Below are 288,358 nucleotides of genomic sequence, written 5' to 3'. Positions count from 1 at the left end.
CCTTTTTCTCCATCTCAGTCTTATCACATTGTTGGAGATGTGGTTTTATGTCTTAAAGGTAGGGTATTGACCTATTTTATTATAATCAGAAGCTCAACCTTCTGCACAGCGGATTTACTCCGCTAGGTGCAAATACTGCATTAAACTCAGCATCTGCAGTTCAGTAGGCAGTGCAGATGTTGAGCTATTTAATTGCCTTTTCCCTATAACTTGATGGAAGTAAATGAAGGTTTCCTGGCAAGTTCAAGGTCTAGAGGGCGTTTTTTTCCATGCATTTACAATCTTAATGTTCAGATTTGAGCAACATCCCTCTTTGGTACAGAGATCTAAATGATGCAGATGAGTCCCTCAAAGAGGGAATCACTGCTCTAGAATTTACATCAAATATCACTGTTAATTGAAAAGATCATGCTTTTGCTTAGAGATACATACTGCTTTAATGGAGGCCATACATTTAGCAAGGCAAATAAGGGACTAAGGTGGATGTCAGGAACCAGTTTGTACAGATTCCAGGAGTAAAAACTGTCAGGAATGGTAGAAAAGCAAGGAAGAGCTTTCTCTCCATTTGCAGGGGAGCTTAAGTGAGAAGAGACTCTGAGACCAGTCAGAGAAAGAGTGGAGAAAGAGAAGCTGGGCAGGAGGTTAGGTGAGCAAAGTTTGACTACTGGTCCAGATGGACAAATGGCTTTAGAGTTAAAAAAGTTTTCTCTGTCAGGAGAGAACTCCACACACTAGTGGAAGACAAGGGCTTTGCAAGAACATCCACAAAAAACTGAAACAGTGCCAATTTCTTATAATGCTACTGTGGCATCCACCTTCCATTATGGAACACGCGACTCTCTTGTCCACAAAACCTCCCTTGAAAACTTTTGACCTTCGTGCATCTTCCCTGGAAGAAAAAGTGCAAACAGAGTAGTTCCTGCCAAAATATTATCCTCTGGTGTTTGCTGTCTTAACCATACAGCATCAGAAAAGCAAAATCAGCAGCTGCAGGTGTTAAAAGATATATTTTAGGAACAGAATTTTATATTCAGGAGAGGTAACGCCCTTCACTTCCAAAAGGCACCTCATTATTAGGCAGGGACTCTAACACAGTACTGCAAACACTTACCTTGGCTCCAGTCTCATTCCTCTCCTGTGTACTTTGTAGATTGCCCTGTTCCTTCACTAATCTCAGACTGAGCACTTCACCACCAACAAAAGCTAGAGAGGGGCTCTGCAGCACCAAGAGGAACTAATATATGTCCTTACTTCCAGAAGCAGCATAAGGCCTATAACCAACTTAATTTGCACATAAATTCAGCAAGATTGCCAGCTACATTCTTATTTCTGTAAATTTAAGATGTGCCTTCTAACATAAGGACTGGAGGACCAAGATGGTATTTTGATTCCAAAGTCCTCTAGAAATGTGGGCCTCCAGACTCATAGAAGTAGCCAGAGAATTAGATTTCAGGGACATGCTGAGATTGAGCTCACCAAAGTCCATGAAAATATTCCTTTTTGTTTTTTTAACCACTGTATTTTGGACAAATTTTCAATCAAGTTTGTTGATTTGGCACTAGGGATGCCTGACATGATTCATATATACAGGCAGATGTAGAACCTATGTTGTTGTACAAGTTTCTGGGATAAAGAGGAAGTTATTCTCAGCTGAAAGCTGCAGTCTTACTATCAGCTAAAACTGCAGAGCCAAGGCTCCCCATCCTGCCTGTGATTTGCTTCTGGCTTTTTCTTGATTTATATCAACATTTGTGAAGCATTATTAATGTCACAAGAGGCAGACCTGTCAACTAGAATAACACTGCTGGAAAATTTGCTCCCACCTACTTTCCCTTTCAGGTTCATCAGATCTGGCATTTGTGTCTGGAGTTACCCAGCCATAGATAAGAAACATGAGAAAAACACATTGTCATTAATTACAGAGGCAAACAAGAACAGCTAAGCACAAAGAGGTTTGGTTAAAACCAACAATCCTTTACAGAAGCCCACTGTATTCATCTGCTAACTCCAGCCACAGCTGAAAGCACATTGCAGTGCTTTTGGATTACATTGGAAAGGCAAGATAAGTAGCAGAGTATGGTTTATACCCTAATATTATTCCCCCTGCAAAATCAATACTCCCGTATATGGTTTTAGGCATTTTCTAGGGGAGATGCAAGGAGTCCCGCAGGAGAAGCTTGGCACATGCAGTAACACTTGCAAGGTCAAGACCCTGTTCTTTTAACATATTCCACCACGGTTAATGTGCTATTGTACAAGATCCAGGACAAGGCCTATGAATCACTGGAATCCTTCTCAAACCCCAGCCACACAGAAAAGCACATTTTAGACATAAACTGGTTATGGTGATATGTATCTTCTAGAATAAAAAAATACAAATATTCTTTTTTGTGAGGAGGTTTTGTGAAAGACTAAAACCCATACATGTTCCTCCAAGTAACCCATAAGTACTACATTTGTAAAAGAAGAAAAAAACAAAACCAAACAAATACAAGCCCTGGAAGATCTGAATTTACATTATTAATTAGTGAAAAAATATCTGGGATATTTTTTGAGACAAAGCTACTTGCTAGAATGTTGATTTTGTGGCCACCTTGAGCTGGGATAAGCATGTTTACCTGGGGGTGAGTTATCATGGCATTGATGGTACTTTCTATTCTTAGTAGTTCCTTCCATGCAACTAAATTGAAGCAGGAAAACTATGATCTAGAAGTAATCCAGATTGCACAATATCAAAACCTATGCTCTACCTCTTCATGTTTATATCTATAGCAACAAGGTACAGTTTCTAGATTTTTTTTTAATTATTAGTATTATTATTTTGATGGAGAGTCCTTGGATACAGGATTCTCAAAGAGAAAAAAAATATTAGACAGGGAAAGCAAATGAGTCATAAGGGCATGATTTCATTTGGAACAGGTCATGCAAGATTAGTACCCTGGGCTGCCCAAAGCTAGAATTTAACTATCATAACTGTGAGCATCAGGTTTGAAAAGGATGAATGTGTGAGAAAACACAGGAGGGGGTTTCTTTCATTTTCCCTGCTTTTGGGAAGAGGGACGTGTGAGAAGAATACAAATCCACTGATTCATACCTATCTATTAGTCATACCTCTGTTGTGCTGGTTGCTTATTCTGTAGACATTCTCTGTTGTATAAATAAGGTGCACTGCCGCAGGGCTTAATATAGTATGTCTTTATACCTTTGTTTTTCTAGTTTTGTCCCTAACCCCTGATCATTCTGCACTTTCTTTCACATACTTTGTAATTCAGCTAAAGAATTTTGTAACACAAAAGTTTGTGCCATTTAGTAGTACTTTGCAACTAAGAATTATTGGATTTTTAACCACTGTATGCCCATCCATTACCTACAGAAAAATATCTATTTCTTTATCCTGTTTTAGAGCAAAAATATTTTCAATGAGGGAGAGGAGAGGAGAGGAGAGGAGAGGAGAGGAGAGGAGAGGAGAGGAGAGGAGAGGAGAGGAGAGGAGAGGAGAGGAGAGGAGAGGAGAGGAGAGGAGAGGAGAGGAGAGGAGAGGAGAGGAGAGGAGAGGAGAGGAGAGGAGAGGAGAGGAGAGGAGAGGAGAGGAGAGGAGAGGAGAGGAGAGGAGAGGAGAGGAGAGGAGAGGAGAGGAGAGGAGAGGAGAGGAGAGGAGAGGAGAGGAGAGAACAAGAAAAATTTTAACAATTTTTTCCCCTTTGAGCAACCAGTTTAAGGAAAAGTATTGGCTTGGCTGCAGTTTTTGATGTAAAAACACCATTTTGAATTAGGCTAAAAGATATGCCATGTGAGCTTCAAAGAAAATATTGGAGAAAAGCATACAGGAAAAAATTAAAAACTTCCTTGCAGGGATTTCTAATCTCTGTACATATATTATTTAAAGCTTTGCAAAAGACTTAGTCTGCAGTGCTGAATAATTATTTTGCATATACTAGTTCAAATATTCCCTCTTCTGTTTGCTTGTGTTTTCTATTTTGATTTGCTAGCAATTCTTTTTGAGTAAAAAGGAAAATTATATATGCTTCTTTAACCTAAAATGGAGAAGTTACCATAACACTGGTACTTTTACCTATCTATTCATACTGCATGAATGCAGAAGAAATCTGACAATTTATATAGCCAAAATCACAGTTAAAAACTCGTTAGTGATATGTGATTTGACAAGGAATAGGTTTAACAGTGATATGTGATTGCACATGCATTGACTTTCACATTTCAAGTCAAGGGTACAATAACCTCACCTGATGTGGTTTTGAACTTATCAGTTGTGACTGGTGGAGAAGTGCAACATTGGTGACTTTACCTCCAACCAAAACTGAGCTTTCCAAACTCCAGAACACAGCATTCGTTTAATCTTGACAAAAAAAAAAAAATAGGGAAACTAGTTAAAATTATCATTTGCTTCTGGAAATCATAGACCTTTCTATCCTAGTAAAAACATGGCGGACAGGCATTGCTTTGTTTTTCAAATTCTAATGAAACATCAAAATAGCTCTTGCACAAATACTATCAACCAATATTTCTCCAAAGCAAAACACACAAAATTCAGAAGCTGTTATTCACAGAAAATTTTCCCTAGCTTCACTTGGATATTTGTCCCAATACGAGTCATCAGTCATTATTTAGGGTTTACCTCAGTAAACATTCATCTGACGACCAGGCAGGCCAGTTTCCTGTGTCAGGTTTACAGATCATAATAGCACGCTGATAATAGTATCATCATGTTCTTAGTTCTACCTAGTTAAAAGGAAAAATGAATATGGGTCTAATCTGAAAGTTAGTTCCCTGGTTTGGAAACACATGTAAATCCTCCTCTCTCCTATGAATACTGCCCAGTTACAGCCTGCTGGAGCTGGGAGCAAGACTAACCTTCTAAACATCTGTGGCATCAACACAGACTCTCTCAGTTACTAATATGAAGTAGATCTGGAACCTACAAGGCTTCCAGTATCATCCCCTAGAGACGGAGACATCACAAATTTGGCCAGACCATGACAGCACCAGCAGCTTGTGACTCACTGGGTGCTTTGGCAGAGTGGAAGCCAAAATCTTGCATTTTGAGAAAGCATCCTCCCTCTTCACCTGGTCACTTTTTCATTTGACCCTTCATCAGGCACCAAGCTTCTCTTTATGAAACAAAAGACATATCTGTTGTATTTATGTGGCTTCTTTGGTGTGTTTAGTGATTGCTGCAGAAATTGTCTATGCATTAATTCATCATGCCTCAGTCTGGTTATGTCCATTGCATGCAGTTCCCATTCTAGAGGCAGGAGTGTAAATGGCATTTTCTGTTTAGTTTTTCTGGATTTATTTATATATATTTTTTCCAAACAAATTCATCTCCCTCATGGCAAGAGCACCTGATCTTTGGGTCTATCTCACAGAGCATTCTTTGATATATTGTCTTGGCTGGAGGCATTCAACTCTCTGCCTGTTTTGCATCTCCATTTTAAAAATAAAAGGTTTTCCCATTATTTTAATTCTCTTAACATTAATTCTAGTCTGTGTCAAACATGAATCATTGACAGATTAAAGTAAATGTGTCACAGCGAGATTACCGTGCGCATTAAACGGTGCTCAGCGTGCGCCGCTTCCCTTGGCTGTGGCCTCAGATGAAACTGCAGGATTACAGAGATAGGCCCAGCTTGATACAAGATACAGAGCACCTTTTATTTATCCAGCACAAACTAATGGGGAAAAATAGGAAGTCACATTTCACATTTTCTATGACTCATTTAAATTCTATGTCTTTACTGAAGCAGCAAGCATCATTTAAGATTGGAGGGTACAGGGTAGAAAGGCCCAAGGAAGGTTCCTGTAATGTAGAAATGGAACTGAAATGCATCAAAGCATTGCGGCCTGCGGTATCAGCCAAGAAATATTTCAGCCTAATGAAAGTGAGTAGCGATATCTGAAATTCACCTGAAAGAACATAAGAATAAAATTATGATAGCATTAATTACTATTTTTCCAGTCATTAAATCAGGCAGTTGTGTGTCTGAGTCCTTCAGTAGAAAAGTTATGAAAAAAAAATTTGGACCCCAAGAAAAGAACAATGATGAAATACTCTACCATAATTTTTGTTCAAAAAATACCAAAGCTTCCTATTTAAACTTTAAAAAAATATGCATTCTTGCTTGTGCAGGTTTTGATTGGGTTTTTTTGTTTTGGAGAGGGTTTTTTATTTCTTCTAGGTAAGATTATTGAAATCAGCAGAAAGAGACCCAATAATAATGAGTTCAGAATTAATTCAACCTGCTGGCATTTCAAAGTAATCAAACCAACCAAAACTCTGATACTGGTACTCTAACACACCAGAACAGCCTCATCTCCTTCTATGTCCATTTAAACATCTATACCCAGACTGTTTCCTTCTGACAAAATCACCTGCATTCAAAAGAATTATTAATACAGCTAGATTAGGAACTTTGCAGACCAGCAGTACTCTTCATTATCAGTGGATCTATTTCATGCTTCCAGCAACATGTCAGGTGCTTTTGACACTAACTGTAAACTACTAGTCCAGGGATAATAGCCATTGACACTGAAGCTGTGAGTCAGGATGAAAGGGCTTTGGGTGTCACACATTAGCAGCTGCAATTCACTCTGTGGTAGCTTCTTTCCACAGAGAAAATATTATTGGATATATTTAACCTTCCCCTGTTCCGAATGCAAAGGAAAGAAATCAGAAAGATATTACAATTCAGTTTGGTTCTAATCCACATACAATGAGGAGAAAAAAATCCATTATAATTACAAGTTAGTTATCTTTGCATTGAATTTGCAGGGCATAAAATGATAAAATACAATTCCTATCATCATCACACCACGATAAGAAATGTTCCACTAGACAAAGACATTAAACCTGTGACTCTGAACTCTGTCACTTATATGATAAGGTTGCCCTGCAGTTTCCTATGTTAGAAAAATACCTGCCTTTGAAAGTAAGCCTAGCAGAACACAAATACACTAAAATGGGATGAAAGTTTGCATGTGGCAAAACATTCAATGGAAAGGAGACACTGAGTAACTGCATCCTGTGATTTGGCAGGTCGGTGGGAGGATTTTAAAAATAGCCCCAGCCCACCTATAGAAAACAAGAGAAAAGAATGATTTTAAGAATTCATGCAATACCTTCCCATTTTGGATCAAATTCTCCCTCAGTATACTAACTCCTTGGATTTTCCACCACCTACATTGCCTACCAGACAGGCTTCAGGCACTTTGGGCCATTATGAGATGCTGTTCCCCACTGCAGAGAAGTAGCTAATGAAAAATGACCAGTAAATTTCCAGTCCTTGTGCTTCACCTCTGTACTTCAAAGGTTTTCTTAACTGACTCCAGTACAGAAAAAGATGGGGCTCAGAAGGAATGGCACAAGAAACTGTGACTGCTCATTAACTGCTTGTGTCTTTATGGAGGATTTCCCATGCTGCCAAAAGAGAAACCCACACAGACTAATCTGATTTTATCAGCTGACTAAACACATAATTTTGAAAATTTACTTTGTTTTCAAAACCTATCTTCCCGTGTTTTATTTGTACTAAGGAATGGAGAATGCTTCTAAATTCATTAGAAAATATATGAAAAGGGCAATTATTTTTTACAGTTTCCTAATGTGCACTGGATGATTGTAGATTGTAGTACTGATAAAATTTAAAACCAAGGGGATTTAAAAAACTACTAAGAACATCATCAGATAAAACACAATCATTGGCTAGAAAGAAAGGCCTTTTCCCTCATGCCCTCAGAGACTATTCTGATTTTGGGAGGTGTCTCTTTCCATTTTCTCACATTTATATTTCCTTACTTCTCTAAACACATATACACTTTCAAGGATGTTAAGTCTCAGTATGAGACTTTTCAAAATACAGAGGTTTTGTAGCAAGTATCAGGCAGGGAGCAAAGGTCCTATATCTTCTGATAAAACTTGGTGTCAGACTTCTCAGTAACATCACAAATGATCAAGTTCCATTTTCTTACTTGTTTGTCATTTGAGTGATAGACTAATCCAAGCAACAAAAGTTGTTAGCACCATATGGTTCCCTGGATAATACAGCAAACTCACTTGAAAGTTTATCTTCACCAACAGGTTTAGACACAAATTCTTAAATATGCACAGGCTGTGCTCATCCTACTATTGTGTTCATTTCTTCATTTATTATTCCACTAGGATCCTGTAAAACAACTTTTTGCAAGATTACTTCTCTAAACCAAAAAGTCTGAACCCATTAAAGCAAAGTCTTTAGGACCTGGGTTTCAGAATTTGTGAGGATGAGTTCTGTTGAAAAAAGAATGTGGTGAGTTACACTTATAGAAGTGGGAAACAAATTCATCAGGTCACATTTATATGTAACCAAAATAGATATATTTTGGTTTCCAAATGCCAAATACTGATAGTATTCACTACTGTGCTTTATCGCCCATTCCAACCCATATGAGTACAGAATTCAGTACTCCAAGTCACATAAAATGCAAACAAAGTACAGGGAAAAGGAAAATGAGAGCATTACCATATTCAATAGTGTTTCTTCCACACTGTTTGATTAAATACAAATTTTCCTTGATAATTTTGATTTCATTTATATAGTATACTCTGAACTACTCCCTTGTTCCAGCACTGATATATTTAAAAACTAATAGCGAGTGAAACCAACGTACCACATAAATCAAACAGATATTTGCTAACTAGAGATATTTGCTAACTTGATTTGTCTTAAAACATTTCTCTTCCCTAACTCTGGGAAAAGGCTGGACCTTCATGACACAGTTACCCTGAGAGAGAACATGCTCCCATAAGGCAGCAAAGAAAGGAAGGATGTTCTTTGGATATTATTAATTGATCAAATCAGTAACATGGTGACCCGGATAGGGCTCTGTATAAATGTGTCACCCGCATTAAGTCTGTCACCTAGCTGGACAAGGGCTGTATTGCCCATACTCAATACTGCCACAGCCAAAGAAACTCAATAATGCCAGGAAATTCCATATTAATCCAGTCTTATTTCAGACTACTGAAGGAAAAGTAATTCACACAAAGGAATATTTTTCTAGCCAAATCACTGCTGTTTGAAAACATGGCAGACACAGAAGGTCAAAGAAGGGTGACAAAATGTGCGTATTGCACAATTCCCTTCTTGCTTAGTGTTAGAGACGATCAAATATTGAATACTACCTTTAACTAGACATGAAATATTGCAGGCAACAACAAATACAAAAGCATTATCATATACTCCAATAACATTTATCAAAATTTTTACTATTCAAGTAGGTAATTTAAAGTTTGAATGTGTCCAAACACTGCCTTCACCTGAGGTGCACAGAGCAGCTCTGGCTCTGTGCTAACTCATAAACACAAGGCTTTATTTCTGGATGATTCCTTCATCTACCACAAGAAATTATAACTGACCTGGGTTTCCCTGGGGTTCTGGGACACAAGTAGGGGACTGCTCAGCAAAGAGTAACCAGACCCCCTGGCTGAGGGAGAGCACTGCAAGCGTCACTGGCAGAAGCCTGACACCAACAAAAATTATTCCTTTTGCAGTAAAAAGTTTTGAAAGAAAGTAGAGGATAACAAATTCATGGGAATTAATAATTTAAAACCTAGGATGCTGCGAATTCTCTTCTTCAGCTGCTGAATGTTATAGCTTTCTGTATACTCAGAGCAATTCTTTTTAAATTCAGATTACATATTTCCACTAGGGTCCAGATTCTGAAGTGCTTATTCAGAAATTGGTTTAGGTAAAAGTCCTACTGAAGCTGCTGGGGATTTGATTTCAATTGAAACTGCATAAATACTGAGTGCTGACTTCTGGATTTCACCCTCTAGAGTAATAGACTGTGTAAACTAGAAAGAATGATTGGAAGGTCTAGTAAGGAACCAGCGGGTTCTTTTAAGTAATTAATATTTTTCTTATGAAAACACTAATCATTGTGATGCCTGTGACAATTATTTTCAGGGAAAATTAAAAGAGAATACCGATTTAATTTCTAAATACTTTGAAATTGAAATCTTAATTCATAAGACTGTCTTGCTGTTGTACCAATGAGTGCCCATTATACAGTCTCATCCTTTTACATTTGTGGATAAGCTAATTTAGTAGTCCCACACCTCTGTAATTAATATATAAGCACTGACTGACTATATTACTAAAACTTTCAGCTTCAGATAAATATGCAAACAATTTCACTAATGAAAAAACAATGCACAAACCACATTTTGTTTCCCTGAAAAAATAACCTCAAAAAATAACCCATGGCTGAGACAGATTCTGAACCCAAAAATCACTGATCCCCACAATAACACACAGAGATCAAAACCGAAATCCCTTAGGTAGATTACAGACTGACTTATAGTACTAGTAGGAACACATAGATTTTGACTTTTGAATGCCATTTACCCCTTTGTGGTAAAGTAGAGGAAATTAAAAAAGCAGGGGAAATAAAAATTAACTTCCCCTGAGTGTGCACTCAGCGAAAGAGAAACCTTCAGACAAGCACAAACAGCTGTGGACTGGGACATGGTCCCTCAGTCATCCTCTCCCCTGGTCCCTGGAACAGATTTAGTTTCTTTCCCAGCTCTGCCAGAGATTCCTGTGACTGTCTGGGCAAATCACACAGGTCTCACTCCTGCCTGCTGGCAGAACAGAACTTCTCAATGCTTCTCCAGATGTTTCCTTATCCATAAAGCACTAGGTATCACAGACCAGGGTCTTGAGGCTTCACCTACCTGATCTTTGTAAAATGTCTTCAAGTTTTCATTTATCCCTTCAAGGGGCATTACAGAAATACATATTATGGAGCTACAGGCTAGCATGAATTAATATTCCTAATAAGGTCTTTCCAAAAATACTAATATGATCTCCTGGTACCCTGACATATTCCATGCTAACTGTACAAGTGTTAGAAAAATGGCCAAATTGCATGGAAGTGATTCACATAGATAGCAGATGCTGTCTTCAGTACAAGTTATTGGTATGAGCTATTTATCCAGGCTATAACATGTCAATCTGGCTATGTATTAGTACACAGTAAGTTACATTATTTACATTAAAAGTAAAGTATAATACAAAGCATTATATTTACATAAAGCAGAGCATCTCTGGCAAACTGTTAGGCAGTAAGTGGGAGGATGATTATTCCAGATATATAGAGGGTATGAAACTTAGGGACATATGGTGGCTTCCCCATGATTCAATAAAACACAGCAAAGCCAACACTTCATAGAACAAGACCTTGACTATGAAAAATTCTCCTTAATGATCAAAATTATCATCAATAAGTTTTTCTCCATTCATTTTTTAAATAAATTATCATCATGCTTCTCTTTCTCGAAATTGTTAAATGTCTCTGCTGACAGAGAAAACTGAAGTTAAAAGAGAAGCTTCATCCCATTGATTTCCACAGAAGAATGCTGACATTCTTTTCAAACTAACTTGAATTTAGTATTTGTTGATCAACTAGAGAAATAGTGTTGAAATTTATGAATTGTTTTTATATCAAACCAGTTCAAAGCTTTAAATTTATTCCTGCAGTAATATGCTTTATCTCCAAACTAGCTACAGAAAATAATTAGAAAAATTCAGATGCTCCTCTGATTACAGCTTTAAGATTCCAAAAACTTTCCAACAACGAGTTGTAACTTCAATTGAAATGATTTGCTGGGAGCTATGTGATATCAAAGAGAATTCCTTTCCTTTGCTTTCCTTCAAACTTCTTAAAATCCTTCTATAGAATGCTTTGTCCCCAGAGCAGGAAAGGGGAACAGCATGATTGAAAATTCAGTAGTTTTACCTGGAACCTCAGTTCACCCATGGTCCATCTCACCACGCCCTCTATGGCAATCCATATATGCATATACATATATATATATATACATATATATATATACACACACACACGTCTATATATGCAATCTATGTATCTCCATTCTGCTCTGCACACATCAACAGGAGGATTGCTTTATGTAAATCTTTGAATTAAATTAGTCTTTTTTTCTTCACACCCAAATGTTATAACATTTTCCATTTTTTTATTAATATACGTCATGACTTACCAACATGCTAGCACATACAATATTTTAAAGATTATGTCACAAGTATAACAAATGTAAAAAAATGTTGCTTGCTTAGTGGAAAGGATGAGCTTGAAGCAATCTCCCTGCTGTAAGTACAATAACTGTTATCTTTTTCTGTATCTTTCATTGATCTGTGGATATGAGTAAAAGAAAGCTATCTTAAAAAGACAATGTGACCAAATATATGTTTGCTTTTCCTATTTTGTCAATAACTCAGGAATGTAATTTCAATAATTTCCATTTACAAGAAATGCCTGCTTTCCAGCAGGAACATGGTTTTACAGTTTACCTTGCTCAGCTCTGATAGCTACATCCTTCTCAGACCTGTCTATTCATTGACAGATATGCTTACCAAAACAATATTGAGCTTACCCATGTGAGCATATTTGAGACCAAAACCACTATAATTAGCTTTTATTTAAGAATACTTTGTTAGGGAACAGAACTAAGAACAATTTTTCTCAGGTCTTCATATATTATTTATGTGGTAAAACAATAATCAAAATCCTTACCATCCAACACGACACTTCAAAACTTACTCAAAAATATTATATGAAAGTAATTACTTAGTAAAAAATTCTCCCCAGTGTTGAGATCACCTCAGCACAGAGAGCAGAGAACCTTCACAAATATTCTCACAATTGCATCAGCTGTGACCTCATACTTGTGGTCTGTGAGGAGCTGGGTATAGAGCACCAGAACATTTTCCTGCTTAATCAGCCCCTCTCTGCTCCTCCCCAGCTCACTGTGCTCTAGGCTACCACAGAACTTGGTATTATTTTTGTGACAGAAGAGAAAAATATATATTGTTATCAAAATCAATTAACTAAGAAATATTAACAGATTTGATTATTGAGCTAAGTATTTTGAAGTAGTATTATTTTACGATATGTCAAAATATTGCTCACATAATGTAGAACAAAAGCGGCAATCAACCACAACAAGCACTTGTTTGGATGTCCTTGTTTAGTTTTCAACACTGCTCTAGTTCACCTTATCTTGAAAGCATTGCAAATATTTGAAGGAAACTTGATATGCAAAAATACAGCACAAAGATTTGATTCTAAAGTAAATAGTAATTGCCTAAAATCATAAAGTATTGAAGCATTTCAACTCCAACTCTTCTTGAAGCTATTAAAGTATTTTGATTCATTTTTACAATAACTCCATGAGGCCTTTCTCTTTTCATTCAGCAGCAAAAGACTCACCACAGGTTGTCTAGATTTGAACTAAAGCTTTCCAAAATATGGAACCTGCCTCAAAACCAGAACAGGAGCCCATTTAATGAGAGATGTCTTTCAGGTTACTTAGCACTAGCCTCTCTCTACACATCATTCAATTATTCACGTCAGCACCTTTCCTCATTTTAACTGCATGAAAACTTAAGGACCTGGCAGTGACAGGAACCCAGCTTGGCCTCAGTTCCAATTAGACCTGTCTGGACTTTTTAACTTTACAGCCAACAATCAAAAAGTTCCTAAACTCAGCATAGCGAGACGTTCTTAAATTATACCTCCAAATGGAAAAAGCCAAAGTGGCTGGACCGGACTGAAGAGAGAAAGGCAAAGAGATCAGGACCCAGCAGCACAGCAGCAGAAGGGCTTTGCCTGCTGGAGTTCCAGGTCTCCGGGCTGGTGCCGGGCACTCCCCCTCGCTCCAGCAGACTGCCCAGACCTCATGCACACTCTCAGAAGCTGCAGTTCCCAGCTCCTTGCTGACATCTCCCTGGGGATAACTGCGTGGAGCACTTCTGCCCAAGGCCATCCCTCAACCACCCATGTCCCCTGAAACTAAGGCAACAGCCAGGAGAAAAAGAGCATAACTCAATGATGCTCACTTGCCTGTTCTGGCATCCCGAAGGGCGGCAGCAGTGCAAGGACTGCTCCCCTCCCCTTCCACATCATGCCAGTAGCCCAGGCTTTCACATTTCTGGCTGTTGGATCTGGAGTGGTCCAGGCTTGCACAAGAAGGTGGCAGACACCCCAGTGCCAGCTTTCACTGATGCCACACACGGGCCGTGTACCCAGGGCTGGGAGGAGCAGGATGGGTGGGGAGCATGAGCCAGGCACCAGCAGAGCCCAGCCTGTGGCTGTCAGGAGACGTGCACAGACCTCAGCTCCCCCAAGAAGATGCACTCGGAGAGCTTACAAAAACCACTTTAACACAGCCATGGGCACCAGGTACTTTCATGGGGAACCTCCAAGTCCCTCTCACTGAGCAGCTGCTGCTGAAAACCCAAGGAAGTCCAGGAGGTGAGCCAGGCCACTTGAGCTGGAGCCACAGTGACACCCAGGGTTCCCCTGGCATCAAGTTCTCTAAGTGAGGGAAGCACTCAGCAGCCCTGTTCTAAAGCTGACCCTCCTGAACTGTGTGTGAGAGGCAATCCCAAAACTTATGCAGAATCAAAGCCATAGTAAAATTTTCACATCTTTCTCGTTTCCTCTTACTTAATTCAGTTTACACCATCCACATATGCTTTTCAACAGCATAAAGCAGATAAAAGAGTAATCTTTTTATCCTTCAAATAAAGCTAGTTTTTGCCATTTCATTGCAATAATTAATTAAAAATTACATTTTATATCATGTGTCTATAGTTTAACAATGATGAAGATTTCAAACAAGACCAAAATAGACAGGTGGATGAGGGATTTTTTTCTGTAGTGTATATTTTCAGGCATTAATAGTATCATTTGCATGCTAAAGAAATGAAATTTTGATTTTGAAGAGGCCACTAAGGATTAATTTAATGATTTGGACAGAGTTTAGGCTGCTTTGCAGTAGGAGTGAAGGTTAAAAGGTACATCTTGATAAATATTTAAAATCTTCAAACTTTTTGGTGTAGAGCCAACTGATTTGAAGTCCACTGCTCTGTTACCTACATGGAAAAATTTTAACTTGCTTGAAATTTATACTTCTGATCTATAAATCCTGAGGCGTTGTACATGACTGACTTTTTACACAGTGATTTATAACAACATTTTAAATCTTCACTTGGTGCTTTTTCAATACTCTTATCTAATTCCCCAAGACTTCTTGTTCCCACGGAGAAGAGACACAAGACTTCTCTTTCCAGTAGGGTCTTTTCCCTTTCAGTTCAGGATACAGCCCCAGCAATAACTAAATGGAGCTGTTGAACAGCTCATTCCAGCACCTCACAGAAGAAGGGGGAAAAAACAAAACAAAACAAAAAAACCCCACATCTTATTGGTAAGCAAACATTTTTTTTTTTGAGTGCTGTATACATTGATTAGTTGACATCTGGTATTCCCCTCACATACTGTCAAAACACAGAGCCAGTCCATATGCATGAAGGGTTTGGCAGCAAAGCACATTTTGTAGAGCTTCAGCTTTCTTTTTCTATCAGATGAATTCTCCTTTCACTATAAATGATACATTACAAGAAATCTGTTCAAAATACAACTAACTGAGTCATCTTTGTAAATGTCTCTGTAGGACATCATTAGTTTATAAGGTGTGTAAAAGTTGTACACACAAGCAATAAGTAGAAGCAAAAATATGCATTGATCATGAGATCATCATCAAAACGAATAGTAGGAATACCTGATGTTTCATGAAAAATACTGGAAGGACAACAGCCCACCCCCCACCCCCCAAAAAAGCTGCCTCCTATAGCTGATTTGCACCACAGACAGACATTACCTGGTAATGCCTGATATTGATGCTCATGTACTCCAAGTGTATAGATCCACTGTCTGCTCCATAATTCTTAGCTGTTTTCAGGTGGTACTTTCCTTGACCCTTAATATCTCAGACACAGATTTGTACTTGGGAGTTTCCACGAGTTCAGTTCAGTGGGTGAACACTGCAGGGCACCTTGCTGAGTAGGACACAGATGAGCTGTTTGTAGGGGAAAGTGCCTCTTCCAGCAATCACATCAGAACACAAACAGATTCTGTCCATAAGGAAATACTACCCTATGGGATTTAAAACTTGTGAAGATAGCCCCAACAAGAGGTTCAAATCTAGAAAATTTTTTCACAGTTCAAAGGTAAGACTTTGCTGTTTTTCAGATGCTTTAGAAAATCCATCTGGGTGCATACCTACCTCTTCTAAAAGTAGTTCTCTGGTCTTTCCACCCCCAAAGTAGCAAAAAATATACTGTCATATGAAACCAAAGCATGAGTACATGAGATTGTATATATTATGCTGATGAATATTCTATATTAAGTATTATAAGTTTAATACATAATAGTAGCAACATAATTATATGGTGATCTTAAACATTAATCAATATCAGCAGAGCATCTGAAATTTGCTATTGAATCCTAGGACACAGTGAGTCCATGTAAATTCCCAAATGCTGATTTTCATAAATTTCTGCTGTCAGCAGCAAAAACAGAGGTGATGGATCATCCCTCTATGGCTGGAACACACTGGGAGCCATGTCTTTGGCACATGCATAACTGGAACAATCATGATGCTTTTGAACCATCTTCAAAATCTGTCAAATTGAGATCATTGATTCACAATATTTTTATTCTTACTATAACTTCAGCTTTACTTCTGGTAATATATTTTGAGACTACTTTTGCAAAGAACAAGATTTTGATTGCAGAGTTTATCATAGCAAGGAAATTCAGGACATAATTAGAGTCATTAATTATCAGTAATTAATTTTAAATAGCTTCCTGTTCTTTATTAAAGGGTTACTGTTGTTATACTATATGTTTCCTTCTTCTAATGCAATTGATTTTGACTCTGTCGTGTCATTAAAATGCATATTTCTAGAATTTTTACCCAAAAAGGAAGACTCTTTCTTTAAAAAGAAAAAATGCAACCAACCATTCTGATTGCCAGAATTTGAATCAGCTACAATATGCTGTATGTTATAACTTGATGAAGTCCATGAGCCAGGAACTGCAACAAATAGAAACACAAGCTGAGTCATGAGAGAGGGCTGAAGTAAGTGGTTTAAGAATCCTTTACTTAAAAAAAAAAAATCAGCCTACTTCTAATTTCCTGACTAAAGCCATTATGGTTTGTAGATGGATGGCAGAGCTGGCTTGTAAAGCCAGGGTGATTTGTAGATAGATGGCAGATCTGGCTTGATATTAAATACATCAGGGAGGAAATTAGGTTGGAAAAATCAATGGCTGGTTATGAATACTAAAATCAAAATACAACTTTTGGGGAATAGAGACAGGAGGCAAGCTTCCAAAACTGCCCTATTAAGAACTTCTGGACCTAGAGTTGTCTTTAAGCAGCCAGAGAAATATGCCTGCTTCTGGCTTTGGCAGAGCCAGCAGCAATGTCCACTGATTATTTAAATTAATTCCAAATGTGCAGCTCCTTTAAAATATAAATTCACTTTAAAGAATAAACAGATATACACAAACCATATCTGACTGTCTTTGTACTTATAAGAATGGAAAGTAGGAATAGTTTTGTTAAACCCAGGTATTACTTAGAGGATAAGGTAAAACTTACTATCTGATCAGTAACATCAGAAAAAAAGAAAGGAAAAATGGGGCACCAAAAGACCCATCAAACTACCTAATGTGCAAAAGCCAAGCATTACTGCATTGTGCTGAGACTGCCAGAAACACACTGGCTCTGTTGTGTACTGTAAATGCATGTTCCTCTAATCTGAGTTTGGTTATCAGTACCTAGATTTGTAAAGCACTGTTTGTGGTCAGCAGCTGGTACAGATGCACTCACCTGACTCCAAAAGTCCCACAGAGTAAACCAGAATATGAGCTATGCCATTCCATGAGGGAAACTGTGACCAGCCCCAGGAAGGTAAGCTTTATTCCAAATTGTCCTTGCCTGCTTTAGGAAATGAAGTAAAACCATCCTAACTGCTGGTAACGCTTACCTGAGACACAAGGATATCATTAAGTCTCCAGCAGCAAATTAGATTCTTGATTAGTGGGGGGAAACCCTCCCCTTTCTCTCTCCTCTCCAAGTGTTTCTCACAGAAAATGAAATCTCTCTTTCTCGCTCTCTCTCTGAACATGCATTCCCTCCTCCAAATTTTAAAACCCACCTGTCCTACATCTATGGAGGGACCCTTAAGTTTAATGAACTTCTGCTCCCTCCCAGTATTTAAAGAACATAAAAGAAATCAAGAAACCAACACTCAGCCCTGTGTTACTCAACTTCTCTAAGTGCCAAGCTCATTGCAGAAATTGAACTCGCCATCACAAGGATTCAAAATCACCAAGCACTCAGCTACACGACAACTTGTAACAATAATGTTAGAAACTGAGAAGGAAAAGTGGAATCTGTCATATCTGAAATATTGTGTCTATATTCAGCATTAGCATTTCATTTTAGCTGCAAAACAGTATTTTGCAAATGTGTTTTTAAATGACTGTATACTGTGGTTATTTCTGTTAAAATATGCTCAAAACTCTGTATCATTTATGATGAATGCATTACTGCCTCCATGAGAATACAGATTCATGCATGTTATGAATGACTAAAAATAATAAACAATATTTACCAAGTCCAACTAAATGTTGATTTGAAAAGCATGGGGTAATAAAATGTCATAAAGACCAAGACCTGATGCTTTTATGAAATAATCATTTCACAAAAATGTGGATTTGCTGTTCTGTAAAACATAGATGCATGCCTCTATGCCAGATAACAGCTGCCCATTTATAATTGCTTGTTTGTACAACAAGATTTTGTCAAGCCTTTGAATTAATTTGACAGACTTATTGTCTAACAATATATCCTTCAACTGAAATTGATTAGCAAATCTATCAGATTCATACAGTCACCTCAAAAGATGAGTTTTCCCTCATCTTTCATCATAATGTTCAACAAAAACAAACAAACAGAAGAAATCCAAAATAATTACTCAGCCAAAATTACACCAGATATGTTAAAACATAAGTAACTTATAGAAACCCCAAATCTTAAGAAAAGCCCAAATATATACATAGATAACTCCCAGATAATTCAGATTCACAAGGATTAATTATTTGAATTGGATGTGGCAAATTCTGCTCTAACTTATGTATGAAAGGAAGCATAGAAAAGTAAAGCATATAAATTCAAAGTTTCTAATTCCAATATTCCTCAGGCAAATTAAAGCAGTCATTACAGGGAAACTGACCCTTAGGTTAAATGTGAATGGAAAAAACTCTATGAGATTCCGTTTCCATCACTAAAAGCCCCAGCACCAAGTCAGTAAAATCAGTTTACCAGGTAAAACTTAGCACGTAGGACACTGGGACTCTAAGAAGCCATGAAACAGGAGAGTGTGGGCCTTGCAAAAGCTCTTCACTTTCATTTTCTGTTCTTTCTTCAGAGAATCATAAAATTGATAAAGTTATATTTTAAACCCCTGCCTGGAAGATACTTCAAGCAGTCATTTACTGTTCTGCTGGGCCCCACCACCAGTCCTGAGAGGTTTCTGTTCTGCAAGTCTCCATTGCTGCCATTCCACAACTGACAAAGGCAATCATTGCCCACATCAAGACTCTCGTTTTCACACCAACAGTATTCATCCTCCTTCCCACCATCAGTTTTTCTTGCAGAAATCTATAATTATTTCCTGTCCTATTCATTGTGGAGATGGAGAACAGCTCATTCCCTTCTGATTTGCGGCAGCATTTTATATCCTTGAAGAGATGTTCCTCTTCAGTCTTTCCCAATTCTTTCAATTTCTCTTTGTAAAGCTTCTATTTCTATACCAAATTATTCTCTTTCCTTTTCTGCAGAATCTCCCTTTCTTGTCTGTATCAGTCTTGAATTGCAGTGTGCAAACAACCACATTGCAGCTGAGGCTTGCTCAGGAACTCACAAAAGTTACTTCTGGCAGGGTGCATTGCTGTGGGTATCAGTCTCACAGCCTTGTCAGCATCACGTTTCCCTAGAGTGCTTATGAAATTTCTTCCAGCCATGGCAAAACCAGCAAATTTTCCCCTTTAGACAAACTAAAGGCACGTTCAGGTCATGATCCACTAGAAGCCCACTACTGCTTCCTGCAGAACTTGATACCCAGCTGTTCTTGCTTTGCCTCCCACAGAGCATAATCATCAGACTTCATCCATCACCTTCAGAGTATTTCTCCAGTTTTTCAGCATAATTTTTGGATTCCATTTCCATCCTTCAACACATCCAAATTTTCTCCCAGATGTGTTCCAGATTTTAAAAGCTGTCACATTATTCAGTCCTCTAGCTTATTAATTACAGAAATGAGTAAACACAGAAAATAACCAGACCAAGAAATGTAACTGTACAGCACTATTCAACACTGCACTCCATTTTGAATCTGGACCACCAAGCAACTCTCTGGGTATGGATTTCCAAGTAACTTCAGCTACATTGTGCTCTCCCAGAGTATACCAAAACTATTTTCCTTATAAGATCTGCTAAATCATTGCAACTGTTTTTGTTGTTTTGTTTTTTTTTTTCTTATTGGAACTGCCTTTCAGAAAAAGTACTTCAGAAGTTTTCTGCAACAGTTGAAAATTATCTTTTTGAAATACCTTGGTTCCTTTAGTGCACATTTTGGAGTTTTTTGTTTTCCTGGGAGGATAAGGCTGTTTCTGCTCTGGAAGGTAAGAACCTTTCCAGAAATCACAGATGCTATAATTTTTTAGCTGTCCTCATTCAAACTACCTCTGACTTTAATACTAATCAGCCAGAATTTACCTAGCACATACAATCAAATCTAAAACAGTATCTGCCCCCAAAAATCTCTGTTCTCCACTATTAAGTAAAAGAAGAAAGAATCTGATTTAAAGAATGTGATTTGTACCCTACTGTACTCCTTTCCCAGCTCAGCCACTTCAGCCCCTCTCTCATCACCACCATGTGCCCTGCTCACCAACAGCTTCACCCAGGTCTTCAGTCTGGCAGCTCACAGTGAACATCCACCAACAGTGCTCACCAGGGCTCTTCTTTCAGCTCTTCCCCAGGAATCAGAGGTCTTCTGTCCTCCTTGATCTCTGCCTTGGAAGGACCATAGGCAGATTTCATACACAGAGCCATGCCTCTTCCCTTGAAGGACTCTTTTTTTCCTTTTTTTTTTATTATTTTGTCTTTGCTGAATAAGTTCTTTAAGTCTTGGTATAGCTGTCACATAAATTACTTCACTAAACCAAAATTTCTCTACTTAGTATAGGCCTAACAAACACATCAAAGGTGATCTAAAAACTTTCCTACTATCATTCTCTGTCCCTTTGAGCTTGTCATAAATATATATATATATATTAAAAATATATATATAAATATATATATATATATATATAATTTCTGGGTTTTGATTCTGGCCAAGCGGCAACACCACTCACTTGCAGATTCTTGTCATCCCTTCACAGACCTTAATTTAAAACTCTGCACTGGTGTGAGGAAGCTCATGAACGTTGGTGTAGTTTCCAAGATGAACCAAGGGATGGTGCTCCAGCAGAACACCACATAAAAAGAAAGATTTAAAATGAAGTATTATCACTTTACCTGGTTACTCACTATTTGTTATTTCTTTCTGCCTTATCAAACCTGACATATGCATGAAAGAAAGGCTCTATAACCCACAGAAATGAGACAAAGTTAGAAGTAACTCAGTGGTCAGAATCCCCAAGCACCACATGCATTATCAGATTCCATTCAAAGTTACACCAGGATGATGTTATTTACATCACTTCTGCATTTAGTTATTCACTGTAGGAATTCATTAAATCCTTTCCTGGTTAAAAGCAGAGGAAGAATAAGAAATTTCACGTTTGGGGGAAAAGTTTGCAAAGTGTGTATATACATAGTTGTTTATCAACTAAAAATATGAGGTTTTCATATATAAGGCATATAAAAAAGTTTATTGACACCATGTAGTTAGGACAAAAATATTGATTCAGTGCACCACAAGCAAGTTTAACCTCCTACTACATTACACTTCCACAATGCCTGTGAAGACATATGTGATAAGCTCTGCGCATGAAATATTTTCCCATTACTTTTATCAAGTTTTCTTAAGGAAAGATCATAACGGAATAATTATGTTATTGGTTAAAACACTTTCACCTAGTTCAGAGACTCCACAGATGGAGCCAAGATGGATGTCAGACTTTTAATAGGAACTCATGGACAGAAAACCCCATCTCAAAAGGTTGCAAGCAGAAAGTTGTCTTCTTTTCATAAATTGTTAAGTTCAAGACAGGAGTACCACCCCCACACATATTTCCAGCTCTCAAAAGCCTCAAATAAACCTGCCTCAGCCTTCAAATCTCACAACAGAAAGACTTTAAAGTAAAATTCTTGTCTTTCATTTACTTGAATCAAACAAAATTTTGAAGAGTAGCAGGTTAATTCAGCTTTTGCAACACAAATTGTTTATTATGTTTCTAAGTCCATTAATGCTGTTGGAGAGAATCCACAGTATATGCAAAAATATACCAAAACCAACAACATTCACCTTTTCTTCATACAAGAAACTGGCTTGGGGCTGCTAGAGACAGTATTCATGCCTGAGGCTAGAGAGTGAAGACAGAGCTCCACCATGAAGATCTGTACAGGCCCTCCCTGCCCCAGCTGGCAGAAATACCTCCTGGGGCCCCAAAATCCAGCAGAGCACCCATCCTCACATCAGTGGCTCTGCACTGCCCAAAATCAACTTGAGAAGTTTTTAAATTCTGTTTCTTATGGACTTATACTTGCTTGCCAACCAGGAGGGGAAAATCACCATCATCCTTTTCATGTTGCTTTCTTTGGGCTTGTTCTGGTTGGGTTTTTTTTTAGGTAATTGTATTAAAATATAGAAAATGGGTTATTTTAACATAACAAGCAACCCTATTATAGCAACTGCCCCACAGCTAAAGAGCAAAGAGTTCACATTAGTTTTCTTCTTCTTGTCCCGCTTTGATTAAAAGCTACAATCACTAAATCTGATTATTAAAATCAGAGTAAACCAACAAACCTAAGCCAATTATGCCAACCTAATTTTCACCAGCTGAGAATATAGCTTCAGTAACTTTTACTGCTTTAAATAATCAGAGAAGTAACTTATTTATATACACATATTTATCACCCACTTTGTCTGCACTTCATGACCTCAAGCTGTTTTATGAAATCCAGTTTTTTTAGATCATTCTGATACCATCACTAAAGATGAAAAGTATGACCACTATTGCCCTGTCTCTTAAAAGCCTGTTTAGACAGGTAGACTTCCCGAGCAGAAAGATAATTTATCTGGTAAAACTATTGATTCCTTTTCATCTTGCTCCACCCTGTGAAAGAAAACATGTGACTCATATGTACAACAGTGGTATTATTTTGGCACCATCACAGCAGTCCTTGAGCTATTTTAACCACACCCCTCATGGGGCAGAGTTGTTTCCCAGCAGGACATTATAAAACAAAACAAGATTATGCTACTGAAATCAACTTCTGTAAAACAGAAAACATTTTGTGTGTCAGTGATCCAAAGAACATGGCAGTTTATGAACACTGCAGCCTGCTGTGGCTTGTTCTATCACTGCTTCAAAATCACAATTACTGCCCATCAAAATAGCAATCTGCAGGAGCCTCGACTCTCTGCAATGTCTCATGTCAAGTACTTTATGCAGCATTTCACAGAGCTTTGGGTCTGATACCTTCCAAGACAGCTGTTTGTGTCAGTAGTGCTGCCTCTTAATTACTCATCCTTTCCCTTCTCTGGCTAAATCATAGGGGCTAGTGACTTTACCTGACCCTTTCACAGGGCCAGAGAAAGTTCCTGAAACTGAGTCGGGATGCTCTTTACAGGAAACCTTGGTATTTCACAAGGAGAAGTGGATTTCTCCAGTTCAGAGGCACACAGCAGCATCTAGAAGAAAACTGGGCTGACATTCTTTTGAAGTTTCACAGAAAACCTACTTCTTTGACTTCCTACTACAACAGTGCAGCAGGGTGACTTACCTTGCTGTCACCAGCCTGCTCCACTATTTCACCACTTCTATCCTACAAGCACAACGTGTCCCCAGTGCTTCCGAGGGCAGTGCTGGTGTCCCCAACACAGCCACTCATCCTTTGGTACCTGGTGCACTCTGGCACAAGCCCCAAGACTCACAGCAAAGGGAGGAGGTGAGGTGAGGGCTCTGCTCAAAGACAAGGAGAACTGAAGAGGCCGCATGCAGAGTGTCACACGGTGTCCAAAAAAAGATACACCTGAAAGCTCTGCACGCCCCTAAACAGAGGAACCAGGGACAAGAAGTTGAAGCAATGCTTAAACAAAAGGTTTAAGAGCTTTGTGCTGGTTCTTTAGGTATGAGGTATCTGTTCCTTGTGGCCAAGGTAAACCACAGATGGGGCAAATTATATCTTTTATCTCTGAATTTGTTACTTTCTCTTTCCCTCACTTAATTTCCCTCTGTCTGCTTTGGCATATCTGCCTTTAAATCCTATGGATTTCAAGCTAATATTGCCCAGTCTCTCAGTTTTGCAATATTCAGTATTTCATAACTACGAGCAAACTTTTGTATGCTAGAATTTGTGGTTTTTTGTGAGTAGGTCAACTTTTGATTCACAGGTAAAAGGAAAAAGCCTCATAAGTACAGAGAAAAGCTGAAAAGACATGCCCTAGAAAGATCAAAAACTCAATTAGAAAGAACAGGAAGTTTCTTAAGGTTCCTACAAGTTACAGGCTCGATTTTGATGTATTTAGTAGTTTTTTAATGTTTTTCAGTGGCTATATTGCCCTGCATAGTCTTCTGCCTCATTTCTGATTCACACAGCCTCATTTTAAAAAAGCAGATTAAAAGTAGGAAAAACACTAAGGTTTCTTTCCTGTCCTGCCCTCTTCTCTATTTTTCAGTTTTGATTGCTTTAAATGCAAGCTCATGTGATTCTTTTACACATCCTTCCTAGTAATATGACAATACCATGTTGTAATGTAAATCACTAATAATTGGCATTTTAATCAGAAACAAACAAGGGAATCATAGTCCCATTTTTTCCAGAATGACAAAACTAAAAAAAAAAAAAAAAAAAAAAAAAAAAAAAGGAGGGACCTTGCAATAATAATAATAATAATTTTGCTGTTTCTGCAATGAGAGCAAATACTTGCAGGCATGTTTATTCCACTGGAGAGCAGAGGATATGTCCTGCCTTGGACTGAAGGAGCTGCTGGACTGACCCTGCCAGCTTTCATTTTATGACCTTTACAGAACAGAGGCTCATAAGTGTTGCAGTAACTAAGTTTCATCTTCTGAAACTACGGAACCTTTTTTTCACATTCCCCTAGATACAAGGAAAACCAATGCTATTGCTTTTTAAAACCACTGGAATCCTCTTTTTATACAAGAAATGTTAATTCTTCTTAAAATTATGCTTTATATGCAGATGAGTTTTCACAGCAGAGCTCATTAATGAGGATGCTTTTTTTTCTTTTAAAGCAGTCACTGTCAATTGCAAAGTTTCTGAAATTACAGTTGACAACAATTTTGCACTTTTATTGCTAAGATTTTATATGACATACAGCTGAAAGGAGTTTAGGCAGTCATAAAGCACAGGTTCAGGTTTCATAATCTCTTTGTAATTACTAATTGTAATTGTGACTATTAAAGTCACAATTGTTGTACTCAAAACAAATCTATTCACAGATACTTGCATGATCCTGCAAATTCTCTCCTTTGGTTCATTTTGGTCCACCTTTAGGGGAATAGCTCCTGCTTCCAGAGCAGACATGCTCAGTTTTGCAGAAATGCCATCACCTCTGTAATGATCCCAAGGACCAGCCCTGGAATTCCATCCCACATCCTGGCAAGTCACAGCATTAATGGGTTCCACACAATAATTGCTGAGTCTCCAGGCTAAAAGCTACTTATTGCTTTTCTTTCAGCTCATTCCCTTCTTACGCCTGAATCCACGTTTGTGCAGAACAGCCCCATTTATGTCTGGAGCTCATTCCCCTTTGTTTTACTGCCTGCCTCCACAGCACCTGGGTCATCCTTGGTGCCATGCAAACAAGAGATAATAATGCATCACCCTCATTTGCTTTGGTAAAACACATCCCCTCATCCCAGATGCAATGATGTGTCCCAGAACAGTTGAAATCCTGTGGTTTTGGTTAGATAAACTCTATCAAAGGCAGCCAATTACTTCAAGATCTATTTGTGCGAAGAATGTTTTTAATCACAGCTTTTAGAAGCCTAAATGATGGTGTGAAATAATAGACAGAGACAAAGCAATATTGATTGCCCAGGCTGATGTAAAAAAAAAAAAAAAAATCCATTTGAAAATCTGAAAATCTGAAGGTCATTTTATATAGTTATATACTATACTATGTCACTTTACTTTTTCAAAATATTTAGATGTGAACACTTTGACATTTATTACAAAAATAATGAAAGACCTGAAAAAATCTTAAGAAATCATCCCATTTATGCCCCAGAACTGGATAGAAAGTCAAGTATAACTATGCTGTCCATGAAAGATATTTGCCTAACCTATAATTAAAATTCTGCTGTTAAGGGCATTACACAGACTCCACAGGTAGCCTTTTTTGGTTCTTAAATATCCATATAATTAATATTTACTTGATCTAAATCAGCTTTTCTTAAAATTGAGGCAATTACTGCCTTTTTCTGTAGCGTTTTGATTCTTAGAAACCACAAGAACTTCTTCCTCCAGCCTCTCTTTTCTGGGCTAAACATAATAATTATTTCTCATCAAGCATTTTAAAAGTCTTGCATGTACTGTGTGAAGCATTTTACATAAATGTATATTTAGGATAAACTCTGAAGTTATAACAGGGCAAAAATGTGTTTTGAACTTGCTGAAGCAAAAGAATTTTTTAATATTCTAATTTTTTCATTACCTAGGTATGTTGTTGCAAAATTCTGCAAATAGTCGGCATTTCTGAGTCAATACTTTCCAATGAAAAACAAAGCACCAGAAGAAAAAATCCAAAGCCATTTTCTCTTTTCTCTATTGGCAGCATTTAAAAGGCCTGAGCATATCCTCAGATATAGATTATTTACTAAAATTAGGTATTATTTTTGCAAACATTAAGAGTTTGACCTTGCATCAGGCAATAATTGATTCAGACTAGTATGTTGCTAAAATTTTTTGTAATAACAGTCCTAGATCTTGGTTGCACTAGTGCTAAATCACATAGCTCTTTTTAAAGGAAATTACCTTTGCTTCCCAACCAGCCCCTTACCAAAGACACTGTTGGTTACAAAAGGTTTGTAGGCTTTCCCTCAGATTCAATTTAGCCATTTCTTTCACCAAAATAAAAACTTGCCTCTGAGCAGCTTTCTTTCAGAAATGTGAATTCTCACTGATAGAATTCTACCAAGAAAAAAGCCATTACTACAAACTACAATCTGGTCTACTATGCCATAAACCATAATTTTATATGTGACTCTCTTTCTCTGTGGAGCCAAAGAGGAAAAAAAGAAGAACTGGATAATTTTAGGTGAATTGGCTCAATGGACAAAAAATCTGGAACACTGATTAAAAATTGTTTGTGAGTGCTGGGACTGCAGCAGGGAGGTGAGCAGCAGCCACTGTGTTAAGTCAAGAGCAAACATCAAATCTGTCCAGTTTCCTTTCAAGACAGACTGTGTGAACAAGAAAGAAGGAATAAGTGTCATGTTGTTTGGTTTTAGTAAAGCTTTTTGACAGTTTTGCATGACATTCTCATAGGGAAGCTTCAGAAATATGATGCAAGTGAAATTACTATGAGACAGATGTAAAATTAAGTAGATAACTGACACAGAACCAAGAGGGACCGCAGGTAACACTGACAAGCAGGATTAGAATTTGAAATCATCTTGACAGAGGAAAAAAGGCGACAGAATTCCAAGGTGAGGAATCCAAGTTGCTGTGCATGGCCAGGGGGGCTGGTGTGTGAGAACCCAAGTGCCTGCCCAGGCACCTGCACTGCAGGGCAGAGGTTGGGAGCTGCTGCGAGCTCCCAGAATTTGCCAACAGTGCAAACTGCTCCTTCAGGAGGCACCACCATAAACAAACCTTTCTAACACAGCCTGGGATTCCTCCCACCTAACCCAACATGATTAAGAGGTGGCTGTCTACACTATTCACGCAAGTTCGTGTCATTTTAAAGACTCTACAGAGATCCTATGAAAAAAAATTAGGAACCCTCTCTTTACCTGCAGCAGTCCAGTGGGACAATCCTCTGTTTGTCTTGCCTAACTCTGAAGAGAATCCTTCAGTCACTTGGAAATGCGTGAGAGAGAGAAACCCTTTCAATAGTTATTCATGCACGCTAATTTTTATGATCATTATCAAGTCCAGAGGAATTAAAAATTTATCACAAAGCTAAGAAAATAAAATTACCATATGTTGTTTGTCTAAATTGGTCATAAAATCTGACCAAGTGAAATAGACCCCAGATATGAAGTAATTAGGGGAAAAAAAAAAAATCCTGCATTAAAAGAGAGCAAGATATAAAGGAAAGCTTATGTTTCATGTCAGGTTAGGAGACAAAGGCTAAAATTCAAGCTTTTCTTGCAAAGTTTATGTAGCTCTTTTGACCTATTATGCAAAGTGAACCAATTTAAGTGAAAAAGCACTGAAAAATTGAGTATGGGTCAGACTTTAGTATCTCTTTTTGTTCCTCTTGTTCACTGCATTTTAGTCATCTCCCTTTTAAATCTGATCTTCTCAAGTGGGTCAGATAAAGTATATATGTTGCACTCGAGTTCCTGTGGGCTGATTCAATGTGACTCTAAATCAACAAGTCTGAGTCACTGCCTATGCAATCCTTTTCAAAATCCCTTTACAGGGCCAGGAAAGTGGTACAGAAAGCTAGAAATTGGATCTCTAAACTCTGTGGGTAGTGTCTCTATCCTCACCTTCTTCTGGGGCAGAAGGGGGCATCCCTTTGTCAGTGGAGACAGGAGGGAATGTGTGTGGGTCTGACGATGTTTGCCTGAAGCACAGAAACCTGATGGGCTATGCAAGAGAAGAGTCTGACTCAGCTTTCCTATTTGTTCTTTTTTAGGTACCTGATTTATTATAGCATGACTTGAACTTGGCTGTCCACTAAGGCAGAGAGCAGGAACAGCTTTGAGCTGGGATTCAAATACATGTGATATCTAAAGAAAAAAGTTAAAATGACATCTGAAGAGTGAGGTTCAGCAGGACAATCTTTCATTTCATACCCACTGAGCAGGACTGGCCAGAATATCCCTAATTGCCAATAAACACTCAAATATCCTTGCAGCAGGCACTGTGGGCTGTTGGAGTAAGACACCTGAACTTTGTGAGATTCAGGTATCTTCACACACTTGAGTTTTTGAACAGATTTCCAAGGATCATTTGGCTCCTTGCTGAATACTCCCAACACAGGAAAAGAAACAATTAAAATATCCCTGTCTTTCTTTTATTTTAATGATACCCAGTTTTTCCCTGCAGTAGGAATGAATGACTCATGTTGTAAAGCATGACTCTACCCTCTTTGCTCATGCTAAGCAATGTCTTTTTCCTTTAACACAATTGAACACACAGTATCAGTACTCGTTATCATTGGTAAAGCAGCAGGATTAAGCTCTTGGTCAAGACACTTTCAAAAGACACCAGATTAAAAATCAGTCCCAGCACAGACTGAAGTTTAGTAACATCCAATTCACAGATGCTCTGATTCCTGGAAGTCACATAAATTGTCAGGTCATACAGTTTGGCTAAATAATTATTTAGGAGTGACTGTCTAAAACACAAATGATGCTCAGCAGTTCCACAGTCATTTTCAGCTGCTGAAAAGGCTGCCTGTTAATGACAATTGTCTTACTCAACTGCATTTGAATGAAGACCTCAGGTAGTAAGACGAAATAAAATTTAAAAATTATGCTGCATTATTTTCCTCAGAAAACTCTGGAGTTTTAATGTTTGCTGATGCTATATGTCTAATCGAATAGAATTTGGTCATAGAAATGATGAAAAATTTTGTAAGCTGTGTTGACATTTTGTAGTTGGTGGGAAGGATACTTCAATAAAATCGGATTCAAGCACTGGAAATCAATAAAGAATGTGAGCAGAATGAGAATTCTTCATTGCAGAGAAATACCTCTGTTTTCTATTGAAAGTGGAAGAGGGATCATTATTCTGAGCATGATACTGTTATACTGCAACTTCATCCACCATGGGCTCCTCAAGGTGGCCTCTGACTTGCTTTGAATTTGTGCAGGTAAAAGATTTCCCTGCAAGGACCAAATGAATGTCAACAGAAGACCTCACAAGTACAGACTGGAAACATTTTGTAGGTAAGAATGAAATGGTGAGAGAAAGTAGTATCAGCATTAAAAAAAACTTCCATTACTTAATACAAAAACACAGAATACATTTCTCAAAGCAAGAAAAGGTTTTTATGCTGTGGCACTCTTGCTGTTTCAATAGGGCAGCAGGACACAGTCACAATACCCAGGGAAAAGTATCTCCTCAAGCCTTCTGTACCCTAATAAAGTTTTGTGATATCCTTGGATATCACAGAGGAAGTGTGACAATTTCACAGCTCCTAACAATTCCTACTGACGAACCTGCTTGCAGCACCCAGAGCAAAACTTCTTTCCTTGCTGGAGCAAGGCAAGGGACAGAGAGGGCAACAGTTATTATTGGAATAAAATTAAAAGAGGAAAAAAAAAGAAAGGTATATTTTAGTAGAACAATAATTGAAGTAGAAGAAATAGAAATACATCTCCTAATGGGCGATGTAAGAAGGAACAGCTTTCCTTGGTATTCTAGGTTTGTGATATGACATAAGTTTCCAAAAGGATCTTTGTCCTTTAGCACTCCTTTCAAATTTGGACTATATTCGAGGTGTCATAGTTTGTGTCCATGAGCATTTCAACTGCATTAACAGAACAAAGTTTCATCTATTTGGAATAAATAAAATTCTCAACCATACATTAGATACTGGGTTTGGAAGTATGGATAAACTAAAATATGGACCCAAGGATTGGCAAAATCTTCCTTTATTTCAACCATGCAAGAGCTTGTGTGTGAACCATGATACTTCACACTTTTACCCAAACAAAAGGCTTCCCAGTGATATTCAATTGCCATTTAGCGCACTGAATGACAAAGACCAAACAGTGCTATCATGCACTGAAAGGATGAAAAAGCAAGAATTCATCCAACAGCAAAAGAGATATGCTGTAAACTGTTTTTTTTTCCTCCATAAAGCTTTTGAAAAGCCTTTTCACTTCTAAATGGCTTCCACCAGTGAAATGCAACCTTTGACCTTTATGTGCTTGCTGCCTGTGCTTCACGGCACAAAGTATCATCAAAAACATCAACACCAAGCCCAAAGCACACATCTGTTTCTGTGAGCAAGCCTAAGCCACCAACAGTTTGGGCTTGTCCAAAACTGTCTCACCTTCTCATCAGACCACTAATGATTATTCCCTAATTCCACTGAACCCGTAGGAGTTTATTAACTCACTAGAAGTTAATAATGGAAGCCCCCAAAACTGCCTGTTATATGGATTCCTATTTTTCCTGTGAAGCTTAAGTGTCAGTCATACTCAGCCAGCTGTAGAACATCTGTGCATGTGATCACTTCTGACAGAGCCATGCCAGTGACTGTGGTGATCATGGTCTCGAGAATATGAGCTTCTCAATCCCAGGATCACACACCCAACAGCAGTTAAATGGTGTTTGTTGTAAATACAGTAGTACATAATATTCTTCCTATGACTAACAAAGGGTTTAAAATGTAAGAAGGGTTATTCAGTTTTCATTGCAGTGGAATCCAGCCAGTAGCAAAATAACTGCATTAAACTTTCCTTGCTGAAACTTCACTCTCTTTAAAACAGTCTCACATAAGGTCTGAAAACAATCCATTGAAGCATGAGCCATGACCCAGCACCACACACTCTCCCTCCACCTCTATTATATTTCCATCTTACATCAGTGAGAAGACTGAGTTTGATACCAGCCATTTATAAAATACACAGAACTTGGTAATACTTGACTGAGTCAGGTTCTTCTGACAGTAATTTTTGTACAGCTTCACACAGACCTCACTAACTAAAGCAGTTCTGGATTTTTAGAGGTTCAGCTGAGAGCTATATTCAACCAAAGTCTCAGCAGGACTCTTAGCAGAACTGCACCCTTTTTGCTAGATATAGAATCAAGAACAAATGTGTTAGAACATAACCCTCTAGATGGAAAATCTTCCCTTCAAAACTAACCAAATATTATAGTATTTGTCCTATACTCACTATAAATCACAGATACTTCAGGTCTCTTGAAAAAGATTGGATAGATTCAAATCTGCTAACAGTTCATCAGATACCATTCTTACCATATTGTTGTTCTCAAAGGACCTGTCAAATGATTCTTAGAGAATATTTTCTGAAGCCAAATTTACCTCAGGGATTATAGTTTTCTGTCAACACATTATATAATTTGTTTTCAGAACTGTTCTATTCAAGGGCAGAACCAGAGCATATGCTGTAGCATACCTCCCCCATGTACTGCTCTACTGCTCCTTCCAGTTGGTGGCTTTCACAGAAATTAATTTAGCAAGTATATAGTAAAAATCTGGACAAAATAAGATTTTACTGGATTATGGCCAAATATCTAGATATAGCACTGCTTTATCCCTATTCAGCAGCTAACACATACTTGACAATCAATCTGAAACCGTCTCTTGTCTAGAATTTATGAAGGCCAAACCAAAAGTTCTTGGATGTGAAATATCTGACATCTGCTTGATTCTTGCCCCAAAAATATTTCTTAGTATTACAGTTACTACAATCCATCTGGTAGTTTATCTAAAAGGAAAAGGAAAAAAAAAAAAACCCCTTTATAATTGCAATGTCTTTTCCTTACATTCTAGCAAATTACTGTGCAAATACTGCATTGAAAACAGACATCTTGAAATTCAAATACCTACACCTGAAACTATGTCTTTTTTCAGTTTGTTCCTTTTTTTAAACCCTGTCCTTACAAGGGAAATATCTCTAAAGATCAGATCCATCTCAAATGCTAATTTAGTCACATCTTCTTTAATAGGTCAGCTACTCATCCAATAGCTCCAACCCAAGAAATTAAAATCTGAAATGCTATCATATTATGGTTTCCTCTTACCACTGCCTCTCTGGGTTCTATTCTTTCTCTGTTTACTCTTTCACAGTCTCAATTCTTTGTCTCCAAAGGTCTGTGGTGGTTCCACAAGGCTTTTTTTGTATTCAGCCCTTACTCCTGCTAGTTTGGTCACAGGTGTTAGTTTAGTTATTCTCTTGATACTGACAGTCCAAAGCCAGGATATAAGGGGTCAGCAGTACAAAAGACAACCTCAAATCTTAATAACTAAATTCTCAACCAAGTTCTAGCTTTCAGAAGAAGCTTCCATGGGAAATTCAAACTGAGAAGGTACAACAAGAACAAACGATGCTGATTTGCATAAGGACTGGGAAAACAACACCAAAATCTATGAAAAGTTCCCATATTGTAACAAGTTATGGCAAAGTACAACTTAACACATGATAGATTTCTGTTCTCTTTAATTTCTCTTTTGCTATGTCATCACTGCATATCCCTATATAGTCAAAATACAGAAAATTATTTCAGCAAAGTTAATAGGGTTCTTGTGAGACTGACTACCACCCAGCAAAGAGCCACCCCCTTCCTCGACTCACTGCATTCTCCATGCAGCTTTAGACAGAGTTTGGTCCTCTCAGCTTCTGGTTACTCTGACACCCTTTTCTTCAGGCTTGCATCCAGCCCACAGAGTCCGAATTCTCCTGCGAAAATAATTCCACATCTGACACTGTACCCATTGGTTTTGCACAGTAACATCTCTCTCTATTCAGACATGCATTTGAAAGCAACATATTTGGCAAGGCTATATAATTACTTTAGTGTTTTAGCTCTATTAAGTGCTACATGTGATATCTTTATTTAATGCATGTAACACAGCAAGTGCTAACTTCCAGTCCTGAGCACACCTTTTAGTTCAACAGACACCTTGGTGTACACCACGGTATGTCCTGATTAACTTATTCCCAGCTACCTCCTTTCATTCCTCTCTCAGCGTTTCCATGAGAAATATACAGATAAAATATAAAGGTACAACCCTTTTATCCCTGTACCTTAGCCCTATCAGAGTACTACTTTTCTTCCTAAATAGTCAGTTACCAGTTTGCAATGGCAATGCATCATTTGAAAAATATGCCAAAATTTTCAGACTACTATGGGGGCGTTTGCTGTCACATCATTTCTTCAGTCTAAACTCTGTTTCTTCTTTTTTGAGAAGATTCTTCCATACCAAGCATGCCTCTAGGTGTCCCAGGTCAGAGTCAGAGCCCTGGGTCCCTTCCCATGGGAACAGACTGACATGGGCCCCTGCTGCACACAGGGAGCCAGGAGCCTCCACTAATCTCAAAAACCTTGCACATTGCATTGCATCACTCTTATGCACTTCTTTCCATGTTATATCTTTGAGCAAAATTAAAATAATTATGATCAGATGCCTTGCATAGTTAAGCTATGAAGCACAGAAACCACTTACAGCATGTCCAGTAATAATTTGGGTCTCAGAAATGTTCCTTATTGAAGTGGTTACCTGCCTATGGCACTCCTTAGAAGCTGCTCCTTTTGCAAGCTTATTATTAAAATTATATCAGCGATTTCTTACCCTAACCTATGCAACAAGTTTATTATCTCACAAGTTTCTACAGCGGGCTTCAGAGCCAACGTTTCTCTCAGAAAAGGCACTAACAGAAACAGTGTCTTGGTTAGGGGGGAAAAAAAAAAAACCACTAAAATATTTTAATGTTTCTTTATAACTGGGATCACTTTTTATCTTATTTATTCTGGCTCTGCACTGAGGAAGCCTTGAGAAAGTAACTGTAAACTTTACTCCCACGAAGAAACTTGGGTATCTTTTGGCGACTCTTTTGGTTTGGAGAAGTGGGGGCAGAAGTTAAGGATTACTTTGTTTTGGAGAAGTTTGTGTTTGGTTTTTACTTTTTAGGCTAATAATCTTTAACAGTGCATTTCATACTTGAACGTTTCATTTGATAACAGTAATAGGAAAACTTGACCAGTCACAACTGAGTGCATGTACCTTGAACTACCTTGATGGAGTTTGAACCTGTCACAAATGCTGCCTTCTAAGATGGCAGAGAGCATGAAGTCTGCTTTCCATTCTAACCTGAAATTTGCTTTGTGCATGCCTTAGTCCCATTATAACAACTTGTTTATAAACCACTGAGCATTTGTGATTACTGGGATTTCATTTGAGTTTTTCTGTGAAGCAGACCTTCCTTTGAGATAACAGGATGCTCAAAAAGAAGTTAATTCTCTGCAGCTCAATAGGTGCAGCAGAGAGCTCTTCTCTCTCTCTTCTGCTTTACCTTTGCATTTTGAACCACACAGTGTGAAGCAGATTTAATTACCAGCTTACATGTCGTCTTCTTGGATTCCTTTTACAGGAGGAGAAAGGTTGGAAGACAGCTGCCCTTGCAAACCCACAAGGGAAAAGAAAGGCAGTCTTTTGATTCATTTTTTAGAAACTAAATTGTAGTTATCTTAAAATTTTTATTTACTTTTTCCCCCTTCAAAACATATTAAATATATTTGCCATAATATGAAAAAAACACCTTCAATCATGTCATACATGCCACATTTATTTGGTTAGTAAAATATATATATATATAAATTAGCTGTGCTTTAAATTTTAGGAAGGAAAACCAGAAAGAAGCATTGGAGAACTTTGAAAATATTAACTTATATTCACAGAGATCATTACCACACTTTTCTTCAGATCCTTAACCTACTAAAGGTTCCATTGATTTAGCACACACATAGTTTGATTCCACCAGTTATGCACCCACATTACAATTTCTTACTAATTCTTTACTTCACAATTTTGTGTGTCTGCCATGGTTAGATATTGCTAATGAAACCCAAACCTACACATGTATAAGGCACTATTTCTGGCTCTTACATTCCCTTAGGGGTAATTCTGATGAGAGTGAATTAAAAAACAATGATTGGTATTAGTACAACATTTTTTGCATGAAAGGTAGACCACAAGAAGACATACAGACTCTTTAAAGCCAAATTCTAAAATGAAAACCTTTTACACTGATCTGTTGTTCACTAATACTGGTTAGAGTTCCAGTCATACTGCCAAGTTTCCCTCAGTAACACATTTTTTGTATTATGCTCCTCTTTCTAGGATAATTTTTAAGACTTGATGTGGGGGTTTTCTTCATTCTTTCTTTTCTCTGGATTTACATGCAACAGAAAAATCCTTCACAGACCCATCTTTTTTTAGTTTTTCATATTCTGACTTAGAGAGGCTGTACCTGAGTCTTATTTTGTAGTTTGAGGTGAAAAGAAGTTAATTCATTTCTTGCATTTTAAATTTAATCATTAAACTTACACTAAAACTGTTCCATCATCTAAGACTTTTTTAAAAATAGCTCTTTATTTTTGCCTATTTGCTCACATCTCTTACTCTGCTTATCTTTGCATATTCAAATCTGCAGAGTCATGTATTAGTTATTGCCATACCCATCAATCTCAGAATTTAGAGGACCCCTGGGAGTGTTATTTATTCCACACTTTTTTTTTTTCCAGGTCTGACTGAGAATTCTTATCAATAGTGCTAGGAAATTCAAGGCAATTCCATAGAAGTGGTATAAACATGGTATGCCAAAAATGAGGTTGGCTTTATAAACATTCTGAGGCTGACTTGTACACATTTCACAGTTTGAAGAATTTATAATTTTCAATTTCCTTCTGCCAAGATGAATTTTCGATGGTGGGGTTATGCCTTTGAACCAAAAAAGCAGTGGACTGTTTACTTTCAGAAAAGTACAAAACATCCAGGAGAGTCAGTGTGAAAGAGGTGTGAGGAACTGGAGGCCGGGCACTGGAACAAACTCCTCTGGGAAGTGGCCACGTTGCCAAACCTTGTAGTGCCCAGCAAGCATTCAGAAAATGCTCTCAGATGTTTAACACATCACCCTGTGTGGACTCCATGAGCCTCATGGGTCCTTTATCACTGAGGATACGCTTTGTTTCTGTCAACAAACCACTGCTGCCTTGAGTTTTATATGCAAATAAAGTCACATAAGCAGAGTCCAATCTTGATGACTCATCAGATTACACAAACCAGACAAGGTCAGACCACACACACACAAAAAAAAATATCCACAAAAACCCTACCAAGAGAGACAGTGTTCAAAAAGCACCCTAAACAAATCATGAAACCACACCAAAGTGGAAATTACTTGTTGGGGGATTTTCATAAATTATTGAATAGCAAACCTCCAAATAGCCTAGTTAAGCACTGCTCTTGGCAGAAGTACCTCAGCGTGTTCAGAAGATGTAATCCTAAGTGGCTACCAACATATGGTGATGTTTTTGTTGGGCTGTTTGGTTTGGGGATTTTTTTAATCCTTTCTTAAGGGTTTTGCTTCCTGTTTCAAACTCAGCTCATTATTTGAAATTCAGTTTATAATGTTGTGATAGGAGCTCAATGATTAGGCTCAGCTAGGAAGTCTTTTGTCATGTATAAACAGCAACACTAGACAAAAAATAGCAACGACATAAATGTTACACATGAGACAAGTTGGATCAAATTAAGAATATGATAAAAATAGCTGTATAGCTGACAAAACGCCCTGAGATAGAGGGGAAATAGGTCATCTAGACCCCTGCATAAAAACAAGGCAAATTCAAGAGCATCCCAGGGATAAGCAGGAAAGGGAAGAGACAAACTAACTGATTTCTTAAACCCTCTCTTTTTATGTCCAATATTTTTAATTCAGAATTTTCCAAAGAAATAAATTCTGAAAATGGGTTTCCCATTGCCAGTGATTTACAGTTATTTTATTATATTTATATTTAAATAAATTATGTGGAGTGAAACCAGTCAGAATAGGATGGGACTCCTTAAGATAGAAACTTGCAATGCTGGATTTCTCCAGTGCCAAATTTGGAGACAGATGGGTTTGGTGCAGGGGAGGAAAAAAAAAAACCAAAAAAAAAAAAAAAAAACAAACCAGAATTAATATTTTGAAGGCAAATGAAAACATTCTTACATTTTAAAGTGTTAGTTTTAATAAACTTCATAAGTTCCTTGAAATTTCTTTTATGAAATTCTCTTGAGAGTTACAGACAGAAGCCAAAAAATGCCCTATAGAATTAAAGAAAGGGATTAGCTAAGAATTACTTGAAACAGCTCAAATTCTATTCTAGACTTGGGGAAGGAAATTGTGAATGTCTATGCATATGGTGGAGAACTATTTAATGGGGGTACTTGCTTATACATTTATTCAGATGAGGAACCTTGAAAAGGTTCCTGAAAAATCTTTTCCATGTTTGAGAAGGAAAAAAAAAAAAAAAACATTTGGCATACCTCATTCTTCTTGAATGCAATTGATCATCATCCTTCTAAGACATGGTTTTCAGTAAAGGAAAAACAATCCTTCATACTAACTACTTGCAACTTTCTGGAAGCCCCAACTCAGAAGTTCTCTGGGAGCTATGTGCTACTGCCAGAAATTCTAACAGTCTGGCAAGAAAACCTAATTAGAGCAGTATTGCAGTAGATCATAGTGCTGTAGTTTGATTTGGCCAACAACATAGTTTATGAAGGGAAGAATTCTAAATGGATCTGGAAAGGCCTAAGGAGCAACTTTTTGTTTAGATTTCAAAAGGGGAGGTGCAAAAATATATAAACCTTGTGGTAAGTACTCTGGAATAGCAATATCCTATAGCAAAAGCTTAAATATCCATAGAATATTACTTGGAAAAAATTATTAATAGCATGGTCTATATCTAATGTTCAGGAAGCTTTTGCATTCATTACTTTAGAGAGAATTTTATAAACAGATTACGTGGTCTATGCCTTGTAACAGTTTCTGCATAATGTCCTTGTTCTGCAGGGAATTTCATTAGCATGTGCCCTGATCTTGTCCTCCAAACCCTCATTGCTTTAGACAAGCATGGATTTAATTGAGAGAAAACCAAGCTGTGACTGTGGCTCAGGTGTGAAGGCTGTTTCCTTCAGCAAATTAAATCCAATGTAATGACTGAGCTTTCTTTTCCTCACTGTCCATTTATGAGAGATTTAATACTGCATATTAATTATTTTGTTGGGCTATCTTACTATGATATTGTTTTTCCCATCATTTTGTGGGAGATTGATGCACAGATCAAATTGACTGCTTAATGTACTGTGAGGATGATTAACACCTTGAGGATGGATCACAAGGTTATTACAAGTCACTAATTTTCATGTGACTTCTACTTTAAACCATGGGGGAAAAAAGGTAACTCCTGCTGACAGCATGCTGTGTTTGGCTGAGCCCCACAGGCCTTGCACCAAAGGGTTCTGCAGAAAGGCTTGACAATCTCCCCCATTCCAGTGGGGAGCTCTCAAAGTGACATCAACTCCCACAACAACATCCAACAACTCATCCCTATTTATCAGCAGTACCGAAGCAAACATTCAGGGAGTATTCAATCTGTGGCACCCAACCCCAGAATAAACTCAAGAGGTACAAAGCATTTGTCCCCCTCTGAAAAACTGAGAAAGGATGCAGCCCCCTTGGAGATATTCCCCCAGCAGAAATAATGTGAAAAGCCCAGAAAACAAGGGAACACTTCCTATATGGAAAGTGCGTCAGTGGCATGGAATCTGAGCTGAGCCTGATCTACCCAAGATGTGCTTCACTGTCACTAACTGTAAATGAAAGAGCTAAATATCTCTAATTTACCATATGATGAGCATATTCCATGCTTGCACATATGCACAGACACACACACACCAAATCCATGAATCTAAAAAGTAGAGCACCATTTCTCACTTCCTGTCACAGGGAGGGAAGCAATATAACCTCTCTGTTGGGAATGCAAGCACTAGCTGTGCCTGCATGCAAATCCTGTTTGTCACTATTGCCATCAAGTTTATAGGCACATAAATTTCCTTTCATAATGCTTTTTCATCAAAGACCAATAAGCAGCCAGCAGCAAATCACCTAAAAAGAATGAATTTATATAATTGACTTGCTGTATTACATCCAGGAAATCACTCTAAAGTTTCCTATACAGCATGCAAAGTTTCAGTTCTAAGGAATTTAGTAAATGACAAGAATTTAAGGAAGATCAGCTGTAGTAAATCTACTGAATCTTTTATCCTGAGGATGGAACCCAACACATAACTTGCACTTCAAAATCTTCAATCCATGGATCACACTGTTAAGCATGTTGGAAAAAAAGCAGATAGAACCAGCGATTGATAATTATAAATTAAATTGATTTATAATGCCATAAAGTTATACCCCACTATACAGATTTGCAGTAAAACAGTAAGAAAAAAAGGGAATTCGTTAAGTAGTCTATCATCTATCCCCATGGAGTCATCGCACCTAGAAAATTTTGCCACCCACTGGATCATAAACTTAGAGTTCAAAGGATTTGGTGTTAGCTAGAAGCTGGAGGAAGCAGCTCTTATTCTGTCCTGTGTACCCACTTAGCATCAACCATTAATAAACAGCCAGATGTGTCAGAAATGCTGCTACAACTTTCATGGCCTTTGTGAAGAAATACAGTCCTATAAAAACAGGTGGGACTAAAAGGCACTAAGACCTAGACAGAATGGGACTGGAAGCTTGGAAAAGCCCCAGGCTGAGTCGCTCCAAGCCAGGCCCTCATAAAACTGCTCTGACCTGAGCTGCTCAGACAATAACCTGCACTGGGCACAGATGTGCTGCTAAATATGGAGGCTCAGGTGTACCCAGCCAGTTTTAGTGCAATTCTTCCGTTCTTTCTTTTGTATGGCCAGTTTAAACTGAAATTTAAAAGTTTGCCTATTTCTGCTCCAGAAACCTGTAGTAAAATAGAAACCATCCAATGGAAACAGAATGAAATTGAGAATGAAGTTAATGTATCCAGAATATCAAATAAAATAATGCATCTTTTCTTCCAAGCCAGCACTAAGAAATAAATATAAACTCTGCAGTCCTAAGTGTCTGAAATGGTAACAAATCTGGTCATAACCAGAAAGATTGTTAAACTCAACTGTGTTGCTTCGCCACCCCCTCTTCAAAACATCTCCACTACTCTCACCATTTCCCATTTTCTATATGCAATTCTCTATCTGCCATTTTGCAATTCAGTCCTCCAGAAATAGGGGGGGGGAAAAAAAAAAGACTTTTTTCCCCCTAAAAAAATATAGAAGTTTTTTGGTACTTGATTTGCCCCATTTTCCTCAATTCCAAGAAAGGTCCTTGTACCCATCAAATGACATATTCCTAAGAAGCTTAGCGAGAGCTACAGACCTGACTGACCTCAGTGAATGAAATCTTCAATGAATAGAATTGTACTGAAAAAATAGTAAGACCAACCAAACCACAAAAAATCTCAACAACCCACAAAACAGAAATAAAAAACCCTACATGCTAACAAACAAAAACACCCACAGCAACTTAGACTCCACTGGCTGTGGGGCAGCAGTAGCCATATTAATCTGGCATTCCTTCATAAACTGACTAATTTGTCTGTTAATTGAAGTGTCTCAGCACATGGCTTTCTAAAGGAAAGGCCAGTTTGTTTTAGCTAAAAATATACCATTATGCTTGTGGCAAATTTGCAATGAGCTCCTTTAAAGATCACAGTACTCTTGCACATTACAGGAAAGTGCTCCTCCTCTCAGGTTAATCACCTAAACTGTGCAAAAGGCTGTTCATAGTCCTACTAACAAGAGCAGCACAGAAGTTGGCTGGAGTGACCTTAACCTTGCACCTCCATTATTCAGAATTCTCAAGTTTCATTGACATTCAGCCTTGATAATGCATTGGACTGCATTTTAAATTTTTTTGAGAATAATGTAGGGCTTTATAAATATATTTATATGTCTAAAAGCACGCAAAAATGACACACTATCTACAAAATTGTATATTCTTTTAATGCTCTACATTTTGAAATTACTAGCGTGTTCTCAAACTTCTTAGCACTTTAACAAGGTATCCTGGATGGGAATAATAGAAATTGCAAAACAAGAGATGAGATACTACTTCTTTGAGATTTCCTGAAAACCCCAAAAGACTAAAATGAAGGACAGCAGAAGAAACTAAAGACAAAGAAAGCAAGAAAGCCTGTTGAATCAATAATAGACTGTTTCAGTCAGAAGTACTCTGAAGAGACTGCTCTTGGGTCATGAGCCTGGGCAGGTTTTTGAACACCCTGCTCTTCTGAGAATTTAGCCTTTTGGCTTTCCCTGTTCTGTGTAAAAGTTATCTTGCTGCCAAGACTAGAAGATGGCATCTCAATCAATATCTGCTTTAAATATTTCTGGCAGGCACTCTGCTCTGGTTGACAATAACTTTTTTTTTTTTTTGTGCTAATTTTGGCCATAATTTTCTTGCTATTGAATGTTTCATAGGCAAAAAATATTTATGGAAGGTTAGTATTCTGGTATGAGGCTCTTCATAAAAAAAATTGCCAAAATATTTTCATAGCATCTATAAATTACTTAGTGATAATTTTTCTTATTAGTAAGAATTACCTTTCCAAATGCAACTTTTATTTACATATAAAATGTAAACAACTGTTTTACCATAAGTATAAGTATAATCCTTCTGGGAAATAAAATACCTATTTATTACTAACAGCCCAGACAGACATCCATCCTTGCTCAAGCTGCCAAAACGTGACATTTAGTCTGGTATTAAATAGTTAAAGACTTAATTTCTTCTTTAGTTAAGTGGCAGAACACCTCTGTACTTATAAAAGGCAAAGGAAGGTATTTAACAGGTCCATGTTCCACCAAGCAGCACAGGTTTACTCTTCATTTGAAAGAGGTGGGTGGCAACAAAAGTTCATGTAATTCCTCCTGGATTAATTAATGAATGGGGAAGGACAATGGTCTTTTGCTAAACCCAGGAGAGTAGCCTGCATCAACCTTTTACTGTTCTTATTATTTTAAAATGTCTATTATAAAACACACTTATTTTTACTCATCTCTTCAGATAGCTGGAAAGCTTTAGGTCATGACTGAGTAAAGCATTTAAATGAGTGAGTCCTAAGACTTTCAGCACAACTGTTTAAACCTCCTTAAAATGTAACACACTTTCCTGTACCAGAAGGCTTTCCAGCATTTGCTCTTCAGTGCTCTTCACAGATCAAGGTCCTCTTCTGCAGTATTTACAAGTAATTGTAAAGCAGTTATCAATAAAGACTCATTTAAATTAGCACATTCTATGTTAATAGCTAATGTGGAATGCATAAATACTTACATCTACATATATATTCTCAATCCATTCTCCCCTTTTTTTTGTCAATATTGTTTCTGTGTGCCACTTTCATGGCAGAGAACAGCTGAGCTACAAGAAAATGAAGGGAACAAATAATGACTGCAGGAAAAATGAGGGTAAGCAGCTGAAATGGGGCTACTGTGAGCATTTGCAGGTTTAATATAGCTAGTAGCACTTCAAAAAACATTTGTCAGTATTTGAAGCTTAGCGTGCTGCCTGTCCTGCGCTGTCCAAGGAAAGCAAGCTGCTCCAGGGACTCTGGGACCAGCCATTTATTTTAGGCCACAGTCAACCACTTCCTCCAAAACCACCCTTTCTGCAGAGTTATAGCCTTGGTTTAAAACTTCACTTACAAAAGTATCTGAGTACAAGTCACATCTATATCTTTTAGAAGGGATCAAAGCAGGATGGTTTCAAAGAATGCCACCAAAACTGAAGCCACACAAGACTTAGGTTTTGCTGGTTTACAGCACTTTATTACTGAAAACAGATTATTCACCCTGTTTTGGGACCGGTAGAAACAACCCAGATGCACAGGCAGGTGGGATTTCTCCTCCTGTATTATAACCCTAACTTTATCATCCTGTTTAACTGGTGGTCTGAATTAGTGCTTATTGACCAAGTTCATAAGCTTATATAACATCAGGGGTGCTGGTTAAAATCAAGTGTCTCTAGCAAAGAGAGAGGTTGGTAGATAGGTACTGTGCAAGTGGCTTCAGAGTAATCCTCTCATTTCCACTGGTTAGCAAAATGACTGACTACTTGACCATATTGACAACAAAAAAAAATTAAGTTGCTTAGAGCGCAGGATTAGACTAACTGCTCAGTCACTGATCCCCCTTCTTAGGTTCAGAATCACAATTATCCTGCAGGCTCTCCATCACAGAGGAGAGGCCAACATCTCCACCAGCAAAGGACAGTGCTGGTACAGAAGCAGATGGCTCCTGTTTGACCAAGAGAGATGTGATTCAGCACCTGTCCCTGGGCAGAAGAAACTCATTTGGCAGAGGGCTGCAGCAGAGCCTTGAACAGGCTTGTAAAGGCACCCTCCTGTCAGAGAGCAGCTCCTCTGCAATGCAGCTGATCTCCAAGGGTGCAAGCTGGTGCCAAATTGCCTAAGGCCAGATTCATAGCTAAGATTCAGTGTGCATTTGCTTGATTTATTTTGTTTTCCATTACATTCTTGCTGCTCTTTCTTTTCGAGACAGAAGCCTATGATTTTAATGGGATATGCCTTGTTAAATGCTGTTTAACACCCTGAATGCACCCATAGGATCTATTCTGTCTATTTCAAAGTGATACTATAAAGCTTCCAAATCCATATCTTGATTATTAAAAGCAAAAAATGTTTTCTTTACTTAATGGATTACAGGGTAAGTAGGTGGTCCAGGTTAAGAGTGAATATGCATTTATAAACATTTTCTGCAAGTGAGCTGTTTTATCCATTCAGTCATGTCTCCAGCAAGGAAGTGCTCTAAAGAAAGGTATAAGTACAGGAATCCTCATGGTGCTGGAATACTTGAGGAATGCAGGGTTGGAATTAGGTGATCTTTAAGGTGCCCTTAAGGACCAGTTTGAGGCAGACCCTTCCACAGGCTGCTGGGAACCCATCAGGATGCTCTACAGCATTGCTCATAGATGTGACAAGGATCCATATCTATATAGAGTATTGTTGCACATTAAATCACTGTGGAGGTGCAGCCTATCTATCATTATTGCAGGATACCTATAGCTCTTGCCTAGCTCTCTGGAGGATGTGTCTCCTATGCAAAAGCCCTTTGTGCTGCTGCTAATTTTGGGTATATGAGAAATACTGAGTGTTGCTGCAGATGTTCACAAAACTCATTCCTCAAATCTGCTCCCCAGGAAAGGAATCACTGCAAATACAACCTCCTCCCCCCTCCTTGCTTGCCAACAGAAAAAGCAAATCAGGACACACTTGTCTCAAGTATTTGTCAGTGTTGTCTGAAGCTCTTAAGTTGAAACTTAATTTGTTTCAAGATTTCTAATGTTGTAACAACAATGGCCATTTTATTGTTAATCACCTAAAATAAAGCTTATAAGTCAAACAAAACAACAAAACACACTCTACAATCATCACAGATGTTTTCCAAGCTAATTAAAAGGTACCTAGAATTACCCTACAAAAGTAATGATAAAGCATTTTAATAATATTTTTACATTAGATGTCAAAATCACATGTAAAAACAGTGGCAGGGAAAACTTAGCGTTGTGCATCTGAAATCAAACACTGCAACAAGCACAGAAGGCTTTGGAATTGGATCCTCTCATTTCAAGGCTGACTGTGAATTAAATCATTGGTTTGTTTCTTGCCTGCCAGAAACACTTTTGTTTCTGTTTTGAATGCATTTTGGTTTCCTTCACTTCTTGTTTCCTCTGTCCACAACGTCCAGGTGGACTTATTACCCATTCTGTGCTAGGTCAGTAAAAGCCTGAATCCACACTGTGCTCCAGGAGTTTCACTGCCTTCTGCAAAAGCCTCAGTGACATGTCAACTTTAAAACCACCAAAGGATGAGAAACTCTATGTGAAGCAACAGATGCAAACTGTTATTTTTTTCTTTATATTCATCATATTTTACTGCCTGAAAACGAAGATAAAGTTTCTCCCTATGCTTCTACTAAAACTTGGGACTTTGGAAAATACTACCTATTAATAATAGCCTATTAGAAATACCAAAATAAACCAAAACCAAACCTTTCAAATAGCCTCTTTAAAAACCCCAAACCACAATCAACCCTTTCAAACAGTGAGCTACTTAGAAAGATTAGTCCAAGTCTTAGAAATGCAGAAGATGCAAACAAGATTATAAAAGGAATTTCCTGGCAGAGATAATTTTTCAATCACTTACAAAAAGAGTAAGACATCCAAACATCAGAAGTTACTTTTTAAAATGCAAAGGTCATAATTAACATCTGTATCTCATTCTCATATATAAAACAGAGTTAATGACATTGTTCAGTGTTTGCAAAGGGTATGAGATTCTGAAAGAAAAAGCTTTTTCAGTGCCAGTCAGGGCCAGGTGTGCTGCAAAGGCACCAAAGCACCCACCATGTACTGCACATTCTTGTTTAAAGACAGAGGTAGAGCCATAACTTTATTCCACTGGCAGTCTTCCCTCTTCAACAAGGAGCTGCAGGCATGGGGAGCAATGTGATTTCTACTCTCAACAAAACTATCCATAAAACAGAAGGGACTGTATGTAACTTTTGTCAACACAAGCTCTCCATGGGATGTACAGAAGTTGAGATGAGTGTTATACAGCAATACAGGTTATGAGTGAAAGGGATCTTTGACTTTCATGGATGCTAGGTCATCACTGGTTAAGCTGTGTGGCCTAATCTTTGAACCCTGGGCACCAAGAGAAATAAATATTTATTTATGTATCAGGAAGAAGCTGCTCTGTCAATACTCCCTCTGTTTGTCCAGCTATTAAAAGGTTGACAATAGGACAAGTTTAGGATATCCCCTTAGGTTAATGAATATCCACAGACCAAAAAAAAAAGGATCATTTTAATATGTCTCTGTAGCAAGCATAATATTCTCAGGATAAATCCAGTGAGATTAACTCTGTGCCATAAGGGAGTGTGATTACCAGTGTTTCTCTTACTGCAAATGGGGACAGTGCAGCACAAGTTCTCCTGGATTACACAGTACTGGCTGTGTTCTGGCAAATTATTCAGCAATGCAAGAGAAATTGAGAAGCAATTCTCGCTACATAAGGTGTATGTGACAGTGCATACTCAAACTGTTTGTCAACAATTATAAAAATCTACAGAACAAAATTTAATTTTTTTTAGGATTACAGCTTGAAAGAACTTATTGAAAATATGCTATGATTTGCAATGGGTCAAATCACTATTTTAGCAAAACCACAAATTACTTATAAAAAGGGTTAATATGTATCTTTAGTAATAATCACAATTCACATATGGATTGAACCCTTTCAGCCAGAGGTTCACAGTGTTTTACTGTCAGTATTCACAGCACAAACCCACTGTCTGAATAAGTGGGCTTCCATTCTGGAAAACACTGAAAAAATAATTGGTTGCAAGGCTCACGCTTGTTCTCAGTTGTACCAATTGCTTTTGTGCATGACATCAGCTTAGCTGCTAGCTTCCCTGCATTTTCCTGAGCACAGGCTCGTGCTCTTAAGAACTCCTTGCAACATTCCAGAATTTTCAAGTTCTTGCAAAGCAAGTAATAAACAAAGATAAAAAAATAACAAAACAGGTAAAGGCAGACCACAGGCCCTGTGATGACCTCATGACATGTTGAAACCAACAAAGATGTGACGCGATCTCCTTTACCAATATCACCAGGAAGTAAAGCAAAAATATGGGGAAAAGTAAAAAAATGGGGAAAAGTAAAAAAATAAAACCCCAAGAATTAAAAATTCTCTCAGATGTAATCTACTCTTAATTATTTCTTAAACTTACTTTTCTGAAGTTAGACAAAGGGAAAAGTATAGAACAACCACTGTCTTAATAAAGGCTCTTCCACTGATGGGGAACAAAGTTTCTCCCAGCCTTTAATCAAGTGAAGTGTAATTTGCTGTGAAGAAGATACATGCTTCTAACAAAACAGAGAATAATGAAAACTATGCCAAAGAGATTTGTAATAGTACATTAACAAATTAATATTAATTCTTACTCCCCCAAATATATTTATACTTATGACAGAGTAATTACAAAATATGATAACCAGCTCTAAATGAATTCAACAAGGAATGTGAATCTGCATAGTAAGATTCCCTCCTAGCACTTCCAGATCAAACATATGCAGGACCAGACTCCCATAAGAGCCCAGGAGGTTAATCTTCAAGAGCTCAGCACCCTCAGTTATGGATGGACAGATTTTTAAATATGCCAAGGTCATACTTAGCACTTGAATGATTTCAAGAAGCAGCAGCCCCCCCATTGCCCTGGCAGTGCCACAGAGATCAGGACTCTGCGCACACACACACACAACACTGAGCTCTTGGGTTGAATATGATCACTTTGTTTTGGTGCCTAAACTGGGGATAATCTTTTGAAGGAAGTCTGGCTCACATTGTGGATAGTGACTTTTCTTTTAAAAATCTGCTCCACAGAGCATTCTTTGGATTTCTGACAAGAACCTACTTTCTCATCTAAGTCCAGACAGACCAAGTGGGTGACCTGCTGTGTATAGCTACATAGAAGCTGAAAGCTCATTGCTCCATCTGAGCATGTACTGGACAAGAATCCTAACTATAAGTGAATACAAGTTGTAGTTGTTGTTCTTTGTTTATTGTAAAATGCTCAAGTCTCCCTATTCTTCTAGAAGGGGTTATGTGTCACCAAAGTAACACTTGACAGCCTATTGAAATGACCTGTGTGATATTGTATTGCTGCACTACCACCATAGACTCCAATGGATATTGGGTTCTAACACATTCATTGTAGCACAGAGAACGTTGAGATGGACTCACATGTGCAAAGACTTATTAGCAGGGTCCATAGCTAGTGGCATACTCTAATAGTGCAAGTTATTTTGGTGATACAATTACAAGAATGGGACAAAGAAAAAAGACAAATTGGATCCAGATCTGTCCAGTAACCAGCTGGGGGAAGATGAGAACCCCACCCTGGGCATCCCCACCAGTGCAGCAGGCTGTCTACCAACACATCTCCCTCAGTAACTATCTTAATTTCATCAGGATCTGATCAAATTCCCAGCAGGTTGCTCCTGCTTGCACTGACAGGAGCAGGCATTAACAGGGGCAGGTGCTGCACAGCAGCTGGTTTGTCACCTTTACACATGTGTGTCATTGGGTCACCTGCTGTAAACCAAGAGCTACCACCAGCTGCCAGAAAAAAAAGAGGTGAGCAGTGAGACACAAGTCTTTCATTGGTAGTGATCACTTCCCATGAGAACTGTACCCTGTGTTACTCTGCATTTTGTAGACCCTGAAGTGCCATTCAGAGCAAATATTTGGAGACAAGGACCCTTTGCTCATGTCTTCCTTTTATCAGACACCATGGAAAAGGCAACACTGAATTGTTATCACCGTATTATGAGAATAGGGTATACACTAATGTTTGCTACAATAAATTCACCCCTTCTTAATAACTACATATAAATTTAGGGATCTGTAACAAATAGTAAAAATTGCTGATTCTCAGAGAATGTTTTACTCAGTTATTTCCTGTGAAATCACAGGAAGCTCAAAAGTCCAATGGGTGTGGACTGTGGAAAATATGCTGAGCCCCCTGGGGGCACACAGTGCACATGTTTAGAAAGGGTATTGAAAACCAGGTACTACTTGAAAACACATGGAAAAGGCACCTGTTTCTGATTGAGTGAATTCTGAGTGGAAATACTGCTTAATTTGCAGGAAAACCAGCTTGTCAGAGCACAAAACAAGGGGTCTCCACTCTCTTGGTTAGAAAGACCAAGCCCCTCTATCCAAGGGGCTTACAGGGTTTTGCTGTGTTTGTACACAACAAACACAGTACCTGGTTACAACAGTGTGTAAGTCAATAACTTGTGCTCCTCAGTAATGCTGGGAAAAAAAAGTACATTTCTCTGCCATGTCACAGAATATTTCATGATGCACTTTCTTCACCCCTCCATTCTTGTCTCCTAAGAGTGGTAAAACTCAGAGATTAAACAGTATTCCCTCCCACTTTCCTGTTAAGGATGCTTTAACTTCTCAACAGACTGCCCCTGTTTCTCCTTCCTTGTTGCTCCCTGTGTAGGTGAGGAAAAGCTTTTGCAGACATGCACTCCCCAGGTTACACATCCTTTCCCTCACAGAGGAACCAGGCACCAGCTTCCTTCAAAGGCTTCTGCTGCATTTGTCCTGCTAAACAGGACAGGCAAAACCAACCGCAGAGGCTGAGTGCTTCAGCCCACTGAACAGTTAAATCCTACAGCCATACAGACACTGGCATTAAGCCAGAGGCAGGAATTCATGAGGAAGGAGCAGTTAGTCCTCACCTTGGTAAGGAAGCACCGGTTCAGGAACAGCTCACTTCTGAAGACATCCCCTGCAATCCCCAAAGCCCTTACCTCGATCTCCTGGCCCCTTTCTACTCTCCCTTCCACATGGCCACTTCCAGCACACTCTCCTGGAAAACAGGAACAAGGCAGAGGTGGCTCCACACACCAACCTGGACTGAAAGCACTTCTGAGCAGATCAGCCTTTGTGGTGCAGCAATTTCCAAGGCAATGAGTTCTGTCTCCTCAGGGAGGAGGGGCCTCACTCTTCCTCAGCAGATCTCCTGGCTGAAGGCACAGCCCCATGTCCACCTCAACATCCCAGGGCAGTCCCACAGCAACCTCTGCCCCTCAGCCAGCTCCAGCCTTCCCTCCCATACCTGCCATGCCCATTAAAATCACTACAAACTGAAAAAAGGTAAAGCAACATTTTCATCTTCTTTTCAGCTCAAGGGAACCACATCTTCCTGCCCTCAATGAGGTGGAAGGAAAAGGAAAGGAGAGCCAGCCCCTGAGAAAGTGGGAGCAACAAGGCAAAAGACAGGGGAGACACTGGCACCAAGGGTGCACACCAGAAGCCTGCACTGGCAGCCTCAACAAACCCCAGGCTTTCTGGCACAGACCTGTGCAAGATTTGGAGAAAGATTCCCTTTGTCTCTTTGCCTTCAGTCCTATTTATTAAAATTACATGGCATATCGCTGCGCAGCTCCAGACAGGTCAGACTCTCAGCAGTGGGGACTCAGTTGGGAATGTCCAAAAACCAGGAGTTATACTGGACTATATTCCTTGTTTTAAGTTTCTCAACCTTTTCCAAAAAGCCCATCATATTTTATTTGGGAAGTAGTGGGGCAGGTGTAACAGCAGGCCTGCTACACTAACAGTGATGAAAACCCAGGCTTCTGCTGTGAGTAAATCAGCCATCATCAGCATAAAAGATTCTCTTCTTTTCCCCCCCCATCTTGTTTTAATGCCTTCAAATTACCTTAACACACCAACTGGCATGACAATGTTCTAAAATTACTATAACTGTTACTATAAAAATGCTAGAAGATATTATTCCTCGTGTCTTTTTATTTTTAGCCTGACTAAAATGGAAAGCTGCAGAAAAAGTTAGAGAAAAAGGGCAAACAAACAACCAGAGATTGACAAAAAATGTTAATACCTTAAATCAATAAATCCTATCTTCATTTCTCTAAGGCTGTTAAATACATATTTCTTCTATTTGGTGGTAAGTGCTTAGGAAATAAAATCTATGTATTTTAGCCTGAGAGAGCCCTACTTGTGATACAGAGAAAAACATTTCAATCTCTGCTCCAGCCATACAGAGCCATAACAACCACTGACTTCTGTGGTGCTTTGCTACATTTATCCCAGCACAAGTGAGTCTAGACCCTGACCCTTGAATTGTTCACAGAGAATCAAATGCAGCCCTTATTACTCTTGAGAATAGACACGTTAGTAAAGTGGGTACTTGGAATAATGCAAAGTGCCTCTTCAATAATGCTGCTTGTGAAGCTGCATTGTGTTTTGCTCATAATGGACATCTTCAGCCCTGGTTCAGCACTGGGCAAGAGTTCTTAGGGAATGCAACAAAGATCCATAGAGCAGCTATGTTACTGCAACAATTAAAATCACTTTGAAGAAGAGAAAATGTCCAGATGAAAAAGAGGAGACAGCAACAATTACACACTGACAGTGGTTTGTGAAGGGTACCTGAAACGGAAAGAGATCTCTACAGAACAGAAGAACATATGTTGACAATGCTTTTAAGAAAACCTATCAGAAATAACCCTTTGTCCTAGGACCAAAATGTTTTCCAGGACCATTACTTCTTCCAGGCTCCTCATCCCCTTCATTTTTTATTAGCTTTTTCCTAGCTGTGCTTGGTTCCATTTCTGCTGTAATAGCTGTCTTCACTGCTGTCCTCATACCAGAAATGTTAGCAGGCAATCAGTGCTCTTGGGACAGGAACTTGGATTACAAAGGCACAAGAAAGCAGATCTACAGGCCAGGCTTCTCCTGCCTTTGGGCAGTAAGCTGGTCTGAGTAGTGGGGTCTAGTCTTAATGGATCAACAGACATCTGACCACTCCTGATATCTGCCTGAAGGTAAAAGCAGAACCAGCTCAGAGTAGAAATGAGGCAAATACTTGAACACATTGTTTTAAAAGCAATCATAACTCCACAAGCAGAACCCAAGCCACCAGATCAGACTCTGTTATACTTCTGTAGCACCTTTCATAAAGTAAAGTAATTCCTGGCTTCTAATGCATCTTAGATTAGAACCTAAGCTCTAGTTTTCTCCAATAAGAATAAATAAACCTGTGCTATCTCCCTTCCATTGTGCTCTAAACTTGATAAACTTCTCAAAGGGTTGATCCTGGGGAGTTTGGTTTCATTTCCTCAGATTTCCTGAAATATTCCATGAAGCTGTTTCTTTATCTCCCCAGCTACAATTATCTGCTCTCTCCCAAATGGATTTTTAGAACTCTTTAGCAAGAATTCTGTAGTAGTTAAGACTACTCCAATATGGTAGGAACAGACTAATTAACATCCAACAGCCATTTTTGCCATTCTCATTGTACTTGAGCAGAAACTTGATACAAGTCACATATTTTGTGCATTCCTTTTTCAGAGATCATTCAGATCCCTTGTCACTTCTCATAAGGAGTGTAGTGGAGGGAGCCAGGACCCACCACCTCCTTTTTACCTCTGACAAAGGGGATCACAAAGCTCATCATTCCCAAATCCAGTCAGGTTCACAAGCAACTGCAGGCATTTCTCACCGAGCTGATGTTGCATCCATGTGCTGCTCTTCTCTATATGGTTTCCTACTATAGTTACTTGTAAACACACTAACAGACATGATCATGAAAAAAGCACATAGAAACTCCCAAGTACTTAAACTTAGATCACTAAATCACTTCCCTCTCCAGAATTACCTTTTTTTACACATTTCCTTGTTTTCCTTAACCTCTACTAGTCAGAGAGATTATGAAGAAATGCAAAAATTATCAGTTTCTCAAGCATTCTGTATTTTTGAATGTTACCTATAGGTTCAGAATAATTCTATTTTTATCTGAACTAGTCTGCCCATTTCTAATGGCTTGGTTATATTCCCCCAAAAAAATCCCTTTCTTATTTTGGCATAGAGATTACAGCACACTCTCCTCCTCATTGATAAATGTTTGAAGGTCTCAACATTACAGTTTTTTTTCCTCTTTTCCATGTTACTAATGAAAGGTGCACTTCATTTTAAATTGCTTAATTAATACACATTTCATAAAATATTTGGCAGTAGTAACTTCCCCAAAATGATGATCTTGCAATTATACATCTTAAGTTGTAATGACAGAAGACCAATTCAGTTGCTGCAAAATTAACATCAGCATCAAACGGCTGTCTCCCTGAGCCTGTTTACTCTTATCTACTGATCTAGAATTCTTATCAAGAGCATGATAAATTATTAAGATGTATGACAACAAAGACTCCTCCTTGAGTGATACTACAAAGGCATTCTTCTAATGCTAAAATTCTTATTATTATCAAAGCAATTGAAAGAGGCAGGAAGATGAAGTAGGGTCCTTTATAAGATTCATTTCAGGAAGGTGTGTACTTGAGGTCCCCCAAGAGGAGAGCCAGTCAAGGGAGAACGCTGAATCTGCAGCATTTCACCCCAACACTCTTGCCATTTTCCATTCAGATAGTGACTGAAAAATACTGAAGAAAAAAAGTTATGGTCCAATATTCTGTTGGCAAAGTACAGTCAGTGGCATTTATTTTGTCATCATAATAGCCCTTGGCAGGCTATCCTTCCCAGCAATACAACAAACATTTTAAATGCCTTTTCAGCTAAGCAGCTTGGAGAGCTGCGCAAAAAAAAAAAAAAAAAAAAAAAAAAAAAAAAAAAAAAAAAACAAGTAAGCAGTTTCAAACCAAGAATTAAAGCAACAGTAACTGCTACTTAATTCCTACTCATTTGCAGTTGTGACAGCAAAAAGAAAGTAGCCAGTCAGGATTCATTGTTTATGTAGGGTGAACAAAACTTACTACCTGTATAGCTGTCAACTAATATCATAGAACAGTTTGGCTTGGGAGGGACCTTAAAAGCCATCTGGTTCCAATACCCCTGCCGTGGGCAGGGACACCTCCCTGTAGATCAGGGTGACTAAAGCCCCATCCACTGCAGCACTGAACACTTCCACAGACACAGAGTAGAGTGCTCCACTGCCTTGCCACCCTCAAAGCAAAGAATTTCTTCCTAGAATCCTAGATAAACCTACCCCCTCTCAGTTGTAAGCCATTCTCCCTTGTCTTAACACTGCACAACCCTGTAAAAAGTCCCTCTTACAGGCTCTCCTTTATGTATTCAAAGGTCTCAAAGGTCTCTCCAGAGCCCTCTCCTCTCTAGGCTGAACAGCCCCAGCTCCCAGCATGACTTCATAGCTAAGGTGCTCCAGCCCTCACTATCTTCATGGTCTCCCCTCCGGCCTCACTTCAACAGGTCCATGTCCTTCCTGTGTTTCCAGCCCCAGACATAGCACTGCAGGTGGGCTGCCACCAGAGCAGAGGGGTCTTTGGATGCAGCCCGAGGTGCTTTGACAAATTTCACTGAAGAGATACCTTTGCTTAGCAAAATAGAGTTGGTAGAGTTTGGGATGAGAAAACAGTGACTGAACAAAAACAGTAATTTGCTAATGAAAAGACCAACAGATAACTGGCAAACTAAAGTTTCTGAGTGCTAAAGTAGTATGTACTGAACTTGCATCAGCAGCAAGTTTTCAGCCCAACAGTGTTTTCCTTACTTCCCTTTTGTAATCCAATCTTCTTCTAGCACACTCTGCATGTGAACATTTTTATACAGGTTCAAATCATAACTTTTTCAACAATATCCTCAAATTGCTGTGGACTGTAGGAAAAGTGTTCTCACAGAGAGAAATCAAGGAGAGAGGAGACACTGAAATGCTCATGTAAAACAACTAGTCGCTTGGAATGAAAGAGATCTTTTCCCCTAGCACTACACTTGGATCTTGGACCAGTCACAGCCTCACTCTCTCTTCTTCTGAGTCTCAGACTCAGACATTTGATAAGCCTTCAGACCCTGACAAAAAATATTTTCTCCAGACCAAGAGAATCTCATGTCTTTTCTTCCTACTGCTTTAATGGGGATAGGACTCAGCTATAAATGCATATGACCCCCAGAAGGAGCAAAGGAGTTTAAATTTAGAGAGAGTTCGCCTGGTAGATACTAAATAAATGTACAAGCCTAGGCCATATTGCTCCCCAGTACACATTCTCAAATGACACACTCTAAAGAAGCAGATACACTGATCACAGAAGCAGACTTTGCCCTTCACGATGTGAATTAATGCCCTGACCAGATACAGTTCTGAGAAATAACGTGTTCTTTAGGATAAAATATGCAAGACTAGAGAACTAGAGCTGAGTCACTGGACACCCTGTCTAGTCCCAACCCCACATTACATGATTGTCTCACTAGCTGACTAATTTCCAGTTTAAACTTAAATTTACCTTCCTGATTAGTATTAGGGTGACAGTCCACCTGCAACACCCACCCACAGCAAAGCAGAGGCACAGCCAACACTGGCTGCTTTGCCCTCTCTAGTGCAAGTCAGAGGAAACTGAGTCATATGGCAGCAGGTAAAAGCACATTTCCTACTTACAAGTCTTGCTGGAAGACTGCTGCAGGCCCTTACCACAGGAAGATTAGAAATCTATTTCTAAATCATTCTAAACATCTACAATTTAACCTTTTTTTCTTATTGTTAAATTAATACATATATTCCAGTGTATTGATTGATGCTTCCAGTCCTCATGCATTTGTTTGTAGTCTCCAACCTTGGCCCAGCTATCAGGGTCAATGGCTTCACTGAACTTGGTGATTTTATGCAGGAAGAAAATCTGACCCTGTTGATCAGGAACTACAAAACTTTAATACTAGAAAATAAACAGCAAACCGAACAGTTTATACTGAATGAACCAGGAAAAATGGTACAGGGAGACCAATTCCATGCACAAGGGCAAAACGGCAAAAAGCAGGTGTTAAGGCATGTCAGGGGTGTTTATAAAATTGGAGGAGGGGGAAATTTGGGTGAGGTTTAGGGAGGGGGTCCAATAGGGAAGGACAATGAAGAATATTGAAATTATTGCAGCAAAAAGTAACCAATGAACAAGGGAAGCAGAGAACTTTCTGGCAATGATCAACCTACTGGAACTGGAGGATTCTGGGGGTGATTTTTTACTCACTCCTAAAGGGTTTTCCCATGGTCTTTAGTCATGATTCTCTGCACTTTTATTGGTGCTAGCGTCAACATTTTTCATTCTCCATTATATTTCCCTCCATATATTTTCAAAAAATACCCTTGCAAATATTTCCCTGCCAACAAAAATTAAGACATTTTGTGCATTCCCTTCACCAGACACCCTTCTCATTGTGCAATAGTGGTTTAATCTAGCACTGGCAATGCAATTCTGTTTGTCTAGTATTTCTTTTCCTTCTCCCATCATCTATCACTGTTTACTTCCATCTAAATTTTGTTGGAGAATTAGAATTCATTTCATGGTCAGACAAAGGTTGAACCAGTTGAGTGGCTAAATATTTTACTTTTTTTAAAGCTACTAATTTATTTAACTGATATCAAATGCCTGCTCTCTGCTGTAGTTAACCAAACACCCTGAATGACAGTCTGGTTATCAGAGTTAAAAACTTTTCCAATTCCACTCCTGCAAATGCATTATCTTTCTCTACAAGAGAAAAAGCCACAGGAATTATTAGGCTACTTGAGAACATGTCCTACAAGCCTTGATCTTTCAAAGTCATGAGTCACTCATTCTGATTGAATTTAATGTGAGTTCAAGTTCTCGGCACATTTTGGGTTAGGGTCCCAAGCTCAGAACCAAAACACCAGTAAGAAGTTCTCAGTGAACATAGAACAGCCACAGAGAACAGGAAGATTGAAGAGTTTTCAGAAGAACAGGTAAAAGGACAGGAAAACCGGAAAAAAAATAATTTCAACATAAATCTTGTAACATCTGAAAACCTAGATGCACCCAATGTATACATTGAATAAATGAGCCATTTTTCTTACTCAATCACAGCAGCATACATTTCGAAGAGATTAGAGCAGCGATAACATTAGATTAAGTAAACAACTACCTAACATACATTAGTATTCTGCATCTTTTATTACTTAACCCTTTGGAATAGCAATTAGTTTTCAGTTTAATTGATCAAATAAAGTCAGTAGAATGACAAAACTGAGGCATTTTATTGATCATAGTTTTTAATGCAAAGTGAGGACTGCTGAGGTAGCAGAACTGTCCACAATAGGTTACAGCGCACAGCGATAAACTTCCCATCTCCTATCAAACCTTCAGCGTGCTGTTCACTGCACAGTCTTTATCTTCACATGCTGACACATGTAATCTAACATTCTCACTTTGCCACACTAGAAGCAATTGCTTGACAATTTGATTATGGTTTCCTGTCAGCTCATACACAGAATATTCTCGGAGCTTTCAAGAGCTGCAAAATATTTTGATTTTACAATGATGATAATCTCGTGGGGAAAACATCATTTAAGATATTGATTTCTGATAGGCAACCTGCTCCAGATCCGCATGCAGAAACTGCTCAGAACATCTAGAAGCAGATATGCTGCACATGAGAAGAAAGGCAGAAATGACAGTAATGTGCAAATAACAGAGGGAAAAGGTCGGTGGGTGAAAGCAGTTACTGTCTGACAGCTGCTCTCCTCGCTGTGTGAAATGAGTGGATGGTCCCAGTCTGGGCTGTGGGAGACAGGCATCCTCCCCACAAAATTCCAGACAGTCTGAGCATAGAGGCCAAGTCCTGAAAGGACACAGGGGACACTTTTATGTCTAAAAATGGTTTTGGCAAATTCTGGGTGAGGTTCATGGAAATAGGGAATGACACAAGACGTGCCTGGTGCTGCCTTCTTAGTTGCATCACTGAGACAATTGAGCACAGCACAGCAAGTTCTGTCAGTCTAGCACCTAGGGTTTGTTTTTCAGAACAACATGTTCTGTAGCTCTGTATTTGTGGGCTGCAGCCAAAGAGCTGTTGTCCAGGTCAGAGGCTGGGGCCAAAACTGAACTGCTGCCACCTCTGCCTTCCCTCCGCCCTGTTGTGGCTTGGTATTAGATTGGTCCCCTCAGCCTGTTCCACTTTGTACTACATACCAAAATCCCCAGTGGCTCAAGGTGATGTCTAACACCCCACAGCAAGGTCTCAGTCAAACCCTTGGGCTCTGGCCATATCCTAGAAACTTACTGCTCACACGGAACTCTTGCTATAGCCAGAGATGTCAAGTGGGCTCTCTGTGCCAGCAAAACCACCAAAGCAGCTGCAACATGCTTGGTAAGCTGAGCCCACACACAGTTCAGTTTGTTGCCTTCAAATGAAATTTCAAGAAACATTTTTTGTTACAAAAGAACACTTGCTTCCCCGAATGTCAAGTGATATAAAGGCCTAAATCACAAGGAACAAATTGTGTGAACACGTTAGAGACCAGTGTCTTTCACCATACAGCCTGGATTCCTACCTCAGACTGAAGAAAATGGAGGACAGACATTCAAAAAGTTCTATGTATGTGGCTGTTGAACATATGTGGACACGTTATCCTAAAACCCAAATTGCCTTGGCACAAGAAATTCAAAGTAGACCTTTTATTTGCTTAAAATATAAAGTACTATGGGTTTGGGTTTTTAGTTTGGGATTTTTCCTTGTCTACGTTGCTGTTTTCAAGACATCAAAATAGATTTTTTTTCCATTTTTCTTGTTGCCATTGTCCCTGAGGTACTACAGTTACATGAAAGAGAACAAGGAAATAACCACAGTGATGCAAGACAGAGCAGTCTTGGATATCTAGACTCAAACTGAAGAGCAAGCACATTAAAATGGCAGAGATACCTCTGAAAATCATCCCATTAGTGAAACTGCATGCCTAACAATAATTTATATGCACCCAGAACATATGTGCATCCCCAGAACACAATCAATCACTTCACCTGGAATACAGCCACTCAGCACTATAATATACATACATAAAAACTGTTAGGTATCATTAATCAAAAAGCTTTTAACTAATTACTTTAACTTTTAAACAACAAATTTATGAATTTACACTAAATTACCAAACTGCCATCATATCTTATTTCAAAGGGTATCCAGTTAATAGTTTGCACTGTGAAAAATGCTAGACAACCTTTGTGTGTCACAAGAAGCAAACATTTCACATAAGACACCCTGTGCTGTGAAAACCTTCCCAAGTGTGAAGAGCTGTGAGACATGGACCTCAGAAGATTGTGTGTGGCCCCCTTACATCTAATGGGATCACAAGAAATCTCCAGACTGAAAACACCCAAATGTAAGACACCTTCACCTGCTGTATAGGATACCACAACTCAATGAAGCCAGATACTGTTGAACACGAAAAGCATCTTAGGAAAAAGAAATTTTCTTACACAATATAAAAGATGATTTCTTCCACCACAAAGAAAAATACAGCAGGTTCTGTTCTCTGAGCCTTGCTGGATGAGACTGTTTAACCTAAGGCACTGCAGTTTGAAGAGGAATTATTTAGTTGTAACCAGTTGATTCCACTGCTGCACTATAGCCCATCTTGCCAAGAGTGTTAAAATACCATTACTATTTCATGATAGACTTTTCATTTAAAAAAAAAATATGACAGCCTGCATGAAAGGGGAGTATGAACTACTAAGGCAGAGTACTTTGACAAATAGAGTCCCATTAGATTAATTGAAGGTGTTCTATTTTCTGCAATACAATTATATATACATTTTATAACTAATGCTGACTCACACATACAAATGGAACAAAAAAATAGAAAGCAATACTGAGCAAAACATAGCTCAGCTTTTTCAATTCACATGAAACTTTTCATCTTTAAAGTGATCAAAATTTAAACTGAAGTGCTTTTTAGATGGCATCTAAAAGCTGAAGGGGCCTCTTTTCTGTTCTAGCTTTAGTTTTTTGTGACCAATGTAGCATTTCCCACCAAACTGCTCTTTTCAGAAATACAATATCTAAGGCTGCAAAGCCCAGCAGAGCAGATATGAGGCTGTGATAAAACACTTCTGGGCCCTTTCTTCCCCTGTTCTGTTTTCATTACTTTGCAGACACCCTTCCCAAGAACTGCATGGAATTCACGAATTGCATGGCATCAAAACCACATCATTGGCCCCTTGCAGTCAGATCTAATAAACATTGACAATACAGAGAGATTACCAAAAAGAACAGCCTCATCTCTCTGCCTGACTCCCTGAAGTACATAATTTGTTTTATAAATGAAGAAAATATATTTCTATAATTGCAGCAGGTGTGGAATATAGATGGCTCTTTATTTATGTTAATAATTAAATATAAATGTCAGGCCTACCACATACTTGATCACTTTAGTCACTTTAATGATACATGAAATATAAAACAAGTCTTCACTACAGGTCTTTAAAGAGAAAAGGCCAACACTAGTAAATAAAGAAGGATTATCATGGTGGGGCAAACTTGAAAGGAGATGGTATTCATCCAAAATACAATTTACTTTGACAGTAATTTTCTGTATTTCCCCTGCTATTATTGAATATGTTTCTGACTAAGAACTTTTTTCTTTGAGAACCCATTCTCTTTGGTCAAAATTCATATAGTCTTGTTAAGTCATGTGTTAATGGCTTCACCATTTACTACATAAGAAAAATTATCATGATGTCATCAGCTTGTCATTTAGAGCCATAATACAGGATTAGGAAACTGAAGAAAGTGTTCTGGGACATGAACTTAAAATCAGTGAGTTCAGCTTCATAGAGCTGAAATGTGAATGATGAATGCACAATCATTTAAGAATTCTTATTTTATGCCAACAGTTAATATGCAAAGGCATTTCCAGAGATTGTTTCTGAATTGTTACAGGTGATTATAAGTTTTAGTTCATGTACTTTGACCTTCAGACACCTCAAATCACTGCAGAAAATGGGTAGCCCTAAGAACAAGCATGAATGTAACCAGATACCACCATGACCCCTTCCCATCAAACACAGACAGTTCCTGGCATTGTAGGAACACGTGGATGATGAGCACTGTAGGAAGACCACCTCCGTGTCACTCAGGCTCTAACCTGAAACCTTTTGATATATTCAATGGAAGTCAATACAGCCTAAAACAAACTAATTTTCGCATTTTCATCTCTAGCTTACACAAAGGTCTGATGTGCCAGTTAGAGGAGAGGACGCTGAACCAGTTTGCTCCCCCTTTACAGCTCAGAGCAATGACAGACACACCCCCCTTTCCCTTGTCTGCACAAACCAGGATGTGTCGGACTGTCACCACTCCCTGGTTCCCTCACTCCCTGGAAGGCCAGTGCACTCCTACATCTCCCAGCTCCCCAGCCCTGTTAGCAGCATTCCCTGGCCCTTATCACCAGAGCTCTACATTCATTTACATACACCCTGTTTCAGACTCTAAACCCTGCTAGTGCAGTCTTCTGGAATAAGTTTGTCTTTATTATTTTTCCCATAACTGTTGTCATTTACAAACCATGTAGCTGTAGAACAGCCCTTTTGGGGAGCACTCTTTTGGCAACTGCATTAGCTCATGATGCACATCTGCAAAAATCAGGAAAAGCAGGAACACATCTATATTTTAATGCTGTTGTTCTCTGCATAGTTTGACAAATTGTTTCCTTCCATTGGCAATCATTTAAGTCACAGAAAAAAAAAAGCATCTCTCAAATCATAGCAATGCTGACTTTTTTGCTTTAGCACTGTGCCCTCATATTCTTACAAGGTAAAATTAGTATAAGTGGCAGCATGTTTCCACAAGGCACAGCAATGAAGCTGTCAAGTCAAGAAAGCTGGTTTCTCTCACTAAAAAAAGTTACAGAGAACACAAGCCACAGAAGGCTTTTGCTGAGAAACCATCTGCTTTAACTATCAGACCATTTCCTGCTCACTATCCTATGTTTCTGCAGGGTAAGGACTATGAAAACTTCTCTCTCTCTGTCAAGCAATATCCTTCCACAAGAGCCTGAGCTCTAGACAGCTTAGATATACATGCCTCCAACGTCCATGATGCACAAAACAATCTTAAAGACTGAAAAGTGTCAGAAGTGATGAGGAGAAATCCCCACCTTGGCAACAAGAGCAGGAGTGACAAGCAAAGGGGAGGGGGGACAGGGATCAAGCTTCAGCACCTGAGGTCAGAGCCTCCTCTGCTTCAGGAGTCCTGAATTTCCGCAGCTTATCCATCCTGATAGTACTCCTGCCAGGGGACTACCCATACCAAAGCAGTTATTAAGCTACTATTCATACTGAGTCAAAGTGTGTGGGGGGGGAAGAAAAAAAAAAGCAGACAAGCAAGCCATAGCAGAAATTGCTATTTAATATATTTAATAGTCATGGTTCTATCAAGGACAGCTCATCTACTCTTTCCACTCTCTCCTTGCTGCTGAGCATCTCTCTACCACTTTTGAACTCTACTGCAGTAACTGTTCTCCTATAAGGAATTTCCTCGGGCCCTCACAATGTCCTCACCTAGCCTTCTTCAGTAGCCAGCATTTCATTCATGCTTTGTTTTTTAATGATTAAAATATGGCTTGGGGTTTTTTCTTTCTTAAATCCCATACCAAGATTATGCCTTTCTATTCAGCTGGTATCTCTCCAGTAGCTGGTGTGAACTGAATTGGTGACCACTCTCCAGTTTTGCAGCAATTCATACTTGATCCAGTTGCCATCCATGCTTGTCACACCAGACTGAGGATTTCAGCCAAAGTCCAGTAAGCACCAGACCTGTGCAGTGTTATTGTGGCAATGAGGAAGAGCTGAACCAAACAAGGCTTGTTTTCTGAATGCAGCATCTGCATTTTACCATATTTCAGGCTTCAGCTTGCCTGGAAATATCAAAAGATGGTTGGAGAAGGGACATCTGATCATCTATTGACTGCCTCTGCTCTGCAGAAACCCCTGGTGTAAAGGCAGCAATCTTGCACACTTAGCACAACTAACGCTGCCTGCTGGAGCTGCTCTTGGTTATCTGCACTTAAGCACCAACGTGCTGGGGCTTCACTGCTGGAAAGGGTCCTGAAGCAAAATGACTACACAACATGCCTGTCCCACCCTGCCATGCAGTCACTTTTATTAGTGGTGATATCTGCTCTCCTACTGTCAAATCCCCCCTTCCCACACAGGGAGCGTAGAAAGGGATTTCATACTGTGTTTCCATTAAATACAAAAGCTCAGAAGTAACTCAAACTGTCAGGATTTATTCTGAATCAATTTTTTCCATAATAAATAGAAGTTCAGTTTTCTTGTGGTTAAACAAAATTAAATGCACACAGTGAAAAAAATTAAAGCTGTCAAGCCATTAGATGTCTCGCGTTAATGTGCATAAATGTTCAGAATTAAATGGGGAAAGGTGTTAGCTTTAGTAATCAATATTAGATGTTGCCAGTAAAAATTAGACTTACTTTCAGAAAACTGGTTGACCTCGTGGTCCTCCAGATCATTGCATATGAGATCCTTTTTCCATTACACAGTTAAGCGTTCACATACAACATCCTATTTCTGATGAATATAGCAGGCAGAAGGGATATTTATTGCAGTAATTTCCCTACAGGTTTGGTAAGTTTGGAGGGGGGAATAAGGAAATTAAGAAACTAGCTGCTGAAAAGTTGATGTATATCATACCTACTGTCATAAATTATTTTTACCTGAATATTCTGCTCTGTAATTCCAGTTGTGAAAGGACAAGGGTTTCTGTTTTTTAGACTAAGCATTTGAACTATTTAACATAAAATTTTCATACCAGGCAGTGCAATACCCTGTCTAGTTTCCAATAGGATTTCTGGAGAATTAGGCAAAAAATACTTGATAACTGTTCCCCAAGTGCTAACTTTTGGCTGCTGAGCACGTAGCCCAGAGCAGCAGATTATTGTGCTGGACAGCCTCTAGGGAACAAGAGGCATTATCCTCCACTACAAACCTCTGCTAATGCTGAAAGTAGAGCCCGTGTTACCCTCTTGCTTGCTGCCAGTTTCCATTTCCAGCAGAAAGCAGAAGACCTGTTTAATACAATGTTTGATTCAGCCCAGCTGCTGGTGGGTAGATGGCCATATCCTTCCTTCCTTTTTTCCATGACATGATGTGCTCTGGAACCCATGAGCCATGTGAGAGAGAGGTACCTGCTGGTAAAATGGGATTCTTTTCATGAAAGCATAAATAAAAGTGATTTTTCTTTTACCTACAAGAACATTTTAAAGAGGAGAAAATTGCATTAAACACACTCAACTATATTTAGTGAATTATTAATCTAACAAAAGCCAAGCAAAAATCATACATTCAGGAAACATTGCATTTTTTATTAATTGGCTGAAAAGTCCCCTGGTAGCTTCCTCTAAGACTGATTACTGTTTAGGAATGAAGAACTCTTAAATAAGAAATAGAAATTGTTTTATAATTAGAATAATTTGTAATTCACCAGGTATGTGAATTCACAGGTATATTAATATCACTGTTTCTACTAATACACTTCGCAAAAGCCCACCCATGCTATATTATACAAAGGACTCACTCTAGGCTTTACACCATACAAAACAGCTCCTATGGCTCAAGTAGCTCCCAAGGTGCCAAAAATTTACAGGTTGTACTTGGAAATGCAACAGCTCCTCCTAATGCAGTAGGTTTGACAGGCTATTTCGGACCATCATTCATAACTACTTATCTCAGAAATACTGAGGTAAGTGCCAAAATAATCCTATGTTTTTGGATCTGAACAAGGCAGTGGTTTTACCAGCAGTCATTCAGCCAGCACACCACATGGCATATAAACCTGTCCTATTCCTGGGTTACAAAGATGTCCATTACAGCTTCTTACACAGTTGCCACAATCCTGCTGCTAAAGCAATTAACAAAGGAAAAAATCCTCCCATTCCTTCACAAATAAAATCCATGTTTGAGACACCACTAGTCCTTGGAGTAGCTCTTCTGTTTGTTTTGTTTTTGGAGGGATTTTAGAATTTTTAAGAAGCTATAGTAGAAGTTTATTTAGTTTCTGTAGTAAGTAGATGTTTACTTATCATCATTCAAGCCCCTCTTGGACAGGGACCCCAAGCTGGCCCTGCTCTGAGCCACTGATTGGAATAGCACTGCAATGTTTGCAGCATTATGGAAGCAGTATGAAATGTAAAGACTGCCCTGCAATAGTCTTAAGAACAGCTGTCTGGTATTACTGAGCCAGTTACTAGATGTCAGGCCGAAAATCACCCAAACACACTTAGCATTACATGCTTTGGTAAACTGAGATTCACGAACTGGGAATCTACTTGTACATCAAATTACCTAGACAATAGATCACTCAACTCTCCAGTAAGATTGTGTTTGCTGATGAATTTATCTACTAGAAATGTTATTTATAATTTTTTGCTTCTTCCCTTTACTCTTGTCATTAACAAAACCTTTTTCAACTCAAAAGCACAAGCAGGACTTTTTGGCAGAGACAGCTGCTAATGGCAGCAAAAATGTTGGGTATGGTTCAAACCCAGCTCACTGCAGAAAGTCCACATAACTTGGGACAAGTAGGCAGCAGCATTCCCCCCACAGCTGTTTCCAACTTGTGTGCAGAGCTGGGTTCCAGGCTGCCTGTGCCTTTGCATGTTACTGCACAGCAATTCCAGACAACTCCTAAACAGGAGCCAGAGCTGACGGTGGGCTCTGTCACCTGGCAGCAGATGGGAGTCAGCCCTGAGCATCTCATGTCAGCACTGCTGAATTGTACCAGCCACAGCTGGGCACTGCCTTCACTACCACAAAAAGTCTTTAGATAAATTAATTATTAACAACTTTTTTTTGCCTGTATTGTATTGAATAACATAGTCTTCTCTCTGACCTGTGTCTCTATAGCATATGCAAGAGATATTTATTGATCTACAATACAAAAACTCAACACCAGCTGAAGCCCAAACTCCTCATTGCATAAGGAAGGGAGAGAAAAGGTAAGTTTGACTTTAGCTTTGAGAATTAATACAAGTTTTGAAGTGCCACTTATCAAGATATAGCTGTCGTCCAGATTTATTGTCAGCTCTTTCCTACTATAGTTCTTATATGCATTAGGGTATAAAGTTTGGACACCTTCATATTTAAGCCTAGAAACTATCAGTTCAGGGCTTTTTTTTAATTTTTATGGCCATAGCTACGTAAATTATATAATGCAAGTCTTTATTTTAAAAGCTTTTTCTCATTAGTGTCTGCTCTCAGCTCTATAAATCTCTGTGCTATCCATGTGATTGTGCCTTGCCATACAGCTCCAAGTACAGAATGGACAAATGAAGCTGTTATAAACCCATACTAAGTGACATTTTTAACCCATACATTTTGAGAGCTTTTTAATTACATATTTTCTATGATTTCTGATTAAACCAAAATTGCTTTCAATGGCACATAATAAATCACAGTACAGAATTATTCACATTCTTCTCAAATGTAGTCAAATGATTTGTTTGCCACTTTTGGGACTGAAGTCCATCTTCCATTAATAAAATAGTAAATTAAAAGAAAGTACTTATAGATACTCTGGTAACTCCAGATCTTTCCTATGACTTATTCTTCTCTATCTCCCTTAAGCTCCAAGGGAGGTTTAGTACTCCTTCTTTAGAAAAAAAGAAAGCTTAGCAGCAGGTCTATGGGTAGCACTGCCTGCCAGTGACAGTGCACTGTCTGCTGCCTTCTAGCAGAGTCCCTGCACAGTCAGGATTGCAGTTTGTGGTTAACTTGCATTCTCATTAAATTATTACAACAAAAATAATCAGAAATTATCCCATTAATGAACACAGATCCTCCACAGCCAACAACTTTAATAAGAAGCAAAGTATCCAGCAACTTATTTTCTATATCTGTCCAGGCCTTGTTTCTCTAAGAGGTGACTTTTTTGACTTTTCTCACTGTCAAGACATACAACTCTCATTTCTCCCCATTTCAAACACTTCAATGACACTGTAGTCAGCTTCTAGAAATACCTACACATGAAGAAAAATTGCTTGATTTACAAGTGTTTTATATAAAATCCAGAATGAATGACTACAATATTGAAAGAACCTTTTATATTGATCTAAAATAAGTCTTATTTAATCTCTTTATCATCAAGGAATATGCAAATACCTGCATTAAATGTAGTTACAAACATTTTTTTGCTTATGGGTCTTTATCCCTATATTTCATTGCAATAAAAAATATGGCTATTGCCACCTCTGTGTGTATATATATATACACACACAGAGCTCTGTCTCCTCTGAGGGTTTTGTAGCTGTATCTCAGTACTTTGGAATATAATGCCACTCAATGTTCTCCAATTCTGCAAGATACAATTTAGAGTTCTCTACTAGGAAAAAGGTTTTTTTACTGCCTTACAGATTACAAGACAGCAATAAAAATTTACAAAAGTTAAGAAGTTGTGCTTGCTCAGCATTAATTTACCCTTTAGAAACATTCTTCATACCAAATATTTGGGATTTTACAATCCCAAGTGACAGACTAGTCTGGCTGAAACTTCCTTTGGGAGATAGGAGGGCTGGGAAACAGTATAATTCTTTGAGTAAACAGAAGGCTTAGCTCCAATATAGGGAATATTTGTCTTATAGGAACTATTGGACAGAAAATTACTATCAATACAATGGGAGCAACCACAAGACTGAGCTATAACATGCTGACTTCCTGGAGTGGAAGAATTTTCAGTGTTTAAATTCTGCTGTTCATGTAACTGCTACAAGCAAAAAATCTGTTTTCCTTTATCGTATTTCCTACCCTTCAGAGAGCTAAAACAGATAAGCTCCCTTCTACTCCAAAGTTCATGTATCAATTTCTGAGGAAGAAAAGAAACCATTAACTCAAATTCACCTCCTCAACCAAAAGTAGACTAAATTCCCTGGTTTGTTACTCATTATCTTGAGAGAAGCTCCAGTTTATCACAGCTCTCCCCTGGTAAGTTGTCATCAGAAAATACAAAACCCTTAGCCAAAAGCAAAGAAGAAAGCAGAAGCACGTGCCTGCCTTGAAACTTCACAGGGCAGCTACATGGAAGGACATACCTCCAGAATCAGGTTTCTAAACTGATCATGCCAAACAGGTACTTTGAAACACTGGAAAAGAGCATTTTTAAATTCTTCTGCTGTCTCACCTGTTAGTTTCATGTGTTTCTAAGGGAATCACACCACAAAAGAATCTTAATTAGATACTTCTTTACTCAATAACCTGTTTACAAGATGAATGGCAGGAAACAATCAACACCTTGATGAATAAATTGTCAGTCGAGCCATAGCCCTACCTTTGGTTACCTGGAACTTCCTTAGCCAGAAGAGTACGGTTAAAGAATATTCTTGTTATTAACCCTCTCTGCCCTGCACTGTCAGGAATGGGATGATTAATCCATTTTCCATTTACCCATAGCACCACTGATAAAACTGATCCTCACAACAGTAATCTTTTGCTTTAGTCTCTAAGCCTGCCACTTAACACCCTGTCAAAAACATTTTTCAGATAATTCTTTTTCTACTGAGCCATTTTGAGCATGAAAAGTGCTAACCATACAGATCCATTTTGCAATACAAAACATTCAATTAAACTGCACCAACATTAATGGTGATTACGAGAGATCACATTGAAGGGTAACCAGAAGTGACTTATCTATGCTCAAGTCTGGTGACCCCTTCACTCCTTGCCAGGGAACATGAGGAAACGGATTAATCAAACAATAGCCATGTGTTTGCTTTTTTTTTAAAGCAAACAGATTTCCACAGACACAAAAGCACTAACAAGTTGTTACACAACTTTCTCAGCACCCATGGCTCACAAAATCTTGTGGTTTTAATCAAACTGCAGCAAACAGCTGTAGCTCTATCTGTCACCATGGAGGACACAAGCAGTGTGCAGCTCTTACTGCCAGGATGTATTCTCCAGATGCTGGAAAACCCTTTGACCAAAACATAATGTTTTGGGGTAAGAAAGACACATGTGCAAGCAGGACATGAGAGAACTACATTAATGTCTGTCTATATTTCTGTAGGAAAAGGCATTAAATGCAACACATTCTTAAGATCTCTGCCTGAAATCCCTCTATCATTTATAATAAGATTTATAACTTGAAAATTATTTTTCCTCCTCTCACGGGCTTCAGCTGGGAGGGGGTTAGAAATTGGAAAAGAATAAACATACCAATGAGAATAATCTTATTTTAATGGATTGACAAAGACAATTTTGTGGCTGATAACATGACTACACTTATTCATTTTTAATCACAATGTATTAACCTGTGGTAGAGAAGGCCAAAAATCAGCAATGCATTTAAGGAAGTCTTTAAATCAAAGCAGACAAACAGCCACACTACTGCCTACTACCATTAGATCAGTAAGATGCTTAGAATTAGGCATCAGCTTAACATATTGTTAGATTGTGTCCTTAGCATTGGCAGAGCAGAAAAACAGAAAACCCAGAGTATTTAACTCTTATCTTACAAATACATTATATCATTACAGGTTTCTGAACACTTCTGAGGGGGGGGAAAAAAAAAAAAAAAAAGTTCCTACATTCCTCTGGAGTTAGGGTTGTGGGTTTAAATTTAGGAATTTCAGTTGTAGTGAGTGACATTTCAGTAGGATGGTCAGACAGTGCTGCTTATGGGAAAGTATCCCAGCCAGAACAGCTACCATTGTGTCCCAGCAGATTATGTAGAACAAGGATTTTCACCCAGTTTTGGCATAACTATTGTTTACAGCTCAACCTGCAGCTGACTGGCTTTCCTAGATTTACTCTCTCTCTCCAATGCATTTATCTGGTTTAAAGTTATTTTTTGCTTTCTTTAATAATTCTGTTCTAGACACACCGCAAGGCACCGTTCCTGATGAAGTGGATGAATTTACCAGCACCTGGTGCATTTGAAACCCTAGAACAACCAGATGGTAAAGACACAGACTCTGCAAATGTCATTACAGCGAGGAAAGCAGCGCTGCTGCAGACAGAAACAGACCCTTGGGAAGGGAAAGCAGGAGAGGAGGTAGGTGGATTGGGTCCAGTTTTCCTATGGGCCAGCTACTTATGCTGCTGGAAGCGCAGCCCGGAGTGCCACACAGCACACACAGACTGCAAGCAGCAGCTACACAAATATCCGAGCTACTCACAATCCTACTTCTGAACTGTCAAAGGATTGCCTCAAAAGCCGTATTATACAGCAGCCCAAACAACAGGTGGTTTTGTGGAGCTTCAGGATTACCCACCTAATCTTCTTAAGGAATGAAATAGAACAGCCATAGAGGGCTCTACACAGGAAGATCACAAAGTTCATCAGCTGAGATGTGATTATAAGAGAGCTAATCAGTTTAGCCACAAACTGGATCATACTATTTGTTCTTCGGAAAGCTCCTCAGCTTCTTCAGAGATTTTCTTTTCTCCCCTTTCTCTGTCCTTGCCCCTCTTGTGTTTACTCCCTTTTGTCCAGATATACAGAAAACATCCTATGCTAAATATTTACTTTTAGCCAATGAAAAATAAGTATCTATTAAAAATATTTCCTATGTACCAGTGTAGTACAGAAAGAGTCTTAAAAATCTAGGAAAGGATTACTCCAAAATTATCACTTCCATTTGTACTTCTCACTTTTATGTGCACCTATACTCCCTGTGTTGCTGTACTTAGTTTCCAGGAGAAAAAAGCTCCAGGGTTTGCAGAGCAGGCAGTGTCATTCAACCACTGAGATACCATAAATCTGCATGCCTAGTCCTGTCAGAATTCTGTCTGCAGAAAACAAAGTACTTATGCTGCTAACAGGTAAAGCACTGCTAACACCTTCTCTCCTAGTCCAGGGTTCTCCAGAAGTTCAGCTCTCCTGTCAGGGAATAACTCTCCACACTGTCACAAGCTCATTTCAGACCTTTCAATCCAGGAAGTAGCACTCTCCCCCATGAGCATCATTTTACTATGGGCAATCTCCAGCTATAAGCAGAAGCAGCATTTGGGGGACAAATGAAAGTGAAAACCTTCTTGACAGTGTGATTCCTGATCCTTATTTTTTGCCTTTCAGCCTCAGTCCCAACTGACAGTTCTAGGGAATTTTCTCTTAAGACTACCAAAACAGAAGTAGCAATAGCTACAGGATTTATTGCCCGAGCATGCACTTGTGAGGTTTGGATTAAAACCACAAGTTCATTTCACTTACCAGTCAATAAACAATCAGCTTGCTGTAATTCCTCCAGCTCTTCAGGCTTCATAGCTACACAAAAAGCTAAAACATCTTATAGTCCAAAGAAGTACATAACCCTTTTTTTTGGTTGGTAGGGTTTGGGGTTTTTTGGAGAGAGAAAAGAAGGTAAACTCTTCGCTTTATAAGGCCTAATCTGAAAAGCTCTAAATCTGAATCAGCTGCCTTGAGAGTTCCCTGATATTACTGGGGAATGGGCTGATTGGTCACAGAACCATCACCCCCATCTGCTCACTGAGTCACTCAGGTGCCAGACTTTGGGTCTCATCTCCTGAGCTAAAAGCCTTTAACACCTGGGGTTGTTTCCATGTAGAGTACTTACATAGATTAAGGCCCCACTTTGGGAGAAATCACAATAATTCATTCTTGTCATATGTTTATTTTCTGTTCTTTTCACACATGTTCTCATTGAATCAATATAATGAAGATCTGTAAGAGAACTGTAAAACTCATGGGATATCTTGATAATTCTGTATAAATCCAAGTAAGAAAATATTACAGAGACTAATACAAAACTTAAATAGTTTTAACTTGCATAATACAATTTTAACTTCCATTCATTTTTATTTGATTTCAATCCATCTCTGAGACTAGTTTAAGTTGAAAGTTGCAGAAGGATTCTCTGTTTGCTACTTTTAAAAAGTTATTTCATAATAACTCTAAAATAGTTAAAAATTTTTAACCATTTGGACTAATTTAAGGTATTCTTCGTAACTGTTCAGCTGCTTTCCCAGGATGTGCATCTTTCCTATCAACCAATCCTGTGGTTCTAGGATCATAAAGGAGCATCATGGTGCTGGTGTGCTCTGTGTGCAATCAGAATTTGCTTGTGAAGGTTAAGAAATTACATGACAGTAACATTTGTACACACATGGGAAGACTTGTGTGGGAACCCCCTCTTCAATAAATGAAAGACATTTAGTGAAGGGCAACTTTTAAAGTATAGCCTGGTAGTCTTCACTGCACAGATCTAGCAACACCTTGACTCTGGACCAATACAGTTCAACAATTATGTCTGGCAGGTTTTTGGGGTTTCTTAATTTTTCCCATTCTGGAAGATTTACAACAGTACTACATACATTTTCTTCTATCTTATTTGAAGAAAGAAACTTGCACACATTTTGCAGCCCACCTCCCCCTCAGAAAAGCATGTAAACACAGGCATTGTGTTTAAGTGCTCTCCAAAAGACATTTTCTAGAGTCAGGACTTGAACCGAGGTCAATAGCACATGGATGAGCAAATATACATTTCCTATACATATATTTCTTTTTTAATGAGATTACGTAATTCAACATTAGATCCCATGAACAGGTCATGTACTTTGTCATTTCAGAGGAGAGGTATTAGCCTGACAAAACCTGTAGGATCAACCCCTCCTCCTAAGGTCACTCAGAAATTCAAAGGAGTTCTGGTTATGTTGATATTGCTCACATAGTTATGTAGAGTATTCTACTTGCTGGACATAATTTCTGAGATTAAATTAAAAGCATAAATAACTTTGTCAGGCATTCCTGTACTCTCTTTAGGCAGACTTTTATGATCAACTCTAACGGTATTATAATTGCATTTAAAAAATGAAAGTAAACTTGCCTAACTACGAGGCCAGGCTCATGCTACCACACAATTTTTTTCTGTGAGCTATTAAAAAAAATGATAAAAAAAAGAAATCCATGTAGTCTTTATCAAAAAACAAGAACCAGCACTTGTCTAAAAATGTTCAGTGTTACAGGAATTGTATGAAGGGAACCAAAATCTGAGTTCAAAACTACTTCTTTTTAATATACACCATATTCTAGATTGCCTGTCAAGCTGGGGAACACTGCAGATATGAATGCAGCCAGTGCATACACCAGCTTTCTAAATAAAACCTGTCAACTTCATATTCAAGGGTCTGTTTTCCATGTCTGTCTTCTCAGGCTAACCACCCTCAGCATTCTACTGTAAATTCAAAAAACAAATTTCCCAGGAGTGCTGCTGTTGATAAAGAGTGGAGAAAATGGTACAGATTGTTGATGACTTGTGCTGCCTCAGGCATGGACTTAGAAAGAGCTGTGGGCATGTGCCACTATCCCCTGCTCCCAGGGCTGGGGGTGGTGTGCTCTGCACCATTCTCCTCCACAAACCCCCTAGTCACATCACAGCTTCTTCAGCCTTCTCACCCGGGTTATTTCAGCCCCCATTGCCGGGCCTATGTTTCTGGGATAGCACCAACTATAAATTATTGATTATGGCTGAAATTATGAGCTCCTTGAAAATGATAAAAATCTTAATGAATATTTAGGATTTTTGCCAGTCAGCTACAAGGAGTCATTTTGCATTTGTGAGTTATATTTTTTATCAATTAATTAAAAAGTCTCTTCTCCCTCTTCGAGAGTTACAAAGGAAGTTCTCGAATAGGTAAAGCAGTTAGCTGATACTAAAGTAGTTGGTTCATTTGCTTCAAACCTCATTTGAGTTTCCATTGTTCCCACACTAATGCCCACATAAACTAATATGGACTCACTATTTCTCTGAGCTCCTCCACCTATCACTATTCCTCCTGTCTGATTTAGTTTCAGAAATTGCTTAGCACAAGGTTTGCCTTTCTGACTGGTGGGTGCCTAACACGTGGAGTCCCCCCTGTGCCTGGAACATCAGGATCAGCAATCATTCCGCTTGGAACTGGAAGCTCTGAGTCTGAAAGTGAACAGGTGCATGGGTCATTTCCAGCTCATCTGTGTGGCACCTATGAACCCAGTGGCAAGAAAGGACCACACAAACCGTCCTCTGCCAGTTCATGCAGTTTAATTTAGTACAGTCGGGTGACAGTCGCACAGGTAACTGCAGGGTCTGTGCAGAGGGCTTTGGATCTAAGGGAGAAATCCTGAACTGGACCCTATTCAAAGGGAACCCAGCAGAGAGCATGGTGCAGGGTGACATGTTGATGGTAATCTGCATTACTAAGCCAGTAAGTGGCTTGCAGCAGTTAGAGGGGTTTCACAGTATTTATCTTAAGACCTTGATGTAATGAATTGCAATACTGAAAGTTAATAAGCTTATGTACTTGGATCTTGATTTCTAGACCTTTCTAAGAAAAGGTGGCTCAATCTTCAATCTGATCAGTGGCAAACAGAAAGATGTGTGCTTTAGGTGCAAGAGTATAACATCAAGATAAGACTGATGGATCATTCCCTTAATGGAGACACTGTGGAAATGAGGCCTAAATTTGTACCTCAAGAAACTAAACAGTTAAATTACAGCATTAGCTTTTGAAATGAAATACTTTGTTAAAGAAATAAAACAGGATAGAATCAATTTTTATTGCTCTATCATGCCTCTAAACCGATTGCAGCTGTAATAAAATTAGGGATCCCATTTCATTTAAAGCAAGGAAAATAATTTTATTTACTTTTTTCAGTCACGCCCCCACACAAGTGCATGCACAGAGCAATCAGCCGCTGCACTTGTTAGCTTGCTGATTAAATACTTTGTCACTTAATGCTGCACTAATTAAAGAGAATTGAAGCTGCCTGTGCATCAGCTAACACGGCATTAACTTAAACTGAAATCCCTATGCTTTATTCATTCTTTCTATGGAGAGCTGGGAGGAGGAAGACCTGCTCTGCTTTTTTTCAGCCAGTAATTCCAATATATCCATCCCAAGCTGCTGAGATTTCTTTGGCCAATAACTTTTGATAGCTGTACTAAGCCAATAAAATTTCTTTGTACCTGCAGTCTTGCTGGCTTTGTTACCCACAAGTGCTGAGTATGAAAGTGCAGTGGTGAAAGCCAGAGGACTGCTCAGCCCTGCAGCTCCAGCTCCTGCCTGATACATGCTGTGGGGTCAGAGGGCAGACCCTATTAACTACCTGCTGAACATGTTTTCTTGGCCAAATTATTGCTAATTGTTAGAACTTGTTCGAAGTCCCACCCCTGGATGTCTGCTAATTTGTGAAAATCATTCCTGTTTTTAAGGGGCTGAGAGACTAATTAATAATATTCCCAAGTCTTCACATCTTAAAAGTCATGATTTCTAAGCCAACATCTGCATTCCTGAGAATGTGACTCCCCAGTTTCAAATTTTGTTACCAAAACAGAATTATAGACGAGGGAAAACATATAGATCAGGGAAAGCCTCCTTATTGCAAAGTTAACCACATTAAACATATGAGTTTGTTCTCTTCCCTGCAAATGATATGCACTGAACTGACAAATGAAGTCTAGATTGATTAGCTGTGTAGGTGTGTGTCTGTGTTTGTGGTTCATGGAGCTGATCACTTAATCTAAACTGACACTTAGACTATACATGTTTCACCATCACGTTTTTTTTGGAATATAACCAAACAGATGGTGCAGGAACATCACAATATAGTCACAAGTTCCCAGAAGGAGTTAACATTTTTTTTTAGAATGGCAGCTCATTATATATCATAACTAAGGTTGTATCACCCATTTCCCTATAAACTGTGATTTTCAAGGGTTCACGATGTAACCATGAAAATTGATTTAGGTTAGAAAAATAGCCCGAAACCAAGAACTCAGTTTTTGTTGAGAAATGTCAAGCAAGCTATCCAATCATCACAGAGTTTTCACTTTTTAAAATTCTCCCCATGCATTCTTAAAAATTGGGAGAGGAGGGAAGGGAGAGCTCATAAGAGTGAGTTTTTTAAAGAAGGTAAATAGCCTGTATTTTTATTATATTTCTGCATGTTATAAGCCAACAAAAGCTGGGAAGCTCAAACTAAAGAAAAATGCTATTTCTTAGTCAGAGCACATTTTTTAATGTCTCAATTGGAGGGACTTTAGGCTCCAGAAATGAGTCTTTTAAAATATCCATATAGACTGTGCACCCCAAAGGTTGGTTTCTCCATGACATTTGTCATTTTCAAATATTTTAGTCACTGCCCCTAGAATATTTAAGAACATCAGCAAAAAAAACAAAGGGATTTCATCAATATCAGCCTTACCCAGTGCTGTCAGGCTGTAGAAGCATTGTCTTTTTCCTGCTATAAGATGGGTTAACTCCAATTTTGTTTCACCTCCTTCTCACAGGGGAAAAAAGAAGCAGAATAATTTCTAGAGAATGAAAATATGAGCCTCTTATTTTAAATTTATGGTCACACTAGCAAAATTTGCTTTGGCGCTTTTTGGAGGTAAGGTCAGTTTTCTGCATACAGACACCTGTATGTGCCTTTTTTTATTGCACTTTGTTTTAAAAATATCAAGCGTGCCCTGCAGAGCATCCCTTCATCCCCATCTCTGTTCTTCACTCCAATCCATCATCCTTACACTGTTATCCTTAGAATTTTTAGTCCTGTATAAACTGGGTCATATCCAACTCCAGACTTACTCTCCTGACTTCCACAAGCTAAGCTGTATTTCATTTCTTTCTTGGAAGAGCTACAGGTTAGACAGCAGATGAGATGACAGAGAAAACAAAACCATGCAGCATTTCAGAGCTGCCTCCCTATCACTGCATTCTCTGTCTCCAGTTTTCATCTCCTTCATGTTCCTTGTCATTTCTCTTATGCTTGCGTGTGTTTTTTCTCTCCCCGAGTCTGTAAAATGGGGCTTCTCTGTAAAACTCCTCAGACTCCCCATGCACATTGCAGAGCAGTGCTTTGGAAGAAAGGCCCAGGGTGGGATGGCTGTGCCAACACTGTGCCAGTCCCTGGCATGCCCTGCCCAAAATATCTGAGCAGCGCTGCCGGTGCCAGCCTCGGACCGCCCGCACGGCAGCTGGGCACAGGGAGCTGGGGCAGGACAATTGTAGCAAACGCTCCTGGCTACAGAACAGAATGACCTGCAGTGGGAGGCCTGGGACACGCCACCAGCTCTGCTGGGACACAGCTCAGTGCTGCCACGCAGACTGCTGCTGACTCACCTTGCCGTGCCTGGCCACAGCATGCACCTCCAGACACCTCTGCAGGCACTATCGTGAGTAGAAGTGCGAGTACAGGCACAACCAACTGGCCCAGAAATGGCAAAACCGAAGAAAAACCATCCCACAGTCTTGTGCCCTTGGCCTCCTGCTGCCCTATGACCCCAGGTGGCCGCAGAGCCAAATTAGTGAGCAGAGGCAAGTGACCCAGGTTGTGTATTACCCATCCCACAGGAGCCCCGGGGCACAGCTCTGGTCTCCAGGGCAGATGTGCTGCACTGCCTTTTGCACATCTGAACACCAGGCTGTTCCACAGCTCTTCCTTTAGGGCAAGTTCTGGTTGGGCTGTACTAAAACAGAGTTCAAAAATGGGATTCTCAGGACATGTTTAATGCACGAAAGTTATAGGCACTCAAGTCTAGAAAATAAAAAATTTTGTATCTGTTGCCGAAAAATATTAATTAGGTATTACTTTAAATTACGGCTTCTGGCCCATTCCCATCTGAATAGCTGGCAGACATCCTGTTACAATCATGTTGCATTTGGAGGGTTAGGAGTGTTGGGTTTTCTTGATCAAGATACTTTGTTATAATTACAGTCTATTAAGACTTTTTATTAGCTTATTAAGACTTTTGCTTGTTGTCTGCATGACTTATATCAAATAGTACTTAATTGAATATAAGACAATGGCACTAGAGGCAAAAAAAAATAATCAAATACATTAGTAAAGACTTTTGAAAATGCAGGTGATCATTTAAGTGATGAAAGACATTTGTGCACAGCATCCTTGCTTATTCAGATGTTTGATTGCTACATGATCACGATTTCTTTTGTTTTGCTCACTCAACATATGTTCCATGCCTCATAAACTGCATACCTGTAAGTAGCATCCCATCTTGTGTAGATTAGTGAGATTCGTACATCCTGTGCTCTTTTTCTGAACAGATTTGCCTGGAATGCTTTCAGGCTGACATTAACAAGATACAGCAACATGCAATAGAGATGTGCTATACTGCTCAGAATCATCTGTGAGCTTAAATGTGTGCATGTCTGGATTGGGGTTTTTTCATGTAATATTGGCCCACCCATGTCTATGATGTTAGTGATGGTCAGTGTTTTTTTTACTAAAATTTTTTAACAACGTTTTCCCTTGATTTTTCCTGTACCAAAGAAAGTAAAATCTGTTGCCTTGGCATACAGAAGGAAAAACTTGATTCAGCAGTTGCTAAATTATAATGTTGCAAGTATACTGCAGTCCTTGGTGGTTCCTGGCATACATAGCTGTGAGATAGAATCAGACAATTTAGGGTTAAATATTTCCTAAACCTGATAAAAAATGGTTCACTTTATATGCTCAGCAAAATCAAGAGAAACCATTTGCACCATTGGCAGTACAATGTATTCTTATCTGTGACATTCTGGGGAAAAAATAAAATATAACATCTACATAAGATTGGCTTTAATCACAACCCTTTGGGACAAAGCCTGCCTTTCCTCACAGTACCCAAGAACACACTGAATCCAAATCATGGCTCCTGCTTTTAGGAACTGGCTCAGAGAGGAATATGACAGCAATGCCTCTTACATGATATCCTGTGGTGTCATTGCTGACCCCTATAATATGGACTGGTTACAGCTCAAACCCCCTTGAAGAGGTGGAACACCAAGATTCCTGTTTTCACTGGCCTAACATGCACGTCATTTAATATTTTAAAGACTCTTACTTTGCAATTTGTCACCACATAAAATACAGGAAATGTCACTTATTTTAAAAGGTTATATTTAGCACACAGAGAAACTGCATTCAGATGCAAGTAAGATTGTGACAAGCCATTAAATGTGTAAAATTACAAATAATGCAAAATTAGTTTCTTAGTCAGAGAAATTAAAGGTTTCAAGGTGCATGAAACTTTTGCCTCCTTCCCACGTAACACAGCAGTACAGAGCTGGTGGCAGGCTGAACAATTGGTAGTTTGCTATGCCATCAGTAAAGACAGAAAGGTTTCCTTTTATTCTCTCTTTATGGAAAATTATCTTTAATTTTTATTATAATACAGTGCAAGCATCAAGTTTAGTCTTAGCAGCATGTCTCCACTCATGTTGTGAATGTCATTGTAACAAAGGGAATCTGAAAAGTCTTACTAGTAAGAACATATCTTACTTTTACACAGATCATTTTGGCCAGAGGGGCTCTGGTCACTTGCAAACCATTGTCAGGATCTTGTTTTCAGACCCTCAAGGCAGTGCTCAGCCCTGGTGCCTGACTGTCCCTATCTGTCCAGAGCCCAGACAGAAGCAGGCTGGCAGCTCAGCACAAATGAAGAAATGGTGATGTTGAAAGTCACATCCTGACCATTAATCTGAGATCTGAAATTGCTTTTATCCCTGCAAAATCCTTACTTCTCATTGTATCCATCTCCCAGTGGCTTCCAGAAAAATATTTCAACTCCTTGGAATTTCTGCAGAAATCTTTGGTCATCTTGTTGAACTGGGGTCAAGATGGATTCAGCTTTCAGAAGCTTCTTGTATGTGCATGGTCATTAAACCTGTGGAACAAAACTGAAGAAGACAGAAAGATACACCACTGGCTCAGAGAAGGTGAGTTTTCTGAGGACAGTTTGTACTCAAAGGTCATGGATCCTTTCCCTGATTCAAGAGTGAAATACATCTGGATCAGCTGTTTCTTCAAGAGCAGAGGGAAATTTAGGTGCACTGGTGTAAAAGTAGAACTCCCTCAGAAACATTCCTTTGAGCTTCTTTCTCTTCTGTTTTGCACAACTACTGTCCACTAAAAGCAAATGTTTCTCTAGGTGTCTGGCTGCAATAAATCTAAATCCTGATAAAATGCATTATGTAACAATTTTGCTTATTTTCATAAAGTATTCTACCATGTTAAAATTCTTGCTGCTGTCACAAATAAACCAGTGTAATGATCTGCTTAGAATCTCTGAGAGGGAAAAATATAAATTAGTAAATCATTATGCAATTCTTTTTCTGGATTTTCCACACAATTGTACCTTCAACAGGCTGCAAACTCTGATTTAGTAGCAAGTGATTATTAAAGTCATTTTGATATGGAGTAGAAGAGTTTTATGTCTTCTAAAAGTAGGAAAAGAAAACTGCCCTATAGAGCAAGATGCACCCTTCAATCTAGGAAAGGAGCTGGACAACACAAAGAAGGGCCAAGAACAGAGAGGTGAAATTGCATGATGCAATCTTGCATGATATAAATATACAAGAGGACAGAAAGGACCATCAGACCAAACAGTGACAAAATGTTCCAAACTAGCCTGGACTAGAAGAGAAAGAGTTGAGAGAAAAGAGACTTTTAAGGAAACAACAACAACAACAACAAAAGTGTGTGTGTGTATGTGTATCTGCACATGCACTTGGGGAAGCACCCAACCTCCTGTGCAACCAGCATCTTCTTGGTGAAAAGAAGAGCCTTTCCACTGACAAGAACATATCTCTTCCTCCAGTGTGGCTTTTGTCATTGGTTCAGTTTTCTGGCTAGAAATAAATGGTTTGGCCTCAATAAACTGTCAGGAGAAGTAGCATCTGTTATGGAAGGCAAATTGGCAAGAATTACATTGGAGCAGGATTTGAATAATGGTTGTTTTCCTCAAAAATTAGACTATTTCCAATTTTTTTATAACTACAGATGTAATTAAATAATTCATATAAATTCACGGCACACATGGGTTTTATTACTGGGCTTGGACTTCAGTTATAGCTGAACACACATTTTGATGAGAATTAGGCCTAAATAGCAGTCTACAAAATTCTCCCCCAAACTGGTGAGGACTCTAAGTTAGGGCTTTATTTGCCTCAATTTTATATTTGTTTTTCACTCTAATAAATTCCATGGGATTGTTTCAGATTTATCCTTGTATCCTTACAAAGAAAACCCTTGTACAAACTTTAATCCCAGACAGTAGCTTACTCTCTTGTTCTAAATGTATTTGTCACATTGTCCCAGTATTCATAGTCCTACCTCTATTCCTAATTTTGACTAGAAGTATATCAGCCAAAAATGTGATAAATACACATGCATATACTATATTTCTCTGGATTGTGCCATGGAAAAGTACTTTGTGCTGTAATAAAAAGAAGTGTGTATATAGTAGGAAGCATTAAAATGTGGGATCAGTCATTGTGTTTTGAAGATGCACTTTCCATTCCATCCTGTGTCGGCTTACACCTCTCCTAATAATAACCAATACATCAGGAAAGAAAGGTTTCTTTATATTCCTGATATTAACACCTATACTGGAATAGCATACTGCAAACAGCACAGGCAGCAACATACATTATCTTTGTTATGCATTCTTATTAATAGAAGAAAATGCTAAGTATGCATTTGATCCAAACTCCTTTAAAAGAGGTGAGAGAATATGTGCTCCTCCCTGCACAGTTTTTGAATTCCTACTTTGAATTCTGCCTGCAAGAGAGATTGGAGCTGGGTAGCTGCCTCAGTTCCAGGGGAACTCCAGGATGGGTTCCACCAGCAGAGATATGGGAGCTACTCACTGCCTGGAGCCAAGGTCATGTGGAAGAACACTGCTGAGGTTTGGTTTCAACATGTGAAATTGCCTCTGGCTGATGGGGCAGTTAAGAACCACCTGCTTTGGCATTTCTGATCTAAAACTTCTTGAAAGTTGTTTGTCTTGTGGAATTGTTAAAAACATAGTTTTGTTGTAATTTGAACAAGAGGTACTACCAAATTTTAAATATTTTCCTATGAGGGATGTTTCAGTTTCAGACACGGGTAAGAACAGGGAGGGAATAGTAAGTTTTAGTGTGCCATGAATGAGCACATGAACTGCTTTTGCTTTTCTGATTTTTTGCCCCTTACTGCCATGTATACTCATCTTGATGTTTTACCTGAGCAGACCCCCTTTTTTAATGAGAATTATGTCCACAGTTTATTCCACTTCCAAACTAATGCAGATTTTACACTCGGTGTTGAAAGGCACAGGTTTCCATTTTGCATCTAATTAGTTTAGGGCAATAAAGCAGAAGAGTCAACAACGCACTACAACACTTGCCCGGCCTGGCTACAAACCCTGTCATGTTCACAGCACATCCAACCAAAAGTGTTGAAAGCATTTCCAACAGCACAAGAGCTGGCAAACCACACTGGAACCTCGCTGCAGTTCATTGATTCATAAGGCAGAGAGGAGACCGTATAAACAGCTCCTGAAAACTGTGCCACTGAGCCACCAGGAAAGGCAGCTTCTTCCAGGAACAGGACCTGTCCCAGCAGTGCTGTTTCATCAGCAGAACTTCTGGAGCCCGAGGAACAGAGAAGGGGTGGGCAGCTGGCACACTGCATCTCCCCAGCTTCCTCCCTGCTGGGCTGCAGAAAGGGGCAGGGAGAAGGAAGGTGGTGCTGGTCAAACAGGACCCTCCAAGGGCCCATTTGTAAGAGCAGCACAGCACTTAGAGCAGCAAAGCTGCCAACAGGGGAGGCCATGGGCGAGAACCTCCGTGGGCACCAGGGCCTGGGGGTCACTGCCCCTGCCCTGCTCCCCCAGGTCCTGCCCTGCCAGACAAGGTCCCTGACAAGTCTCAGAATGGTGACACCACGAACAACGGCCGCGCCAAGACATTTCAGCTCTGGCTACTCTGCCCCAGTAAAGAAGTTTGTGAGAGGAATATTCAGAGAACCAATGCCATCTTTCAGGAGCAATCCCAGTGCCCGTGTGGGGAGGCAGCCCAGCTTCTGCGGGAAACAATGCCAAGGTCCCAGGGCCAGTGACTGCAGAAGAGCCCATGGCATTGTCTCTATGTGTGGGAGTGTTAAATATAACAGTATCCAGGAGAAACTGCAATTTGGATAAATGAAATTATTCCTTAATAAGTCCTTATTTGGACTTACAGTCAAATGCAGAATTATCCTTTCTCTGCCAAATTGTTCTGTGATATTTCTGAGTTAATGTGGCCCAGACCTTTCTTTCTTTGGAAAAAAAGGTGTATTTTCTTTTCTTTGGAAAGAAAGGTGTATTTTAATTTTCCCTGTCTTGTCTATTTTCTTATTTTTTTAACTTACAGAGCAGCTAAAATTGAAATCTAGAAGTAATGATATGATACCTATTAACTCTATTTTCTATACTATTAAAGCAAATGTATAAGACTGAAGTGCTTTTATGGTATCCTTGATTATTTCTAACAGTACTTGGCAGGGGGTGACCATCAGCTCAGCTCTGGGATGAGTAAATCTATTATAAATCTGTTATATTTCAAAAGGAACAGCAGAGGTGTTATTCTCCAGCTGGAAACTTGTATTGTTCAAGGATTTTTGTCTTCATTATTGTTTCCCCTCTTGTAGATTTGCCACTATAACACTTGGCATTCAATGGATCACATTGAGCAGGTAACTGAAAGGGTACGCCTCTATCTATTTTTAAAGACAATAAGCTACTTTCTTACTATCTACATGAAATTTCTAGGTATTGTATTATTAAATACATTTTTAAAGAGTATGCCTTATTTCTTAATAAAAAAGCATATCAGGTAAAAACACTGGAATTGGAAAATACTTTGCACCAAGCTTCTTTGCAGGTTTGTGAGCTGCAAAATGCAGTTAGCTCGTTTAAGTTGTGATTTTCTTTTATGATATGTGGGCAGCCATTAAACTGAAATGAGCCTCTTCAAATTCAGTTTACACATTGGACCAAAGTCTAAAAAGAGGAAAAGAGCGTTTTGCTAGATATGCCCATACAAATGGAATAATGACAATTAATAATAATAACAGAACATCAAACTTTAATTAAACATTTGTAAAGGTTTCTGAATTTCTCCTACAAACACCTCTATGGAAGAAAAAGACAAAATATTTGATGCAGGAATACTAAATTACAAAGCACCCCATTCTCTGATGGAAAGCAAGAGAGGGTGCTTCTTACTGGTTCCTAAATAATTGATTTCTTTTGGCACTTTCTATCTAGAACACAATTAAGTTGTTCAGTCTTCATCATCAACCTGTTGAGCTTTGTATTGCCTGAATTGTGCTGCTTTATTTGGAAAGAATTAAAATTATCTGCTAGAAAGGCTGAAAATGTTTGATGCTTGGGTTTTGGAGCAAGTGGCTGTTCTTGGCCATCTGTCAAGAGTATAAAGAACACATTATTGTTGCATGTACTGTGTACAACTCATGAAAATTAAGTGTGAGACAAAGCAAGAAGTGTAGATCATATTTTTTTTGCTTTTAAAATCTGTGCTCGTGTTTACACAAATTTATCATTATCATGACATCACCCATCTGATTCTTCCCTTAGTCCTCAGATAGTTGACAGAAATTAGCTTATGGGAGATGAAACAGTCTTAGCTCCTCTACTTCATCAAATCTTGCAGATATCAAGTCCAGCAGGAGATTTTAGCCATGTCTGTTCTAAAAATTACTCAAAATTAGGTTACTTTCACTCCCAGCAGATGAAGTTATTGTGCAGCATTGGAGGTACATGGACAGTAACAGAGAGGCACTCCTCTTACAAAGAGCAGCCCAGCTGGTGATATAAAACTGGCCAGCAGTTACAGCATTTGCTGCTGTCCTGATCCTACTGCATGAGTTGTGAGGTGAGGAGCACTCTGCAATTCAATCTTAAGAAAAGAGCAGTATGCCTGAAAAATAATTGAGAAGAATTGTGGACAGCCATGACTAGGAAATTTCTAATTAACATACACCGTGAGAATGTCTCTGGCTAGAGGGGGCACTGACAGGACTCTTTCTTTCCACAGATAATTACAGGAGGTACAATGTAAAGCAACCACAATGTGGTTTTAAATGATCATGATTAGGTGAGGAACCCGAGCCCCAGCATCAGTAATAACAGACAACAACCATGTGAGCATTGCACTAATAGGCACTATGGTTGCAAGGCAGAGAGAGAACAGACACCAGCACTTACCAGTGTTCCCCAACTAAAACTGCTGATCCAGTGAAAGACATTATCCTTCTAAAACTCCTGCCCATTTAAATACTAGAGTATCAGCACTACAAAAACAGTGCTATTACCCTTTTTCATATACAAATATAAATATATTCATATTTCCATTATAAAGGCTTGTATTGATAAGCAAATTATTTAGGATATTTCTTAAGGTTTTTAGCACAGTAATGATCATCAGGTTATTGAGGAGGGGTATGACAGAAAGGAGAACTTTCTAACTCATTTACCATGAATAATGGTCAGTCCTTATGAATCCTTATGATCTTTATGACCCTGAGATGAGCCCAGTGGGTTAGAGCATGCTGCTAATAACACCAAGCTTGTGTTCATATGGGTTCATCCCCATATGGGCCATTCACTTAAGAGTGGGGCTTGATGATCCTCATGGGTCCCTTTCAACTCAGAATATTCTGAGGTCTGGGATTATGATTTATGACCAGACAAGAAACATGTGTAAATTAGAGCTACCTCTCCTCCAGGATAGATGTGACTATCAAATTCCTCCATTTAATCACAGTTAAAACTACACAAACAGCACTAAAATTCAGGTACTTGGTGTTCTAAAACAAACCAAGGAACAAACTAAGGAACAAAGGCTGTTTAAGAAGTCCTCTGTAGACCGCATTTAGAAAACACTTCTCAATTTCAGAATACCTCCATAACCCTGAGAGATGCAGACAAAATCCAAAATACCCCATTTGAAAGATCACCTTTTATGTTCCACAAAACAAAGATTGCAAGATTTAATGTGAGGACAGAGGTGGGCTCATGCAGCAATGAGAAAGTGCTGCATCTCTCAAGGAGCTGGCTTTCACAAGGCAAAACCACCTTTCCTTCTTTCCTGCTCCCTCCACCCCATCCTTTTTTTTTCATAGTGAGAGGAGCACTGAAATTGCTTGCACTCACTCTGTGCAAGTGCAACCTGCACTAAATCCCAACATTAGTGCTTGGTAAGACCTGTCTGCACCGAGAGCGGGGCCCTAAATGACAGCAAACGACTTCCCCAAGGTGTCCCAGCTCCCCACTCCATGCCAGATCCCCCTTGCCCAGCCCACGACTTTGGGAAGGACAAGGAGCACCCTGCAGCAATAGGGTGCTTCTGCCAGCCAGAGTGCAGGAGCAGGGCTGGCACAGGAGACGGTGCCGCTGCTGACTCAGTGGTCTCTGGGCCAGAGGTCACTTCTGCACAGAAGCCAGCAGTGACCATGGGGTGGGCAGCAGAATTAGGATCAGCCAGAGGAAGAATGAGAGTCATTAAAATGCCTGCAGGGAAAATAAAAATAAAAATAAAACAGCCTGGTGAGTTTGGAAACCACTGTAGTAAGTAGAAATTCATAAAATAAATCTTACTGCAAAATATATTTTTCTGAGGTTTTCTTTTTATAGCAAACTTTATCTTTTTTGAAAATTGATATTCAGTTTTACGAGATATTTACAGCTCTTATGAGCACAGTGATTCCTGCTCTCCTTACTGTTTTGATGTTAGAATTTGATGAACACCTTCGGATGTGCTGATCTTTATTATAAACTGCAGCTACACTAAACAACTTAAAGGAAAAGGATGTTGGCTCACCCGTTTGTAAGAGCCATCCATTACAATATGCTGACAATTGGGCTGCACACAAACTCTAATCTCAATAAGAAGGAGGCTGGAAATATTTGCCACTGCCAAAACAAAAGGAAAAAAGAAAAGAAAAAAACAAAAATAACCAAATCAGAGGTTCTTATTTCTATTATTTTTGATCCTAAAACAGCTGAGGTGATTCTGTTCTGAAGACACTGAACTCCATGTCCATGAAGCCAATTAGCATAGTCACTGTTTGTTCATTACTCAAACCTATGTCCTCCAATTTACTCTACCCATATGCTGGGCTAATTTTGTACGGCATAGGATGCCAGAGAAAGGTGCCAGATCCCTAATACATAAAAATTACAGATACTGCAGCGGCTCAGCTGACAGGCAGGACTGCTTCCAGGACGGAGTTCTGGACCAGTCTGTCACAAAATTCACCCTACCCATATGAATCCTTTAAATCTTTTTTTCCAGGCTAAAATTAGATTTTAGCAATGTGAGGGGGCAGAAGGGGAAGGATTTTCCATGATAACTGATTTTGGAGGTGACTGTGCAGAATTGTATGGGAGGTACTGAAAAAATGTAAAAAGATCACTCTAACAGTCTGATGGGGGGGAAGGGGTGCAAACATTGAAATAACTCTTGTAAGACATAATTTTCCACACAGATCCTCTACTCTGTGCCATAAACAAACAGTATATAACATAAGAGAGACATATGATTACATCTATACAAGGCTGCAGAGGTGGTGCTGAGGTACAATCTGACAAAAGAAGATCAGGTTTCCCAGACAGCTGAGAGGGGAAAGATCTCCCTGTTTTAAGACCCTTAGACACTGATGCATGGGGAACCTTACCAGCATCAATAAGAACATGGATAATTTCCTGGCTAATACAGAAGGCAGCAGTGAGACTTGCTGGTGTCTGGAGGGAGGAACAGGTCTTCCCTGTTTAATCTCTTGGCAGGCACTCTCTCCATGAGAAGAGGAAGTAGGCAAGAACATTCCAGCCACTCACAGAGGGGCCCGGTCTGGATGAATGCCTAGCCTCAACCCACCAGGACCCAGCCTGCTGCAAAGCAAAACAGGACTTTAGGAGGCTCTACTCTTGCCCACCCTGAGCAGATTTGAGGCTCTAGCTGCTCTCTGCCACTCTGCCTTTCCTGAGGAGCTCCCATCCTCTCCTCTCCCACAATACCAGGTGCTTTCTGCACACCCTTCTGTACAGGCATGCCAGTATAGCCAAAGTAAAAAGTCATTTCTGTCTACGACAGCAAAGAAATTCAGCAAACATTTAAACTTTCAAACTAAATGGACTATCGAGAGAAACTGCTGAAAATAAAAGCAATAGTGGTTGTGGAGGTTTTTTCCTCCCTGCTTCTGCTAAGGAAGACAAAGTAATGGTGCAGAGGCCATGTGAGCTGCTCACCATGCACTGGCAGCTCATTACAGAGCTCATCCCGCAGGGAACACCAATCAAACAGGCCATGGGAAAGCCAGAAACATGATTAGCACCCAAACAGCAACAAGGGTGAGGGTGAGGGCTCTCTGTAAGGGCAGGAATTCAGATGTGCAGCCTCCTTCATCTTCATTACCCCGTAACACAAGCACATAGGGCTATAAAAGGAAGATTCTCCTGCCGAGACCTACTGCAGATGCAAACATAACTGTCTCCAGAAATTAGCAAGGCAAATACATCAGCAGAGTCTTATTGAGGCTTGTGACCACTATTATATTTGACTGTCACAGCATTCCTGGTGGAAATCAAACACTAAGTGAAAGAGAAAAAAAAAAAACCTCTTGCACCTTGTCTGTCAGTGAGCCATGTGCAATCCAGCTTGTAAATAGCTGAGCTAATTCACAGCTGTCATATTTTTAAATGCCACCGAAGCACCAAAGGGAATGCAGAAACCCAGAGCCATGCATCGTCCCCAGTCGGCAAAAACAGCACAACCCACCCCTGCTCCTCTTCTGCCAAAGGCCACTGGGCTAATACAGCTGATAAGTGTAATTCAGAAGGCCAACTGTCAAAGCAGATGAAGTGCATGTTTTCTTCCCAGCCTTGTAATGCAAATCAGTACATCCTGTCAAAAAATGACAATTTCAGGTTTCCTTCTTGTACCTGAATGAAAAAGGCACCGATTCGCAAGACTTGCAAAGTCATATCCTCTTTATGCACAGGCCAGTGAGGGCAGCCAGTTACACTCTGAGCCTTGCCAAAGTGCACCATGGCAGACCTAAAGCACACGGGCAGAGGCTGGAATACACACAGCTGTGATGTACAGTTGTGTACAATAGAAGAAGCCCCTTTTGTGCACAGCGCTTAATTCCAGAGAAAAATGGAAACTCCCTGTTTGTTATTAATTGGGAAAGTAATAAGACTGTGCCCAGAAGCACTTTTGCATCTTGTGACCTTGTCAAAAAGCCGGTGTCATCTACGTTAGTGCACACAAAAGTTTTCCTCGTGTCTTGCCCCTGGCATAAGAATCTCATTGCTTCAGAAAATATATTTAACATTATAGGAGTTTAAGCCTCTGCTGAAACCTTTTAAAAATGTCACATACAGCTCTTCAAACCTCCAATCCCAGAGCCTTCCTGAGAATAATGGAGAAGTTAAATCAACTTTACTCTGGGATTACCTTGCCCCTTCAAGCCTTCCCTTGGCCAGAAGTAATTTATTGGAAGATTACCACCACTAAAAACAATTCTCTATCCTCCTTGGAAGTATTTCCTCCCAAAGACTAAAGAGCTTATGCTAGCTAGATTTGGAAAAGCTGGTTAATCAGATGGACATCTCCGTTAATTTCTCTAATGTTCTTTGCAAAGTGCTGGCATCGCAGGCGGGCTGCTCAGGTGTGTGGCCAAGCATCCTGTCCATTTTTCCTGCGTTTATTAGAGACACAAATTCAGCCTGAACCATAGCTGTGCACATCATCCTGCTTTTACTAACATCTCTGACGTGCGAGTGGAAGGTGAGCTATCTCATTAACAACAACTGCTTTCAGTTTGGGTATTAGTGATTTACTGTACAATGGCTGGAGCTCTCTTTGCATACCTGTATAGCACAATATAGAAAAGTGTCAGTGAATTTGTAAAGTATGGGAGCAGACAGGGTCAATGACATTTATTATCTTATAAAGATAGATTAATTGGGCCTTTCTATAACAGGATAAAAGGCGGTTCTGCCAGTAGATACATGTGAAACCCCTATCTGTTCATCTATGACACAGCGTAAGCAAAAAGAGCTTAAATACCACATTTTCTGTTCCAAGGAAGCTGTTTCAGGGAATGTGTATTTCAGTCCTTTGAAAGAGTGGACATACCTTTCAATCTGTTTAAATTATCCCTGATTCTTGCTCAATAGCAATAAAATGGGAAACCAGCATTGGCCTTAGCTCAAGGGGATTTATTGTTAGACATATCCACAGCTGTTGTCTGTGTTTAGGTACCCCATGCACCCCAGCACTGCTCTGTGCAGCCTGCTCTCCAGGCTGCCCTGCCTCTGGTAGCAGGAGAGCATCCCCTGCAGTGGGCAGAGAGGGGATACCCTGTACCCAGTAGGAACAGCATCAGGCTCCCCGCCCAAACCCCACAGCTCTCCGCAAACCATCCCACCAAGAGCCTTCAGACAGTGAGAAATAAGCTGAGAATGTAAAATGTTAATTCAAATACTTTGGTGGTAAACAGACTGGATTTTAGCTGCATTGCTTTAAAAAAAATAAACAAATATAAAGGGATCGTAAAAGTGTAACTTCAGATTTCACAGAGAAGTAGAGCTGGGTTTCATCAATGATGCCCTGACATAAGCAGCATTAGAATAGAGATTTTCCCCTTTTCTGACATCCCATCTCCTGTTTGGTGGTATGAGTTGTACAAAATCTCTCTGGCATTTCAGATGCATCTTGTACCTGCCCTCCTCTCTCTCTCCACCCTCTTAATACTCTGTCATTTACAAAAGGAAAGATTTTGATTAATGAGTTCTTCCTGCCAAAAAGATAGCCTCACAAGCAGCAGAACAAAAAATAAGTTAGATTGTATGGAGCCCATAAATACAATATTTCTGCACAAAAATCTCCAATTAGTCGTCAGGCACACTTGCTTATGAGTCATTAATGAATACTTCTATATGCTGAACATTCATATCTTTCTGTTTGTGACACCGCCTCCAAGCCTGACCCCCTGTCATCACATCAAAAGGATCAAGATTTTAAATGAGGTATTAGCAATTTCTTAAATAGCTTTTTTTAACAGCAGGAGAAAACTATTGAACCATGACTATTCAGTCACAAGCAACTATTGAAATCCCAACACCTCGTCTCCTCCATCCTTCAGCAGCTGAAGGCAGGAATGCCACGTGTTTCACCATATATAGCATTCCTGCATAAGACTGATGGAATTTTTGGTTATTTAGAACCCAGACACGCAGTGAAGTCTCCATGGTCAGCTTCCTGCACTCACATGGAGGGTTACAGGAATAAACAGCAGAAAAGCCAAGGTCTGTAAAACAGCATCGGGAGGAGCTCACCTCTAATTCACTTTGCTTTCTAAAATGCAATTTGATTCCACCAGGTACACAGATTAGAGAGAAACTTGATTAATGTCTTTTATTCTGCTATTCTTTCTACTAGCTCTAAAACTGCCTCTTAAATTGCCTACAACTTACTCAATGTTTTAAAGAGATGCCATTACCAAATTTGGGCTAATCACTTATTTTTTCAACGTACCACAGCTGATACTATTTGGTTCTTGGACCACACCACTACCAACAATGAATATCACAAGAGTTGTGAACAAGGGGTTTGAGTGACTTTGGCAAGCAGTGAAATGGTTTCCCTCTGCTCTCAGCCGTCCCCTGCACAGCCAGGATAAACCTTCCCTTTCACCCACCAGCACAGAAGTACCAGCCCTATCCATCTGATTTGTCTTCCTCCCCAGAGGCCTCTGCACCCACAACATATTTGTTCCTGGGGATGGGATTTGTTTAAAATCCCCAAATCCCTGTAGTACAAAGATGCTCCCAGGTTTGGGGTAGCAGGGCTGGCCATGGCATGATCCCCAGCTTTGTCCCAGTGCTGGACACAATTCCTACCCCCTCCCCAAAGCTTTCACACTGAAGTCCAGCACATGAGCAGCTGTGAGGCAAGGTGGCCTCTCCTGGGGACACGTTTCACTGTTCACCTTCCTCTCTGATGAATCAGAGGATTTTACCGCAACCTGATTCACCCAAAAATGAAACAGTAAGATTCAGATACATTCAGCTGCCCTTGCTGCCTAATAAATGAGTGCTGTCAAAAGAAATCCAGTTCTTGTTATTTTGAGGCTTGCATAGGGTCATTGTATGATTGTCCCTTTGGGGGGGGGGGGGTGGGGGAAGGCAATTTTTGTGCTAGATTGCTCCTTTTAGATATAAAAAGCCGTGTAAGGTAGAGGATTTTTGTACTTTTTTTAAATTGAAGTATGCGCAGAAAAGGCTCACATAACACTATTTTAGGCTGGAGGAAATACCTTACAGTAAGAAACCTGAACAGCTCAATCTGTTTATCTTATCAAGAAGAAGATTGAGTGGTGAGTTGATTACAACAGATAAGCACCTCATGGGGAGAAAATACCAGGCACTAAAGGGATCTTTAATCTAGCAGAAAAAAAGCATAACAAGAAGCAATGGCTGAAAGCAGATTAATTCAAATTAAAAATTAGGAATATATTTTTAATAATTAATTCAGCAACCTATTGAGCATGATGGCAAACAGGGAGAAACTGAGTAGTGTAACAGAAAAAGAAGGTTTGACTGGACAACCTCAAGGTCCTTCTGGCCCTGCACTCTGAATTTCAGAAGGGGGTCAGGGGGAGGAGAACAAGGAATAATTCTGGTGTAAGAAAGTGCAAGTCATATCTTGTCAAAATCAGACAACTTCACTTGCCCATCCTTCATTCCTTTCTTCCCCTGGTCAATGAAAGGAGTATTGTAAATTTTGATAATTAAGAACATTTCAATAGCTAAATCATTCATGTATTTAAATGCATGTTTATATTATAATGTGCATCTGGAAGTCACATCCATATAACATTTTAATTAACACCAGGAAGCAAAATTCTCTTAGAATACATTGTTAGGGAATATATTATGCGTGTGTGTATATATAAATATATATGTGTATTTCATAGTAACCAAAGAATAAATCTGGAGAACTAGAACTGGAACCAAACAAAAGTAGCTTCTAAAGAGTCATTAGCCATGCGAGCTCAAAGGGGCAAGCTGAAAGGCAGAGCTCACCTCTGAAGGAGTCTGAGATGCACCCCCTGAGCCCTGCACATTCCATCTCACATTGTGGGCACAACGCCCTGGCTGGGATGGGCAGAGTCTGACACTGCAGTGTCACTAAAGGGAGCCCCATCCCACACACATCAAGCTTGGAGCTCTCTTACATGTCTCACTGGCCATTTCTTCATCAGACCACTGGACATGTCCTGGAGAAAATATTTTGCTTGTGTGGAAGCAGTATTTTTCTGTATTTTCATTTCAAATTGCTGGAAAACCAGCACTGAAAAATAAAGCTTGTATAGAAATTGACTGCTTTCCTGTAGCAGTCCCTGTTGTGCAATGGGGAGCTACAAAGCTATTGATATTTACCTTGGGGTTTATTCTTTTATTTACTGTGGATTTCAGTTAAAGCTATTGCTCTGGTAACCCTCATGCCAATTACTATGATCTCAATATATACTGAACGTTTCTTTAAAATGAATGCACTACAAAAATTGCAAATAACATCATAGGAACTCCTACTTTTTAATTAGAAATTGCATTTCAAAAATAAAAATAAATAATCAAATTATGGCCAGTTTTAACAACATAATCCAATATACATCAATACTATTACATTATTGTAAATTATGTATGCAATTATGATTGTAGGATTTTGCCCAGTAAAGCATGAAAGTCTGAATATTTACTAAAGAAACGAGGTAAGGAGCCAAGTGATCATCATCACTTCACCACCATTAAAACAAGTTGTGTAGATACTAACTGCAACTTTTCCCAGTTGGACAACGTGGTGGGTAAAGAGGTTTGACTCTTTAGAACAAAATACAGCACTGTCCCAGCTTGGCACTAAGATTCCTGATCATTCTCAAGAAGAAAGATGCATAATGTACACCAAAAATATATATTGGGTCACTACTCCAGCTGACAGCCAGAAAGCTCCAGGAATCACCATAAGATATTTGACCAAAACTGGAAATTGCTCATGATGAGCACCCAATTATAAGACATATTGATTTTTTCAGAAAAAAAAAAACAAACTTAACAATAAAAAAAGAAAAAAGATGCTGTATAAGAGTTTATGCACTGTGAAGATCTCTTAAGCATCTGGGCTTTCAGTATCTATAGTAAATGCTCTTTACTAATCAACTTAAACAATGATTTGAAATTCTTATGGACAACAAGTCCTTTGAGGTCACACAGGGAGCCTGCACTGATGGGCTACCTCAGCTGAGGGAGACTCACAGGAAAAGAAGAGAAGCTTCTACACCCAAATGACACATCAAAAAAACCACCTGCCAAACAAGACTTACAGTAAACAGAAAAGCAGATATTTAGGCAATTAAGCAGGTAAGGGATGAACACATGGAGTAGGCTGAAGTAGGGCAACTCATTCCCATGGCCACTGTGATGGCAACACAAAACATAAACTGAAGACAGCTAGACCTGTCTGTGTTACCCTCTCATGTATTTCATACAAAAATGATGAGATAGTTGAGGCAAGCCCAGCAATGCAGCAGAGAAACCAGCAGGTCTCCATACAGAGTTTGGAAGGGAAGGATGCTCTATTCTACAGGCTCGGTCTCAAATTGATAAGTTAAGCAAAAAATGTAAGACAATAAAAAGTTGCATCAACAATAAATTATCTGCAGAAAAATTATGGCCAGATTTCAGATATGGAAAACATAGGTAGAAGTCTGGCATAATGAATTTGAGTATTACTCAGTTTAATTCCATCTGTAGTTCTGACTGTCATCTGATTTCCATGGAATAGAAAATATCAGAGAAGAGAGCTAAAAGAAAAAAGAAAGAAAAAAGAAAGGCAGAATTAACAGCCTTGCTGATGAAGAGCAACTGCAGGAAATTAAAGGCCTGGGATGGGGAAGGTCCGAGGAGCCTGTGCACAATTCAGAAATGGTTGACATGAAAGGTGGGGATTAATCACGGGCTCAGGAAGCAGCATGACAAAAGAGGGCGAAGCTGCCCAAGGAGGGGTTTAGGGCAGGAGGTTTTTGCCACCAAAAGCAGTTGTGCAGCATGGGCACTGCCTGGAGCTCGGGCAGGAGGGATGCAGTGGGGCACCCAAGGATGCTGCAGCACGGAGGGGACAGGATGGGGACCAGGAGAGCCTCTTGCAGCCCTGCCTGCTGAGATTTATCCCTTCTGCTGGGGCACAGCGGGGCACAGGCTGTGGAGGGAAAGCCATGCACAAGCAGACTAGTGTTCAGCTATGGGGAAATATTCTCTTAACCATCACTTAGGTGACTCCCTAACCACTGTGTAAGCACCGATTTCTTATCAGAACATTATTATGGAAGGGGTTTTCTCAATTTCCTCTCAATTTCAAATTAATCTGACAAAAAAAAGAAATACAGGGCTGAAGGCTTGATTGTCATTGCAGTAACAGTTGCTCTTTGCCCATCTTTACTTTTAATACATTACTGATGAGTAAGTTGAATCAGATTAACAATTAAGATATTTGGTCATGCAATTAATGATGAAGATATCTGACACATGTGCCAGTAGAGCAGCATGGCTCCTATGAAGCCTGACAGGACTTCTACTTTTTACTTCAGTGGCAGCAGAGCCACCCTAATGGTGAGCAATTCAGAATTTCCTGCCTTAGAGCTTTTTTAATGCCATGAATAGCATGCTGTATCCTTGGTAGCATATCTTTGAGGCTATCTGTTGGCATGGCTTAATTATCCAGTATCAGCTTTCAGTGATGAGCATATGAATTCTGACATGGCTGTTAGAAGTCTAACAGCTCTTTACCTAAAATGTGCATGCATTCTCTGGAGTCCTTAGGCATAACTTTTCTTTTCCATCACAGCAAAATGTGACCTCTTTACTGGCATTAGCAGTGATATTGTAATTCATAAACCATCCTTAATTGGGGCTAAAAAGCATTGTAATGATGAGAAATACTTCCCTGAAAAAATAGATTCTGCTTGCTGAGGTACTGCCTGACAGCTTCAACACTCAAGATTCAGAATGCTAAAGATATTCTGAGTCAAAGAAAGCTTATGGTAATAAAGTATAGCCTGGTATATAGAGGGAGAAGTCATTGTCCTAAGAGTGAAACTAGAAGACTGACTTTGACTACATTTTCTTTTAGTCTTTTCATGCATCTTATTATATGTCTCCTGCAACTGTGACACAAGAACTTCTTTAGAGCAAGCCTTCTCCCTGGCTGCAGTCCTGGACCACACAGCAAATCCCAGTATTCCCAAAGACAGTCCTCTCTTCTGCTTACAATGAGAAAAACAGGACTGGTAGGAGCAGGCTATGGTGAAAACTGCTCTTCCAGAGAAAAGCTTCCTAATTCCGTTATGATTTTCATTATGTTTCCATTTTAAAATGTCCAAACAATAAACTCACAAAAATACATAATGAAAATAGTCAGACCATTAACTAAAGTCAAATGCAATGCCACTATAATAAAACTCGCAGGTGCTCCTGTAATCAGCAAAGCAACACGATTCTGATTAAACCAGGAAGAAGGGTTTCTTTGAAATCTTTTACTCCTGCATCCAAAAATGTAGAAAATGTGGGTTTAATGTAGCAAATTATCTTTCTTTATGTCATTATTTTCCTGAACTGGATGCTGTGACAGCAGTCTGCATTTCATAAGGCATGGCTTCCAACTAGCAAAATCTATTCTCAACAGAAAATATGCTCCACTTAGTCCAAATGTTCTGAGGACATCAAACATATTCCTATAAACATGCTGTATCATAATTGAGAGGGTTGCTAGTACTTGGGATTTAGATAGCACTTTACAGCTTCAAGGTGCTGTACAAACATTTAACTTATTTATTAATTTTCTAACTAGGGACATAACCTAGATTTAGTTAGAAGAAAGCTGTGGATGAGAGGAGGTTGGGTAAACAGGTTTATCATATTTATGTAAAAGACCATACAGAGACCTCTTAGAGGTGCTTCCTCATCAAAACAAAAAGGTAAGACATCTCAAAAGCTTCTAATCACTGATGGAGAAACTAATGGGCAGCTCTATTAAGGCCAGCTCAGACCACCATGCTGAGGGTTTCAGAAGTATTTTTCACTGGTCTCCCCATGTTCTCCCAGAGAAGAAAATACAATTGCCATTGGATTCAGCAGAATACCAATGAATATTTTCAAAACCTTCTTCCTGTCACTCAGCCATGTCATTCCCTAGTCCATTAGCTAGAACACTCCAAACCAGCAGGCTCAGTGCTCCTGCTTTGGCTTCCAGGGTTTATTACCACACTCAGGTATATTTTCAAAGGCTCAGGAGTTATGACCTAGATTTACAGAAATGTAAATGTAGATTTACATGTAAATCCTAATACCTGCTTAACATTAAGTGACATCAATAGCCTCAGTGCCCATCTCCAGAAGGGTTTTTGGTAAGAACCATTTAATTCATAGCTGATTTTTGCCCAAATTACAAAATTGGTCTGAGTCAAACACGGTACAGCTAAAATTGTCTGACCTCTATGGGTTTATGTTCTGACAACAAAGAGTGAAACTCTCTCATCTGATATAGGAGTGTCTCTGCAACTTATTACTCTTTCATTGGCACATGGTAAATTGAGCTCTGGCAATAGCAATGCTACTGGGAAATAAAGATAATTAAGAAACATAAAGCATGCCACTCTTCTTGAACCCAGCTGGAATCTCGGTTTTTCTGTATCTCTCATTGTCAGATTATGAGCTGGTTTTAAGTTTGTATTCTCATAATTTTACATAATTGACCATTCGCAATCTTTTATAATCTAAAATGTCTAATAACTATGCAGAGAAAGTGAGCCCTTTTCCATAGTATTTATAAATATTTCATATGAACTGGAGTTAATACAATTTATTTATAATGCATGGGAGTCTGCAGTGGGTTTATAAAAATAATGTGTGTTAACATGCAGTCATGATTTAATAATCAGAGACTAATTTCTAAAATACATACGGAGAGTGGCTGGTTCCAGTAATTGTCAATAGGATTGAGAGGTGCAGATATTGACAGGTGACTGAGCTATGGTTAACATACCATACAGGGGAGAGCAAAGATGGCATTAACACAAGCTTCAGCCTATTCATTCCTTAATAATTTCAGTATCCACCAGGAAAAAAACAGAACAGTTTCTTCAGAAATCCCCAGGATTAATTCCATACTCCTGCTAGCAACTATCATGGTAGAGGATGACATCACATAGATTATGTAACCAGAATGCAATAAGACCATCCAAAGATTCCCACCTGCTCAGGAAGCTGCCAAGAAGCCATAAAACTACATGAGCCACTAACCATCTATTAACTAAATGATTCAAAACTGTTAGAAGGGAAGGAAAGTTCTCTATCTGTTCCACAGTGAGTGCATCTCTCATCTCTTACACTGAGGCTGCTGAAGCAATTTCCACACCACTTTGGAGATCTGCATGGCAGATGGGAGTGAAGAAACCCATCTGCAGGAGGAAACAGATGAAGTTATTGGATTGACTGGAGAACATGCACACAGCTGAAATGGACCTTCTCATTTTGATCTGTGGTGAATAAAAGGATGCAGAAATAAGCAAGCAGATGCAATTGATGGTGCTGATAAGAACACAACTGCAATGAGACATACACACACAAGTTATCATAGAGAGCCCTAAGGCAAGAAAATAGACTTTCCATGCTAATGTCATTTTTGACACACAATTCAATTCATTTCCCATACCCTTTTATCAGCCTGTATATGAAAGACATAAGAAAAATAATTGGTTGTGCTGCTAGATATTCATTTCTTCATTTGGGGGAGGGTAGAGGACCTTAACACACACAATTAACCCATGAGACCTCTACTGCAGTCATGCACATGCTTCCTGCCTGCAGTTTCAGCTGCACATTGTTTATTATTCATTATGAGACTAATCACATTTTCTATAATGCTCCAGTGACAAAATTACTGTAGATATATCTTTCTTTATTTTTTTTTCACCACTCAGCATCAATAAAGTGTGAAATGTATAAGAAAACAGATTTTCCAATGGCTTTCTTTTAAAATATATTTCAGGTTGCTCAAGTCACAAAATGGTCATCTTTTGAACTCTCAGACTGTTGGGCTGAGCAAAACAGGGCCTTAAAACAAAATTAAAAGCCAAACAAACAAAAAAAAAACCCAACAAAAACTAGTTCAGACCCTGTTTTAAATACAATTTTTTAATAAGAATTTGAATGGAGTAAGCAGCTCTTTTAGGGCAGTTGGGCCACGTTTCTCAAAAGTAAATGAGTGTTCAGGCAGCAACTTGTTACATGACATGATTTTAAACATTTCAATTTCCTACTGTAAAAAAACTTTGTGTTATCTGTTTGGTAAGATAACCTACATATTTATTTACAAGAGAATGCAATTACAAAGACAAAAGAACCCTCAAGAACAAATATGAAATTATTCCCCTAAGTAAAGTTACTTACAAGCGTTAGCACCTGCAGTTATAAGTTGTATTGTCTCAGCTCTCCTATGAGTATTTATTTAGCACACCCTTCCTGCTGATTCCCTGCCCCATTTTGCCTGCTGGGGGTGCCCATTATGGAACATTTCAGCAGAGCCACTGCAGATTCCAATCAGAGCAGCACATTTATATTTCCTGCAAAAATACTGCTTAGCTCCATGCCACTGAATATATACAAATATAACATATTATGACACTCTATAAAAAATACATTTTTTTAAAGTTTCAATATATACACTAGTTGAGTACGCACACAGTGTTTCTCATTTTGGATGTAATTTGGTATTTCAGACATCAGGTGAAGCATACGAAAAACGAGAACACATATTTTAGTTTATGTTTTTGCATAAGTCAGAAGGACATGCATGGCCAGTACTTAAAGTGACAGGTGTAGCTGACACTGCTTCTGGTCTGCATGAAGTGCTGGGGAGAATTGGAAGCCAGTGGCAGGTTCCTCAGTGGGACAGATCCTAATGTCAAAACATGCTCTCCCAGATCTCAGCCCCTGAGAACCCAGCCCCAGATCTGCAAACAAAGCTGCTGAAATCAAAGAGCCTGAGAGGGTAGGTGGGCCAAAGGACACCTGGCAGACAACTTAGAAAGAGCCAAAGCTGACCCCTGCCCCCGCTGAAAGCAGCTGTAGTTCTACCATCAACTATAATATGGATGCTAGATGCATCCCCCTGGGATTTAACTTCTGATTTTGGAAACTTTTCTTTCTCACAATCCTTCTCATGTGTCTGTGAATCATTCTGAAAAATATTAATTCTGTTAAAATATTTGCTTTCAGAGATCCTTTGTACTTTCTCTTTTATCAGCAGAACGTACCCACTGCCCAGCTTTCCTCTCTTAAGAAACCCCAGGTTCTGCTTAATCCAGTTTTGCTTTTCTGAAATTACTTGTCTATTGTTCACAGTTCTTTTTAAGCTCTATTTTAAAAGCAAAACCTCCAGGTTCACATCTTTTTCTCTCTGTACATGCCTCTTTGGAGCACAATACAGTGAGTTCCTATCCTCTCAGGTCTTGAAATCAGTCCTTGGATCCCTCAAAATGTCCAATGTCAGAGAAGGAGAGGGAATGTGTGATGTTTAATATAATGTCTTTTCAGAGCATCAAGGAAATGAGGAAAAAGAGACTAGGAAAAGGAAAGCTTACCCTCAGGAGCTTTACTTTTAAAAGCCCTAGAGAGACAGACCTCTGAGAACAAACACAAGAAGTCTACAGAGATGCACTGCTCTGCAGCCTGAGCTCACAATCCCGACACGGGGCTGGTCTCCTCCTGCTCCTATTCATGGCAATGGCCAAACTCCTGCAGCCATTGCTCTGTGGCCTCTCCCCTCCCCTGCTCCTGCAGGGAATGACATCCCTGTCCTGCGGGAGGAGGCAGGGCTGAGTCCCACAGTGCTGTCCCTCCCTCTAGAGCCACAGACACCTGGGGCCCAGGGCAGCCCCGGCACTGTCCCCAGCCTGCTGTCACACACCGCCCTGCACAGCTGGTGCATCCCTACAGTACCATTCCACCTGCAAAAAACATTTGCCCTCCTGCTCATTTTTTCTCCCGCCTCAGGTGGAAGCACTACCAATGCATGGAAAGCAGAATTCCCCAACATGTGTGAGTATCTGCAGCAGCCTGGGTAATTAGTGTACCCTACTCAGGTAAATTAGTAAACTTTTAGCACAAGAGAACACAATCATAATGATGTATATGAGAATAAATTTGTAAATATTACTGATCACACTTCAGATCAATAGATGTTTTACATACCAGAGTAAACATATAAACTTCACTGCCAACTTAAGCTTTTAATCATTTTATTCATTTGTGGATTCATTCATCTTTCTATAATCTGATGTATTGGTCTGGTTCTCCAACATAAAAACCATTATTGCAGCAAATGTCGTCATTTTAATTTGTAACCAGTGTCCCAGAATTTTCCATGAATTAATTGGACAGTCTTGCACATTAAATATAGTAATAAATGTCTTGCAGTGCAGGTGAAATTTAAATTTAAAATATAAATAAATAGTGTTGGCTATAGGATTGCGAATATCCTGATATTTATGTTTAGTAAGTACACAAGTCTGCTGGAGAAAGACAGCAACTAACATCATCTTGGCCCTGACACCCTCTCTTCAGTGCTGCAAGGCTGAAGGGATTGTGAAAAAGAAGACAAGGAAATAAAGCCAGGAGGTGTCTCAGATGCAGTTTGGAAGAGCCATGCTGGGGCTGGAGAGGCAGCACCCAAGGGCTCTCCCCCCTGGGGTCCCCCCCGATCCATAGGGCTCCCAGTTGGGCTCTCATTAACTCAGATCTCTCAGGGATGATGAGCCCTTGCCTGTCTAATCCCCTGGCCTAGGGAGCCAAGGGTAGCTTCCTCAGGCAGCACCGACTTTCCTGTGTCTGAAGCACAGCAGGTGAAATTCCAACTCTAGTACACTCCAGTTAGACTTTTTTTTTTCTTTTTTTTTTTTTTTTTTTGGGCAGAAGAGACGGCTGTATGCCAAAAGGACTTAAACATCTTTTTTAAAAAAAGCCAAAGCACTCACATCATGCAAAACATTGCAAGAACACAGTGTCACCATCTGAATTCACCTGACAAATACTTCAATTCCAGAACAATGTATCGCTTTGCTTTTACAAATAAGTAGATGAACTGTTGTTAGCGTGAACTTGTAGCACAACACAGCTTCCTCTGGAAAGCCAAAATATTATTTTTGGAGTAAAAACAAAAATGCTATTTTTTCGATATGAACATCGGCATAAAACCTTTGAAAAGAGACTAAACAGTAGAGCACCTTTTAATTTTGTTCCCTCCCAAACACCATAGTAAATAAGATAGCACTATGAAAGGGCTTGTGTAAGTTATACAGCTAAATTTTCAAACACAAAGAAAAAAATGAAACTGTTAATGCAAGTTCCTTCCAATATCCTTTTATATAAAGCATAAATATGAGTATCAGACACATAGATCATTAATTCCTGTTGAAAAATGCTGAAGGAAATTTGAGAAATAAAAGTACTAATCTCATCTGCCAATTTGTGTAGAAAACCATACCTCCGGTGTTTTGAATTACAGAAATAACTGCATTATTGTTTACATGTTTCTGATACTAATCATATTTCAATTTGCTAAAATCTGTTTTGATGTGTAGATCCTATGCTGCAACCTCATAAAGCAATTGAACTTACCATGGTCTTAGCAAGAGACTCAGCATTTCAATAAATGAAATGCCCTTCCCTAAAATCCATTACAAATAAGCTGCTAATTTGTAGCTGCAAAAATCTGGTGACAATTACAAAAGGTTCTTGAAGCTACTGCTTTGCAGTAATACAGCAACAAAACCATTTTCATAGCAAACCCAGTCAAAAACTTAATGTTTACATCATTGTAAACTTGAGAACATAATTAATGATCCATCTAGTCACCCAGAACCGTTGGATAGTGCTGCCCTTCACTGGTTTATAATGGTATACCACAAATCAAAACTAATGGCTACCTGACAAAACTGTGGCTCAGCCACATAAAAACTGAGTTTATCCTACTCCTCCCTCCAGGATTTCCACATTCCTATCAAATGAACACCCACAGCTGCCTCTTCATAATCCAAGTTTTTAATTATTAAATGCTTTTATATACTTATTTATGCCTTTCTATGAGTGGGCTAAGATAGATGTCAATACTATCCCTGCCCATTGTTCTTGTGTTTTATCCCATGTCAGAGCACTACTGTAATCCCCTCCTCAGTGTTAAATTATGCTTTTCCTCCATGAAAGAAATCCCTCAATAACAGAATAATGAAAATTTTTGCTGGAATATTTAGATTCAATATTAAAATACGGGAGAGATTAAAAATGGTACTAAATTATGTCTGTATTTGTGTAGGAACAGGTGGGATCAGGAACCAGAGTTCTCAATATGTGCATTTCGCCCTGCTGAGGGAAGAGGATATAGCTGGTTCAGCAAATGTCATAGTCACTGTGTCCAAACATTAAGTTTCTTCGGGGAACTGAATTTAGATTAGTTGTCATATACATACTGAGACCTATGTATCTTTTAAAAAGCGATTTTTCCAAAGGAAATACATTTAGGATAGTATTAACAGCTAGAAGGTATCTGATGACAGATGACAAATGACTGCTAATTACTGTATGTATTATATGCAGCAAGTCCAACCTTAGATGCATAACTGAGATGAGAGCAGTGCCCGGTTCTGTACACAAACATAAGCAGTAGTCCCTGGCTCCAAGTCCTGATAAGTCTGTCTGCTAAAAAAAAAAGCTCAGGTACAAGAAATATTTTCAAAATATAGAATCTGAAGATAGAACCTCCACTTCAAAAACAGGCTCAATATTTTTGGACAAATAATCTATTCCTATTTATAATGTATTGTGTTTTACTATTATGTTTGAAAAATGGCTGAAGCTTGCACCGGTTCTGGCCATTTCTAGAGAACATTTCATTTTAAAAAGCCTTTTTGGAAGCGCAAAAAAACCTTGCTATGCACATTTTGGATCAATTGTATTGACAGTTGTACCCTCTGATCACCCATGGGAGTAAGTAGGCTCCCCCAGAACTCAGTTTGGTTACAGCAACACGAGACTCCGTGAAGCTCTATGTGATTGGGTGCTTCCAAAAGAGTGTCCAGAATTTCTGGAAGAAGTGCCCAAACAGAAGGTGAACTTAGCAGAGAGAAATTCAGAAAACAGGGAATTTTGAAAGCTTTCCTCCAAAGCACCTAGGGCAATACCATTTAGTGAGTTTGTCACTGTGAAGATGGCTGAGTCATCCCAGCCCAGCTACTCTGCACTCACCCTTCTTAGGGCACCTTATTTTCATTTGATTAATAAGTATTGGCTCATGAATAGCAACTGGACTTTTATAATCTTTGTCTTCTACAGAATGCATAATGATAGCAAGAAAACTCTTCAGATAAATATCTTTCATCTCTTATTCCGTGGTGGAATATTAAGGTTTTGTTTTTCTAGAAGATTTGACAAATTTTTGAGGACTTTTATGTCACCCCCACTACTAACCACAACCAACGAACTGTCAACAAAGGCAAGAGTTAATGGCTGGAATAATATAAATAAAAGCAAAACAAGTATAGAAATAAAATGTCTTTACAAAACAGCCTAATAGAACATCTCATGTTTTGTCAAGCCTTTGGTGTTAGGGCATCACTACCTTTCCCAGAAAGCCAGCTCAGCCTACTCTGGAAAGATGGTTATTTCCTCTGCAATAGACAAACCACAGTTCCACATGGCTTCCCTGAAAATGAGACAAACTACATTGCACCTCGTCCCAGAAATCAGTGCTAAAATACCATCAAATTAATTTGTTAGCCAGGGTCCCTGAGTGCAGCCCCAGCTTGCAGCCAGCGGCTGCTGCCGGCTGTGTTCACCCCATGAGGAAGAGCAGGCACCCCGTGAGGAAGAGCAGGAACCCTGTGAGGAACAGCAGGAACCCCGTGAGGAACAGCAGGAACCCCGTGAGGAAGAGCAGGAACCCCGTGAGGAACAGCAGGAACCCCGTGAGGAACAGCAGGAACCCCGTGAGGAAGAGCAGGAACCCCGTGAGGAACAGCAGGAACCCCGTGAGGAAGAGCAGGCACAGCCCTGGCTGCCAGGCAATACAGCCCCAAGGCTTTGTCAGGAGGGTTCTCAGCTACTGCTGGCTCTTAGGAAGTGATGAAACCTAAAAATACTGGACTCTGGAGGGAAGACTCAATAAATGAAAGATGGGTGCACCTCTATCTGCTACCCTGCAGTACCACTCCAGTACCTTGTTCTGCACAGCATCAAGACATTCTTTGTCCAACTGCACGAGTGACTTTGACCCCAAGTAGGTAATTTCCTTCTTTTCACTGCACAAAAGGACTGATACTACCATGTCTGATCTTTCCTCCTTTGCTGGGATGTTTTACATTTCTGTCTGTATTTTGCTTAGGATACAGCTACAAAGACTTTTATATTAGCCATGTTCCTTTCAAAATAATTATCAACTATTTTTCTTTTCTTTTTTTAAAGCGTGAAGTATTTGTTAATTGCAAAGGAAAACATTTCATTTAATGACATATCTGTTCACAAAACAAAAAAAACAGTGATTGAAAATAGAATGCATGCTGCCACTTTGTGAAAGTCATTTGCAGCACAGAAAGACCACTTTGGCAGATACATTCATGCCTATACAAGATTAGATTTCACATTTACTATGTGCATGTGGCATATTATTAATTATTAACACCAAAAATAAATGTTTATGTTTGCAGAAAAACAAGCTGCTAAATTCTGAAAAAATATTGTTGAGGATTTACACATTGTGTCATGTATGTTACGTAAATGGGAACAACAGAAATTCAGTATTTATTGTTAGAACAAAACATTTTTCATTCTGCAAGTGGCAATCGGGCTGTAATTTACGTGCATCTCTGAATCAACAAGTACAATACCTAAGAACAACACTTTGTATAAAAAATAACTGACTTTGCCTTCTCTCAGAGGGCACATGTCATGGAAATTCTTTGCTTGCATTTCCTGGGGAACTGCATGGAAATTACAAACACCCTGCTCCCAGGAGACCTGAAATGGTCCATTTTCTACCCCAGACCTGAGGAAAGAGTAATGGGGTCCCACAGCCTACTAGCAGGAAACAGTCCCAGCCAAATGAAAAACACTGCTGATGAGGTACTCTTTCTCCCAGATTTCATACCTAGCCTATTTCAAGATTTCAGACCCCAATGTCCTGTTCAGAGAAGCTCTCAGCCCTGAAACATAATTGGGAAAGATCTCCTTACCCTCTAAGGAAAAAAAGTCCTTATCAAGCTGTATGGAAATGGAGGCAGGAGTAGGGTGACTCGCATGTCCCTTGATGTAGTGCTCATCAGTGTAACATCATACTCCCAGCTGGCTGCCCAGACTGCCTTCCTCAGGGGTGTGCCTTCACAGGCCTTTCCCCATGCAGAATTCCCAGGCCTGCTAAGCTGGGTCTACTGGTGCAGAGTGCTGTGATGGAAGCTGTGGTCTAGACAAGGCACCTGCAGCTGCCATTTTTTGTTCTGTCACCCAGTCTGCTCAGAGAAAACCTCTCCCAAATTACTGCAATGGGAGTTTCAGAGCAAGAGGTGACATCTTTTTCAGTAGCCTCCCTGTCTCCCTGCCTTTGAGCTACATTGAAGCTCAGAGTCAAAACACTGCATAGAGATGTCTGTGCACTCAGTGCTTCACTGAACAGAGGTCAGGATTTGTCACCTGCCTGTACAAATCATAGAATCCTTCAATGTCCTGAGCTGATTTCTAGTTCCAATGCTCCTGACATGGGCAGGGACACACCTGGTTGCTAACAACCTAAAACAGGTGGCTCAAAGCCCCATCCAATTCCTCCTTGAGCCTTCCTTCCAGGAAGGGGGTATCTACTGCTTCTTTGGGCCACCTGATCCAGTGACTCAGCACCCTCAGAATAAAAGATTTCTTCCTAATACCTATTTTAAATATATCACCTTTCATTTTAAACCCATTTCCCCCTTTCACATGACTACATACCCTTGCAAAAAAAAATGTCTCTTCAGCTCTCTTGCTGTTGGTCTCCTTTAGGTACTGGAAGGTGCTATAAGGTCTCTCCAGAGCATTCTCTTCTCCAGGTTGAACAACTCCAACTGTAATGCAGAAACCTTTTGATTTGTCATTTATCTAAATACAATTTTCCAATCATTCTGCTGTAAGCACTGGAGGCACTAAAGATGGAAGCCCAGAACAACACTCAAATTCTAGACAGCAAATTGATTTTACAGAAGGTTAAACTACTGTGGGTAAAGCAGCAATAAAGGGGACAGATGAGCTCTGCCTCTGGGAGAATTTGCTGTTTCTTGCCATTTCTACCCCTGTCTCAGCTCAGCAGAGGGAGGCAGGGGCAAATTAGCACTACTGCTCTTACCCTCTGCACGTTTTGCCTGCTGCTCCACAAAAACTCCCTCAGCAGGTGACAAAAGAGGTCAGAAATGTGTTATGCAGTGTGATGGAGGAGTAGAGCAGTACATGGAGCAGGTAGTGGTTCTGCAGAGCAGAGATGTGCAGAAGCACCGAGCTGCTCTCTGCAAAGCAGGACCCTCCCTGCCACCACTCAGCCCCAGCAGCTGCACCCACTGCCTCCTCCCCTCTGTCCTGCCAGGAGAGAGTGTCCTGGCCTCACCATGATCAGCCTCTCTGTTCTGAGGTCAGGCTCCAGCCACTGCATCTCATCACACCTGCATTTTTCACTGTGGCCCTCAACCATCACCATGCTGAAACACTGAGCTCCAGGTAGGGAAGCTCCCTGTGTCTCTGGATCCATTTCCAGGGACAGCTGCTACTTCAGGCAAAGCCAGGTACTCTGCTACTGCCCATTGCAGCAGTACTCTTCTGTGGGGAAAGGCACTAATAAAATAATTCTGCTGTATCATTAGAGGTCAACTTGGACTACAGCAAGTAATAAAAGATTCATAATGGCACATGAGGGGATGCACTAAATAGCCAAACCACAGCTTGAAAACATGCAAAGCTTGTTTAGATTTAGGACTTGGTTAAAAACTTGCAGTTCAGCTGGTGTTTCACAGAAATCTTGCAATCAGCGATATCACTTCTGTACCAGCAATTTATGCTGCTTCTAGTATAAATTATGCCTTGTAGCAAGGAGTGTCCTAATAGGCATAGGTGCTCCCATGTTCAGGCCAGTAATCAAAAATTAATCCCTTCCCTGATTCGGTTAGGGGCCAATGCCAGCTATTACTGAGAAGACATAAGAAATACTGCTGGAAGCACTTTCAAGATAACACTTCCCCAGTGTTGTGACTTTCCATCCTTTGGTATTTAACAACTGGCTAAATCTTCATTTTAGTCAATTTCTAATCCTGTAAGGCAGGCAGTGGGACCTGCAGTGTTTTTAAATATTCCTTTCAAACTTTGGTTAATTCTATCTTCTGTCTGCATATCAAACCTGCTTTAGGAATCCTGCTAAAGTCCAGTCTCAAGGTGCTGTGACAGCGAGTTGCCCAGTCCACTTACATGTGAACGATCATTAGTCACTACTAAAAGAGCTGTCAGAAATGTAATACAGATTTTGGCACACTATTTTCAGTTTGGCTATAAAAGCACTGTCCCTTGTCCTTTTAACTAGAGCTTATGACTCTAAAAAGAACAAAAACAACACAGATAAATCTCTAGCTGCTGAATTTCATCTGCTTTTCTATCCTTTCAACAGCCTTTTAGAAAGAATTTAATCAGTTCCCTTTTTTCTCCGGAGTTAAAATTTGGCTGTAAAGTTTGGCCACATTCTCAGATTAGACTTGATTTTTGGCCATCATTTTTACCAGTAAGGCACATCTAATCTCAGACTTGGTGACACTACACTCAAACCAGCTGCTCTAGCTTTGATGCAGAAGAGGCCAATACCATTAGCATGCAGAAGTTAATGATGTTTGACATATCAGATGACTCGGTCCTGCTTTTAATCTTTGTGGCCAGCCAGTCCCACCAGGCAAATAATGGTCTCAGGAGAGGGGCCAAAGACTCTGCACAGAGGGGAGAAAACTTCCAGCACATGCCTGGAGGTGAGGTTTAGGGCACGTGACCATAGCAGCACAAGGTGCAGAGCAGGTGTGTATGGCTGTGTATGGCACACCTGGCTCAGCTCTCCAGGTGCACCGCTGCCAGTGCCACTGCTGTGACATGAAAAGCTACGCTCTCCACACTTGGAAAGGAGGCAGCCTCTCCCAGCTCAGGTCTAAAGCAACACTACACACCTCCAGCACTCCCAAACCACTCCCCTCACAGCACCTGCAAACAGCCGATCCAGCCTGGCCCAGAGACAGACAAAGGCACCGCACTTGGGGCACCACGAGGCAGAGGAACCCCACAGCTGTCACAGGCAGCAGGGCTGGTCCCTCTGCATGTGCCACTGCAGCGACTTGGCTCAGCGTGTACAGTCTCCTGCACTTTGCTGTACAGCCCACCATCTGTCTAGTAATTAGGAAAACAACCCTTTTCTTCCAACTGCAGTGAAGCTCTGCCCCTCTACTTCACAAAAGGTCCTGTGGAGCATCGACGCCTGACACGCTTCCAGTTCAAGTGGGAAGAAAAAATTACTGATTTCCATCTTCCATCCTTTTGAACCACCTCAGGGACCTGGAGGCTGCAAACAAAGCAAGAATTCCTTTTGGGGATTGAAAAATCCCTGAAGCTGGTTTTTCCCACCCCTTTGATCATTCCTAGCTTTCCCACACAAAGAACTCTTCCATGCATGTGGTACCTGCATTAATACGGCCAGAGATTCCAGAGAACGAATCAAAAGGCCAAAACAACACCACTGCCCACACAGGGAAACAAAAGCTGGGAGGAACTAGGAGGCTTTTTTTTTTTTTTTTTACTTTGCTGGGTTACCTGGTTTAGGGGAAAGAAGAAAACTGTCCTTCCTAACGGCTCCTGCCAGTTATCTCTACAACCTACCAAATTCCACGGTTCAAACAGAAAACAAATTTCTTATTCTTTCAGAAATCCCCTGCCTCATTTCGTCTGGCTACCTACCGGCATTGCAAAACGCCAGATTTTGTCAACAAAATACAACGACACTCTTGCCTACATAAATACATTTAACCCCTCTTAACATGCAAAACACGCAAACAAACGATAAACGCAGCTTCTGAGCGTTCACAACGCAGCCAGTGTCCCACTGCCCAGCGCTGGCAGCTGCAGTCGGTCAAATTCAGTAACCAGGTAGTTGCCAGGAGTAAGCGCAATTCCTGCACGGGACTTGCTAGGCATTAGTTTTAGATACGGATTTGTAGCCTGGAGAAATCTAAAAGGGAGAAGTGCGTGCGCCTCTCCTTTAAGCGACAGAAGTAGAGGGCGTTCAGGAGGGAACGAGAAAGCATAGCAGAACGAGGAGACGGGGTTTTCGCGTCTTTCGGGACCCCCGAAGGGCTGGCACGGGGCGGGCGGTCACAGCAGCACCACAACAGGACAAGTCGCGCTCCCTCCCTGTGTCGGTGGCACTTCGGCGCTGTAAGCAGAGGACGAAGCGCCGCTTCCCCGGCGTGCCCGGCACTGCGGAGGGACCCTCCGGCGAGTTGGGCGGGACGCTGCCCCGTCCCTGCGGCTAAGCGAGGCTGCGGCGGGGCGCCGGGGTCAGCCCGCCGGGCTCGGGGCTCGGACGGCGGCAGCACGGACAGCATCTCCGCCCGTGCGTTACCGGGCTGAAGCCGAAATAACACGGGAAGATTAAGGCTACTCCAGCGGGCAGGGAGCGGCCGCAGCCCGGCCGGCGGCTGGGCGGCTCCCGCTCGGTCCGGGGCGGCGGGTCCCGTCCCGTTGCTCTCCCCCCCCCCCCCCCCCCCCCCGAGGGGCAGGCGGCGCCGGCGGAGCGCCCGCGGGGCGGCGGGGCGGGGAGCGCGGCTGCGGCGGGGGGGCGGGCGCGGCGGCGGCGCTAGGGCCGCGCGTTGCGCGGGCCCGGAGGTGGGGTAGCTGCCGCCGCCCCGCTCGCCGGCAGTCGCTGCGAGGTCGCTCCGAAGTGAGGAGGCGCTGCCGCCGCCGCCGCCGCCCCCCGAAGTTTGGCCGCGCCGCCGGAGCCCTCCGCGCCGCAGCCCCGGCCAGGGGCGCGCTCCGCTAGCCCCGCGCCCCATGCCGCGGACACCGGCGCCCCGCGCGGGGCCGCCCCCGCCCTGAGCGGCGGTGGCGGGCGGGGAGCCCCAGCGGGCAGGACCCGCCCGCCGCCCCGCCGAGCGCCGGAGGAGTGCGGCCGCCCGCGCCCCGCCGAACTTCGACGCCGACAAGTGCCTGGGGCCGGCCGCGGCCCCGCCGAGCCGCCCCGCGACCCACCGGAAACTTTCTCGGGGAAGAGCATCCCCTCCTCCTCACGCCCTCCCCGCGGCCCTTCATGCCGCCACCGAGGGAGCCCCAGCGCGTCCCAGCGCCGCGGCGGCTCCGCGCCGCCCCGCGGTGAGGCTCGGGCGGCCCGAGCCCGCAGGGTGAGTACAGCCCGGCCGCCGCTCCGGGGCAGCGCGGGCCGCGGGGGCCGCGCGGTGCAGGGGCCGGTGCGGCGCGGTGCCCGGGGCCGGGTGCGGTGGTCGCCCCGCCGGTCTCGGGCCAGCGGCCGCTGGCGGATCGGTGCGGGCCGCGCGCCCCCTGCCGCCCGCGCGGAGCGGAGCGCGCCGGGGCCGGGGCGGTTCCTGCGCGGTGCCTCCTCCGCCGGAGCTCGGACCGGGAGTCGGAGCTCGGGCCGGGCCGCGCCACGCCGAGCTCTGAAGGGGCGCGGGCGGTGGGAGAGCCCTGAGGGAGGGGCGCGTCCCTCGCAGCGCCGGTTCAGCCGCGGGCGCCGAGCGAGAGCCGCGGTCCCGCTGGGCAGAGGCGGCGGCGCGGGGCATCGCCCCGCCGGCGAGGAGCAGCGCACAGGGCACTGGTACCCAGCCTGGAAACAGTTCCTCCTTTGCATCGGAAATTACGGGCGGCTTTTCTAAACAATCACACGCACACAGAACCCCCAAAGAAAACCCCCTCATAGCGGTGAGCAGCGCAGATCAGCTAAACGCGATAAAGCAGATGCTTTTCTACTCTCAAAGTTGGTGCATGTGCGGTTTTGGCCTCTGATTGATATACTTTTATTGTTCTGCAATCAACTTTTCAATATTCCGGATCTGATGTGGTAGGAGCCAGCATTACTTCTACAGAAATGTTAGCGGAGACAGTGAGTGGAACAAGCGGTGGAGATGCTTTTAAAGAGGGAATAAGTCACTGTCTTGCCTAAGGACAATGCGGTTGAGCATGAGAAGCTGTGGCCTGGGAAACCCATCAAAGGGAAGAAAACCACAGCAGAACTTCCCCTGGCTTGTTTTTTGTTGTTGTTGTGGTAGTTTGTTTCGGGTTTGGTTTTTTGGGTTGTTGTTTTTTTTTCATTTTGTGTTTTTCACGTGGAAAAAATAAAAGTTGATTTCTTGTATATTTCTGGACCTTAAAAGGATGATTACCAGAGAGTTGTGAGCAGTTAGTGGCAATACTCTCATGGAGCTACGAACTTTGTCTCAACCCTCAACCTTCTGACACTGATAAGCAGCAGCAACTTTCTAGCTATTTATGTAAAATACAGCAATAGCACAGAACAAATCCAGCAACCGGTAGGCAATTCATTTTTGAGGCTAAGAACTTTCAGTTAGGAAGTCATCAGTTCACATCATAACTTGAAAGCTTTGTAGCCCTATATACCCTGGATACTATGTGTGATGAGTGTGCATCACCTCATTGAGCATGAAGAATGATTGGAAAAAAAAAAAAAAAAAAGCCTATAACTGCCCCAAATGCTAACTTAAATTCCCAGAGGAAAAACTTGCAGAACAGATTGATGCTAGGTACAGAGATACTTAAGGCAATAAGCTACAATTATAAAGACGCCAGAGGGAAAAAAAGCAGCTATGTACTAAGGCTCTAAAATTTGAATAGCTGAAATGCTTTTTACTCCATATTCTGACAGCTGATGATACCTGGCAAGTAATGGCAGTGGTAGCATGATGTGTCAGTCAGCAAAGAATAATGTGTGAAAACCAAAAGTATTTCAAGTACAGTGCCAAATCACAGTTTTTTGGTAGCTGCATTTTATTTTCTTTAGCCAATAGGTATTGACATTTTAAATTTCTCCTGAGGCAGAGAAATCTTTTTCTGCTAAATAGTTAAATAAGCTGGATAAGAATAGAACCTAAACTTTGATTGGAACAGCATTCGAGGCTAAAGACACCAAAGCAGTTGTTTGAGTATACTGCATTTCATACAAGTATTGACAGAAATAATGTGTATATGATCGTTAAATGCAGATTCCCTTCTTTGAATAGATAAATGATTTTGCCTTTATACAAGGGGTTGATTTGTATATGTACAAGGTTCTGAAGTTACCTAGGTGTAGCATGGTATAAAACACGAGTTTAGCAAATGTAAATTGCATGAGGGTTAGGTCTATTTTCTAATACACATTATTTCCTATGTTCTAAACTGGCTTTAAATAATTAACAACTGGAGTGGAGGCAAAGGAGCTTTTTACTTGGGCTTGATTGGATACATTCATCTGCTTAAGCTGTTCGGGATACAAACTTGAAACATGTTTCCTTTGGAAAAATCTGCTCTGCAGCTGCCGCTGCTGGGAGGTGACAGCCGGCACTCCTTGCCTGGCTTCGTTCTTTGAGCCAGCTCTCCTCAGGCAGTGTGGGATCTGCTGTTGGCTCTCCTTCCTGCTCCTGTGTGCTGGCGGCGTACACTCGATCCAATGCATGGTCAGTGGGGGAAGTGGTCACTATTTATTTTATCGCCTTCTTCACCTTCCTGTGGCTTGCCAGAGAGAGAGGCCCAAGAGCCCATCCCTATGGATCTTGCCGTGGTTTCCCAGCAGGGACCTCATGCAAGACATCCAGCTGCTGTGGTTTGTGAGGAGAGAGTTATTTGGGGAAGGGGGTGGATTTTCACAGTGTTGGAAAGAAGCAGAGGAGGAGTGTTTGCTAACAACCCCTAATGAGACCTGAAGTGGCTCCCGGGCACTGATTCTGCCAAGATGCATTTTATCTGTTCTGTAAAGGGGGTGTCTCCTCCATCTGCAGAATTAACACCCTGCCTGAGGTGTGACTTCCCCAGCTGGAGAGGGATGCATGTACTCAGAGCCTCTTCACAGCTGATTCCAGCCTGGGGGTCAGCTGCATGCCATTCTTCTCGGTGGCTGGGACACAGTCACCTGTGGCCAGAAGGACCGCGGACGGAGCGGCCCTCCGAGGGGAAGGCAGCGAGCAGATGTGGCCTTTGTGCCAGTGCCTCCTCGTGTTTTCCATAGTGCAGAGGCTGTGGCAAGTGGGAATGAATGTTCACGTGGGAATGAATGTTCAAGGCCCCAGCGCTGCTGCCCCACAGAAGACGTGGGAGCTGTGTGTTCTGGAGGCTTTGCACCCATCAGCTGGAGTCCTCCCGGTAGTTTGCTGTTCCCTTGCCCGCAGCCAGCAAGGACGCTGATCCTTCTTTGCCACCTCCATGGCCCCAGCTCCCACAGTGTGCTACTAGCAGGGCGGGGTGGAGGCAATCAGACTGTAGTTATTCCTGGTTTGTTTGATTTCCTTTTTCTAAGGTCAAATGCACAGGTATTACCGGGGACAAAAATCCCTCTTGCTGTGTGTGGCCCACAGCTAGAGGCTTGTCACTAAGCATCTGGTAGAGCTGGAAACTTCAGAAATGTTACTCTAAATGGGTTTTTTACAAAATAATTTGAATAGGTATGTCCTTAGCAATAGGGCACTGAAATGTAAAATGCATATCATGAGTGACTCTGCAGGAACAAAGAAAAGCGAGACAAATAATAAAACTCCCATCAGAAAAAATCCTGGCAGCACTCAGCACATGATCCTTAATGTGCTTTGGTCAATATCTTTCTCTATATCAATGGAAGCTCATTAAAAGAAGATATTGCAGACTAACTGAGCCATGCCATACTAGTTCTTGCCAAAGCTTGACATTTTTAATACATTAATAATATGTCTATAATGTAATGGAAAACTATTAATCAGAACTGGTTATATGCCAGAAATTTAAGCTATAATTGGCTGCTTCTTGTCAGGAGTGTCTGTCGTGCATGGCTACAGCTGCTTAATGCTCAGATGTCATGCACTCCTCTGCACTTTTTTTCTTGTCAGGGCACTAAATTCAATCGATGTTATAGTCTATAATTCTGTGTAACGACCATCATTATGACTGGCTTACTTTAATGAGAATTTGTTATATGGGAAGTATTTTAGCACAGTGTGTTAAGGTAGCGGCTTGCTTCACATTATTTAGTCCTACCCAGTCCTGTTTATTAGAGGATCTGAGTCTTAGCAGTTATAAAAGGTTATGGGTAACTGAAGAGATAGAAAGGAAGAAATTAAAGAAAACAAACTCTTTTTTTTGCCTGATTATACAAGTTTGCAATCTAAAGATAATTAAACTCAGTAACTTATTTCTACATAGAAAAATTATATATATATATATACTTACTGTGTATTCCAGCTATGACCAAGCCATCTCCAATAAACGGTATTTGATTTGCCATAAATTTAAAATAATTTGGGGCCTCTTCTAGCAAGGAGTTGTTTTCCATTTTCATGGTGACATAGTTTCCCATAACCCTAAGCTATGGGGTCTTGTGGATGCGTTTTTTTCCCCTTCAAAATAGTAAATATGTTGGAAAGGAAACAGAGAGGGAAGACATGTCTTTAGAATTATATGGAAAGTATTCTCAGAATTACCAAATTCCAAAATAATATGCAAACACTCCCACTGGAAAAAAAAAAAAAAAAAAAAGAATGCAAGGTTGCTACAAAACCAACAATACTACCCAGCATGCTTCTTAAAGAGATTTAAATTTAATTTGGTCTCAGATATTTCTGCTTTTGTGTCAAATTCAGATTCGAAGCTTAAATATGTTTGAACGAATTGAGAATTGTTACTGCAGGAAAATTCAGATATTCACTATGTATTCTGATAAAATACATGAGAGTTGTATGGTAACACTTGATAAAATGAATATAATGGAAAATTGCATTTACGTCCATACAGCAATTATTGTAAATTACTTTGCTATGGAAACACAATTCAACCATCTGTTGGCATTTCATGGTGTCTGTAGTTTAGCTCAGTTTAAGATGAAGCATTATTTAAATATAGGGAGGCTGTTTGGGAATAGCTTTGAAGATAAGTTTTGAAAATGCATATTCCCGATGCGACACGTTAAGGAGCTTACCAGGTCACACACCTCTTCCCGTGGCTGTGGGGTGTAGGAGGGTGCACGACACTGGGCATAATTTAAAACTGGGAAGCAAAGCAGGCTGTGGAAAGTGGTGACTTACAGTCATTTCTCAACATCTGTCTGACAGGGCTGCCTAGATTTTAGCATCCAGACAAAGGAAGTGTGGAAGTGCTGCGGCGTCTGGCTGGAATCTCCTGCCGACAGCCCAGCGCCCCGGCTCTCCGACCTCGGGTGGTACAGGCTGACACAAATGCACTGGAATGCCTAGCTCTGGTTCTCCTTGGCCCTGGTTAGGGTACTTTCTCTGTCTTTGCAGTTTTCCTCATACATCGTTTGGATTTTCTTTCCTGCGTTATTTAGGAAATGTATATTTGAAGTTGCTCTGATAACATTCTAGCATTTTCTACCTGGAATTATATGATTCAGGTGCTACAAAGTGAGGGAATTTCTGGTTGTTTTCTGAAGAGGGAAATGGGTATAGATCTGCTGTGAAATAAGTGCTGAGTACTCAGGTACAGCCACCCTCGAACCTAGAAAATAAGGGGGGCATCCTTATAGTAAGCTGCAAAATAAGCCGTTATCTTTTTCAGTAGTTTGTCATCAATGTGGTCAGTAAATCACAGCTCAAAGGGGAAAAGGAAAAAAAAAAGGAGCAAAGCTCTTGCAATCCGAATGAGAATTGTCAAGAAAATTGAATCGTACTTGCCATATCTTTTTTATTCTTAAAATAATAATAATAATAGTATAAAAGAAATATGCGAGGCTTTTGGAGCTCCACGAGGTCCTCTTGCCAAGAAACTACCAGCACCTGCTAGCCCTGATGCCCATCTCTGTGTCACTTTAATAAAAGAACCTTGCTGCTGCTGCCCTGCAGTGCTGGTCTGCCTGCTCCCCTGCCTGTCTGTCTGCACCATCTGGGCCGTGGCTGAGTTCAGTAGTTTGCTCTCCAGTTTTGCTAGGGTGAAAATACAGTTTTGGAAGCAGGAACCTCTAACTCACCGGGAACATTATAAATCTGTCTTTGTTAGAGTACAGTTAAATCCTTCATGTCAAAATACTTTTCACTGTGAATGATTTTGGTAGTTTCTTCATTCTAGCACAGAACCCACAGTAAAGGTTATCCATATTGTACCAATTTGCTTTATATTGCATCAAACCTCCAAAATGTCAACATATCGTATATTTTGTAATGCATTGATTCTTGGACAATAACTGTAATTTTTATTGTTTCTAAAAGGGTGCTGGTGCCAGAAGAAAAGGATGATTGATGGGAAACAGACACCAGCCTATAGACACTCACCCTCTTCCTTCGGATACTGATTTATCAGTGTGTCCAGGCATCCCCTGCAAGCCCTGAACACGGAGGATCACTCAGGGTTATCGACAGCGTAGCAGAAGACCTGCAACTTCACAAATTATTATCTGCTGTTGGACATATTTTACAAGAAGCCCTGACAGATAAGTTATAAGACGAAGGACGAGCGCTTCATGGCTGTGAAAAGCTGTCATCAGGGCCTGGGTGGCTTCTACCAAAGTCTTTAACATAGTGAAAAAAACATCCTATCCTAACGCTTCACATTTGAGCTGGAACCTATTTTATAAATATATACATGTGTATGTACATATAATCTCTAGATTGCCCATACGCCAGCACTGAGCATCCTTACGAAGCTGACATCAAAGGATTTAGAAATGTATTTGTCAAGATTCCTGTCGCTTCACGCCCTCTGGGTTACTGTATCCTCCGTGATGCAGCACTACCCTTCTGTGTGGGGACACTATGACGTGTGTAAGACTCAGATTTACACGGAAGAAGGAAAAGTGTGGGATTACATGGCCTGCCAGCCAGAAGCCAGAGACATGATCAAATATGTAAAAGTGACTCTGGATCCCCCAGACATAACATGTGGAGATCCTCCTGAGACTTTCTGTGCAATGGTAAGGCAAGCTTTGCATTTTGCGTAATTAGTGGGGATATATTTGTGATAGATGGCTTCAAAATAGAAGCCCTAGAGTGCACACTAAATTATCCAAGAAAACCTGCATCATATTCCAAATGAGAAAGGTTCTGCTGTACAAAACTCTGAGCAGTACATTATGCTGAACAATGAGATGTTCTGCTTATGAGGAGTTGACTTTATCTGAATTCAGTCTCTCTGCAGCAACTTTCAATGTATCAAAAGAAACCAGCATAAAACTCCTATTGTGCTAACCCATAACTGGGGTGGCCTTTGCCTGGTAAAGAAAGACTTGAATGAACCGATTCCACTAAAATCAGTTTAAGGCATCATAGCATGGCATAATTAAGCATGATTTCCAAACAGTAAGACGAATTGAACTCAAATTGCTAAAGCTTAAAAAATGGTGGTGGGAGTTGGGTTGTTTAAGTTTTCCCTGCTCCCCAAGGAGCTGCAGCAGGTGTGTATGGACAGTACTGCTAAAAACACCTCCAAGCTCTAGCAACTACTCAGAGCTTTCTTCCTAGCTGAAACCGTACGCATTCAAACAAACTAAGAGAGACCAAAGCCCCTTATTTTACATGGTCCTAAAATAGACTGGGTTTGGAAATGTTTGGCTTGGTAAGTAAATGCACAAGTATAAGAAACCATGCAGACACTGTTTATGTACATACACACATATTTATATGTATGTATATCAATCTTTTACAGCTGTGCTGCTCCCAAGTGTTTGACAGATCACACGGTGGGAAGTTTTTTCAGTTCAAGGAGATCTTTAATTGGTAGAAAACTTCTTTGTCCTTATGCCCACAGAGGATTTCTTTTCTTTGACATTGAATATTTCTGTTAAATAGTGAATGGAAGATATTGAGTTCCTTGACTAGAAATTAATGAGTTTGGGGTACAAAACATGCACACTTACATCTGTTAATACAGTGCTGGAAACAAGCACTACATTACCTACATTATTTAGGTTTGAAAAAACAATGAGTTTTGGTAAGTGAGGTTATCACAACTGAGAAAAGTCTACAAGATATTTATTTGCCTGTGTACAAATCATCATTGCTGGGTGACAGCATCCCTGCAGGAAGGAAATTTGTTTTTAAATGCCTTGTGGCATCATTTTCCACCACTGCTGTTCTGTAAAGAGTTCAGATCCAACCACACATACATTTAAGGCATTATTTGCACGCATGCAGTTGCTTCCCACATACATTATGGTAATAGCCACGTGATAAATTGTGGAGCTACATGAATAAATTACATTCACTATGAACCTTTGACTGCACCACTTGCTCTCTGCCCACTAATCCATCTCTGCTGACATGTCTTTGACACTCTAAACCTCCAAGCAGCTTCAAGCAGCCACTGTTTAAAAACAAATGGAAGTCATGTGCCCCACATAATATTGTCTTGCTGTTTTTTGTCCTTAATCTTGAAATACATTTTTCCCTCTGAATAGTAATAGCTATGATTCAGCACTCAATAATATTTAGTAACTCATCATGTAATGCAGAAAGTTGTTCTTCTAAGAAAAAAAAACAAATTAATCTGCCCAGTAAAACTTGTTTCTTCCTTTTGGTGCAGATAAACATTGCAGCAGTTCATATCTTAAGTAATTCTGTAAGTTTCTGAAGGCCTTTGTTATCAGTATGCACTTTAGTTAGAACAACAATTTTAAACAAAAAGCAACCAGGCAAACAAAAGACATTTTGATTAAATCTAAGTGTTAAAAATGGTGCCAGAACTCCCCTGGAAAACATTTGACTGCACCAGGTCATCAGTGCTGTGATGTGAGATGAAAGTTTGCTTGGCACTCACCTGAGGTTACAGCTGTAGCTCACCTGCAGCTTAAGCCTGTGAGATGCAGAAGGCCAGCAGAATCCTCACACGTGAAGCAGAGAGAGGGGAGCAACTGGGGAAAATGGAGAGAGAGCATGCAGAATGAGAGTGTGTATTTAGCTACACAGGTGTAGAGTGACTGAGTGTTACATGATAAACTCTGGGATTTGTTTTCAGGATAGATGTAGATTGTACATATACACTGTATTTAGATATATATTGGTAATGGCTTGGCTTGCTTGAAACATAAGGAAAATCACAGAAATATTTAATGTTCCTAAGGAGCTGCCCATGGCTCACAGCAGAGCATTCTCATCCCTAAAAATGCTTCTTGTCTATCTGTATTATAGCTACCTGAGGGAATTAGATGCTTCCTTCAAAATGAGGTTTTATATATTTTGTAGGGCTGAGCCTCTGGCATGTTTTGAGATGTTTTATTTTTGTGTTCGTTTTTAGTTTTAGAAAATGAGTTAAGAAGATACCACTGACATACTCGGAGAAAGTGGGCAGCGGAAAAAAGAGTCCTTTCATGTTAGGCATGTTCTTGTGCTAAAAAATCCCAAATTTGAAGTGACAAAGATGCAAAGGTTTCTTTTCAGCATGGTGAAGTGCCAAACTGGCTTAGACAAATGCTTGGTTTTCTTGTAAGTACTGGCTATGTGCCTGCAAAACTGTACCACTGTTTTGTTATTGAAATCAGGGTAACACTGACTTGGAGAAGAGCAGGGTCTTTTCAGCTATTCTAATAATAAGCAAGGGTACCAAGCAGCCAAGTCTGCTTCTGCAGGATGACAAGGAGGTTGAAGCAGCCTCCTGTTTAATTTGCATGTCAGTTCCCTGATCAGACTTACTAATTTTCTGTTCACCAAATGGACTAAGGTACTAGTTGTTGAGTTTCTGTCAGCCTTCAGTGTAATATAGATTAGACCCTTGAAACAAACCAGAGTGAGAATTTCATTCAAGTCCTGCTGGGAGATTATGGTAGAATCTTAAGGCAGTCTTCGAGAGTAGCTGATAATAATCTGCAATACCATACAAAGGAGCCGTGAATTGCAATGTGTGCAAGCATACAATACAGAGGAGATGGGTGGTTAAATTGACCCCCTACTTATTTCTGTATATTCCTCATGGTATTAAATGTTCTTATGAGTCCATGATGAATTTGTCCTTAGTGAGCTTGTTTAGCTGACAGACTGAAGAACAGGGCTTTGCATATGTAAATTTGTTGCAAAATATAACAGCCCTAGTTGGCAGCTAAAGCCAGCGTTTGGCAGCTCACCACTTGCAGGTACCTTCATGGTGTCCCCCCAGAACAGCATTTGTAGGTATTATGAGGAGCATGCAACAGAAAAACTATCCCACAGTTGCTTTTAGGCATCTATTCTGAGAATAACATTATAGTTTCTGGTGACATTCAATATTGACAGCTCATGAGATTATCCTGAAACCTCAAACCCCTGGAGTCCTATGATTATGATTATGCGAGATTCTCAGCTTTCATTTAAAACATCATCTTTATTTCCTCAGTCCTTCTGGTTGCAGGGAAAAGTTTGAAAATGAAACCAAGGAGCTCAAAAAGCAGAAGCCAAATAAATAGCCTTCCAAATTATTATTTGTTTAAAATCTCATCAGATTTAAAGTCATTCAGGATTTGTACAGCTTGGAAAAGATTTTTGCTCAAGAGGAGAGATGCATTAAAAAACAACCTTATAAACCAATAAGTGGCTAAGAGAAGTGAACACTTACAGTTTCTAGATGTGGAGTTGCATGTATCTGTAAGGAGGATGTCACGGCATCCTTCCAGAATAAACAGCGCTCCTCCTGCCTACAGGATAACCAGTGCTGTGGGGAAGGATTCACTGGTCTTTACTGGTCGCCTCTGGCTTCCCTGTCCTTTTTAAAGCAATCTCTAATGTCTCAGAGTGAGGTACAAACGCTGGCAGAAGGTGCATGACTGCTTTCTGTGGTATTCCTTCGAGGAAATTTGGACATCTTTTGTCAGTCACAGACTTGGCCTGAAGAGCTGCAGTATTTGAGCCAGTGTGACCCCTTCCTGCAGGTCTGTAATTTATGAACTTGGAGCATTTGGCATTGCTGAGTGTGTCTGGCACCATATGCTCGTGCATAGTTGGCCTGGGAGGAAAGAAGAGAAGAGAAAGAAGCTGTTCACATTTTCAGGTTTGAACTGCAGGTTTCACTGCGCAGAGACACGAAGCAAGTTTTGAAGTACCTGGTGTTGCTAGTTCTTGTGGCCTGCAGCATTTTAGTATGAAACAAATCTGCTGGAAATCCCTGTGAGTAACTAAAAGTCGGTGAAATCTACTTCCCTCTTTGTAAGAGCAATTCCACAAGACTCTGTCCAGTCATAAAGAGAAACAAATCTGACTTCTCACAACTGTCACCATCTTTTTTTGCTCTACCAGAACAGTGTGTAGGTGGCTTCTGGCTTTCCTTCTAAAATATGCGCCAGCTATATTCTGTGTCAGGCACCTGATGATGCTGCTCACAGCTCAGGGATCCTGTCGCCCCAGTCCCACCTGCCCTGCATATGGACTGGCCCATCTGCTGAAATCCAGCCTTCAGCATGGCACTTGTATTCCAACCTCACCCGTAGTTGTGCAAATTCATCGTGAATTTGACCAGGAGACTCCTAGTGGCTGCTGCTGTGTTTTGCAAACTAGACACCAGTTTACGTTACCAACCTGTGTTTGCAGCTCAAATGGCAGCACGAAAATATAATTTTCTGTTTGTGCTTAGACAGACCTAGACATCATAACATCATCCCAACAGCTAAAATTTGATGAAATTATCATCTATTATAGTTGCCCGCAGCTAATTTCCTTCTTAGGTTAAACAGAAGCTTGAAAAGGAGCCTGCGGATTGGAGTCCTGTGTGTTTGCACAATTTATAGAGCAGAAATGCTGATGACAGTAGAAATTTGAGCCCTTGAGTGCTACTCTGTATTTCATAACCAATCAAAACTAAATTAAGAAACAAAGATTATTAAAAATATTCTGCATATGTAGTTCTGGCATAATATTATGAGTTGAACATTACATTTTTTCCTCTGAGACTTTCAGCATCATTAATATAACATTCCTTTAATTACAAGTAGGCTCATATGCCTTAAAAAGAGGGAAATACTGGGTAACATAGATAGTGATACCAGTATTATATTTACTGAAATAATTAAATGAACAGATACTTTTCTGAGTAATGGATAAATCACAATGTGAAACAAAAATTATTTTTGAAAGCATTTTGGCAATCATACATATGTTCTCAAGTGAGGCATTTTAAAACAGTGTTGTGTAATAGCACTAAGAGATGCTGTTAAGAAAAAAAGCTTTTTTCTTTTATGGGCTAAATTTGAATAAAAATAAAAGTATTCTAAATTCTATCTGTATAGATAGCATGGGGTAGAATGGGAACAGGAAGTTAAAGATGAAGCTATTGCTACTGTCTTGTTTAAAGTGGATTTTCGTAGTTGTATGTTTTTAAAGTATGTACAGCTCAAAGTTATTGCCGGCTTTATTTATAGCACCTGCACTCATCTAATTTGAACTCTTTGGACACATACAATTATTACAGCTGTCACTTTGTCATTGTAGGAGAGCACCTTTCCCTTCAGGGAGCAGGGTTTTTATTTTGGTGCCTCCTCTTAAGTTACTAAATATTTCATTTCTAATACTCCGTGAACTTCAGCCCCTGCCTTTGGCCCGTCCCCAACAGGGCAGGACAGCTGAGCCCCCACGCTGGGGCTGTTCCCCAGGGACACCAGGGGCACGGACTGTCCCTGTCTGTCTGTCCGTCCCCTGGGGGTACGGACTGTCCCTGTCTGTCTGTCCGTCCCCCGGGGGTACGGACTGTCCCTGTCTGTCTGTCCCCCAGCTCCCTCTCGCTGGGCAGCACCACACCCCAGCCTACCCGTGCCTCTGGCAGCACCTGTTGCACACCCTGCAAAGACTCCTTGGTCCTTGTGGGAAAGGACTCCTTGGTTTCCTAAAAGATTTAAAAAAATGGATATACTTAATGACAGCGGGAATAAAAAAATAGTTTGGTAAAATCTCTGTTTTCTTCCAACTGGAAGCTGTCTAAAAATTAATAATTGTTCATAAATCAAAACTTTGATGATTAGTAGTAAAACAGATTTGCATTTTATTATCACGCATGAAGATGCCCTAGTAAATCATTGCAAACACTCTGTCCAGTTGCTTTTTTCTTTTCCCCCCTTCTCAGTTACACTTCGGGTACTGGAAAGTTTTCAAGCCTGAAACAAAGCAAAAGGATGCCCACAAAATACTTCCATTGTTAAAAATATTTGAGGGTAAAACAAGGTTCCTAAACAAAATCAAGGGTTTCTACATATTTTCAGTTGAAGTTTTAAAGCACATGTCACTAGTATGTGTGGAAGAGCATACTTTTAGGGAGATTTATATTTTATAAATACACTTTGTAAGAGCAGCTGTTAAGCATTTTGTAGCATTGCCTTTATTCCATTTGCTACTTGCTCTTCTCATTTGGTTTGTACTTCCCCTGAAGTTAGCTAGGAACAGTAGTCGTTTTTAGACAGTTATTTTAATAACAACTGATCTGAAAAAGCAAGGAACCTTGCCAGGGGAGATTGTAGCTCTCTGGATAAGGTTCTTAATAATACCTGAGCTGGTGCCTCCCCCTGCTGCTTCCTCCTGTCTGGCCCCCACAAAGCATCAAGGTGGGTGCGTGGGGGGAGATAGCCAAGTACTCTGTGGGACCTTGGAGTTTTGGCCTTGTTTGGGTATGGAACCAGCAACACCAATTTCATAAAGAAGTAAGCATTTTCCACTATAAAATAAATATCCATACATCTGTGGTGGATGCAAATGGCCTGCTGTCAACGCAGTCAGAAAGGAACAATCGCCTCAGCAGCACCTCTAGTGAAGTAAAGTAATACCACTTTATAAATAAAATACTTACTAGCCCTATCGTCATTTGAACTGCTGCTGGTGAGGCAGAGGTGATCTAGAGCCAGTGGCTCGCTGCAGGGAGAGTCCTGCCCAGATTTGCTGGGGTGCAGTGCAGTACAGCAGCACATCCCAGCTGGCACTCCTCGCCAGGGCAGGACAGCACATCCCCCCTGGGCTGACGACCCCATTTCCTCTCTGCTAGAAACCCTGAGCTGAGAAATGTTTCCAGGATGGTAAATCCTCCTTTCAGCAGGGTGACCTTTGCTTGCCAACCTGCCGGTGTCCCGCAGGCAGCCGGGAGGAGCAGAGCTGCAGCATCACCCCCTCAGTTTGCCTTCACACATTTGGTTGGGGCATGATGCTCTACGGTCCCAAGGGAGCTCTGCAGCATCAGCCTTTCCAGGCTGAGGACACTGTACAAGGAGCATGGTGGTATACTTCTTCCCTCTGTGGTAGACAAGTCTCAGAATGTGAATTTTGGATTTACTTGGCAGAACTGAGCAGAGATAGCTTTGTGCTGCTCGGGCTTGTCCAAATTATCTGGATAAATGTAATTTTCCGTCTTCATTTAGTACCTGTAGGTCTCTGAAACCCAGAGTTTCATGTCTTTTTCTTGCAGAGCTTGTGCTTTGTAAAAGCTAAGAATCACTGGAAACCAAATGCAAGTTCCTGAGGCACTTCCATTTATTAAAATTTCCATTTATAAGCATCTTGTTGAAACAAAGCCAAGTGAACTCAGCTGAGAGCTCTACAAACCTAGTGTACATCAGGACAACCATTCTGGTTAGTGAGCTCCCCAGAGTCCTTCGAGAAGGAAGAAATCAGTAGATTGACTCTCAAGTAATGATTTTAACATTCAGACGTTTATGTTACTTATAAAGCATCCACCCTTAATACAACCCAAAATCACCTTCATTCATTCACGAAAAAAAAAAAAATGTTAAAACTGAGACAATAATCTGCACTTCCATCCCTTTTGCCTTACGCTGGGAAGCAGAGGGGAGAAAATACAGACAGGCATTAGCAATTCCTCTCGACAAAGTATGGAAATTACCCATCTCATTACGTGAGGATGAAAACCTGTCATTTATTTTTACCCACAGAGTTTAGAAAGAGCTGAATCTGTGTGAGCTGGTCAATTTTAGTGTGAGTACCATTGCCACTTTTCTTTTATTAATACTGATACTGTTCTGCCAAAACTGCCATTTCCAATACATGAAATAACATACCTATTTAAGAGTAGCTAAGACCAGGTGAGAAATCTGTTAATCCAAATATTTCTTGACTTGTTTCAAGGCCTATAAGTACTGGATGAATATAAAAATAAAAAATAATCCCAGATACTATTAAGGCCATTGTGTGATGAGGTGCAGATCCCTGCATACACTGGAATGCTAATCTCCCTACCTAAAAACAGGGGTAGCTCTGTACCTGATTTACTTGTAGAAACAATGACTGTTGTACACATTTTAGGTATGGAAATTTGTGTTTGCACAGGTCACTTGTGGTAACATCAGCTTGGTCTACCAGTACAAATACAGCTAAGGACACAAAAATTCATGGCATTCAGCTGACTTGGCAACGTGCATAAGTGATTTCATGTAGCTTTGATGTTTGTTGTGTTGTCTTTTCTGGAAAATGGTTTTATTTCTTCTAGTTTTTAGGCAGATTGTTTATATGGAATTTAGGAATAAAAAAAAAAAGGGAGGAAAGAAAAGGGTACAAATGAATTTTAATTATATTTACTACAAGCAAGAACTTGTACTATATCATGGATATTTTATGTCAGGCTTCAGCCCAGAGAGAATTTTTATAACTAAGTAGTTGTAAAACCTCTAAAAGAAGACACCATTGTGATGAAAGGAGCATTTTCTTGCATGTATGTGCCATGTCTTTCCAACATCTTGGTGCATTTTAGACTTTTATCTGTAAAACTGTCACGAGCCACATTTTAACTCATCAATTTGATTTCTACCAGCTATACCTGCTCATAAGATGCTTTCCTCCAGTGAAAACTAGAAACAGAGCTACTTGTGGGTGACATTTATAAGTGCCTGGGGATAGGGGGATGGTAAAAAAATAAATAAAAAGGAATAGAAAACCGCTACAAAAAAAGCCCTCATTCTCTAAAAACTGCAATGTGCATAGATGCAGGGGGAAAAAAAGTACAGAACGCAATTTTCCAACCGCCAAAACAACTTTTTCTACATGTGCTATTTTCCTCCTCCGTTTTTAACAGAGGCTTGCAGACTGACATGCCTCTTGGCTTCCTTGACCATATGGATCTGCCAAGTAGTATGAATACTGTAGGGATAGCCTGCAGAAATATCCTAGCAAGGTGCCTCACTTCACAAGGGTTGATTCAGACTTCCAGACACGTTAAGTAACGTGTTTAAGGGGTTCATGCATTGGAGGTTCCCTCATTAATTTCTGGAGTAAATTTTTGCCAACTGTTTGCAGCTGAAAACCTTCTTTTCCTGAAAAATAAGTGGGATAAGCCTTTTGAAAATAAAATTTTAAGAACATAGAAGCTTTTTGTCATCTGAAGCAGTTGCTTTGATTTTTTTTTAAAAAGATACGCTTCAATAACTAAAAGGAAATTAGAATTGACTCATCATGTATATTTCATGCCTAAGAGCTAGTGTTTGACTTTATATCAACAGGACTTAAAATATGATATTCCATTGAAATTAATGTGTCCTGTGTTAGGCAACAGAAGGACTCCTACTGACAGCAATGGATGGCGACAAAACACAGCTTCTTAAGTAGTGAGCATTATCCTCTGCACTGTACCAGTTTGAAACTCAACTGGAAACCATAAAACCATCTTAAGTAAAGGTAAAGTTAATTGTATGCCTTTATATTCTAATATTTTTCTTGTCAGAAGCAATTTCACTGAAGTTCACTTATTTCCAGCATTTTCCGTTTTAAAATCTCTACTCATTTTACTAGTACTGGGTTTTGGATTAATTCAGCCGTTGTAAGCTTCACTGCAAGGCTCTTTGTCCCAGGTGACAAAATAGGTTTTGGATAATGGGACATTATCCATCTTTTCTTGGGTACAGCTTTGGGACATTCAAAAATACACTGAAAGCATCTAGCTGGAAAGTAGCAGCTAGGATACATATATAGCATACATAACAGGGTTTGCATATTGAAATATACTTTTTTAGCTTGATGCATCTCATGGATTATTTGTAAATAATTGAAAAGGACAGAAGACTGTTATTGACTAATCTTTCCATAGTTCTCCATAACTGCACCATCATTGCTTCTAGCACTCAAACATCAGCCAGGCATCATCAATCATGAACTTCAGGTTTTATAAGTTTAAAAACAGGTCTCAGAAAACACTACAACAGTTATCCTTCCTTTGTTACTCAGAAAAGGTGGGGGTTTCAGCAGAGCATTTTGTCAAATTCTAAGCCTTGACAGAAAGTTTGCCATTTTTTCCAGTGTTAAACAGTAGACTGATGTCTGAAATGCTGCATGGGATTAGTGGGAGTGTTTTGAAGCCATACAGACAATTGTTTTCCCTCTTCTACAGTCTACAAGTCCTCAGCTGGTGTAAAGTATATATACATTTAATGGGATGGTATGGCAGGCAGCTCTCACACATTTGCCACTTGGGCAGTCCATGTGGCCCTCTAGGGAGCCAGCCTCTCTCTCCCTGTCTTGAAAATGGTGGAGGAAACAAAGACTGAAGAGAAACGTGGGGAGTTGTTCCAAAGAAAAGAAGAGCCTGCCTGCCTTCCTTCCTTCTGGCTGCATCCCTGTCTTGTTACACCTTTCTGTGAAAGTGCACCTGTCTGCACCTTGAGAGGCCACCAGGGCTGGTGGGTTTGTTCTTCCATAGAACTCTGATAGAATATACTCCAAACAGGGTTTCTGTGAAATGGTACAGACCACACAGACCTCATCTGTGGACTTTAGATGGGTACAGGTAAAGTGTTTTCTAAATGTTTTCCAAGTTGATTGTGCAGGAATTGCCAATACCTGCTCACCATGCTGCTTTTCCCAAGTGCTCACTCTCTAGGACAGTAAATACACGGCAGAGGCTCAGAGAAAGTAGGCACAGCACAGCCCTTTTACAAGGCAGTGTTTGACTCTCCCCATCAATAACAATCTGGCTAAGAATTTGAAGTACATCTGGTTCTGGTGATGGTATCTTGTCAAGGGCCTCATACTACTAAGTGATGGGTTTGGAGTAATAAAATTGTGCCTAAGATCTGAAACAAAAATCAGAAAGCAGCAGGGCACCGCTGAATTTTACCTTAGTATCAGGGGCTTTTTTCAGTTCCCATCCTCAAGGTCATTACACCTCTACTAATGTAACCATCAACATCCTCCTTCTGTCAGGCTAGTTCTCATAACTTCAAAAGAAGATTTAGAGGAGCTGACCAAGAAAAAAAATTATGTTATTCATGAATTATTACAGAGATTTATGGCACCTGTGCCTGTGATTACCTGTTTAACACTTTCTTGATAGCACCACTGTACATGAGCTTCTCTCAACTCCTGTCACGTAAGCCACAGGTGATTTTTTTGTCTTTCAGCCTAGACAGCCACTAAGGCTGCAGAAAGCAGATGTAAGGGCAATGCTGAGCAAACCTTTGCTGTCACTGCCTTTATTCAGAGTTAGTAATTGTTTTGTTGATAATTATAAGCTGTATAAAGCATCAAAGGAAAAGCAGAACAACTTTACTTTTAAAATGATGAATAAATCATAAATGGGAAACACTTTGTAATTCAGAATTACCCCTCCTAACCAAGGATCAGGTGTGCAGCATTTTGCTGAAACACGTGTGAACACTGGCACTGCAGCTAGAGCAAGGGGCAGCTGCTGAAGAAGGGGGCCATGAATCTCATCTTTATAACTTCCTCAATAAACCAAACATTCAGCAATGGTGCATATTGAAGATGGTAACAGAGATCCCTCCTCTTTCTGTGCTGAACTTGAAGGATTCTTGGATAATTTGTTTCCAGTAGATAGCAGCTTTCTGCCACATAAGAAATGCGTGTGAGATTCTAACAGTATTGTCCCTGAGACTTTGTTAGAAGACATTGTCTGGCCCATAAACACCTGAGACAGAGGAACTTGTAATTGAGCCTGCAATACCGCTGTACCTGACAACACAGAAACTTACTTCAAACCTGCACATTGGAGATCTTCACATTCCAGGTGATGGGGTTCAGCTATTACTGGCTTTAATTACAGTTTTCTGACCTAGGTTTCTTAATGCTTTATGTAGAAAAACAGTACAGAGAGTAAGCACAACAAATTATAGCCACACTTTACAGGTAATTTACAGAATTTTAAGCTAATGAGAAATCAGAGTCCATTCCTACAATATCTTTGTCTCAATGTCTTATTCTGCAATCTGTGAGACTCACAGACATTGAGTAGCCATAGAAAAGAGCTATTTTCTGATTTGGTTTGGGTTTTTAGTGGAATGTTTTTAGCTTTTCCAAGTTTGATGAGTCAGGTTTCAGCTATTTTTTTAATATAATTTTCTTTGCTAATTGTATTTGCAAGGGTCACAAGAACTAAGACTGCAAAAAAAAAAAATCTAATTTTAACCTGCAGTTGATTTATGAAATGATACTGAGTTCCTTGAGTTTGAGAAAATAACATATACCACTAATAATCTCTGGGAACTGATTTAACACCGTATTCTATTGCAGAGCTAGGAAGAAGCCAAGGACTTGTAACAATCTGTCATTTGCAGTGACATTTTTATTACTCTTTCAGAAAGGCTGTGCTTTAATTGTCTCCTTGCTTCAAATCAACTGCTTAGTTTGCTTTAACAGTATTTTTTTCGCTATAGTTACCATTGCCCTTGCTATAAGAAACCTAAGCTCTCTGTATATTTCTGGCATGGTAACTGCCAACAGGAACAGGAGCAGAGAACCTACCCGTGTCCTTCTAATTTAAGAGAGTGAAAATGCTACTGATTGCAAATCACATTTTCATGGAGCTCACACCAAATTCCTTCTAGACCTGCATCCCAGGCAATTCCCCCTTGATTCACTAGGAGTGACCTGAGAGAAAAATCCATCAAAATAATATACCATTTTTTTCCAGCATTGTGGAGTTTGCAGCAAGCTGCCCAATGGAGAAATAGCTTTGCTTTCAACTATTATAAAGAAGCTGCAAGCTCTTAATTTAGTAGCAATGTCGCTAGTGCTTTAGCATCTTCTGCAGTGTGCCTCCAACTGATGAACTGAAGCACAACTATAAATAACGATGATGTCTTTGTCAGCTTGTGAGAAAAAGGGGTTGGATCTTGGTTTTGTTTTTTGGTTTGGTTCCCCCCCCCACCCCCACATTTCCTGGAAGTACATGTAGTAAGATATCTCTAATCTCTTCTTTTGCTTAATACATAGATTTATGCCTTTGATGGGTTACTGAATCAAACCACTAATTTGTTGCCTGCTGGTTCATGACAAAGGTCAGTGACCCACAGGAACACAGCCCTAACATATCATATACAATGAGCACCCCAAAATTTAGTGATTGAGTGAAGTTCTCAGAACTTTGAGGTGCACTTCCCTTTCCAAGTGAGGGGCAATTTTCCTCCACCCTAAACTGGACTGAACCTGTCCAAACTGCATTCTCAGACCTCTGGTTTCTGTGCATTCCCCTCTGCATCTCAATAGTGGGAGATCCTCTCCCAGCATCCAAAATTTATGGGATCCCAAATCCTTTCATGGTTGGGCAACTCCTTCACCACTCTGTATTTGATAACTAAGAAGTTGTCCAGGGAGCAAATGGCTTTGTTCATTTGGATGTTCCAGCTCTGTATTTTAAGCGAGTACCAGTCAGAAAAACAAAGTTGCATAAATCCCCAGACTGGGAACTCAATGCAACGATCAAGAGGAGGGACTTGATGCCAGCTGTGGCAGCATAGGTGGTCTGTATGCTAAGAGGTTTTAATGGAGCAGATGAAATCCATCCTGGATTCTGAATCACATATGCATTCTAGCAAAATATGATTGGGGGGGGAAAAGTTAATTTTCAGGGCTTGCATGCCTTCAGATTCGTTTGCTTGGAGGGTGATGTTGGATGCTAAGGGAAAGTTACAGCAAGGCTTGTGACTAATGGATAAGATGCCGTATGTTCTGTGATGCTATGAGAAAAAAATGCTGATGCAGTTAACTGATAGCAGAGATATAAAATAGCACCAGCATTAAAAAGAAAAAAAAATGCCAAAAAAGCCAAACTGGGAGATTTTGTCAAGTTTTTCAAGTTTTTGAGATCCCACCTTGGTATCCCACATTTTAGAGGATGTTTCTAATTAGTAGCCACACAAATAATTGCTGATTAAATTGTCGTACAACTCAATTAACGAGGTGAAGGAAAAATAGCAACATTTTCATTTTAATGAGATGTCTACTCTCTCCTCCTCTCTACTGTGCATCTTAATGTACCTTGCTGTCTGCACTGATTTGGGGCTCCAAGGCTTTGTCATTTCTTGGCAATTCTGTTCTCTAATTTCTTTTGACACATGGTGCTTAAATCCACACGAAATGTGAGGTGAGGCAGAGAGGATTCCTGCAGACTGCTATGCCATAAGAGGAGCGCTCATTTGCATTATTCATTAGATAAACACACTGATTTGCATCTCATTCTGGTCTCCTCCATTTCCAAGCAGGGGATGAAGACAATTCAAGGAATTGCTGAATTTTTGAATTATATTAATAGTGTTCATTTGGTATTAAGTCTCCATTGTGTGCTGCCCTGTATTTTGTCCCATGCTTACCTTTAATACCTACAGAAACTACATCCTTTTGTTCTTTTAATAGTGAACTGTGCCTATTTGCTGCAGAGTAAAATGGTGCTAATTTGTTTATCATTGCAATTTTGAGAGCATTTATCAAAGCCATAATTCAATGCTTGATCATTGTGTGTGATTATTGCAATCTTTTCCCCTGTTTTTCTGAGGTTATGGTTCAAAAGCAAAAGCTTGTAAATCCACTGCAGTGGTCTTACAGCATCTATCATTTTTTTGCTGTTCAGTATTCTTGAGCAGTAAGCTTTTAAGAACTACATGTCCTCTGTTAACTAGCATGTTAATGCAGTAAAGTTGAGAAATAGTATAGCCCTAGATAACCATCAACATTGTCTCTCTCTCTCTTCTAAGCTTTATGAACCCATTTACATTATGCTTAGCATTAATATTTGATTCAGAAATCTATACTGTAAAAAAGGAAGGAATATCACTGTTCTGTCCTCAGGGTACTGGGGGAGGAAGGTTAATTTTGCAGGATGGGGGTTAGTACTATTGAGATCGTTCATCCTGTTAATAAGCACAGGATACTCTTTGGGGAAATTGGGAATTTTAAAGGACTTAAACCAGTATCATTATTGCATCAACACTTTTTGAGAAAACCAACATGATAAACACCTTCAAGTGCTGCTGCAACCCAGCCATCATTTACCTCGAAGGACAGCAAATTGCAAAAACAAACAGTGCTTTATCATCTCAGTGGATTAGAGCATGGTGTGGACAGCACCAGGGTTGTGGGTTCAATCCCTGTATTGGCCATTCACCTAATGGATGATCCTAGTGGGTCTCTTCCAACTCTGAATATTCTGTGATTCTGTGACTTTCAAAGCCCTTCTTTACACCTGGTGCTTCACTGGGCTGTATAGTGCCCAAAACTAAGGAAAGACATTGCTGCCATTTTAAACAGCTTAGAGCATAATCGAAACGCAGATGTCAAAAGCAATTAAAAAGTGGGGCTCTGAAGGCTGACTTAGGCATGCATTAAGGCTAATGATAGTGCATTATTTTTGTTGAAATTGTGGCATGGGTCTCTGGCTGATGCAGTAGCTCTCAGGTTTGCCATGCTAGACAAATTCACTTCTTGAATCAGAAGGTGGAAAAGGCAGTGGCCATGAGGAACAGTTAGTCAGGACACTTCATCTGTAAGCAGGGTTATGGCAGAAAATACAATTTAAATGGCATATGAAAATGAAACCAGTTTATATTAGGACTCTGCCTAATACACAATTATAATTGAGTTTGCCACAAGTTAGTGACAGCTGAGTCTAAACAAATCACCTAGGTAATGTGCTGATTGCACTAGCAGCAGTTGTTGTCAGGGGTGGAAGATGCCATATGGCTCTTCTTCTCTACCCAGGTTAAAATATCATTAGGAAGAAGCTTAACTGCATTGACACAAATGAGGAATTAGCCAGTCTGGCTTTCCTCCAGCCTGCAGGGTATGTGCACATCCCAGGGCCTGACCATTCCCAGGCACAGTGAGGGGCTACCCAGATTTTTCCAGAATGTACTGAGAGGAGGAGTATCATGGTACTCGAGGACAAACAAAGGCAGCTGGTGCTCAGTTGCATTGCTCAGGCACAGCTTAGCTCTCCAAGACATGCTCAAATTATGTTTGGGCACTTGGTGAAAGCAAAAGGGAGTGCAAGTGCCACCAAATGCAAACCGGGACAAGGGAACCAAAGGGTTGAGTGGGCACGAGCCAGTCCTGCACCAGGCAAGGTCAGGCTCAGCCACAGACAGGGCTTCCTGTGCCACTGGGGACACAAGTCAAAATCACAGGCAGTGTATTTGGGACAAGTCTCCTGAAGTTTGTACAGCCTTTTGATTTTGTGAACAGACAAAACTATAGTATAAGTCTTGCAGTGCCATGACTAAGGTGCTATCCTTGACATTCCCTTTTGATTTCAGAATCTTGTCCACTTACAAGTATCAAATGCTAAAACCAGTCACTAATAATAATGCAGAAGCTACTGCTCCTGGAAGAGCCTCAGAGCCCACTTGCACCACCACTCTGAAATGAACTTCTAGCACTTCTGTTCTAAACTGTGTGATGCTTTTCTGGGTAGCACCAGAAGTACAGTTTATGCTATATTAAATTGTTATTAACTACAAAATGTCATCCAAAGTATAATGTTCTGACAGTTTGAATTATATATTTTTGTTACGCTTTTTGCTTTGAAAAATACACATTTGAAATTTTTAAGCGTGCCAAGTAGGCCAGATGCTGCCCTTCAGAAATAAAAATTGTTTTAACTGATTCTATGACGATTTGGGTTGTACAAAAGCCGTAAAATTTCTGGCAGACTTAAAATATCTTTCCCTGAACATTGGTCCCACTGTGCTGATCTTGCTGTCAGCAAGGGTTTGCAGATCCTCAGTTATGAAACACCTTGTCACCACTCACCCGGCAGCCTGCTCCTGCTTTGCTGTGAAGTTTGTTAAAGCATTTTGTCTGGATTTTGAACCATACAATGTATTTTCTAATGTTTTTTCAGGAAAATGGTTGTGGACAGTCCTGTAATAAAACTCAGGGTAGCTATTCTGAAGGGGGTTGCAGAAAAGGTGGATAATTCAATATGCAGATGTTTTAGATTATCCTAAACAATATCTACCCTTAAAAATGTCCTTGTCTAGTGCAAAGTGAGGAGAGCAGCTGTTCAAAGTTTATTTTTATCATCACTCTTCAATGGATATTAGACCTCTTTCTCTTTAGGGGCTTGCCACAGTGTCCCTGACAAATTTACTGCACAGCTCTGCCTCATTCATTACAAAGCACCTATTTTATGTGCCATGGGTTTCTCTGCACTGCCAGCAGCACCTCTGAGTCTGGAGCAAGCCTATTGAAGTCGCTGTGAAAGCACCTAGACCCTGGTTTAGTTTCTCCATACTGCCTTCACCATGTTAATTAGACCAAAAAAAACCCAACCAGGCCTTAGGGTGGAGCAGAGGATTTTTACTGGTACAGGAAAAATTCCTCCAGTGGCAGAGGACTGGCAAAATCAGCTCAATGCCATCTGCTCTTTGATCCTCCCCTTATTTCAGAAGCTTATTCAGGAGGTGGACCATGCCAACAGCTGGAGGACATGGAGCAGACCTGAGAAAAACCCTTCCAGAAAGTCAGAAAGAATGCTGGGACTTGTGCAACCAACACAAGCTAGAGTAGCCTACAGGATGGTCTAAATTATGCTTAGAGTTCTCCCAAGACTTAATCAGGATGAAATGCTCTTTAGGACTACTTTTCTCCCTTTTCATTTGTCATGAGCATAAACTGGAAACCAAAATACACAAATTTGCCCCACACTAGGTAACAATTTCTACAGTACGTTCATAAATTTTAAAAGTGAAACTGTTTCAAATAAGCTTCAAGAATGACAACTGAAATAAGAATTTCAAAACCTTTCAGGCAGAATAGAATCATAGAACCACTAAGTTTGGAAAAGACCTCCAAGTCCAGCCTATTACCAAACATCACCCTTGTCAACTAAACCACGGCCCTAAGTGCCACATCCAGTTGTTTATTGAGTACCTCCAGGAATAGTGACTCCCCCACCACCCTGGGTAGCTCCTTCCAGTGCTTAACTACCCTTTCAGAGAAGAAATTCTTCCTGATGTCCAACTTGAACTTCCCCTGGCACAACTTGAAGCCATTTCCTCTTGAACTGTTGCTGGTTGCCTGGGGGAGAGGCCAATCCCCATCTGGCTACAGCCTCCTCTCAGGCCATCTTAGAGGGCAGAATGTCTTCCCTGAGTCTCCTTTACTTCAGGCTAAACACTCCCAGCTCCCTCAGCTGCTCCTCATAGGACTTAGTTTCTAGACCTTTCACTAGGGGCTCAGAACTGGACACAGATCTTAAGTGCTTCTTGGTACTACAAGAACAAGTCATTCATAGGACTGTGAAGAAAACTTCACAGGATGCAGCCCTTCTAATATGCCTCACTAATTACAGAAAGCTGAGCCTCATTTGTTCATCCCTCACACGTGAAATTCTGAGAGCTACATCAAATTAAGTTCCAAGTATATTTTCAGTTTATGCTGAGAGATGCCACTATTTCAGCAAAAAGAGAAAAGGAATATTGCTTTCCTTCAAGCAGTTCGAACAGTGCAAGGAGCTTACATCTGCTACAAGAGGAAAACATTATGCATTTTTGTAAAGCAGCCAGTGGCTAATGGACAGGAAGTCTTTCTGAAATTTTTGCAAATCTACATCATGTTCCTGAGGACTGGAGCGTGCATTCGAATCACAGATTTAACAGAGAAGAAAAGCGGGGGCATTTGTGCAGTCAGATAGCTCACTGTTGGCTGTGTATCTGAGAAGGATCAAAACCACAAGTCTTGCCAGCTCAGAATAGCATTATTTTAAGTTTAAAATACTCCCTTTATGATGTTTCCTTTCAGTTCATAACACATAAATCAGTGCTGCTTCCTGCCCTTCACAGAAGACCTAAGCATTTGTAGGTGTTGTGCTGTGATAAATGTGGATATCTGTGAGTGCATGGAGTTGGTCCCTTCTCCAGAGAAATGACTCACTTGTAACCAGGGTGCCTGACAGAAATCCTATAGAGGCATGAACTAATCTAAATTGCAATGACCAGAAATAAATGTGTACAGTGGTAGCTGATTACGCTTCAGTTTCTTGCCATGAGCTGAAGCACAGAGCTTTAACAGTGATCCTGAGAAATTCAGTCTCTGATGGACTTTCACTACACTTAACATTTGTGCTGTGGAGCAAATGCATCATGGGGTACGCTCTAAAACCTGAAGACCTGTGACTCAAGTGACATGATTTGTACAGAAAGATATGATCTTCCTGTTCATCTGCAGTGCCGGTGACAATCCATGCACTTGCAGTAATGTGCTGTGAACAGGAGCTAGCACCTGCACCTCAGCTCACACCAGTTCCGTGCATGAGCAGGAAACTTCCCACTGCTTCTAAATGCTTTGGTGTGCAAGCTCCTATTGAATACTGTGATTAAGTATTCCCCCAGAGGAAAATTAATATAAGAAAATTATAGAAAACCATACTTTGTATTTCCTTGCCTATCTCACTGTTCACTCCAGGTACCTTCAAAAGAATTAAGTATGTGTTTTTTAGTGCTTTAGAGGCTATACAGGAGATCACAGAGCATCAAAGTTTCAGCTTTCATATAGAATTCTAAAAAGTCAGTCACAGTCACTGTTTCAAGAAACACCATTTATTTGCCATTCCAGCTAAATTTAGGAGATTACTGCTATAACTCAGGCATTCCAGTTAGTTGTTTCCCCTTTTTTTTTTAATTGATGGTGCTATTACAGCAACTTAATCTACTTGCATCTATCACTTCTCAATCATCTCCTTCAGCCAAGCAGTCCAGATTTTCTTTGTCTAAAAACCTTTCCATGCTTGTCATCCTTTCTTTGTCACAAGGTAATCAGAGTTCTCTGAACATCAAATACCGTGAGAACAACAGCAGTAACAATGTCTAAAAAGTTGTGGGAGTCTGCAAGGGGAAGTCAGGCAGAGAGTAGTATCACACTCTGCGTCAGCACTTAATGATGCATCATTTCCATAAACGTAGTGAAGATGGGGGTTTAACTGGTTGATTCCCAAGTGACCATTTTCTATGCTGTCACTGTGAAAATGTTTATACAACTGTATTATTTAGGGTAATATGAATTTATGAGCCCTTCTTGTGCTGACTGAATGCTGTCCAAGCATCTGGGTGATCCCCCTACCCCAAATGCAAGCTCTTGTTTTATGAACAAGTTGTGAAGTACAGGGAAATAAGGAACCAACACTAGCCAGCATGAAAGATGCTAGTTGTAACAGAGCACACAATTAATATTTAGTACCATATTTCCACCTGCTGAAAAAGAGGGGCCCCTTTAAGGAGATTCATCATCTCATTTAACTGATATTTTATGGAGATCTCCTCCCAAGTGTGAAAAACAACACAGAAGAAAGTACAATGGTTCCTGTGTAATAAAAAAAGTGTAAGTAAAAAACAAACAGTAGGGAGTGAAGGCTCTCACCACCAAGGAGTGATGGGAGGGCAGCACTGACTGACTGAAAGCAAAGTGGAGATGATGAGTGTGGCAGGAACAGGCAGTGAGGGGTTTCAAAAATGAGGGAGAAGGAGTAGCTGGTGCTGGAGTGCAACAAGAACATGCAATGAGCTAGAAAAATTATCTTAACAGAAGCATTTTGGATTTCTGGATGGTTATCAACAGGCCTAGATTGCATTTGTGAAGGCCAGAAAAAAAGGTTGTTGCTGCAATCAGAACACAATATGGGAAGAGCCTCAATGAGAGTTGAACTAGGGAGATGGATAGGAAAGACTGTATCACAGTGATATGATAGTGATGTCGCATGGAAGCCATAAATCATCTGGCAGAGCCAGTCCACTGTCAGCAAGGCTAATTAGCCCATGATGAGCACTGTGCTGCCAAAGCAAGCTGTCTGCTACCCAAGCTATCGAGATTTTTAGCTATCACAAGAACATCTAAACAACAGATTTATAGCTAGCTCAGTTCTCTGCTCTGTGCAACTAAATACAGTGGAAACATATTTAGCCTAAGTGTGACTTTCCAAATTAATCCACCTGACAGGCGGGAGGTACAGCAGATCCTGCTCGCTTTAAGTCATTCTGTGCAGAATGTTTCCTGCAATCACAGTTCCCCTTCTCTGCAGTCCTGCTTTTGACTCTCAGTTCTCAACTTCAGTCACGTACAGCCTTGCAGATCAATTTCCCTACAGCAGCCCATTTCCTCGAGTTTAAAACTGAGGGTCCATGTCTGCTTTGCCTTCCATATCACTGCAAACCATGTTTGTACAAATGCTCAGCAGTGGCATGCACTGGGAGGAGCAACGTACTCACAGGAACAAACTCCTTCTGGATCTGTCTTTTTGCTGTGCGCCTCCTAAGCAGCATATCGTCATTTCTCTTGCCTCAGCGTGTCAGGTTTGCCATGGCTTTATTCAGGGCAATTAAGCCCTGAATGTGGAGTTTTCAGATGCCTGCTTCCCAAAGCATACACTGGTCATTCCCAGACACACCCATCTTGGAGTCATTTGGCATTTCCAGGCTGCCCTGGTACAGGATGCACACATTCCATCATAGGCCCAAACCATTCAGTGCATTTACAGTAAAGAATTTGTACACCTGATAATATTTGAGAGCTTTTTAATGATGCTAAATGATAAACGCAGGCATTCTGGATAGGGGGAAGCATAGATTCCAAAATGCTGCTAAAAATGGTGTCAAAAAACCTTGAAAATTCATGCTGTGGTACTTTGAATCTGATTGCCATCAGTATACTGGGGTTTTTTTTCTGAATGACCAAGACAGAAAATTATCTTTAAAAGTATTTCATATACTTGGGATGACATTTTCATAGTTATTAATTCGGTACCTTCCAGATGTTAAGCCTTTTGAACCAAAAACTTAAAACAAGTGTAATGTGCTTGACAGTGCATAAAATAAGACATAGCTAAACACCTGTATGAACATGCTAAAACAGTACGTCAGTGAGTTTGTGAGAAACTAGAGCTACATTTACTATGAAGTACCTGTCAACGGAATGAGAAAGTTAATGACTGAGACACAAATAAAATTTAGAGACTAGCTTCAGAAAGGCATTCCTCAGCAGCTCAGAAGGTTTGTGTTTTTGTGGCTGGGGCCCATGGAAAGTGTTCTGGTCAGCATTAGCCAAGCCAGAGGCCATCACTGTATTCATCAGCAGTGCTGTGGAACACTGCAAATCCTGGCTGCTGCCCAAGCACTGGTCCTGCACCAACCCAAACTCCCAGGCTGTGAAGCTTGAGGTTTGATAGAAATATCAATACTACATTGCTGTGACTTCACTATTCCTGCACATTTTGGATTCTGCTTCCCCCACTATTTACCCTGCATCCTTAACTTTTCCTGATTTCAACCACTGAAATAATTTCAACCTCTAAAGCTCTTGCTTTCCTTACAAATTCACAGATTCATATAGGAAAGGAGTGAAACATTTCATCTATAGAAAGGTTACCTGTTGTGGCTAAGTAAGTGTGTTAGCAAACATTTGATTTCTATCTAGAATTTGTATTTAGGGTTTTATCTCAATTTTATCTGCTTTAGACTCATAAGCATGAGTTCCCTAGAGTGATATGAAAGAAGCAAGGTATCTTTGCTTAAACTTTGGCACAAACTCAGGATGTGCTTGACAAGTCAGTTACTCCTACCTTGTGTCCCCAAATAATGGAAGGAAACCTGCTCCTGCCTCAAAAAAATAAAAAAATAAAATAAAGGAGCAGAGATCTTTCTCATCCCCTCTTATTTTTCTGCAGAGCTAGCACTTCAGGATGCTGAGCAATTAGTGGTATGTTTATAAAAGTAATTATAAGAAGTGTTGTTTTCAGCAGAATAAATTCAAGGGTCTCACTCATCAATTTTAAATGAGAGTAGCAGAACTGCAAGGTCAAAAGTATGAGCTTATGCTGTTGCTGCTTTGAAAATTCCAAGAGGGATTTTTACTGTAACTCTGTTTCACCCCTGAGAAAAACCTCCTCCATTATCTTTTTAAATTAAAATTGACACCAAAAATCTAAGTTATATGAATTAAGAAATTATACTTTGCACTGTGGCTTGATTTGGAATAATTATAATTGTTGGGAGGTATTTTTCCAAGTATACTTTCTGCCTCTAATTAAATCCATGGAAATGCCTCATTTTTTTGGTTATTGCCAAAGTGTGTTTCAAACTCACACAGAAATGCCTAATTGTAATTTCATTAGAATTCCGTTTCTCAAGGCTATACAGGTGCAATGAAAGAAGAGGTAAAATTAATTAAAACTGTGGACATGTTTATACCCGCCAGGTGTCATAAAACGTAGTGGCTGAGATATTTTTCAAGTAATTAAGCAGACAGTTCTGCTTCTTCTGATGAGTTATTGCCCTTCCCTCTTTAATCTGTAAGAGATTCCATCACAGGGCTATTGTCAGGTGATGGGATTGCTCTTTACAGTCAGCATCCTCCTCGCACTGCCTCTGGTTGATGGAAATCACATCGTCCCTGCAGAGGAGCAGTGACACGCACGTTTCCAAAGGCAGGCTTCCTGTGCCAAGCTCTGCCCACAATTCAGCCTAAAAAGGGGATAACACAATTTTCAGTTTAACCGTATTTGGATTAAATAGCTTGAGTGTTCATTCAGGGCACAGCACACCATCTGAACATAAAGCACAATTCTCAGCGAGGGCAGCATTTAATCAAATTCAGATGTGTTGGTGGTGTTTGTGTTACCGAGTTTTTTCATTCCATTTCTATTTTGTCAGGAGTTTTTCTTCTGGCCGTGTTGAGATAATCACTAGTTTTCCTGAGGATGTGCAAATTGTCATGGTCACATCCTCAGGCAATATTGTACATAAGACTGCAATGATGGCATTTTAGGATTTGACTGTAATTTAGGACCAGAATTTTGTACATTTTCTTTCTCTGCTTTGGCAATGGATATAAATACACCTCTTGGCTCCTGCCTTTGGGCTTCCAGTACATAAACACAGCCTCCACATCCTGCCGTGTATCCAGTGCACACAGCTCTGCCTAGGGGAGGAGCAGGTGCTCAGAGCACCTGTGGGCACCTCTGGGCACAGGCACGACCCCACATCTGCAGCACTGAGCGGGGCCAGCCTGGATCAGCCAGCTTGGACAGGGAAGGTGACTCCTGGGACAAGCCAGCACTGCCATTGCCCCTCCTGCAAGAGCCCTGCTGACCTGCACTCCCCTGGCTCTGCTCAGCACTGTTAACAACCACAGCAGCTCAGCACCTCCAGTACCGTCCCAGCACGTGAAAGCTGAGTTCCATCCCACAGCCAAGGGAATGGGCTGGAGCCTTTTTATTCTATATTCCACATTCTATAGCAAGCTGTGCTTTGTCTCTCTCAGTCCTGCAGGACTGATGCAAACACAACTGAGTCCACCACACTTTCTCAGGAAAAGTGGTCATTTCTTACTTTTATTTCCTTTTTCAGTTGGTTTGTATTCTGCAATTGTTATTAAGTATTTTCTAATGGGCAATTTTTTATTTTTTTTTTTATATTGCAAGAAAAAGAGTCTGTAAAATAGATTGCCCTGTATTTGACAAAGTGCAACGTGCTAACTGCAGTCACAAATATCTGTAACAGTGGACATACTTACAGCAAAAATAATTCAAAATTACAATATTCACTGCCTACTTCCATTTAGAGTTGGTGCCCTCCCTGACTTGTTTTCCATTTAATGCTCTCTCTTTATTAACTTTTATAATTTTAATTAAATTATCTTTCATAATATTGGCATATTCTCCTGCTTTCAACATTATCCCTTACAAGGTCATCTCTGATACACGACTAATACATTTGCCTAAAATGCACAAATAAAATATGATAGTCACATTAAAGTCTATGGGACTGTGCTGAGAATAACAACTCAGACCAAGCTTTTAACAAAATTTTTTTTTAAAAAATACAGTAAAACCTTGGAGATGAAGGAGAAAGTCATACACTTTTAGCACCAAATTCAGCTTGTGTGTACTTTGTACCTGCTGTTCTCAGGCTGAATTTGACCTTTTGAGGGTTGAAGAAGGGGTTTGAAACAGTTGGTTGTTGGCTTTTTTTTCTTTTAAAGTTTTAAATAGCCATTTTATTCTATTTCAGTACTGCTGCAGTACTGCTTTTTCCACAACCAGCCTAAGTCCAGAATCTACCTTGACCTGAATGGTGATTTGTTGCATTTCTGCTTCATGTTTGTTAACCTTTCTTGCCATGCCCAGGCATTCAGTTAAACATCATAGGATTAAGCTCCATCAGTAATTAATTTTAAATATATTGCCTGTTCCACTGATTTACCTCATTTCATTAGAAAATATAACAAATAGAGCCCTTCATTTACTACTTTTTTGCAAGTCAGTCTATTCTCCCTAAAAAATGCTGTCATTTTTCCTCCTGTAGCAGTCAGTCCAGACATCTAATAATTTCTAGCACATGATCTAGAGTCTTTTCTATTTCTGCAATGTCCTATGTCAGGTGAGGAAAGCAAAAGTATATTTTAAGAGAGGGTACAACAATGATTTATGGAGTGACATCTCAGTCTTTCCAATGTTTTTTATCCTATTCTTTTTGCATCTTAATGTTATGTATTTTTTTTCCCATGGAAGTTTCTGCTTCATACACATTGTGCTGTCTTAGATTCTTTTATAGACTTGAAAGAACTTTGGTTTGCCACAGAAAATACTTTAAAAATGTTCAGTAGGCACCAAACTCCTCAACACTTAAACTGAGACACTTCAAAATCAACTTTAAGCAAAACACAATATGGAAATTCTTAAATTTATCAAGGAAGAAGCTTTTCTAAGAAAGTTTTGGCAATTCATATTTTCCATCACTTACTGGAGGAGTCATGCTTTTAATGTCATGGAAAAAATTTGCATGGCAGCCAGGTGCTTTCAGAGCACTTTTCAGACCCAGTGCAGTCTCTTACTGTTCTTTTGTGAAGTAGAGCAACCGTGGATTGATAGGGAGCCCTTTATTACTTAAACTTACTTAAACTGCCTCACTAGCAAGGTGTTAAAAACATATTGCTTGAAGGATTTTTTCTTTCACAGTACATGACAAATTTTAAATTAAAAAAAGAAAAAAAGAGCAGTTTTGCTGGTGGATACTGCAGCACCTTGGACACACTACTGCAGCTGCCCCAGGCTTGCCTTTTGTTTTCAGTGTCTCCTGACATGCTGCAGCCTTGCCTGGTGAGCCAAGGGGGCTCTGCACACAACCTCTCAAGCCTCTAGCTTTGAGAACTCGAGAACCAATATTACTGCACAGCTGAGACACAGCACTGCTGCTGAGGAGATCCAGAGCCACATCCATGGTGATAGCACCAGCCCCAGCAGTGACTCAACATCAAACAATCCATTTCTGTCCTGCCAGCACTGTCCTCTTACCATCACCACTTGATGAAAGCCCTTCCAGCAGCAGCAGACATAGTAACACACAGCTGGGCTTAGCACACACACACAACATTTTAAACAGATAACCACAGTGTAAAAAAATAAGTGTACTGGCTGCCCATAAAATACTATCCACAAAAAAAAAAAAAAAAACCAAAAAAAAAAAACCTGCAGAATTCTAGGAGAATGAAAACCATAAGTCCTATTCAAGTAATTTGAAACTCACCTTGCTCAGAACAGACAAGAAGCCATCATAACCTTCTAAACAGCAACTTCTACACACTACCCTTGACATGCTTACTTAAGCTCTTTGTTAACAGCTGCCATTACCAGCCTTAATTGGATAAATTTGTGGAGGTTTTCAAACAGAAGAATCATCCATGTCTAATTATCACCTCACTTCTGAAAGCTGGGCCCATGGTGAGGCAAAGCTTATCATGGCTCTCCAAAGTCAACCTAAAAAAAATGGAATTTAAAAAAATAAATGCAAGTTACAATACTCACACTTTAATTAATTGGGAATGGAGCAGTCCATTGGTACTGTGTTTTTATATGATGGAAACATATTTGTCTACTGCATTTTTATACTTATATTTTTAGAAATAACAGTCTAGTGTGGAGATTACATAGGATTTGAAGAATGGCTCTTTTTAGAAGGATAATACTCCTTTTAAAATGTGAAACTGGAAGCAGAATGGTTGCACCTGAAAAAGATGTAGGTGGATAAAATTCAATAAATAAATCAAGCAGGGCAAATCCACTGTCATCCTTGGATATCTGGGGTGTGTTCTGATGCTTTCACAGTAGAGGATACTTTAATTTATAATAAGGTATTAATTTTATAAAAAAGTTTTGTGATAAAAAATCCAAACCTATAAATAAATAGGTATCTTAGAATAACACACTGAAGCTTATCATTCAGTCAAGCTAACTAAATCATGCTGTTTGTACCTGTCCTCATCCCACTCTATCCCTAGCCCACATACATGTGTTTTCCTAGGTATGGGTTCACTGAATTTTTATATAGCATGTAGGCAGTTATGTATGTCATTACCAGTGTGGCAGAAACGAGTTAGCTCTGATAACTAAACTTTTCCAGTGAAGTTTGCTAAGTGAGGGAAAAAAGAAAACAGAAAATAATTGTTACCTGTCTGTGGCTAAAAGTGACCAAGCTGAGCTATGCCAGCAGGGACTGGAAAGCTGCAGTATGCTTGTCTGTACATGTCCTGTCTTCTCTTGGGACCACGCTCCACTTTTGTTGCTGATAAAAGTAAGATTGACTCCATCACTTCCAGGAATGGAGGCTGAAGCTAGACACACATTTCAATAAAGCAGATGTTAATCTAGTGAAGCATCTGGAAGAGAGGTGGTAATCTTATTTGTCACTGTTGTCATCTCTATGGGCCACTACCTCTGGAGGTCTTCTAGTTTCATAGAATTTGATGTTTCAAGCGTCTTTTAATCCTCATTCAACAAGTGCACCACATGGCAGAAGACAGATTGCCCCTTGCTGCAGTGTCCTCCTCTGTTTGCTGGGGTTATTGGCCATTTCCCCTCAGCAGAGGCCACAGACCCACTGCTTCAGCCCTGGGGTCTCCTGGTTTAGCTCCAAACTACAGCCAGCAGGGCAGTCAGCAGAACTGATGAATTCTGTGCTGACATGCACAGCCAGTCTCATCTGCCAACTGCTGTGGGTCTGTGACCTCTAGGGAGGGGCCATGAATTCATCCTTCCAGCCAGAGCCACTGGGGAGCAGATGTCAAAGCCCTTCATGAGCTGGAAGTGTCATCGTGTCTGAGCCAGCATGCTTCCTGTCTCTTGGTTTTGGATGGGTGCATTTATCTAAACAAAGCTCCTTCTCTGTTCTGGCTTTTGTTTGTTTCCTTTTCGGTTTGGCACTTGCAGAGAAGGGGATCAAATTCCTTCGGTACCAGTTCTCATCTGTATCCAGTACTGGTTACAAGCAGAGTAACCAAGGGATAGTAAACTTGTGCTTTCTCATACCAAATTCTCACCCTCACTTGTTTCCTGTTGGCCTTATGGGAACATCCCAGATATGCCACATGGAGTCATAAGGTCTTTTTTGTTTCCTTTTCCTGATTCCTTCAGGAGCTGTGTTGATTTAAATCCATCCACAGCCTTAAATTGCTGCAAGCCATAGTCCTGCCTGTTCCACCTGTGGTAGAACATAGTGTCTCACTAACTGCAGAAACAACTCCCCATCTTTCTTCTGGACATCTTGCAAACCACTGTCAGAACTGTTTTTTGCCCCAGTTTCCTGCCACGTCTCTTTCACATTCAGGTGATGACTTAATATTTATTCTTCAAGAGGACCAACGGCTATCCATGGGTCCTTGTTTTCTGGAGCACTGTAAGCTTCCTAGTGCAGCTTGGGAAGTTGTTGAAGATCCCTTGGCCATGTACCATAGGCACCTTTAGTCACAGGTCCTGTCAGGTGGGGTCTGACACAAGATGTCTCTCAGAATCATTCAAAGGAACACCTTTTTTATGACCCAGGAGTCCCAACATGTGCATAATTTCCCATTGTACTGCCAGCACTGCAGCCAGGTAGTTTTGTTCTTTAAATAAATCATAAAGTTGCATTTTCCAGGAAAACAGTAAAAAGCCTTTTCATTTACCAAGAAAACTATGACATTTCTTTTCTATCAGGTTGGTATTTTCCCATTTTTCTCCTAAAATGGACATTTCTAAGGGAGGTGGCAGAGCCTTGGGCTCACAGGAAGGCCTGGGCTCAGTCCCTCGGGGAGGCTGAGCTGTGATTACACATGACCTCCACTGTGCCATTAGTCACTTGAGACAGGCAACACAAGGAAATGTTTCCTTCTTCATTTTCTACTCATTTTCTCACTACTTCTACCTAAACCAGATTTTTGCACTGAAGGATTCATGCCTGACTTTGTGGATATACAGTATACTCTTACAGCTATTTTAGGGTTATGTTCTTAGATATTTCAGAAATTGTGCTTTAGTCTGGCAGCATCAGTGAGCAGGCTAGAAGTCTGACCTAAGAGGTTTGTGTATTCATTTGTATTAAAGCCATCAGTATTTGGGCAACTCAGGATGACTGTGATTGGAAGTTCAAAAATACAGTGATCTTTTGTGTCTAGTGCATGTTATGCGGGAGAATATTTACATCCATGATAGTGCTATCAGAGCTGGAAATGAAATGCAAAATAATTCCCTGGGATTGCCAGGTATAATGACATTTGCTCTTTTGATGAATTGCTAATGTGTTCTTGGACAGAAGAGCTGGCAGCCCAGCCAGCTTCACTATATAAATGGTAGGATGGACGGAGCAGGATTGTATTTACTACTATTTACTGCTCACAAACTATGCACATTTCAGCATGTCTCTCTGCTATGAATTATTCCTGTTCTGAAAAGGGAACATCTAAACAAACTTTAAGACTAGTCTTTAAGAAGTTACTATTTTCTTCAAGGAAATGTTAGTTTGCTTTGTTTGTTTTGAAGCGACACTATCAAATTGAAACATTATCTTTTTCAGAAGGCAGAAATTATTTCAGCTGTGATGCCTGCCTAACACTCCCAGCAATTTCCATGAGTCTTACTGTAGAGCATTCTTTTCCTCTGTGTTCATTTCTCTTGTGTTTGTTTCTGACACCCTGCACAAGAGAGGCAGCCTGACCTAACCTGCAGGAGACCAGCACTGACTTCAGTGGAATGAACTAAATCCACAGTGCTGTCTAACGGAGAGAGGATGAAGAGATGAGAAAGCAGAGGGGAAAAATCCTCTGTTATTTTCATTTTATGCTGGTAATAATTTGGGGGGTTTCATCTTTCACAGTAATTGGCTAGAGCTCACTCAGATGATGAAGCAAAGATAAATCTGAGAGTTGTTTTGCTTCTTTGTTAAATAATGTCACCATAAGGTTAAACGGGCAAATTTTTAGAGTTCTATTACCCTGAATTATTAATTTTGTTAGCATTTTAAAAGAACAGCAGTTTGGATATTTTTTTCTAGACACACTGCTGTGCATGACTCCTTTTCATAGTGAATTGTTTTCAAAGCATGAAGTGTTTCTGATTCCCAAAGGACTCTATCTGGAAGATGACAGCTATAAGACTGTGCAGAAGACTTCATATTGATATGGGCTCTAGTAGTTTTTAGCAGATGCGTCCTTTTATCTTGAGATTGGTTGATGCTCTGTGTCTGGTTTAGGTGTTTTACAACTCTTACAGTGTCAGTGCAGTTGTATGATTCGTATCTGCAGTCCAAGACAATCTGCATTAATCCTGCTCTGGTTACCTTTGCCACCAAATTCCACGGACCGTGCTTTAAAATCCTCAACTCTGATATACAGTTCCCAAAACATCTCACAAAAGGTGTAAGGCTGTCAGAGAAGAACAAGTGAAGGTTTTCATCTTCACAGCCATCAGAGTCCTTTAGTTGCCCAGCAGAAAAGCCAAGTGCAGTGCCCCAGCCAGCCTCCCATGCCAGCCATGGCGTGCACAGCCAGATTATCTTCCATTCATTTCTTTTGGATACCACAGTCATGGGAATGCATGGAACTTAGCTGATCCCTTCTTTTGCTTCCCTGCTTTCCCCATTGCTCCAGAGTCCTGCATGCACAGGATCAGGCTCATTGCTTATGTAAATCACTCAGCTCAAAATATCCCCAGTTGTGTGTCCTCGTTATAGACTGCAGCACGCACCACGGCGCTCTCCCGGCACAGAACAGTTTATAGCCAGTTTATTCCCTAACACAGCAAGTGCAAATTTTATCAGGGTGATGGATTATGTAAGAAAATACGTTTCCTCCATTGATTCATTGTTTCAAAGGACCCATTATCTCTCCTATTTTCTGTAGCATTCCCACAAAGGTCATATCACTGTTTCTGGAACTTTTTGAGGAAAAAATAAAACTGTGATTATTTTCCTTTTTTCTTTCAGAACTGAAAAAAGAATAATTTCACAGCTGTTGGCAAGAGGTTACAAGTGTACCAACAGCTCCAATGATTAGCACAGGCTGCTTCTGCAGCCTTGTTTGCTCACATGCTGTCCTGCATGTTTCTCCAGTTCTCATTGCAGGGACTGGAGAATCCAGCAAAACTCTCTGTGAGAAAAGCAGCTTGATGTCAAAGCAGTTTTGCTGATAAGATTCAGTGTGGCTCACCACACTGACACTTATAAAGCTTTAGGTGGATAGTAAATAATAGATCTCTTTGTGCTGTATGTGTTAGCTGCTGCTACCCTCATAAGGAACACAATCTTGCTGGCTTTTGGCTTTTTATAATGAAGTGTGTCTTAAAAACATCTTCTCTTGCAGAAAAACTTCATTGGTCTCCCTTTCAGGTGTTTAAACATTATGATGGCTATTCATTTAAGGGGATATCTGAGAGTTTTGATTATCAACAGGTCTGTGATACACACGGGCATTCACACATTTAGAGCAGTAAACCCCCTCAGGCATAACTTTATCTCTGAACAGAAGAGCTTTAGAAAGTGGGGATGAGGAGCAGCCCTGCTCACTGTGCTGGGGCTGGGGGCAGGTTATGGGGACAGGCTCCTGCCTGTGCAAGTGCTCCCCAAGCCACATGGAATCCACGGTGACCGTGCCACAGGAGGTTTAACCTATTTCTGAGCAGTCACTTGAACTGCACAGACAGCATTTCTCTCTTACTGTGCCTGACATGGGTGCCTTTGCTGACTGTCTCTTCGCTGATCATCAGTGTCATTCTCCATGGCAGGTTTAAACATGAAACCAAGCCCTGGTGTAAAGCAGGAACTCTCCTGAGAGGCAGATGAAGAAGCTGCCAACTGTTTGGTGCCAACTACTGTGGCATCAAGCCGCTCACTGTATCTTCCCCAGAAATGCAGGCATGCATTTAAAGTACCCAGCCACTCTCACTGGAGACTGTATCAGTCAAACATTAGATATTCATCTTTCATTCCTGCCTATTACTAATTGATCACCAAGGTCTTTAGCATGGATCATATCCCATTGCATATCATAGCTGTAACTAAGTTACAAATACAAAGAAGCCAAAGAACTAAGAGACTTTATAGATCTTAAGTTTATGCAATGTTGTCTTTTGTACAGTAATTCCTATTCTTCAGCTGGCTAGGTCCATACTGTGCTCTGATCTGCATGAGTTAAATCCAGACTAACATCAGTAGCTCTTGCAGAATTAGTACAAATGTGCTCTCATTTTCTCTATCAACATTAGTATTTTTCAAGTCCCACCACAGCAAGGGTTATCAAAGCATTTAGACAAAATCTGAGCCTCAGGAAAGATGGAGAGATATGAGAGCAGGTGATGAGATGGGGTGAGCATTGTGCTTCCTCTCCTTCCTCCTGCACCTTGCCCCTAGCCCAGGATTGGCACTGAAACCCCCCCTTCATTTCATGTCTAGGGAAAAACAACCCATTCTTCAGAGCTGGGGATTAGTACTTAGTGGGGTTTCTCACTGATCTCCATTAATTAATAAAACATTTCTAGTTGAGAAATTTGCAGAAAGAAAAAAAAATCTAGACTATTTGAATATCTCTTCCATTATGCAGAATTGCAGAGAGGACTGCATGGCCAAAGTAAGCTTGAAAGATTACTTCCAGTTTTATTACCTTCTTTCTTACCTTTCTCTTTAAAAACCTTGCAGAAAATTCACTTGAAATGCTGATCCATCTGAACTTTAAGTTGACATCTGCATGAACTTGTTACCTGTGGTTTTGGGTTAGCTTCTTGGCTGCTGAATATACTTTAACATTTTTAATCTTTTATTTTTCTTGCCTTTCTGCACTTTCCAGATTTCAACATTTTTGCAATACCATATAGAGGCACCATTTTTTTCCATTATCAATCAAGGGAATGCAGAGAAGAAAAGGAAATGAGAAGAAAAGAAAAAAAAAAAGAGAAAGAGAAACTTGAGCAAAAGAGCAAGCACTATTTTTTGAACAGGCAGCTGTTTCTGACAATTCACCGAAGGTAGTTTTCTTTTTCTCTGTAGGACTTGAATACATTCCTCTCAAGACTTTGGTATTGATCCTTTTTTTCTTCAGAGTTCCTGATCTTCCTCCTTTGCTATCCCAGCCCAGCTGGTATGCTTTCACACAGCTTGGTTAGTTCCTTGGCACTTGCATTCTACATTTCAGCAGGGATACCCTTAACCTATTTCATCTACTCCTGTATACCAGAGCAACTGAACTGGTGAGAAATACTCCATAGGTCTGGCTTGGTTTATTTGGTTTTTTAACAGCTGATGTTATCTGTTGAAATAAAAACTCAGCTTGATTTTGTCTCAGCTATGAAAATCTCACAAATAAAAATCACGGTCTGTCTAGAGCTGTCATTTCTTGCTTCTCTGTATCCCACTTTTTTTCTTTCCTCCTCCAAAACCCTGAAACAATCCAAAGTGTTTTGTGTCATTTTTTAAAAGCTGAATTTGCTAGATACAGGAATTTTTGGTGGGAATTTCTTTCAAGTGAAATTTTCATTTTCAGTTTGATGTTCAGCTCAGAGCCCAGACTTTGAAATCTCAGTCTTTCATGAGCTACAAGTTCTGCCCTCCTCAAAGCACGACTGGAAGCTGCCTGAGCCCCGTTTCCCAGTGTGTTCCCATTCCCTCCGTGGAAGGGATGCTCCTGCACATCCTGTGCCTCGCTGCCCCTGTCCCATCTGCGAGCCCATCTGGCTGCCCTGTGGCTCGGAGCAGCAGACCCCAGGGGCTGTGAGGACACAGGAGCTGCAGGCTCAGGGCAGCCTGGGTGTGAGCTGTGCCCATGGCACGCAGGGGGCACCGGGAGCTCTTGATGGTGCTCACTGGGAAAGTGGCCACAGAGAAAGCCAGAGGAAGCGGCCAAGCATTGTTAGAGAGGGAGGACAAAGGGCAGGAGGAGGCTTTCTTTCTACAGTTCACATCTTCTGTGGAATGGAAGGCAAAAAAATTGACTTTGGAGTTACTGATTCCTTCTGTGGCAAAGGAAAAGAAAGTGTAGGGCACGGTGGAAATGGCAACAGGCACTCTTTGAATGGCTGAGAAATTAGGAGAATAATTATTTTACACTATAAGGAGAAGGAAAACATAGATCTATGTTTAACCATGGCAGAGGAAGTGGAAACAAGAGCTGTCTGTGGTGACACCACAGAGAAGAGCAGAAAATAATTATTGAAGAGAAAAAATAGTGAATAAAATACATTTTACCTATTATTAGTTGTGCTGGGATGTTTCTTGAACCGTCATTATTATGTTCTTGTATTCCACTCTTCTCTGATTTTTTCCTTTCTTTTCCATTGCTCCTCATGCTCTTTCTTTATGAGTAAGCAATGTTATTATTAACAATTAATTTTCTTCTTGACATGTAACTGCTCAACAGTTACCTGTCAGACTTCTCCATCCTTTGGTCAGCCCTACCTTTTCATGGACCTGGTATAATATGCTTAATGCATGGTTAAATTTAGATGATGGATCTAATGACTCTCAAGACAAATTTTAGTGTCATTTGAGAAAAATGCCATGATGAGCATTTCTCACCAGTTCCTAGGGAGCATCCACCCAATCTCAACTAGTGTGAGCTACCACCAGAAAAAGTACAAGGAATTCCTTTTTTATTTTCCCTGCATCATTTTGAAATTACAGCCAAACTAAATAAATAAATAAACAGTAAATAAATGTAGGAGAAAAGATTGTGGGACATAGGGAATGGGGTGCAGCTGTATGAGACAGGTGAAGAGCACTGAAGGAAAAGCACAGAATACTGATGTGTATTGACCAACCACAAAAGAGTAAAAGGGCATGCAGCTGTCAGGCATGTGAGGGGAAAGTGTATGAAAGGTTGTGCTGGGGAATAATAAAGTGCTGATGCTTGGAACCAGTCTTGGTGTCAGTCGTGTGACCACTGTCAATTGGTGCCCTGTGTGAGGAACCAACAACAACAAATAAACAAATAAATCCCATCTTTACATGTCTGATAGGGAAACTCAGTAAGGATTACCAGTATTTGTCTAAGGAAGAGTTTATTTTTGGTGGCATTTCTTTAGGCATTTCCTAGGTTAATTTTGGTAGATGGATTTAAAAAAAGAAAATCAGTGTAAAAGTAAAGGCTGTTAGAGGTATGTCTGTTGGAAGATGCATTATTTTAATCCTTTGGGAAATGCTTCTCCTCTTACTTAAAAACACTTCCGCAGCGCTGTCCTGGAAACGTTACTGTGCACAACAGCCTGCTCACTGGGGACTGACACCTGCCCACCTGCTTCTAATGCCCAACGCTGATGCCAAGTGAAGAAGAAACACATTTTGTAAAACCTTGAAGTGTTACTAATTCAGATTTAAAAATGCATTGTCTCAAAAAATTGCATTACTTTCTTCAACTGGACTAAGATGGCACTAGGCCAACTTACACTGACTAAAGATCAGCCTGCAGTTTTCAAATGACATGTCCTCCTAATTAATAAAGGAGAGCTTACACTGCCTAATTTGAACCTGTGCCAAACACATCTCTCTCCACCACTTACTGCTCACAGCCCTCGGTCACTTGTCTGAGGCTTTGTGGTTAAAGCACTGGGTTTGCTGTGTGGTTTGTGCTAGGTTTGATGGCTTGGGGTTTTTTGGTTTCTGAGTGTATTTTATCCTTCCTGTTCTGCTTTGACACTGACATTGTGCTTTGCCTTAATCTGAACATGTAAGAACAGACAACCTGATCTGCATGCACCACTTGGGTCACATTCCCCTCTAGAAATTAGTATTCTTCAAAACAACCCAATAGGTTTGTATTGCATATAGCAGACTATCTGTGACAGCCAAAAAAATGAGTACAGTATGCACACCATTTCAAGCTGGTTATATTCATTGCCATTCAGGTCATAGCTTAGATTAATCATTGCATTTGAGTAGGATGTTTGTTAGGAGGTTTCCTGATTGTTGTTCCGAAGATTGATTACTTCTTACACTTATTTACCATGTGGTTTCTGTGGGGAAAACATCTTTAAGGCTTCAACATTTAACAAACATACTGAGGCCAGGCAGGGCCCCTGAGAAGTGAGGATAGCTACACCTGCCACGGCAAGAGGCCGTGACACACGTCTGCATTAATACCAGCTGAGAAAGGAGAAGATGTATAAAACAGGTGTTTACTTTAAAGTGCCTCAGTCTAGAGACAGTAGCATAGCCCTAGGTACTGATGTACCTCTCGTAATTAAAATAAGGGAAATGAAATCTAAAAACTTACAGAAAAATGCCAATTAGCAGATTTGTATGGGTGAGACAAATGGTTTACAAAAGAGCCCACCTGAATCCTGGCTGTAGCTGGCATGCAATTTGCAAAGATCCAAGTTGCATCTCGTCATTTGACAGCAAAGTGACCCAGGCTTTGGAGGCAAATGCAGAATTACTTGATCTTTCTCCTAGAAATTGGCTGGTTTGAGGCAGAAGTAGGAATATGAATCTTCCTGTGGGAAGAAAACACAATGTTCCAATTAGTATCTAAATGATTTTACAGGTATTTTTAGGAACACTGGCTTTAATGGAATTCAAAAATATGTTCAAGTCAAATTAGGAGACATCCTTAAGCCTGGCAAAGGAAAAAGGCAGGAACCAGTAGATTTTCATTTATCTCCTGTACCTCTCCTGAAATATGTTTATTAGTCAGATACACTCACAGGTCATATTTCCTCCTGTTCATCTTTTTTTTTTGTCCAAAACCACAGTCATATACAGCTGTTTGCAACAATAGAAGTATGAGGTACTAAAAAGAAGACAAAAAGTTTAAAAATTCAGCAATCTTACATGCTCTAAATAGGTTTTTAAATTGCCTTGCAATGCAGTGCTTAAGAAATAGCAACATGCTATAAGGCTGTGTTTAACTTTGCAGCAGACATGAGGTTTGTCTTTACTCATCCATATAATTCATTTGAATTTCAGGTTAATAAAACAGAAAAAAAAATAATTTTTCTTTAAACTTAAAAAATAATCACTAGAGCCTGATAAAAGATCTTAGCAAGCATTTGGTAGTATTGCCAACAGCAGCTTTGTTTCCTAATTGTTCTCCTGGTGGAGCCAGCAGCAGCCCCAGTCAGAAGGAGTTCAGAGGACCCTTTTCCTTTCAGTTGCTATAATGAGATAAACTGTCAAGTAGAGGGTACTAGATGTGGTGATGATGGATGTGACACAGTAACACAAAACAGATAGTTAACAAGTTTCTTACTTGCTGCTAAATCTCTGCATCCAGCAAACCAAATGCTGTGCTGCAATACATCTCAATGCAGTGGTCAGTGCAAACTCTCACACTGGTCCATCAGTTAATGTTAAACTGTGACATCTTTCCCTCATCTGAAAAAAAAAAAAATATTTTAGAAGCACCTTACTTGTCAAACACTGTAGGAGACTTACCTGCCAGGGTTGCTAATGCTGGAGGAATGTGGTGTCAGTGAACCAGGCTAGTAGTTCGTTGTTCAGTGGAAATGTGTAAATTTTTCTTCATTCATTTGCTGTGGCTCATACTTTTCTTCTGTCATGCATTTAGTTTCAAGAACAGCAGTAAAGTGGTAAGTAAAATTACTTACCATTGCAAGCCATAAAAATAAACTATGGTTCAGTTCTATTAGAAGCCTACTTCTGTTCACAAGCATATACTCTTTATAAGAGCATCTTTAGACTACTGGGGGGAAAGGGAGAAAAACACAGCTTACAAAGTTGCACTTCTGGCTGTTCTACATGAGAAGTTCTTGTCCTGATCTCAACCATGTTTTTTTGTCATTTAACATAATGTCTATTAAGCTAGGGGAGTGAAAGGAAATCAGGCAGTAGGGAAAAATACTTAATACTTTTTTGTAATCTAGCCCTTTGACATCCCATTTGCTTTACCCATTTTAAGACAGTAACCTTTTCTTTCCTTTTGCTTTTCTATTTGTGTGCAAAATTCCTCCATTGCCTTCAGACTGGACACTCAATTTTTTGTCTCATACCCAGCAAAAGGAAGGTGTGATTTTATATCCATGGATGTAGTTCACCAATTTGGACTGTGTTAACACAGATTTTTAAAAACAAAACCAAAACAAAACAAAACAAAACAAAAAGTAGGAATGCCTGCCCATGGGGAAATAGTGAATTAATTCTTTGTTTTGCTTTACTTGTGTGCATGGCTTTTGCTTTCCCTACTTTTTCCTCCCTTTCATCTTAAACCATGAAATGAATTTTCTGGCTTTTACCCTTTCAGTCTACTGCAGGGGGAGTGAGTGAGCAGCTCCATGTGGCTTGGTGGTCAGCTGGCTTAAACCATAACACATATTCAGGGGAACGACCTGAAATAATCGAAAGAGGAAGAAAACAGTAACAAAAAGTTTACTTAAACTTTAATTGGCCTTTACATTTTTTTTCTGATGACCTCAGTGCTTCACACTTCTCCTTTCCTGTTTCATACCATTACCACTTCTCTGGTTCAGTTTTATCTGGTGTTCCTGACAATTGTCACTAACTTGTTTCAAAATGTAGTTGTACTCTTTCCTCCCCCCTCTGCTGCCCCCACTTTCTTTTCAGACTTCCTTCTTGCCCAAGGACACACCCAAAGCCTACCTGTAGGAAAGCAGGAGGGAGGGCTGCAGTGCCCTGGGATGGATCACGGATCCATCACTCCAGTCACTGATCCCATTTACACAGCTCACACAGTCAGCTCTCAGGTACAGCTGCAGCAACTTCAGTGAAGGCTCCGACCTCTAAATAAAGAATTCACATTTAATTCTCTGGCAGAAGATTATCCACAGTAAATGCTGCCTGTGAAAAGCACGGCCTGACTGCTGCTCCTCTGTCCCTGAAACTTCCCATTTCTGCAGCAGTCACCCATCCTGGGGCACTCTGAAAAGGAAAAATCCTGATAACAATGCCAGCATCAGCTGCAATTGGTCAAACATCCAAAATATTATTTAGTTCACATATTCAAATATCAAAATATTCAGCTTCTGAAGTCTTAATGTATTTTTTAGAGAAATTCGATTTTGATTAAAGGTACTATACAGAACCTAATACATGTTTAAAGATTTAACTTCCTATTTTTTTTGTTATCTGTTGTAGCTTTAATAAAGTCAGAAGAGTTACTCCCACTTTATGTTGATTTACACAGATTTTCCATAGCATTTCATTAAAGATAAGAATATAAGCACTATAGTCCAGATTACCTGTATTTTCACAGCACTAAAGAGTAAATGTATATTTTTCTAGAGATTTTATTCAGTCACCCTTGATATCATCCAGAAAGCTAATATCCCCTCAAACTCTGGAGAAGTTTGGGAATGCAACACAGAATCTCCTTTGTATATAACTTCTTCTGTATTATGTCATGGAGGAGTGTTAAAAAACAAGAGTTTCTTCTAAAGCTGAAAAAGCAACTGTATTGCAAGAAGGGAAATGTATTGTTGTTACAAGTACTCGCTTCTGTTGAATTACTGAAAAAATTAATAAGACTTCCCCAGCCCTTCTTATTCATCTGCTCTAGTACAGATTCAAAACTCAAATAAGTCCTTCCTGCAGCCTTCTCACCATTGAGTTAGCTTATACTGCAATGGCCCTTTAAAGAATTATGTTAAAAATGCAAAGCATGAAATCACTTAAGACGCTGCAGTCTGGGGTATTGCCTTTATAGAAGAATGGTATCTTTTCTTACAAGATCACTCTCACAAATAATTATTATTGTTGGTATTTTACCAGTTCAGAAAAGTTTTGTTTCCAAAGTCTGGAGAACACATGCATCATGAGTGCCTGCCTGGCTAATGCCATGCAGGCAGCATGCTGCAGCCTGCCCTCAGAGCAGCAGTTCTATTTGCAGAACAGTCTATTTGTAACTTAATTAAACTCACTTGGTGAATTATTTTAAATGTCATCATTCATAATTGGTGTTTGGCACTTTTAAAATGCAGATATATTAAGGAATAATTAATTTTACATCAAGTTAAGTCCAGTAATAAAATTATGCCAAACAATGAAACACAGTGGGAGATCAGTCCTCATCTGAGGTGACTAGAAGGGCACATTGTTTGTTGCAATGTCACTTTTTTAACCTTTACAACTACTCATCATTAAGAGACTGATTTTATTCAGTGTCCCACATCGAATACAGTGTGTCCCTTCATTATTTTTTTCTTCCAGTGTGAGAAAATTTTGTCTCATAAGCTCTTGCTGCTGTTTCCATAATTGGAGCATCTAGGAGCAAGTCTGCTTCAATTTAAATCAGTGCAAAGATTTCCACAGTCTTCAGTGGGAGTTAAGAATGACACATGAAGGACTTGTCCATCACAAATGCCAGAGTAACAGCACCAAATACATATATGTATATATCTTCTTCTTACACTTCTGCTGCTTCCTGAAGTTCTGCCACTTGGATTTACTCAGGAATGTGAGGATGGGGCTGTTTTGCATCCCCTTCTCCAAGGCACAGCAACAAGCAAACACCTGAGCTTTGCTAAGACCAGCACATGCTTGACAGCTTGTCATTGTAATAGTGACAAAAGTGCAGCCAGCCATCAACAAAATAATAAAACTGACAATGAGAGATATTAAAGTGCTGTCAGGATGGGCAGTGCCTCCAGGCAGAGGTTGTCTTCACCCCTGTTTGGACAATGGCCCTCAGCAAGCTGGGGGCTTGCACCACTTCATGACATGCTAACATGGAAACAAATAGTAATAATTAGGACATTCAACAGAATGACAGCCAGGAGAAAGCTTTTTTTCTCTACTTAGCTTCAACCATTGTATAAATCTTGTTGGTGTAACTGAACTATAAACATTTTACACAGACTTACAGTATTCAACACATTTGTGCCCCTTGGACCACGGTGTAAGCTGGCAGCTGCCTCCTCTGGTGCAAGTAAGAAGCAGGATGACAAACACTGAGTTTAGGCTCTTTGACATCTATGATTTTTAATGGAAAATGTGGACTATCCAGTACATAATTTGAGTTTCAACACCATTACTATATAACTCACCATAACTCCCGCAGGGTGATAAGATTCATTATTGTATAAAAGCTAGTCAGACCCTCAACAAATCTGCCTTTTCAGTCTAATCTCTTGTAGTTACATCATCCCATCCCTGCTTCACTCTGCTAGCCCAGACTCAACTAATAAAGCCAGACATTTGTAGGGGTAGGTATTAAAAAAAAAATCCTAAACAAAATCCCATTTGTGATGGTGACTGGCAAACACAGAACATCTTAAATGAAGGTGTCCTGAAGGACTTAGAGCCTACAGTGTAATTTAATTAAGATATCAAAGTGATAGCATTATATCATCTATGACAGCTATCCTATTATAAAGCATTTCTTTAATTAACAAAGGCAGCACCTGAGAAGACAAGCATTGGTATGAAACACACTTGCCTTACACTCAGATAAATACAATTACTCTTCAGACTTTCTCGAGTCACACGTGTTTTCTGCCTTTTTATTTGCCTTCAGGTGGGCTGTGGCCCCCATTCCCTGCTTTCATGGACTCCCCACAGCCCCAGGAGGCTGCAGGGATCTTGTCCTAAGCCTTGCCACACCTACAAGCTCCAGGAGCAGAGCAGTGACTTTTAGCTTTTCCTCAGTCAAAAACTGCCCCCTCACTTTCCTCCACTGCCACTGGGGAGAGCAGCTGATGGCAAAGCAGAGAAGCTCAATGTATGTGGAGTTAAAAGCTGCTGAGAAATGACAGGATGATCTGGGACTGCATAAGCACTGGGATACCTCCTGGAGCTTTTATTCAATTGCTGTTCAGGTTTTATTCAGTAGGAACATCTGTTGGTTTCAGCAAATTCATGTCTAGGAATTAAATTAATTGAATCTCAGGATAGGATTTGCCTCATTGAAAGGAACTCCAGAGAATTTAAATAAACTATAAAGTCCTAATAAAATATTTTCTATGGCATAGGGTTGTTTTATAACTACTTAAATGTCCCTTCATATATTCAAGATATAGTTTTAAATTGTTTTCTTATGTGCTTGCAGATTTTAAAAAAAGTCAGAGGTTTCTATTTTTGAGCATCATATCCAGACTTTTGGCATCAGCCAGGTTTAGACACCTGCAAATACACAGGCAGTTTCTCCAGGTTTGGGGAGTTACAGGACCCTACAAGAAAATGTTACATAAATACAAATACAAATATAAATATTTGTGATTCTAAGTTTCCCATAGATCCGAAAAATAATGATTACAAAATGAAGTCTAGAAAAGCAATCTAAGAAATATAAAGGAACTGGGAAAGAAACTTGAATAGGCATAATATCAGATGGAGGAATTTATTTTATGATTAAAAGCTAGTCAGCACTGTGTTGCAGAATATATACAGATAAGTAGAGAGATACAGAGTCACAAATGTATGCAAGTAGATGAGAGGTAAACAGCAGATTTTTTTTTCTTTAATAGCTGCTATGGTACAGACAAGTATCTCTCTGGCTTCTTGAATAAATTACATTAATACATAATTTCCATAACCTTACTATGTCACTATGAGTTTTTAAAATCAAAGATACCTTAAGAGGCTTGCTTTTGTTTTTTATATATATTTTAATTATTGACCAGCTTTTTGAATTTGCATGTGCCCACAAAGTATTATTAACTGGTGCATTCAAGTGCTATAAAACAGAATTCCCTAAAATAATCTCAAATCCATTTAAAATTATTTACAGCCTCATGTTCATTTCCATTATAAGCTAAAACTTGGAGTTATTTTCCATTGATCTCACTGCAGTACTTTTGGTAAATGCCCAGTGAAAAATTAGGAGAAATGAAAATTTGAAAAATCCAAGGGCATATCTTTTGAAGTTGCTTTTTTCTATTTTGCTTTTGCATTAACATATCACAGATGGCCATGTGGAACAGGGTGATTTTGTATGCTGTCTAAAGACATTGTTATAAGCAGAGCTATGCCACTTCTTATCCATAAAACACTTTATTGGGGTCTGAAAATACTCAGATGCTATATGCAAAGGGGGTTTTTGTATGAAAAAACGTAAATGTTGCATACCTTTAAAGAAAGTGGCATATGGCTCTGATTTGTAGCATAGTACAGCCTTAAATTCTCTGTCAAAGGAGAGAATACCTCTCTGAGGTCTGAATCACCTTCTCTGAGGTCTTTTATTTTTGCACCCGTACAAGTACTGACTCATTTTATAAACAGATAATTCTCATTCTAGTAAGTGCACTTCATACAGCTCCTTTCATACTAACTGGAACCCAAAATTCCATTTAAAGATAAATGCTGAGCAGCACTAGCTTGTTTAAATTACAGAGCCCCTGTAGGAACACGTGGAGGAATATCTCTCATATTCATCCCTTTCTTGCCCAGCTGCCATCTGACATCAGAAGCACATCCAAGTGTTGGGTTGGGGCTGTCCCTGCTGTGCCCCTCCAGAGGCAGCTAAGGGGGAGCTGGGCTGCCCCAGTGCTCTCCTGTCCCTTAGCTCCCCAACCTCTGGGCTGCACAGCTGGGACACTGCAGGCTGGCACAAGGTTTTTACTTTCTTGCACCAAGAAACAGAATCTGTTGGAAAGTAGTCATACAGTCAACCATCAAGTCATTAAACAGCCTTTTTGCTCAAAATTAGTTGAGCAGCTAGACAGGCTAGGAAAAGAGAATGTAATTTTTCACATTTCAAATGGCAGCAGTTAATTGCATTACCCTGTCCAAGGTGTTTCTCTTTATCACATCTTCTGTAAGATGTGTGATGGGTAGGACTGATAGGGAACATAATATGCTATAATTTATTACTTCCCAGGGTGGTGCAGTGGAAAGAAGCATATTTAGAGCATCTCTTATCAACTGGCTCTGTAATAGATTGAAATGTATTAGGATAAAAGGAGGCCCTGTCCTTAAACTTTACCTTCAGGCATCCCAGCAGGTGATTGTAGAAAGTCTATTTTTACCACTATAGAAAAATTACATTCAGTCTCTTCTTGTGAGAAACTCCTCCACCTAATGCTTACCAAAAGTCAAATACTTTTTAGGTTATATTAATTCAACAACGTTCATGAGTTACAGTTGTCCTGTCCTAGCAGATTTAATCTCTGTAGGGGGTTAATAGCACAAAAGAAGAATTGGCAGCACAACATCCCCATAGGCAAGCAGCAGTGAAATGCTCAGCACCACTACATGGCCCTGGTCTTACTAACAAGGTTACCTGAGTTAGCCCAATTGATGTGCCATGAATTCGTGACTGTTCCTGGTTACACTGGAGGCATGAAGAGGTTCAGAGGGAAACCCCAGCTTGCAGAAGTCTTGCCACAGCTCTGTAGGAAAAGAAGTGTCTTCATATTTTAATTACATTATAAACAACCCAGGAAGCAAGTTTGCCTCAGTTCAAAGGAGCTGCTTGCATCGGGTGCTACACATCTGATGAGTTAATTCAAAGTGTTACAATACCTTATCGTAAGCCTTTCTTGCACCTGGAGGTGCTCCTGCTTTACTTTAGGTAGAATTTACTTTACCTCCCATTCAGACTCGGGAGGTACTCTGTGTCACTTGGGACAGTACCTGAGGCTATGAAATCTTGTTGGGGACTGTTTTTTATCCCTGTTGCTCTGAGGTGCCTACCTGAGACAGCAGCAGGGATCATGCAGACGTTGCACCCTTGCCCTCTGCGTGGGCCAGGAGCAGCTGCTTTCCTTCCCCTTTTAGCAGCACTGCCACACAGCCAGGTGGGCTTCTCCATATTCCAGTGTGCTGTGATGAAATAAGATTTTTAAATGATAGGTTGTTAGAAGGCAGTGCAAACACGTACCATACCTGAAGTATAAATTTGCAGATAACAGTATTAATGATTTTAGGAAGTCACTGTATATTTTTCAGAGCTGTGTGGTTATTTTTTATTATGGACATACATAATAAAGGAAATTAAGTGACATTCTCCAGCGCAGAACTGAACAAATTACCAGTTTATCATAAAGTTTGCGACCCTTCCTCAAAAGATAACACATGGGGAATTTTTTTGATTGAATTACTTATATTAGCACAGTATCCTAATGTGGATTTGATGAGCGACTTCATTCTTTTTCAAAGAAAAAGCACTATGTGCTATAATTTGAATGTGGAGAGACAACACACAATTCATTGTGAATACTAATAAGACATCCCTTCACTGTATAATGAAATTCAACATTCAAATTTGTTTCTATAAGAATTCCACATTATGTAGGTATACACTGTGACTCATTAAAAATATTTATTTTATCATCCTGACAAACACAAATGAAGGAAAAACAATGTGGCTCACCTTTTAAGAGAAATGAGGCGAAATGGGATTTCACTTACAACTGTCATTATTGTTTATGTTCTTTTTCATTCTTTTTTTAAGTGTTTCACATACATACAAAGGTCCTCTAAGCCTGGGAATCCTCTAACAAAAAACTTAGCAAATTCAACAGAAATGAGTTCAGATTCTGTAGCAATAATAAGATGGGGGGAGGAGTAGATATATATATTAAAAACAATGTTTCTGCATAACATCAGCAATTCTAATTGTGGTGTTTGACATTCAGTGTTAATCCATCAGCTCTAAAACTTATTAAAAATGGCAGTAGATGTATTAGTAGATCTCAAATTGTCAAAAATAATACTGATGTTAAGAATCACAAATAAAATTACAGTTATTGTAGAAATACAATTTTTCATGAGATCCACGAGCACAGAATCAATAACACTCTGGAACAGGATGAACAATGCCTACAGATGCAGACAGTCCCAAAAGCACAGCTGAGACATCCCTAACAAGAAAAGAATTTCTTCTGTCTCTTTAGTCCTTTTTATTTGTTGTCTGGCTTCGTGCTTTCTTTTATCTATGGCATTAGTCCTAGAATTAATATAAAGATTTCTCTTTGAAAAAAATAATTAATAAAAAATTTTCACTTTGAAAAAAAGACCTGTGAGGCAAAGGAAAAGGGTCTGGCATAGCCACCACTTGTCTGAGCACTAATTACTTCACCTCTTTGTCTGATCTTCCCCACCTGTAGCTTTGTGGGCAGCTGAACATGGCTGTAAGTCATTTGGAGATTTAGAGCTAAAAAGTACCATGCAAAACATTACATAAACATGCAATATAACAGAAATGTGCATTGAAAGGGTTTTTTTACAGCTGTAAGTCACCTGGTTTTGCTATCCATATTCATAGCTACTACACTACATCCTATTCGAAATGGTGTGTGTGATAACTTACAAAATAAAGGACTGTCAGAGCTGGGGAAGGCAGCCTGCCTTGGAAAAAGCTGTCTAATTTCAATGATAACAAAGTAAAAGTTAGTCTGGCTTTGGGAAATTAACTGTTTATTGAATGGCACTCAGCATTTCTCTCATTGGGGTGATTAGTAAAACATCAGCTCACTGTTTTGGTAATGCTCTAGTGAATATACACATACCTTAGTGTAGGTATTTGATTAGACCATCTGTTCTAAGAAGCTTACTTCTTTGGGAAGAAATAAAATGAAATTGAAGATAACTTTTTCTAACTGCCTTCTGCATTACAATTGATTAAAGTTGTTTAACTATTGCTACTACTTAGGAATCCTCTTCAGCAATCTCAAAAGTCTCCCACAGAGGAAGCAAGAATCACCCCAGGAAAACTATTAAAGCTGCCAGTGGTTTGTCACAGGCAACTATTAATGAATACCATGGAGGATTTGGTTTTCTTCTGCTCATTGTCTTGCCATAATTCATAGTCAGTATCCCACAGATTTTGCAGAATGACTGTGTAGCTGCACATCTAGGCAAGCAAATAGCATCTTTCAAGTTGGTGAAAATTACAAGTGAGAAATAAATTATAGGATCTTGTTCCTGAGGGTAAGTACTTAAACAATGACACCATCTTCACAAAGATAGGTAAGGTTTGGGGTTTGGTTTTGTTAATTTCCCTTTTAACTAGTTCCTAGTACAGGAGTTGTGCATTTCTGTGCATGAAAATTGTTCTGTATAAACTTCTTGTCAATCAGAATAGTTTGGTACAGTGCCTTTGGCTATCTCCACTAACAGGGTCTGCCAGTATTCAGAGTAAAACACAAAACCTGCAGTAGCAATGACATAACATGATACACCTTCCATCACACTCCTCTACTTCCCAGGTGTAGCATATGCTACAGTTCCACTTTCAGGAAAGAATAAAATTAGCAGGTGAAACAAATTAATATAAAACATGCTCACACATATGTGTAAATACAGAGGAAATAAAAAAATGCCAGTAGGAAAAAAACAAACTCTTCACACCTGAGTTTAGATTGTTGAGATTGCAACAGTAATACCTGCAGTGCAGACCAGGGTAAGCATTTGCAGGTCCTATGTTTGCATCTGTCAGAAAGGAAATAATCTGATTTTTTTTTTTTTGTCCTAAATCCTGCTGCTCTTTGTAGGAATAAAATTGTAATGATGTCTTGGGGGGATATATGTAGTGAAATTCATATTGTTGAGATAGAAATGGTTGTGTCTAAGTCCAATAGACACATACACCCCCTGAGTAGTCTTCTACAACAGAAATAACACTTGCACATGCAAGTAGCTATTTTTGTATATAAGTGACCTTTTAACAGATAAGCAGGAGTACAACAGCCAAGGCATAATTTAGCTTTTTGTTCACTATTTAGGGTGTATTTTCATGTTGCCCTGAAGCCAGTCAATCTATCTGCACTGCTTCACTTCACTCCCAGCTGTTGCATCCCTTCTGATAGTGCCAGTACTCATCTGGGCAAGCAGTGCATCAGAACAGAGACCTGACTCTGTGGAAAACTTTAGACTGGGGGAAAAAAGTACTTGTTTTTCAGACACATCCAACTCACCAATACAGCAGCATGATTTCTAGGCACAAACGTGGGATCTTCCCAAATTTGTGTTAGAGAGAAGCAGCCACCTCAGAGACCATCAGCTCCCCAGCTGGGGCAGGCAAGCAGAGAGAGGGCTGAGCAAGCAGCACATGGCTACACGTGAGGCTAATGCTCACTTGAGGCAGGACTGAGACCATGGCAAAGGTGCAATCCCGTAGCAAAGAGATCTACTGGAAGTTGCTGGACCGGAAAAACAGCAGAACAGCATTTCTTAAATTGTTTTCCAATTTTCTCAAAGCCCCCTCCTTCAAAGCCAGTCATTCTTCAAAGGAAGAATGATGTCTGTGCTATTTAAAAGAATAGCCTTATTTTAATTTAGGGCAAAATTACTTGTAGTGACTAGAAGCCCTCGGTCTGTTTTGGTGTGCTGAGGGGGGGAGCAGCAGGTGAATGGCTGGGAGCCCTTTGGGGCTGTCTGCATACATGTGCACCCACCCTTAGCATTGAGGCCTCAAAACCACCCCTTTGAAAGTACATGACACCGCTTTGTAACCATAATCTGGGCTTCACTGAATGTGAAAATTCCCAGTTTATTAAACACTAATTATAAAGCATATTACTTATGTTGATCAGTCAGCCAAGCCTTACACGTAAATTGAGCTATTGTATGAACTACACGTAGAAGTGCTGAAGTTGTTTTTACATAATCCTAGAGGGACATTGGCATTTCAACCTTCTGCTACCTAGTTTGAACTTGCACAGAAGCCAGTAGCAGAGGGGTTAAGTGGATGTTATTTTAAAAAAATTCTTCATATTATTTGCTTTATAGGAACGGTAATAATGCAGACTTTTGTTATTACTCTGTACTTAAAGACAGTAGAAATAGACAAAAAAGCTTTGCTTGTTTGGAATAGTTTGTTGTTTTGCACTTCACATTTTTGTTATGTGCTTATGTAAAACATTTTTCAAGTTTAAATCAAATTCAGCAGTTCTTCCCTAAGAATTTGGACAATGTAGAATAGCTGTGTGCTATAAAAAAGCTATGACAGTCTGTTTTGGTGGACAGATAGTTAATACAGTGATGTCAATGAGCTACATAGCATTTTGGAAAGCTTCTAGATTGAAAAATATCACAGCCAAGAGAAAAAATAATAAGGAGCTTTGTACATCTTTCACAGTAAATAAATAATGCATTCAGCATTATCATTAAGATACTTAAGTGGTAATTCAATAATGGAGAGTTTTTGTCCAGATCAGTTATGGAGAGAAGATTTTTAAACTGCAGTATAAATCCATCCTGTTATATCCAACATCTTGAATAAGATAGAAAACTAACCAGTAACAGCTTGGTGAAAACTTTTCACTGTAAAACCTTTTACACGATACGCACAAAAAAATCACAATTCTTTTGCTTAATGGAGAGATCCTGAGCCATATAGTTTTCAGTCAAGTCATTACAACACTGTACATTTATTTTCCATTAACTCCAGGATTTTTCTATTTCTATACTGCTCACTTCTAACCTGACATGGCATTTTGTGCATACATGACTTGTTTAGCGCTGTGATGAATGCTATACATAAAGAGCTGTCCAAGTAAGATGCATTTACTGAATTAGCCCAGGATAGGATTGCACTGAACACTGTTGCAGCTCCTCAGTTAAACACCACATCAGTGCTCAGTGCTGCTTGCTTCATTTGATTTACACAAAAATCAGGTAGAGATTTGCATCCTGGCCAGGACTTGTGGCATCAATATTTTGCACAAGCCTCCGTAGCTATTACTCCAGAGCTGTCTGCCAGGAGGACAAGGACACCCATACCACAGGAGCGGGAGCCATAGAGGCAGAAGATGGAGCTTTATTGGGAACCATTTTGAAACCCAAAAACAACCCTTTGCAGCAGCAAAATCTATTTACAACCCACCTGCCTCCAGCATTATTACAAAGCACATTTCTTCACTTTGCCTGCAGGCGATAAAAACACAGAACTAGTTACATTTACATACTCAGTTGTGTTATGTACCAGAAAAGACCCTCCTGACACTCTCACACAGCACAGGCACTGAGAGGCACCTGCCCAGCTCACAGCTACTGTGCCCTGCATGGAGGGTTGGGAACCCACCCAGACTGCAGTGCTCCACTTTCCTCACGCCAGGACTCTTCCAGAAATCTTTGCGAGTACAGAATTCCCACACACCCATGGTTTGGTATATCACGATCTGCTTTTATACTCAGCTAATATGAAGAAGCCCACTCTACATACCACCCAAGGGCAAGCTGAGGAGCTTTCCATTTCTGCTGTGGCCACCCCTCCACTCCCTGCAGGTGCCAGGGAACAGCAGGGGAAGATCAGAGAGCACCACCCCACACAGCCAGAGCACAGCTGGGGGACACTGACATCCCATCAGGAACCCCAGGTGCAACAAGTGGGCAAATCAGGGCCATCAGGGGAGGCCCCTCAGGTGGAGAGCAGAATCCAGGGCTACAACACAAGCCTAATGCAAAGAAAGGACCAGGCAGAGCACTCAGCCTGAGCTTAAATAGTGTCTGGCCTGGGGCCCAGGTGGGGTCAGAGACATTAAGACTTGTAGGGGTCTTCTATGCTGCCGAAACCTGTTTCTAAGACTTTTTGGTATGCACAGTTTTCTTTTTTTGGACCAAAACTCTGAACACAATCATTTATAACTACGAAGGAACAAAAAAACCTCAACAAAATATTTTTCTTAGTGTTTCTAGCACCCTGACTTCTCCTGTCCCCACCAGGATGATTTAATTTCTCAGATTTTGTTCCTCACATTCCCTCCATGATCACTGTGATGACTGATAACATCTGATAATGGACCAACTGGTCCATAAATAGCATCTGTTCATGATAATGGACCAACTTTTCTCTGCACTGGCTTTTCCTTGCTCAGGAATAACACTTTTCAGTTGTAGTGTTTTAGGCTTCTTCTTTCTACGTTCTCAATGGCTCCCATTCTAATCCATGGCTAGTCCAAAATAATCAGAAAGTGAGCAAGGTGAGAGCTGTATCAGAGCACAAAACCTAATGCAGAGACACTCCAAACTGTTACTGGCAGCATAAGCTATTTCCAGTTGAGGACACCCCCTGTATGTCCTGCACAGCTTCCTTGCCAGAGCTTCTGCAGGGCAGCAGGATGGCTGGAAAACGGGCTCAGACAAAAATGCACTGATGTGAGCTGAGCAGGATACTGGAGATGGATACCCTCTGCTGCCTTGTCACAGGAGTGCTCTCATGGATGGGCTGCTTTAGCCAGGACAAGTGCCACTGTTCTGAGAGAAGGGGGTATTACACCCCCTGGGATTTCAGTTTCTTAAATCCAGGTATGCATCTGGTATAAAAGAAACTCAGTTTTTCCTGGAGCATTTGCTGTATTGCTCAGCCAGAACTCAGCACAGTGGGGTCCCAGCATCAGGCATGTCATGACACTGCCAAAGCTATAAATAGGAAAGTGATTATGTTGCCAGATACCTGCTGATGCAAGAGGAAAACACCAATATTGAGTTTCTGAAATAACAAAACCACACTGGGGTCAGTGCCAGTAAGATCTGCCATAAGGTTATGCCAGAATGATCAAGTGGCCAAAGTTACATCAGCAAGGTTGCCAAGTCAGAGACAGTTTCAGCAGCAGAAAACTACCAGTAAGGAAAAGGATTTTCACTCCCCAGAAGTGGACACAAATATTTCAGAGGAAATAAAACTCCATTTGCCTCATACAGTAAATTGAAAATAATTTTCAAAAAGCAATTAAATTTACTAAAAATAGAGAATTTTCTGTTAGGAACTAGATGCCTTTGGCAAATGCACCAATGCATTTGGTGCTGCAAATATTAAAATGTTTTTCTGTGCAACATTTTCAATCCATAGTATTGAAAAGAGGCAGTAATTTGAGAACTACTCTGTATGCCAGGAATACCTTCACATGATCTACCAAAAGGCTTTGCAAAATACAGTACAATATAATCAGGGATTACCGAGTTCATCGTGCAAAAGCATTTCTCTCTAATTCTGTATCTATATGTAAATTTGGTATAGGATTCCATACCTCTTGGAGGTATCGTCATGAAGAATAATTAGCTAGATTTGTGTGACACACGGCAAAGTGCCAGATTTTTAGAGGCCTAAATACCTTTTTTTAATCCGAATTCTTACACCAAGTTTGTTGCAGGGTCAGGACCATAATCTACAATGTACTTTCAAGCTTAAAAGTGTATGAAGTTGTTAAGTATTATTGTCTATTTTTGACCAGTCACATCCTCCCTGGTTTAATCTCTTTAAGTCTCCCCAGAAGGTATTGATTTAAACATGCTTTTATTTTCTTTTTTGCTCATTTTGAAGAATGTCCATTGTTCAGCCTGCAGCTCAGAGTTCAAAGTGCTAGTCTGGGCATCCAGATGCCCTCACTTGGGAGCTCTTGAAAGAGCATCAAATCTTCCACTCAGATTTTAGCACTTCTTCTTTCTTAACTTAAATCACTCTAACTTAAAATGCTGTCACTGCAGTGATGAAAGGCTGTTGATGGTAAAATGTTCTTGTCTACAGCCATTCCTGTCATCATCACAGCAATAATTCTGCAGACATTGACCAAGATGCTCTCGAACCAGCTAATGGATGTAATGGCTTTGATAATATCAATTATCATGCACCAGATCCTGGGCCTTGCCAACCCTCCACCTCACTGACTGTTTGCCCTTAGCAGAACAACACCTCATAAGTACTATCTCAAAATTAATGGCTCCATAATCTGGCTCTGTCATGGTAAACAAGTAATTCCTGGTTAGAAACCACATGCAAAATGTAAGCATTAGGGCAATTGCTGCTGTTAGCTATTACTGTCTAATTAATCACCTACAATGTACAGCATGCTCCAAGTGAATTAATTGTAATGATCTTTTGGAAAGGAAAACAGAAATATTCTATTATTTCCAAAAGTGTGACTTGAATGTAGCAATTTACCACACAGCTGCACTCCAGACATAACTGAGGCTGTATTTATTTCTTGTCTTGTGAATCTGATCTAATTACCTTGTGGCAGTGGTATAAAAATCAGTTGCAGTGACTCACTCCTTGAAAATTTATTTTAGTTCTTCTTAAAATCTTGGGCAGCTTGACCTCAGCAGCCTTCACCAGTTTGAAAATGCAAGTTATAATCCTCTGTGGGATTTAGTCAGGTGTCCATTATAGCATGTCACCTGTGATATATCTTCCAGTATTCACACCACAGAAGAATTAAGCCCCTCTGTCTTTGTTCCTGAGTGAGGAAGTCAGTGAGGTCTTAGTGTGGACAGGGAACACACTGAAAGAAGCAACATCTTCAGTCGAGCCCTGAGCCTGTGTGGGTTCCACTGAGGAGCTGTACAGGTGAGAGACCAGAGGCTTCACCTGAGCAGCAGCACTCAAACTTCAGCTCTTCAACAGCAGCTGCAGCACTGCTGCTGCTCCCCTGCTGACATTCAGAGGTCACACTACTGCTGGACCTCTGTTTTTTGGCCTCAATCCTCACCCTAGGCTCACTGTGCTGTTCCTGGAGAGGCTTTTGGCAGCACACATTGCTGCCCAGGGGGAGCAGGGCCAGCCCCAGCCCCAGCCCAGCCAGGGACACTTACAGAGCACCTCCAACACCACGATAGAAGTTCAAGCTGGCTGGCACAAAGAGACATTGCTGTGTGCTAAAACAAACTACATCCAGCTACTGGGACCAGTCAGCCCTGCTCAGGAGCTTCTCAGGTAACTCTGCTTTATCCAGGCAGGGCCAGATGGGATTATTTGGTACAGCCACATGTCCTCACTGTGCCTCCAAATCAGGTACCTCCTCCTAATCACAACACTTAGACTATGTCACTACTTTCAGTAATATTTTTTAATTCCATGAGCAGCCAAAAACAAAATAAATAGCAGCTTAATTTGCCTGCCTGCAAGGAGCTATCTAATATCAGTCTCCCATTACTGTACAGGAAAATAGCAAGTTTCTTTTAGGTGGTCATGGTTTTGGTGCTGGGAAAGACTCAGCTACCTTTTATGCTAATTGGCAGTAAAGTGTTTAGAAGTATTTATCACTATTTAATTATTTAGAACTCTCCTAATGGCTTAAATATCATTTTGAAAAGTTATAAATATTTTCCACCTTGTCCTACTGAAGAGCTGTTTCTTGGAAGGCTTAAATGAAGATCTATTTATGGCTGCCTGCTAGGCACAGAATTACTTAGAGATGCTAATGCTCTGGTCCTTCAGATGGCCCAAACACAGACTGAGCTTAGTTTTCACAAACTGGGCAAAGTTTGTCTTTGTTGTATTCATTTTACTGAGACAAAAGTCTTAAAGAGGATTATTGTAGAGATCAAGGCATTAAAATATGTAACTAATCCCAGTTAAATTAATTGCTTTCATAATAACATGTACTGAGGGACATTTGTGTAGAGTAAGACCCTTTTAGACTGTTTTGGTAATGTAAGTATGACTTACCATGCAAATTACATTTAAGATTAATTAGAAGCAGTTGAAAGCCAAGTTGCTAGTAGAGAAAATGGGAACCTGATTCCAAGCTTCTGAAACAATAATTATGTTAAATATTTCAAAATTACATCAGCTATTGCCATGTCAGTAGACAGAGGGGAATTTATATAAACTCATATTTCTCTCCTTCTGTTAGAATTCAGGACATTTATTTTATTGGCTTATAATCATCTTAGATTTTTTTTCTCGTAATTTTCTTTTTCAACCCCTTAAACTCCACACAGGTTATTTTGGTGTTATCAAATCATTCACCTCTTAAAAGAGAATTCTTGTAATAAAGCCATAAAATTAAAGGAATAATTCAGTTTATTGGTGAGGATATGCCTGAAGCTTTTATTAGGATTCTTGTTTGCAGTGACATCCTTACCCCAGTGTTTCAGTGGCAGGTTTTTGGTACCCCTGTTACCACTGGTAAGAGTTTCAGGTGCAGGACAGGACAGCACTGAGATTCTGACCTACTTCTCACAATACTCTGCCATTAATTGGAATAGTCTCATCTTTCCCCAAAAAGCTCTGTGCACAGAGTTGTAGACTGCATTTCAGTAGCAAGCTATGGCTACCAGCTCTCAGTGTCGTACTGTATTCACATTAGCTTGTGGGGTGGTTTTGGGGGCCCTCTCCCAGTTATTCTCTGATTCTGTTGGCACCTGGGCTTCTGCTAAAAAGCAAAAGATAAAAGGCAAAAGGAATAAAATAAATCAGCTAATATAGAGAAAGAAACAGTACATCCCATACAACCTGGGCTAGCTGCTGGAAGTCATAAAACATGCTTCCTGCAGCATCCAGGGACTAAGGGATCAGAGTGGCTTTGGTTTTTAGCACAGAGTCACAGCACACTCAGCAGTTGCTTGTGGAGCAGGAAACTAAAGCCATCCCTCTGCAGTGCTTAAAGCACTGTCTGGCTGCACAGGAGCATTTATTTGTTGGGTTTTGATACCTGTGACTGCCCAGTGTAGTTGTTCTTGCCAAAGCAAAAGCAGAAGCATAAAGCATATAGGTTAGAGGTACACAGATAAGAGTGACCAGGTTTTTCTGGGCAGCCTACAGCAAGGTGTGATTTATGCAATCTGAGCATCTTCTGATAAACTGATGTTTACATATCCAAGGGTCTGGGACCTTACAGATTTCACAATATGTATATTTCCCCCAAGGAAAATAGGCCTGTGTAAGTTAGAAGTTAGCAAATTGTGTCTTTTTTATCTGATATATGAAATGGAGCTTAAATATTAAAAAATTCTGTGTTTTCTCTCTTCTGCTTGTAACTTACTTTTAATTTTCACTGTTTTATTCAAAAGGAAGGCATAGAAATAGCAACCATGAGCTTGAAATCAGAGTTATAACAGATTACAGACAATATTTTGCAGAGTATTTCCAGTTAGAGCTGCATGCTTTGAAGCTGTCAGTGTAACAAGCAGCATGCTGGTTTTCAAATAACCCTTTTTGTTGTCTTGTAGGCTTTTTTCCCCCTAATTTCCAGTCCCAGTGAATCTTTGTCAGTTTTAGTATTCAGCTGTATTAACAAGAAAGACAGAGAAAGAAAATAGTATTTTCCAGCCTAAGTAAGAGGAGGTTGCCAGTGGGAAGGTCAAAGTGAGTGCAGAAGTTATTTTTCTTGTGTTTCGTGGAGTATATCAAGGAGCAGAGCAGTGGCCAAGGTGGAAACTCGTGTTTGAGGTCTGTTTTCCACACTGGATAGCACTGAGTCATTTTATTGCCCTCAGGCTTTGAGATGGAGAGAAGTATAACTGTAATTATAAGAAAAGAAAACGTTGATCATCATGCCAAGGCTTGTTCTCTTTTCAGAGCAGGTGCAGGAGCTCTGATTAATAATAATAACAGCTACATTAATGACCTCATTGAGCTCTGCTAGGTATAGGCATGTGCATATTTTTCCCCAGCAGTGCTGACTCTCAGTGAATAGAGGCTTCTTCCACAGTCTGAGTGTCAGGCAGAGGGAAGGATACAGAGCAGCAGTTCCTCTCTGGAATAAACACAGAATGAACAAGTAGCAAAATACTAATGTACTGTTGAAAGCTGAAATTAGATATACGTGATTCAGTGCAGCCTACAGGGTCTGATATCTTGGCAAGTGCTGCAAGATATCCCCAATCTGCAGACAAAATAGCCTTTGTGAAGAAGCAGAAGATTGTAGTGTGAAAGTTAATGCATCAAAAGGCCAGAAAGAGAATAACTCACTTTCACCTTGCTTCAGAGGACAAGCAGCAGTAAAAGCTGTGCACTGTAGGCAAGCTTTTTTTGCTGCTGTTTTTAACTCAACCCTCAGTTCAGAGCTCCAGCCACCTCGGCAGTGTTCCAGCTGGAGCCACTGACATCTCCCACCTAATCAAGTGCTGGATTATCTTGTCCTGATAAATTGAATCTGGTGCCTCATGAAAAGTCCTTTCTGAAGTACTTTGGTACCCTGTAATAAGATGGCAGATACCTGAATCAAGCCCCAGAGCTGACAGAGCACTGTTTTTCTAATGGCTTTTGGTGGCAAGTGTAAATGTTTTAAGGCAAGGCAGTGTTGAGCTGGGAGCACAAGTTAAACATGATAAATTTCCCACCTGAGTAAAAAGAAACTTGAAAGTGTAAGGAATACTGGCTCACAGTGAGTACACACAGGCTGCACTGCTAAGGAAATACACTTGCCCTACAAATGAGTTCTTTCTTGGGCAGAGCTCTGAGGAACATGCTTGTTTCAAAAAGAAATTCTCTTTGGCTGCTGCATCTTTCTAAGAAGAGTTGGAGTTATTGAGCTATTAGAGACTTGCATACCGTTCTTAGTCTTCTGTGACTCAATCTCTGGTCCAAGTTGTTCAGGGTAAATAAGCTTTTTTCTTTCTTTAATATATAAGAAAAATGTTCATATTACAGAAGCAAGGGTGTTCTCTGTGTTGTGTTTGTACATTTACTTTAACAGGTAAAACAGCCAGGATGAATCTCATTAAGATAAAGTTATTACTTGCATATTAAATTTTATATTAAAATTTGTTTTTTCTTTCTCGGCTTCCCTCCTGGAGAAAAGCAGTCCTCAGTCAAGAAGCATCTTATGTGTCACACTCCCCTCTGTGGTGCCCCTTGTAACACTGGTTTGCTCTTTTCCAGGGGAATCCCTACATGTGCAATAATGAATGTGATGCGAGTACCCAGGAGCTGGCTCATCCTCCAGAGCTGATGTTCGATCTGGAAGGAAGACATCCCTCCACATTTTGGCAGTCCACAACTTGGAAGGACTATCCGAAGCCTCTTCATGTTAATATTACACTCTCTTGGAACAAAACCATTGAGCTCACAGATAACATAGTTATCACCTTTGAATCTGGCCGTCCAGACCAAATGATCCTGGAGAAATCACTCGACTATGGACGAACGTGGCAGCCCTACCAGTACTATGCCACGGACTGCTTAGACGCTTTTCACATGGATCCAAAATCAGTGAGGGATTTATCACAGCACACAGTCCTAGAAATCATTTGCACAGAGGAATACTCCACTGGGTACATGACAAATAGTAAAATAATCCACTTTGAAATCAAAGATAGATTTGCTTTCTTTGCTGGACCTCGGCTTCATAACATGGCTTCTCTTTATGGCCAGCTTGACACCACCAAGAAGTTAAGAGATTTCTTTACCATCACAGATCTGAGGATAAGACTGCTTAGGCCAGCAACTGGTGAAATATATGTAGATGAGCAACATCTGGCACGCTACTTTTATGCAATTTCAGACATAAGGGTATATGGAAGGTAAGAGAATATATAATTTTAGAAACAGGCATATGCATTTGATTTGAGAAGGTACTCAAAACTGCTTGTTTTCCCAAACAAGATGATATTTTCTGCCAATGTTCACTGGAAATCTGTCTCAGCTGAAGGCCACTGCTGTCATACCAGAAGTTTCTGACTCAGTGGCACAAGGTCTGGGTGTTCACTGGCACTCACCTTGGATCTTGAGCCCTGGGTCTCACAGGCGGGATGGCATTGGTTCATGTTGGCTCAGGAATTCACCCTAGCCATGGGACACTTTCTTCTCTTATGTAGTTGGAGTCTGATCCAGAGGCAGTTAACTGAGAACAGAAATTCAGTTTTATCATTCGACCTTTCCAGGCCTCTAATGTGAGCTGTGATTGATACAGCAGCCCTTGCACAAACCCTTCCCACTAGGTCTGGCTGTGAACAAGAAAAGCAACAGAGATTAGAGTCCATTCCTTGTATTTTAATTAGCTCTGAAATGCAGAAAAGCTGAATTAAAATGGAAAAAATCGAGCAGTGTTTTAGATAGACTGATTTGAATATAACAAAGATGATTATTCAGCTGGGTTCAAGACAAATGCTTCCCTTTAGGGCAAACAGTGGCTGGTATCGAGTGCTGTAGTCCCAAAAATAATAACTGCAGTGACATTCCTATCAGGAAATTTTATTCCCAACTCAAACTAGCAATTGACTGATGCCCTCAAGCAGGAGGGTGATCCCTTTGTATGGGTCTTGGATGCCAAGTTGTTCAGAAGAAATAAGTAGGATCACCTCTATTCACTTGACAGTCTAACATACCTTTTCTTCCTCCTCTGTTTCTGTTTCTTTGATTTAAGACTTCCTTCTTAAAAATCTTTTTTCTTTAAGAGAATCTAAGTATCAAAACAAACAGCAAAGCTAATCTGTCTTGGAAGGCTAGAGACTTTCTTTGCAGACTCAGAACTGAATGAAAAAAATAGCAACAGTGATTATATAAAACAGTGCTGGCTATATTTTTATTATTCCTGTAGTGAAAATCAAAATCATCAAAATACATTTCTTAGGACAGGTGATTTAAGAAGCAGTTACAGTCTTCCGTGTCCACACCAACTATATATCCATACATAGAGAATTATTAGTCCAACATGTGAAAATCTAAAATAAATGTTGCTGTTTTAAGAATTCTTCTTGCAATGCTCATTAGTTATATTGTAAATTATTTTTCAGAAGTCTCTTGGGAGGGCTAAGTGGATCATGAACGGCTTAAGATACTGTTTGAAATAAGTTTGGTACAATTAGCCTCAGTATAAAAAATAACACCTATTTAATGTGTATATTTTCTCCATTGGGCTCTGCACAGGTTAGCTCTACTGAGGCATCATATCAAAGCTCAGGATTTGTAGGTCCTTAGGCTTTAAGGAAAGCCTGTTCCCCTGCCTGAAAGCCCATTTGGAGCTTAGTCTGACTTCAATTACATTATCATTACTTTATCAAAGAAAGCATCTGAGGGATTAAAAAAGAGTGCATTGCATGCAAATGAGAAACAGAAACCTTCTGAGCACATCTGGGGCTCACCAATCTTGTGAAAAATTATCTATAGAAATGCAGCGTGACTGTACAGAGAACTTATCTGATGCTGATGCTTGTTGTCTAAATGCTGCAGTAATTGGACACGTGCTTTAAAAGAAGTATCTGATGTGTAATGGTACCTCACTAGATTAGATTCATGGGAATTCTTATCACTTTTCTGCTAATGAGAAGAACAGCTCTTTGGGGATTTGGTACCATTTCCTTCAATATCTAGTTAGCCTTCCTTGTTCAAGTCTTTAGTGCTTGCTTGCTGCTGAGTTGCTGCAGTACCCAGCCCCTGGTTGTTTAGTTGCACCCGTTCTAACTTGCAATAAGCCCACTGTTACCTGGTTTTAGGGGTTTTTTATCTCTTTCAGAAACTTTATGGCCTCCCCTCACCAGTCTCCCAATCAACATTCCCAGCATGTGCCCTGGCATGCCCTGAGCATGGGAACCAGTGGAGGGAAGCAAGAGTTACCAGGGTAGTTGTGCCACTGTTTCCAGTTCAGCTGAGCTTTCCACCTCTTGCTCCTTAATTTAGAATGTTAACTGGAAAATTGTTACAAAATTATTTTGTTTTGCTACCAAGATTCATGTTCTGGGCTTTGAGACCCAGCTATTTATATGAATTTGGTAAAACTAGGCTAGATTATTCCATGAAGACAGGGTACAAAGGGAGGTTACCAAGGAGCTTGACATGTAGTGGATGAGGGATGCTGGCAGACACACTTTAAAGCTAGTCCTTTTTCTGAAAACCATAACCTGCAGGTTAAGTACAGTTAAAATCACCAAAGCTCACAATAGCATATTTCTAAAGGTAGCATAAAATGTAATTTGTTTCACACTGTGTTCTGAGCATCAATGACAGTGAAAAGCATCTATCTTGAAACCACTATGCTAAATATACAGGATACTGTGGTGGTTAATACTTCACAATGAATTATAGGTAGGAGATTTGCCCACTTAATATAGGTTTGTTTCATCATTGTTTTGCATTTTGGTGTGAAATAAGCCTGATGTATGTTGCATTAGAGATGAAAACCTGTGTACTCTCAGTGAATGCCTTTCCTCCTCTATTACCACCTGTTTATTCTTCTTCAATTTACCACTTCCATTTTGTATTTATTAAGGCGATGAAAAAAAGGAAACGTGGCTGTTAGCAATTTCAGCAACCCCATTGTGCTCACATTATTCAAGAAACCTAATAATCCACATGAACTAATTCTGACTTACTGATGGTCTGCTTCACTAAATCAGGGCGATTTTTTTCTAGTGAATAATGGGCAATGCAGTGTGCCAGTACCTTAATTAAAGAGAGCCTCTCTTATTCTTGATCTTATTTTAATTTACAGGGTAATACTACAATAATATCACTAATGGAAGGTACATTAAAGGGCGTAAAGTAGCATTAACTGTATTAAATTATGGCACTTGTGTTAATTAACTGCTGAAGCAAGATGGTCCTAACAGCTAGAAAGGTCGACTAATGCATAAATAAAATCTTCTGGGATGGGAAGCTAAGAAAGAGCAGACATTTTCCCCTCGTCTGGCCTTGTTGCTGAGGATCAGAGAGTGTCCTGTGCTGCAACCCCAGGAAGGTTTTCTTTCACTGTGCTGCCTGCAGAGGTGGCCTGACCTGTCTGCAGGTCCTGCCTGCCTTCAGTTCCTTGTGAAGGACAGTCCTAGCAGTAAGCAGTGAGGTACAGCTCCCAGTTTAAAACTTATTTTTGTAGAAGTTCACTAAAATGGCAATAATAATTCCTTTGAAGTCAAGCTAAAGGTTCCTAGCAGATTTTGGATCAGACTGCTGAAGGTTTAACTATATTAATTTTAAAGTATTTTTTGCTCTGTTATATTGTCAGTGACATGTACATTTATACACTGTAGATTAACTGTAATTTGGGATGCTTGTTAAAACCATTGGATAACAGAATCATTGGCTGGGTAAAACAAAGGCTCTTACTGCTTTTGAATGATTAGGTTTTGATCTAAGAGCCACCAGTTTCTTTCTGACACCAGAATATCCAGTCTCTGCACAATGTTATTAAGCCCTTTGGAATTTATTTTTGTACTCTTCTCACCGTGAAGCTTCTGTATTTAAGCCCCAGGGTTTTCTGACCGCGTCTCAGCTGCAGTTGCAGTTCCAGCCACAATAGAATCCTCTAACTCTCAGTATGCAAATGAAAAGTAACCTGAGTTTTAACAGCTCCTCGCTCTCACATTATCTCTTCTAAATTTAAATCCATCTCAGCATCTGAATTAATTAATCTGAAGGAAAATATATTTGCTACTTAGGGGGTTGGGGGTTTTTTCTCTTCTTGGTCAGCCCACCCATCCTGCCAGCTGTGAACCTGAACTGCTGCTGGGGCTGTGGTGGATTTGGGGTGGGTGACTCCAATTGCCATGAGTGGGAGCTCACCCTGCAGCTTCAGGCAGGCAGTTCCACCAGGCAGGCTGGGCTCTACTGGGTCCCATCCTCTGGCTTATTCTGCACATGCAGTCTGTGGATGGATTAATTGGAGTAAATCTCTATGTTACCCTGTGATACACTTGACAATACTATATGATAATGTCCCTCTGTAATTTACCCAAAAGCAGAACTTTGCCCTACAGAAGTGATAATATATAGAAACGCTATAGTTTATTTATAATAGAAAATCTTTTCAATGATGTTCAGCTCAGAACCAGACCATCAATATTAAGATGTGTAGGGTTCAAGCTTTTAAGGAGACAACTGAATATTATTCTTGACTCTAGTATTTATTTGCCATACTTGAATACTCTTTGTTTTACAGGAGCACTTGCATAAGCAGCTTTTCTCCTTTGAGATTTTCACTAGTATTTGGAGGGAATTTAGCAGTTTCCCTGATGAAATTATAAACTCATTAGAGAACAGGAAAGAAAAAGAAACATACGTATTTAAGAGTATGTCAATTTATCTATAAGTCCCAAGTGCAGCTTTTGGTTTTTTTAATATATCTGATGTAATATGTCACTAAGGAAAATGGTCCTTCATTTTCTGTAAGCAAACCTAGGATCATCAGGAACTGAAATAATTAAATGGTCATGGTGTTTATTCATACATGAGCAGTCTCATGGGGTTTACTCAGTGCCGGTGTCCTGGTTGGGTTTTACTCCTGCCTGTCTTTGGATTATACTGATGGCAGTGACACAAGACACAAGTGACAGATCAGCTCAGAGCAGCCTCAGCCACAGGGTCTGGAAGGGGAGCAGAGCAGTGTAGTCTGAATGCTGTCTAGGACTCTCATTCTGCTATATGCTTTTGAATATGGTGATTTTAAATCACCAGGCATCACTTACCACCTTTGCTTATTAGCATCTGGTCACCTTTGGATTTTTTTTGCCAGACATCAAGTATTTGCATACTGATCTCCCCCTGCTGTCTTTCAAGGAACTCAGTATCATGCACAATCAGGGTTTTTAAGGAGAGGCACCAAACCCTTTTGTAGTATAATTCATTTTGCCATTGAATATTAAAGGAGTAGAGATAAAAATCCTGATGAAAGAAATGAGGATTTTTCTTTCTGTATTGCTTTGCATGCTGAAAAGCAATCCAAAGAGCCTTTCTGAATAAATTCAGTGACTCCAATAGCTTGCAGAAATTTTTTTTTCCTTTAAGCTTTTCATTTGAAAAGGGTGCAATTTAATGCAAACACTGAAATAAGCTTAAGGATCTCCTGTATCACATATACAAATGATTCCTGGCACAGGGATGTCTTTCTGGTTGAAGTTAAAGCTGGAATGGTACAACATATTATCACATTAAAAAGTTTAAAAATTTCCAACTATTTCACAGGTAATAGGAACTACCATTTTTAAAGTATGGGCTTGTTTGGGTTTTTTTTTTTTTTAAGTTTACGTTCTGATCCTTTCCATGGGTACCACTGTGGTGGTATTACCTGCCATTAGTTTTGGTCATGTCAGTACCTGATTGCATCTGCTTAGGAGCTGATTTTTCCTGGACACTTCTCGGTGTTTGAAGTGTCTCATAAAGTAGTAGCTGAACTCAAAATATCCACCTACTTTCTTTTAACATAAGTGATGTTTCTTTCTCTCTCTCTCTCTGTTAATTTTTTTTTTTTTTTGGGGGGGGGATGTAGCTGTAATAAATAACCCATCATTCAGCTGTGATCTAGGGAAATACCTGAAACTAAGAGATTTAACTCCACTGCCTTTCCTCTCATTTCCCTTTAGAACAGTGCCATAGAATGTTCTGTATCTCTCCCTATATGTTAAAAGTTAAGTATTGAAACAAGAGACCAGTCCTGATACTAGTTTCAGATGCCATCCTGAAAATCAGGAGTAATTTGAGGGGTTACCCTTATTAACCCACTGAGTTTCAAATGCATGTAGGAGGAATGAGGGAAAACAAGTGATGAAAAGGAAAGGAGGACAGAAGGAACAAAAGGAGGAAAAGGAGGGAGGGAGGGAGGGAGGGAGGACAGAAGGCTATCCCAGCTTGTTTTAAAAAAAAGAGAAAAAACCCACACCTCTCAGTCTGTTCATCCTGTCTCATGTCTCTATGGTAGAGCTGATGCAAAGCAGCCAGTTCTGTTCAGTCCAGTGATAGAGCCACACCTATTCAGAAACTGGAAAGTAAAGGTCGAGGTCTAATGGTATCATTATGTGGGGTCTGAGAGACCCCTCCTACCATTCCCCCTGGACTCCCCCTCTGGAATTTTTGTGCCTCAGCAGTGCTAGTGACTCATGCACAAAGGAATAATCTCAGTCCCTACTTGGTCACAGCAGGCTGTCATGAAAAATCCTCAGTAAAACACTGGTGAAGCGTATTTGTTAACTGGGCTGAACTACAGGGTAAGTTTTCAACACTCCTGTAATTGTGTCCCATGGATTTTCATCTTATTCATGGAAAAGGAAAGAGCTACAGAAACAAATGGCAATGCTGCAATTTTAGCAGGCAGCAATACAGTCAGGGAAAAGGAGACGAGGAGTTACACTGCAGGTCGTATTCCCAAGAGAAAGTCTGGCTGCTGATGCATTCAGGAAAGCATAATGCTGGCTGCAGCCCTTTGCAGGAGAAGGGGCTGTGTCCCAGGAGATTTGCAGGACATGGTAGAAATGAAAGGATGCTGAGTAGCAAGAGGTGTCCTAATGACATTAGGAGGGAGCAGGAACTGCTGAACTTCTTGACATAATGCCACTCCCAAATGAGACCACCTGTAATTTTTGCAGCATTTTGATTCTTTGGAGCCTTAGAGTCAGTCTGTCAACAGCACCTGGTTGCTCACACAACAGTTCATCCAAACTTTTATGCTGGAAGTGCTGCTATACTCCTCAGTAACCCAGCTAACTCTTCACTAACAATTATTTTGACATATCTGGGATGATGGCTACCATTCTGAAATAAGCTAAAAAGTGAACAAAAACCATTTCAGGATAAGGCAGATAATCCATAGCTTCATACCATAGGTTACATCTGATCAGGCCTTGGGACCTACTATGGATAGTGTGATACATGGCACATACACCTGTCCATATTCCAGTTGCGCAGGGCACGTTTCTAAAGTTATGCTCTTCCTCTGAACCCTTGGTCTATGTTCTGACTTTGATGTTCATGTAAATGTCAATAGTTTCTGTTTCTTCCTTGCAAACTCCCTTGAAGACCTTGTGATTCTTTTCATTTTCTCCTTTAAATCCATTTCTGTCATCATGGTAGCTCTGAGTGCCTTTCCTCTCTGCCAAGCAGCATTCTCATTTCCACCCTCTCCAGATGTGTGTTGTCCTTAATATGAGCCAATATCTGATACATTAAGATTTATAAAGTACTTTGAAGTACACTTAAGAAGGATTGGTAGAGAAGCACAATGGATTGCTGTAATCTGTCCTCTGTGCACCATCATTCATAAAATAGGCATGCAAGGGAGTGCTGGTGGAAATGTTAATGATGCTGTCCCAATGGTGAAGTGACATGATGGTTCACATTTAACTGCCACCAGTATTTCTGTTACACCACTGTTAATTAAACCTATTAACAACCAAGATGATGAAATTTTATTACAATAAGGATATATACATTGAGATATGCATCTTCACACTCAACTAATTAGTTACCATCGACTGTTTTTACTTTGCTCGGTGACATGTGGTATATAAATCATTACAATATGTTAAAGGCAAATGGTTGGTAATAGGGTAACCATCTGCTCACTGTTGGAAAGTTAGCAGAGGAATATAGTAAGCTGTCCTTCTAGTAACGATGCTAAACTCACATCCCTGAAATACCAAATATCTAAAAACAGCTGCCTCCACTAATGCCAACATTGCTAATACATCTCTTACCCTTTTCATTTTCAGAAGTAAACCACATATTGTAAGAGGTAATTTTGTTCTTCAGCTTGAACTTGATTTCAAGGCTAGAGTCTGTAACAGCAATGTGAACCATTGTATTGGAGAGCCTGATGTTTTCCTTATATTGTGTTGAGTGCTTCTGAACAGGCAATAAATAATCAGGCTGCACACTTTTCTCAAGACATCTTTTCAACCAAAAATATAATTAAACCCCCTTCCTCCCCTAACCCCGACTGCCAGGCCCCTTTTCAGGGATGACAATATTTTGTAAGTGATAGATAGGTGGCACATTGCTGTCTGGTAAGGTATTATCTGGAGACCATCAAGGAGTGCCTGCCTTCTAATAACCTCCCATGCCCTATGAGCATTAAAGATCACCACTGCAAAGAGGGATCAATTATTTTGCCACGGACGTGTATTATCAGGGGCTGTCACATACCTTCATAATGAGGTTTCCTGGATACCCAAGTGACAAACTAATGTGTTGGAAAATGTCCGTGGGACGACAGTGAAGGACTGCCTGCCAAAGTTGAGGCTGTGCCTTCAAGCCAGAGCAGCTCCTTCACTCCTTACCCATTCAGTCATCTGCTGGTCAGGGTCACGATCACATTGCTGACATGCTGGCTCCCCCATCAGTAATATATTGCACTATCACCTGTCAGAGAGATTAATAAGTTCCTGTATTGAATTCCCAAGATGTGGCTCTCAGCATTAAAGAAGCTGAGGAATTAATTTGGCTTCCACTATCTGAATGGAAAAGAAGTTTGTGATTTCATCAAAGTCAGACACTCGTGCTGCCAAGGCTTGCTCAGACCAAGTTGGGAGTGAGGACTGGTGTTTGTTCAGGAGGTTACATCTGGCATGGCAGTGTCTGATTTAAGACTGTGTTTCCAGGGAAGCACCTGCAGGGGAAGAGGCTGCAGGAGAGCTCATTAGCCTGACAGTTTCTCAGTCCCAGGATGAATTACAGAATAAAATGTGTGGTCTACAGGGTCTCAAAATGCTGTGACATTATGTAGGTGTGCTGTCCTGCAAAGCTTTCCAAGTTTAAAATGTTACAAGGAGACTTTTTGTGCTAACACCTTTTCCATTGTTACCTTGCAAGAAAAGAAGCACCAGCTGAAGGCTGCATGTGTTTGGTGACTCCATTTTGATTCACAGTGAACACAGCATTTATAGACAGGGATGTTGTGATGAGCAGCACTTCATAATACCTCAAAGGCATGGTGCCAGAGCTGGGAATTTGATAAGCTGAGGTCTCGAATTGGATTCCAGCAATTGTCACAAGTTTTAGGAAGCTCTCATTTGAAATTGCAAACAGAGGAAAAACAGGATTCTTTCTCTTTAATTACATCAGTTTTATTGAACTGAAGCATTGCTTCAGTTCTCAGAACACTTTATATATATTTTAATGCAAGATACAGTATTTTACCAGATACAGAATGGTTGCGGGACTATTTATTGTTTCTGACTTTTATATGTGGTAAAACAGATTTTCCTTATTTTCCCCTTTAACGCTCTTGTGCATTAAGGATCTTTAGATGTTGGGATGGTGTTTACTGAAATTGTCATAACCACAGTAATTTAACTTCTTTGATTTGGTAATGGTTCTTTAGTGCTTTGGTTTAGGCCTGTCTGTTCAGAAAAGCCAATCCAAGCACATGAGCATGCACTGGAGCCCAGGAAACTCCGGCAGCCTTTTGTGCAGGACAGAAAACATGAAATTCATTCCCTCAGCAGCTGATTTTTTTTATTTGCCTTAGATTTTTCTCATATCTATTAAACTGTGGGCTCTTCCTTCCCTTAGGCAGAACTAGAGCTGTTGATTTTGCTGTGTAAGCACGACCATGAAGTGGCTTGGAAAAGTTTTTTTGGTTTTTGGGTTTTTTTTGTTTTTTTTTTTTTTGTTTGTTTGTTTTGTTTGTTTGTTTTGTTAAGATTGTTTTTTTTAATTTTATTTTTTTCAAAAAATTGCCATTTCTGCCTGCAGTTAGAGCACAGCGTGTCCCACAACCTCCTGCTCCCTTGGGAGGAGTGCAGGGAATGCAGACAGCAGGAACAGTGGGGCCAGGGGACAGAGCTGCAGTATGACAAGGCATCTTGTCATACTTGTTTTGTCAGTGACCCACTTGGGGAAATCCTCCTTCCCTCGTCCCACACCCTGCATACCTCCAGCTGCTCATTTCTCACTGCCTTTGATTCTCTTCTCCACGATGCGATCATCACTCCTTCAGTTGTAGGGCTTATGTCTCAAAGAAGGAATGGGAACCTTCAGGAGGAACATCTCCCCTTACAATAAAAAAGTAAAGCTTTTATACTTTGTCAATGCAGCAAACTGCTTATCATTTAACACGCTTTATTAAAGATCCTGTGTTTATGGAACCATGCCTTCCTTCCTTTGAATGCCCCTGAAATAATTCTTCCAGCAGGACAGCAAAACAGCAAGGAGCCAGTTACATTTTTAATCACTTGTGTCCCATAGGAAATGCAGTCTGCCAGCAAGGGCAGCTCCTTCCCCTCTGCAACACAGAAGAAGAATTAAAAGATGGGAAGCTGTGGTTTGAGAATGGTGGGTTACAGTTAGCAATGAGCTAAAGATCAAACAATCTGAATGTCATTAACTGCCAATATTCTGCTACTGGAAATGTTTAACCTAATCCAGAAGCTAGATGGGAGGGGGGTTGGAGCAGGGGTGAATAAAGGACTTCATCCTCCTTTTCAATTTTTTTTTATTCCCGAGTGGTGAAGGGGGAGTGGAGAAAGAGTTGGATGAAATTAAAAGTAAAATGAAAAATAACATTTCACTTTCTCTATAGTGTAGATGTCTTTAAAAAAAGTGTCAAGAGTGTAGAACCCTTACACACCCAAAACAGTTTTCATCATTGTACCTTCTCATCAAGTAGGTCAGTTAGACACTGCAGGAGTAACCCTGTGTGTTGATTCTTTCCAACAGTTAATCCTTCCAGGTGGATGACAGCAATGACCTCTGTTCTGACAGGTACTAGTATCTCATGCTTTAGACTTGATGCCTTAAAATACATACCCAAAGGTTTTGTTTTTAAAGATACTGAATCACTATATTGAGAGAGCATGTCCTGAAATACCTCATCTTCCAATGGCTACTTTTGGAGACTAATGCTGCTGACTTTGTGGTCTATATGTTGGTTTGTTTATTTGTCTGCTAGTGCTTCATAAAATATAGATGCTTTAAATAGGAGAGATGTGAGACAGGGAATGACCAAGGGTTCTGTGTTTTGATTCCAAAGGATTTACTTTTAATGTTCCCTGGTTTCCTCACTGTACATTCATACCCATGGTTTGACTAACAAATGCACAAGAAGTGTGTGGCTTGCATTCAGCCTGCTTGTGAATTGTGGAGAGGGGATACATATGCTCTAAAGGCTTCATCACTTGATGCATCACTCACAGATTTTTAGAGACATTTGGTATTTAAAATTAAATTATGTAACAGTGGTTGAGTGCTGACTCTTGGAAAAAATTGGAGATTTTGGACATTTTGACTGTGTTTTATTATACTGGGGCTTTTGAAAAGTCTCTTGCACATATTAGGACCACAGAAAAAAGAGCTTACTGCCACTGAAAAAGATTTAGGAATTTAAAATTGGCTGAGTGTATGTTGTAACAGGAAAGGGACCTTTTGGACAGTTGTGCAAATATTGCTGCAATGCAAACACAGTTAATGCAACATAAAGTCCAGTCTTAGCGTCCTGTATGGAGGAGCTTCCTCCTAATTCCTAACCATAAAATGTGTACTTTAATGTGTACTTAGCACATTAAAAATGTGTTTAAAAATTAAGCTGCTATTACTACATTAGTCAAGCAAGAAAAGAGAAAGAATTGCCCTGAGGTGTAAGGGAGAGCAGGGGATGGTAAGACTGAGAGGGGGCAGCTGTTTTGTCAGGGGTGTTCTCAGAGTTCCCATTCTGCAGTGCTAGCATCTCAAGAGAAGCCTGTTACAGACTAAGACTTTTCCCTTATTTTATGGAGTTCTTTACCTTCACAGGTAGGTCAGCATCTGAAAACCCAGTGAATATTATGAGGGGGTAAAACTGAGACAAAATAGAGGAGTGTTTTGCATTGGGGAAAAAAAAAGAAGAAGAGTAATAAAAATATAGTATTCTCAAAAAAAAATAAAAACAAAAAACAAACATGCTACATTCAACTTCTGTTAGAAGAACAGATGCCAGAAGCTTGTCCCCTTAGTGATATGATTATATGGCCACTAAGTCATTTGGCTCAGTCAATCTGCTATATATCATGATAAATCTGTGTATACCAGAAAATCTACAAGTGCTGCCCTTTTTCTCTCCCGATGTTTTTTGCCCACTTTGCAAGCAGAGAACTGCTGTAACAAGATTTGGGGACACTTCTGAGTCCTGCATAATGCTCCCCTCACCTGGCTTGTGTAGGTCAGTAGGAGGAAATGCTGACCAGGCATGAGAATAGATGAGGAAGGACAATGAACTGCAGTGGTGGGAAAGGAGGTCATGACTTCTGTGGGCACCATCCTAAATCCCAGTGAGCTGTCTCCCTCCTTCTCCTCTGCAGCCCTCATTGTGTGAGAAGCTATAAACACATCAGACACAAACAATAACTCCTTCATCCCCAGAAGCAGTACTCTACAAAAATATTTTCTAATGAAGTGGCCACTATATTTTTCTTCTTGATTTTTTATTTGCATAATTCAGGGAGTTCCTGATAATTATGCCCAAATTCATGAAAGATAAAGCTCTGTGTCATGCAAGCATTTTTATGAGGATTTTCTCAGGGCACCATGCTTCTTTCTACTCATCAGGTCTACAGGACAAATACCTCTTCTCATTTTCAATGGATGGCAACTCCCTGTCAGTGTGCAAACAAAACTCAATTCATTTTGAACAGCACACTTATGCCCTGAAGAATGTTTTAGTGCAAGGAAGCTTTTGTTCACCTTCTGACAGTCTGTGCCCCAAAATGGATCCTGTCCTGTGTTGCTAGATCTATTCCTGGTAATAACCTGCTGCATGAGAAACAGATACTGCTAGACCTCCCTGTATTAAGGATTTTGGGTGGATTTGTTTGTTTGTTTGTTTTTTTTCAAATCTAAGCTCTTTCTTCACCTGCATCTCTTAGTTCTCTATTATTTTTCATAGAGCTATTTATTTTATATATGCATACATTTTACTTCCAGATTAGCTCAGTCTTTGAGAAACAGAAACAGCTTGTATATTTTCCAGTGGGGTTTAAGGCTGAGGAAAACTGCTTGACATTTCAGGGAAAACTGAAAAGTTTGTATAGGATTTAAAAAGCTATGTTATGCAAGATGGAATTGCTAAGGTTTGTTTTCAGTATAAACATGTACTGATTGTTTCTGTCAGCAGTATTTCACTTTTGCTTTCCCCTATGACAGCCTTACATTATTCATAACTTAAAATCTATTCTTTAAATTTTCAGTTATAAGAGTTTCCTGGTGGGGGTCACAGAATATGAAGGGAAGTATTGATTTGAAACATTTAAAATATAAATGAAGTTGTTTAGTTCTTCTGGTACATAGAATATTATAGTCACTGGATCAAATTTGACCCCCCAGCATGTCTGTTTTCATAGACAACAAAAACATGTCCCCAACCTCTCAGTGGATACCGCAGCTTCTGTGTGAACATTCTTTGATTTACTCAGTATTTGTCAAAAACAAACATGAATAATAAATGTTCCAGAGCACTTGAAGGCCAAAAGCTATCACTATTTTATTCTCACCTGACATTAGGTCAGAATTTTAAGACTTTCAAATGCAAGGCTTTAAAACTACCAGCCCTTTGTCACTTAAACTTCCCAAAGCAGTGTCAGCAACCCCATTTCACAATGACATACACAAAGTCTTGTCCCATGTCACATAAGTTTGTGGCCAGGACAAGAACTAAACCAAATGGTGGGGCTATTTTGGCACCGGGGGAAAACCAGCCTTGATGGTACCATGATGGGCAGGCCTGGATGCATGTCCACACGTGCCACCTCTTTGTGTCCACCCCTGTCACCTGTGCATGGCCACACCTGTCACCTGTTCATGTCCGCACCTGTCACCTGTTCATGGCCACACCTGTCACCTGTTCTTGGCCACACACGTCACCTGTTCATGTCCACACCTGTCACCTGTTCATGTCCGCACCTGTCACCTGTTCATGGCCACACCTGTCACCTGTTCATGTCCACACACGTCACCTGTTCATGTCCACACCTGTCACCTGCTCATGTCCGCACCTGTCACCTGCTCATGTCCGCACCTGTCACCTGTTCATGTCCACACCTGTCACCTGTTCATGTCCGCACCTGTCACCTGTTCATGGCCACACCTGTCACCTGTTCTTGGCCACACACGTCACCTGTTCATGTCCACACCTGTCACCTGTTCATGTCCGCACCTGTCACCTGTTCATGTCCACACCTGTCACCTGTTCATGTCCACACACGTCACCTGTTCATGGCCACACCTGTCATCTGTTCATGTCCACACACGTCACCTGTTCATGACCACACCTGTCACCTGTGCATGTCCGCACCTGTCACCTGTTCATGGCCGCACCTGTCACCTGTTCATGGCCACACCTGTCACCTGCTCATGTCCACAAATGTCCACATGTCACCCACTGGCTGCTCCAAGGCCAGTGCCAGAAGCCAGGTCCCCTGTTCCTTTCTCCTTTCCCCATCTGGGAAGATGCTCCTTTCCAGCTGCCTGTGCTCAGGACTGCCCCGCTCTGGCCACCCCCTCCGAGAAGTCCACATCAGCCATTGGGAGTCACACCCACAGACATCTAAGGACCAGCTTGTGGGTCCCTTCTAACACAGAATGTTCTTGATTCTGCATTTAAATTACTCCCTTTAGATTTTTCTTTGGTAAAAAGCAAGTAAAAATGGGACCATTTATTATCTGTCTCAAGTATTCTAATACTAAAAATTATTTTCAGTTTTCCCATCTTTGTGTAATTCCACTGACTTTAATACAACATAGTAAAACATCTGCAGATTCTAGCCAGTATATTGACTTCAAGAAAACACTAAGTAGTGTCTATAATTAAAAAGTACTGTCATATGGTATTTCTATAAAAGAAAATTAGTTTTTTCTACACAAAATCAGCAACTGAAATACACTGGATGAAAGAAGAATTGCTTTCCCAAATTAAAGATAAAAGACACATTTAGAACTTTGTTTCCTAAACTGCTCAAAATTACTCCCAACATATAGCATTGTGTTTGTGACGTTGTTATACCAACAGTGCTAGAGATGGGGTGACCCAGTATCTCTTTTTCAGTATCTTAAGTTTGCTATAGGATGCTTTTGGCATACTTCAGCAGCTCGCTTTTCGTGGGGTTTTCTTTCAGCAGGAAAAAGGATTATTCACAGAAGAAATTTCTGTCCAGGATGGCTGAAAGTGCCTTCAGAATTTAACCCACATTAGTAAATAGTTTTGACTAATTTTTCTGAAAATTCAAAAGAGGTACAATTTTTCCTTTGGAAATATTTTTCCTTCAAAAATTGTAAAAAAAAAATAATTCTAAAGTGGAATTTAAAATCTGAAAATAAAACTACACATTCCAATTGACACAAATTATTTTTTCCCCCAGTTTGTTGTTTTTTTTTTTTTCAATTCAGTCAGTGAACTGAAAAAATCAGTTACTTGCAATGGCACTACTAGCAAATAATTCTTATCATAATCATTCCAGAGGGAATTATTCTGTGACAAGGAGCTTATATTGTATGGAATTCAGAAGTTTAAAAATTGAGGCTAGCATGATCAACACTGAGAAATGTGGTTTTGTTTTTACACTTTTCTCTTTCAAGTTATGACTCCAATCGAGATAAAAAAACCAAAAGAAAGAAAAGGCAAAAAGAGGAACTGTAAAAGCTCTATGTATTTTAAAGTGGATTGGGAGTGTCTGCTTTGGTAATAAGCAGCTACCAGTTCCCAGTTATTTTAGATGGAGCTGTGAGACCTAAGCATTTTAAAAATCAACCCTAAAGAAACACAAGAAAACACCAAGACAAAACTGCTTTTGAAATCTTTCCTCAGCTTACTTGCTCTGAACAGGTCGTTAAGGACTCTCAGCTTTTCTGGTTTAATCATGAATAGCCTGGACTATAGTTTATAACAGAGCTGCCTTATAATTATCCTTAAAGTTGAAGTTTTTCAAAAAAAGATCAATTAACCTGCCCTCATAGTAAGCACCTTCTTACCCTCATGTTCTTCTTCACCCTCATGAGAGGCATGGACCAGAGGCAGCAGAAGGAGCAGCTATTGCCTGGAAAGGCTGACCTGGAAGAGAGACTAGGCAGAGCAAAAGGAATAAAATGTATTATTAATTTACTTATTTATTGGAAGGATGCACCTTGGGCAGTGCAAGAGCCCGTCCAGGGCTACAGCCAAATCAAATCCAAGATGGATTCCAGTCACGAGTCTTCCCTCTTTTATAAGTTTTGGTTCTTCTGCATGTTGGGGTCAATTATTCAACCGCAGCCCCAGGCTATGAAGTCTCAGCCCCCTGGCTCGCCCCCTTCCCTTAGCCATTGTTTCTGCTTTTTGGGTACTGGGTGTTCTTGATTCTTTAGCTAGAAAGGAATTGTTCTGTCTAACTACCCTGTGAAGAGAACTTAGTGACACCTAACATGAAGTTTCACGGTTACACACTAAGCAGCAGAGATTCTGAAAAATATAAAAGCTAAAACCCAAGGCATCATTTCGCCCCATGTGCTCCTCACCCTGGGAACCACAGCAGTGCTGCAGAGGGAGAGAGTCCATTCCAAGGCCTTAAATTCAGCAGCAGCTAGAGAAAATAGCAGCAACAACCAGCAGAACAGCAAATCATGGGTGGGGAGCAGCAGGACACAGTTTACCTGGGTAAAAGGTTGCCTTTCAAAGTGGTTACAGCACTGAACCTTGGGCATTGGCTTCTGTGCAGATGACATGAAGGTATGAGCCTGAAAAGAGAAATGCTAAGCTAGTTTTCAGAATCAAGCATTAGTCTGCACAATTCAAAAATATTTTAAATATTTATCATTTTAAAATATCCACTAAGAGGACAGACCACTAAATGATATGCCAAAAAGTTTTCATGTCTGGATTCTCAGAAGTCTGAAAAGACAAGCACCTGAATTACATTTCTATTTATGCCCTCACTTATCCCAGCAGTTTTTCTAAATATCCAAACAGTATCCAGACATCTCATGGTGAAATTAAAAATAAAAGAGTGCTTTTATCAGGTTTGTTTTTTTTTTACCTTTCCCCAACACATCTCCTATAAATAAGAGAGATAAAAGAAAGGAAATCTAATTTTTTTTCCATTTAAAGCACTTACAGCCTGGGCTTTTCAGGGATTGTTAGGTCATATGTAATCATTAACAGAACTTAAATGGAAAGAGAACTTAGCCTTTGTTTTTTGGTATGCTTTATTGCTGCTTGTGTGTATTGGTGGTTCATCTAAAGCAAAAGGTGGCCAACATACAAAGAAAAAAAAACAAGGATATGTTCAATAGACCTTTTATCTTTGGAGAAAAGTCTCATTTCTTTCTGGCTCTTTTCAAAGAGAAGTAAGTGGGTCTCCTGATGACCTGCCTGAAGCTTTTCTGCTGGCTCCTTTTCCTTGCTCCAGTTCCATATCCTTGCACGTCCTGCATGGCTCCTGTCACTGGGGGCATCCATAGGAGCTGCCATGAGCTGGGTTGAAAACCAGCACCTCTGGCAGGGTTAGACAGCCTCCATAAATGATCCTGCTTTGTGTTTGCTTTTTTCTCAATACAGCTTATCTTCTTGGAAACAAATTTTTTCCTGGTCTTTGTGTTTATTTGGAAAGGAGGTGAAAAATCTCCTCAGGACTTTTTGATTTTGTAAAATCCCCTCACCTACAGACATAAACATAACAAGAGGGCTTTAAAGCTGGTCAAAACAGATGCCTGTCAGAGAATAAGCAGGGGAGAAGGTTCCTCACTGAATCCTGATAGCAGTGTCCACAGGAAAACCTTTCCTGGGACTGACTGCAGTAGGAGCAGCACCTGGCTATTCATTGCATTTAAGCTATCAGAGGTCTCACTTTTTCAGGTGATTATCTGGTGTCCAAAAGCCAGTGTGAGGTGGGCTGTTTGCACCCCTTCCTGTGCCAGGGATCCTGTGCAGGGATCCTGCCCTCCCAGCTCTGCAGCTGCCTGGGGTGCAGAGGTTCCACTGGTGAGGACAGCAGCGAGCCCTGGACATCCCCTGCTCCTCCAGGAGCACTGCTCGGAGCAGCACAAGGTGTATTTTCTGTCCCTTGGAGGCAACCAGTTACAGCCCACACCCCAGTCTTCCATGTATACCACCCGCAGCAGTGACTGCTGGGGACACGTTCGAGCTTTTGAGTGAGTCTTTTGGAGGTCTCTTGAACAGAAATGCTTTAAAACCTTTTAAGGAGAGCAGCAGATGTACGGCTTCACAGAGCTGGTTTCCCTGGTGTTGAATTCTGTGCGCACCATGGATATCTTTATGCTGCTTTTCTTGATTATAGTCCCCCAAAGGTTATCAAAATCAGTATGAAATTAACCTGGGGTGTTTCTCATGTAGCAGAAACACTGCTCTCTTGTCAATAAATACTTTACTCCCTACTGTGACACAATAGGTGCTATGCCCCGAGTCTTTTTCTAAGCTAGTAAAGATATTTCTGCTTCAGCCCGGTCTATCCTGCATCAGTCATGGACACAAATTCCTAACAGCTCACTTGGGGTATCACTGCATGCAAGAATAAAATTTCTCCCATTGCTGATAGTTAAATGACATTTTTGAATGGGATTTGTAAACCATGTCCATTTGGATGGTAATTTAATGGCCACAGTTTCAGACCTCCCACACAACAAATTGTTCCTTTTCAGTGTTGTGCTGGGAAAAAGAATTCGGGACCAGCTAGCAGCTGATGCTGTGAAATACTACTTACAGATAAAGACAGGAAGCTTGGTGTAGTCACTAGCATCTTAGAGCAGCTTTCTTGGGAGTGCTGCTGAGCAGATGTAAGACTGGTACTTATTAATTAAATTAAATCCAGAAAAATTGATTTCTCAATAGGCTTTAAAATGGTGATGCACATTAGCATAATTCTGGGAGTTTCAAATCTAGTGTTCAGATTTGTATCAAGAGAAAAGAGAAGAAAAAGTGACTCCTTAATTTCCCTTTTTAAATTTGTAAGCAAAAGATGTTGCATGTCTTTATATCAAAATTTTTATAAAAATTAACTTTATATCAAAAGTTGTATATAAACTTGGCAGTGATATATTGCTGCACCTTTCATGCAAGGTTTTTGCACCATGTTCTTAAATCTAGCAGGTTGTGGTAGATTTAAGATTAGGCAATTTACAATTGCTGCAATACAGTGGTTAAATTCTGCCTGGTGATATTATCATGATTAAAATAGAAGGCAGTTTTCAGGAATTCTTTTCATGTGTGTTGAATTGTTGATATTGACTGACTGCCCAATGATGGATGGCAAACTAAGACTGGCTAAGAAGGACATTGAGCAACACCAAAAAATTTAAAATACCAAAAGTATTTCTTTCTTAATAGCCTGATGGCAATGAACAGTTGTCAAATCTCAGATAATGTGCTCCCTAACTTCTTTGCACTATCAGATAATGTCAGGGTGCTGCCTAGTAGACTGTATTATTCCAGCTGGTGGGGAGAGATGGATTCTTGTTCCAGTACTCCTTACCACTCTGATATGTAACACTACGGGGAGCTGAGGATATTCAGGCTTTTGTATCTCATAGTTTTACTTGATATTTAGAGCAAACCAATTAAAACAGGAGGTACATCATCACAACTTAGAACACCTGAGCTCTGGAGTACCTCTGCAACACCTGCTTCCCCCTCCGCCCTCTCATCCCATCCCTGTGTCAAGACATTGATTGCTGTGTGAAGTACAGCAACTTAGGTGAGACCAAAGGGATTCTGGTGCAAAAGAAAGACATTTTCAAGTGAGAGAGAAAGAAAAAGCAAAACTACTTATAACACTGATATACTTAGAGTTTACATCAGCTGCTTTTTCTGTTTTCTTTGTTGGCAATCTGGGAACTTACCAAAACAATCACTAGGGTTAAATGACCAGTTGGTAACACTGGAAGAAACTGTTGTTCTTGATCTCTTCACAAGAGGCTTTGCTTCCTCTCTGGGAGGAGAGGAAGGAACATGACTGCCTTTGTCCCCATTCAGCATCCTTCATGTAGGTAAGAAAAGCTTCCCATTTCTGAGGTTAAAGATTAGAGCAAAATACATGCATGGGAACAATGTGGAATACTGCCATCCTGCTTTGTAAGCAGTCCTGTCTCCTGTCCCTAAGCATGTCACACCTGGCCTCCTTATCCTCCACTGACTCCCACTTTCCATCGCACAATTATTCAAGGCCTTGGACCTGCCACTGAAAATTTTAAAAATATTATCTGTCATTACCTAAAAATACAGCCACCAAGCTTAGGATAATATGAATGAAAGCTGGAAACAAATTAGGCTTCATTTCAGGCAGTGTGAACTAACATAAATTCATTGAATTTACGGGAGCCAGATGGATTTACATCGGCTAAGAATCTGACAAAATGTGTTCACGAGTGAAAGTATTTGCAGAACACGCTGCTGGCAAACTCTAGCAGATTTTATAATCACTTTCTTTATTGACACATTTCCATAAAACCTAATACCTCTGAAGAGAAAAGCAAAAATTAATGTTTAGGAAGGGAATGGAAGTTAGATCTCTACAGCAGCTCACAGCAGCTATATGTTCAGACATTTATTTCTGCTTTAACACCTAGAAAATCAAAGTCAGAAAACATATGTGTCCATTCCACTTAGCTAAGTTTAGAAAAGTATTTAATATTAAGGGTAGGTACTTTTTTATGTGATAAACCCAAATTACTTGGACTCAGAATTAGCTGTTCTGCTCTACTAGACAGAAGCATCAGTGGATTACTTTTAGACTTTGGATCTAAGAAACTGAAGAAAGTCTGAATATTTTTTGAAGTCAGAATATCTGTTGGTCTGTGACATTTTTTTATCTAGTCACAAAATCAGAACAGTTATAACTGCTTAACTACTGAGGCGTTTGCTCCAGTTACTGCCTCATCCTTTCTGTGTTTGTGATGAGTGCTGTTAATCTAGGCTGTAACATTTTCAGTTGCCTGTTTGTCTGGAAGGCTGTCATCTGGTAAACTACTGCATTTCAGAAACATTTACAGTTTATTTGGCAAGGTATGGTAACTTGTGGCCCTGTGTCTGAAAGAGGCAGGGGAAAAGAAGAAGCTAAGCCAGAAGAACCTGCCTCATGATATTTTGCTTCAAAAGGAAGACAGTATGCATCTATCAGACAATGATCAATCTTAATCAAATACAGGTTGAGATATAAATTGATCAGTAGTGATGCTGTAGTTGTTTGTATGGCCAGCATTTACTTGACAGTATATAGAAAAGCTTACTAGCATATGAACACAATAAATCTTATAAACACATTAATATTTAAATTTAGCACTTGCCTACTCTTATTGCTGGGTTGGCTTAGTGCAAACAGTGGGCAATTCCATGCCCTGCAAGCTTTCTGTGAGCCTTGGGACTGAGGGAAAGGGAATTATGCTACCCTTTTGGACTTTGTTTTCTTTTTTAATTTCAAGCTCTCCAAACTGCTTGGAAGTAGGCCACTGAGAAAGCAAAGCAAACATGCTCTCTACTCCATGGCTTTGCTGTTCCCTACTACATACATTATACTCAGCTGAGGGAGAATAAGAAGCTATTTTCCCCAATTTTCCATACTGCCAGTGGGAATCTAATTCAATTTCCTCCCAAATTTAGCAGTGAAAACGAAACAGTAAGGAATAAAGTTGAAGAGGCTTCTGCAAATCTCTGGATTCTAAGGTACTAAGGTGCAGCAGGATTACTGAGCACAGGTTAAACTTCTTTTCTAACCACAAAGCTACTTACAGATTTAAGAAGCTTAAAAACCTGATCCAACATTAGTCCTTGCTTTGCAAATGAAAGAATAATACATCTACCTGTACAAAGTTATATTTTTTGTTATTGAATTTGTTTATCCCTTATTATTGATGTAGCCCTATTCCATAAAGGAGGTTTTTGGGTTTTTTTTGGTTTTTTTTTGCGCTGAGAGATTAATGATATATTAGATTAATTCAGGGAAAAGGACAGGGGAAAAAACTGGTGACCAAATGCATTTCCAGAAATAAACAAGTGAAAAAAAGGACTCATATTTCATTACTCTCACTACAGTGGCTACATTTAAGCACCAGACCACAAGGGTCTTATTCCTAATGTCCAGAAAAAGATGTAGTGCCCTCTTTGTATTTAGATTCCATACAGCAATGTGGACCTGAGATATTCACGTGACTAAAAAAGAAGATATTAATAGAAAACAGAAGTTACTTTTTCACTTCGTGTGAGCCCAAACATTTGTTCAGCAGACCTACTCAGAGCCAGCAATCCATGCCATTTTTTGATTGTCAACTGTCCTTAGGTGTTTTTGACCCTTTTAGGTCAGAACTTCAGATAGGTAGTCCTCGCAGTGAGCACTGGTAGCCAAGATTACAGCCAAGTAATTATGCTGTTACTTCTTTGATGAAAGTGTGTCTGCTGCATCCCCACAAACATAAATTGGCCAGCAGTCATTTTATTTCTGCACAACAGTATCCTTTATACCTGTTTTTATCCCCACAAAATCTATTAAGCTTGGAAAACTAGAATAAGGATCAGCATACTTTGGGGTTTTGACATAACATGGAAAAATCTTACAATATAATGAATAATAATATTCAGCAGACATGATGTTTCTGAGACTGTGAGCCTCAATGAAAACTTGTTCACTTCTCAGGTAAAATTAAAGGATACCAGACTTACCTAAGTAATCATACACTCAAGTGCCCTCAATGGTGCAAGAGTTTTGTAACTTACCTATACATATAGTTTCTCAAGTGCTATGATGAATTTGTCTCATAAAGAGTAAAACAAAAATTTTAAACCTGATAAATAATGATTCAGTTGCAAAGATTTCATGGTCTATTTTAAAGGCTCTTATATTTTGACTTTTGCTTTCTCAACTTTTATCTCATCCTTCTTTCTGGCTGAGGTATCATTTCAAATGTATTTGTAATGTGGAATTTTCCTCTTTGTCTACATTGCGTTAGAAAACTAAATCTCACTGGGCAAGCTGCCTCAAGGTCATTAGTAAGCTTGAGAGGCATAATGTAGATGACAGCATTAACACGTTTGATGTCATGAGAAACACGGCCAAGTCCCTTAGGACACCTGTAACAAGGTGCTGGAAGTAGTTGCTGGGGAGCTGACTAAGGCTCCTAACATTGCCAATAGTGTTTTAAAATGCCTAATTAAAAGCGTGAGGGGATGGTATTTTACGTTGTGTGGGCAGTAATGTGAAGAGCAAACACGCCAACTCCTCTGCAAGCTCAGGCTTTGCTTACCTGGAGCAGGGAACCAGCTCGTGGCCTGCAAAAGCAGAGAGTCTGTGCAGAAGGCTTCCAAGTTGGTTTCGAGTTAATTTTCTAAACTTTGGTGATGACCTAGAATGATTCAAAGATGTATCTAAGTGAGGAACATATGGCTAGTCGTTAAAAATGTATCAAAGAGCTCCTCTTGTCTTTCTTTCTCATGAATGATCTCTTGAACATCAAGGATCCCCTCACGTGCCCCCAGTCTGTTGGTTGGCACTCCCCTGCGAGAGCGTCAGCATGCTATTAGCAATTACCTTAGTGATATTTACAGCATTTTAATGTCACTTGCCTGTATGTAAATAGAGTCTGTGAGGAGCACAGCACACCCAGGGCTCCCACCACAACAGCACTGCTCCGTCAGCGCGCCAGAGCGCTCCTGTGCCTTATGGAACTGCCAAAAATATCATTTCAATTGCTTTATGACAAAATAATGAGTCTGTCAGAGATGAGTGGTCAGAAAAACAAATTTGTTCTCCCACACAATTAGGGTTTATAGCATTGGACAGCAATATCAATCTCCAGTGATTCAAAATTGAATTTGCACGTTGAGGGAAATGTGTTCTTGCGTGTGCTATAACCAGGCTGCTTAGCAGGGGGAGTCCGTGCAGGCTGAACTGGCAAGATGAATATCCACTGTGCTGCAGAAACATCAGGGTGGAAGTTTCCAAATGCACACGAGTATTGTGGGGCCATGGCATTCACTTCCACAAGCTCAGCACTGACAGAGCTGCCCCACCAGGAGCAATAATAAAAAAGTCTGCAAAAACTGTCACCAGATGTAAATGGCAGACAGCTTTTCCCTTCAGGTAGAAAGCCATTTCAAGGCCTACATCTCTCCATACGTGACCTAATTGTCCATGGAGTTGTTGATATTTATAATCATGGACTTCAGTCATTCTCTGTAAAGTCATACACGCATTAGACCTCAGCAGTGCCATTTACAGTGAGCATGTACTGTATCTCAGAACTGCACTTTGCCCTTAACATTTGCTGTGTCCTTACATGAGATTTTGCCCTTAAGCTGTTTGCCAGTGCAGTGCAGAGGCTGCAGCACAGATCCTCTTCTGTTTGCCAGACCTTAACCTATGCTCTCAAACCTGCTGTACTGATTACAGCTCCCTCTGTCATCCCTTCTCTGCACAGGCAAACCCACTTGGTGTGCCAGCAGCTGCTACCCACCCACTGCTACCCAGTAATTGCCTTTCTGGGTGTGTGTACATCATACCCTGTACAGGACTTGGACTTTCTTCTTTGGATTTCAAGAAACTGGATAGGCATGGAATACTGTCATATGGAACTCAGTACACTGGAGGTAAAATCAGTTTTTTAGGCTTTCAGACCTTCTCCATTCTTATACAAGCAGCCAAAGCAACCACATTCTGCCATTGGAAGCATCAACAGTCTACGGGATTGTTGTGTTGAATGTGCTTTGTATGTAATTAAACCTTCTGTTTAGGTGTTTCAGATTGGTATTTAGTACTTCAGATTGGCAGCAGCAACAGTTAGGAACAGTCTTCAAAGCAAGTGTTTAATGAAATTACAAGTGGTACCTAGGATTTTCAGTAATAATGTATCACTGTGGATATTCATATAGGATAACAAAATATTTCCTTACCTCTGGAGTAGAAAAGAAAGGTAATTTTCCATAAGAAAGAGATGAATTTGGGTTTCCTTCCTAGGAGGCTGATTGCACATCTGGAGTGATCTGCTGGGAGCCCGTCAGCTCCCAGATCAGTGGTGCTCAGCTGATTGACAGCTGAAATTCCTAAGGTACAGACCATGCTGCTTTGTTTTCACACCACTGACAACCCAGTGTATCTCATCAAAAGAGTGGCTCTCTCATGGTCTGTCTGGGTGCTACTTTTACTGAAATAGCCTTCATTCTGTAACCCTAAATATTTCTGTTTTCCTTACTGCCTATCCTGCAAATAGAATCAGCTTTTTATTGTACTCTAGTCATCTCTCCACCCTGCTATGCTCATTTACCTCTGTCAGTCATCCAGAGAAGTCTGTCCCTCAAGCATAATATGCATTTTTCTTTGCAAAAGTATCAGAGTGTGCATGTACCCTCTGATGAGGTCCCTAAAAAATTACCCAATCCCTAGTGCAGCCTTTGTAAAAAAACAAAAGCATATGAAATATTATTTCCCTGTTTCTGTCTCCACATACACCACAGATTTTGATGCTGACTTGATTTCCCCCAGACACGGTACCCTCCAGTTTGCTTTCTGTAGAATGCTTCTTGTTCTCTTTCAGTTTTAGCACTGCCTGCATTTTACCCATGTTCACTGTTCATCTATGTCCTTGATTTGCAGTGGAAATCATGATCAATCTCTTCAAGATCTATCAAGTGGCTTCAACAACAAAAATCGTGCAAGAGGAGAATCAGAGCCTCTGGTTCAGTCTTTCAAATGTCTCATTTTACTTATGCTTCCACTCTTTTATTCCTTATATAGAGTTGCTGACTCTAACAAAATTAACAGTTCAATCACTTTGGATTTTATTATTCTGCAGATTTGTTCATACTTGTGTAACATTAATAATCATGAGCCAAACCCAGCTTCTCTGTTGCCTATACACTAAGAAGGCAGCGTTTTTCCACACATTATCTGATCTTTTGTGGTTTGGGTTTAGGAAGGGTTTTAAACATTTATTTTTTTGCTGAGTATAACTAAGTCTTACTAAGTCAAATTTGACATTTTTAATATAAATGTATTTTTAACCTTAATTTTAGCCAGTCTTGTAATAAAACATAGTGACTGCATTTGTTCCTTACTTTCTTCTTAGAATGCATACACAGCTAAGTCTGAAGTATTCTGAGGATTCTTTGGAAATTCACCATTGTTGGCTCTGTTTTCGCTCAATTATCAATGATAGAGTTGAACTATCCTCTGCCTACAAAAGTTGTAGTTCAGTACTTTATTTTTTTTCCAGTGATCAGACTCATTTTTTCTCTTACTCGCTTTAAATCATACTCCTAGAAGGCCATACTATTTTCTCCTCTCTCTGTCTCTGCATTTTGTTTGTTTTGTTGTTTGGTGGTTTTGTTGTTTGGTTTTTTGTGGTTTTCTTTGTTTGTTGTTGTTCTGTTTTGTTTTGTTTTGGAGAGGGCATGCTTTGGGGTTTGGTTTGGGTTTATTTTTCAGCTTTTTATTATTACTTGGAATTTTATATCAAGATGGGATACAACATTCTGGATAATTCTAGGAAAGCTTTCAAAAATACATATAAAGCATATAAATAAGTTGATTTGCATAAAGGCATTGATTAAGTGAATCTTTGATTATTCTACTGGTTTAGGACAAGAAAAGCCATTTAGCAATTCTTCCATTTAGGAAGCTAAATGGCTGAAATATCTCTGTGTATTTTGTGTGTGTTTAGTCTAAATGCCCATATGTGAGCTGTTGGTTTTAAATCTCAGTTAATACGGTTTTAAAATTTGACAGGAGGTTGCCAGCTACTTCTAGAAGAAAATGCATTTTGCTGTTTTTGTTCAGAGCTGCCTGTATCTGGTCCCAACACAGCCCTCCAGGATGTCTCATTCTCTCAGTCTGGTGGTGCTTGGTGGCTGCAGTCACACAAGGTGCCCTGTGCAGGACCCTGCCCATTGCTGGAGCACCAGGGCCCTGCCACATGCACCCCAGAACAGCTGCCTGGTGTGGCTGCACCTTGAGCTGAGAAGCACCTCCTCTGCAGAAATCTTGCCCTAAGAAGCTAAAAAACACAGGCACCAGGACAGGCAGCAGAGCTGTGCTGCTCATGCTCTCTTGCCTGGGAAATCAGGAAAAGGAGGCAGCCTGTAAAGACGTGGGACACAGAGGGGTTGGGGAAAGTGGGCAGTAACAGGAAAACGTGAGGCTATATGGGAGTTGTTTGTGAAGGCATGTATATATCCATACATATAAATACATGTGTATGTTTTGCATTTCTATCTGAAGAGGCACAGCACAGGACTGGATAGCAGAGGAGGATGGAGAAGGCCAGAGTCCATCCAAAACTTTTATCCATGCAAGCAAAACTAAGGAAGGGTCAGTCTCTCTTCAGGAACATGTGACAAGCACAGCATCTAAGAAGTGCAAAGAGATTTTGCACGGATTTGTGGCACAATTATTCCTTATTTTCAGGTGCTTGTTGAAAAAAGAGCTGTGCATATTTACTCCAATTAGCAGACAGACATACTTTTATCTTGCCACACCTCAGTTCCCGTACAGGTCTGCAGCACCCTTTCAGAGCTCTAGGTACTACAGCTTTGCCTCAGAATCAACCATTTTTTACCTCCTGCCTAGATCAGTTTGCTGCCTCTGACACTGAGTCCCTATAATAAACCAGAAATCTCCTCCTGAAAGAAATCCAGTCCCTTCCTCCATCTAATTTGTTCTAGTTACTTGACAGTCTCTCCTGCTTGTCTCCTCTATTTTTAGTCTTGTTCTTACTGTATATCTCTCCTGTTTGGAGTCTTCCATTTTCATATTCCTGTGGGCAGTAAAACAACCCAAGGCTTTTTTTAATAGCAGTACCCTTTACCAAAATATCCAGTGTCTAATGAATAGATAGATGTCATCCACTGATGTACAGACAGGCATCTTTCATTCTGCTATGGACTCACTGAAAATTCACAACTGATTTTGTCTTCAAGCACACATATTTTGTAAATTGTGTAAAAATTACTCTCTTTCTCTTGTCCTGCATATTGAATACATTTTGGTAATTTCAGTTGTAAAGGTGTTGAACCTGTTTCTCTTTAGAATGAGCATTGCTCAAATGACAGCAGTTTCATCTGGCTCATTTCTAGCACTGAGGAGAATGCTTTACCATCTACTGTATTACATATTCTTGTGGATTTTCTCCAGGACCTACTCATGACAACTGCAAGCTTGTTTTACCCTGGGGATATATATGTATGTGGCCAATTGCTTCAGGTCATATTCCTTCCAAATGGAAGTCAGCTTGACAGCTATTAATTTGCACTTGGCCATTCCATGTGTTGTTTTGCTCTAATTATTGGTCACTGTATGGAACAGGTGACAAATGCCCACATGAGAACCCTGTAAATTACTAGATGTATGGTCATTAGGAAAACAAACAGGAAAGGTCGTTAAATACTGGTTTTCTCTCCAGCCCCAAACAGAAATAGATTTTTGCTTGTTTTGACATCTGTTGGAAAGGGATGGAAAGGGATGGAAAGAGGTGAAAATACCTTACTGTTTATGAAACTAACTTCCCATTCTGTAAGTGTCCTAGTTGCAGGAAAAGAGGGGAATTTAAGGAAAATGCAATTGTTTTAGGACCAGATGCAGAATCTGGCTTATCTAATGATTTTGTCACAAGGCTTGATTAGATTTCTTTCCCAAGTAAAACTGTGTCTAGCAAAGTATTTCATCTGACCTTCAGCTACTACAGCTATATTGAATTAAAGCAGGAAAAGAAATTTCTTTTCTGAACAAGACAGTACTTGCTGAACAAGAATGGCAAGACACCATTATAGTGAGCTTTCCTTCTATTGAAGTGTGACATTGCAGAGGATATTTAAATGAAGTCTGTTTTCTCAGCCTCCCAGGGTGTAAATTGGACCTCAATTTGGGCCAGATTATATAAGGACATAAACAGAGGACTTGTTCTGTTCCTGGGAATAGTAACTCTTGAATTTTTGCAAAATTATAGATCTGTCTCTAATAAAAATTATGAATCATTTATTTGTTCTCAGTGGAGCTGCATTAGTGAAAGCAAGATTCAGCATCTTGGAGTCTTAGTGACATTTCTGCTTTTAGACTTGTGTGAAGCTGAAGAGCTGCAACTTGCTTTTTGGGAAATGTCTTGTGATGTCATGCTTTCATGTTAGAACAATACCAGAGGGACAACACAGAAATTGAGTGGTCGCCATAGGACATGCTTTTCTAAAACTTGAGCTTAAACTCACCTCATCTCTAAATAACATTCCACTTTGTTTTATTTTTGCCTTTTAAAATTAGGTGTAAGTGCAACCTTCATGCTACTGGCTGTAAAGAAGAAAACAAAAGACTACTTTGTGAATGTGAGCATAACACAACTGGCCCAGACTGTGGAAAATGCAAGAAGAATTATCAGGGCCGACCGTGGAGCCCTGGTTCTTATCTGCCTATACCTAAGGGCACTGCTAATATCTGTAAGTAGTTTTGTATAATAAGGATTTTTCATTACTGCAATTCTGCCCCATATTACAGCTCTGAAGGAAGATTAATGTTTGCAAAGGTTTGAATTTCTGACTCGGTGTGTATAATTGGACAAGGTGTCAATTTGTAGGTGCTAATTGTAAGTGTACATCATCTGTGCTCTCACGTGGTTGTAAATGACTTCCAGGAGAACCACATGTTTATATCCATAAACACATCCCTGAACAGAAAGGGCTAAGGAATGAAAAAATTAGGACTTTTCACATAAAAAACATAGAGATGAGAGAAAACAGTGGGAGTAACTGCAGTACTGCTCCAGCCAGATGCCCTCAGCTCTCCATTCACACATCCTAATTGGCATGAGTTTGGTGACAGTCTCAGCTCTGCGTGTGAGAGAGAACCTTGCTCATTTTTTGTCCATTTAAAAAAAAAAGGTGGGGGGAAGAAAAATCTCAGGCCAAGTTTTTCATATTACTAACTAAAGATCTAAAGGTTGGGAAACATTTCCCTGATGTTGACCTGCAGTCCAGATTCAGATGCACTCTTGTAGATCAAGTGTTGAAGACAGAAAGCAAGGGCAAAACCTGAGGTTTTATACCTGCTTGTTTCGAGCTGACAGCCACTCCACAACACACATGTGTCCTATTCCAGCACAATTCCATGCTATCCAAGGGAAGAAGTTACTGACAGCTCTATTTCATGGTCCTGGACAGGATTGGGTCAAAATAAAACATGGTGGTGAAAGAGAGGGCACAAAGACAAGTATGACCATCCTTTTCATATGAAATATGAAGTGATTCAGAATCCTTCTGAACTGAATAACAGACTTAAATTCCTTTGAAGAAAGGACTGAAAATGAGGATAAACCTTTTGACAGAAGTTTCTAGCTTCTTTTAAGAAATGAGTCCACAGTTTTTCCCTGATTAAAAGCAAAACATTCACTTTAAAAATATTAGATATAACAATGTATTGAAAAAAGTTATTTGAGAGAAACAGAGCTATGTATGCAGCTGAATGAAGTTTAAAACCAGGAGCAGTGTGCAATGCTCAGAATGTTATCTAAGACTTCAAAGCAGCAGCTGTGAAGAATCAAACTCAGAAATGAAGATCATAGGAAGCAGGACCTTATCAAGTAAAATGCGAGAGTAATAGACTAAGTAACAAACCATGAAGCATAGGGGCATGAAATTATGATAAAATTCTTACTGAGCAGGGAAAAATGAACTTCCAAAAAGCAGGGAAAAACATTTTGTAAGAGTATTCACTTTTTTTTTTTTGCCTGTTACAAAAAGTGAGTGGGGCTCACAGAATTAATACTTTAAAGCTAAGTTTGGGAAATATGGTGAGATTTGCCAGGTTGATTTTAGCTAAATTCAGCTTGCTGTGTCATTTACCTCATTCCCAGTCAGCTGAGCACACACCAGACGGAACACTGGAATTAGAACCTACTGAAAGAGTATCTGAAGCTTGTTAAATCAACTTTATGTTAAAACAACATCAGTGAATTTCAGCAAATATACAGTTTCATCAAAAATCAAAATGTTTTGTAAATAATAGGTAGTCATTTCTGGCGCTGATGATGATGGTGAATCATCATGAAAACATAACCTTATTTGAACTGACAAATGCTCCACTTACCCTCAAATCCTGACTCCAGCAGTGATCAGCAGCAGGAATTTGTGGCAAACAGGAAGAAGCATGAAAGATTTCTTCTTCACCTTCTCAGTTACCATGAAATAAATTGTCTTTCTGAGCTGGACTGCAGGGGTTGCTTCCTGCTGAACAGAGAGAGACACCCAGCTGACATAAGCTTGACCTCAGTGATACCTTATGGCAATACATTTTACATTTTAGTGAGACAATAAGTGTAACGTATTTTATTTTGCTTGCCTTAAATGTTTTTGTATGAATAACCCAGTATCTCAGACCTTAGATAAGGAAGGAACAAAGAATAATGCACCTCTGTTGACATCTCTTACACCATTTATCATTACATATACACTTGACCTTATGCACTGCTCCACTCTTTTTAAATGGCAAATCCTGATCTCTTTCATCTTATCAAAACCATAGCAGATCTCTGGCCATCTGTGCGTTCTTGATCTCTTCTGCTTCTATGATTCATTTTTTTATTTGGTGAGGCAAAAACTACACATGATACTCTAGACATGACAACAACATGGCTCTTTTATGGTACCATAAAAATGTGCCTCTTTTATATTTTGTTACTCCCTGGATCAGCCTTTGAGTCTTTTTTTAAGACCACCACAGTTAAAGTATTTCTTCTGGCCTCAAGGCTGACTTAGATGATAGGTTATATGCTCCAATAGTTAGCTCAGAAACAACATATTTGAGTTCTTTTAAAATACTTCTTGGGGCACCATTTCCTCATGGCAATTCTTGTTCAATACCATTTACTTCAGATGCTAATAGACTTAGAAAATTCGTCAGCATGTGAGAATCTCTCTTTGCTGTGAGCATCAGTGAAAACAATTAATTTAGTATTCAATATTAAATTAATTATTAATTAGTCATAGTATTAATAATACCTCAATTGCCTATCTTCCCAGTTATCTCTCTGGGCCTCCTGCTTCTAGTATGATTGTTTTAACAAAAAAGAATTGCTAATTTTTGTGCCCATAGGAAGTTGATTCTCAAAATACTGTGGTTTATATTTAAATTGGCAGATTTTATGGTTTTCTTCCCCGTATCTTTCTCCATTGAGAAGACTTACACTTTTGAAGGTTATCTTTCCAAAATCATCTACATTCTGTTGTTTTCGATTTGGCATTGGGGTGTGGATTTTTTTTTCTTTTTTTTTTTTATTATAAGAGAGTTAATTTTTATAAGTTAAAAAAAGAGATGAGCTATATATGATTATTTTGAGCCTCTCATACCCTTGTCTCCAGCTGCTTCCATGCTGTTTGCATGCATATCTTTTTAGATGTTCTTTTCACTTTTCTTTTATCTAACTTCCTCATTTTCATTTCCTCACTCTCTCAAAGTTAGATATTACTGCAGTGGATATTTTTTCTATCCTTTTCCTTCTCAACAAACATGTTGAGTTTCAGTCCAGAAGTGGTTTTCTGATAAAACTGCTTCTTGAATTGTGTCTTATGCACTGCTTCAGATCTAAATCAGCTTCTCTTCTTGTGGGTTGTCTGATTCCTTGTTTCAAGCAGCCATCATTTATGGTATGTAAATCTTCCTTTCTTTTGTCACTTCCTGATTTAAGGCTGCATGTGTTGGAGCATATGAAGTTACGTATTATTGTGTAAACTCTCTGCACAGTTAGTGTAATTTCACTTACCCTATTGCCTTTATGTCACCATCTCCATTGTGTGCTCAGCAAAGCAGCCCTAGTGTTATAGTCTCCCTAGTCAGGTGTGGATTCCAAAGTAGTTCCTGGAACATAGAAATAACTTGATAGAAATAACTTCCCTTCATATATTACTCCAGTTCCCTGGGGGTACTCTGTATAATCCAGTAATATAGTGTCCCTTTCATACTTCTCCTCCCTCCAACTGTCAAAGACCATCTTTTTCACCTAAGACAAAATTATTTAAAATTTTTAATATATTTGAAGGTTACATGAATATGCTTAAATAAGATACAGTTAAAAATAGCTGTATAAATTAAACACTCTGAATTTCTTTTCTTCTTTCCACAAAATAAAAAGATACTCTTTTTTGAGGTTCTCTGGATTTATGAAATTTGTTTGCATTCAACAAGAAGCTTAGTGTCTATTTCCAAATCTTTCCCAGCTGGAATGTCGATTATTTCCATTGCTCTGTTTCTGCCATTCTTTGTGGCCAAAACGACTTCAAGACTTTTCAAGCTGCATGTCATGAAACAAAAGACCATTCCAGATTGTTCTGTAGTCATAGCAGAAAACGACACAAAGCTGTTTTCTTTATCTATTTATTTCTTTATAATTTTAAGTCAACCAGAGTTTTTCAGGAGAATGCAAAACATTTTTCCATGCTGTTCCTGTGAAAGACAGCAAGTACTCTGTAGTACTCTGGCACTAACAATATTTCTCCATTTGTCTCCACACAGCATTTATTTTATATTTCCACTCTATCTTATTGACTATTTTGTGATTACATTCATTCCCTTGTGCTGCCACATTCTGTAGATAGTTTTTTCTGCAATATGTTTTGACACACAAAGTGAACTTATTGAATTTCTCTCTACTTGGTATTACAGGATAGCTTTTCTCCTCAGCAGTTGGATGTGTCTGACAGCACTAGCCCTTTTCTTCCTCCTGTTGTTTAGATCATCTTTGGCACTTACGTTCTCTGCTCCATCAGACAGAGCTGTCTCAGACTGCACGGAGATGCCATGGATCAAAGCCTGCTTGCTTTGTGTCACTCCCTTCACCACCAATAATCTGTATCAAAAGTGTCCAACACTCAGCAAAACCCCGTCCTAGCTGTTACATGGCTTTCCTAATTCATAGTTCAACATGAAACAAAGGATTGACCAGGACATGGGAAACATTGGTGGTTCTTTTCAGTCAAGAGTCAGGCAGACAGTCTCAGGTTACTGAATTTCTCCTGCACTGGGTCCCCCTCCCATGGTACAGCCTCTGTCTCAGCAGCACAGCCTTAAACCTCCCTGAAAGGCAAAAGACACACAAGGCATCTGTGCAGCACAGCCACCACAGAAACAGTTTCTGGCAAAACTTATGGCACCTCCAGAAGTGCACTGGTATTACCCTCCTTGATGTTCAGTTTTCCCCATAAATATTTGCTGACATAAAGCCATCTTGAAGGACCAGCAAAAATGAAGTTGTCCAAGAAGTTGTGCTTTCCTAGTCAGTAATCCCACTAACAAGGATCCCTCTAACTGAAAGGATCACACATCCTGCTTTCCAGTCAAAGCAGATTCATAAACTAGACAGCGACCCATTTTCTAAGGGCCCATTCCCCCAAGTAACTGGAAGTTTTCCAGTGCCTTCTTCATGACTTGGTTTGAAGGAATGGGACATTTATGTTGAAGTCCTAAAATATTGCTTCTTGATGCTTTTGACAACGTGTTTCAAAGAGAAAAAGGAAAATATCAATAAGTTACAAAACAGCAAAGCCTCATATTGCTCCTATTTTATATTACACATTAATCTTAGCCCATGAAGCTTACAGAAGGTATAAAGCCACAGGAACATGTCACATAAAAGGCTGGGAAACCTGGTGTGAGGGCAAAACTGCAGTGTATCAAGAGCATTCAGGTAAACAGGAATGTCAGGGAAAACTGAAAATATGCAACTGAAAAGCTCAATTTTCCTTCAACTGGGTATCCAGTGCAATAGCCAGCGAAACATTGCAGGTACATACCTAAAAACAATGCACTGTAAATAACATGCTGTATTTTTTAGAATAGGGCTTGAAAAATTATCCTTCAGCACTCTAGCCTCTTGCATGACCCTGCTGAGCTGGTTGGTTGTGCTGGCTATGGTGACATCTGTTGCTGGGAAGTGACTTGTTTCCATACAGCACTGGTTACAAACAATTCTATTTTTGCCATATACAGTGCAGAGGTGAAATGAAAGACTTCTGGTCCTGAAGCAGCAGCAGCATGGGAGGGCAAAGTGTCTGTTTTAAAATATTTAAAGTGCCAAAAATGCTCTGAGTTTCAGGCTTTTCAAAGTTTCTAATATTCTATCAATAAGTTACGATTACTTGAAAAAACATCTTTTTATTTCACTGGGTGTTTCCAAGACAGAGTTTTCAATATTGATTTGGACTCACTAAAACATAACACAAAAAAAGTCCAAATTTTAAAAGATGTTACCCTATAAAACAATAACTATTTCCTCTGTCCCATTTATTTCTGGTGATACTGCTTGGGAAAGCAGAGGTTAGGAATAACAAACTTCATCAAAGCAGTTCCTTTTCTATGAATTCAGTCTTTTCAGAGAAACAGCTGCAAAATTAACAGTAGCAGGAGTTCTGGGGCTCTTGGAATGAAGCAGATGAAATTTCCAAAGAATTTTCTTTCACTGTGTGTAATCCTTTGTCTGAATACAGGTTTAACAATACATGAAAAGTTTACTCTTATGATCATAATGATCACTCCCTTTGAGGGATTACAAGACACCAGTATCATCGAGCTTCTCAGGGTTTTAAATTGCTAGAGAATTCAGAAGTTCTGAAATTGATGCTGAGCATCTGATATTGCAATCATGCCTCAATGGAAGAGCTGCAAAGGGAAGAAAGACTCACTGCAGGGAGTGCTGCCATGCTGCGGGGCAGATATTCTAGCAAAAGATCAGATGAGGCATTATCATCCCTGCTCTGACTCTGCTATGAAAAGCTCTATATTTTTGTTCCCGTTTAAGAGTCCTGCCAGAAGCACATGTGGGCACTGACAATGGAGGTGCTACGAGGGTCTGCAGGGTATGACCTGCCTGAGACTGGAAGCAGCAGTGTGGTCCTTCTCACCAAAAGCTTGTTCCATTTCCTTTGTGTTAAGGATTTCACTCTGACACAAACTAGAGACAAAATAAAAAACTTGCTTTCTTCGCTAGCATTTGATTTGATTTTTTTCTTCATCTCCATAGCCAGCTCCATGCTAGCTAAGAGCTAAAACAACCCATTTCTGGAAGCAGGGGAAATGAGAAAATTACTGGGCAGATGCAGAAGATCGTATGAAAGGAAAACACCAGATTTTTTTCCTCTCAAGTAATGCATATATATTTAGATGCACTTAGAGTGAACATGTAATATACCAAACCACCGCCCTCAAGTCAAGTCAAAAATAATAAGTAGTATTAGTGACTTTCTCCTGCAATGTTTGCCATTCAGGGGCAGCACCAACCTCTGAACTTTTTTTGCACACTTTACTTGATGTCCCCTCACTATAAATCCAATACCATTAAGAACCATCCCAGTGATTTCAACTGGAAGATAATTTAGGCTGAACGTTGCTTTGGTTTAGCAATTGAACAGATGTAAATTCAATCCCTTTTTGTACCTTGCTCAATAGAACTGTCCATCAAAGGAAGTAATGGGCCTGATCCTCCATCTCTCTACCCTGTCCCCATCACTTCACTGCTGCAAAGTACTCACAGATTTCAGTACAAGGCTGTTTGAAAACCATCCATGCCATGTAAGAGACCAGGTTCAAGCCAAGGGCCAGCAGTGGGAGGATGACTTCATGGCCTGTGGCTGTCCCCAGCTGTGGAGAGGTGACCCTACAGCCTGTGGCTGTCCCCAGCTGTGGAGAGGTGACCCTACAGCCTGTGGCTGTCCCCAGCTGTGGGGAGGTGACTCTACAGCCTGTGGCTGTCCCCAGCTGTGGAGAGGTGACTCTACAGCCTGTGGCTGTCCCCAGCTGTGGAGAGGTGACTCTACAGCCTGTGGCTGTCCCCAGCTGTGGAGAGGTAACTCTACAGCCTGTGGCTGTCCCCAGCTGTGGAGAGGTGACCCTGCAGCCTGTGGCTGTCCCCAGCTGTCGGGAGGTGACTCTACAGCCTGTGGCTGTCCCCAGCTGTGGGGAGGTGACCCTACAGCCTGTGGCTGTCCCCAGCTGTGGGGAGGTGACTCTACAGCCTGTGGCTGTCCCCAGCTGTGGGGAGGTGACCCTACAGCCTGTGGCTGTCCCCAGCTGTGGGGAGGTGACCCTACAGCCTGTGGCTGTCCCCAGCTGTGGGGAGGTGACCCTGCAGCCTGTGGCTGTCCCCAGCTGTGGGGAGGTGACCCTGCAGCCTGTGGCTGTCCCCAGCTGTCGGGAGGTGACCCTACAGCCTGTGGCTGTCCCCAGCTGTGGGGAGGTGACCCTACAGCCTGTGGCTGTCCCCAGCTGTGGGGAGGTGACCCTGCAGCCTGTGGCTGTCCCCAGCTGTCGGGAGGTGACCCTACAGCCTGTGGCTGTCCTCAGCAGTGGTGACACAGGCAGAGCTGTGCACTCAGGCCCTGGCCTTCCTGCACACTGACAGAGGGAAAGCAGAATCACACCTCCTGTGCCTTGTTACCTAAGGACTTGCACCAAATACAGCTCAGCTGAATTTAAGAGCTAGCCTCAATATGTAACTCCAGATCTCACAAACACTCCTTCTAAGAATAATTTTCCCATCATATGTGCAGTTTTCACAGAGTGTTAATAGATCCTGCTTCATGGCCCTATATAACCAGCTCCTTTCCAGACAAACTCAGAAGTGTCATTCTCACTCTCTTTAGTAAGAGGGACATAAAGTGGTGTACTATCAAGGCCAGCCACCTCACGGATACCTGGTTGTACAAAAACCAGTCTGGTTATAGAAGACCACACCAACTAAGAAACTGTAGAGAAATAGCAAAACAGCTTTTGAAACAACCTGAAGATATCTTTGCAAGGTTAATACAGAGCCCTCAGGCTAGCAGGCATCTTGTGTTCATTATTCTCTGCCCAGGAAGCATTTATCACTAGGAATTCATTGAAAATTTTGAAGTACGATAATATGAGGCAAGCAGACTCACAGGAAAACCTCTTCCTTTGCTACAATCTGTTCAGGAGAGAAGGGAAAGAATATTTGTATGTGTATGTAGGAGACAGAGAGGTTTGAGGCGGGGGAGTATACCCAGAGGAAATACAAATTCCACAGAGCAAGTGTGAGTGCGAGAACACAGCTTTTGTCTTTTATCTAATATTTGTGTAGGTTCCATGAATGTATAAAGGAAAATTAATCCTACTAATTTAAACCAGCTACAATGACTTGGAAAAATTTAAACAAGCTGCTATTGAAACTTCAGGGAAAAATATTTGAAAATTGATTGTCTTTTTGACATTTAAAATAAGGGGATAGACATTCTCTTTAATTATCCTAACCTAAAAAAAGCACTTTTTGTTACTATTAGAACTATGACCACGTTGTTCTATTATGATGATATTTCCATGTAGCTTTCAATACCTCATGGCACTAAAATTTTGGAAAATGCACATTAATCTCAGCAGAAGTAGAAATAATTAAGTTTGCTAGCAGCATCTGAGTGTGGGGCTGGGTGAGCAGCAGGTCCTACCTGTGGTGCTCTGCCAGACCATGGCTGCCACAGGATATGAAACCCAAGAGCTGCAATTCTGACATGTGCCCCAGGATTGATCTGGTGAAACATAAAAAGTCTCAGTTTTGTCCCCATTCTGCAAATTCTGTTACTTAGCCATGCTACAAGTTAGGATTGTTCCCAGCTTGATTCTGCAACCTTGCTTACATTGAATATAATTGAGTCTTTATTATATATATATATATATATATATATAATTTATTAATTATAATTTATAATATATTTCTTCACTTAATTGCAGAGTGAGGTTCATGCCTATCTCTAAGTAAGGGAGAACTTCAAGACAGATGTTGAAAGAAATGTAGCAGATGTTTAATGGAGAAACAGATTTCTGCAACAAAATGCATGCCACAAGTCAGTAAAACTTTAAAAAGTCAAACTGTATTTAAGACAGAGGATGCAAATATCCAGGATTTCAATACTGATCTGCAGTTTCTAAGTAACCCAAGTGATGAGCCACAGTGCTACTAACAATGGCATTTAATCTTAAAAAAAACCAGCATTTCAGGAAAGATTTCATATCCATGGTTTTGTGCTACACACAAAGCCTAGGTTTCAGGGCAGACCTGACAAGATGCTTGTTCTTGGAACTGCATTATACAGCATGAGATCCCACACTGCATATCTGGTAAAGGAATTTTACTCCTTAACAGCCCCACCTCTTATGGTAAATCTCACCTGCATTTGGAATGGTTTCCTTGCATTAATTCCGTTTAGGAATTGAAATTAACACAGGCAAAAAAAAATGAATCAATGAGAGGCTTAATCAATATGGCCAACCTACTGCATTAGATTGTTTCACTCAATTACATTTCTTTTAAATAGCTTAATTTAGATAACTGTCAGGTGAAAGAGGGAAAATTAGTTATATACAATTAATGCAACAGAAGGTAGCAACTGATTTAAGCAGCTGGTCAAAGCAGTTAGCAATGCATCTATCCCTTGGTTAAATTACTCTCCTAGATCTGCATAATACATGCACGACTGATATTTTTATCTAGAGCATTAAATCTAATGGCTGGTTAGTTGAAATACAAAACTGTTCTGAACAAATTCAAGAAGTTCAGAGAGCTGGTATAGATCCCATCTGTCAATGCATTTTAGTGGTCCCTGCAGCCCCATACTGAAAAATATAAAAGACTCTGCATTTATAAAGGACTGGGCACATAATGGCAGATGCTTGAGTTTAACTATGTATTGATAAAGTATTCTGAAAATGTTTTCAGACTCTTAGATGTAATAGCTTGGCCAACTACAGCAAACAAGCTAACTACACTTCTTTGTGTTTTCTTTCTCTGCAGGTATACCCAGTATTTCCAGTATTGGTAGTAAGTAGTAAAACCAGTATTGTTTTGCATTGTCATTCAGCTTCATGGATCTGATTTCCCAACATCCCTTTCTGGTGTAGATAATGTTTCTGTGAGAGTATGCCCTGTGGTGCATGGGCTGTGTATTAGCCTTCCTCTCCAGCATTAACATGCAGCTGTTATTTTGTGGTCAGAGACAATGTCACACCTTACATCTGCATTCAGCACCAGATTTTCTGATCGATTCTTATCAGCAGAGGAGCACTGAGTCAAATAAAACTGAGTGTGACACGAAGAATTAAGACACTGTTGCAGAGAAAATGTTTGTTGAGCATTTTGAAGAAAAGTGTTTGCTAATAACAGAAGTATAGGACCAGGAATTTCCATGTACGTATATGTGTGTGTAAGTTCAAACAGCAGATGGAAAAGTTTATAAACAGAATAGCTTTCATTTGTGTGAAGTAGATTAGCAAATGCAGTGTATCTGCTGGAATCTGCATTAACTTTAGCGGGCTTTGAACTCAGCTTTACTGCACAAAATAAATAGAATTATGTTCCTTCACAGAAAAATGCTTTCCTGTGTGCAGTTAAAGGACTAAACTACTGCTCTTAAACTACAAGAAAACCATAACACCCTTCTGTAAAGAACTGCTACATCATTGAAATAGATGATTACTTAAACAAAACACATGAAGAGACCAAGTGCACAGCAGCTGAGCTGTGAGCCTCGCTGAGTTCCCCACGGAGGAGTGCACACAGTCATGGCACGTTAGTTAATTGCCAATAAAGAAGGGAGGGAGAAATGGGATCCTGCTGTGGCTCAAGGAAAGAATATTCCCCAAAGCCTCGGCTTTGCATATCCTTTGGGCACAACTTGCATAATACAGGACAATCACAGTTATGAAATATCACAGTTGTTGAATGCAATTTGCCATACCCGATATGCAAGTGAAAAGTTTTTAATAATTGGGGTAAAACTTTCTCACTTCTTATGATGCAGGGTCAGGACTATCAATTTATAATCAGCTCAGTTTACTTAAGCCCACGAATAGCACTGATTTGTTAAGCTCTAGATAGCTAAGTTAAATGCCATCAAAACTATCTCCCCCTGCACGTGTGAGCAGTGTTAGCAGCCAAATGCCACAGCACCTGTTTTCAGCTTTTAACAGCTAAACAGCATCAATGACAATAATGTGCAAATGAAAGCCTTCAATCTTAATAATGTCATTTGCCTGCTCTAGTATTTGTATGCTGGCAGGTTCATAGTGATGTGCTATTTTCAAAATTTTGGGTTTATATATATGTTTCATTACAAAAAAAAAAAATAATTCTCTAAAAGAAAGAGAATAAGTTTATGTCACCATTCTCAGAAATATTCCTGCCATTAATAACAGAAATGGGATGAATGGGAAATAGCTCTTTGGAGTTTGATTGTGGTATAGTTTCTTAGTGCTGTGTTGCATGGTCTATATGGTTGTGTTTTCACTTCACAGTCCATACAGCCTTTGTCACCACATCTACCATTTCTGAGCATCAGCAGATGTTGGCCTTTGAAAACTTAATAGGGAAACTCAAATATCTTTTGAACAATGGTGAGCTGAAAGGATGCATTGTTGACCTCTTTGTATTCTACACTGGGGTGATTAGTACAGTTTATTTATTACAAACTGAGAAAATTCTGTTTAGCATTCTATACAAAATACAAGAGTTTCTGCAAATCTCTGTTTTATCTTTAGTCTGCTGTAAATGTCTTGGGGATAACATGTGGTAGAATTCAACATATTTCTTTGCCTGCCTGAAAAGGGTGAAGTATGAGCATCTCTTCATGAGCACAAGTAAATACTGATTCTCTGCTTTTTTTTTCCATGTGGTTTTTCCTAAGTAGCTCAGGGGGGAAATAACTCTACTTGCTTAATGTTCTGAACACCTATCCTATAACATAGGAATAGCAGAAATTTTGTTAAAGAAGGACAGAATCTATAAATTTATCCTGTTCTCAAAGAGAATTTAACAGAAGTCAAATTAACACACAAAACCAAAAGAGATTAATTAGTTGTGGCTGCTTTAATGGATTCTGCATTATTTTTGTTCTGTCTATGCTAACACAGTGTTTGTTTTCATATCAGCAGAGTTTTTTCCCATCTGGGGACAGGAAGTTACTCTCAGGAGATACAGTTTGGGTTTCATTTTGCCTGGCAGCTAACACCTACAGGGGGGTATTGGCTTTTGTGTGCTCACAGCTCTTTCTAGTTTATATGGAGAATGGGGTTGGGGCAGGGGGCTTAGAAGCACTAAACTTCCTGCATGAAAAGAAGATGCCACCTCAAACAATGTTCATTTAACACTTTTTTAAGACTGCAATGAAAGCCAGCAAAGAAAAATAAAATATATTCGCCTGTGTGCACATATATGTATTATTCAATGCTTTTCTATTTTACCTCAAAGAATTTTGTATTAAAGCATCTTATCAGTAAAATTTGAACACAAAGAAAGAGTGGTCATTAGTGAACATCCTTTCTGATCATCTAGAAGAAAACAAAATGAACAAAAAAAACCCCAGAGCTTTCCCATTAAGGTAATTTGTACCTGCTGTTGTCTATCAGTTGAATAATAGGTTCTCTGATCATTTCCAGCATTCTTGATTACAATACTGGCTCTTTCAGCATTTTTCAGCCATGTCTGAAAAAATACTGATGAAAGTGTTAGCAATTAATGAGTCCCAAAACCATTTCATAATTTTAAGCAATGCTTACATATAGTATGTAAATATTCTGAAAAATACATTATTTTACTTGCTAAAATAATGATTGTACAATTTTACATAGACCAGTGCATCAAACTGTTCATTATTGTGACCAAATACCAACATTACTAATCTGTACATGTATGCCTTCAAAAAGTTGAATCTTCTAAACTATTGCTTCTGTCTTTTTTCCTGTAAAGCATATCTCCACTAATTATGCTAAACAGTTTGTTATAAAGGGTATAATTAGATAGAGGATAGGATAGACATGATGTGCAAATAGCTCTGTGTGGGTGATTATCACCTTAAAGCCTGCTGCTGGCAGATGAGTCAGAGTTTAGAGACAGACCATGCACCCAAGTGCAAGATGCAATCACAATAATCAAATGGTATTTTCTGCTTTGTTCTCTATGTTTTTGTTCTTCCGTACAGTCAATTTTAAATTAAGAGTGTGCTTTTTTATGATAATGAATGCAAGATGTAGACGTAAAAAACAAAAAAAGGACTGAATGGGCACTTCCTTATTTTATTGTTTTCTTAACCTTGAAAAATCTTGTAGGTATTTTTCTGGAGCTAAAATAGTGTCTGGATAAAACAAAAAGCTTTATTTGTTTTTCACATTTGTCGTGAAATTTTAATGTGGTAAATATATATCTTAAAAGGTGGTGAGAGCAAATACTTGTGGATTTTTTTCTTCTTTTTTTAATAGAAACACAACATATTTTGGACCTGATTTTGCCCTCTTGCAGTAACCAAGAAGTTCTCTTATTAAATCATCCATCATGTGATCAAATCCATTACCATGCCAAGCTCTGGACTAAAGTCTATACCCAACACATGTCAGCAGGGCATAAACATGTATAACTAGGTTGTGCATTAATTTTCTGTTATTATTTGAGGTCAAGTTTTACAGAAAGCTGTACTGTTGAAAGACCATTAAGATATTTATCTCCTTAAAACATTCAATAATTGTCTTCAGACTATAGGCAAAATGTTCTCATTTAAATTTTATTTTATCCAAATCTGACCTTCTAGTAAATAATATTGTTAATCAGGCTTCCAGTCTAAGGCAATCACCTTATCTAGATAACTGATTATAATATCAAGTCAGTATTTGTTTTCCCTCCTTTAATGCTTTGAAGCTCTTGGAATCTTTTGCTTTAAAAATTAGGTTTTACACTATATTAAAACATTACTGAGCTGAAAGAAAACTCAAACAGCCTTTATGGTATAATGTGCTCATTTGAATACAGGATTCGAGATAAATTGACATTCCAGTTCGTGCCATTACTGGTAGTTTTACCTGGTAGGAGTCGCAGCAAAGTCAGTTTGCTGCTGTATAAATAACTAGGGTGTGAGCCCTGAAGGTGAGGAAGCAGAGCTGAGCCCAGCACAGAGCAGAAATGCCTCTTTGCAGAGATTTCCAGGGCAAGGTCAGAAACCACCAGTGCTGCCCCAGGGAGCACTGCAAGGTCATTGGGATGGGATTTGGGGGAGAGTTTGTTTCAGTTTTGATTTTACCAGATCCACCAATTTTAACAGATAAGAAGAGCTGTGCTCAGCAGTGTCATACACTGAGAGTTCAGAGTTGTTTCTCATTCCTCTTCCCAGTTCTCCATCATCGTCTTGAGTTAGTTTAAATCAGACTATCAATCAAACAGTGTTTGCAATGCTTTTTGATTTGCTGTAGTATATAGAAATATATAAAAATATTATATATATAGAAATATATAGAAAGCTACTCAGTTCATAGTTACCTTTCTTTTAACCATTAATAAATAATCAAGTGATAGGATACTCTCAAAAATAAGATATCAACATTCCAGTATGTACCATGGCACCCATGCAAAACACATGCACTTGCAATATGCAAGTTGAGCTCAGTTACTCAAGGAAGTTTATAGAAAGTAGACACTATCCAAAAAGACATTTTAAAATCTAATTATCTATACAGCTTGGGGAGAAACTTCCAGGAAAAAATGCATTTCTATGTTATCCTCTCATCTTTTTCTTTCTGTTCCTTAAGACATGTAATCAGTTTATTTCACAGACTAAAGCAAAGAATGAGGTTTCCAAATCAGCATAGTGATTTAAAAAAAAAAAAAATCTTGATTTACTGTTCATCAGTTGTGAATTACTGTACAGTAATTCCAGGCGACCAGCCAATTTTAGCATTTTTTTAGGAAAAAGCAGAAACAGTCCAAATAAAAAATAACAACATAACCCCTGCAAACTATCAACAAGGTAATTTTTTTTTTAATGAGAAGGTACCTAAATGTTTAATTCCAAAAGTACTTGAATTCATTGTGCACTTCTACAAATATTTTAGTGGAAATACTTAAAATTAAAGAATTCCCTCAGCCCTCAGTATTTTGAGAATCAGCCAGCAATTTGTTCAAATCAGTGGTATTTTTTTTTTTTTGGTATCTGAAGGTTTCCAGAGATGGATCCTTGGATTATTTTTTAACCCTCTAAAAAGATCACTTTCTTTTTTAATCTACAAGTGGACAAGTAAAGGACTAATTACATTTAAATTCTTCCAACAGTTATAAAATCTGTTATGGCTGAGGAGCTACCATAAAACAGCCACATCTTCACATTTATGCAGCATTCTCCTTTCTTCAAAGGAACAGGTATGAAACTTCCTACATTGCTCCAAGAAAGATTGCCTAATATTGGCCAAGTATTTTTTATAATCTTAATAAAAGAAAGGGTTGATTCTAAAAAAAATCAGCATTTCTCTCTTTCAGTGATTTAGATTTTGCAATTTAATGAAAGTGCTAAAAGGAAAATTTTACGTAAGGTATCATAGGTTCAAAAATACCAAAGGAAATAGAAATGCTGTAACAATGATATGATGATTGCAAGAACTGGTGGAATACAATCTGATATAAACACACTGGATTACTCCAGTAGCTATTAAATCTGCCAGTGATTTCAGTGAGCATTATTTCTTAAAAATCCTACTTCTTTTTGTTCAATATTAGCACCTAAAACAACTGCCATAAGTCCGGTGTCCTCAGCAGACATCTATAATTTAGAACAGATATTTACTGCTGCCTACTCATGGTTTAAAATTGGCAGTGGCAAGGCCAGCTTTCTGTGTCTAGAGACATGAAGTTCTTCTGAATCATTAAGTTTATACTGATACATTTTTATTTTTTTTTTTTTCATGGAAAGTTAGAAAACATCTTAATCAGCATATCTCACTAGGGTTCCTTATTGTTATTAAAAATTAAATTAATAATGATAGTTGCCAACACAAGGGCTCCCTGTCTGCCACTAGTGATCATGAAGACCCACAGACTCCTGAGCAGTGATTTCCAGCAGGTGCATTGTTTGTGGAGTCACTGCAGGAGGTGATCAGGCTCTGGTGGCTGCAGAGCGCAGGGCCCAGGCAGCAGCGGAGAATTCCTGCGCCGCGTCACCGCCGCTCTCCTCCCTGAGCACGGACAGCCCCTCTCACTGGGAGTACATTTTGACTTTACTGCCAGCTCAGTACTTGGTTGGAGTGAGAAACCATCAAAATGCCAATTAATTTCTGCCAAGATCGTGACAGGTTTTTTTGATGTGCAGCTGTCTGGTTGGAATTCGGCTGAAACGACCCATTAATTTCCTTTATTTGCCCAATTTCAAACCATGACGTAGCCCATGGTGCAGACTGTACTTCCAGTGAATATTTGAGACAGATTTTCTTCATTTAAGATTGGAAGTAATTCTGATACTATATATCAGGGAGGAAATAATAATAAAAAAGAAAAAATTGGAGGAGAAAAAGGAAATTATCATTAATCTAATAAATATAATGCAGAAAGTTTTTCCTTACTTCATGAAAGTGCAATTTTTTTCCAGTAGTTACTTTCTGCATATAATTGGCTTTGGAACAATAGTAACTAAAAATGTGAAAATATCCAATGCAAATTTAAAATGTCATATCTGATTTTCTGCTAAGTCACACAGCTTGCTCTTAAAGATGCCTACAGTAACTTCACTTTTAAATAATAACACTCAAACATACATTTAGAAACTCTTTTTCACATTTCTTAGCCTTGTTTGCCCAGAATAACTGTCATGAGAATATTTTACAGTAGATTGAAATGGCACATCTTATAGAATACCTACACCAAGATTCATTTATCATTCTGGTAAATAATGACTCTAATTACTAAATGCAGTTTCCAGACATGGAACTGTTCTGGAAAAGATAGTTTTATCTAGTCAACTTCTCTATAAATAAAGCCCTTAGTGGTAATCACCAAGGACTAGAGATATTTTCACAGGTTGCTGTGAAAGAATAACTAGCTGCTAAATGCATCTTCCCAGTGTCTGTTCAAGGATGACTCATCTGCTCCAATGTACATGTGGGAATGACAGCCAACGTTCTTGGACTTGGACATCTCACCTATCTTTTCAGATAAAGCATTTAAAGTCATTGCCATTAAAAAATTCAAAGATGAAGGAAGACCTTTATCAAGAAACCTGTAATCTTGATGGAAACAGGCCATGAATAAAGGGTATGAGAAAAAGATATCCTCTTCACCAAAGATGGAGAAAAGCACGTAACAGAAGCATTAAGTCTCAGGAGCATTAACCACATTATGAAGCAGCAGCTGGTCTCAGCTGGATATGACCCTCAACAACCTTATCTAACTTTAAAGTTGACCCTGCCATAAGCAAACTGTGGAAATAAATGACCTCCAGAAGTGCCTTCTAATATGATTACAGTTATCAGTAATAACCAGTTAATAATCACTAGCAATAATACTTAAATGGTAATCTCCAGGCACTGTAAATATGCTCCATATTGTTTTGGGTGCCCATTAAGAAACTCAGCTCAATGTTATCTAATTTAAAGGGTCAGGGATTTTTAAATTATTTTGCAGTAAGTCACAACCTCCATTTTAAGTGAGTTTGCTAAAACAAGCACAAATCTATAGCATTTATAGGATTTCTAAGAAATATGTAAATATTATTTTTTCCTGCCTTACAAGGAATGATTTTACTTGGACGTGATATTACTTAGAGAAATCATAATCAGGATAAGCTATGCATAAAATATTATTGATTATATCAGTTCAATTATGTAAAGTATCTGATTTACTATATAGGACCTACAGTTTATGAAATTCCAGAGGCTTAGTCCGAAGGCATTACAAAGTTACTTGACACTTTTAATTTTACCTCTCGTAATACCTAGGCCATTTTAGTTGATGACCACTACACATGTGAATTTTTGTAGCAGGTGTGCCACACAGTACACAACAACACAAGTAGGATATTGGCAGCTCCAGTCTGAAATGTGACCAATTTTCTGCAACAACTCTGATGCTGCACAATGGCTAAAAGAAGAAAAGGCTCAGGGGCCAGCAGGACAACATAGTCCATAACAATTGCTTTTCCTTTTTTGACTCCTGATTTTTATGTTATGCCTAATGCCCGGTCACTTTAAAATGTTTAGGTCAAGTCTGAGTGTTCCTAAATCTATCAAAATTTAGCAGGGAATTAATTGTGCAAGTAATTTGTCAGTGAGTGTCTGAGGAGGAGGAAGGTGGTCTCCCAGGGGCATGGTTGTGGTCTCTCAGTGGAGGAGGTGAGGGTTACCACACCCCTTCACTAGGTACAGCTTGGAGATGCTTTTTGTCATCCTCTCTGACTGGGGCATTTGCACTTCCTATGTGTGGGAATTGGTGGATCTGACCTGTAGAGGCAGGTAAATGTAAGTCAATATATAAACCGTTTGAGAATCTACCAAAATGACTGTTTTTCTTTCTTCTGTTTTCTTGATTGGTAAGGAAAAGGCACAAAAATGCAACAATCTGATGTAATTATGTGATTAAATTATGACTCGACCCATTCAGTTGCAGAAGACTAACAGCAGGTAGCACAGTGCAGGTCCCCATCCTTTCCTTTGATTTGATTTCTCTGTGTGGGAGGACTTTAGGGACAGACAGCCCCACCCAGCCAATTCCCCTTCACCCTTGACAAATGGGTCAGAAGATACTTTGGGATGTCCTCCTTCCATATCAGATATTTGAAGCCCCAGTTCTTTTGTCATAGCTTCCCTACAGGTTTCCCACAAAGATGGTTGTAACAGTGAAACTCACCATCTGGATAAAGATATACAGACCTAGGAATAGCACTGTCCTCACTAATATCAGTGCAGTGAAGGCTGTCGTGACCCATAAGAAGAATTCTCTTTGGTTCAGACATGACACAACCACTGCAGTACTCAGAGAAGATGATAAAAATACGGTCCAAATCTAATGTTCAAAGCTCAGCAGAGAGAAATGGAGAAACAAGTTTTCTTTCCTTCACCACAAACATATCCCCTTCACTTTCAGTTCCAAGACCCAGCACCATTCTGCTAAGGGTTGTCACTCCTCACTTCCCCAGCACCATAACACATTAATGAAAGCAGATGAAGCTCAAAGAGACACAGCTCATTCTATTGCTCACACAAAATGCTTCATGCAAGTAACACATTTTGTAGAACTTAGAAGAAATTTAGATACTTAATGTTATTACCAAAAAAAAAAAAAATCAAGCTGTAAAATATATCAGCAGAGGTGATAGGAAATAGATGAAACACACAGAAGTGTGAGAGCCAAAGAAAAGGCCCACTCTACTGGTAAATATATTTCTTCTGATAACAGATATGTAATTCACTCAGAAGGCCCTGAAACAGGATGTTACAGTAAGATATGTGCCTTTGGTAAGAAATCCATATTTGTCTGATACTGTCGTTTTATCTCTGCAGAGCAGATTTAACACAATATGTTCCTGTTTTGTTCCTGGTGTTAGAACCATATATATTGGCCTAGAATATCTTCTCGTCGTGAAAAATTATATTTTAAGCCACAGAAGAGAAATTGTTATGCACAGTATTTTATGTCCATTTGGTGTTTTGGGAATCATCAATTGCTTGTTTCTTGTTCACTGTGGAGTCATGTTCTGTTCTAGTGCAACTTAGACTAGTCCAGTAATAGCTGTGTGTAATCTCTGTCTTTGTCCATATGCTTGCCTGTTTAGAACAATATCACAGATGTAAATAACAAAACCTGATTTTTCCTGATGCATGCAGATCCTCCAAAGTATGATAGGATATGGCCGAATATTTCTTCCCTTGAGGTTTCTAAACCAAACCAAGGTAGGATGCTGTAAAATTCCTAGTGATCTAAAGGTACTGATATTGCTCTTGATGAGTCCCACATGGTGGCAAAAGTAGTAACGATGATAATCCAACTCGGGGTTTTTTTTCTGGTGCTAAGTAATGCTATCCTGTGAGAAAATAACTGTAAAAGAAACCTCACCAGAAGAGGGAGTCTTCCAACACTCAGACTGTGCACACTACTGGAAATATGGGAATAGTATTTATACAGACTAAAATTTGTGATACACAGAAAGCCCAGGATAATTTTGCACTTGTTTAGATAGAAAATCTATATTTTGAGTAAGTTTTGAGATTCTTAAGTGAACAAAGATTGTCATTGTCAACATCAAACGCATTTTTAATGTCTTGTTTCCACTCTATTTTCCCCAGTGAGCTGAGAAGCATTCTCAGCTTTCATACCATCCACAATACAAGCAAGTTCTCTGCAGGAAAGACCCATGGTTTTCTACAATTTGAGTGCTACACAAAAAATTACATACTGTGGCATGATGATTAGCACTGAAAGAAACAAAAATTACTTTTTAAAATTACTAATAAAACTAAGATCCTTTGTTAGTTGAAGCATTCAGCTGTACTTCACAATTCAAAGTGATTGCTCATTACGAAAATAATGTCCTTCTGTTCTTATTTATTACCCTTTCCTCCCCCAAAAGTCCCTGCAGAAATCTGGCCTGTGGCCTGCTTTCATGTTCAAAGGGTGTCCTTTCTGTGCTATAACACACAGAGGTGGAGAATAAAATTAATGAAAAGGCAATCTAGAAAGTGGCCACTAAACCAAATGAGATGTATTGGGAATCTGTTGGGAATTACACTGGAAGGGCTTTAATTAAATCTATGGATCACAATCATCAAATCAAACATACGCATGTGCATGTGACATCTACCATGTTATACGTGCAAGTTTCTATGTGCCCAACAAAATAGAAAATACTAATTGATCTGTGCTCTCTGTAAGGATTAGAAATGTACTTTAGTTTGGATTATCCACCACTTATTTAAAACTATCCCTGATAAAGTAATACCTGGTATTCCAAATTTATTTAGCTCCCACTGTATTTTCCAAGTTTTTGCATGTCTCTTTTAAATAAACAAAAAAAACCCCTCACCCAGATTGATCTCTTTTCCTCTCCTCTCTGTAAAGATTAGCCTACGTTATTCAGAAGAATTTTAAATCAAAACATTCCAAATTATATTATACTTAGCATTTCTAATGGATTTCATTGCTTAATTATACTGTGTCTGATCTAAGACCTAACTTCATTGCAAAATATGTCTTGAACAGCACAGAATTATTCAGTGTTTCTTCCCCAAAAATAAGAGTTTAAGTCAATTTAGTTTTGATGTTTTGGTAGAGCACACAAAACACAAAAACCTTCTAAGTATTTCTATTCAGCTTTTGTGTGTTTGCAGCATATTGTTAGTGTTTGACATATAGTGTAGATTAAATATTTAAGTTAAGGATAGTGTATGAAAAGAATGATTCCAGAAATCTTCCTATGTCTAATTATTTTATTGTGGGGTTTAGGTTTATACTATTTTGGCCAGAATAAATATGCATTCAAATTCAATAAAAGCCTTTCCAGACCGCCCAGGTTACCATATAGCCATTTGTCATGGATTGGGAGAAACCACCAAATAACCTCCAACAAAAAACTGTCAAAGTGCATAGATGTGAATTACATTCCCTGTCTTGATCTTGGATGTTACAGCTCAAATGATTCAATAATTGACAGTGTATATGTCATTTTCTGTAATTTTACCCTTTCCTTACAAAAAAATAACCATTGTTAAATTTAAAAGTTAGATAATGAGGATGTCTATTATAATATTTTGATTTGTTCCTATATGATACTTTTTCTAATTTGCTGTTCATTTTATTACCTATCCAGTTGCTCCCAAATTAGCTATGTCAACTGTTTCTTCTGTTCAAGTTGCAAACCACAAGAGAGGTAGGAATTCTAGGATTCATACAGTGATCCCATAGTGCTCTGTGTTGTGAAAACATTGCACTGTATGAATCTGGAATATCTGTGGAGTGTACCCATTAGTTTACTGGTGAGGCATCTTCATTGAATACAACTGAAGCATTAAGTTGCATAAACATAAGCCATACAAAGAAAAATAACTATGTTTCTTAGACAGTAGTTGGTGACAAATAAAGTGACATGGCATTTATTTTTAAAGGAGTTAAATATATGAATATGACTATTTAGATCCTTGCCTAGAAAGCAAATGTTTACTAGAGTCTTGTTTTCCTCAGTGATATGCACAAATTGTAAAAGAGGAAATATAAGCTGATTAGTTGAGGGCAAACAATCCATAAAACATCAATTGTCCATGTCCTCAAGAAGTATCTGTAAATGCCATGGAATGTAATGCATTGTTGTGTCCTTTAATGCATTGTAAGTGTGCCTTATGTCTTCATTTTATTGTAAGTGTGCAAATTCAGAGTGCAGGCATTACATTTTGAACTGATGTTCCCGTGTTCTATCAAAATAATGGAATTATATGGGCACAATAAAGGATGCCAATATTCTTTCTGACTTACAGGCAACCTGTTTCATTGGCATATCTGTCATTCACAGTCTGAACCCTGAGATATTTTCATTGTTTTTCCTCATCAATTTATCTGTAAAGAGTATGTATGAAGATGTTTTGTCTTTCTGCAGCTATTGTGAATATCTCATTATTCATGAAATACATATTAACAAGGAAAAGGGTTATTAAGAAATGTTTGAACTTAGTTTGACCCATTTGATGAGATCATGGTAATGAGCCATACTGTTTGTTATGAAGCAGGTAATTTCTAAGGTTACAATGAAATCTCCTTTGTTTGCCTTAGTGTGTGGAGGAGGAACACAGAGTGACTGGAAAATGAAAAAGAAAAAATAATTTAATGATTTGTGAATGCACTTTTCTTGAAATATGCTTTGTGCTTTTGATTAAAAAGTGACACTGATAGCTGTCTCATGCAACCCATCTTAGTTTAGAAATGATGCTACCCTTCCATGTGTGTTTATCATTGTTTCATGTGATGACATTTCATGTTTTAATGGTCATAGCTGAAGCTTCAGCTAAACCTTGTCCCCACAACAATAGTATGTTATTTCAAAGATCTAAGTGCATAGCATTAGAATGTGGGGAAAGTGTTCAATTTATAGAAAAAAAAACAATTAGATTATCAACTTTATGAGCCTGCTTCAGTGGGTACTTTTATCATGCTTTCTGCAACAGAATCAAGATTGTTTCAATAAAATCATTGCATTGGAAAACAGTCAGGAAGGCTCAGAGAGTCAAAGCTTCTGTGAGTTTGCAAGGGATTTGACAGTTCCTGAATCAGCCAAAAACAATGATCACATCTAACATAGCAATCCCTTTTTCCTTCACATTAAACCTATCTAGCTGTCATTACCTCTTCTCTGAGATTTTAGTTTCTGAACCATTCACTCCTTATTGTTATTCAACTTATCTGTGTCTTTTCTGACATGTGGTACTCAGAACTGAAAGCAGCATTTTCCATCACTGTAAGAAGCTCATGTCATTTCACAATGGTTGGTAAACCATGTGCAGCCTGATTTTGATGCTTTTTTCCCATCTCCTCCAGTGGTTGCATGACTTTGCCAGTGTGTGACAGTGCTTTAGGCCGCTAGCCAGAGCTGTGTGCCTAAAGACCCTAAGCTGTGCTTCTGACAGGTCTAACAAGCAGAATGCTTTCTGCTTAAGGTGAACCACGTGATAGGCTGTTAGGGCCATCCAGCAATGACAGCTTCCCAGCTGGCATGGTGCTGAATGCAATCCTGTGTACTGTGTTTGAGTGGTTTAGGGTAGCACCTCGTGTAGCCATAGAGAAAGTAATTCCATTTCAATCATAGGAGGACTTTTTACATAGCTTATTTTATTAAGCACAGAGGGATGTAAAAATTATTCACTGACCAGGCCAACAGCAAAAAATTATTGCACTAACAACACGGTGGGGAGGCAGGGGGGAAGCAAATGTTAGCACAAAATTGATTTAATCTTTACTTGTCATTTCTTTTTTTTTCCTTTTGCCGTTGCTAATGTTTGATCAGATGTTGGACTGCTTTCGAGTTAACTGTGGTTTTTTTCTACACCATGTAGCATTTACTAGACTGATCAAGACTCCTAGAGCAATCCTTTACCTTAGCATTAGTTAAGTTTGAGACAAAGACTTTGTTTCACGCAGCACAGTTGTTACAAAAGAGCAAGACCCATAGAAAAGCAACCAAGTTTAAGAAGCAGTCTCATTGTTTACCTTTCATGTTGATGACCCATGTCCATACTTGGGCAGTCCTGCATACGTTTCAGAGTGTGTGCATACATCCAAGTGCTTCATAATTATTAGATGTTTCTTCATGCCAAATCATAAGTTGGAGCAGGCCTGGTGTCACAGTGTGAATTGCTTAATGTGCAGCTTTATTTTTTGTGCTGTTGTAATGGCTAATTATGTGTAGTAGTGGTATTATTGAAGGTCATATTGCAGTTTCAGAGTGGAAGTAGTGCAGCCATTCATTCATGAACTATTCTCAATTTCTTTCTGCTGCCTTAAATACAAAAGATAATGTATCATAGTCAGCTTTTCTTTGTAGTATATAGGCAAATTCACCTGAATATGAAAGTGTTTAGCAAAGTCTGGCCAACACACCAATACAGTATTATCTCACCAAAACAAATTCCCTGCTGGTAGAAGAAGACAGGTCCTGTGTTAGAAAGACTGACAGCCTTGTTTCTCAATCCAAGATTCAGAAAGATGAGATTGCTTATTACTAGCCAGTCTTTCTTACTTTAAAAATCAAACACATAAACATCATCACACCAATTTTCCATAACTCCTGTTTGCTAGTGCTAATTTCCACTTTTAGATCTCATCTGTTCCACACAGGCAGTTTTCACTTGAGCAAGAGAGATATACTTGGGGGGAAATGCTGCAGGGTGGCTGGCTGAGATGCTGAATGAGACTGACCAGCTGCAAAAGACAACAAACATCTACATTTATTTGCTCCCTACTCAATTGTGTCAAGTGGTAACATACTGAGACTGATACACCAAATGTTTTCCTGTACTCCAGCAGTTACTGGCATCAAAATAACCAGATTAGCACAAACCACAACACACTGGTTTAGCAGAACAACATTGAAGAGAACAAGCAATATGTGTAATTTTATGAAAATAAAATGCATATATGTAAAATGAATTAATGTTTTCTGGCAGCAGAAAGGCAGCTCTCAAGACTGAAACATACGTTGTGCTAAGTGTCTAAAAAAATGTATCTATTTACAGTGCAACCTATTTATGGTTCAGTACATCAGACAAAAGCCAAAGAAATATCCATGTTTCAGGAGTGCAGAGCATACTCAGAAACATGTACTGGGACTGTTGGTTTTTTTTACAAAAATACAGATGGGCTCAAATACTGTATGTGATGCCCTGCTCCACCAGCCAGGGGGTGATCCGGTGTCCAGCACAAGCAGGAGCATACCAGAGGAAAGGCAGCTCAGGGGACTTGGCCTCTGTCATATATGGAAACATTTTACACCCTCTGCTACAGCTTTATCTAATTACAAGATAACCTCAAGACCTCAAAGCCCTTCCAAGACACTACATCCAGTGCTCCATTATTGCAGGAAACACACTGTAATTTATTCTACCAGTTAATAAACTACATCTGTAAAGAATCAGTCTGTTTTGCCACAAATGGAAAGTGTTCAAGAACCTCATTGCCCTAATGCCTAGATACCATCTTCTAATTTCCAGCTGAAATTTCTCAGTAGCCAGTTAACACCCATTTGTTCTTGTGCCAGTATTGTCTATTAGGATAGCAGGAGGCTTAGCTCCTGGTTGAATCTATAGCCCCCTGATAACTTCTATCATCAGTTTCCTAGACTAAACAAGCCAAATTTTCCTAGTCTTCACTTTTTAGATAGACTCAACTTCTCTGATCATCCTAGTAACCTTTCCTGCATTCATTCTAGGCTCATAAGAACTGAGTGATCAGGCTTACACAAGTGTTCTACACAAAGCAGAGCTGCATCTTCTATAATGTTATTTATACAGTTCTGATTTCTTCTTTGTTCTGCATAAAGCCAAGTATTGCTTGTGATTAAAGACTAAAAGGCACTAGCATTCTATATTTAATGAAGGGGGATTTTTTTAAGTGGCTGTCATGCCAACTTCATTTCAGATGGCTGCAGTAAGCATGCTTTCTAATCAGTACACATTTCAGAATTTTCATAATCTTTTCTGGCTCAACTGTTTTTCATCTCAGAATACAAAAACCAGTCAATGCTTACCTCAAAAGTACAGTGGATGTAGTTCTCCAATAACTGTCTTCCTTCCTTTTCTTCACTCTTAATTGTTTTAGGAGGTGTTGGCCAAAATTGTCAAACTAGAGATTTGTTTGGCCATGGGATAAAACACTCTGCTTCTCAAGGTGCCTACCAGTTATAGCACCCCCAAGTTCAATAGCATTTTGAATACTTGTCATTTCTGACAGGGAAAAAAAAAAAAAGTAAAAAAAAAAAAAGCTTTTCTTTTACTTAGAGTTGCAGATTTAATCATAATTAAGTTTGACAATTTTGTCCACTGAATTTAACATTGTTAATATGAGGAGGTTTTTCCCGGGTCTTGATTTACAGTCATCTCAAATGTGCAAAAATATGTGCATTTCTCTCAGCGGAAACTGAGCCTCCAGTAACCCTGAAAGGTTTACAACTGCAAATGCTTCAGTTCCATCAGGTCTGCCAACAACAGCCAAACCTCCGACGTCATGCCATGGTTGTCGGGTCACGCTAACCTGCCTGAAACCAGCTCCACTTCCATTGCAGATAAACATCTGCTGCTGTCCATGTCACATTGATTAACATGTATGTGCCATTCATTCATACTTCTGCTCATGGTTCATTTTTACTAAGCATGTAATGTGCTATTACTCTGCTGCTGTATACACTTTGTATACATTTCTGTTCTTCCTTGAAAGACTGTGAATGCTTCGGGCACTCCAACCGGTGCAGTTACATCGAGCTGCTCAATACGGTCATTTGCGTGAGCTGTAAGCACAACACTAGAGGTCAGCACTGCGAGTTATGCAGGCTGGGCTACTTCAGAAATGCTTCTGCAGAGCTGGACGATGAAAATGTGTGCATAGGTCAGTCCCGGGATAACTGCGCCTTTTCTTCTGTGCCTTTTCAGCTCCTGGCAGCCGCTAGGGACCACTGCTGCTTACTTGCCACTCAAGCCAGAATGAGCTTTTTCAATGGATCACAACATCTGTGTAGACTTCTCACCTCATTTCTATTGCCCCGGTAGCCCCAAGGAGGCATTTTGAACCCGTAAATGATGACGAACCTCTCTGGCTATGGGTCCTGGGCAGACTTTCCCCAGAAGCCCCTGAGAAACTCGATGTACTGTCCTTACACAGGAGGGAGCCACACTGGGTTTGCGCATGAATATTAAGGGGTTGAGTCTTAAATACCTGTTCCAAATCTGCCTTTTGCAATTACAGACTCTTGAGTACTTTCCTGGAGACCTACAAAAGTTGCCAGCTGCATCAAGAGGATGTGGGGAGGGATCTCTGTTAACCCCTTTTATTCACTAAATTTCACAAAAACGTCTTGCAGTTAATTCTGCTCCCAGACACAGGGTTGTAAATGCAGTGTTACCTCCCCTCTGCTTAGAGGAGGAACTGAAATGATGCTCATGAGGTTAGGAACAGAATTTGTCCATTTTGTCAGTTTAGAAAAGGGATTCCTAGGTGAAAACAGTGCTTTAGAACAAGCATCTGCTATAAATATTCAAACTGCAGAATTAGAGAAAATGTCAGAAGATAATAAGAAAAGCAGATTAGGAAAAAAAATTAAGATCTTAATCACCCTAGAAGAATATGCATTGTTCTCATGTCACCACAGACAATATACAGCAAAGTTAGGATGCTTCATGTGAAGCCTGAACATAATCAATAAAGGAAGCCCTGTACAATGGCCAGTAATTAACAGATAGCCACTAAAGAAACTATTCTAATAACAAACAGAGGTAGAGATTTTAATTATATCGTGCTTCTTATAAGCATCAGTAGGACCTGTTCTGGATTTTCACTGAATTTTTTTTCTTTCCATCTTCCAGGAAGCAAAGAGTACTTAGCAGATACTGTAAAACCAAAATAGACCATGGGTGAATAAATTCTATTTTAATATATTTATAATCCATTACTGAGATTCAAGCCAGAAACTATTTAGGTTGCTATTATTTGAGTTTGTAACTTGACAGATTTACATTTTTATCTTGTGATAAACACACAGATCCATCCTTGCAGTGCATTTCATGTGTCCTTCTTGTAACTTTGATTGGCAATGCATTCAGGAAATGCATGATCTCCTTTGCCAGTAATTAGTCAGAGCTAATAAGAACTTTAGTAGGCAAGTCATGATTTTCTGTAAGCATGACTGTGCTGAGGAGATTAACACAATCAAATGTTCTTGGAAGAAAACTACTGTCCCACATATTTGTTTGATGTAGATGACAGACATCATTGGTATGACATCAGGGCTGTATAATTTCAGCTGCCTAAATAGGCCTAATGAATACGAATCTAAATTACTCTGTTTGGAATTTTTGATCAGTTCATTCAGTATGTTGTTTTCCCATATACACTGAAATGCTAAGACAGCAGCTGCAGCTCCATAAGTTAGTAAGTTAGTAAACAAAAAGCCAAAAATAACTCATTTTAAAATTAATTTATGAGTGATATATTTAAAATGTTGTGGTAATACAACTGTGCACTTTGAAATTGCCAAGATAGTGAGGAAATAAAATTTTAAATCATTCCTTTAGCAAGAGTTTGAAAAAATAATAAAGAACAAAAAGGCAATATGAAACATTTGCTGATTTTCCACTGTAATGCAAGCAGAATTGTCTTAGGCTCCCATGAGAATTATACCATTCGAAATAACTATAGGCTCAAACCTCGGTTTGCTACAATTTAGGTAATTAATTTTAAATACATAACATTCTTGCTGGACTAAGTTTTCAGGATCACAGTTAACATACCAAATGTACATTTCCCAATGTATGTGTCCTAGCTGATCTGCCAACTTAAGAGGTCTTTCCTTCTTCTTGTGTAAAGTCAGTGGAATGAACAGACAGCTAAACACTTTTCAGGAAACAGAGAAGTTTGTTCTTAAAGTGCTATCTTGATCTGGGGCTCCTAAGATTTAATTGGGCAAAACTTGGAGTATTTTCACCTGTGAGAGGGTTGATGGATTCTCCACCCTTCTAGGTCAAGCACAGTCTTGCTCTATTGGAAATGCTCATTTCTCTTTTCTCTGAGTTTCAAAGCAGTGTTCTGTGGTTTAACTACAAGTGAAATGTTGGCATGAAGCAGATTTCCAGTGATGTGTGCAAGTCTTATTCCCATATGAAAGTCATTTTTTTCAGGCTAATTCTTTCCTCTCCAGCCATATATGTAGAAAGGTAACAAATATTTGGATGAGCTAGTTTAATGGCAGCTAATAGGGCTTTGGCTCTGATTTATCAAAATTGCTTCACAGTTTTCAGAAATACATATGGTAAGTACATGGATAACAAATCTGTGAATCTTAGCTGATGCTAAATCAATTGAGAAAATGTAAAATGTTTAATTTTTGAGACTAAAGGACTCAAATACTGAGATTTACACCAGTGAGCCAAATGCAATGTATTATACAGTGGGCTAAATTCTTGATGCCCTTTATTTCTTTAGAAGCAAAATAGATTTTATTTCCTAAAATGAAATATTTAAAATTTGTGGATTTGTATCCTAGCTGCAAAATTACCTCATATGGGCAACTGCAATTTCAGAATAAGTCAAGGTATTCTGAATTTTAAAATTATTCATTCGATGTGAAAAGAATTTAACAGCTTGAAGAGTTTTTTATTTCTTGATAAAGCCCTAGTAACTTTCAGTGAATGCACACACTGACAAGCAAGGATAGCATGGAAATCACCAAGTAGACCCAGAGTAATAAAACATAGCCTTTGTCTCACAGCATAAATACTGAACTGTGATTGCTGTCTCACTTTTAACAAAGCCACCCTTGCAGTCACAGTTAGGCTTAGGCTTCAATTGGCACCAGAAGCCCTAATGACACATGGTTAAGTGAGTCCTGGAGGTTGTCCTGTAGCCACTGTCAGCCCAGACTGATAAGCAGCAAGCCTCAGCCCATTTCCCCACCTCCTTTTTTATTTACTTACATTGTGTTTTGTTTGAAGCATCACATTGATAGAAAGAACCCCAGTGGACAGGTTGCAATTTTTGTTATCTTCCTGGCCTCACAAGTAGTTACCAGATGGAGGCTAGGATGAAAATTCTTTCTTGGTTCAGATCTCAGGGGCTTTTCCCCTCACCGTGGAACCTGTGTGTGGTTTGCTTATTAGGATGATCTGGGAATGTTGGTGTTATTTAGTGCCCTGTTGCTGTTAGGGCATTGGAAATACTCATTGCCTCTCTGTGGCACACTGAAATTGTGACCTTTGAGATTTTTAATGTCTTAAGTATTTGGTAGCCCTTGGGAAGTGTTCCACAGCCTGTGATATTGTGTTGGACAATGACCCTGAATGTTCTGTGGGCCTCTGTAGGTTATATTACTGTGGTATCAACTGGGAAAGATGGAAGCCAGAATCAGTCTGTTGGGTTGTCTGATTGGATCTACTAACTTTGCAAAAAGGCCTGGCTTAAAGCTTTGTTTCTACTATTTCCTTTCCCTTCAATAGCACAATATGGGCCTGGAATTTTGTGCATGTTTATGTGATAGAGCTCAGTAGGAAAGGTTTCACTGGTTCAGGGTCCTGTTCTCTGGAAAACATAACATCCAGTATCACAGGCTATGCATTTCTTTCACAAATACTTGTTTAAATCACTGTAACTTCATTTTGTCTAACAAAGCTGTTTCTAACAAGAATTGGGCCCTCTTTTTATAATGTAATTCCAAAATTTTTTTCTTTCAAGGCTTTCTATAAACACTCTTCAAGCAAATTTTACTTCCTGCATTCAGAATGTATCTCAAATCTATGCCTGTTTACATAAACATTTGATACATCTGATTAACATCAGAAATCCCAGCTTTTCAAATGGCACTCACTTTGCTATAATACTCAGCCTTGCATAGTATTTTTGGCATGTCAGTTTTCTGCTTCATTAATGAATGTTGCCAGTTAATTGACTCTATTATTATTGTGGAACCCTTTTGCCAAAGATAACTATTCTTCTTCAGCATCCCAAATGTTCCAAGTGCCATCTGTAATTTATAGTTAATAAACAGTGAGACAACAGATGACAAATGTCTTTCTGGTAATTTTTTTCCTGTTAGTTTTTTCATTGGATATATATAGATATGTAACTTCCCAGTTCAACTCCATTTTTTCATTAATGGTACCACTGAGGTTTAACCTAATGCTAGGGATCAATTGCCAAATGTAGTCATCAAAGTAGCACTGATTCACAGACATATAAATCCAGACTCCCAGCAGGTTGCTACAAATCAAGAAGCAGCAGAGATCAGATGCTTACAAAAGGTGTCTGTGGTCTCAGTTAACAGGGAAGTTACTCTGGGTCTACATGGGTCTACATACAAATAAGATAATCCTTCATTTGAAAACAACAAAAAAAGAAATCTAAATTACCAAGGTGAAGAACAGGAGTGCCAAAAATGAGCTCTGTGAGCTCCTTGCCTTTGTTCAGCTGGCTGAAAGCTGAACACAGATATTGTAATCACATTAAAGAAAAGGGCTGTGAATGAACAACAGAGTAAGTGTTGTGGGAGGAAATGTGTTACCCTACTTATTCTTTAATTAGCTGAACACATGTGAAAAATATAGAGCGGGGAATGAGCCTCACTGCAATTTCCATCTGCACGCTGGGAGGTGAGAGAAATTAAAATGGCTGCATAAAGCCTGTTCTTAAAGGTTTTGCATTACATTAGTGCTCACCTCAAGCTTTTCATTGCAGAATACTCAAAAGGTTTATTAATGTCACTGATAAATACAATCTCATCAATTTAATGGCAAATATTCACATAAATTATTATACTTCTCAAACCTATAAAGGAAGACTATCTTGGAATTAAGTAAAGTGCATTTATATAGCCCTGTAAAGACATCCAGCACTTCCGAAAATACTGAGTAATACAGATAAGCCTATTTTAATAAAGAAAACGTTTCACCCTGATGGCACATGGATATATCCATACTATACAAAGCTTTTCTAATGTTCATTAAATTGTCAAAAATATTCTTGCCAAAGATAATCTGTTACAATCACTTACCCTCAAAGTCTGTGGTATCCTCTGTCTTTATATCTTTTCTGCTTACTTTTTCTCTTTGCATCATAAAACGTCTTTTCCTGAAATGACACATGCAAACAAATAAATGGACATGTAGTAATTATATTCACTACTCTAGATATCCTTAATAGACAGTCTTCCTTTACCTTTAGCACTGGAAATGCACCCTTTATTGGTATTGAATGAATTATCTCCACATGTAGACCTGAATCCAGTGTGTATGTGTTGTCTTGTTTCTGCAGACTGTTATTGTAACCCTTTTGGTTCAGTCCATGATCGCTGTAATGACAGAGGATTTTGTGAGTGTAAGGAGGGAGCATCAGGGCCTAAATGTGATAAATGTCTGCCGGGATATATCTGGCACAGCTTGGGCTGTCAACGTAAGTAACTCTGAGAGTCGCCCCTGTCCTGCAGCTCCGCTGCCTCCCGTCCGTGTGCTGTCATGTGCCAGTTCTTGGGAGCAGAGAACGAGCAAAAGCTCTGGGCTCTACCAGTGCCATAATGCCTGAACCTTGGGAGACTCCCAGCTGTGGGCACTGACTGTGCCATCCAGTTAATTCAATGCACTTTCAGGGTCCTGACTCTCTCCCACTAACACCCAGAGGAGCTCCCACTGGCATAGGTAAATACACACATCTTGGCAACTGGGAAGTTTTGTATACTAAAACATCAGCAAATTACTTCCAAATTCAGAATTCCTACTAAAAAAAGAAGGTGATTTATCTGCATGTTCATGTTTTTCTGTCCTAAAGTTCAGCTTCTTGACTAAGTTATTTATGCTTTCATACCTTTAAACTATCCCTGGAAAATAACTGTTAAATACTAGCTTCATACCTGTAATAATTAGTGAAAACTAGATGAAAGCTAATGGTTGGGAAAAAAATGGAATTGTACTTAACATCCTTAAAAATAAGAGCTGAACTTTTCCTTAAATGGTGCTAGAACACATGTTTCAATGCCTAGTTATATATTTTGCTTCTCGTCTGGTTAACTGGTCTTGTAAACAAGTGAGTAGAAATATCACTTCAGTATATACAGGATCAGACTTTTACTGCAAATTTTGTTTGTAGTAAATTCTTAAGATTTATTCTTTGTAACAGTTTTGATTATCTACGTCCAAAAACTCGGGAGAGTTCTCTCACATTTTCTTTCAACTTCTCTGTCTCTTTGCATTCTTAAACACAAATGCATTAAAGACAGATTTCTACAAGAGCTTGCTTTTGATTCTTAAGACTGAGAAACACAAGAAATGTAATTACTGACACCAATTAGACAAATATTATAAAATTGGTCAATAGCCATACAAATGTTCTAAATACTCAAAACCAAATGCAAATCTTATATAATAAAATAAAATTTTAAAAAAGGCAATAATGCTAGAGATTACCACAGCCTCTCCAAGTGATAAGTACCTCTGAATCAGAAAAGCTGGACTGGTGACAACTCAATAAATTAGATCTGGGAAGAAAACCAATAGATAATCTCAGGAAACATTGTTATAATTAACCAATTAGTATTAAAGATAGTATATGAAGGGAAAAAGAAGCTTGCCTGGGCAGCACTGTTCAGTGCAACCTGAGAAAACAGCATTTCCTCAGCTTCTACCAGCAAGCTCCTCTTCATATTTGGCAGGGCATTTAAACCATACTTTTCACATGTGGTTGTTGACTCTGTTCTCATTTTCCACCTGCCTCTACTTGAGTTATTATTCACAAAATTATTGGGCAGTTTGAGTTACAGCAGAAAGCAGGTGAAGTTATGTTTCAAGTTTCAAAGTTCTTTATTACTAATTCTTCACCAAATCAGATCCTAGTTATCTTCCAAACAATGCACTCAGAAATAAGAGGTCACCCACTGCCTTGCACCCCATATGCAGAAGAAGGTTGTCACCACCCTGTACCTTGTCCTAGATTCTGGCAAAATAACCACTGGAATTTGTGAAGCATTGGAAATAGTGCAGTGACTGGAACTAAGAGGGCAAAAAAAAAAAACTAAAACAGAAATCAGTATGGTTCTCTGCAGAGAATTTGAATAAAGAAAACTTAACACTGTGTCTGTCCACACAATGGGTTTAAGAAAATATATTAAGTAGCTAAGATACTGAACAAGTCTGGAGGGTTGTTGAGCAAATTTTACAGTAACATACATACACCAGTTCGTCCAAGCAATTACTAATGTCAGTATTTCCTATCTTTTCAGGATTGCATATTATAAGACAAATAATATTCTTTTAATGAGGAGTTTTTTGAGCCCAGCATATAATTAGCTTGCTTTTAGCTGAATTAAGAATATTTGTAAAAACTTTGGACAGTTTCTGGAAATGCAAGCTAGTATCTTTATATTTCCTGACAAATCTAATTGAGTTTCCCTCACTATGTTGTCATTTTCTAAACAAATCTCAGTCTGACTGTTACTGTCAGATATTCTCCAAGTTTAAACAAATTATCTGATCAATTTCAGAAGAAAAACAACTAGATGCAGTTGTCAGTTTTGTGGAACAGACATCAAATTGTCATGTTTTACCAAGCACACACTGATTTAAATCTCATTTCAAGTCTTATCATGGAGGAACAGAATTCCAATTAATTTAATTTAGTACTGTGTCAGTTTTAGCTTTGTTATTTTCCCATTGAATTCTAAACAAATGACTGGGCAAGCAAGCGGACCCCAATATACAAGAAAAATAAGAACTCATTCTGTTGCCTTGGCAAAGCTCAAAAAAATTATTTGTCTGGACACATAGCATGTAGTTCTGATCTGCTTTTCCCTAAGCCTGTGCTGAACGGGAACACAGATATGCAAATGGATACACACACTCACTCAACAGACCAGTATGTGCTTATTTACTTTTTGTTATACATAGGCTATTGGCATTCTTAAGAAATTCTATTCTTATGGAGCTTTGTTACTGAAAATCATTCACCTAGGGCCAACAGAAGCTTGACCTATAAATAAACAATTTAAATCTATACCATAGCTAGTTTAATTACATGTATGATTCTATAAGTAAATGGAGTGTCATAATTTTATGTATTAGTAAAGCTGTTAGGAAAAAAAACAACAAAAAAGCTGAGTTGTGTTTTCTAAGGCCTGCAATATATCATTTGATAAATTACAGTTTGGAGTCTACTTTGTACCGCACAAAGTAGAAGTCACAGAAGCTATTATCCTCAGAACTATTTATTTAGGTACCTCACTCTTAGTGATTTAATCTAAACCCTCTGAGGATCCAGGCAGCGCGCTCCTCACTCGGCGTCTCTGCGCACACCGAGGTCACATGCAATTTTAGACTTTGCCTCCCAGATAAAAAGCACTGTGATAGCAGCTGTTATCTTCTTGCATTCAGGGTTTGTGCTGCAGAGACGTGGCGGTCAGCGGGGTCTGGTTGGTACAGGAAGGTTTGCTGCCCTCAGAAGAAGAGGCACAATGCACGTGGCTGTGCCGTCCCCAGAACCGGGCGCGCGGGGAGCGCGCTGCGCCCAGCGGGGTCTCCCTGCCACGTACCCACCGTGGATTTCTCACCAGCAAGATCAAAGCACAGGGAATGAATTCAGAGCAGAACAGCTTGGTCTCGAGACCCTTTTAGGACTCCTGGAGCATGAGAAATTACATGGCATAGCGTATATTTGATTTTTCTATTTTATAGAATTATTTCCTTTAAAAATGAACATTAAAACAGAACTAAAACCTCCGAGCCTGGCAAGAAATTTAACCTGCAACTACAGTTGATTTGGGCCAGTTTTAAATTGAACATACTGGGTTTTTTTGATAAAAGGAACCTGTATCAAAAGGCAAGAAACATTTAAACACATCCAAAATATGAAGTAGGAGCATTCACTTGATTTCTACTTGTACTGCTCAGAGTCTTGCATCTTCTGTGTTTCTTGGCCATGACATTTCAGGTGACTAAAGTCCATTGCATACATACAGCAGCATTTTAAAGTAACATCTTCTAATTTCACTCCCAGAAGCTAATACCAGCTGTGTATTTATCCAACCAGGCAAAGAAAAAGTGACTCTTTTGCCAATATCAGTTTGGCAGCACTGCTCGAATTTTCATTAGGCATGTTCCTCACGGGGGAAAAGGTGAGGGAAGGTTCAATGACTAATATTATTCTATATCTCCCTTCATGCAAAGACCAAGTAAACACACTGAACCCACAGCATTACAAAGGCCTAGAGTGAGTGAGAGCTACCAATGGTAGCTGGCACCCCTTAGCCAGCCAGTGTTTTAAATTATCTTGGCTCAGTGGTGCTAACCTTATACAATTAGCAATTGAGTTTTCAACCAGATGCCTTGTATCTATCTCATTTTACCCTTTTTCATTCATTTAAATGGAAGCACACAAAGGATTGCACTCTTACCTTCAATGCTCAAATTGGACTCAGTGCTTATATCTGTCTTCCAGACTAAACTGGCTTTATTCTGCAGCCTGTCAGATAATTCGTATTCTGTCACAGTGTGCATTTAACTTATTTTATGATTATGTAAATATGAGCTTTTTTGGGGTGAATTTTATCATGTGTTACAAATGTTAGAAGCTGGTGCATTTGATCAAAATCATCATGCAGATTGAGTTGCCAAAGGAAATAAAACTTGAAATTGTAAATTTGGAACTAATAGTAACATTTGCTTTTGGAAGACTGCATTTACTGTTCAGCAAGAAAAGAGGAAAAGACATATAACATCTAATTCTTTAAAAATCTTTTTTCAAAAAAATACATCCTGCACTTCTTTCTATATAGATTAAATACATATAAATGCAATTTTCTCCCCAGTGAAGGTTACTGATCTTTTACATACTTGTACACTGATGTATCCAATATCTACACATTGAACTTGTGCCTAGGGCACAAGACAAAAAAATAGAAATAGAAATTAAGAATCAAGGTGCCTTGCTTTCCAGTTCACCATTGCAACTGCCTGTGTGGGAAGCCACAGAAGATCCACCTCTTTTTATATCTTTTTGCCAATAGCAGTTTTAATGCTATTAGCTGGTCAGGATAGGGGGACTCTCCTCTGCACAGGTGCTGTATATACTTTCAGTTCTTTTGTGGTTTGGTGCCAAGGCTGGTACAGGTAAGCACACTGCCACGCTTGGAGCTGAAGAGTAGTAAAATATAAAAATAATTTATTGAAAAGGATAGACTTCTGCTGGGGCTGAGCATTGTTGTCCTCAGGAAACAGTCATCTGCCCCTGATCGTTATACACAAAATACTGCTTTCAAAATATCTATTTTACATGGTTGCTATGCAGACTAAAAAACTGTGTGTGCGCGCAGGGGTTTGGATGCAAGAGGAACAGACTCTCCTTCAAATTTAAATCCAGAATAATTCTCTTTGCATTAATCCAGAATCAAACTGCTGCAACTCACAGCAAAGTATGGTTTAGAGAAGTAAGACAAGCACGGCAAGAATACAAAGAAAATTACAGCATTATCAGACCTGATCCTCCAATGATGCAAAACACTGGTTCTACTTGCCTCAGGGGAAGCATGCTGGTGACTTGTAGGTGTAATGGCATCCTGATATCCTTTTAAAACCAGGGTCTTTTAAGCCTGAGAAACAATAATGCAAATGTGCTTATTAATGCATTTCTTCAAAAATATGTAACCCACAGAATAATCACTCAGATACCGAGATACATAGAAAGTTTTCAAAGTATGAATATCATGGAATGTTATTATTTTTTAATGAGATGCTAGATTTGAAGGAGAAAAGGAAGGTTGATCTCTCTCTGGGGAGAAGATATTTTAGTCAGAGTAAACATGTCAGAACACAAACACTGTATAGTAACAGAAATTAAGTGAGGCACCTCTTCTCTATGAAGAGCACAGAGATGAAAACATAAGATGTTCTCACAGAGAGTTATACAGATCTGCATAATTCCTGTAGTATGTCTAGGTTGGAGACCACGCCTTAATCATCTTTCACCACTATTGCCCACTAAGTGTGTGGAATATTGTGGAAATGGAAGAACCTGCAGAAGCAATAGATTAGAGGGGTATTAGAGAGAGCTCAAGGATGTTCTCTTGTTGTCTCTGCACTGGAAGGCCTCTGTGAACAGGGTGGGGTTGTGAATTAGGTAATATCTGTGTAGAGAAGCCAAAGAAAGTAACAGGTAAATAAAATCAAGCAGAGAGTGAGGCTCAAAAGAGGGGACTAGTTAGCATAGTTACCATGTTATTGAGAGGCACCAGGCTCCTGACAGACTGCAGCTCTCCAGGACATTTACTATGATAACCTGGTGATCAGCAATTGCTTTCTCCAAAGCAAAATGAAATGGTTCAGTAGCAACCTTTATACACCTGACCTTTAACAGAACAATTTTTTGCCAGCAAGGTGAGGGATTGGATGAAGCAAAGAGGTTGTTCTTCTCTTGATCTTGCCCAGGTGTCAGCTTCAAAGCTGCTATTTCATGGCTGTCCAAACTGCTCTAATTGCAAGTGCTGCAATCCCTCTTCTCCCAGTTCCCCACTATTTATTCCCACACCCCTAGCAATCTCTCAGGCACTTGTTTGACCTTTCACTGAATGATCAGATCTAACTCAGCAGGGCACTAACCAAAAAAGAATAGTTTTCTGTTAGGTTAGTTCTGTGATATGAATCATCCACTGCTTGAACAAGCAGGGGCACCCTGGGAGAGCATAACTTGCTCAGCTGGGGAGGGATGGAAGCCAGTCAGGCTGGGCTGAACTGCCATGCAGCCCTGGCACATCTAGGGGAGACCTGTTCTCCTCTCCCCATCACTGGATCATTCAATGCTCTAGGAGCTTGCCAGTATTTTTACCTGACAAAGACACATAATTTCAGAAGGATGAGCAAGTGGATAAGCAGGGAAATGTCTTAAAAATGTTACCCTTAAAAAGCAACATTCCGTACTCTCCTAAAATAGTGTTTATAATCCACGAACCTATAGAAAAACCAACAACTCTCTGATATTCTCTTGTACTGAAGCAGAATGATAACTTTTCAGACAACAAAACTAGGATTCTGCGTGCAGAGCCAAATCGGACAGTGGTGATTGATGTGACCAAAGTGCATTTCTAAAACAACCCAATTCAAAAAGAGTGAATACAATTTGTAGCATCTTGTGTATTTTTAGTGCTATATCAGAGGGGAGTTCTAAACAACTAAACATCAGGAAATTCATGAAAACTTAAGCAGGTAACATTATTTGTTTTCTTCAGTCAGATGATTTTAAAATGGTTAATATTTGATAGCACAATGATAAATATTTTAATAGAGTATATTGCAGTCAGTTAGGAATAGATCAAAAAGATACAAAGTAAGCTCCACTAGATAAACTTTTATTAGGTACATGAAATAGAACATAAAGCTTGATAGCAATTACTATTTAATCTATTCACATTTGGAAACTTATTGAAGGGGAAACTTATAACTCAGTTGTTATGAATTATTAAACCTTCATTTGAACAGTGATAAGCAGGACTCCTTTTCCTCTGAAAAATCTGTCACACTTTCCTTTTAAGCCTGCTCAATGGCCATAACTTCTGTGTAATTTCCCTGCTCACTGCCTTTTTATGAGGACAGAATAAAGAGATCAATAGCAGCACAGACACACCCAGATGGGACATTTTTATGAAGGGGTCTTAAAAGGACCATTTAGGAGTAAGTAAAGTAATTTCCATCCTACTTATCTGCAGATAAAAATTACTGACCTGAGGCAAATAAAGATAGCCAAGGTTTCCTGTCAGGGCACTGATGCAACTGATGGCATTGCTGAAACCAGCCCATGCTGATTATCAAGGCTTCAGTAGTTGTTTTAACTTCCTCCATGCATGTGCAAACACAACAGTATGGAAACTGTTGGTCTTTTTTTCATTTTCTTTTTTTTTTTTTTTGCTTGTTTATGGAATAATCATAGGTTGAATAATAAGAATCAGGCTATGAATAGATGTCAGGAACTACTAATCAGTCCTATGAGGATTTGCACATATAGAATTCTGCTAGAAAATTAAGTGAAGCATGGTGTAATAAATTTGCTTAGACTATAGAGGTATTGTGGCTATAAAGACCTTCAGAAGAATTTCTAGGGTGCGGGTGACAGAAATTAAGTGTTCAAGAGTAATGTGTTCCTACAGATACTTGGCTTTACCATTTAGAAAAGGTACCCTAAGAGTAGTTCAGGGTATTTTCTTGAAAATGCTGACTTAAGGCTCTATATCTATCAGAAAGGCAAATAGATTATTGAATTTTTAAGACAAGAAAAAGAGTGAAGTAGAAACACCACAATGTCACTGTATAGCTTCCTGATGTGGCCATACTTGAACACTGCATGAAGTCTTGAAGTCCTGATATTGCAAGGATATTGAGATAGATAGATAGATAGATAGATAGATAGATAGATAGATAGATAGATAGATAGATAGAACCACCATAGAAGGTAGAATGAAAAGTTGTCACAGCTAAAAGCAGGCCATATAAAAGGAGAGATTAAATAGATTATGTTTCTTTAGTGTAAGAAAGGCAAGACGGAAGGAAAATAAAATATAGGTCTATAAAATCACAGATGTTATGGAAAAGGTGAATTGGAAATGATTATTCATTTATTCTTCCTCTCAAGAACCAGGAAGGACCAACCAACCAGTTATACAAAGAGATTCTATTATTATCATTATTATTATTATTATTACTGTTGTGGTTGTTGTTGTGAACTTGTGCCCAGAACAAAATAGAAAATACAAAATTTGTGTCCAAATCACAAAATGTTGTTTGGATAACAAATTGTTGTTTGGGTAACAAAAGTATGAATGTCTCAAGAAGTTATTAGGCAAATTAGTGGATGAAAGACCCCCTGAGACCAATTACATATGAAGATACTGATGAGTTCTTTGCCTGAGAAAATCTGTAAGATGCACCTTCCAGTGGTTGGATGCCTCTGCTGTCTGAAGCTCATACAGCCTGCAAATGTCACACAGGGCACTGGTCCAACTCAGAACAGCTTTAGTTTCTGCTGTGAGGTGTTCCATTGTCTACAAGCATGCAAGCATGAGGATAAACACATGACTCACAGGAATGAAAGGTTTTGAAGAGCAGCTCTAAAATGAGACAGGTAAAATGGTCAGAAAATAGGGTGAAATGGGAACTGGGAAATGTAAAAAGGCATTTTTGTTAAGTGTTTTAGTTAAGAGTTCAGATCTTGAAAGGTCTTGATTACATTCAGATATTCTTTGCTGAAGTACTCAATTTACTGATACTAAATAATAACTCCCTTAGTTTGACTGAATTTCCTTAAAACCTTCAGCCTGAAATTTTTTAACCCCACCTCTACAGATTACTCATAACAAACACTTTAATTTAGTCAACACATCCAAAATATTTTGAGCAAATGCATAAAATAATAGTAGTATGTAAAAAAGGTCTTTAATTCATTAACTGTTAGATTCTACAACATTCAGCTCTGTAGAAGTACAAACCTGACATTAGAAAAGCTGATTACTTTAGGATTCCATCCATTCAGCATGTTTAAATTCAGAGCAGAAACACACCTTAACATCAGATATGCCCCTGTACCTAAAATAACTCTGAAATCCATCAAAAGTGCAAGCTAGATTTTAAAATTTAAATTTACAGGTGGACAAAATCATAGTATACCTACTTCCATGGCATCCATTTATTCATGTGCAATTAAATTAAATTCATGTGTAATTAAAAGGCATTTTGTTACTTTTAATAGCACTGGGGGAACTTTTCTTCTAGTAGAGGCTGTCAGCACCTTGCAAGTTAAACTTGCCTGCTGCAGAAGTTCTACTTGCCAGTCTCTAGTTCCTCTCCATCTCCTTGAATATCTTTATAAAAATCACACCTGCCACAGGTCCCTTTCTTGTAGCTAACAAAGCCAATTTGACAATTGGAAATAATGAAATTAGAAAAATCGCAACTAGCAGTGAAAATTTTGTTTGCATTTTTTTGAAAAATTCTCAGACCAATAATATTTGCTTCTGGTGATCTGATGCAACACATTATTTTCATTTTTAAATAATGGTTCATATATACGTTCAGACACACTCTAGAGCATGCCTCCATCACCATAGGTCTGGTAACCTCCCAGAGCTCTTCCATACTTAAAAGATTTTTCTCTTCCCTTCCTTACAAAGCATTTATTTGCCCTACAGCCTTTCTAGAAGGTCTGTCTTCTCCTGTGTTCAGAAAAAAAAAAATTAATGACTAATTTTTATTACTTGACTAAATTGCTCAATCATTTCTGAGGACTACCTCAGTGTTTTAACCTGTTCTTACAGCTCAGTTGTGAGAATGCGTGCTCTTTTCCTTTTCTCTTTCATTTCATTAAAACTGCACCATTTTTCTTTACCCTATGTAAATCTATTTTCTTATAAAGTTTTTTTAATCTGCTGCTAATGATGTAATTTTATTATAAGACTCCTTTTAAATAGTTTTTTTTTTTTTTTTGATACTCACTTTACTCTGCATCTCCAATACAACCAGGTCACCAAATCACCTGCAAGCATTCTGCATTTCTCTCTAATAAGTATCTGCATGATCATCTTCTCCCAGATCTATACACCTGAGACACAGGCCAGCCCTTCCAGCTATTTCAAATTCCTCTTCAGGTTAAGCATGCAAGGAAAGATTTTGACAAGGAACATGGGTATGATAAAATCAGGAACAAAATGTTGATCTTATAAATGTCAGTCCAGCTTTTTGTCAGATCTTTGACTACTACTTTTACAGCCCAAATTCATTGTGAAAGTGAATAGAGCTTTACAGGATTCTGTCAGTATAAATTTAGAGGGAACTCATAGTCCATACAAAAGTACCATGATGTTCAGTAAAATATTAACAGCACTGCTCTTTTGATTCCTCCCAACTCTGCACAATTTTGAGATATGGTTTTGTTGATTATGGTATGTTTTTCTCTCATGTTGGTCAATGGTAAAAACCTTTTAAAAGACTTTTGGTAGAAGCCAAGCTCCTTATAATTAACTTGGCTTCTAAAGAGAATAATTAAATTGTTAATAAAGTTGTTACCTGTAGTCATCAGGTGGGAAGAGAAGTGATAGTGCTGGGAAGTTAAAGATGTTACAAAGAAGGGGGAAGAGTTTGATTTTAATTCAGTTGTTGGTAATTAATTTCTATAGAAGACTACTTTTATCTGAAATCAACTTGAAATAATTATATTAAGGGGATTGTATTCATTAACATCACTGATGTCAATAGGCAGCTGAGGTTCAGGATGATTAATGTGTTATACCCAAAATTATGTATTTTCTTTATGGGTACTTCTTTATATGCTTTTTTTCTTGCTTGGCTTGTCTGTCTTTTTGTTCAGATGGACATGCAAAGCCATGTAGTAACAACTGTACTGAGGCCACTGGCTGAATCTAGAGCCAATATTTTGATTTGCATTTGTCTGTGGATCAATTTACTGACTTTATCCCCTTTCTGGAGACTGAGTGGAATAGTCTTCCAAATCTTTCACACTTTTTAGACATTTATGTGTATTTTCCAGATTTACAAGCCTCTCTGTGGATAACCCAAAACATTGCTCCTGCCCATGGAATCAGTATCCAACACTAGCCCCTCTTATTCTATTTTCTGCTTAATTTTGAAACCTTTTCCAATAGACCCAAGGATTTATTCTTGTCCTTCAAAACTTCTAGGTTAAAAAGAGTTCAGCTGTAATCTCTTTGGAGGAAGAATTTTCCCTTTAATAGGTGTTTAGGTGAGCCTTAAGAAACAGTACTAGGCAGCTACAGATCAGAGGCACACAGGGGCTAAAACAAAGAGCTACCAGGTTTGTTCCCCACATGCACTACCCAGTCCCCAAATACACTGACAAGTGCAGGAGGAACAAACTACAGTGTCAGTATAGAAATAGCAGTCCATGGGAGACAGTTCAGCAGGGTGTTCTCTTTATGAGATGATGCACCACTAAGCTCTGAACGGTACACATACTTTAAATGGGAATTCAACTTCCTTTTTAAGCCAAAGGATCCTTGACTCTTACTTTGAAGAATTTAGAATTTTCATTTCTAAGAAGTGTAAAGAGACTTTCATCACATGTAGCTGTTCCTTTAAAGAGCTGCAGCTGCATTTTGATCATGAGGCAATAAGCAGTGACTAGGATTCAAGGAGGACAAGTTACTCTCACAAAATTCAAAAACCTAGCTTCCTACTGATTTCAGGAACAGGAGAATCCCACAATGAGATTTAAACTGGGGCTGTTAGTGCAAAGAAATTCAAAATGAGTGAAGCATAGCATCCTTAAATCAGGTCTATTATGTTGACATTATGCAGCAAAGCACAGCTCTCTGCAAGGAGGCTTCCACTCCCAGGAAGAGCATCCCATTCCACATATCTTAGAGACAGATTATAACAATGTACTGCAACACAGACATCTGAAAAATTGAGCTGGATACTTTGAAATGCTTCCAATTACGTTTGCGCACGTGCCTTTCAGTTCACAACTGGGGAGAAATATGAAAGGTGGCATGTACACTGCATAACTTCTGCAAAGGTATGAAAATTTGGGTCAAGATTTACGCCACCTGTCAAGATAAAGCCATATACTGCAATAATTTTTCTGCAATGACGTGAGAGCTTTGCTAGTTCATGCTAAACCATTACTGATTTAAAACAAAGTGCAAAGATGCTTAGAGAAGTGTACTCCAGTTATATCTTTTATTCAGTGGCAACATGAAAACTTAGTGATGATGCTGCAGCCCACGCTGCACTGTGCCGTTAGAAGAACCCTGAGTGTTTTGCAAATACAAAACATTGAGCCAGCTACGTTGAGCACCTCCCTCACCTACTCCCACCCGCCCTGGCTTTAGCCCAAAACCCTCTGTTCCAGTTCCAACTACTTCCCTTTAGCACTCCTCCTGCTGTTTTAGGGAAACAGCTATTCATTCCATAGCTTTCTGGCAGAAATCAGAAAACCAGCATCCCACTCAGATCTGCCATGTTACCACTTCAGAAATGCAGTCTCACAGCAGAAAACCTTTGCCTTTCACACTCCTGTCATACCCTCACTTCACACTGGGGCTGTGTTGAAACCTGAGCAGGCACTGTGCTGGCTTGGCCTTGCTTGCCTTGCAAGCCCTGCTTGCCTTGGGGCTCCATGGAGCAGGAGGAGGCTGCATTGCTGTTTACCCCCAGTGTTTGTCTCTCACAAGGCTCCAGGCCTACAAATATTCATCCAACCTGGAATGACAGCCTTTCCTTGCCCTCCACTAGCACATGCAGCCAGCAGCACAGGCGTGTTGCAAATACCCTCCTGCCATAGAAGTCAATGTCAAGGAATATGGAGTTCTCAAGGAGCTGCGATCTGATCAGTCAGATTTCCACTGCCGTCGCTGCCATGGCTGCTGGAGGAGAAGGGCAAACATGTGACAGGAGCTGTGGGAGTTCATATTATGTAATGTAGAGGGTTCTCTGGGGCAGATGACAGGACTGGACCCAAGGAGATGAACTTGCCAGGAAATGCAGATTAATCATCATCCCAGTTCTGTTGTGCAGAAAATTTGTCTCCTTTTACACTGAGAGTTCTAAAAGAAATATAGCCAGACATTATGTTTTAAAAGTACATTCTAAAACTATATTTTCATAAAAACTGAGTGTTTCTTGTGTGACCCTTCCTTTTCCAAGCCAGAGGTTTGTGACATTGCTGTACACACAGCCACTCAGGAGCAGGAGAAAATGACCAAGGTCTTGGTTTCTCAGTCTTAAGTGCAGGTGCGAGACCTTTTAAGCAACACAACTACTTTCCATCATTAAAGTTATTGATACAATACATCTTTAGAAATATCTAACACACTATCTATATTTATTTACTTGATCACAGTTAATGGCAATAATCTTGGTATTTTTCAACTCTGGCATGACAAACTAAAAATTGGATATAATAATTTAAAACAAAATAAGGAAAGTACTTTGAAGTGAAATTGTATTTTGCAGTTATCTATTCTTCAAGGATCCCAGGTTAATTCCATCTTCTTTAATAATTAAATTTTAACACTTTTGTGAATCACAATTGATATACAGAAATATAAGTATATGTTAATCAGCATGTCAAAAATAATGCTAGAACCATGTAAAGCTCACAGGGAGACAGCTTTTACTTATGAGAATATTTTACCTCTGGTGTTTTAAGATCCTGGGTTATCTTAACACTTTGTCATACTAAGCAATATCAACATCCATGGTTAGAGATATTATCTGTAGTTCGTATGCTGATGGAAAGAACTTTTCAGACATTGTCCCAAATGAACCATGCCATGTATGCTCTAAGACAGGTTTGTGCTTATTCAAATCTTTTTCTACATTGTAGTAAAACTTTAAAGATGATTAAATAAGATTAATATAATTCTGTTACTATTGCAATAACTTATTAGTGGTATCCTGCTTGTCCATATTGTGAAAAAACGGTAGGTTTCCTGTATGCCTGCTTCAGATCTATTAGTTGGTGTGTAATAATGTCTTTCACACATTTTTGTTGGATTGTGTGATAAGTCAGGTTTTAAAATGTTTTCAGGTAAAAAAGCACTGGCTAAGACCATGACATTGGTCACACCCGGGTAAAATGCTGCAGAAAAACTGGTGTGCCTGAGGAAGATTGTGTTGGAAAAAGAGCATCTGTTATCTGGGGTTTCCCATCTAATGGTTGCTCTGTCATGAAGATAAATGCACAATGGTAACCCGAAGCAAGTCTGTGTGTAGCAATAAATATTGTTGATGAAAACTAGCATGAAGCAACTAATAGCTTTAATTATTTGATACATTAATTTATTAGCTCTTATTTTTGAAGAGTGATACATGCCAGCTGTTTGAATCATCTTATTGGTATTCTCATAAAAAGAGTGGAAGAGTAAAGCATTGCACCAATTTAAATCCCTCTCACAGTAGTAAATAGAGCAGGAATTCACAGGACCTGTATCATTCCCTCCTTTTGTTTGCACAGGCAACTCATTGGACTTTCTTTGGCATCAGTTTCCCCATTGTTCACTAGGAATAAGTAGTTTTACTCTGAATAGCTTTGACACCTATAGGGAAGTTGTTTTATCCCCATTCTAAAGCTGGATCAGCAAAAACACTCTGCACCATTTCATCCACACTCAAAACAATAAATCAATGTAGTTTCAAAAAGGTCTCCTGATTCCAAGCGTTGTTACTTGAACAAAAAACCCCATCCCTCACTTCACACATGTTGTAGGAATTATGCATATGTTTTTCCTTACCCTTTGCATTGCAACTGATGTTCACATAAATTCTGAATGTTCATCTCCTTAACACCCTTAACTTTGCCCACTGGTGTTTTGGTCTCCTGCAGGAGAACATTGTCCTGATATCTTAAACCATTCTTTTGACTAATGCACACAGAAGGAATATATAATGGCATGTAAATACAAACTTGGCTTTACCTTTCCTTGTGGTCACTGTAAAAGAGCTGATAAGTCACACTTCCATTTAGTTACATACCCATCCCACTTTAACACCTTAGATATTTACTACAGTGCAATTAAAGATTGTTAGTGTTTCCATTACAAATGCTGGTTTATGTAGTTCAGAAGTTGATCATAACATATATTCCCAGTAGGTTTTTTACCAGTTGTTCAAAAGCTCACATGCAATTAGCTTTCAGCTGAAGTAGTGAGAAGAAAGTATGCAACTTTCAAATTATTTTAGATCACAAATAACTTTAGAGTAGCAGTGATTATTAATAGAAGCCACCACCAACACATTCTCTCACACTCTTTTACCCCTTCCCTTAAAATATTAGGAAAATACTTATTAGAATAATTCTAATCCCCTAAATCATTTGGAATGATTTTCAGTTGTGATTATCTTGTCTGGTTTTGCTGCCAAATAAATTAACAAGTATTTGGGACTATTTAATGGATTTTGAAAGTCTTCAGTGTAGTGTTCACTGGGAAGAATAGCCAAAAGAGAAACTATTTTCTCTGTAAACAAAGACAAAATCTTTGCACTCTTTTGTGTCCATAACATTATTCCAAGTCAAACATCTTAGCAGCCAAGGTTGCAGGAACATTCAACCTTTTATACAATTCATAATCATATATTTGAATTGCTGACCTCTGCATGATCCAGCTTTGGTTTGCTTTCCAAATTTTCTCCTGTGGTTTTGTGCTCTATAAAAGCAATACTTGTTGCAGATCTGTTTCATAGTTCTTGGGAACTTCCAAGAAAATCCTGTTGTTGCAGATGAGGAAGAAAATGCTGTTGTGCAGGCAAGGTCGCCCTGCCAGCCCTTTGGATAGGACTGAACTGGCCATAGATGTCTGAGGAGCAGAGGCAGCTGGGAGTGCCCCAAAGTGCCATGGAGCCAGGAGCAGGACAGAAGGGGTGAGGACAGCAGGACAGAGAGTTTCCCAGCCCCTGGCAGGGCTCCCAGCAGTGCTCCCCAGTTAAAGCTCCCAGAGCCCCTGGACACACTGGCCAGCTCCGTGCACATGTTTGAAATGCCTTCTGGCACAGCTAATGGCAGTATAGCTGCTTGTATTTAGGGAACCAAATACCATCCCCCCATCACTCATAGGGCCTTTTGATGACTTCATCTTTTACATCTGAGAACTTTTTGTGCTTAACCAGTTTTTATTGATAGTGGTTACATCTAAACCCTGACCTTGCTGTTAGCAATAGAAAAAAAAAAGCAACTCTGTAGTTATAACTGCTTCTTTTCCTAGTTAAGGAAAGAGAAGACAAATCATGTAAGAGTGTTCATTTTTCTTCAGGCAGAGAGAAATAATGGCACTGCAGCTTACAGCTTTGTAAGTGGAACATGAATGATAGGGGCATGTAGTCTCTTTTGAGCAATTAAAGCTGATATGTAGTTTGTCGCTCTCCTGAGATTACCCTAAAGTATGACCAGGGTCATACCAATTCACTGGTACTCCTTCATAAGGAAAGCAATAAAAAGAATAGGGAAATTTTTCTTTCCCCCCACTTTGGGAATCATCCTCTTTTGTAGAAGTATAAAATTGGAACCATCAAAATCGGAAAACTGAAAGGTTAAATGATTCATTTCCTGAAACCCAGGAAGACTGAAAGGTATTAGTTCAACTATAATTCTTAGATTACTAAATCTGGATTTGTTTTCATCTGTTTTAATGCACAATCACATGTAGTTTCTACCAAAGCTACTATGGCTATCATGTAAGAGTACTATTCCAAAACCCGGTTCTCCCTCGTGTCCTTTTGACAGATTAGATGTATTTCTTCTCATTATTTTTTATTAATTAAACCCAAAGATTTTAGGTTAAGAATAGAGATGAAAAATGAGAATGCACAGACACAGCCTGTGAAAAACAGTAACTTTCTGCCTCTGCTATTCTCATATCATGGTTAAAACCCCCCACATATTCTGTACAGGATTTTGCACTTTCAGTGGTGAGACGTAATCAGCTAAGCTTACCCATGTGGATGTTGGGATAAATTGCTGCCTATTTGCAGGAGAGAGGAATCACCATCCATTCTCTGACTGTGTGCTGGGCACAACTCTGAGTAATAGCTTCATCTTCTTGTAGGAGCTCTGAAGACTTTGCCTGGAATTTGATTAGAACTGGCTTGCCTTTGAACTGCGGGTTGTGCAAAAGAACAGGAATTACATGTAGGCCAACAATCTAAAAATTCTACTGGAAAGTCAGTGAACATAGTATCTCCATTACTTCCCTATTCATTTACTCTCTGATAACTTAATTAAAGTGGTTTGAAAAAAAAAAAAACCAAATGTCATTTCAATTGTGCTTCTAACAGGCATTTCTAAGACAAGTCAAGATGGAGATGTCTGCCTTTAGAAACTACTCTCCTTTGGTCAATGTTTATTTCCTTGTATTGCTGGCAATATAATTAATCACAGCATTGTTTCAACTTTGCACCAGAGATCTTTGTAATAATGTTTGTCATTTTGTGACCATAATTTTGACACAGTAAGATACGCTTTAGGCTTGTACTTGTCTGCAGTGATTTATTTTGTCTTAAGAATGTGCTTTGGTAGATAAGTGCAAACTTGTTTTATTTTCATGCTATAGAAGCATCTGCCTTGTCTTCATTTGACAGTATCCTAAGATAGTTTTACGACTACAGAAAATGTTGAATTAGTGTCACTTCCAAAGAAATTATTATTAATATCTCATTTATAAGAGCAGCAGCTGGTTTTTATATCAGGTATGTTTGTGGATTCAAAGCACTGAAGAAATCTGTTAACAATGACACATATTCATGGTAGCAAAACATTTTAAAGCCATTTGGCAGTAAAGTAAATGATAAATTCTAAAAATTATAATAAAATATGTAAAATAAGTACTTCTAATTGGAAGACAGGCGGGAAGAAATCTCAGTGACAAAGCTTTCAACTCAGTTATTACTCACTGGTTATTCAAATGAGTAAGATACTTAACCTATAAAAACTTGAACTTTTGTCATGTGCTGTGCAACACGAACTGTAGCAGCAGTAGCTGTAACCTTTCAGGAGAAGCCTGACTACTTCTGTTTTCCCCATGCCCTTTTATCCTCTTACCTGACATCCATGCTATGTGGGTGAGATCTCATGAGTCAGTAGAGATCTTCAACACACAGCAAGCATATATTGTATTTTCAAGATTTTTTTTTCCAAGTAATGAAGATATTCATTGCTGAGCTGGGCAATTTGAAATATTTTGATTGTGGTCACTTGGGTTCAACTGGAACATGCAGCTGGATGCAACTGGAAAGAATTTCACACCTTTGCATTCGAATGTGACTGTGTCTTTTGCATTCTCCAATTCCATTTCTGCCTATTTGACAAATTATGGGGAAAATATTGCTAATACTGTCACAACTGCAGAGGTTTTCTTGCTATATATGTATGTGTAGATGCCCACATTCTTATTAGGCATACACACAGGCTTCAAGTCAGTGCAATTTCTTTTATATTCTGAGATTGTTTTTACCATTTATTGATTAGATGATCATAGTTTTAGAGAATAATGCATGTTAGTTACAGGCTCCTAAAGTATTTACAGGAACTAATTCGGCATTTGACAAGAAATCGCTTGTGCTTGGCCTGGATTTACTGAACTTATTTATGCAGCGAGACAAAACCTCCCCATTTTTTCATGGCATTTCAATGTGCTGTTCAGTATCTATATATAGGCAGACACTGCATATGTTGGAGCTACCTATAAACATCATTACTGCAAACATGGATTTCACTATGCTGGTTTTTTACTCACTTATGCACAGACACAATATTCTGTTAGCATGCGTGCTGAAATCTTCCTCATTCATGAGTCCAGGTAATATTCTTTACTAAATAAAAAGTACACGGAAACAAATGCATTAGAGAAAAAAAAAAAGCCAATAATAATTTATTCAGCCATAAGTCCTGCATTGTGTCAAAATGATGAAAAATGGATGGAATCCAAGGTCAAAAATTCAGTAGTGTCAGTCACAAAAACCACTGACAAACAGTATGGAAAATTCACTGCAGCAGAAGTCGGGGCAAAGCTTGCATCAGTGCTTTAGGAAAGACAAATATGTTGTATAATATATTCAGAGCTGTCAACCCACCAGCCTGTCCAGGGACTGTGATGCTCATGATCTGGAGACAAAAAGGAGGAAAGTGAAGAGATGGTTTTAAAAAGAGAGAGAGCGGGAGAGAGAAGGCTGTAACAAATGATGCCACAAAAGGTGAACAATGAAGAAAAATAGTGATAGAAGCAAACATAGAAACCATTGATTGAAATTTAAGTCTTCAGAATTCAAGAAAGGAAGCAAGGACCTTTAATAAAATTTTTTCTTTCTATGGCTTTATCATTAATAGTCTTTATGTTGTTCCCAAAAAGAAAATTTCATCATAAATTCAGATTTTGATGCAGAAAGAGAACACCATCTATGCCAGCTCAAAAAGTACATCAATAGCCTGTCCCACCTGAATAAGAAGTTACTGTAGGCAAGCTGTACAAAACAAAGAAAGGTGCAAATTGTATTTTCTCCCTTCTTGGATGGCCTTTGGGAAAGACAAGGGTGTAGAAGAAACTGCATTTAAGTTCAGCAGCATCTTATTTTCCTGTCTGGGCAGCAGGCAGACCTAAAGCCCTGGGCATGTGCTCTGCAGCTGCCCAGACAGCAACCAGGTCTTTAAGCCAGGAGCACAAGGCTGTGCCTGAGGTGCCCCTCCAGACTAAAGACAGCAATGCCTGCATTTCTGCTTCTCTGTCGCTGCTTCAGAACTAAAATCAGCCAGCACTGTATAACTCTTTTCTTTCAAGAAGTTACAAGGATATTAAAGTTGAGTTTTGGAGACACTCGGGAATTTTCATGTATTATTCAGATTTGAGCATTTAAGAGGAAAGAAGTCATTTGTCAAACAGCTATGTTACTCGCAATATTTAATTTAATACCCAGTATAAATTCTGTGAAACACTAGCACATCTATGACAGGCTAAGACTACCCCTTGAGCCAGCTCAAAGATTGGTATTTTTCCCGTGTCTTCTTTTTTTATTTCATTCCCAAATTTATTAACATTGCAATTAAAGATCAAGAGTATTTTGTGACATATGGCAAAGCATGTTGTGCCTTCTTTTCTGTCTCCTTTGTGAAGGGTTTTAAGGATACTATAACTGGACCATAGTTAGACTGTAAATTGATGAATTATGAGAATAACTTTAAAACAATTTCCTTTAGTTTACTTTAAATATTTCACTTCATGCAGTTGCACAGATCTGGAGCCTGCGCTCAGAAATATCCCTCAAAAAAGGCTGCAAAGCTCTCCAAAACAAATGAGATACCTGTTTTGATTTTTAAATGACCAGTTTGATGTCCTGGCTTCTAATTAAGGAAGATCTGTCAGTAATCCCACAGCTAGTTCAGCCACACAGGTCCTAATAATCTTCAATGTGATAACTTTAGAATTTACTTGTGTCACTTCTCCATGTTTAATTTTTTTGGTCAGAACTTGGTACCTGATGCCATTCAGATAATTATTAGTCAATATTAAAGTTTTGAAAGTAATCCTGACCATACTTCCAGAAGGGTGAAAACAGTATTAGAGCTGGTCAGAATAAAATTTTAAAAATTGGCTAAAACTAATGGGACTTCACAATGTTTCCAGATTTTTTTCATTGAACTTCCAGCTCACAGTTGCTATCTTCATGATACATATATGTGCATACATGTCTGTGTGCAAGAGAAAGAAATACAAGCACAAAATTAGGAAAGCTGTGGCAATACAAGATGAACAATTCCAGAATTTTCAGCTGTACAGTATTTTGCTGAGAACAATAAAACCTATCTGCATTCCTGTGGGCAAACATTTAAAAGCATATAATAATATAATGATGAAGCTTTTGATCCTTCCCTTCTTTAAGCACATTTCAGAAACTTCGTAATGAGAAAGAAATGGTCTGATTTAGAAATCAGCATCTATAACACTGTGTCCAGAATTTTGTAGATGGCAGTGTTCAGAGGCAGTGTGCATGAGTGTGTCAGGCAGAACTGCCAGCATGGAGCAAATCACCTCTTCAGCCACCTGTAACTACAGACCAGATCTGGGCTAAGGGCCTCTTCAAATAACTGGCTACAGTCTGCAAAATAAATTTTAAAATAGGAAAGATATTTGTTTTATAATACATTTTTTAAAATACAGTTTATTTAATACTTGAGAAAATTTGGATAAATTATTCCAGGCAAAATGTGAAGTGAAACATCTCCTCTGCTGTTCAAGAAGTGATGTTTAATGAACTGTTGACTCCCACTGAGTTTGTTAAGGCAAACAAGGGTCTGTACTGATGAGGCAGATATTTCACAATTTTCACTGCCTGAACTGAAGGAAGCATCCCAGCAATGAGTAGTTCTAGAACATGCAGATCCAGTAGCTGTACCATAAGAAAAAATACTTTGATTTTGCATATTGAGATGACTAAATATATACAATCTGAATAATAAAGTCAACATCAAACATACATAGCCTCAGTTATAAGAGATTTAATGCAAATATTGACTTTTAAAATACAGTTATTTTTTTTTCCTGTTACCATGGTATTTTCAGGGTTGTTAATCTCATCACATTTATTTGGTGGTGACTTACTGTTTCTTACACATTTTTTCTAATGTACGTGTAGAACATTAAAATTCAGACATAGAATTATCAACAGTATGTGTTGTACCTTAATATTAATTTTTTTTCTATTGCAATTCAGAAACTGGGCAACAATGTTAAATCCATAGCTCTTAGTAAAAACCTCTGATTGCTAAAGGAATAACTAAAAAAAAAAAAAATACTTACTGGTCCCTCTTAATTGCATCCACAAGTTTCCAACATACTGCATTATTCGGCCCGCTTGGATGCAGAACATCAGAAAGCAGACCTCCTAAGGTGAGAAAATTATTTTTCTGAAAGCAAACCAGGACAGATACGATTACCAGTGAGGTTAGTGGTGCACAAAATTGTACAGATTTATGTAGCACTATACCACCTGAGAACCTGGGCTATTTCACTTTTAGTTCTTGTGATATTTGGGCTGCTTTTAAAAATAAGTAAATTAATATTTGCAAAACTGTACTTCTTTGTAGCAATAAACATAATGTTTGAGATTAAATGAACAATAATTTCTCTATTCTGAATTATTTAGGGTATTTTCAGTCTAATGTATACATAAACATCATACAATGTTGAGTCTGCTTCTTTACCAAATAATCTTTTCCCTAATTCTCTAAGTTAAAATTTTTACTGTTACCTTCTACCTAAATTGTAGGTGCAAGTCCTTTACTAAAATTGCCTTTCTGTGGCAGGCAGAGCTGTAATCCAACACATATACCAGTGATGTAATCTGAAATAAAACACAGATTGACACATTTAATTAGTATGTTGCTAATCCCTCTGCATTTGCACCCATGAAATATTTGAATTGATATTAAGCAATACAAAGTAAAGCTGTCAGCTTTTCAAATACTATAATATTATGCAGGTCTAAAAGTTTTGCCTGTATTATTTTTTCTTAACTCCCTTGTCAAGTCTGATTTCTGAAGTTATTACCAGGCTACAATATCTAAGATATCTAAGATAGCTTTAAGAAGCCATATACCAAAGTAGCAAATCTAATTAGGATGACATATTTGATCTATACTGGAAATAGCGTTATCTTTTATTTCCAGATGTCTGTAACATATAATCCCCATCCAACAGCATGCTGAATTTCCTGACTGTGCTTGCCTTATCTTTTTTGCATAATTTTTTTCAGATCATTAATACATTCAGTTCTTGATTATAAAACCTTGCCCTCTCATGCAGATCTTTTTACTTCCACAAAGCCATATTGCATTTTTAACCACCGTTCACAGTTTCCTAAAGCTCTAGATACATCGCCTCTTTCAAATAGCATACACCACCTACAATTCCAGTTCAATAATAATTATAAAATGCAGACATTAGCACAAGGCATATATTCATATTCTTATTATTTCATTATTAAATAGTTCTTCATATAAAATTAATCAATACTGTAGTCGGTCGTGTTAAGAGAATTAGATGGTTTTCCGAGAACTCAGCCTTGAGGGGAAAAAAAATTAAAATACAAGCATTTGAAAAATCACGGTCCCTTTTCATATGTCTCAGGAAGAGGAGGGTGGTGGAGCTTCAATTCTGGTTTCAATGCACTTCTGCTGTAGATGAACTGACATTTATTGTTTGTCCTGTCCCCCCCACCCCCGCTATCTTGCAGCGAACGTGTGTGACAACGAGCTCCTGCACTGCCAGAACGGGGGAACGTGCATCAACAACGTGCGCTGCCAGTGCCCGCCGGCCTACACGGGCATCCTGTGCGAGAAGCTCCGGTGCGAGCGCGACCCGGGCGGCTGCAGCCGCAGCTCGGGCCGGGGGCTGGTGGCCCTGGGGCCTGGCCTGCTGCTGCTGCCCACTCTGCTCATAGCCTGGGTGCTCTGCAGCTGCTGAGGCCCTCCCCGGCCTGGCCTGCAGCTGCCGAGGCCGTGCCGCGCCCAGACTGCACACAGCCACGGGCCACAGGGAATGGGACAGAACCCAGGCTGTGCCGCTGGAATCCCGATGGGAAAAAAGAATAAAAATAACCACGCACGAACTAGGAAGGCCGAACTGAACTAAGCCATATCACTCAGTCACGGACAGGGCTGCGAGTCCGACTGCTCACCTGTGACTCGAGGCGCGTTGGCAGCGGCCTGTTCCGTCAGATCGACCAGCGCTGGCTGCAGGACTGACACGGCTTCCACAGCCCCCAGAATGGGAAGAGAATCCCAACAGCATTCACTACTCCTCTCTGGTGCGCTACTGTACCTCCACCTGGCGTGTGGACTGACCAAACCAAGGCATTCTTTGCTGTCAGTGCATTGTGGGTATAAGGAAATCTGTAAAAGCTGCCATATTGGCCTGCTTCAGCCCCCAAATCCTTTCCAACCTGTGCTTTAGTGAACGTTGCTCTGTAACCCTTGTTGGTTGAAAGATTTCTTTGTCTGATGTTAGTGATGCACATGTGTAACAGCCCCCTCAATAAAACTCAAGCCAGTCATATCCTTGTATACCTTAGCAGCACTGCATCAGTAAGATGCTGTGTTCACCTACTGTACAAGAGTGGCTATAGGACAAAAAGTGTATTTATCCTTTTGTATTCAAATGAAGTTATTTTTCTTGAAATAATGTACAATGTAGATTTTTTGTATTATTGCCTATTTGTGTTACCAGACAATTTATTAATGTATTTAATTCTAATCAGGTAAGAGAAAACTATTACTTTTTATTTAGTCCTTTTCTTTTTCCTTTCATTTAATTGTGCAGAGATTTCTCTGTATGGGCAACGTGCTGGCATCAAAGAATATCAGTTTACATATATAACAAGTGTAATAAGATTCCACCAAAGGACATTATAAATGTTTTCTTGTTGCTTTAACACTGGAAGATTTCAAAGAATAAAAATTCCTGCATAAACAGTTCCAGGATGACGTATTGCTATTTCTTAAGGCCTTTTTAGAAAACAAACAAACAAAAAGTTTATGGTTTTGCCATCCAGTATCTGGAAGAAACTCAGATTCACAAGTGGAAATTACATCATAACAATCTAACCTGGCTTTAATTTCACTGCTGTCACTTTGCAAACTTAAATGTTAAGGGCATCATTTGCTTGAGGAAGATTTCATCAAACCCCAAGCTTGAAAGGTATGAAAAGTTGAATAGTTCTCATCTTTGTTCTCTCAATTAAATCGCATGCATTACCCCAAAACTAAATTACAAGGAATCACAGAAGCTGGTCTTTGATTTGTAACTTCTTTGTGGATTCTGGCAATAGAGGCACAGCTTACATTATTTCTCCAAAGTTTCATTTAAAATATATATTTATATATGTACTAGTCTGCTTAAGAAACTGCAAAAACAGCAGCAATCACAAAAAAGCACCAAGATTTAACTTTTAATAAAGTCAGATTTAATATTTAGAAGGACTGTCAAAATATACAGCAGCGAGTAGATAAAAAGTGCTGCTCCAGCAAATAAAGTTTGTTTCAAGTATCGCCCAAGGTGTAATAAATTCTTGTTACTGCCTTTTATTAGGCCAATTACTGAGTGTGACAGAAAAGAATAGCAAGACTAGAGAAGCAAGCCAAAACCACAGCAGTGTTTCAAAGTCCTGGGAAATAAAAAAAAAAACCAACTAAAGGTAGCAGGACTGTGTGAATTCATTTCCTGGAAATTTTCATCATAATGGTTATAAATATTTTACCAACATAATAGCCTAGTGTGGAAAACAATTAATCAGCAAAATAAAAATTCCTGAGAGAAATGAATTCTACCTGGCTGCCTCTTTCAGATGGTGAGCAGCAGAATTTAGGGCACCACTTTCTTGGAGAACCTCTTACTGCTGAGGAAGCAAGTTTTGCAGGACAGTACCCAGCCTCCAGAAGTGGGTATGGAAACCAGGTCTTGGTTTCTAAAAAGAAATAGGATTCTAAATGAGTACTATGAAGATGCTGATGACATCAAGCTGCTGCCTCTTCAGGCTGTCACCCTGACCCTCCATCATGTAGAAAGTTTGCTGTTCACACTTGCACTCATCTGTGGGCTAAATGAGATAAGGCAGAGAGAAATGAAGTGCTTTGCTGGTTGCCAGCTCTGGCTACATGAGATTGCAGATATATTTTAGATGTTCATGAAATAAACAGAAGAGTACACTGAGCAGAGTCAATGAGAAATATAAATGCTAATAGAGGTGACATACAGAGCTGGAGACTACCTATAAGTGGATTTCTGCTATTAAAATGGGAAATTAAAATTTTCTTATATTACCACGGACCAATTCAGATTGTGTAATTATTGCAAAAAGAAGTGCTTTAATTGTGGTTATAAACTCAAGGCTTTGTGAAAGTACTAAGTAAGCATGTTGTTATGCTCGTTTGGTTAGAAGGGGTTCTGCCAGCAGTGCTGAAATATAATGAATATAAGATCACAATCAGCTCAGCTACATTTCAATTTCATATACTTGGGATCTTCTAAACCAGGGCAGAGTATATGGCTTTCCACATATTTAGCTACCATTTTGTGCATTTTATCCTCCCTCACCTATTAACAGAATTACAATTTTATACAGGAATACATTCAGTGGAAAGTCTTCTCAATCGTGCTTTTCTTCAGCTTCATTATTTTTTCCTCTAAACTCCATAGAACTTTATTAAATGAAAATTTGAGTGTAAGTTTCTGCTACTGTATTCCAAGTATATTTCTAAAATTATGCATGCACATTTGAGAGAGATTTATAGCACTCAGCATTACTTTACCTGCAATTTTTTACTTAACTCACTGTAAAATGAAGGCAGAAATTTTTTACTTCACTCACTGTAAAATGAACGTGGAATTTGCTCCCCATTTCAGAAATTCTTTTTCCTGAGCTCCCAGTAGGTTCTCTCCATGATAACATGCAGTTACAGCATCTGCTTTATTTTTCACTGGAAAATATAGACCCCTTCCAACATACTGAGGTTTCTTGGAATGGGTATCCTCTCCCTGTGAATGCCTGTAAAATAACAACACATTCATGATACTGAAAAAGGCCAACCCAGTCCCTAGCCTAGGATTTTGTTTCTGTATCAAAACACAGCAAACAAAACCTACAATGGAATTACCATTTTCTGTCTGATATTTCTTTCCTGGAAGGTTTCTCATCCAAGAACTGACCAGGCTTTAGCTTGCTTAGTTGTCCACATTATAGTCCAGAGTACAGTGACCCTAAAACTAGCATTCATCATAGATTCATTCAGTTGTATTAGTTCCAGAAGCTTTGCTAAATCTGTCAGTCCTAGTCAACTTGCTATTCCTGTGTTTGTACCTAGAGAATTGGTTCTGATCCAGGACCCACATGTATTTAACACCTGAAAATGGGGCAGCTTCAAGATGCTGCTCCCTGACAAGAGAACTGCAGAAATTTCCACTTCACACCAGCCATCTTTCTCACAGGGAAATTAAGAGAGAGCCATCTGTCTTCGTGCTACTTAATTGTTTCAAAAACAAACTATCCAAATGGAAAAAAAACCTAGTCAGATGCAAATTGACCCCAGATATTGCCCTCACAAAATAATTGATCTAATTCTTTATCATGACAGAGCCACAGGTGAGAAGTTATATCACGCAGTGAACAGAACAAAAAAATAATGTGCAAAAGACTCCTCGAATTTAGAAAAAGCTCCTCTGCTTGCATATAATTTTGTACATCTTTCTCATAACTCCAAGATGCATGGGGGATTTGTTGTAACCTCATTGGGATTCTAGGTTTATTAAACCATTGAATTAACTAGATTCATCCATGCATGCAGTTTATTCACCTGTGAGAAATGTGAGCAATATTTTTCATAGAATATGCAAGACCAGATTTTCAGGCAACCTTCAAGCCTAGCATTGATGTTTGTCCTTGCAAATGCAAAGTTACAGATGTAAATATTAAGACATAATCAATTCATTCCCAAAAAAACCCCTGTAAGTTTAATTATTTATGGATGCAAACATTTATCTACTACAATGCAGATCTAGTATTATAAATTAGAAATTTTATATTAACCAACAATACCTTTCCCACCCCCACACAGTATCAAAAAGAAGAGGATATAAGAATATGCAAAACAAACAAGTAGAGTGGCAGCATTTTGCACCATATGGTGCATTTCATTTAATGAAATGAAAGTTCACCACCAGAGCAGTATGTTCACCAAGACACCATTTTGCCATAATAAGCAACAGATAAAATTCCAGTACAAAGCATATGTTTCCCTTTATTGTTTTTCTGGCCATCATTATCTATACAGACAATGAAATACTGCTCGAGACGTTTTACAGCTCAAATAGAACAGGGAAGACTAGTTATGTAATCGAGACCTAAACAGATTGTAAAGGCTTCAGGCTCGTATATCTGCATACATTTCTATCCAGTGCTCATCTCTGAGGAGGGCTGGGATAGAGATCCCCCCATGGAATGCAGTGTGTGGGAGTCCCACAGCAGGCAGAGAACCAAAGTGCCAGCCCAGTTAGAGAAAGCACCAGAGCAGGGTGTGGGCTCTGCCTCTGGCAGCAGGGCACATCTCACACAGGGACACGCCAGGCATCACTCCCCCATCGGAGCCTTGGCATCTGTGTTTGCACATGTGCTTGTTCCAGTTCCAAGCACCTCCTGAGTACACACTGCTGCCCAGTGGAACTGCTGGATACATCTTCAAGTCTACTGTTGTCACTGGAAATTCACTTCTTGTACTGGAAGAAAACTGTTGCTGAAAAACTGAAGTAATGGCAGTGTTTTCTGGGAAAAGAAGGTTTCAGAGGTGGGTTCTGGGGTTATGCTTGTCTGTTTAGAGAAAATGGGACTAGTTTGGGATGAATATTTTCCATTTCTCACATAGTGTAATTTTCACCCAAGTACACCATGCAATTATTTGTGAGACCCAAGAACACATAAGTAAAATCTAATGTTTATATATTAACATGATTTCTCATGAATGAGCAAAAGAAAAAAAAAAGAAAAAAGTCTCTGATTTCTGATTCAGCTCCATTGAACAAATGGATTTTTAAAAATAATTTTTCTGGGTAGGACATTGATTGTTTTGAGATTAACGCATTCTCTGCATTCAGAAGCGCAACACCTTTCCTCCACAAAACTACCAAAAACACCTGATGAGATGTAGACCGTTCAGGTCCTTACTCTGACAGTTTGTGTAAAGCTTATTCCAAGTTCCCTGGTTTTAAGAAGCCTTGATCTAGCTGATGTTTTCACGTCTCTCAGTGGGTGTATTCGGTGTTGCCAGAAAAGATAAATTAAAACATTTCAAGTCTTGTACATCTACTGGGGACATGGTTCACTTTACACCTGCAAATAATTGTAGATGCAAAATTAGTAGCTGCTGTCTACATTAGTTGTTTGTAATTGATAGTACCAAGAAATCTTCAAAGGCTTGGGTCTCTTTGACTGGATTCTGCAAACACATTGAATGAAAAAATGTATTTGCTTGCTGTAACTAAATAAATACAAGCCTAAGTCATTCTTACAAGATTCTAATGACACTCAAAGTCAAAGCACTTCCATTTATCACAAGTGAGATACTTCAAAACCCTCAAAGATACAATAGGGCTAGACTTTTATTCTCTACAATCTATAAAAGTTCAGATATTTCAGGTATCTCTTAGCAGAGATGAAGAAAGTGATTCAGAGAGGTAAATGAAGTTGCCTGAAACAGCCCAAGAAGTAGGTGGCAAAGTCAAGGAACAAATTCACCACACTCAAGCTTCACAGCACATTGAATATGAACAGTACTACACTACAAGAGTACTGAAAATTTCTTGGTAGCTTTGGTTACAACTACCACTATGTATACCATTAGTATACATATAATATTTTTATTCATAACCTATATTACTAATTAGAAAATACAACTTCATACTTCCTCATTTTATAGTTTGTTCTCACAAGTAACATGCAAGACAAAAATACGTATCCCAAATGGTGTGAAATTATTCCTTGCCTGAAAAGGTAACTATTGTTACTTAACATTATTCTTTCTTCACTTTATTAAGGGTTATGAATACCAAGGTCATAAAGAAGACAGTATTCCTGTGCTGGTATTTTAATGAGAATAAACAACATATAGTTATTAATAAATTAATGATGACAATAATGGTTGCAACTATCATGATATCTCAAATTATTTCCTATCAATTAATATTAGTCATCTTAATTGCAGGAGAATTTCATGTATTCGCAAAAATGCACTAATAAATTTAGACAAGTACTAAAATAAATTATTTTTTTGTTTACTGGTTGCTGGTTTTACTGACCTTATGCATAGTAAGTGTATTACATTCTTCTTTCAAAACAGACCTACTAAATACAGGCCCAGCTCAAAGCTATGTATGCCAAAAACCAGTTAGCTAAAATATAACAACAGTCAAATTTATTAGTTGAGATTCGCTCATCTAATAGCACTAAAAACCTTCACAGGAAATGAAATTCAAATATTAAAGCAAAGTCTTCAGCTTCACAGTGTAGAAATTTAAAAGGTTAAATACAGAAATGAATGTTGGAGCCTAGCAGAAGCTAAAGATGCAGACCAGCAAGATCAAGACAAACCAATCGGACACAAATGTTACCTCAATCCAAACAGAAGTGCACATGAAAGGTACTGGAATCCAGAGGGAAACAAAGCAAAAAGGGAAAAAAAGTCCACTTTTATCAAGACTTACAATATTGTAAGTCTTGATAAAAGACTTAAAATGAGGAAAACCCAACACCAGGAGAAGGAAGAGAACATAAGCCACGCCTAGACTAAAAATATGCCAGATCTCAGGGGAAAAGCCAGTCTAGGTACTACCTACAATCTCACCAGTCTGTAGGCACAGATTTGAGCATTGTAATTGCCGACTTGGAAATTGCAGGACTTGAGCCTCACACACAGGACAGTCTTCACTCGAGGATTTCCCTTTCTGTCCAGGTGATACACTGCTCACTCACCTGCTGGAAGAGCCCAGGCCCTCAGCACCACCTCTGCTTTGTCTTCGCTCCAGCTGTGCACTCTGCACGGGCCTGGCCATCTAGTCCAGATGTTCACGAAGCAGAAGCTTTCCCCACATCACAGGCCTGGCTCAGGCCACAGCACAGTAAGCACACTGCAGGGAGAATCCCCTTGTCAGGATCTGTGTCACGCCAGCAGTTCCATTTGCTCTTTGCCACACACCTCTGAAATCTCTAGAAGTAATTTTTATGAGGACATAGAAAATTAAATGTGTCCAGAAGATAATGTTTTCCCTTCTATTGGCAGCTGCAGTCACCATGTACAAGAAGGGGCTGAAAGGCCCTGGATGCACTGACTCATTTGATGCATGTCTTGTTAACAGCTCTTACCTCTAATTACTGCTGCTTGGAAGGATGCGAGAACTGGCATGTAGAACACCTTGGTAGTTACATTTATTATACTGCTTTCTTTTGCTATACTCCAGCTTGCTTTCTTCCCTCATGTCAGAGTTTTTTCTATGCCCTCATAAATTATTTGTCTTACTTTGCTCTGCTGATCTCCCACAGGCACTAAGTAGGTGGATTGGTACCTATGAATTAGTCTTGGCAGTGCTCTTTTGCCTTCCCAGATCTGGTAGAGGCACAACGACTTTTACAATTCACTCATTGAGTAGGATGTAAGGAATGATGACTAAACTATGTAGATGGAGTGCTGAACAATTTTTTGACAGTTTTCTCATTTACTGACAATATCTAACATCAGAATATCTCCCAGACTGTACTGAGGTTAGCCTCATGACATTACTGCAAAGCAAGGAAGCATGTTATTTCCATTTTATTCATAAGGACTGAAGCTTGAAGATGCTGAGAGACTTACAGATTCAATTACAGAAAAAGAGATTAATTCTGACACCTCGTCCACCGCAATAAGTACTGAGACCTAGAGTTCCCTACTCCATCCAAATTACCCAAATCTGAAGTTAAATAGTCTCCCATCTGCATGTATTTGCCACCCACTTACCTCAGATTATCCCATCCAAGTCTATTTTACATTACACCTCCCAAAACATTGGAGTTTCAATGTTGTGATATTTAACTCACACATGTGATTTTGCTGGTTTGTTTTTTTTCTCCTTGGCACTTCAGTTCAAGGCTAGAAGGAAACCACAATGACTGTTCTGTGAAGGGATGTCATATAGGAGACAAAGTAATTGGAAGCATTTTAACACTGATAAATTAAGAGACATGCATACAGAAAAACAATAGAGCACTACAATTCTCTTCCAAACTAAAGAAATTATTATGGGGTTTCTTTTCCCCCTCCTTGTCTGATTTTTATTTAACTGGGTATATTAGAGTTCACATAATAATAATATTATGATTTGATAAATACATATAATATCTTTTATGGCTTGAAATAACTATAGCTTAGGCATTTAATTTCTTCTAAAAATGTCTAGGTACTGACCCAATTAGATTTTTGATACATACATATTTCTTGCTTACTGGAAATCTGGAAGCAAAAAGACCCTACATTTTGAATAGGCTCATAAATATATATTGAATTTAATTTTTTAATACACAAAATCCATTTTCCTATTGTTTAGTTGGTTTGCTGACTGCTTGAGAGGAATATTTTCTCTAAATATTTTTGTTTTGTACAACTAATTAGTCCATAAATCAGTACATTGTAATATGGCAGAGATTACCCTCAAGCCAATAGAGAACAGCTGATTGAATGTACTTACTTTCTTGGTAATTCAGCTATCTCCAATATGTCTCTGCTGCTTTCAGACATTGTCTTGCCACTCTTTTCTCTCTTCCTGTTCTTCAAAGGTACATTATTTAGCCGATAAGCATTATTTGTATTAAACACCAGATTTTTCCTGTGTTTTGAACTGAGCACAGTGAGCTGACAAAGTACATAAATAAATAATTGGATAATCAGAGAATAGTCAGTTTGATTCTGTAGCAGGAATTTTAACATGCTTTTCATTTTCACATTACTAGGGCAATTTACTGATAATAAAATTGTGCCAACTCTTAAGCCAAAAAATGTCACTAAAAGAGGAGAGATGAAAATTTAAAATGTAAAATTCCCATAACAGAAGTCAAAGACTGAACTGGAAGCCAGTTCAGGATGGTAGCCATATTTTAAAAATGAAGTGTAAGCCCATGCTGACCTTGGAGCATGTACTTTAATAACACTAAAGTTGTCTTTAGTGTATTTGTTTCTTCCTAGACTCTAATGCAAACTTTACTTTCTTCAAATGGCTTATGATGGCTAAAAAGAGGTAGGATCACTCTGAGGCAGTATCACCTGTGAACTGTATGTTCTTTGTCATCCAGCCCACAACTTTAAAAATCAAAACAAAAAAAAACAGAGACAGACAAGCAGAGACAGGCATGGCTTTGTCATTACTTCTGCAACTTCAGTTCTGACTGGTAATTCTTGCGTGGCAATTAGTCAGCAGCCTTGGTACAGCTGCTAATGGAGATGTGCAGGCTGATAACAAAAGCTATCAATGGATTTTTCCTCAGCTGTAAATCTTAGCAAAGGAAGCCAAGGGGAAGTGTAATGGAGATGAGGTGACCCTGCACATCTCAAAACCAGGCCTCAGAGAAGGAGGAAATACACTTACAAAACACTCTGAAAAAACACAGAACTTCAGTGTAAATGGTGCATCTATTCTGTGAACAATCAGGTTTCATTCTCCAAGGAGTGACCAGTTTGCATTTGTTAACAGCCTGTTCCAGAATCCATTAAATGCAAAGGAAAGCCTCACCTTGACTTCAACAAAACATAATCAGGTTTTAAATTAGATTGAAAAATAATTTCAGGAAAAGAAAAAGTAATCCCTTAGGCATTATCTCTCTGATCCTACTATAATCTGCAGCATTTGTACAGCTCCATGTACTATTTATTGTGCATTATTCTATTGCAGCACTTAAATTATTCTGATTTGAATGTTTCCACAGACCCAGCAGTTCTGGTGACAAATGTCTTAATTTAAGATGCTGGTCTGTATGGCAGGCACCATTTCCATCCAACAGAGAAAGGAACTCCCAAGCTGAAGCTGTTTTCACCAACAATTTGTTTGCCAGCAGCATGTTTTCCTGTTTAATCCGTGTTAACATTTTGTTCAGAGTTATCCTAGCTGGCATGTATTCTATCTGATAAACATCTCCTCCCTCACAGAAACATTATTTATTTATGATATTATTGTTATAGACAGCTAAACAGCCAAGAGGGAAACACGTTTGCTTTTCTACAAATACCTGCACATGCTGTTAAAACTGCTTCATTTTTATTACAGAAACATTTAAAATTTGGTAAAAGGCTTCCTAGGATGTCTTTGGTATCCACTGAGAGCAAGGAACAGAGATAGACACATGCAGCAGTACAAAATCAGCAAGGATTCAGGAGAACATGAGGAAAATAATGACATTTCAGGTTGTTAGGCTGATATATGAAACCTTCTCCTTTCCAGCCCAATTTGTCATAACTCCACAACTAAGTGAACTAAATGGACTTGAGATAAAATGATTCAAATCAACAGTCTCAAATTCATTCATATTCTCTGTATCTTTGCCAGCATAGGAGCTGGCTGCTGTATTATTAAGAACCCAGTACCCAGACACACACACAGAGTGTGAGCCAGCACCAAATGATCTCTGTCAGAGGTCACAGTGACCCCCCAGGCTCCTTCATGACTAACACTAAATTAAGAAGGAGTAGTATAAATCAAAATTACCAAGTGCCTGAGAAGCAAATAGCCTCAAATTCCCTATCACTTCACCAGTTAGCACCACATGTAAATCCTCAGTGACAAAACCACTATTCATTTTCAAAAGGACTCAAAAACCTACATCTGTTTCATAAATTACACCAGAAGCTGTAATGAGTCATCTGTTTGAGTCTGCACTACAGGGGACTGACCATTTTCCACATCTCTGAAGTTCCTATTCCATCCAGGGTCTTTACTTCTACCAACACAGGAAGATTTTAGTGTGTCTTCAGTTTTCCCACCTTCTTTTTTCCATGTGTCTAAAAGTGCAAGCTACTTTACCACATAGATGTCTTCCAACACTGTGACACAGTTCAAGGCATAACACATATCCTCAATTACTTTTAACTGGCATATCCTTGGATCTTGTCACACTGGGCTTGGAATTCTTCACAGACAGAAAGGCTACTCTCTGTAGAGGCTCAGGTTAAAGAAGCAAAACTAAAAATTCTGGGGAAAATGGAATGCGTAGACTTTACACAAGCAGAAGAAAGGCAGTCTTTAAAGAAGGACTCAGTTGTAGGTGTATTATTTAAGTAATCCACCAAAGTAGAAATTGTTTTGTTTAGCCCCTAGAATATTTTTTTTTTGGTGCATGCCACTACTCCCAAGAGCAGGTCAGGTTCTGGTTAGTGAGTCTTGCCTGCTTAATGTCTTGCAAAAGAACAGGGCTTCCAAAACTTAAAAGAGCTCACCCAAAACAGCACAACCTAGAAAAAATCTTGTTTCTAACACACCTCAGAACTTTATAAATTTCTTTCAACAGCGCTGAGCATGTGGAGCATTACTTATAAAGCCTTCTTAGAATCATGTGTTTGTTGCATTTTCAGACTCATTATTCACATTGCTCAACTCCCAGCTGAAGACAATGGGGCCACCGACTCAAAGGAATAGAGGCCAAACTCCAAATGCTTGCACCCAGTGAGAGAACTGGGCACTGTGCACTTTATTCCTAATCATGTTTTAGCACAAAACAGAAAGGGCTGAGAGTTCTAAATAACATAATTTAAATGAGAGAGGAGAGAGAAGAGAGAGAGAGGAAGTGTCTTTGGGCTTTAGTAAGAACTGACCATCTAGTTTTTTTAGCAGCCTTTAAAAATCCAAGATTTCATTGTTACCCTCATCATCATTTTCACTTAAACACTCACACACATGGACAGGCAGAGCACTCCAAGCCCAGCACTGCTCCTCAGCCTGACATCTTGTGGCTGTGAGGGACATAACATTGCTGAAACGAACACTCAAATACCATCCCCACAACGCTGGAGCAGAATAATGCCTGTATATTTTAAGCAAATACAAAACAGCTCTTGAGCAATGCAAGACGATTATTTCATTTATTTAGATGTGATGTGGTGTCAGCAGCATGTTCTGGTAAGACAAACTGGAACAGATTGCAAAGGTAAACCACAACTACAAATAATGTAGAGCTTTGGTTAACTGGACTACTACAGATGGTATTTTGCTCAAAACTGTAAGCCTATTCATTTGAAATAAGAATTTCTGGAACATCTGCAGTTATGCTTTTGATACTACTAAATATCAGTTCAATTTTTGCCACAGGAATGAAACCACTCCTGCTGCAAGGGCAGAATTTGAGTGCAGTAGGCTGCACAAAGAAAATTAATGTCTTCTCAGCCAGGAAGAGAAATGAGGAAACAAAGAGTGGGTTTGCCTATATACACAGGCATAGCATGGATACCTGCCTAGCAGGGGAGAGAGGGGAAACGCACGTGCTATGAAGACTAACTGCTTTTTCTTCTCCTAAAAAAGTTTTGCTATTGATTCATTTTCAAGCAAAACAACTCGAAACTCAGGAGAAGAAAAATATTCTTCCTTTTAGCAGGATTTGCTGCACTGTCTGAAGAGGTTTGACACCCACCTCCTGTTCTCCTTTTCTGGCATAGAGAACAACAATCAAGCAGTAACAGAGAAAATAATGTCTGCCATTTGATTAGTTTCCACACCAGATGTTCCCACATATATTCACATCTCCCCAACTCTCCTTCTTCAGCCAAGAGTGTGTGCAGCTGCTACTTCTGTAGTCAACACCAAAGCTATTTAACAGAGTTATTAGCAGGGGGTCTATATTATAGATCCCACCACTATTCTCTAGGGGTCTGCTTCTGTTCCCATTGAAGTTCAGGAATCATTGCACTCATTATCTTCAGAGAGCCAGAAAACATAGCTGGAATTTTTTTTCTACTCTATTACAAACTTGCACTTTCACCTCTTCCAGCCTATGATTTTCATTTCATTTTCTTGCTGGTTCTGTAAGGCTGTGCAGCTGTTCACTGGCCAGCTCTGGGTTTTCATTCTTTGTGAAACAGATTCCACTGGCAAACAATTTTAAGAAGCACCACAATAGGTAAGAACTATTGTTTGTTTATTAATTAGGCTTTAATGACCATAGATTTCAATAAATGGGAAAGCTGCATCTCATTAATGTACCACTGACTGAATAAACCTCAAAGGTGGACATGAGCATTCCCAGATGATCACAACATTCAGGAAAATTCCACCAGGTCAAGGTGTGGCTGGAAAGCCAGCCCCTCAGCTCTCAAATGGGCACTTTACAATAAATTACAGCTTCTGTTCATTTGGGGAAAAAATATTCTTACTTAATACTGACAAGAAAACTGCCACAGTCTTTGAGCTCTGGGGTTTGCTGTTAACTGCTCTGATTGTGAGTGAGGCTTCCTGTAACATGCAAAAAAAAAAAAAAAAAAAAAATTTACTACTCCTTCACCTCTTATTAAGGTGGCAATTATACAGGTTTGCATTTCTAGGAACTCAGTATCTGTATAAATTCTGCAGCCAATTTGTCCTCACAATTTATGTTTCTTGTTGCAGAAGACACACGTGGAATTTTTTCATTAAGGATTTATGCTTTTTTGATACAAACTAAAGGTGATCTGAGGTAGAAATATGCTGGTGGAAGCATTGCAGTAACAGCTCGGAAGAAATCATTCTGTATACCCCCCAGCACTGTCCATGGGGATTTTTTGCCAGTGGGTTCCCAGAGTATGCATCTGAGGACAGTATTTCCATGGGGATGATCACATGGAAAACAGCAATGAAGATAAACAAAGGTTATCAGTGGTTATCAGTTGAAAGCTGCCACTCTCCAAAAGGGATATTTTAAGTATGGAAATGCTGGGTTAGCTAGATTATCTCAGATAACTAAAAGCATAAATAAGAAGCACTTCTTTTGGAAAGCAAGCGATTGCAGGAACTGGTCAGTAACCACACAATTTGAGGAGAAGGAGGAGGAATGGTCTGTTCCTACCCCTGAACTCCCTGTAAGGACACAAGATATGGTGCTGCACTAGACCTACACAGTGAGGCTGGATGAGTGCTGACAACAGACTGGGCAGGTACTACCATCAAGTAGGAAGGCACAGAAAAATAAGAGACATTGATAAAGTAGTCAGAGGCGCCTGGGACACACTCAGGGGTGTGCACAAAAGATAAGCAAACCCAGTCCTCCCACACAGAAAGGCACAAGCTGATAAGCCAAGGATCTCTTCAGAACAAGGTGGTATCATGAGCCTCCTGAAGCCTTAAAGGGAAGTTATGGGTACAACTAGCTCAGGTAATCAGATGTAAACTATCATATTGTTCATTGGACTTGAAATGTCACAATGTTTATCACTCTCCTGTGATGACTGGTATTCCAATAAAGAAATCTTGTGCAAGACCAGGCAGAAAATGAAGGACCCACAAAGTAAAATCATCCATTGTTTGCCTTCTCCTGGCTAAATGAGGCAAAGAAGGGTAAAACAGCACAGAATTATAGAAAAACCACAGAACTAATATTGTCTGCATACTAATCACTGAGAGCAGAATTAACAAACATCCGTATTTAGCATGTGAAATCTTGTTTTCCTGAGCTTTCATGGGTTCTGCCACTAACTTCAACATAGCCACAATTTTATCCAGAAAAATGTATCAGGTCAAACTGTGTCAGAAAATGGACAGAGTTAAGACATGAGGAACACTGCATACTTCAATATGAAATTAAAAAAATTTATGTGGTGAGAATTTTTTCATCACTGGAAAATAAAATCCCTCTGCACCATACCTTCCCAGTAGCTCCTTCCCCTCCCTCATGCACAGCTGACTATAATTCCCACTCTTCTTGTTGTAAGAGAGAAATCACAAGGGCCTCTTTCAGGTGCATTAGCAGAACTGGATTTTAAAAGCTCCAAAGATGCAGAAATTACATGGAATTCCTGAATGCATCTAAAACCTGTCCCACAAGTCCGATGGCAATGAAATAAAACAAAGGATGTTTTATTATGCTCCAAATCTCTCTTGAGAGATAACAAGTAAAAGCAAGCATAACCTGAGTAGGAAGGATATCAGGATCTAGAAAAGCAAAGGATATCTTGCACAAACTGAAATAGTGTAAGAAAATATCATTTGGTCCCCTGCTTCCCAGTAATCAGAAAACAAATGCTTAAGGAGACTACATGGCAACAAAATGATTCCCCCTTTCATTCCCTTCAGCTAGCTCATTTCAGTGAGTTATAAAACACAAACATAAAAACACTTCAATGAAACTAGGAGAGAGCAGATGTTAATTACAGCAAAATAGTCTCAAAGCCAAACTGAAATTTGGTTTGGTTTTGCACAATTACTTGGGCAGCACTCCCTAGCAGTGCAAACTGCAGGGCACGCAAACCCTGACCACTTAGGGAAGATATATGTAGAACCTGCCCATCCTATGTAACTGAGTGTCACCTCTGTAGTTATTGCCAATTGCCCTTAAGCTAATGCATCATATATCTTTTTGACAAGAGTAATGGCTGGGTTCTGACAAGGAATAATTGCCATTTCAATTGAAAATGTTAAAACGTAACTGAAATCAAACATGAAATTATTAGTGAAAAATGTAGGAGAGATGATGGGAGTGTATAACTTCACTGGAATTATCAGTAGCTTGACTGGCATTGCCTTAGCTTTAATAAGGCTTCAGTACTGTGTAAGCCATAAAAGCAAATAGAAATGGTAGTTACAGCACTCTGAGACTCAGTGACCAAGAGCTTCACTGCTAACCAGAGGACAGCCAAGCTCCTAGATTGTTTCCATTCTCACCAAACCTAGTGCTTAATGGCTAATTCCTCAGTTTTAAACTGTCAAACTATTGAAAATGCCGAAGCTATATACACTGTTCCAAAATGAGCAATAAGGCCATGTGCTTCAGGGTCAGCTGGGCTCCCCCAGCACACCACTTCTGGGAAGTAAAGAAGAGGGCTGAACACTAAGTGCTGCAAGTGTCTCCCTCCAAACCTCAGACTTCTGCAGTATGCCATTGTCTCACTTTCAGTAATTGGAATTAAGCTCTCTGAATATTCCAATCAATTACATTTTGATTTACCGTCTTTCATGGCATTTTCCTCTTCCATTTATTGGTGCACTTGACTTGTATTTCCTACGGGGACATTGTGTGATAGAATTTTATGTCTTTTTTTTTTAAATGTCTCTTTCCTTCTAGTACAAGTTTTAGGCTGCACCCTGCAGAGTGCCCCTGGACTGATCTATCCTCTCCCCAGTCCCACCAGCAATCCCCAGGTAGCAGTTTTTCCACCACAGCTATGATTAGAATACTGATCAAAAGCTTCCCCTGAATCCTGTCTCTATAGGACTGCACTAAACATATCAAAATGACAGAATTAAACATCTTCCAGCACACATCAGTAAGAGAGTAGTGTCTGATTTCCTACATTCAAATGCACCAGTTGTAGTCCTTGTCTCCCCTTGAGGAAAAATAGATCCAAATCATGAGTGGACTTTCCCCACCTATGTGCAGTACTGGATAATCCAGACTTTGGGATTGTTCTTCCTACAGCAGCCACTAGTCATTGCCAAACAAGTGAGAACAGCCTTGTGCCAGCTGTGGGGCAAATGAATGATGGAAGTATCATCAGTGCAGCTCTTCAAAACCCACCGACGTAAGCATCGCCTCACTGATCAACTGGTACCTGTTTTGCAATGGTTGGAAACTTAGGTGTTTTCAAAAAATAAATTTAAAATATCCCTTCGTATTCTACCCAGCCTGTAAAATACTCCAGCATTCAGACCCAGTGCTTCATCACTCATACTCAGAGATCGTTTTTCTTGCACGCACACAGCCCGTACCCACCCCTCACAAATACAATGCTTTTCTTCAGCAACAGAATTCTCAAAATCTCTAAATTAATCTATTTCCAACAGTGTTCTGCAGACTGAGAGTTTAAAAAAGAAAAAGCCTTTGGGATAGTAATCTCTTCACTACAAGTATCTATTCTTCCCATGTATAAGCACTGCAGAATACAGCCTTTTAGTCTGATGTTACTTGTTCTTAAAGTACCAGAAACTAATTAGAAAACTATGCCTGTACCGTACCAACAATTCATAAGGCCAAAGAAAGTGACAGGGTGGAAATGTTTTGAAAATTTAAATTTAGGAGAATCAATAAAACTATTTGTTTTGTTCCAGCACCTGTTTTTGGGCAATAATATCTTCATGCTCATGCCGGTTTGGTTATATTAGAAATTACATGATCTGCTCAGCTGCAAAAAGACTATTGATCTGTATGTAATAGCAGGGAGAAGTGCTGCCTGTTTACAAGGGATTCCTAGTTACTGTGAACACTGTCTGTAAACAGGCAGGGACTCCAGTGTAACACCACATGCCTCAGAGGAAGCAAGCTAAACACAGCAGCAGCTCACACAGCAAGCACTGAGCCACGTCCTTTGTCAGTTTACAAGTCTGACAATAGAAATAACACAAAAGATGTCAATCTTTTCATCAGCTCCTAAGAAGAAGATGAGGGAAAGGGAAATAAGAGGAAAATAAATTTGATAAACATGATCACTTACCATTCTGGCAACTTTTTTTATGTTATCCTTTCTGCATACCTATTAGAAATTCTCGGGTACACGAAGAATACTAAAAAACAGGAAAAAACTTATCTAACTACTAACCAGTGAGCACTCATTTGTCCAAGGCTCTCCAGGGAGAAGCACTCACTGGTGAAGTATTTTCTCCACGGAAAGAATAAGTCTTTCCTTGACCATTTCTGACCACACTAGAGAGCAAGGAAATGGTCAGTGAAAGTGGAATCTGTCACCACCATTACTCTGGAGAGTTTACAACTTTTTCTCTATGGGATTTAAACAGAACATCTCAGAATCCTTGTTGACCACATCTGAAATACCCATCAATTCCAACCTCCCAGCAATATTTAGAGCATCTTTAAAGCAGATACAGCCTTGTCTGACACTCCCCTAACAGCAGCATCAGGTCTCCCTGGCTCTCTTCAAGTCAACAAATTTCCTGAGCACCTACAGACTGCAACTGTCCAGTTTCTACCTTCTGTTCACCTAGTTAGTGCATTACATTTCTACAAACAGGCCTAACAACTCTTTAGGATTGGTTACTGCAGGTTACTATTTTATTATGTTTGGAGTGGGGTGCAGGCTTAATTGATGCCTTCTGACTTTGTTATACATAGGACAGTTGTTGACCAGCATATTTATTATCAGAGTGTAGATGGAGCGTTGCTTTTTGAAATTAATAATACTAACATGCTTAATTAGCATGCTGTTCATTTCTCAGTCCTAATAATTCAAGAAAAGAGAAACAAAGTAGCATCTTTTCAACTAACAGTTCTCTCTTGCCCTTTGGATAAGCTGTAACTGAATCCAACAAACGTGAAAATACTTGGATTTCCTCTGCATTCACTGTTGGATTCAGAAACCCAAAACGAATAATAACAAACAGGGAGCAAGCAGTCCCAATTAATGCATCTCAAACTTTTTGCAGCAGATTCTTCGTCCTAGAGAGTTTAGTAAAAAAGCATCAGGTATCCAGTATACAAAAAGTTGTTCTCAGAGCTTTTCATTTGATAAACCTGGTAAAAGCAACAGACCTTGAATTTTGGTCTGCTTTACTTCTGACTGTAGGATTTACTTCTGACACTGTAGGATCACTGTAGTTTTTAGGCTCAGAGTTAGGAATGCTTACCTCCCACTGCAGTACATGAGGTTGCAGTCTGCAACTCAGGGGTTATGTCTTTAACCTCAGCTTTTATGCATGTGACACAGGGGTGCTGACATTCCTCTCTATGCACTTGGAGATCAGTTTGCTTGAGATGCAGCTGGAATATAGTTTTCTGGATAGTTATTTTATGTGATTGCCAGAGACGTAGGCTTAACTCTAAGATACGGCCTCAGGCACCAGCACTGGCAAAACCCATGCAGCTGGGTTTTCTCAAGAGGATATACCCTAACTGAACCACAAGGCTTCAGTTTGCACCAGTCTATGTCTTTATGAGAATGAAGATCCAGTTACAACAGAACTCAGCAGTTCCAGTCAAGCTTGAGCTTTTTCTGAGGTTGTTTGCTGTAGTCTATATCCTCCATGGTCTCTGCTTCACACATCTTTTTCATTTCAAAACCTTGAAAGAGAATATAACATGACTCCAACTACACTCCAGGAAGTGTAATAGTGAATTCTGATCTTGGAAATACCCACATACATTTAAAGGGCATTTGAGTTTACAATTTCCTCCTGTTTATAACAACCTATTTTTTTGAATTGTCACAATGGATCATTTAAATACTGTACAAAATATTCGGAAATCATGTAATAACTCTGTAAAGTTCCATTACTCAACTGAATTTTGTTAAAATGAGTTTTCAGTTCTCTCTTACAACAAATTTCCTCCCTGTCTCATGAGAAGTCGAACTCAAGAGTATCCCATAAACCCTTTTATAAGAAAAAGCCACCAATGATTAGGTGACACGGTGATTCTATTTGAGGTTCTAATCTCATCAAAGCATGCAATACAAAACATTGGTGTCTTTGAAAAGAAGTGGAAAGTACAATATGTACTAGAAATGCTCACTTCCAAAATCCCAGAGCCAGTGTTGATTGTACTTTAAGTGTGTGTTTTGCCATTGAATTTCCTACTACCATAGGGTTTATTTTATTTATATATACACCCCATGCTTGTTACTGTGCTGGGAAGTGTTCTGAAAGCTGCTCTATTATGTATACTTCAACAAGTTGAAGTTAATGCTCTACTAAGCATTTTTCACACTATGTGGGGAAATAAAAGTTACATGTTTCTTGCACTGGTAAGTATAATAAGAAACCACTGCCCAAGGGAAGGTACTCTTTGTGAAAACTTAACACATGCTGGAAAAAGGCCTCTTGGTACTGCTTCCTAAAACAGGGATGAGGAACTGACTGAAGTGTCCTTTTGTTGATGTCATTAGACAAGAAGGGGAGGAACAAGGATACAAAAGAGCATAAGGAAGCACAGAAACGCTACCCGCAGAGAAGAAAGTCACAAAGGAGAATAAAAGACAAAGGATTTGCCAGAAACAGCAACCTCTGGAAATAAAACTGACTGTTCATCTGGCAAATGGAAAAATCTGCCTGTTCTTTTTAAGTATACTGGCTGTACCAATGAAATGTTTGATTTTTCCCACCAATTCCTTCTCCTAGAAGCAGCAAGATTCTCAACACTGGCTAAAAAATATTCTGTGGGCAGAGTAGAATGCATTGTATGACATCCACATATCACTCAGATATAGCTGTAACTTTAGTGTCCAGATAACACAGTTTTTACAATTTATTTAAAAATTAATGTATCAGTAGAGCAAATCCTGGTATTTTGCCAACTCTTTGAAGGTAAGGTGGAGCCACACAAGGACCCTTTAATACCAGCTCCAAAATAAGCAGCCATGTCACACCCAGGCTGGAGTGTAGTGAAACAGGTACGAGCTCCAAACACCAGCCACATCAACAGGTTCTTGATTTTGAGTCCAGGTTCATTTTGCGAGCGGAGACAGGCCAAGCTCCAATGACACAGGGAAGAACAAAGTGCCATCTCATATGCCACTTGTTTTCCAAGCACATCCTGTTAGGCCACAGGTTAATCATTGTCACTTCATGCACCCACATATCACACGGTCCATTAATTATTACTTAATGTCACTACACTACTAGATTGTTTGATGAATTCTATTAGTAATTAGAACTGCTCATGCAGTGACATTCAAATAAAACTTCTCTTCACAGTGCATTCATTATGAAGAGCCAGAAAAAGAAAATAGCTAGATTTTACTACATGCATTTAATTTAGACTACAGCTTGATTTATTTTACTGTTAACTACAAAATACTCATGACAATCCAAAAACTGAGACTAAATTCAGCTGCATGTAAGACAAGTCACTGCATCTCCTTATACACATTTAGAACAGAGAAAAATGATGCCACGCCAAGAGCTAACACTGTTATTTATCTAGAAAAGGTCAAGCAAGAAAAGGATGCTTTCAGACACCAAGTAGAATTAATCCTAGCAGTAGTATGCAACCATTTGACTTCCAAAAGAGTACAGCCAAGCTGAGGGCTTGGTTACTGCTCTGTGTTTTATGGACAAATTTTAATATTACAGTACTTTTGCAAATTCTGCCTGAGAGCTAAATGAACTGGGCTTCTTTTATAAAAATGGGGTCTCTGACGACTTGAGGGAAAAATGCTTGAAGCAAAGCAATTTCTTTCTCACATCTGCCATTTTCTTTAAGTTCAGGACCAAGTAGAAAGACATGGTACCTGAGCTGCCTTTGTCATTAACTTTCCCTGAAATCAATATATCTTTAATAAAAGTTTTGATTTTGACAAACCTACATATGTTGCAGCAACAGTATGTTCTATCAAAAATAAAACCGTGAACTGCAGTAATGCTCTTTACTCATGCCTCCCACTGTGAGGCAAGTCTTAAAGACTGTGCTTTTACAACATTTTTACTCTATGAGCTAATTATGAGCCAATTGCATCTCCTGAAGAAACTGTTTTAATTCATAAACATTCAAACTCTGCATATTTAGCAGCCTGCTAGCTATGGATGTTCACCTTATTACCTTTGTTTTACCTTTTCCTCTACACATTGGTATAACATCTCTGTGAGATTTTGGTAAACACAGCAGCTGACTGAAGCACTGCCCAGCTGAAAGGTAATCACAGGAAGGTAGTACAGTAGGAGCTCCAAAGAACACGTGATGTGTACCTCAGGCATCTCTAACTCCACGTAAACTATCCCTGACAAGCATTTAGCTAACCACATCTGGAACACCTCCAGGGCCAGAGATACCACAACTTTCCCAGATAATTTTGTGCTTATGCAGCTTGCTAGTCAGAAAACTTTCCTAAAAATTGAATCCCCTTTCTTCAGTTCAAGGTTGTTTTTACTGCTACTATTTATACTGACTAGGAACTGAACTAATTAACTGAACTAAGACTGAACTAAGAGTTCGTTCTCTTAAGTTATGTAAAACCTTTTAGCTATTTGGATGCTGTTGCCACAGCCCCCCCTTAGCCTGTTCTATACTTCCATTCAGACAATCCCACTTTCTTCACATTTGTTAAGTCTCCTCAGGAATATTTTCAATGAGATTGGATCCTGCATAGGGCTTAGTGGCCAGAGCTGGACAAAGCACTTAAGCTGGAGCCTTACTAGAAATGAACTAAATGGTGACTTCACATTTTATAGATGATGTTCCCATTACTAGCCTATCTATTACTATTACTATCAAGACAATATTTATCTGCTTCACAGTAAAAGCCTAACAACTTCTGTTCTGTCCATGGTTCACTTTTACTCTTTTCAGCAGTACTGCTGCTTAGCCACAAGTTGCCCAGTTTTAACTGGTACAGAAAATCCTTCCCACCTGTAAATAAAATTTATTGGATATTTAATTGCATATTTCCTTAACTACCAGTTTATCAGTGTCTGGGTGACCCAATCCTCCAGCCCACTCACAGCCCATGCCTACATGATATCACCTCAAAATATTTTAAATATATTCCAGACACAACCAAGAAGTAGTATTTGTCAATAATTTTTGGGGGGGAATGGTACATTAGGAAAGGACATCCCTGAGCATGGTATCTTAACTCTCTAGAGACATACTCAGACCATCAGTGACTTCAAAGGGAAGAATGTGCAGGCTAGGAACCATTCCTTTTGGAAACTTGCTTTTTCTAAAGCCATGTGGCTCTTCAGTGCAGCACATAAAAGAAAAAAATGTTATAAAGTATTTTCTGTAGCAATCTTTTGTATACCTGTAGATATATATAAAATAAAATGTTTACTAGCATGTCCCAGAAGATATAAAAAGGATTTTGTGCATCTGGTCTTACTGTATAAATTTGAGGAGCTGTAATCAAGTTTTGGTAACAGGAAGACTAAACCTGCATTCCCATATTCAGGAGTATTTACAAAAAAAAAAAAAAAAAAAAAAAAAGCTATGTTCCCCTGAAGTATGAATCAAAATTGCAAAGACTGAAAAGCTGAATCTAGACTTTTTTTATATTTCTACAGTTTGATTTTCCATATCCTACCATACTGATTTGGAGATCAACTGGCCTCTTAATCATCCAATTCTATCTTTATCCCATCCAAAGCACATGCTTATATTAAATCACAACTGCAAAACCCATAAATCTCTCTTTTCAGAATCAAATATCAAACTACTATTGCATCCTCTACTTGGAATTGTTCTTGGGAATAAGTAGTTGATACAAAAGCTAACAAAAGTCCCATCCTACAATAAAAATTAATGCTACAAAGACAAAAATCAGGTGTGACTGCTTTTATGATCTGTATTTTTCTTCTCCCCACACAAGTGGTGTAAATACCTGGACTTGTACCACACCTCAGTTGAGCTTTGTAACAGGGAAGGGAGAAGAGGTAGAAAAGATCTTTGTGCACACCCAGGTAACTGAGTAGGGTAGGGGTCTCCTGGCACATTCCATGCTCTTAACAGCTACAGGCCATCAGGACATTAATTGTAAAACTACCAGAGAAAAGGTTTCTTCAGCTATACATATTTCCATTAGCCTTATGCACAAGTAAGAATTATAATCCTAGAAATAATACTGCATCTCCTTGAGGAGACCTTCCAATTGCTTTGGGAAAAAAGACAACTAATTGAAAACAGATTTAGAGAGTTATCTGATAAGACCAGGACCAAGTGCAAATGTTTTCCCACAAAGTGACATAAGAGAATTTCTGCTTTCAATCCAATGCTATCAAAAGACATATTTTGGGCAAGCATTTAGAAAAGTTACCACATACCAGGTTGTTTCTAACACATATGGTGTGTTACCAATTTTTACTTCTTGTTTTCTGGTCTTCTCTATTTCTGTTCTTCCCAAAGCCACATATTGCACTATCAATATTAAAATAAATCAGTTCTGAAAAAAGCAAACCAACTTGATGCTCCTTGGTAAACAGCCACCTCCAAATCTGCCATTTTTTGTACCTGTAAGTTTACTTAAGGTCATACTGCAATATTTTATAATGATCTCACATATTTTCCAAAAAGCAGATTTATCAAGTAGAAAAGTGGAAACCAGAAAAAATCAACAATAACTTAAATATTCCAGGAGGCTTATTAAATAAAATCTAACTTCACAGTCATGTAAGCAGCAGAGATCCTCATAATGAATGGGCAGAATACACTACAGCAGATCAGGAATTATAAAACTAAATTAGAAACCCAAATTTCATTTGCTATAAAAACAAACGGCTCTTTGTTCTTCAAAAGGAAGTTGCTAAGATAATGCAATGAATCACCCTTCTGCAGTCAATTTCTGAAGCTTAATCCTTTCTATATTTCTTTTCACTAATTATATATGCATCACACATTTCAGCATTTTGTGAGAAAGTGGATATGATTAACATCTCATCTCACAGCTTCAGGAAACTTAATTACTCAAAACTACCCCTCCTCCATAGAGTGGACATGGAGGAAAGAGCCAAAATTCCACAGCACGTTTCAGAGCTTGGCTCCTGCTTCTTGCAGTAGCTCGGAACAGGCCAGAGCAGTACACACACACTCACACCAAGCATCCCTGCCCGGCACTCCCTTCCCTTCATGCCTGCTCTGGGTGTGCCCCAGACAGTGCTGGCTGCCACCAGCCCAGCTCTTACAGCCTGGCGTTTTACATCTGCAGCAAAAGCAGTGCTGACAACACGCTGAGGGTTCAGCTCTTGGTGGGCAGCACTGCACTGCGTCAAGGCTTTCTCAAACCCTGTGCCATGACCCCCGGTGAACAGAAGCTTGGGAGACACAAAGAAGTAGATGACCCAAACTAACCAAAGAAATAGTCTGTCATATAATACTGTGCTCAGCAATAAAATGGAGAGGAGAGAGTGCCTCCTGTGTCACTCAAATGAAATAAGTGGTGCTCTGAAGAGAAAATAGTAATGTAAGGCTCTCAGCAGCACTGTTTCCAGCAAGGAGACAAAAATTAATAGAAACAAATATTTTTGAACTGAACATTAAAGTCAAAAGAACAAAACCTGGGTGTGAGGCTGGGTATTTTGTACAAACAAGCACCACCTCTTTGTAGATGTACCTCTGTCTCACCTTTATAAATGGGTAAAACCTAGAGAATTGCCCTATTCTTCTTCATCACAGAGCATCTCAAGCTTGCCTG

General features: G+C 39.5%; 1 protein-coding gene across 7 annotated transcripts; it reads left to right on the top strand.

Annotated features, from left to right (window-relative positions):
- Positions 1-118,128: 118,128 nt before the first annotated feature.
- NTNG1 (netrin G1) lies at positions 118,129-263,054 on the top strand. Of its 7 annotated transcripts, XM_062497550.1 has the most exons (9): positions 118,129-118,374; positions 176,306-176,946; positions 206,311-206,483; positions 216,833-216,859; positions 226,663-226,728; positions 228,642-228,701; positions 233,747-233,914; positions 239,324-239,461; positions 262,786-263,054. In XM_062497550.1, exons 1-9 carry the CDS (start codon positions 118,129-118,131, stop codon positions 263,013-263,015), a joined length of 1,749 nt encoding a protein of 582 aa, XP_062353534.1. In that variant the 3' UTR covers positions 263,016-263,054. The 7 variants fall into 7 exon arrangements, with proteins under 7 accessions (XP_062353534.1, XP_062353535.1, XP_062353536.1 ...); XM_062497551.1 differs by lacking the exons at positions 226,663-226,728; positions 228,642-228,701; XM_062497552.1 differs by lacking the exons at positions 228,642-228,701; positions 233,747-233,914.
- The last annotated feature ends 25,304 nt before the right edge of the window (positions 263,055-288,358 follow it).

Source organism: Cinclus cinclus, chromosome 8 (genome assembly GCF_963662255.1).
Source record: "Cinclus cinclus chromosome 8, bCinCin1.1, whole genome shotgun sequence".
In the NCBI taxonomy this organism is placed as follows: domain Eukaryota; kingdom Metazoa; phylum Chordata; class Aves; order Passeriformes; family Cinclidae; genus Cinclus; species Cinclus cinclus.
The sequence above is the reverse complement of the archived record's forward strand: the minus strand, read 5'-3'. Positions and strand labels throughout refer to the sequence as shown.

What these genes read in the sequence shown, in the direction of transcription:
- NTNG1 (XM_062497550.1), top strand. Translation starts at nt 118,129, where the DNA reads ATGTATTTGTCAAGATTCCTGTCGCTTCACGCCCTCTGGGTTACTGTA. An exon ending in CTGAGACTTTCTGTGCAATG is followed by an intron (nt 118,375 to 176,305) that starts GTAAGGCAAGCT and finishes GCTCTTTTCCAG; the next exon opens with GGGAATCCCTACATGTGCAA. An exon ending in CGATGAAAATGTGTGCATAG is followed by an intron (nt 233,915 to 239,323) that starts GTCAGTCCCGGG and finishes TTGTTTCTGCAG; the next exon opens with ACTGTTATTGTAACCCTTTT.